The sequence below is a fragment of the Anabrus simplex genome, chromosome 4 (genome assembly GCF_040414725.1).
Source record: "Anabrus simplex isolate iqAnaSimp1 chromosome 4, ASM4041472v1, whole genome shotgun sequence".
NCBI classification, from domain to species: Eukaryota; Metazoa; Arthropoda; class Insecta; order Orthoptera; family Tettigoniidae; genus Anabrus; species Anabrus simplex.
In genome coordinates this window covers 386,739,415-387,027,772 of record NC_090268.1, presented here as the reverse complement: position 1 = coordinate 387,027,772, position 288,358 = coordinate 386,739,415, and the positions used below count along the sequence as shown (strand labels likewise).

At 41.2% G+C, this 288,358-nt stretch overlaps 58 non-coding genes across 58 annotated transcripts; 28 read left to right on the top strand and 30 right to left on the bottom strand.

Moving 5' to 3' along the window:
- Positions 1-115,532: 115,532 nt before the first annotated feature.
- TRNAP-UGG (transfer RNA proline (anticodon UGG)) lies at positions 115,533-115,604 on the top strand. The gene has a single exon. It is a non-coding gene; the product is annotated as a tRNA-Pro (tRNA).
- Positions 115,605-116,282: 678 nt separating this feature from the next.
- TRNAP-AGG (transfer RNA proline (anticodon AGG)) lies at positions 116,283-116,354 on the bottom strand. The gene has a single exon. It is a non-coding gene; the product is annotated as a tRNA-Pro (tRNA).
- A 2,359-nt stretch (positions 116,355-118,713) lies between these two features.
- Positions 118,714-118,785, top strand: TRNAP-UGG (transfer RNA proline (anticodon UGG)). The gene has a single exon. It is a non-coding gene; the product is annotated as a tRNA-Pro (tRNA).
- Positions 118,786-119,461: 676 nt separating this feature from the next.
- TRNAP-CGG (transfer RNA proline (anticodon AGG)) lies at positions 119,462-119,533 on the bottom strand. The gene has a single exon. It is a non-coding gene; the product is annotated as a tRNA-Pro (tRNA).
- Positions 119,534-121,893: 2,360 nt separating this feature from the next.
- On the top strand, positions 121,894-121,965 carry TRNAP-UGG (transfer RNA proline (anticodon UGG)). The gene has a single exon. It is a non-coding gene; the product is annotated as a tRNA-Pro (tRNA).
- Positions 121,966-125,096: 3,131 nt separating this feature from the next.
- Positions 125,097-125,168, top strand: TRNAP-UGG (transfer RNA proline (anticodon UGG)). Its single transcript has one exon. It is a non-coding gene; the product is annotated as a tRNA-Pro (tRNA).
- Positions 125,169-125,844: 676 nt separating this feature from the next.
- On the bottom strand, positions 125,845-125,916 carry TRNAP-AGG (transfer RNA proline (anticodon AGG)). The gene has a single exon. It is a non-coding gene; the product is annotated as a tRNA-Pro (tRNA).
- A 2,356-nt stretch (positions 125,917-128,272) lies between these two features.
- Positions 128,273-128,344, top strand: TRNAP-UGG (transfer RNA proline (anticodon UGG)). Its single transcript has one exon. It is a non-coding gene; the product is annotated as a tRNA-Pro (tRNA).
- A 677-nt stretch (positions 128,345-129,021) lies between these two features.
- On the bottom strand, positions 129,022-129,093 carry TRNAP-AGG (transfer RNA proline (anticodon AGG)). The gene has a single exon. It is a non-coding gene; the product is annotated as a tRNA-Pro (tRNA).
- A 2,625-nt stretch (positions 129,094-131,718) lies between these two features.
- On the top strand, positions 131,719-131,790 carry TRNAP-UGG (transfer RNA proline (anticodon UGG)). The gene has a single exon. It is a non-coding gene; the product is annotated as a tRNA-Pro (tRNA).
- A 678-nt stretch (positions 131,791-132,468) lies between these two features.
- Positions 132,469-132,540, bottom strand: TRNAP-AGG (transfer RNA proline (anticodon AGG)). The gene has a single exon. It is a non-coding gene; the product is annotated as a tRNA-Pro (tRNA).
- A 2,384-nt stretch (positions 132,541-134,924) lies between these two features.
- On the top strand, positions 134,925-134,996 carry TRNAP-UGG (transfer RNA proline (anticodon UGG)). The gene has a single exon. It is a non-coding gene; the product is annotated as a tRNA-Pro (tRNA).
- A 678-nt stretch (positions 134,997-135,674) lies between these two features.
- TRNAP-AGG (transfer RNA proline (anticodon AGG)) lies at positions 135,675-135,746 on the bottom strand. The gene has a single exon. It is a non-coding gene; the product is annotated as a tRNA-Pro (tRNA).
- An 18,361-nt stretch (positions 135,747-154,107) lies between these two features.
- Positions 154,108-154,179, bottom strand: TRNAP-AGG (transfer RNA proline (anticodon AGG)). Its single transcript has one exon. It is a non-coding gene; the product is annotated as a tRNA-Pro (tRNA).
- Positions 154,180-156,561: 2,382 nt separating this feature from the next.
- On the top strand, positions 156,562-156,633 carry TRNAP-UGG (transfer RNA proline (anticodon UGG)). The gene has a single exon. It is a non-coding gene; the product is annotated as a tRNA-Pro (tRNA).
- A 648-nt stretch (positions 156,634-157,281) lies between these two features.
- TRNAP-AGG (transfer RNA proline (anticodon AGG)) lies at positions 157,282-157,353 on the bottom strand. Its single transcript has one exon. It is a non-coding gene; the product is annotated as a tRNA-Pro (tRNA).
- A 7,138-nt stretch (positions 157,354-164,491) lies between these two features.
- On the bottom strand, positions 164,492-164,563 carry TRNAP-AGG (transfer RNA proline (anticodon AGG)). The gene has a single exon. It is a non-coding gene; the product is annotated as a tRNA-Pro (tRNA).
- A 2,384-nt stretch (positions 164,564-166,947) lies between these two features.
- TRNAP-UGG (transfer RNA proline (anticodon UGG)) lies at positions 166,948-167,019 on the top strand. Its single transcript has one exon. It is a non-coding gene; the product is annotated as a tRNA-Pro (tRNA).
- A 648-nt stretch (positions 167,020-167,667) lies between these two features.
- TRNAP-AGG (transfer RNA proline (anticodon AGG)) lies at positions 167,668-167,739 on the bottom strand. The gene has a single exon. It is a non-coding gene; the product is annotated as a tRNA-Pro (tRNA).
- A 2,382-nt stretch (positions 167,740-170,121) lies between these two features.
- TRNAP-UGG (transfer RNA proline (anticodon UGG)) lies at positions 170,122-170,193 on the top strand. Its single transcript has one exon. It is a non-coding gene; the product is annotated as a tRNA-Pro (tRNA).
- Positions 170,194-170,841: 648 nt separating this feature from the next.
- TRNAP-AGG (transfer RNA proline (anticodon AGG)) lies at positions 170,842-170,913 on the bottom strand. Its single transcript has one exon. It is a non-coding gene; the product is annotated as a tRNA-Pro (tRNA).
- Positions 170,914-173,295: 2,382 nt separating this feature from the next.
- TRNAP-UGG (transfer RNA proline (anticodon UGG)) lies at positions 173,296-173,367 on the top strand. Its single transcript has one exon. It is a non-coding gene; the product is annotated as a tRNA-Pro (tRNA).
- Positions 173,368-174,015: 648 nt separating this feature from the next.
- Positions 174,016-174,087, bottom strand: TRNAP-AGG (transfer RNA proline (anticodon AGG)). Its single transcript has one exon. It is a non-coding gene; the product is annotated as a tRNA-Pro (tRNA).
- Positions 174,088-176,471: 2,384 nt separating this feature from the next.
- Positions 176,472-176,543, top strand: TRNAP-UGG (transfer RNA proline (anticodon UGG)). Its single transcript has one exon. It is a non-coding gene; the product is annotated as a tRNA-Pro (tRNA).
- A 648-nt stretch (positions 176,544-177,191) lies between these two features.
- Positions 177,192-177,263, bottom strand: TRNAP-AGG (transfer RNA proline (anticodon AGG)). Its single transcript has one exon. It is a non-coding gene; the product is annotated as a tRNA-Pro (tRNA).
- A 2,384-nt stretch (positions 177,264-179,647) lies between these two features.
- TRNAP-UGG (transfer RNA proline (anticodon UGG)) lies at positions 179,648-179,719 on the top strand. The gene has a single exon. It is a non-coding gene; the product is annotated as a tRNA-Pro (tRNA).
- Positions 179,720-180,367: 648 nt separating this feature from the next.
- On the bottom strand, positions 180,368-180,439 carry TRNAP-AGG (transfer RNA proline (anticodon AGG)). Its single transcript has one exon. It is a non-coding gene; the product is annotated as a tRNA-Pro (tRNA).
- A 2,384-nt stretch (positions 180,440-182,823) lies between these two features.
- On the top strand, positions 182,824-182,895 carry TRNAP-UGG (transfer RNA proline (anticodon UGG)). Its single transcript has one exon. It is a non-coding gene; the product is annotated as a tRNA-Pro (tRNA).
- A 648-nt stretch (positions 182,896-183,543) lies between these two features.
- TRNAP-AGG (transfer RNA proline (anticodon AGG)) lies at positions 183,544-183,615 on the bottom strand. Its single transcript has one exon. It is a non-coding gene; the product is annotated as a tRNA-Pro (tRNA).
- A 2,712-nt stretch (positions 183,616-186,327) lies between these two features.
- Positions 186,328-186,399, top strand: TRNAP-UGG (transfer RNA proline (anticodon UGG)). Its single transcript has one exon. It is a non-coding gene; the product is annotated as a tRNA-Pro (tRNA).
- Positions 186,400-187,047: 648 nt separating this feature from the next.
- On the bottom strand, positions 187,048-187,119 carry TRNAP-AGG (transfer RNA proline (anticodon AGG)). Its single transcript has one exon. It is a non-coding gene; the product is annotated as a tRNA-Pro (tRNA).
- Positions 187,120-189,503: 2,384 nt separating this feature from the next.
- TRNAP-UGG (transfer RNA proline (anticodon UGG)) lies at positions 189,504-189,575 on the top strand. Its single transcript has one exon. It is a non-coding gene; the product is annotated as a tRNA-Pro (tRNA).
- Positions 189,576-190,223: 648 nt separating this feature from the next.
- On the bottom strand, positions 190,224-190,295 carry TRNAP-AGG (transfer RNA proline (anticodon AGG)). The gene has a single exon. It is a non-coding gene; the product is annotated as a tRNA-Pro (tRNA).
- A 2,383-nt stretch (positions 190,296-192,678) lies between these two features.
- TRNAP-UGG (transfer RNA proline (anticodon UGG)) lies at positions 192,679-192,750 on the top strand. Its single transcript has one exon. It is a non-coding gene; the product is annotated as a tRNA-Pro (tRNA).
- A 648-nt stretch (positions 192,751-193,398) lies between these two features.
- TRNAP-AGG (transfer RNA proline (anticodon AGG)) lies at positions 193,399-193,470 on the bottom strand. The gene has a single exon. It is a non-coding gene; the product is annotated as a tRNA-Pro (tRNA).
- A 2,384-nt stretch (positions 193,471-195,854) lies between these two features.
- Positions 195,855-195,926, top strand: TRNAP-UGG (transfer RNA proline (anticodon UGG)). The gene has a single exon. It is a non-coding gene; the product is annotated as a tRNA-Pro (tRNA).
- Positions 195,927-196,574: 648 nt separating this feature from the next.
- On the bottom strand, positions 196,575-196,646 carry TRNAP-AGG (transfer RNA proline (anticodon AGG)). The gene has a single exon. It is a non-coding gene; the product is annotated as a tRNA-Pro (tRNA).
- Positions 196,647-199,030: 2,384 nt separating this feature from the next.
- On the top strand, positions 199,031-199,102 carry TRNAP-UGG (transfer RNA proline (anticodon UGG)). Its single transcript has one exon. It is a non-coding gene; the product is annotated as a tRNA-Pro (tRNA).
- A 648-nt stretch (positions 199,103-199,750) lies between these two features.
- On the bottom strand, positions 199,751-199,822 carry TRNAP-AGG (transfer RNA proline (anticodon AGG)). The gene has a single exon. It is a non-coding gene; the product is annotated as a tRNA-Pro (tRNA).
- A 3,125-nt stretch (positions 199,823-202,947) lies between these two features.
- On the bottom strand, positions 202,948-203,019 carry TRNAP-AGG (transfer RNA proline (anticodon AGG)). The gene has a single exon. It is a non-coding gene; the product is annotated as a tRNA-Pro (tRNA).
- A 2,384-nt stretch (positions 203,020-205,403) lies between these two features.
- On the top strand, positions 205,404-205,475 carry TRNAP-UGG (transfer RNA proline (anticodon UGG)). Its single transcript has one exon. It is a non-coding gene; the product is annotated as a tRNA-Pro (tRNA).
- Positions 205,476-206,123: 648 nt separating this feature from the next.
- TRNAP-AGG (transfer RNA proline (anticodon AGG)) lies at positions 206,124-206,195 on the bottom strand. Its single transcript has one exon. It is a non-coding gene; the product is annotated as a tRNA-Pro (tRNA).
- A 2,384-nt stretch (positions 206,196-208,579) lies between these two features.
- TRNAP-UGG (transfer RNA proline (anticodon UGG)) lies at positions 208,580-208,651 on the top strand. The gene has a single exon. It is a non-coding gene; the product is annotated as a tRNA-Pro (tRNA).
- Positions 208,652-209,299: 648 nt separating this feature from the next.
- On the bottom strand, positions 209,300-209,371 carry TRNAP-AGG (transfer RNA proline (anticodon AGG)). The gene has a single exon. It is a non-coding gene; the product is annotated as a tRNA-Pro (tRNA).
- Positions 209,372-211,755: 2,384 nt separating this feature from the next.
- TRNAP-UGG (transfer RNA proline (anticodon UGG)) lies at positions 211,756-211,827 on the top strand. Its single transcript has one exon. It is a non-coding gene; the product is annotated as a tRNA-Pro (tRNA).
- Positions 211,828-212,475: 648 nt separating this feature from the next.
- Positions 212,476-212,547, bottom strand: TRNAP-AGG (transfer RNA proline (anticodon AGG)). Its single transcript has one exon. It is a non-coding gene; the product is annotated as a tRNA-Pro (tRNA).
- Positions 212,548-220,126: 7,579 nt separating this feature from the next.
- On the top strand, positions 220,127-220,198 carry TRNAP-UGG (transfer RNA proline (anticodon UGG)). Its single transcript has one exon. It is a non-coding gene; the product is annotated as a tRNA-Pro (tRNA).
- Positions 220,199-220,846: 648 nt separating this feature from the next.
- On the bottom strand, positions 220,847-220,918 carry TRNAP-AGG (transfer RNA proline (anticodon AGG)). Its single transcript has one exon. It is a non-coding gene; the product is annotated as a tRNA-Pro (tRNA).
- A 2,732-nt stretch (positions 220,919-223,650) lies between these two features.
- On the top strand, positions 223,651-223,722 carry TRNAP-UGG (transfer RNA proline (anticodon UGG)). The gene has a single exon. It is a non-coding gene; the product is annotated as a tRNA-Pro (tRNA).
- Positions 223,723-224,370: 648 nt separating this feature from the next.
- On the bottom strand, positions 224,371-224,442 carry TRNAP-AGG (transfer RNA proline (anticodon AGG)). The gene has a single exon. It is a non-coding gene; the product is annotated as a tRNA-Pro (tRNA).
- Positions 224,443-226,826: 2,384 nt separating this feature from the next.
- Positions 226,827-226,898, top strand: TRNAP-UGG (transfer RNA proline (anticodon UGG)). The gene has a single exon. It is a non-coding gene; the product is annotated as a tRNA-Pro (tRNA).
- A 648-nt stretch (positions 226,899-227,546) lies between these two features.
- On the bottom strand, positions 227,547-227,618 carry TRNAP-AGG (transfer RNA proline (anticodon AGG)). Its single transcript has one exon. It is a non-coding gene; the product is annotated as a tRNA-Pro (tRNA).
- A 2,384-nt stretch (positions 227,619-230,002) lies between these two features.
- TRNAP-UGG (transfer RNA proline (anticodon UGG)) lies at positions 230,003-230,074 on the top strand. The gene has a single exon. It is a non-coding gene; the product is annotated as a tRNA-Pro (tRNA).
- A 649-nt stretch (positions 230,075-230,723) lies between these two features.
- On the bottom strand, positions 230,724-230,795 carry TRNAP-AGG (transfer RNA proline (anticodon AGG)). The gene has a single exon. It is a non-coding gene; the product is annotated as a tRNA-Pro (tRNA).
- A 2,384-nt stretch (positions 230,796-233,179) lies between these two features.
- On the top strand, positions 233,180-233,251 carry TRNAP-UGG (transfer RNA proline (anticodon UGG)). Its single transcript has one exon. It is a non-coding gene; the product is annotated as a tRNA-Pro (tRNA).
- A 648-nt stretch (positions 233,252-233,899) lies between these two features.
- Positions 233,900-233,971, bottom strand: TRNAP-AGG (transfer RNA proline (anticodon AGG)). Its single transcript has one exon. It is a non-coding gene; the product is annotated as a tRNA-Pro (tRNA).
- A 2,384-nt stretch (positions 233,972-236,355) lies between these two features.
- TRNAP-UGG (transfer RNA proline (anticodon UGG)) lies at positions 236,356-236,427 on the top strand. The gene has a single exon. It is a non-coding gene; the product is annotated as a tRNA-Pro (tRNA).
- Positions 236,428-237,075: 648 nt separating this feature from the next.
- On the bottom strand, positions 237,076-237,147 carry TRNAP-AGG (transfer RNA proline (anticodon AGG)). Its single transcript has one exon. It is a non-coding gene; the product is annotated as a tRNA-Pro (tRNA).
- Positions 237,148-288,358: the final 51,211 nt, after the last annotated feature.

The window sequence follows — 288,358 nt, the reverse complement described above, 5'->3', positions numbered from 1 at the left end:
TAGTCGTCCATTACGACAGCATCAGCAATCTGGAGTCCGGTGTTCGGCTGCCGCTGGGTGGATGGCATGATGTCTTGATTCCCCGTACACCGTAGACAGTCCTTGAGGTTCCACGGCGTCTTGATTAAGTACGGGCCTCCCGTTGATTCTCTCCTTCCTCGGAGACTGATGTCACTGGCACACCACAATGAGGGAATCTGACTTAATTATAATTGTGATAATTGGCAACACATTATAATTTTCTATGATCAGAGAGACTCGTAAGCTCGAGTCCTCTAACCAAGCACCGGTAATGTTTGTAGCCCGTTGCTTTCCCTATTGGCTGTCTATTCTACTATCGGCAGTTAGGCCCTAATTATCACGTTCACACTTTCACTGTTATTGGAAGTCCCAAAGCTACCCTTACGAACGTGGTTTGACCTTGCCTAATTCAGTACTAGTTTATATGGGAGTACAGATTAGCTACTACGTCTGGGATTTTTTTTTTCACCGATAACGCCCTGAGTTTACGCGTCGCCACTGAGCCGCACTTTCTCCTACACCTGATCATTCATCATATGGTTACTGGATCTCCCATGTTATTTCTTCGGCAGTTAATACACTCGTGAATTTACTTACACGATTTCACAGCCTACTAGCGTTTGATTTGCGTTCTCCTTACTCATATATTCGTACACATAAGCACTCTGCATATCATATGACCGTCATGGTTAGGGTTAAATACCGCACTCTGTTAGTGTCAATAAACCTTCACTCCACTGTCACATAATCATATCACTGATAGAACTTCAGCTACATAAACACTATTCAAATGATTATTGACTGGTCACACTTTGTAGCACTGAAGCAAAGAATACTGAAGAATCACTCGCATTAGGTACCACCTCACTATGCCACTGGCAGAATAGAACAAGATGCTTGCCTCAGTTCGCACCCCCTTTTATCATGAAACGTGTCAGACTCGAAAGAGAGGGTAAGACTCCTCCTACCTGCAGAAATCGGTACGGTGGCACGTGGTTTCCAGGATCGATCAATGCATCAAATTAAAGCTCAATAGCGCGAGTTTCTACTGATCACTTATCATTTTGATCACTTCACGCGTTTTGCTTTAATCTCGAAAGCGTCCTTTGATATCCCAGTGAGGGAGGGGCTTGCAATTTGGCGGTTCCGTGGCTTCGGTCACCCTAACAGCTTTCTCCAGATGGTGAACACCTGTGGGATGTCCGTAGACTGCGTAGATTATCCCATTAGAATCATGTAAAGGACTTCTTGGTGTCAAAATTTTCTATAAATTTCGCCGCTTTTAATGAACCTTGAGTCATGAAAATCTGCCTTGTAGTATGCGAGTTATGTTAATTTCTCTCCTGAAAACAATTGAAGACAGGTTTCTGGCAGCGGTGTTTCCGCGGGAAAAGGAGCGAAAAAGTGATATTTGCCAACGCTGGGCACGACCTCCGTGACCTACTTGCTGTGGGAGTGTTTCTTTCTCTGTCGCGCCTGAGTGAGAGCGCTTCTGGCCGGAGGCGAAAATATGTCTCGGTACAGTACTTACGCGCAAAGAGAGTTTGGTGCGTGGGGCTGACAGCTCGCCACTCGCACCCCGTGGAGGGTGGACGTGCGCTGACTTGGGCGCTAATTAACGTATGAAAGCGCGGAAAACGGCATATTTGAGCGGCGGAATGCCACAATATAGTCTTGATGATGTGATGAACGGTCACATCATATCTATTCAGATCAAAGGGAAATTATGAAGGCTCCTCCCTAGGGATGGGGACGGATATTTAAACGGTCACCAAGGGTTTACTATTCTACAAGAACAAGAACCTGGAACTGTTTCCTTGCAAATTCTAAAGGAGCATTTTATTTTAGTAAACAAAATAATTTTTACACACAACAGAAATAGTTGACCCTTGATTTGCCGGTAATTTGGCAAATTATTTCTGAAAATGATTACATAATATTTATCACTTCTGAACACCCTTCCATTTGGGTGGTGGAACCGTTGATATCTGAAGGTATCAGATATACCTTCGTTACCACCATGACCATATTTAGTCGTGGACCAATTATCTGTTGGCTAAGTATGCGCGATCACATGGACCATGTTATCGCCTCCACTTTGATTGAGATGAGACCAACCCAGGAAACTACAAACTCTCCCCGGGTTCCTAACCAAGATATGCTAATCGTTAGCTGAAGGAAACGACAAAGGGACTATAACCTAATGATCCAGATGTAGGGATTTGCCTTTATTTTACAACTATTAACTTAACTTATTATTCACAACACTTGACATTATTACGTTAATTCGCCAGCTGACTTCCCTAGTATCATTCATCATCAGCATCCGAAATAATAAAATAAAATAATTAAAACATTATTATTATTATTATTATTATTATTATTATTATTATCAACATTATTATTAATAGTGGAAATCGTGATTATCGTAACCCGTAATCATCCTCGCTATAATACTTCAACTTCTCGCCCTCATTATTCTCATCAAAAAATAACAATAAAAAGTAGCTTCCTTTTTATTCTTCTTCTCCTTCTTCAAATATTCTCATTCTTCTTCTTCTTCTTCTTCTTCTTCTTCTTCTTCTTCTTCTTCTTATTATTATTATTATTATTATTATTATTATTATTATTATTATCATTATTATTATTAGTTAAAAATCTCAAATTTTTCATTTCAACTCCCAACATCATTATTACGTCCAAAATATAAAAAAGTAAATTCTTCTTCTTCTTCTTCTTCTTCAAATATTTATTATTATTTTTATTATTATTATTAATTTTTAAAAATTTCGCTTGTTACACGGTAGTCCACTCTTAATATGTTTAACGCATAACCCCTTTTACAATTCCGATTTATTTTGGCACTAATCAATCCAGACATGATTTACTTGGACTATTATTATTATTAATATTCTTATGCTTTCGAGAATATTTTTATTCCCCATCTTTATAATTTAGTCACATACGTTCTCTCCCAAACAGAAATCACCAAGATCCGAATTCACATCGGTCGGGACATAATAGTGTTCGAACCCGCACCCTTATTTTCGTACTGTCGTTAATTCATGGAGACCGTATGCTCCTAAGACAATTCTCAAATCCCATAACACCTCGCAGTTGGGCAAATACCTCCAATCTCTGCAAGTGTTAAATTATTCCTTCCTTTTCCATTCTGAAGTCCATTTATCCATCGGAACTCTTCAAAACATTTTCATTAATTAACCCTCGGTGTGTGGACTCTCTTCTGCCACTCATATCACCGGTATAGAAATTACAACCTCTATGTAGGCCTTAAGATCCATCTATTTCTTCATCAACATCAGTACAATTCACTTTTATTTCGGGCCGGATTTCTGTCCCACAAAACTCCAAATCTCAACTCTTGGCTCAAATCACTCTGGGCCTCAAACATAGCGTGACCATATTATCAAAATGCCTATCTCGTTTCTACCAAATTTATTTATGATTATTATGGAGTCCAAAAACGTTAAATCAACAATTAGTGTTAAAATCGGATTCAATGCCCAAATAAAATTTTCATGCCACATAATATCTCCACGTTTAAATTACTTTGATTTGCAATAATTCTATCCAACTAGGCCCATGCCTTTATTCTCAAAGATTATTAAACACGCCTTTACACATTACGCAATATTAATGTAACTACTTCGACACTTGTACAGATTATTATTATTTTGTCCACTGGCGAACTTCGCGATATTTACAAACAAATCAATGGACTTCATTCCGTCCCACAACAATTTAAATCACTTGGCAACCCTACCTCTGGATTATCTTAACAACATGCCTTAACATCTATAAACGTTCCGATAACGGAAAAACACTTTGGAAGCACTTCTAAATGAATATTAACATTATCTTTACGTGAAACGTGCTCCATATCATATCAAACAACTCAAGCACTTGAATGAACAAATAAACACTACTCTACTCTATTTAATAATCAAAATTATGATGAGTGCTTGATCTAATTATGTACATATTAATTTGTCCCTTTGCCCATCTATCTTTGAATTTATACGAGCCGGAAACGGCTCGTTTCACAATCAAGCTACCATGATAAAATAATATGATTTCCTCCCCCTAACGATAGCAATCTACAAATATTTGAAAAGGTTGTAACGTTCCAGACGTTACAGTGTAATTATGTTAATTTTATTATGTGTAATTAATTCAGGAATTTAACGTCATGATATTTATTTGGTATGTAATTGTATTATAATTCATGTTTAATCATTTGCTCACTATCATTTCATTACTTTGTAACTACGACTTATAAACGAGGGCTGAATATCCTAATATTCACTTAGATTCTTGCGACAGTTGGTTAAAATTAACTTGCAGTAGATTTCAGTTATCTTGCCACATCACCGAGGAGGAAGGGAGGACAAATTTAGACACCAAGTTCTGAGAAATGCGAGCACGTGTTCACGCGTCCTAACGTAAGCTACCGTATTTCGACCAGAATTATTCGAACTGATCAACGCCTATATTTTCAAAGGAGCGTCATGTTGCCATGGATACTGGGTGAAAGGACGAATAGAAGAACAGTTGATATCATGGTTTTGGCCCGTCAACTCTAATATCTAGAGTGGGGAGTGAAGTGTCATCTGATTGGACCACGTGTAGCGGCCTGTAATTAGCGCGAGAGAAGGTTATAAGAGGGCGTGTTGGAGCTCCTTGAGGGTCTCTCTACAACGTCTTATTCGCTTCTGCGAGTCTCTCTACATTATTCTACGATCTTCTACGAGGCTTCTACTTGATTTTCTACTTGATTCTGCGTCTCGATACTTAGAAATTCTGAATGAGGGGTGTATAGCCACTCTCATCAGGAAGTACGTACAGCACGGCTACAAGACCGGTTTGAACCAGTCTAAGTCAATAGATAGTTTTAATCTAGATAGAAATGAAACTTCAGAGAACATTTTCAGTAAAGTTGGAAGGATTCTTAATTGAGTATCCTCTCCAAATAACCCAAGGTGGTTCTGCTAACTATGACTTAGGGCTTATCTCCAATATACGGGATAAAGCATAATAGGGAGTGTTAGTTTTGAAGTCATCTTCCAATTAGTGGTGGGTGCAATTTGCAAGGCAGGAATGGTACTTCGCTGCAGATGAAGAGATATCAAAGACGACCGATGATGTTCCCGCTACAAGGAGGGAAGCTTTCCAAGGACCAGCAGAACAAGACGACATGGTGAGCAAGCGAGTTAAAGATATTGCAAGTTTTCGCGAAGTAGAGTCATTCAATTTTTTATTAAATTCATTTTCTATGTTAAATTCAGTTCTCGTTAAACCGTCGTCATTCATCTTAAATATAATAAATAGTATTTTTCTAGTTCATTGTAATCAATCTGCCTTAATTAGCCTTTTGATTTCTAATTCTCCTACTTAATGATTAGTGTACTATCACCTCACCCCTGTGATAAGAGTCTGTCCAAGCTTGATTATAAATTTTATCTTTAAGTCCTCAACTTAAAGATTGGCGCCCTTTGCTTGCTTGGTTGCATTTCTCATTTGATGATTGTTCTCCGAGAGGGGAAGTCACATAAATGCCGCTCCAACGTGTGGCGAGAAAATCATTAAGTACGGAGCAGTTAATAACGGTAACGATATCAGAATTAGTATTATGGGCAAAATTTGGATATCCACGTTTCATTAGGAGTGTTTGATTGTGGGAAGGGTCATGGCTGATCAGACGAAAGAGGAGAGGATGTTGCGCAGTGGACGGGCGATAAAAGGCAATAATGTATTGAGTTCAGAGGAAGAGTTGTGTAGTCTAGGAGAGGAAATTGAAGATAGAAGTGTAAGTAGTATGGAGAGTGAAGGCAAGCAGAAAGAAGTCAGTATGGAGTCAGATGATAGTAGGATGGGGGGCGAAGCGGAAGTAAATACTAACAATGAAAGTAATAATAATGATCAGTTAATGGGAATGATGCAGTTAATGTTAAGTAAGATAGAGGACAGTAAAACTGAAATAAAAAATGAATTGGAACAAACTAAATCTGAACTTAAAGAACAGTTAGAACAAACTAAAGCTGAATTAAGCAGGGAGATGAGGGAAAATAAGGAGGAAGCGAATCGGAGAATGGACGAACACAGTAAGCAGTTACGCGATCTGGTGGTAAAAAATGAACATTTTAATAAGCGATTAGAGGACCAGGAAAGTGAATATGTACGGCAAGGGAAAAAGGTAGAAGAAAAGTTTGCGGAACAGAGAAGTGAATTCCTGGAATTAATGGGGAAGGAAAACAACTCTACTAGGGAGGAAGTAATGAGGCACGTCACTAGTATTGATAAGAGAGTTGAGACTCAAAGAGGGGAAATACGGGTATTTAAAGACCACGTCCAACAAGAGATTGACACGGTAAAGCTTAGAATAGAAGATGAGACCCGGGCAAGGGAAGAAAGGTTTGCGATAGCTGAAGAGAATAAGATTGAAATTAGGACATTGAAAGAGAAGCAGGTTAACTTGGAGAGCGAAATTGATAGGAGAGACAAAGAGGTAGAATGCCGGATGGAGAAAGCAGAAAATCAGTTAAAACAGGTGGCAAAGGATAAACAGGTTTTCACGGGAAGGCAATGTCTAGGAAATAGCTACATTAGGGAAATTGAACTACCTAAATTTAATGGGAAACAAACGAACCCGCTAGATTTCCTTAAGATGATAGAGAAACGATTTGAAAAGCGTCTAGAGGAAGGGTCTATGGACTGGGAAGACGTTATGGAAAATATTGACCATGCTTTTGTAGGAGAAACTCGGTCTTGGTTCATGGTATATAGGCAGACGATGACGAACCTGAAAGAATTCAGAAATAAGTTTAGAGAGAAATTCTGGAATGAAGCGATACAAGCTAGGGAGAGAGAAAGGGTGGTATTTGGGAGGTACAAACAGCATGAGGGAGTTACTATGACCGAGTACTTCCTGGCACATGTCATGATTTGTCAGAACTTAGATGGTATAACCGAAGGGTCTGATGTAGTAAGACTACTTTTAAGACATTTTCCGGACAGGGTGAGAGAAGCGGCCTGCATGCAAAAAGTTGGTACTATTCAGGAGATGGAGAATCTACTAGGCAGTTTTGATGCTTTAGGCAACCTTAGAAGTAGAACGGAGAATATTCAGAACTTTAGTCATCACAACGGAATGAGACATAACGGTAGTACACAGAATCACGAAGCTCGCAATCAGTTCAGACCTCAGCAGAACAGCAGGAGAGGAGCATCTGAATATAGGACAGGAAATTCCCAACGGAGGCCAGAGCAATGTACTAATGAGTCCAACGTCAATACACAAAGGGAACCTTTAAACTAACGAGAGGCTGTAATGTTAGGTCAGAATTCCAGCCTAGTAAGAAGGTAGCGAAGTGTCTTGCCATGAAAGTGTTACCATATGACCTCGATGTTAGAGACGATTTGTTGTATGAACCCGAGCAGAATAATGGAGATTCAAGTAATAAAGTAGTCAATCCCGTTGTTAAATTGAAAGTTTGGGGGGCGTGGGTTAAAGTTTTAATTGATTCTGGTAGCCAAATATCATGTATTAGTTCTCAGTGGTATGAGTCATTAGTGAAACAGGGTATTCAGTTGGAGGAAATGCCTGTTAAGTCTACTTTCATCATTACGGCTGTTGGAAAGAGGTCTAAGCAAATTTGTAAACAAGTAGCTGTCCCGATCTGTATTAATAATTTTATTAGCGTTCAGATATGTTTGGTAATTCCGCATTTAATATTTGATCTTATCTTGGGATCTGACTGGTTAACGTTAAAATTGGCTCAGTTAAATTACAATGATCTAGTGCTAAATTTGAGGTGGAATAATGAGGATATCAAGGTCAAGTTTGAGGAGGAAATTCAGAGGAAAACGGAAGTTAGTACAGTGTGGAGAATGAGAGAGGTTTCTAAAGTTAATGAAGAGGCTAGTGAGGGCCTGAAGTTGTGTCAGTTGTGGATTCATGAGGATAAAATATGTGGCTTGAAAGAAGCCGTAAGTAGAAGTGAAGTAAATGAAATCCAGAAGGACAAGTTATTTGAAGTGTTGTGTGAACACGTGGAGATTTTCTCCGAGAAACCTGGTGTTACCCATCTGTATGAACATTCTTTTTCTGTGCTGGATAAGACTCCATTCAGCGGACCGCGGTATCCAATACCACACAAATATGCAAAAGCCGTAGAGGATCAAATTCAAGCTATGTTAGCAGACGATGTGATTGAATTATCAAACAGTCAATACGTTAATCCCTTAATTGTCGTGCCTAAGTCTGATGGATCTATACGTTTGTGTATTGATGGCAGGGAGATGAACAGACGCATTGGTGCTGATCAGTTGAGATCACAAACCATTGAAGAGTTGATACAGAATTTTCAGGGTAAGAGTTGGTTTTCTACGTTAGATCTTAGGAGTAGTTTTTGGCAGATACCTTTAAGATCAGAAGACAGGCCTCTTACTGCTTTCAGCTATAAGCATAGTTTGTACCAATTTAGGCGTGTTCCTTTTGGGACCCGTACGAGTTCGGCAGCTCTTATTCGCGCACTTAGTATTGCCTTGGGAGATGATACTGGAGATTATGCTACTATTTATATCGATGATTTGGTTATAGGATCTAGTACCTTTGAAGAGCACTTGGACCACTTGGAGAGGGTTTTTTCTAAATTAGAGTATGCTGGTTTTACTCTGAAACTTGACAAATGTGTTTTCAGTAGACGAGACGTGACTTTTTTGGGGCACCGTGTATCGGCAATGGGAGTGACGCCTGAGAGCACAAGAATTGAAAAAATATTGAATACTACGACACCTAGAAATATTAAGGAGCTCAGATCGTATATTGGTGTATGTAATTTTTTCAGACGATTTGTAGTGAGATTTGGTAACTTACTAGAGCCATTTAGAGAACTATTGAAAGCTGGCAGTAAGTGGGAATGGACACAAGATCATGATATAGCTTTCCTAAAATTAAAAGAAGGATTCAGGCAGGCGGTTGTTTTGAGATACCCCATGCCCGATAGGAAGTATGTGTTGCTGACGGACGCATCTCACTGTGGTATCGCTGGTGCACTATGTCAAGTAGATGATGATGGTAATTTAGGGATTGTGTCTTTAGCTTCCAGAGGTTTAAGTGCTGCTGAAAAGCGTTATACTATAACGGAACTTGAATTCCTAGCTATCGTATACTCCCTCAGTAAATTTAGGATGTATGTTTTAGGTACCGAATTTGAAATTAGGACGGATCATCATGCTCTTTCTTTTGTATCCAAGTGTAAATTATCATCTAACAGAGTTAGTAGATGGATACTCGCCCTACAAGAGTATGAGTTTAAGGTAACTCACATTAAGGGAAAGAATAATGTCCTTGCTGATTTATTGTCACGTGATCCGAAGTTGTGCGAAGAAGGTAGCCTTCTAGAGCCACGTGAGGGCATTATTATATGTACATGTCTGTCTAAGGAAAATGAAACTGCTCTAAATAGACTACGTAACCTATTGGTTGAACAGTCGGTAGACGAAGAATGTCGGGAACCTTTGTCTGTACTTCAGGGAGGAGAGCAGCTCACTGTGTCGCATGGTAGGCACATGTACAAACTGGTTAACGGGTTTCTAGCCAGGAAGTGTGGCGAGGATCTCTGGGGGATTTGTGTACCCAAAGCGCTACGTGTGGAATTGATTTGGTTTATCCACAAGGAATTAGGACATTATGGAGCTAATAAAGTTCTGTATGAGATCCGACAGAATTTTATATGGGACAAGATGGGAAGAGATATAAGAAAAATTCTTTCCACTTGCGATCTGTGTCAGCGTAGCAAAGTTCCTAACCGCTATTTAGAAGGACCTCGTCAGGCAGTAATCTCAGAAAGACCTGGTGACTTGGTGTGTACTGATTTATTTGGACCTGTGGTTAAGGGACAGTTCGGCTTCCAATATATTTTAGTCATTATTGATGCCTTCTCGAAATTGGTCAGATTATACGGTATGAGAAAAGCCACTGGAAAATCTTGTAGTCGTATAATCAAAGAGAAGTATATACCTGAATTAGGTACTCCTCTTAGAATATTATCAGACAGTGGACCGCAATTTATTTCGAGAAAATGGAAGTCCATAATTAGAGAGCTAGGTATTACACAGGTTCATTCATCCATTAGATACCCTCAGGGTAATATGTGTGAGCGCGTTATGAAAGAGTTATCTCGCATGTTTAGATGCTTAGTGTTCGATAAGCATACAGCCTGGGTGGCTCATTTATCCCGCATAGAGACATGGATCAATGCAGTTCAACATGAAAGCACGAGATTGACGCCGTCACAAGTTCATTTTGGTTGTAAGCCTCAGAATGAACTAGTGAGAGTGTTAGGTTTGCCTGAGGAACCCCCTCGTAATGCTGAATTTTACGTCCGACTGGCACGGGAGAACCTGATTAAATCTGGAGATAAACGTAAAAGGCAACAAAAACGTAAGGTACTGGATAACTTTGAGGTAGGTGATATGGTTTTGGTGAGAGTTCCTATGTTGTCAAATAGTGAGGATAAGGTAACGAAGAAATTTTTTCTTTTATATCAAGGCCCTTATAAAGTACATAGAAAACTTGGACCCTGTGCTTACAAGTTAGCGGATGGCGAGAGCGTAATGAATGGTTCATACAACATTAGTAGTTTAAGGAGATACCTGTCGTGTGAGGTGGCTGAACCGGATTGTGAGATATAGGTCAGTAACTCGGGGAAGTTGCTACTTGTTATGTCAGACTACGAGCGGTATGTGTTTACGTCTCAATTGTGGTGGTATTTCCTAGTTGTGTTTGTAAACAAGGAAGATGTTTTGTGTGACGGTAGATTTACGCTCGTTCATTAACGATAGATCATCTGTTTTCCGTATGTGAGGCCATGAAATTTTATATATTTGTTTCTGAGATGTTACATAAGGCTAATTAAAGCTGACGACGGCAAATAATTAATTTTCCCGCATGTGCATTTCTAACTTGCAATAATTTTACCGTGAGCTTAAATCACGTGTGTATTTGTGTGAAGTGTATTGCATCCTGCTTCAAGATAAGGTTGAAACATTCGAAAGAGTGATAAAAGTGTAAATTGTTTGTATCATATGTTTTCCATTTTTTAATGTAAAAGATTGGAAGAGAACGTGTTACTGCTATCTAGCAAAGAATGTCGGAGAGATGGGGAGTCAAAGGACAGATAGACACTCGGCAGAGTTTGTAATCTGAATTGTATATATATTATATTATATTCTCTAGGATAATCTTGTTTTTTTACAAAAGTGAAAAGTTGCTCATGTTGGGCATAATTTAGCATCTAAACCTCAAGATGAACTGAAATAACAGACAGTCGCAATGGGAAGCAGTCTAAGAGAGATATGGAAAGAGTGAGATATAATTAAGTGTATGAAAATAATGTCGCTCGTTATGGGCAGGTAATAGAGGTATTTCAAGTCAATGTGGGAGTATGTGTGTGAGTTCTCAACTCATGTGATATTTGTTAAGAACTCATGGGGGCGTATGTAACGTTCCAGACGTTACAGTGTAATTATGTTAATTTTATTATGTGTAATTAATTCAGGAATTTAACGTCATGATATTTATTTGGTATGTAATTGTATTATAATTCATGTTTAATCATTTGCTCACTATCATTTCATTACTTTGTAACTACGACTTATAAACGAGGGCTGAATATCCTAATATTCACTTAGATTCTTGCGACAGTTGGTTAAAATTAACTTGCAGTAGATTTCAGTTATCTTGCCACATCACCGAGGAGGAAGGGAGGACAAATTTAGACACCAAGTTCTGAGAAATGCGAGCACGTGTTCACGCGTCCTAACGTAAGCTACCGTATTTCGACCAGAATTATTCGAACTGATCAACGCCTATATTTTCAAAGGAGCGTCATGTTGCCATGGATACTGAGTGAAAGGACGAATAGAAGAACAGTTGATATCATGGTTTTGGCCCGTCAACTCTAATATCTAGAGTGGGGAGTGAAGTGTCATCTGATTGGACCACGTGTAGCGGCCTGTAATTAGCGCGAGAGAAGGTTATAAGAGGGCGTGTTGGAGCTCCTTGAGGGTCTCTCTACAACGTCTTATTCGCTTCTGCGAGTCTCTCTACATTATTCTACGATCTTCTACGAGGCTTCTACTTGATTTTCTACTTGATTCTGCGTCTCGATACTTAGAAATTCTGAATGAGGGGTGTATAGCCACTCTCATCAGGAAGTACGTACAGCACGGCTACAAGACCGGTTTGAACCAGTCTAAGTCAATAGATAGTTTTAATCTAGATAGAAATGAAACTTCAGAGAACATTTTCAGTAAAGTTGGAAGGATTCTTAATTGAGTATCCTCTCCAAATAACCCAAGGTGGTTCTGCTAACTATGACTTAGGGCTTATCTCCAATATACGGGATAAAGCATAATAGGGAGTGTTAGTTTTGAAGTCATCTTCCAATTAGTGGTGGGTGCAATTTGCAAGGCAGGAATGGTACTTCGCTGCAGATGAAGAGATATCAAAGACGACCGATGATGTTCCCGCTACAAGGAGGGAAGCTTTCCAAGGACCAGCAGAACAAGACGACATGGTGAGCAAGCGAGTTAAAGATATTGCAAGTTTTCGCGAAGTAGAGTCATTCAATTTTTTATTAAATTCATTTTCTATGTTAAATTCAGTTCTCGTTAAACCGTCGTCATTCATCTTAAATATAATAAATAGTATTTTTCTAGTTCATTGTAATCAATCTGCCTTAATTAGCCTTTTGATTTCTAATTCTCCTACTTAATGATTAGTGTACTATCACCTCACCCCTGTGATAAGAGTCTGTCCAAGCTTGATTATAAATTTTATCTTTAAGTCCTCAACTTAAAGATTGGCGCCCTTTGCTTGCTTGGTTGCATTTCTCATTTGATGATTGTTCTCCGAGAGGGGAAGTCACAAGGTTACTCATCTCTGCCATTGTAGTCTGCTAAAACCGGACATGGAGCCTAGCCCCTCCGGTTTTTATCACTGCATTCCACTGGTATTCATGCCAGCTTGAAGAATTAATCCTTGACCTTTTTCAACACATTTTGAATAAAAACAAATAAAATAACTGTTGCACTCTGGAATAATTTCCACCCTAAATTCTACTCACAAATTTTACACTCTCGGCCTTGTATCTAGCCCACTTAATGTAGATATACATTCTTCATTCATTTCCCGGACACTAGGAACATGAGATACCTCGGGATCCCCTTTACAACGGCCCGTGCGCGCACTTGAATTTCCGTCACGCGTTCACACAGCTGACCAGGTATCAGTTTATAATCGACTGTTTACTAGGTGAAATACATCAAACACTCTTGATCGTTCTCACGTAACGTACTTCCTAATCTGTTGGTAGAATCTCGCACTCCGTAAGTTATGCTTTATTAAGTCCTGTAACTATTTGAAACACTTCATACTAGTATACTGCTCAAGACTGTAATATGAGCTACATCACGTTATGAATCACTGTACTATGTAACAATATAATACTTCGAACCCTACTCCACGAGTAAGTACACACACGCACCCCTGGCGTAATCACGGCTCGAACAAAATATCAGAAGTTGTCATGCACCCCAGGCGTGGTATCCGCTCGAACGCTTTGTCAAAAGTAGTTGTCAGTCATTGTCCACGACCTCATATTTATACTTGTATCCCTTCTCTTCCGAGTTCACCGGAGTTCATCTTGGGACGCGCAGTCCCGATATCTTCATACGACAATTTGCGGTTCGGCCCGTGACTTAAATATGATATCCAATGATGTAATTATGTTCTCAAAGGCTCTATACCAATTCTCAACTATTATCGTTCGCTGGTAATGGATATATTTGAGAATTTAGCTGCCATATCCCGGCCTGGGATTTCGCGCTCTATTGTAGCGTCCCTGGCCGGTAGCCAATCAACGAATAGCGTCCATGAATTCTCAGAATTACATAATGCAATCTCCCGCAATTATTAACTTTTTATAAGTTTTATAATATAGTAAGGCTCCTAAATTCCACCTTATTCTAAATAAATATCTCACTTCCTTCTATCAATTTCATCCGCGGAGTTAGCCTCGCTAGTGCTTCTTACAATACGAAGTTGGCGTACCTGCGACTGGTCGATGAAATTTTTCCATTGGTCCACCTAAACCACGGGACCGGGAAGGCTCATATTTTTTTCTTCCAGTGCCAACCCCGCGTTCAACTCCCGCTAGTACATGGAGATACCCTGCCATCATTTCTCAGAAATTTGCACCCGGCTCTTTGCGCTGTTGCCACTACCTATTCTGCCCGGGGCTATGAAAACTTTGGCAACAAATTATTCTCTCTCTTTCCTCGTTGTCACAATTTCTGAGAATTCTAATTCTGCCGTTCATTGTTTTTGTTAATCTCAGTGGAGACAACAGTCTGGTGTAGATTTCACAACATCCTCTCGACCTGGCCTGTACTTATAATATACGAAGTACGATCTTCTCGCTTCTGAAATTGAAATATATATTCCTCCATAAATAATTACAATTGCATGACGCTTATCACACCCCCACCAGGGCGCAATACATACTACAAAAAGTACAATATTTGTTAAAGAGGTACATTAACTTTCGACAAACTGTTTCACCTGAAAAACGTCTAGCTGCAACTTTGAGGTAAGCAATGTTCATTTTGAAATGGGAAGCTCAAGAATTTCTCCCCTTCTTATTTTTTCCAGTTTTAACATTCATTTCCTAATTCCCAACCAGGCAAAGGATATCTTCTCTTACCCCAGAGTATGTTTTGTAACAGCGAGAGGTAATAGAAATAGCGGAAATTATTACCTCTCATCTGTGCGATAAAGCTTGGTTTGAGCGGCCACAGCACTCGGGAGTGTGTGTAGAGTTTCGTTGTCAAGTCACAGAATGAGAACATTTATCTGAAATAAGAAACTTCATCTTTATTATCTATAATTCGAAGACTGGAGGTAATGATTTATCATTAGGGCACTTTTAGAACATATTTTCAAAAAATAATCAGACGTTGGTATGAAGTGATCGGACGGAAAAATATAAATATTGCTGAACTTGTGTTGTAAAGAATCTTCATATATAAGAATCAAGTAAAGTGGTATAAAATGAATAAACTATATAAAATTAAATTTACCTGGCTCACCCATTTCTCTCGCCACTTCACTACTTAACAACTTCTGCACATCCCGCATGTGGTAATTAGACCCTCGCTGATCGCACAAATATTTCCCATCTTGCACCAGAGGTATCAATTTTTCAGCTTTGGCGGAAAAATCCAAACCAATCTGGATAGTTCGCAGTGCGCAGGTATTCGTCCGTTCACTGACGAACAACGCCGGTACCAATGGACGCAGTCCCGCTTGAATTTAGCAGTTTAGATCGTTCGGCCGTTTTTCGTGCGTGTTCGTATGAATTCGTCATTGCAGCTTTTCGCAGATTTCCGCTTTAAATGGACGAGAGCCCTAATACCTGCTGTGTTGACTGACTTCTGAACTTAAAAATGAAAATTTACAGCCTGTTTCCAGTCATTTGACAGGGTCAGGAATGGAATGAATGAAGCCTCCATCTAGCGGCGAGGATAGGAATTGTGCCGGCTGCCGAAGTCTGTCGCATTCCTCTGGGGCAATGATTAATGACTGACAGATGAAATGAAATTATACTGGAGAGTGTTGCTGGAATAAAAGATGACAGGGAAAACCGGAGTACCCGGAGAAAAACCTGTCCCGCCTCCGCTTTATCCAGCACAAATCTCACATGGAGTGATCGCGATTTGAACCACGAAACCCAGCGGTGTGCGACAGGCGCGCGGCCGCCTGAGCCGCGGAAGCTTACTTCTAAACTTAAACTAAGATTAATTCAAAACTTAAGTTTAATCCATGTCAAATTTCTCTGTTTTCGTATAACGCATTATCAACGCCTGAATAATAATAATAATAATAATAATAATAATAATAATAATAATAATAATAATAATAATAATATTAATCGTCCACCTCTGTGGTGTAGTGGTTAGTGTAATTAGCTGCCACATCGAGAGGTCCTGGTTCGATTCCCGGCTCTATCACGATATATGAAAAGGACTGGAACGGCGTCCACTCAGCCTCGAGAGGTGAACTGAGTAGAGGGGACTTGATTCCAACCTCAGACACCCTCGAAGTGGTTTTTCGTGGTTTCTCACTTTTTCTCGAAAGAAATGCCGCGATGGTACGTAACTTAAGCCCACAGCCCCTACCTTTTAAGTTCTTTGTCTATTCCTTCCAATATTTCCATACCCACAAGGCCCCTGTTCAGCATAGCAGGTGAAGCCGCATGGTACTGGTCCTCCTTTCCAGTTGTATCCCGACCAAATATCTCACGCTCTAGGATACTGCCCTTGAGGCGGTAGAAGTGGGATCCCTCGTTGAATCCAGGGGAGAAACCAAACCTGGACGGTAAACCGACTAATAAAAAATAAAAAGGTAATAATAATAATAATAATAATAATAATAATAATAATAATAATAATAATAATAATAATAATAATAATAATAATAATAATCACATGTTCTATGGACATCTGTTCAGGATGGTTGCAACCCGACTAACGAAGCAGATTTTTAATGTATTGGACAACAGACCTAACTTCTCGGATAAATGGTTCAAGGAGGCAAGGAAGAATCTCAAGAGCATAGGGCTGAGTCAGGAGGACATATCTTACAGATCAAAATATAAAGGTCCAATAATACTGCCTTGAGGAATTTCCCTCATAATTATTACAGGGTCAGATAAAGCTTCGCCTATTCTAATTCTCTGAGTTCTATTTTCTATAAATATAGCCACCCAATCAGTCAGTCTTTTGTCTAGTCCAATTGCACTCATTTTTGCCAGTAGTCTCCCATGATCTATCCTATCAAAGGCCTTAGATAGGTCAATTGCGATACCATTGATCTACAGAAGGAGATAATTTCACATTGTGGCTTTAAAACGAGCTCAGTAAGTACAACTCTAGAGACAGCTTTCCTTCCAACCGAGGGTCATTAATAACATCATTGGAGTCTCTTTAGCTTGAGCTTGTAAAGTATCACGTGCAATTTAATAAGAACGAAGCTGTGAAGCGAGCGGTAGAGTGTTGGGATGTTTAGTTACTCACCATATCATGTAACCCAGGCCCAAACCGCTCTAATCAACTTTAAACAAACATAGGTTTTTCCTCTATCTCCTACCGCACGCTAACGTTATTGGTTTTTGGTTTCGGTCGCCCTTGCAGCTTTAGCTCGCCCGAAATGAAACTGCGGGCGCCCCGAGGCGTCGCATCGCGTGACGTCAAATACACTGCTCCTTACATGGGTTTTACAAATGTAGACTCCAGCTCAGTCTGGTCTTTTTTCTCAACATGCTCCCTTTCTCCCTTTCAAAATACGCCTCCTTTATAAAGACGCTTGCTTACCTAAAAGACCAGGGATTTCTTCATATATTACATTATCTAGAAACTCGATGTTTACATTTTCAGAGAGAAGCGCTTGCATCCCAAATAAATTGCCGATACTTCTCTCATTGCTCACAAGGGTGGAAATCAAATCTGAAGAGATACAGGTTACACAACACTCAAATCGGAAGTGGGCTTTGATAGCATTTATTTCTGGTTTATCTCATACAATACATTGTCAGCGTGTTGGAAGAGATAAACAATTTGCATCAACATCTATATAATATTATACGATATATTCTTCTATATAAATAATTTGAACGTTTAACACAATATTTTGAGAAAACCGCAATGCTAACGGCTATGTCATATACGTCAAAAGAAAGGTCTTAGTCTCACAATGACTAGAAAAATATTATTCATTGCATTAAATTGCATTTATTGCATTAAGAGAGAATAAAACAATGGAAAAAGTTTAAATCCTCTGGCAAGACTGAGCACTATGACCAATTCAAACAGCAAAGGAAAGACACTGCTAGAATAATACGGGGAGTTAAAATAACTTTTGAAAAAACACAACTTATTGACCCGCAAGACAGTTTTGTTAACAATAACTCTCGAAACTTCTATCAGACTTTTAAGAGTCAGTTAAAGGGGTATCAAGCACCTAGCATATGCTTTATAGATGAAAATAGTAGACTTGGCCTAAGCAATGCTGAGAATTGTGAAATACTTGCGAAGCATTCTGATCAACTTTTAAACTGCCCCGTACCCGACCATAAGTTGGAATTCTCGCAAACAATGCGACCCTGTTCAAATGGCTGCACACGTACTCGTCAGTGGTGCATGGTTGTATACTAGAATGAATGTTGCAAGCCCTGTTCACCTCTAACCTCAGCACAGCCAAAACAGAGAGCGCAGGGACAGGCCTCCTGAGCACCATCTGATGGCCGATGTCCGTGACAAATGAATCAATAACCCAACAACCCCTCACTATGTACCTATTATACCCTGGTACCACTGAACACAGTTCTTTAGGATGTTGCATGTTTTTTTTTTTTTTCGGCAGTGTATATAGTCACAACAGAAGTGTAAGTTTAAAGGCAAATAAATGTTTTTCCAGAGTTCAGTATATTTTCCGTTACTTTTCTCACGCTTCCTTGATCATCAGTTTCATATTTAGTCTTTGTTTGCAGATATTGCTGCGACATCCACTAGTTAAGAATAATTATAAAAATTAATACGGCATAACTTTGCTTTTTCGGTGTTTGAATTCCTTGCAATTAGTAAACTAAACATGACTATCGAAAAATGGTTAAGGAACCAAAAACATAATTTTGGAAGAGACTAATGGTCTCTGACTCGTGCAACAATAAATCTTCTTTTTCTTCCTTTGACACTTACCCAAGTCGCGGGTGCTAACTGTGCAGCACATAGGGACTTAGCCCTACTTTACGGCCAATGCCAATGCCATTCCTATTTCCAACCTTTTCTGTACAGTATTCAGCATTGCATTTTTCTATGGTAATGTTAATGTGTGTGTGTGAATGCGTGCCAGGCGTGGCTTCATAATGCGATGTGCAGAGATGCGATACAGAACTACCAGAATGAAAGATAGAATATACAGGGTGTATCCGTGATAATGTTACAAACTTTCAGGGATGATTGAGGACGGTAAATGAATCAGTTTAAGATAAGGACTCATATTATGGAAACGATCGAGTCAAAAGTTCATCTGCAAGTTCCGTAAGTGGGTACAATTCCATTTGGATAGGGCTGATCAACGTACCACTTCAACCCGTAAACACAGACTCAAGCCTACAGTACAGACATTGCACACCGATCAAGTCAGTACACAGTACGTCATTTGCATTGGAGTCGTTGAGTTATTACTACACTAGCCTCTACTGCTCGTCGGGATTGTCTCCCCTAGCACATGTAGTGTACAGTACAGTCGGAGGTATCAGACCGATTGTCGCTTTAAATTTGACTGCCGACCGCACTGCTATAGTGTATACGGCGTTGGTCTACTAATCCCAAGTTAACGCGTTCAAACCCGACTCAGGTTGGTGGCTTTTAAGGGGTTTAAATGAGACAACCCCATGTCGTTGGCTTCCGGCACGTTGAAGAACCACTGGAGGAGGACATTCCGACACCCCGGCATCAGTTAAGAACGGACGGACGTACAACAACTTGGATAATTAATAACTTTTGACTCTAACGTTTCCGCACTGCCGTTCCTCATCTCAGACTTCCATTTGTCGTCTGTAAGTTTGTAACACAATCAATCAATCAATCAATCAATCAATCAATCAATCAATCAATCAATCAATCAATCAATCAATCAATCAATCAATCAATCAATCAATCAATCAATCAATCAATCAATCACTACTGACCTGCATTTAGGGCAGTCGCCCAGGTGGCTGATTCCCTATCTGTTGTTTTCCTAACCTTTCCTTGAATGATTGCAAATGAATTGGAAATTTATTGAACATCTCCCTTGGTAAGTTATTCCAGTTCCCCTTCCTAAAAACGAATATTTGCCCCACAATTTGTCCTCTTGAATTCCAACTTTATCGTCATATTGTGATCTTTCCTACTTTTTAAGACACCATGAACAGGGGCCTTGTGGGGGGATGGGAAGATTGGAAGGGATAGACAAGGAAGTGAGAAGGAAGCGGCCCTGGCTTTATGTTAGGTACCATTCCGGCATTTACCTGGAGGAGAAGTGGGTAACCACGGAAAACCATTTCCGGGATGGCTGAGGTGGGAATCGAACCCACCTCTACTCAGTTGACCTCCCGAGGCTGAGTGGACCCCGTTCCAGCCCTCGTACCACTTTTCAAATTTCGTGGCAGAGCCGGGAATCGAACCCGGGCCTCTGGGGGTGGCAGCTAATCACACTAACTACTACACCACAGAGGCGGACGGACGATTCTTTACTATATGAAAAACTTTCAAACGTGATAATACATCCCCCAACATGAAAATGAACTACCTTAAATACGAGGTACATCATACTCTAGGAGTGGGTAAATATGTCATGGATGCATACATTCCTGCAGAACGGTAGAGTAAGGTTCATTTTCCTTTACACACGCGCATAGGAAAATAAACTCAAAAAAATTGTTCTGTTGGACTTCATATCAATATGTGGCTGGGAGGCGTGACCAGTCTGAACGGAAATAATGGACAGGAAGAGCATTGTCACATTTGCGATTTTGGCACAGAAGCGACGATTTGTTATTCCAATTAGTCCCCGCGCTTTCCTACATTTGGCATTTCTTGCCACCTCTAAAACCCCACATTCAAATATTTCTTCATCTAAGCAGGGGATACGTATCTCCAGACTCTTCGAGATATTCATAAATATATATTCTATCCAAGTATCATGTCCTCCTAACAATTTTAGAAAATTATCAAGCCAATAATAATAATAATAATAATAATAATGTTATTTGCTTTACGTCCTACTAACTACTTTTACGGTTTTCGGAGACGTCAAGGTGCCGGAAGTTTGTCCTTCAGGAGTTCTTTTACGTGCCAGTAAATCTAGCAATACGGGGCTGACGTATTTGAGGACCTTCAAATACCACCGGACTGAGCCAGGATCGAACCTGCCAAGTTGGGGTTAGAATGCCAGCGCCTCAACCACCTGAGCCACTCAGCCCGGAAAGCCAAATTTCATTAGCAATTTTATCATTAACATTACATTGCTGAAAGTAATGTCAACATGAATGACAGCTGGAAGCTATAATGGGAGACCTCTGCAACACCAGAACAGCAAACTATGCCATGCATCACAACGAAGCCACCAGGTTTTGAGCTCGCCAGAAAAATTTGGTGTACTCTAAACCGAATCAGAACTAATTGTGGCAGATGTGCAGACTCCCTAAGAAAATTCCATCTCCCGAGTGTAGTTGTGGTGCTGAAAGACAAACTGTTCAGCATATTATCCAACTAACAGCCTTCTCAGGAGATCCATCCGAGTGTCCTGATGGCTACTCTGACATACCAATCTGACATAGTGACATCGTGTAAATAGTTTTAAAATACTTTTATTGTTATGTTATTGTAAATCATACGATAAATAAAAATAAATAATCATTAACATATCCTTTATCTCCTCTACTTATTTTATTTCGAATGTACAATTGTAGGATCTTCCAGACTGAAGGAAATGTTCAAAGTTGGCATGCATCTTTTTTGGAAGAAAGATTTAAGATTATTAATGAACCCTTGGATCCAATTTATTTTGCCATAGGAATAGGACCTTATTCGTACTTAAATTTGACACCTACTTTATTATTCATTACTTTGAGGTGATGAATGTAATTGATGAGAGGGTTACATGTTATTCGGCTCCGCTGCCTTCTTTTGGTGTGAAGCACCAATTGACTAATTAATTAATGATTTAATTGGTTGGGTTCTGACCTATATGATCTCCGAAGTATATTTACTTGAAGTAACATTATTTTAAGGCATTAATTGTGCCAAATAAATTTCACTGCCATTATCTTTCTACTAGCAGGAGTACCCGTTCTTCGTACGGGTTATCAGAAACTGGCTTTAGTTACTCATACTATCGGTGTGACTGACTTCATTAGATATTTATATCACCGGTGTATTTACTTAAGTGCGTAGGAATTATTTGTCATGTTTGGAATTGTATTGTATCTTCTTCTTTTCTTCATGGGGGTCTATAAATATTAGTTCCTTATTAGAGTCGACCTCTAAGATCTTTTGCTACCTTGTTTTCTTTCATTCCCACCTAAATATATATGCTCCCTTCACAAAGCTGCAGGTTTAGTGTAAGCATACTTCCGCTAGATAGTACCACAAATATAAATATTATTGAATGTATTTGTTTGATCCGACATTTCGTAACTATTACAAATGATCAAAGAAATACGCGATGCATAAAAGAAACTACTATAATTATCGAGAATTATAATTCTCAGGGCTGTCACTCATGTCGCACATCATATAATGAATCTGAGTATAAATGCTGAGATTTTTTTTCAAGTCATGGGTCCACCATCTTGACAATTGTGTACAGTATATAGGTTGTTTTCATCGTTACAATGATCGTAAAAGTGGACCAAAATATCGGCACTAATAACATCAGTGATACTACTACTCCATGATTTGATAGAAAATAGTTTAAACTATAGGTAACAGACTCCGCAAAATGCTGAAACCTAAGCCAGTACGTAAAAGCGGAGGCCCGTCTGCAACCGCTGGTTGCTGTACTACGGAGATCTCCGGGGCTATTGTTTTTATACTTCACTCCCTTTCCATCCCCACCCAAAGGAGTGCTATGAGCGTCTTACACAACAGTTTATTTTTTCCAGATAGTAAGTCATATGTGTATCGATTTTGGTTAGCAGTTATGCCCAAACGTACATGCATAATCTAGCTGCTGTAGAATCCTGGAGCTGACGTTGCCATGGTTACGGCCGTTCGTTTCTTTATCCGATTCCTAGAACAGGGGTAGTGTGATTCCAATGTATCCATAACGGTTGGTTTTAGGGCCTTAAAACATGGTTTTCGGGCCCGAAGGTTTTATCGAGTGTTGTTGTTTGCGTCAAGGGGCTTAAAATGAGCTTTGTCTCGTCCTTGTACGACAAATTCGATTTCGCCTATATTAGCCTATTATTTTAATATTTTTATATCTCCCTCCGTCGCCCACCCCCGCCTCGAAGTGTTTTGAAAATAAAGTACAGCCCATGTTACTCACTGGCAATGTAGCTTTCTATAGGTGAAGTAATTTTTAAAATCGGTTCAGTAGTTTTTGAGTCTATCCGTTGTAAACGGATATACAAAAATTTTCTCATTATAAGATTAGTATAGAAGTATAGATCGCATCCCTACACATACGGTTGCCGTCAGGAAGGGCATCCAGCCGTAAAACAGAGTAAAATCCACATGTGCTACACAGTACGCACCCGCAACCCCACAAGTATGGCTAAAGCGATAGAAGAAGAAGATACTCATTTTAAAAATTCACCCGCCTTTTTATTCTTTTCATCCCCTTAAGTGGATTTTCCAAAAAAGAGTGTGCTCATTTTTTAAGGAGATTCCAGGTACCAATTTTAATGTCTGTAACATCTTCATTTTTGAGACATATGTATCCTCATAAATAATTCAACTCCTTCCTCACTTCTTTTCACCCCCCCCCCCAAATCCCTAAGTGGATTTTCTTAAAATGAATATTTGTGTTCTTTTATTTTTAAAGGGGTTTCCAAATATCAGTTTTTATGTCTGTAACATGTTAGGTTTTTGTGATATATTGCAGATAATTTCGCTGCTGTAGAATCCTAGAGATGACGTTGCCATGGTTACGGCTGTTCATTACTTTATCCGATTCCTAGAGCAGAGGTAGTGTGGTGCCAATATCTCCGTAACGGTTGGTTTTAGGACCCGTGGGGCTTACCGAGTTTTCTTCTTTGCGTCAACTGAGCTTTGTCTCGTCCTTATACGACAAATTCGATATTTTGCCTATATTCGCCTATTATTTTTATATCTCCCCCCCGTGTCCCCCACCTCGAATTGTTTTAAAAATAAAATACAGCCCATGTTACTCACTCGCAATGTAGCTTTCTATGGGCGAAGTAATTTTTAAAATCGGTTCAGTAGTTTTAGAGTCTATTCGTTACAAACAAACAAATTTTTCCTCTTTATAATATTAGTATAGATTTTATTGGGTCTTGATATTAAATATCTGACTATTCTGACATTTATTATTTTAATCGAATAGTTAAAGACTATTGTTATGATCTTATGATTTTAATTATTTTCTGTAAACCTCGTATTTCACTGATACCATTATCTGAGATATTATCGAAGTTATACCAGGTTAATGAGAGGAAGTCTCAGTTCTCAGGTCTCAGGTCTCAGTTGGCATTGAGATTAGGCTGAAACATGCATAGACTTTGCTTCATCTAACAGATGACTTGATTTGTATTGATAAGGAGGATTTTATAAATATTTTCATTTGTAAAGTGATAACAGTCAATACGGAATGAGATTTAGAACTTGCAACAATGAAAAATAATCTGCAATCATGTCTTTCGTTTGTATATAATAGAAGAGAAATCCTGTACATGCACTTGGAACAAAAATGATAGCAAATAATATGAGTGTAATAATAAAAATAACAACAATAACAAAAACTCAAAATATAGATGTGATTTAGTGGCCTTTATTTAAATGATCTATTACACCTGATAATGAACCAATAACAAGCACTTTCCACCATCTTGACTGATTTTCCATCCTTACGCCACGAGGAACAAAGCTTTTAAGTTCAAATAAAAGACATAAGATGACGCCACAGCATACACCATATTCCCACTGACATTTCAATGTTCAAAAATGTGTTGGTTACATCCGTATACCGGGGAGGCCTTCAATTACTGTTCGTGATTATATTCACAAACGAATTAATTGAATGGATTTAAAATATATTTATTTTTGTGTCGTGCAGTTGCACTGAATGAATTATTTGTTTATTGTGTGGCACCGTTGAAGTTGGTATGCTTTAATTCTAATTATTGTTTAATTGTGTTGCACCATGGTAATTATTATCTGAATAAATGGATTAATTATATTGTGTCTGGTTGCTGCACTATTACCTAGGACCTACGGAAGGCTTTCATTCCCCTCCCCGAAGGGGAGGGGCGAGCCACCTAGAAGGTAACTCCTTCTCTCTGGCCAGGAGTTGAAAATGCAGGAAGAAAATGGACTAAATAACAAATCATTTAAGACCAAAAGTACATCTACAGAAGATTGAGACGTCGTAAGCTTAAGGCTGCAGTGGCTGCCTCTTATAACAGCAAATGAAAAACATGACTTTCTAACAATTGCTTTACGTCCCACCGACACAGGTCTTACGGCGACGATGGGATAGGAAAGGGCTACGAGCGGCCGTGGCCTTAATTAATGTACAGCCACAGCACGAAAAAACCCAGATGACGTTGTCAATCATACATCTCTTACTTTTTAAATCATTCACCATTGTTCAATAAAAAATTTTGACAATCAATAACAAAAACCATGAAAGTGGACATTTAAATTAAGATAGTAGGATCAAGGATCCTGTCAGATGGAAGGCGATTGCACAAACCAAACCGTGAACTCTACCCACACCAAGAAACCTTCACAGATGCCATCAGAAGAAAACGCCTGGCTTTCTACGGACACTTGTACAGAATGGATTCCCACAGGCTGTCCTTTAAGATCTTCAAAGTAGCCAGCAAGGGTAAAGCCGCTGGATCGCTGTAGATCCAGCAGATAGAGAAGGATCTGGCATAACTTAGTATTAATAATTTCATCATAATTAACAGGAGCACTACCATTCAGCTATCAAAACCAGACCCTTCCTGATATCCTTACAGAATCTAAGCACAACGAGACCAGTAAATAGTCCGAGCAACGCAAAATAGAGTTCAGCCAGAGAATGAAGGCTTAATGGGCCAACAGATAAAGTCAAGGTACCAATAGGAAAGTAGCAGCCAGACCTACCGTTAAGAACACCACAAGCAGCATCGATCGAAAATCACAGCACAGCTAAAGCACAAGCACCGTGATCGTTAGGTGGCCCAAACGAACTTAAACTTTAAAAAAATAAACAACGTGAAATTTTCACCTTGTTTATTATTTCTGATCACAATATACGATTGGCATTTCACGTAAATAACTCAACATACCATGTTTTTTTAGTTAAATCGCTCCGCCATTTAAAAACTTGTCCTATGTTTTACACTATTAACAACTTGAGTCTAGAATTTAGTACAAATTATACAAATCTGTGCAATTACTTTTCGAAGTGCGTTATAGAAGCTAATTTTTAAAGAGTTTTTGAGGTAATCCGGTGCTCGCCCCTAGCGACAGTAGATTTAATAATTTACTCTGTAATTCTCTAACCACTAATTAAGCAGCTTTGAGAGCTAATTTGATAAACTGGTGTACACTTAGCATTAGTTATCCACATCACTATCATTTTCATGTAACCCTCTTACACTTTCTCATATTGCAAACTGGCTGGAGCTATATTTTAAGCAACCACTGATAACGGGATGTTATTTCAGCCCGTCCCTTTGAGGTCTGCACAGTTGTGTCCTTAAGCTAACGTGGTTGCTGCTGTTTAATATCTGTGCCGTTCCCAGCAAAACGTAACATCCCTTTGAAATACATATAAAAATAGATATTCGTCCGTGCAAATATTAATATCATGAGATGAAAACGACACCAGTTACAATCAAGGGGAGTTCTATTTGGATTCTCAATCCCGGGTTAAAAGAAAGCCTCATGGAAAATCCAATAATGTTCCGTAACGTTATTGCTATGTACAAAATTAATAACCTAGCAAGAAATTTGAACTAATATTAAACAAAATTTCACTTTAGAATTCATATGCGGTATGCAAATAGCTGTAATGCAGAAAGCAGCTCTGCAGTCATACTTAACACATATACCTACATGCTCATGCTCATGTGCGCACCTCGTGTACGGACGTGGCGACATAATTTTCAATCTTAATTACTTTGGAATTTGCTCATATCTCAGGGGGACTAAATTAACGTCCCTTGTTTAGCATGTTTTCTTAACCATGAGGTAAAATCTGAACTAGGTGAAAACGAGTTACACTATTAAAAACTTGAGTCTAGAATTTAGCACAAATTATACAGCGTCATAGAATTTAATTTTTAAAGAGTTTTTCAAGTATTCAGGTGCTCGCCCTCAGCGACAGTATATTTACTCCTCTTCCTCCTCCTCCTCCTCCTCCTCCTCCTCCTCCTCCTCCTCCTCCTCCTCCTCCTACTACTACTACTACTACTACTACTACTACTAATAATAATAATAAATAGCGTGCGGCCTCTAGAGAGGTCCGGACTTGACGCCTCATCGGCGACCTGTTTTTCTGTGAGAATGGGGCCCTATCCATGATGAATTCTAAAGCTGAAGACGCCATAGACAGCCAGCCCCCGAGCCATCGGAAGGTTAAAATCACCGACTCGACCGGGAATCGAACTCGGGACCCCTTGGAATAAAGGCCAGCATGCTAACCATTTAATTATCATAATAATAATAATATGACATTTTCCTCATATGGGTTTGGAGAACATAATTCATAACAATAATATCTTTAGAATGCGACGCAATGTCAACATGACAATTTTATTAAAATGAAATATGTGATAACAGAATTTATGAACGTGGAATATTGCATTATAATTCACACCATAATTTAATATAATATTGCCACATTTATATTCAGAAGCTACGCATGGAAATACAGGATTCAAGATCTGACATGACTGGAGTTGTATAAACGCGGCAAAATTGAACTGCCAATATTGTTGTTACTCCTCACTCTTGATTTGAATGTGATTGAGACCACTTGAGAACTCCGAGCATTGAAATATCTGCACTCGAAACCACCGTTTTATACATACTCGTATCGTCGCTGTGAAGATTACTGTGATTCTTTACGGCGTATTGTGTGTGGTTTTTTTTACTGATATTTAATTTACTTGTGTTTGGCCTATGCATAATAATGAATGATATTATTTTCCAGTGTGCGATGGGAGTGAAAGTATTCTTAATTTGTGAGTGTGTCATCAAGATGGAATAAACATGTGAAGCGTAAGGACACCACCGAGAATGGATTAGAAGACGACCCAAGTGTTGGCCGGTTCATCGAAAGCCAAGTCCTTCATTCATTATTTAATAATCAGTTATTTTCTTTAAGGATGTTGATTTTTTGTACATATCTTTTAGTGTCATAAATGAACAGAAGATATAGAATATTTAGAAATATGAAATTGATATCGTGTCATCGACTGAAATCAAATTATTCAGGGATGTTAATCTTCATTAAATAAACGAATGCTACGGGAGATTTAAAATAATTTAATTGTACCTCAGTTCATATAATTTAATCTCTGGAAGTCATTCAGTCAATATATTAATTTCAATGATGCTACATTGGTCAAAGGGGCTGCCTGGCCGAGGCGGTAAAGGCGTGCTCGGTTCGCCCGGAAGGACGTGGGTTCGAAACCCCGTCAGGAAGTCGTAAAATTTAAGAAACGAGATTTCCACTTCCGGAGGTGCATATGGCCCTGAGGTTCACTCAGCCTACACCAAAAATGTGTACCAGGTTAATTCCTGGGGGCAAAGGCGGCCGGGCGTATAGCTAACCACTCTACCCCACCACGTGCCGAGGTTAACAATGGTGGAAGCCTTTACCTTCCACTCCTCCAAGGGCCTTCATGGCCTGTACGGGGGGTGACTTTCCTTACATTGGTCAGACTAAATTAGGATCTTGGAGATGATAATTATTCATCGTAGAATTACTTGATTTTGTACCTGTATTGCAGTGTAGAACAGGAATTATATTTCAGTGTAGTGCAGCAGAATTATGTTAAAGTAGTACAGGAATTTTATTACAGGAGGAGCGAAGACTGTGATAGCTACGTGTTTATTGTGAATCTACGTGTTTATTGTGAATCTCCGTTTTATAGAGATAGAGAGGAATTATGTTGAGTACTCTTATGAAGACATATCGTATAAGCCTCAATTATTTACTTATAACACCGAGGAAATATTTTATTTTATGTATATACAAGGAGCTGGGAGTGAAGGCAGGAAGCCAGGAGAGCCGTGATATAGGCGAGACACGCCCAGTACTGTTCTATTACCAGCGAACATTTTCAAGTTCAAATCGAAACTTTGGTATGTAGACCCCATTCTACTTTTCAAATTCAACCGATAAGAGCTAGGGGAGAGGTAAAATTTGAACTTTGGGAACCCCAAGACAACTAAATCAGGTTGACCAACTTCATCTTCGCAGGACTGGGATCCTTTGAATTCAAGCAGAGATATTCGCCACTAAGTTAAAATTCCACAGGTCAGAATTAATGACCAATTGGAAACCGATTTATCATTCATTTCTATGTGATAATAATGATTACTTGAGCGCTTGTGATAATAAGACTCATTTGAACGCGAAGCCGTTGAAGTTTGGAAAGCCGTTAGCAGGCCACTGCCTCTGTTAGCCGGGTATGTACCTCGAGCAACGGACAAACTGTAACACTTTTTAAACTCCCATTGTGGGGGAAGCTTTCTCATTCGCCAGACGTACTTTCAGTTAGTTGCACGCGGTGCGTGTCGTTCTCCGTGAGAGGTGTTACTTTTCTTTGTAAATATCAGTCAGTTACACGCTACGTGCGCGTTCCAGAACTAATAATTTGCTTTGTGACTAGCAGAACTTTTAAAAGATAGATACCTCTATCTTGCTCTTTATCAAATACTTTGAAATACCAAGTGCGGTCTGGTACCGTTGTAACCGTCCAGGCTTCTCCAGCCAGACTAATTTAATATACTGTCATTTTACGCGATATCATTTGATATCAAGTTTATCCGCCATCGGCAATTATTCGTAATGTACCATTCTGTTAATTATAAGAATGGATATTTAACGCTGATAAAATAATGCGCAGCAGGACGCTAACTGCAAAGGCGTGATGCTATACCAAGCGCGGGAACTGAAGGGGATTCCCGAGGCAAGGCGTGGTCATGTGTGACGAAGAAAGAATATGTGAGGAAGAAAGAAAGAGAGATGGGATTTTGTCTGGGGGAGAGACCTGCCATCTTAACAGAGATTTTCAGCGGGAACAGACAGGCTCACCACATTACGGAAATTGAGTCGTAATTCCTATATTTGAAGGTTTCCCAGGAAAGTAAAAGAAGGGAAATCAGTGCCAGAATTTTACGAAGCCATAGGTACATCAAAGTCTATTAATATATAATCGAATAAATAACTACGTGGGAGGCCGACTACCGTGAGAAAATGTTTCGAGGCCACATGCCAATCTCAAGTTGTTTCCCGGGACTTCCCAGCGCGTCGAGTGGGTTCCTGGATTCTATAAGAGCAGAGAAAGGTGGAAGGAGGTATTCAGTCCATGATAAGATCGCTGTTCGTGCGCGTCGCGTCTCTGCTGATATTCGCGCCAGAAACCTTTGTTTAAGACAAAGATTGTGACTAATAAGTGTTGTGGCGATAATTTGATTCAGTAGCTTCGAGATTTGTAAAATTCCCGGTAGCAATTTAAGTAAATGACAATATGTAGACGTGTGCAGTGAGACCGCGAGTGTTTTAGTATTTGACGCAAAGAGTGCTACCTGTGTAGACTTTCATTATGAGGCGATGAGAGAGGACTGGCGAAGGGCGAAGGAACGCCAATAACAATAAGCTAGGATAGTTGGTATTATTCCGGTCAGATGTAGAAGACTAGATTAGTGGAGCAGGAATAGTAAAGTCAGTTTCGAGATTCCAGATATCCAGGACTGATTCCCATGTCAAAGGGAATAAATAGATCGGGAGGTGGTGTGCTGTGAATAAACTGAGTCTTTCATTTTAGTGAAGAGCGGTGAGGTGTGCAGGAGACTGGTGTTAAGACATCATGAACATGGTACACTGGAAGACTGGACCTAAGGGATCGGTCTGGGACAACGCTGCCGCCATGACTGCTTAAGCATTGACAGTCAACCCGGACGGTGAGGAAGAGGTCTCCAAGATGATAGATACAGTAAGTGAACTATAATTAATATATATGTGTAGGGTCGGGGGGTTGTTATGCAGAAATACGGTGATTAGTTTGTAAATATAGTAGGGAATATGATTACGGCCCATTAGGCCATTTATTGAGGTATTTTCTTTATATATTTTAGGGTAAGGCATATACATTTTTATTTTATTTTTATAGAAAGCAAGGATTAAGGTAGTTTAAATGATAGTGTTGCTGTACACATAGTCGTAGGGAAGCTTAATTACGAGCTTAGATCAATGTTTCTTAGTGCCCGGCATCTGACGATATCTGCTTGTAATTATGGGTTATTAATGATAGAGTACCATTATGTTGGGAAGGGAATCTGTCCGCATAATGTAGAGCACGCATGCGGCCTGGATTTAATTGTTTACTTCGTGTTTGTATTGAGTTTGATTGACTGTGAGTGTAATGAAACTACACCGTAGGCTATGTCACGTATATTTGCGACCCCTCATACTCTGCCAAGTAAGGGATTGAACCCTAGACTTGAGGGTAGCTGGAACTCGTCGCATGGGTTGACGGCGAGGTCGATGTGAATAACGGAATGTTATACTTCATATGTTATAATTGAGACCCAGGGCGGTCTGTCACGGGTGTTGGACAGTTAAAAAAATGTATGTGATTCCTCACTCATTATGTGGCTATTTTTCGTCATGTGTAGAAGCAAGGGCGAAGAGCTCTGCATGCTTGGAAACTAGGCTATGTTTTTATTTTGTTGTTGTTGTGAGGGTGTGTTTCACGGCCGAGTCTTGGAGGTCGTTTCCCCTGCCCGCACAGCAGGGAGCATCGCCGCCATTTTTAAAAGGACGGTGGTGTGAGGAATTCTTTCTCGCAGGCGAGACAGGCATGCGACGGCGGTTTCATTCATTCATTCTTTCTTTCTCTCTTACTTTGTTTATTTTTGTTTGTTAATTGTGTGTGTTAGGTAGTAACTGGGCACTAAGGAAACTAGCTTAATCAGTACATTTTGTAAATATAACGTTTGTTTGAATGGACCTTGGTTCATATCCATAAAATATATATTTCATGCGAGATTAAAAAGGATATGCCTGTAGTTGTAGGTTCAAACTTACTATTTTGTTGTGTGCATTTTCCCAAATATGAGTGGGGACCTTTTTTTGTGGCTTTATTTCTGCAGGACAATTTCTCACCCTGGCATCATATACTCTATTTGTAGGTACAGCGATGCTGTTCCGTGTAAGGACACATTTGTTTCTTTGGTTCACTTATCGTCTCCCGCACGACATCAACCAGCTATTTTATATTTTTCGATGTTTATCTTTGGATTTATGATGTGAGCCTTTGGGGCATCCATTTTAGCACTATTAGTGCAATCAATTGTAATATAAAAGAAAAGGAAATGTTGGTTTAAGAATACACAACTTTGGCTCAAAATGTTAGTAAATGCGTTTGTGTTTCTCATTTCGTAAGCATACGTATAGAACATTTTTTTATCTCCCTACTCTCGTTCACAAGAACCCTGTAAACGACCTTTTCCTGCCGGCTGCAGTTGGGCTGGCGCATTCATCAAATGACAGGTAAGAAGGTAAGATCGACTATGCAGTGTTGTTTATGCCCTATAGGGTACAGTAATATCATATTTATTCAACGTCAAGCATTTGTAAATGAGGCTTTTGCAATCATATTGTATATATTATAACATCATTTATTATTTAAATTATTACATTAGGTAGGATTGGAATTCATTATGTACTGTAAATAGGGTCAATATGTTGAGACATAGTTGTTGTCATTTCATCTCATATTTGTGTATACGGAAAAGGTTATTCTTATAGCGGGGGAAAATTACATGAGTCATTGGGTTAAACTCATGAGCCAAGGCAGTAAACAGCAACCCGCGCGAGGCTTGCATACCAGCAGACTACATCATCGCCACTCCTACTGGTCTTGTCAAGAAGAAAGAAGAGGGAGATGATAATGCGATCTACGAATCAGATGCTTCGTTATATGAGAATTGATATTGAGCTATTATCAAGAGTGGGGAGAGCCCGGTGATATTTTCTAACACGGAGTCTCAGATACTCACTCACATCGCTACTTCTGCTGAGAACTTAACGACTATTAGAACTACTGTGAACATCTACTTTGAACGACGTTATTGATTTTGAGACAGTGTGTGGTCTCTGCGAGACATAGTTATTTCTGTACAGTGTGTTGTCGCTTCGACACAGTACTCAGCTGCGGTAATGTTATCGGATCTGCGTGAGACGAAACAAGCTTACGGCTCGTGTTATATTCAGTAAATCTTCTGGACGAAAACTATGTTTAGTTCAAGTCCATGGAATTTGGTACAAGTCTGTACCGTATAAACAGTATAGCTCAGTTGGATTGAGATTTCTACTAACATGGAAAAATTCATATCTCTGAATTTTCTCCTCATACGATCAACGCTGATCAGTTTTTACAAGTATAGGGCCAATGTCTAATTTAAAGACTAGGCAGTTAGGGAGTGTTAGTCCAGATAGCCCGTACCACATCAGAGAAGGATGTCCATGGAGCCAATTCTACATCGAGAAGAAGAGAACGAGTAACCACGGAAACCAGATGACTTCGACGGAAACTGCAATTGGTGAGCTTCAATTAGATAAAGCAAGCAATAGTAATTTGAGTAACGTAAATTCTAAATCCCTCCACGCTTTAAGGAACTTTTCCGATTCATCTCATTTTTTGTATAATAAATACATTTGTATTTTATATTGCGTTTATTTTCTTTCTCAAACGGTACTTAATGGTTAATTATTTAAAATCCTACCCCTGTGATTTAAGTATAAGTCTCTATGCTATTAAATATAAATTTTGGTTTACAGTTTTTTAACCTGTAACCCTGGCGCCCAAACATCACATAGAGAAATGGGAAACCATGGAATGTTAATTGTTTCTATTTGCGTGGCAATTTGCGTGGCAATTTGCGGGCAAGCCACAAATAGTTTATTTGATATTCATGTGTCCCAAGGTAATAACTTTCGTCTCCTCAAGTGAGAAGGTTAGGGACGAACAGTTACACCGTTCAGATTCCATATATTCATCAATCTGAAAATAAAACTCGAGACCTACGAGTGAAATAGAAATACAATTAATGCTTTAATTAGCACATCCAGTCGGTATGTGTTCGCGAGTCTCGGATATTACGAGTGCGTTCCGCATATTCTAGCCGCAAATAAGGACTAATGTTGATCGAGTATATGCCCTTAATCTAATGACGCACAAGTTCAGACCAATACTTGTGCGTAGGCTAAGCTAATTATAGCCCATCATTAAGATCAATATTGTGCATTCGTGCACGCAAAACGGTGAAGAGGAGTCCTTAATTCACAGCATCCTTGCGGACCTTTTCAGGAAAGAGAAGAAGACAACGATGGCTGTACGAGGACTCGAGATCAGGACCGTTCAACCTTTGCTGCCCGCTGTCATGATCGTGACACAGCGGACATGTGATTCGTGGTGTATGTTTTATGGAATATTAATACACTAGAGTAGGGTTAACTTGAGTATTTCAATGATTAAATGTCACCAGAATGGCAAATGTTTTTTATTAATTTTATTTAACCTTCAATTTGGTCAGGCCTGGTGTGCATGTTTTAGGCACATTTTAAGTGCACGTATTTAGCTAGATGGTAAGGAAGGGTAATGATAGGATAATGATAGATGGTTCTCTTTGTTTGATTAGTGTATTCTATTTTGCTTCTATGTCATTTATCATACAGATATTTCGGGTAGAGTTCCTTTAAATATCAAACAGGCTATAGGCCGCTGCATTGGATTAAATTCAGATAATAAGTAACATGAGCTTGCTAGGTTCTTTCTAGGCATGTGGGGTGAATTATTTCAGTAACCACAAGATGTGAGTGACAATATGTCCACCGTTGAGTCATAATAGGATCATTTATATTGGAAGAAAGCAAGTTCGGGAACATCACGGGATCGAACCAAGGATGTGCAAAGTGAATGGCTTGAAATGCCATAGGGTTGATTTTGGGGCCAAATGTTTGTGATTAGGTGATAAATGTTGTATTATTGCTGGGAGCTATGTTTGTAGGTGCGATAATTAGCCAGGTGATGGGTTGCTTAAGAAAGTGGCAGCTGAGCGGAGATGTATGAAAAAAATGTTTCCTCCTTCAAGAGAAGTATTGCAGGCTGAAGGCCTGACCCATTGTATAAGCTCCCCAGCGTGTTGGCCCGTTTGAGAGCCGAAATACTAGTTCCACTCGTGTCAAGTGAGGTCCGTTATGTGTTCTCTGAGCTCTGCACATCCTTGCCTGTTAGATAACGTTTTACGTTCCAAACAGCTGATGGAACTAACCACGTGGAGTGAGAGAGATGGACAGCTGTTTCTGTTTTACACGCAAGCCTACGAATCCTGCCAGAGTCGGGTTCGATCCCCGATATCTCTATTACTTTATATGCTTGTCTGTATGTGTTTTTATTCACAGGTTTTGCTCTATTTGTGTGTGTGTACCTGTTTGTTCTTATGTGTCTTGTGTTTGCAAATTTGGGTTAATTAGCTCGATAGCTAATTTGCTGGGAAGCCAAATTAGTCTGGTCCAATTTGCATATGAGTGCGGACTCATACAGTAGAATCAGTACTTTATTTTGTAGGGAAGGTTTAGGAACCACCCTGTACTAGTGTGTTTTATTATTTGTAACCGAATATGTCGAAGTGTAATATAGATAGTCAGCTATTTTTGTACTAGTATATTAGTATTACCGGAACATCATAGAGGCTATTAAGATCAATGCCCCAGGGCAAATGGACTACATGTAATAGATTTTGTAACATTAATTTTACGGGTCGTTGCCCGCTTTCTTATCTTTGAATTTATTTCGTTGTGTATTCGATTTTTAAGTGCGAGTCACATTTTCACGACCAATTTTTGGGTCGTGATTGCTAATTTCGTGATGGATTTCATTTTAGTATGATTTATATTTATGTTTTGGACCAATAAATCCATTCTACCGCTTTACATATATTTTTATTTCAAAATATGCCTCCATATTTCCTGTCTATATACTAATTAGTATAAGTTTATTCAGAGATTTTCTTACGCCCATTTTTCGAACATCACCACGCGCTTTACCCCCTCCCTGAGTTAGTCGGATTTAAAGACAAGATATGGTGCAATATGGTGGCTGCAGAAGATAGTGATCTTCGATAGGAAGCAGAATAAATGTTAGGAGCTGTGTGTCAAGTTCTGCTCCCGTTATATTTCTTTTAGGTACATTCTACGGAAATCTGACCAGATCCTGTGATCAGCATCATGATTGTAGTATTGTGCATGTGAATGGCGATTTATTACAGCTATTCGTGACGGAGTGATCCAGAACCATAGATCCAGAGTATCTATGCAACTGAAGTGAATTTTGGGAGTGTACTTTTATCCAATCTAGGGAACGAGCCAACGCCACTTTATTGTTATTTCTACTCACATGTTGGTGTATAACTATTTTATTACTTTGAGATTATGTCATATTTGTGTGTCATATCTTCAAAATGAACCATTTCAATTTCACGATATCCATTTAGATTGAACTACGTGATTTGTTTAACTAATAACAACTTGAAATGAACGCTGATATTGATGTGAGGATTTTACTTTTGAACCACGGGCGAAGGAAGCCATAAGTCACCAAGTCATATATTACACATTCATGTATATATTTTAGTCACATATTTCAAATATACCGTATATATTTTAAGTCATATAGTTTCAAGTTAAATTTCAAGTCATAATTTTCAAGCCATGATTTTCAAATGGTATTTAAAGTAATTTTCTTTTAAGCTTTTCATGTATTACATTTTGAATATCGTTACCATTCATTGATTTAAAGTTAATGTAAAGATTTATTTAAATTTTTCACATGGACTAACTACTATTGTGCCTTTGCTGACAGCACCTAGTGTATATAGTGCACTATGTCTGTTGGTATGGGCTAGAACAATTTTGTTACTTTCATTGATCTGTCTCTGTCTTATCCTTCGCTTTGACAATATGAAAGTGACTGAGGTATGAGCGGTGCTAGTAATGCCATTCCTTCTGCAGCTAGTCCCTGCTATGAATGGTGTGAAAATGTTGCTCATAGGGTCGGTTGGTGCATACATGTCAGTGGGCTTGGAAGACTGATGTGTAATAGCAACTTCAGGCTCGGCTCGGCTCGGAAAGCAACGGGAAACTACCTCACTCCTCATTTCCCTAGTGCGCCTCTTCAGTGATGCCTAGGCCATCTATGACAGCTGATAGCAGAGCTGTTTAGGATCCAACTAGCCTTAGTGCTGAAGACTGAACATACATACATACAACCACTATTATAATTACTTGTGAATTGAATTTAAGATTTAACGGACATGTTATTGTCATTTTTTCGAGTGTGTCATTGTTAGAGAGTAGTATACCGCCATTATCGCCAACTTGTCTCCTACCACATCAACAATGCAAAGTGGCGCCTCCACAACAATCCCAAGAGGTATATCAATAAACCAGCCATCCCATATTAATCTTATTATTTGGAGATATGGGGAATCCTTTCATATCCCTGCATTTATATTAAATTACTACCATTGCACGAGACGCCTGTCTGTCTCAGGTATTATTATTATTTATTAAGTGGTCTGTCGTGATAACCTACCATTACGAGAACAGGATCTCATGTCTAGCTGTATTATGCTGTATGTACATGGACATGCGAAAGCCTTAAATGTATTGCACCCTTGCTAAGCGATAGTCAAGATCTGCCTCTGGCTCTTGATAATGTAAGCAAAGCAAAGTCATCTCCGTATAGGCCTTGATGGCCCTGGGAGTGGTGGAAGGTAAAGGCTTCCACTATTCGTAACCTCGGCACTTGATAGGGTAGAGTGGTTAGATCTACGCCCGGCCGCCTTTGCCCCCAGGAATTAACCTGGTACTCATATTTTGTGTCAGCTGAGTGAACCTCAGGGCCATATGCACCTCCGGAAGAGGAAATCTCATTTCTTAAATTTTACGACTTCCTGACGGGGATTCGAACCCACGTCCTTCCGGGTGAACTGAGTACTCCTTTACCGCCTCGGCCACGTAGCCCCTTCTTGATAATGTAGACTCTTCTAATCTCAGGGGTTCCGGGCTCTTCCGTCACTTGTTGACATAAATCGGCGGGTAGCATAAGTAAATCTAATTACTACTTAACATTTAAGAAGTGTACTAAAATGGATTTATTGTAAAAGGAAATATTTACGTTTCATAGATGTGAAGCATCGAATGATAAAATAAAGTTTGTTAATTTGACTGAACAGCTGACATAATTTTGTCACAAATGAAAATGATGAAGACCTCAGGAATTATTTTATTGATATTTAAATAAGTTAAACGTTAATTTCCATTTCAGAATAGAATTCAATAATAAAACAATGAAAAGAGAAAACCCTGAAAATTACTATCGGATTTCAAGTAACACCGTTGGTCTATTCACTTGATCCGTGAAGATTCAGCTTCCGTAAACGAACTCCAAATTTTTCTTTAACTAATGTTATCCACCGATCACAAAATACCACGCAGGATATCATCAGCTACCGAATGGACACTTAATTGAACCGTAACAACCTCAGGTTATATTTGAACCGATTAAATACACAAAAAAGTATTTAATTCACGTTTTAACTTGCTACTTGGTAAGGCATGGTGCTCCAAAAATCACTGTTATCAAATCCCTAATATCTCTATAAAAATAAATGATCGCACCATGTTGTGTCAGAACCAGACACCCAAAAATAAATTTATTTATTAATTAATTATTTAATTCAAATTATATAGAATATTGTTCCATTGACTGCAATATTTTTAAAGTGTAATGAAAAGCTTGAGTTTACATTTAAGTTAACGCAAAATAACTTTCGGGTTATGTGAGTTTATAATAAACTAATTTAAACTGAATAAACCATAAGCACGGATATCTGAAAATTAATCTTATTGCTTCACTGAATAATAATTTAATTTAATCCGACCGTCTATGAACGGTACCAACATAGTAGACTAAAAAGAATAACGTTATTGGATGGTGTTGTAATCACCACCATGCTGTCATTAGCAACTAACATGAACTTATTAAACAAATGGTCTTGTAGAAAACATACTCGTTACAACAATCATGACCACTACTGTGGTAGGGAATGCGGATAAACGTCTCACTCATCTAGAGAAGGGTTCGTTATTTATTTCAGTAATCACAACCAATGAAGAAATGTGCTACTCAAGATAACTATGACCAGTGCTATCATAAACCAAAATAAATTTGATCACAAACACTTAACTTTAGTGATCAACACCACTACAATTTAACTGACGCATTATCATCGCAGACTGAACTGACTATCTAATTAATTTTATGAATGTTGAAAATAAACTGGACACTAATCATTGCAGACTTTATAACTATCCGATTAATTTCATGAACGTTGAAAATAAACTGGACACTGATCATTGCATACTGAACTGACTATCTAATTAATTTCATGAATGTTGAAAATAAACTAGACAGTGATCATTGCAGACTGAACTGAGTAACTAATTAATTTTATTAATTTTGAAAATAAATTGGACACTGATTATTGCAGACTGGACTGACACTCTAATTCATTTTATGAATGTGAAAATAAACTGGACACTGACCATTGCAGACTGAACTGACTGTATAATTTATGTTATGAATGTTGAAAATAAACTGGACACTAATCATTGCAGACTTTATAACTATCTAATTAATTTCATGAATGTTGAAAATAAACTAGACACTGATCATTGTAGACTGAACTGATTATCAAATTAATTTAATGAATGTTGCTGGACACTTGATCATTGCAGATTTTATAACTAGTGATCTCTCTCTTAATGGATGTCTTTATACGCTGTTACAAGATAAACATGGAATATAATGGCATGACAATCATTCTGCATCGTTACGTTCATTTAACCCTAAAAGTATTTACATTACTGACAACTATTCGTGTGGCACACTTACCAACTAAATAAAAATAAAAAAAATAGGTCTAGCCACAATCATTTCTTCTTTAACAGATCACTACTGTTAAACCAAACCCCTGATGGTCCTTCAGACACCCAGAACTGAGGCCATCTAAAAATTCAACCAAAATCCCAATTAAGGGTGCGTGACAGACGAGTACCGATCATATCATTCCATACATTTTCCACAACACACATTAACAATTTACTACCACAATAACTAACATGTGTCAAGATTTCGCCGTAAATAACTCTTCCATTTCTCAACAACCGTTAATCCAGTATACAAAATCATCTCTATCAATTACGAGGTTTACATAATATTATTATTCCTTCGACTATCTCAAAATCTCCCAGACAGTCCTCTGATAACGGCTCGCATTATTCTAAAAATATCTCACCCTTCCGCCTAGCGGACTGTCTAACATCTGTCGTTTTACCTGTGGTGAGACTGCATGGAGATAGGCTCCCTTTGAAACAAGCCAGATTATAATACATCCCTTTCAATTGAATTTATCTCTCATAACGTCTAGCCTTCTAAGATCGCATGCTTCCCGAAACCAACAGTTCTCGAAACCTGGACATTGCACATGCCTCCCACGGCATTCTAACACACATTATTTCCTCGGGGCATTACATCTTCCCGGCACCAACACATCCTGAGTTCGATTCTCCCCCGGGGCATTTCCATCCCAGAATCCAATTAAACTCATTTATTTTCACATTGTCTCGGCTGCTTCGTCCTTTTCCATCATGGCTTTTGGTTATCTATATGATCTAAGATTAGTTTCTTATACAATTTACATAGCCTATCTTAACCTCATTTTTATATTTCATTTAATATCGTGGCTTTTTTCATGGACTCTTCCTTGAACTAAAATTACGTAGATCTTGAAACAACTTCTATAAAATATTACACTTAAAATGATAAGAAAAATCACGCCGATCTTTACTTAATTTAGACATTACAAAATCTTTACCCGTGTGCCGCACCAAGCCTGCCTTGGTGATGCACTTCCTTTATTCCTACTTCTCCTTGACCGTCGTTGTCGCCATTAGCGATAACATTACCCGAATGTGACGTCTATCTCTCGCTCTCCGAGTGTTAAGTTGGTCTGCTCGTGATACCAACAATGGAGGGCAGGGGGGCTCATTCCCGACTCCCGCGCTTTGCTTCCAGCGTAGCATCGCCTCATGCTGACGTCACCTGGAGGTCTCCTGTCAGCAGCTGTTGCGGTAAACGATAAGGAAATCGCTTTCAGTATAGGTCTATTTTGCGGTACGGTACGCAGTCTTGTAACATTTTCCGTATTCTGATGATTGTTGTGTTAAAGATGAGTAAGGTTTCTAAATATAAAGTTAATTGTGCTATGGCACAATGTACTAATTGGGGATCGAAAACAACTGGTGTCTTGTATCACAGATTTCCAAAACATGAGAAGATTAGGCGAGTGTGGGTGTTGCTCAGTAAGCGAAGAAACAATTTTAATCCTGATAATGTCAGAGTACGTTCCACACATTTTCGTCAAGAGGATTATGAACGAGATTTGAGAAATGAACCGCTGGGATTACCGCAGAGAAAATCTTGCGGGCAGATGCTGTTCCGTCTCTGTCCATTGCAAATTGGCATGGCTATAAAACTTCGTATTCAACCACTAGCACCGTTCCCAGCCAAACAGCAGAGCAGGTAGGCCTATCTGTCTACTACTTTTAATACAATATTTAATACTTAATACACAATCTTCATAAAAGGGAAACTGGGAGATATCAAGCGAATCATCAAGGAGGAAAACATGGTCACAATAATCACATCAGAAATTACGATAATAGGAATTTATATTCAGCCAAATACACCTATAGAAAACATAATGGATAAAATATCTATAGCCATAGAACAAACGAAAGCAGAAAGGAACGTTATAATTGCCGGAGATTTTAACTGCAGGATAGACAAAGAAAATACCAAAACTCGCATCCTTCTTGAGACACTGGAAGAAGAAGGCTTCAAAATAGCGAACAAAAAAGAAACACCAACCTACTTTGCACATAACGGTCATAGTGCCATCGACCTACTATTTTTTAGAGGAGTACAACTACAATTGTGTAAACAAGAAGGCCTATGGAACTCATCGGCAGCACCAATAAGGAAACACATACCTATAATGACACGCCTACGCATGGAAATCCAACAAAAGAGGAAGGAAGCAAAAAGACCAAGTATATATACTAGAAACATCCAGCGGGAAACAGTAGAAGAAAGCGAGGAAAACATCGGGAAAGCTAGAAACCTAATAGAAGAAGAAAGACTAGAAGAAGCCCTAGAAACAGCCACCAAAGTAATAACGAAAGCTATTATAGTAAAGGAAAGAAGACACGCACAAGCTTGGTTTGACCAAGAGTGTTACAAGGAAAGAAAAGCAACTCTAAAGGCCCTGAATGCAGCAAAATTATACAGACACCCAGAAGACTTAACAGCATATGCAGAGAAAAGGAAAAAATATAAAGAACTAATAAAAAAGAAAAAAGAAGAATATACAGAGAAACAAGGAAGGAAACAAGCCGAGGAAGCAAAATCAGACCCATACATAGCGCTGAAAAAGAAGACGTCAATTGCAACAGGAGAAATTAATATGGAGAAGTGGGAACATCATTTCTCGAACATACTGAATAAGGAAGGGCTGAAGCAAGCATATGACATAGAAACAGCAGAACCCGCGCATGCTGTGGAGCCAATAACAACGTATGAAATTAGGAAAGCAATACAAGGAGGGAGAAACAAGAAATCCGCAGGACCAGACAAAATTTACATGGAACACTTAAAAGATTCACTTGGCGAGATGGAAGAACTGTGGAAAGACCTAATGAACAAATGTATACAGACTGGGAAGATACCAGAGGGATGGAACACAGCGACTCTAAAGATATTGTTCAAAGGAAAAGGGAGCAGAACATCACTAGACTCATTTAGAGGAGTAGCACTAGAAAATGCATCCTTTAAAGTTTTCACGAAGATACTAAATGAAAGATTACTGGAAGCCTTCAGTGGGTACATTCCAGAAAATCAATTCGGTTTTATGAAAGGCAGGAGCACGGTCCAGGCAGTGAAATACCTAATAAATCAGGTAGAAGAAGCCTTAAGACACAAAGGAGGGAAATATCACGCAGTCTTTGTTGATTTCAAGAAGGCATTCGACTCAATCGACAGGCGAAAGCTAATCGAGAAAATGAAATTGACAATCGGCGAGAGAGACCCACTAGTGAGAATAGTTGAAGCATGTCTACGGAGGAACATAATCCGAATAAACAACAACGTAGAAATTTCTGAAGACATAATACAGACGAACGGAGTTATGCAAGGGGATCCCATGAGTCCCACACTTTTCAACATTTATACAGCAGATGTGAACCGCATAGTAGAGGAAGGATCAAAAGCAGAGCTGATCCTATACGCAGATGACATGCTGATCGGAGCGAAAGAAAAGGAGGATGTGCAAAGGGCAGTCCGCAGACTAGAGACCTGGGTGGAGGAAAACAGCCTACAGATAAATGAAGAAAAGACAGTACAAATGACCTTCAGAAAAGGTGGGAAATCAACGCCCAAAGACAACATAACATTACACCAAAAGCCATTACAAAAGGTACGAAATTACAAATATTTGGGAATAACACTACAGACAACGGCGGCGTCCTTTGGTATACATATTCAAGAAAGAACGGCAGCAGCAATCAGAGCCTCATACAGCATCCAAAACATTTCAAACCTTTCAATCAGCACGGCGATGAGACTTTTCAAGACGACAGTAGCGCCAGTGATAACATATGGAATTGAGATCGTGTGGGAAAAGCTGAAGATCGGAGACCTGATGAGAATAGAAAGAATAAAAGCAATGTTCATGAAGAGGATTACCCGAGTCGGAAAGACAGCGCCATCCCGGATGGTATACGAAATGCTGCGGGAGACGTATTTCATAGAAGACATACGATCACAGTTCTACCTACAATCAACGGAAGCAAGCAGGGCACTAGTAAATATCAGGGAAAGGAAGAAAAGTGAAATCGACCTCGACTTCTACGCCTCACCAGCGATGACGGACGATAGATGGACTAGAGAGTGCAACACACAGCGCCACGTGATAACACGACTCTCCATACATGGGTTTCACCACAAGGTATGCGTAAACCAGAAGTTCCATGAGCCAGACGAAGATTGTAAGTGCATTTTGTGTGGACAGAAGTGTAGAAGATATCACATCATAACATGCACGAAAAGAACCAGGACAATTACAGACTATAGCAAAGACTAAAATGTGAAATTTATTTAATGCTCAAACTTGAGTGTACATTTCTCTATTAATTAAATAAATAGTAATAAATTTGATCAGCTACGTGGAAGTATGAATAAACTGATTATTTCGTGCTACGATATTGTATACTGGCTAGGATAGCTGACTTTCGTTTAGAACGCTTGGATTCGATTCCTGGTACTGGAACAATTTTTTGAATATTTTTATTTTGTTCTGTTGTTTGCCAGCAGAAAGTTTTATGTGAGAACACCGAGTTACGACAGTATATTAACTTACAACTGTTCATATACTGTACTTCGAACGTTAAGTAGTTAGGTTTATTTTACATAACGATCGTAGTTTTGATTTCATTTATGTTTGAAACATGATCGCTCATAAAGGTTTATCTTCATTTTACAGATTTCCACTGATAGAGATTACCGTCATGAAGTTGGGAGCGTGAAGAAGCGGGCGCGGGCAACATTAGAGACTTTGTCACCAAAGAAAAGGAAAGTTGATCAGGTGACTAGCACTGAATCGCTTCAAAATGAGGAGATCTTAAAACTCCTTAAGCGGGTGGAGATTTTGGAAAAGGAAAACGCGATTTTAAGACGAAGGGAGGCTGCTCTAAAGAAGCTCAAGGGACCTAGGTATCTTGTCTCAAAAAGACGACAACTGTCTCCGCAGAAAGTAAAGAAGAGTGCACACATAGAGGAAGTAGTTAAGATTCTGTCCAAATGTTTTTCACCAGGGCGGATTCGATGTCTCTTGGGAGTCAATAAACGAGTGAAATGGTCCTCGGAGGACATAGCAAATGCTTTGTCTTTGAGATCGCTTTCCAGAAAAGCATATGGTTATTTGAGGAACCGGAACATTCCTTTACCATGTCGGTCAACCTTACAAAAATGGGTTCGGCGCTTTAAATGTAGACCCGGAATTTTAAGAGAGGTGCTATGTTTGTTGAAAGCCAGCGCAGAAAATTAAAAGGAAACTGAAAAGATCGCGGTTTTGACATTTGATGAAATGAATATATAGTAATTGCCACGTAAGGAAATACCCCAGAAAGTAAATATCGCCGCCCAATGCTTTTCTTTTCTCTTTTTTGTAATGGCTGATCACTGCCGCCAACCTGCCTGGTTACATATTAAAATCATCAGACATAACCATAACAAACTAACCTCAATGTAAACACCGATAATGAATGTTTCCCTACCCTAGTAAATGATAAAAGATAAGATGAAATAAATCAAGATAATTATGAATATCTCCTAAGTGAGGAATTAAGGAAATAAACACACTTTCTCACTTAAATTATCTGTCTTTATTTTGATATACAGTAGGCGTACTATAATCATATTCTTGAAAAGAGGGGCGTGTTAAACGATGCAATTTATTTAATAAGTCTTTGCAGTGTGATTTTCGAAAGTTCCAGACATCCAATGACTTCCCTTTCTTTTGCGCGAATATTTCCTTCTCTCTTCAATACCGGTAACCAGTAAGGAGAGAGATTATTGGGCATATTTTCAGCCTGCAGGCTGGTTATATCTTCAAGCTTATCAGGAAACATATAGGAATACTAATGTGCCAAGCTCCGTGAACGGAATTTAGGTCAGCTTTCAAGTTCACTGCGGATTTGAAAATAATAATGTTATAAGTTCTACTGCCAAAATTTCGTCCCGCAAGAGTTATTTCATGTACCGGTAGATCTAGACATGAGACTGACGTATTTGAGCACTTTCATCATTTCACACAAACTATGTTATTAAATGCATTATCCGAATATGCCACAATCCTACTTACCTGGTATTAGCCAAATAGATTTACAATCCCACAGAAAAAGAAAATATGCTTTAAACATTCTCGCAAATGTATCACTAGTGACTTTAAAGCGATGCGGTGGCAACACGCACTTCACGCTAGAGCAGTGATTGACCGTTGCCAACGTGCCAGATTAACGGTAAATGTAAGACGTCGTATTGGCAAGTAGGGTCCCTAAACTGTATGGTTACCGACACTGAAAAAGACCCAACAGCAAGAAAAGTAACCATAAATCAATATCTTAATATTACAGGGGAGAAAGGGTAAGGTTGCACCCTTAGGGTACGTCCTTACACGGAGAGGACTATAGACGGGCACATTTCATTCGATTCATCTGATGACCGCATACTAGAGCCTCACAGCAACGTCCAGGTAGCGACGGTTCGAGGGCTCTTCGCTGCATGGAAGTAATGACGTGACAATGACGTCAGAGTTGTTAAGAAACATAATTAGTAAACTTGAGGCTTGTGACATTCATATTGTCGCAGTAACTTGTGACATGGGGGACAAATATGCCAAAGTGTGGAAGGAATTAAACGTACACAAGGCCAAGAGCTTTTTTACCAATCCAGTGGATGATGAGAGGAAGATGAGGGTGTTCTGTGATGTACCCCACCTCTTGAAATTATTGAGTAACCACTTTTTAGATGAAGGTTTGACGTTAGCTGATGGTTCAGAATTTCAGAAGAAGGCAATAGAACACCTATTACAAACTCAAACAGGGGACCTATCAATTACGCATCATATTAATGAGGCTCATCTGAGTGTAACAGGCAGGTTCCGTCAGAATGTGAGAATGGCTGCGCAGTTATTTTCGAGGCGCACAGCTCTGGCACTGCGGTATACTTTAAACAAGGGCGCTGAAAGCAACTTCATCGAGCTAGTCAATGACCCCTTCGACGTGTTGAAATTCAGGGCGCCTAAAGATGAAAAGACTCCCCTTAGGAGTGGATACGGCTTAAACTTACGGAGTCAGGAAAATACTCTGAAACGCTTTCTGGAGGTGATTATACAAGTGAGATTTGGTAAACAGAAAACTTTACTTCCGTTTCAGAAGGGGTTCATAATATCTATAAACTCTCTCTTAGGACATTTTGAAGACATGAAACTTGCAAATATGTCTTATATTTTAACTGCCAGATTAAACCAAGACTGCTTGGAGATTTTTTCTCGTGTCCGTGGCCTAGGAGATTTTTTATAGCAATCCGTCCCCTTTAGAAGTTCGTAACACAATTCGACTTCTGTTACTCACAGGGAGTAATGAAATCCCCCTCTCCTGTAGTGTGTCAGTGGAAGCTGAAAATAATTCATCGCCGAGTGATACGGATATTTTTCATCCTGATGCTGATAATGAGGAAGATTTCTTGAGCTTCGTAAGCAATGAACTATGTATACATGTTTTTGAGGGGCCGTTAACACCTGTATCCGTAGATGAACAGGAAAAAGCGTTGGAGTTGTTAAGGATGGAAGACTTGAGCCAGGACTTTGAAACTGAAGACGTAAACCAGGATGCAATTAAATATCTTGCAGGCTACTTGGCATTCAAATGTCGCTCTGTTGATGATCGCTTGGGTGATAAAGGTGAAATGTTTGCCTTGCCACAGGAAGTGCCTCACGACTGGTTATCAATCATTTCAAAAGGAGGCCTTACTCGTCCAACCGAATAATGGTATCAAAAAGTTATACAGTTTGAGGTACTGTTTGACAGTTATCACGGGATTTATATTTCTAAATGTGAAAGGGTAATGCAGACTTTGATTTCTATAATTAAATCAAAATTTCCAGAACTTGAGACGAGGATATTATATCACTGTACGTCAGAACTAGGACTTTTATTAGAATACGTCACCTCAACAAAAAAACATCATACAGATGCTATGAAGAAGTATTCAGCGTCAACTGGGCAGCTTCAGCTTCTTCGACAACTTCCTCAAAACGTGAGTTTTAAATACAATTACACCAATAACTATTCCAGTGTTTCTATGTATGTATTGTTCTCACAGCCAGCTTTTAAGATATAATTACTCAGAGCTTCTTTTATTTTTCTATGAACAGTATTATATCACTGATTGTAGGTGGTATTTAAAGTACAACTTGATTATAATAATGCCAACATTTTCATTATTTATAAGAAATTGAACTTATTTTACCTAATTATCGAGGTTTATGCTGCATGCAGGCAATGCAGGCGCGCGCTTCTAGCCCTCCCGGCTACGTCACGCGCGATCAACCAATGAGAGCGCTGTGAGCGGGAATGGCCTACCTAATATACTCTATCTACCTTGAATGGAGGGATCGAAAATGATGAACAAACTGGGATTTATTATGTGCTTCTTGATCTACGAATTGCTATTATCGTTGATTTATTGTTTCAACGCTCGGCTCTCTGCTGGAAATCATTATTTTGATTGATGTAAATATTTCGAGATTCCAGATGTGCTGCTTCCAGGTATTTCATTCTTATTTCATTTCCCGTGCCATAGTTACAAGAACGGTTCTATGTGATTGTATGTCCGTAGTCTTTTATCACCTGTCTTTGCAGGCTCTTAGTTAATTAATTTTGTGGGTGTTTTAAATTTTTCTTTCTTTGTTTGTGTGCACACGCGCGAGAGTGTTTGTTTGTTTGGCCCTGTGTGTTTGTGGGTTTTGAGACCATGCACTTCTGTTTCCTCATCGTTTTGAATCATGGCTGAGCATTGGTATATTGTATGATTTGACGCTGCGGGGTTTAATCCATGTTTGTCCAGGTGAAGCAATTTGGATGTCCCGGGGAGCGGGTCGACGAACGTTATGATTGCTACGATTATATTTGGATCATCCTTGCCTGTTTTTGCGGCAGTCCAGCATTGTATCTGTGGTGTTCGAACCAATCTCGTGAGTCCATGACATCCGTCGCCATCCTGCGCAAAAAATACGTCGCGTGCCTTGACACGCCGGCCTGGTCTGAGTCGATCTTATATTGGGTGTCTGCCCTTGTTCATACATGTGTGTGCGTGCCTGTGCTCTCTGCCTGGGTACGGTTTATAGTACTCTTCGTATCTAGTAATCATAATTTTAATTTTTCTTTCTTATTCTTTCCTGATTTCGTTTTACTTGGCCATGCTGTGTGGTGTGCCGTTTTATACTTCTAGGCCGTTATCTGCACCATTATCGGCGCTGCGTTTTTGTTTTTGTAACTGTGGCAACATCTTCTAGTTCTTTGCTTCTGCTCCTTTGGGAGGCTGTGCTTTGACGTTGTTGTGACGCGCTAGCATCGAGTGGACGCTCGTTTGGAGCACGAGTATGCTAACTGTTGATATGTGCGTAGTCTACATTTGTTCGATTATATTATCCCTTTGGTGGTTCCATTTTCTGATTCCTTCGATGACATGTTCCACGTCACATTATTTTTCTGGAACGAGTTTGTATTTTTATGTGGTCATACGGAAATGGATAGTGCGATCGTATGCACTGTCGCCGTGTAACGCAAAACTTACTATGTTATTGAACGGGATCCTACCTGATGTACAATTTTCCTGCAGTTATGTAAGTAATTCTTAATGCAGCTTCCCATTTTGTTTTCACTTTGATATTATGTGTGTTAGTAATAAACCCCATTTTCTTTTGATCCTTTCTTTTATTCATGGAGTTACGGGTTCCTGCCTTTTTGTCCTTTCGCTCACCTTTTGTCTACGCACGGGTTCAGCTCCGGTTCCAGTCCATCCACGGCAATTTATGAAGAGAGATAATGAGGTAGGTATCTGCGAGTACATGTCGTATATTGTGTTGTGTTATGGTAGCAGGGTGGGGGGTAGTAGACCCGATACCCACAAAATTAAATTTGCAACACGCAACTATATTTTACGTTATACTTTGACACGGAATCTTGACACACGAATTCTTTAACGATATACTGGCATACAACTTATATTTACCCGATACCTTCTTTAATCCTATTTAACTTAATCGTCTGAAATTTCTTGGATTTCAACATAAAATGTGCATAAACTTCTCGTAACATCTCTGTGCCACACACCACTTAATATTTGCACCAACGCAAAGAAGAAACATCACACTATCGGCCTGAAATTTTGGCCCTTATTTACACCGAACATAACGTGGCAGAAATACACTTTAAATGCTACAAATCATGTTACCCACCTGAATTTCTGCTGGATTGTGGCATGTGTTCAGACATTACCATTCGCCGACTGCCAAGTTAAGACTTAACACACCATGTTGATACAAACTGTATACACTTCACACATTTCTTCTCGTATATTCTTAATTAATAATATTACTTAATTTTTTCTTACATTCTACACACTTAATAATATGTGAATCTTCAAGTTAATCACACACGTTTCTTCTAGGATACCCTTACTATTCAATAATATTTTCATGAAACACTGTACATTTACCACACATAATATTTTTTATCAATTCACTTCTTATTCAATATTCACACCACCTGACACATTTCCCCGGTAAAAGACGGTATTAATAACGCCGTTATGAGATATGCCGTTAATTACGTTTCATTACCATACGCGTTCAAACTTGATATTCACACGAATATGAGTATTTATGTATTTTATTTAAAATCCGTTCTTGCCATAGACTGGCATTTCACTCTTACCAATAACCAAACTTTTGATCTGTCTTGTGATTTCTTCTTCATCTGGTGGTAATGAACTTGGATTAATATTTTCAGGTTCGTGTGGAGAAAATCTTTGTGTTGGTTCTAGACAGTTCAGTAATTCTTTAAAATATCTGGTGAGTTCCTCGCAGTTTCCTTGGTTGTTTAGTGCTAACTTACCATTTTCTTTCCTGAAGCAGAGACTTTGTTGTTGATATCCTGCAAGCTTAGTTTTGAAGTTCTTATAGAAATTTCGTGTGTTGTTTCTCTCAAAGTCTTTCTCGATTTCAAATAGATGATCCTTTTCAAATTTCCGTTTGGTCTGCCTGATCAATTGTGCTGTCTCTTTCCGCATACCAGGAATGTGTTGTAGTTATTCTCCGTCTTCTTGCTGTTCCAGTTGTTGTATGCCTTCTGTCCAGACTGTATTGCTTGTTCGCACTCATTCCATCAAGGGTGTATCTTCCTTTTCTGCAGAGGAGTTAGTATTTGTGTTGTTGTTATTGTAATCAGTTTTCTTTTGATTTGTTGCCAATTTTTTTGCTTCCATCCTCTCCAATTCTCCTGTGAGAGATGGCTGGATCCTAGTGGGGTCAAATTTTGGGATTAGTGGCTTCTTATTTGTTAATCTCTGAGGGTTCTACTGTAGTTTGATTCTTGTCAGGTAACAACCTGAGCCTATGTTTGCACTCCTTCTGACTTGGACATTCATAATTCTCTGTGATTTGGATAAGAGATTGCTACAAGGTCAATTTGGAATTCGTCGATGAGTGTGTTCGGTAATCTCCATGTCATTTGTTTTGATGGTTTCTTTTTGAAGTGTGTTGACATGATTTTAAGGTTGAATATCCTGCAGAGTTCGACTAATCTTTGTCCGTTTTGGTTGGTCCATTTATGTACTGGAAATTTTCCTCTTGTTTTCCTTTTTTTTTCTTCCTTTGCCTAATTGTGCATTGAAGACGCCTAGTAAGATTTTGACGTGCTTTGGAGGAATATGTGACATTATTTCTTCTAGAGTTTCCCAGCATTTGCCTACCTTTTTGTGGTTTGTTTTATTGTCCTTATTGATTGGCATGTGCTCATTAATTAGTGTGTAGGTTTCATTTGCACACTTTACGGTGATTGTCATTAGTCTATCGTTTACAGGCTTCCCATTTGTTACTGTGTTGAGTATGTTTTCTTGATTGCAAAAGCGACTCCCAAAAGCGATGTGTTTTTGAGACTTCGTTTGTCTGTTTTACTTTTGAAGAGTCTGTAGTTCCCGAAATCCATTGTGTTTTCGTCAGTCAGTCTTGTTTCTTGTAGTGCCAGTATCTGTATTTCTTGTTCGTTTAAGCTTTGCTCTAGTTCATACAATTCTCCTGCTCGTATGAGAGTATTTATGTTTAGTGTTCCGATAAAGCTTTTACTGCTTGGACGAATTTACCCAGAGGTCTCCGACTAAATCTGTTTGCGCGTTAGTCCAGACCCCCCAAAATCCGACAGTCTGGTTGTACTGTTCCTGACAGCAGTGTGCATTACCACCTGGGGTAAAAGTTTGATTTCTAACACGCCTCATGGTAATTGATTATCACAAGTTTGGACCATGGTCCAGTTCTTTGGACTGAAGTAGTGAGTTCAAGAACATTAATTTCCAGCCACACCTGTGGTGATCAGACGGAGACCACTTAGCCGCTTGCTACAAGTCAGACGCGAAGTTGATTTGAGTTGGCTCTTTCGTCCTCTCTGCCATTGGGATATGTCCTCTTCTGCCTTCGAGGCCGTTAACCATTTTTCGTTTTACCTCAGCTGATCCGCGGCTGCTAAATTGGCTATGCCTTAATCGCACCTGTCCTGCATATCTACAGGAACTTCCCCTTTCCACCATTGGGACGCGCCGTGTCGGGGTTGAGGGCCCCCATCCCAGTATCTCACGCAGGATTATGTCTAGCTCTTACTCAGTTTAGAACCATACCCCCACGCAAGCTGACCAGGCATTATTATTATTATTATTATTATTATTATTATTATTATTATTATTATTATTATTATTATTATTATTATTATTATTATTATTATTATTATTATTATTATTATTATTATTATTATTATTTTATCGCGAGGGTACACCCGGCCCGTTCACTCAAATGAAGCGCCTTGAAAAACACCATCTTCAACACAAACTTGCAACAACTTGTGCAAGAAGTTTGGACTTTTCCTTACAGATGTCTCTACCAAAAGAACGTATGTTCTAGTGTGAAGAGGAACTATTAGAATTCTAAAAGAAATTTGTTATTTGAAGATTTACTACACTGAATGATTTTTTTTGTGTGTGTGTTAGAGTTGCCACCACTTCGATTCCTTTCCGCCAACTTCAAAATTAACCAATAAGAACTTTGGTATGTGTATTTTTCCACCAATCGTCGTTTTCTTCTACTTATTTCATTATCCAATAAAAATTGGGTGTGTGTCAGGCCTTAGCCCAGATCTTCCTAAAACCTTCCTCTCGGGTATAAAAAATGGCAATTTTCGAGCTACCTTGTCTTCTTGATCGTTCAGTTTACTGAGTGTGTGGTAATAGCGGAGGCGGGGGCGTCTCACCCATCATCGAGCAGTCCAGCGCAGTAAGGTAATAGCAGCCATTTAATAACTAGGTGATAGGCTCTGAAAGCTAGCTCGAGGGGAAGGTTTCCTGTCTTTAATTATGTAACCTTTAATTTCCAATCTTCATTAATGTAAAATTCATCTTCAAATGTAAGTCTCAAAACTAGCCTAGGAACTTAGCCGAAAGTCGGGAATAGAGAGTGTCACACCCTCTCGAGTTCCCCATCAACTTGTATTTGAGGCGACTATGTTTTCGTAACCGTTTTCTATCTGTAGCATTGTAATTTAAATTTTCTCCATCTAGTCACCTCAGTAGAATAGGATTAGCCTCTGTAACTTGGGACCAGAAGCCCAAATAGGGTTTTAATCTTGTGTGCAAATTTCAAGGAGAGCAAATGTCTGCCTCAGCATCATTTTGATTTTTAGGCCAGTAACTTTAACCTGTGGTTTTTTTTTTCTGTCCACAAAGACCCGGTAGAATGAGCGATACTCCTGTAAAACTTAGTCATTTCTGTTAAGTGGTTAAACGGTTGAGGGTTTAAGACAGTGATAGTGAAGTTATGGTATAAGTTATTAGATAGTATCTTGCCTGTTATATTCGTGTTTTTCTTAGTGTACGGCAATCCCTTCGATACTTAAGCATTTAACCAAACGCAAGGTTTCATTTCTATTAGAGCATAGTAGGATAAAGTAATACTAAAGAAATAATCTTCTGTCTACGCGTTTAACTTTGATGGTAATCCTTGAGTACGGTAGTTCTTGCGAATTTCAAACTTTAGGCCTAATTGCAATTTTCATTGCTGTTTGTGCTTAATAATAACCTATTGTAATTAGGATACGTCTGAACGTAGTTTTTAAACTGTTGTAGTGTATTGTAGTGACTTATTTGAAATTAGAGTACTTATTCTATTATTTTGATTAGTCTTGCGAATTTCAAACTTTAATTGTAATTTCCATTTCAGTTTGTGCTTTGTAATAACCGGTTGTATTATAATTAGGATACGTCTGAACATAGTTTAAAATCATTGTAGTGTATTATAGTAGGTATCTTATTATAAATTAGTGTGTTTATTCTATTACTGTGAAATATTTGTGTAGAATAGTATCTGTTGTATCTGTACTATCTTACTAGAATTCTGTTGCAGTAATTACGGTAGACTTAACTGCAGTTTAGAATTGTGTAGACCTAATTCCTGTGTATTATTTTCGGTTTTCAGTAATTAACAGCAATTTTCATTCTGTTAGGGTGTTGTAGAAAAAAATTCGTACAACTAAGTAGTATTGTAGTGTAGTAGTAGCTTATATTAATTACCTTGTTGTTGTGTGATCTTTGTGAACTATCCTAGACAATATTTCTTTCCTTTCATTTTTATAGGCAATATTTCCTTCCTTTCATTTTTATTTGTGCATAATAAGTTACTTTATTTTTCCTTTTCTTCCCATTATTCCGTAAATAATGGCTACGCAGTGCAAGTGTAGGAACTGTGGGTGTAGGCAGGCATTAAGGAGAATGAAGGAGGAGTTTGAGAATTTGAGGGATATAATTAGGATTCTCTCAGAGGAGAGGAAGGAAAGTAGGCCTCCCCCCAAAAATGTACCGGTACGGCATACAGTAGGTGTAAAGGAGGGATGGGAAGGAAATGGGGGAATTGTAGAAGACAGGTTGTCTAATGTTTTAAGGGGAAGGAGATTGCAGGCTACGGGCTCTGTTCAGGAAGAGAATTCAGGAGAGGTGTCTGTGAGAAATCGGTACGAGTTGTACCGAGGGAAGATGAGGAACAGGGAACTGTTGCTGATATGTGTGGAAGTAGGAGGAAGGGAAAAGGTAGGAAAGGAAAATGTAATGTAGTGTAGTGGAAAGGTAAAGACAGGTGGAACAGGGTCATGGGAGGGAGAAAAGGGAGGAGAAAGTAGCTTCTGCAGCAGTGAGAGAAGATAGGGCTGACCAGGAGGGGAGGGGTTCAAATGAGGTGGGTAGGGTTGAGGCTCTGGTCATGGGGGATTACATCGTTACATATGTGGGGAAAGTGTGTGGAGGAAAGGGAACCAGGGTAGAGTATTATCCAGGAATCAGGTTGAGGCAGATGTTGAGAAAAGTAGAAGAGAAGGAAGAGGGAAAGGAGAAGGTGGTAGTGTTTCACGTTGGTACTAATAACGTAAGGGAAGCAGGTATAAGTACCAACATAGTTGGGGATGAGTGAGATCTGGTAAATGCAGCACGGATGAAGTTTAAGGAAGCGGAGATTGTTATCAGTGAAATAGTGTGTAGGAGAGATACTGACTGGAAGATAATTGGGGATTTAAAAAAGACTATGGAGTGGGAATGTGGGAAATTCGGGGCGAGATTTCTAGATCCCAATCGGTGGGTAGGAGACAGGGATCTGCGCTCAGATGGCCTTCACTTAAACCGCAGTGGTACATATAAGTTAGGAAAGTTGTTTAGAAGGGTTATAGGCAGGTACGTTCAGGGAAACGGGGTGGGCTAGGGAGCGGTGTTAACAGAACAGGGAACTGGAAATCAAGTAGGGATGACATAAAAATGTTAGTGCTCAACTGCAGAAGCATTGTAAACAAAGGAATCAAATTAAGTAATTTAATACATATAAACGTACCAGATATTGTAATAGGAGTTGAATCATGGCTGAGAAATGATATAATGGATGCAGAAATATTCTCACGGAACTGGAGTGTGTATCGTAGAGATAGGATAGGAATGGTAGGAGGGGGACTGTTCATTCTGGTGAAAGAAGAATTTGTAAGCTACGAAAAAGTTAAGGATGGAAAACATGAAATCTGGGTGGAAGGCTCATCTCTAAAGATAATAGGCAACTTGATGTCTTTGGAGTGTACAGACCGGGAAAGGGTAGGTAGCGCTGACGCTGATTCAGAATTATTTGATAAGATAATCAGCTATGTGGCAAACGATAAGGAAAGAACGTGATTGTAGCGGGTGATCTAAATTTACCAAATGTCAATTGGGAAGGTAATGCGAACGACAGGAAGCATGAACAACAAATGGCAAATAAGTTAATATGGGAGGGGCACCTGATTCAGAAAGTGATGGAACCAACTAGAGGGAAGAATATTTTGGATGTGGTGCTGATAAAACCATATGAGCTCTATAGAGAAACCGAAGTAATAGATGGTATTAGTAATCACGAAGTTGTCTTTGTCGTAGTTAAAAATAAATGTGAAAGAAAGGAAGGTATTAAAATTATGACTTTTAGGCAGTACCATATGGCTGATAAAACATCCATGAGGGAGTTTTTAAAAAGTAACTATGATCGCAGGAAAATGGTAAATAAAAATGTAAATAGACTCTGGGATGGGTTTAAAGCAATTATTAAGGAATGTGAAAATAGGTTTGTACCTTTAAAGGTGGTAAGGAATGGTAAAGATCCACTATATTATAACAGAGAAGTAAAGAGACTAAGAAGGAGGTGCAGGTTGGAACGAAATAGAGTTAGAAATGGTTATGGAAGTAAGGAGAAATTGAAGGAAATTACTATGAAATTCAATCTAGCAAAGAAGTCAGCTAAGGATAACATGATGGCAAGCATAATTGGTGGCCATACAAATTTTAGTGAAAAATGGAAGGGTATGTATAGGTACTTTAAGGCAGAAACAGGTTGAAAGGAGGACATTCCAGGAATCATTAATGAATAAGGGGAATGTGTATGTGAAGATCTTCAAAAGGCAGAAGTATTCAGTCAGCAGTATGTAAAGATTGTTGGTTACAAGAATAATGTCCAGATAGGGGAGGTGAGTAATACTAAAGAAGTATTAAAATGTACCTATGATAACAATGACATTTACAATGAGATACAAAAGTTGAAAACTAGAAAAGCAGCTGGAATTGATATGATTTCTGGGGATATACTAAAGGCAATGGGTTGGGATATAGTACCATATCTGAAATATTTGTTTATTGTTTGGTTGAAGGAGCCATAGCAAATGAATGGAGAGTTGCTATAGTAGCCCCTGTGTATAAAGGAAAGGGTGATAGACATAAATCTGAAAATTACAGGCCAGTCAGTATGACATGCATTGCATGTAAACTTTGGGAAAGCATTCTTTCTGATTATATAAGACATGTTTGCGAAATTAATAACTGGTTTGACAGAAGACAGTTTGGGTTTAGGAAAAGTTATTCCACTGAATCTCAGCTTGTAGGATTTCAGCAGGATATAGCAGATATCCTGGATTCAGGAGACCAAATGGACTGTATTGCGTTTGACCTATCTAAAGCATGTGACAGGTAGATCATGGAAGACTACTGGCAAAAATGAGTGCTATTGGACTAGACAAAAGAAAGTGACTGAAGAGGTGGCTATATTTCTAGAAAATAGAACTCAGAGAATTAGAGTAGGCGAAGCTTTATCTGACCCTGTAATATTTAAGAGGGGAAATCCTCAAGGCAGTATTATTAGACCTTTATGTTTATATATACATATATTATATGTGTAAAGAAGTGGAATCAGATATAAGGCTGTTTGCAGATGATGTTATTTTGTACAGAGTAATAAATAAGTCACAAGGTTGTGAGCGGCTGCAGGGTGACCTCGATAGTGTTGTGAGATGGACGGTGGGCAACAGTATGATGTTAAACGGGGTTAAAATTCAGGTTGTGAGTTTCACAAATAGGAAAAGTCCTCTCAGTTTTAATTACTGTGTTGATGGGGAGAAAGTTCCTTTTGGGGATCATTGTAAGTACCTAGGTGTTAATATAAGAAAAGGCCTTCATTGGGGTAATCACATAAATATGATTGTTAATATACGGTACAGATCTCTGCACATGGTTATGAGGGTATTTAGGGGTTGTAGTAAGGATGCAAAAGGAGAGGGCATTTAAGTCTCTGGTAGGACCCCAACGAGAGTATGGTTCCAGTGTATGGGACCCTCACCAGGATTACCTGATTCAAGAACTGGAAAAAATCCAAAGAAAAGCAGCTCGATTTGTTCTGGGCAATTTCCGACAAAAGAGTAGCGTTACAAAATTGTTGCAAAGTTTTGGCTGGGAAGACTTGGGAGAAAGGAGACGAGGTGCTTGACTAGTGGTATGTTCCGATCTGTCAGTGGAGAGATGGCGTGGGAGGACATCAGTAGACGAATAAGTTTGAGTGGTGTCTTTAAAAGTAGGAAATATCACAATATGAAGATAAAGTTGGAATTCAACAGGACAAATTGGGGCAAATATTCGTTTATGGGAAGGGGATTTAGGGATTGAAATAACTTACCAAGGAAATGTTCAATAAGTTTCCAATTTCTTTGCGATCATTTAAGAAAAGGGTAGGAAAACAACAGATAGGAAATCTGCCACCTGGGCGACTGCCCTAAATGTAGATCAGTGGTGATTGATTGATTGATTGATTGATTGATTGACTGATTGATTGATTGATTGATTGATTGATTGATTGATTGATTGATTGATTGATTGATTGATTGATTGATTGATTGATTGATTGATTTTTAATTGTAAAATGTAGGCTGTTCCTCGAGAGTCCTGGAAAGTGTAAATTTTAGTGAAGAAATATGCTCTGGTTGTTGAAGGTTGCCGTGATAAGACAGTAAAGGTTTAATGTGGGGAGCGTAGTCTCCTAGACAAATCCCTAGAGCATACACGCTCTTTCTGTTTTGTAGAGGCGTTACTATACCTTGCAAATGAAATTGGGAAACCTGTCTCCTTGTCTCTTGACTGTATGGAGCAATAGTGATCAAAAAACATTTGTAAAATTAGGAACTTTAAGCTCAGATGATTAATTGACAAGTTTTGTTGATTTTCTGATTTCTCCTACTTTGTATTTAAACTACTGTATCTGAAATCTTGTTCAGTCGCTGAGCGACTTGTTTTGCTAATATTTGGCATTTAAAAAAAAGAAAGGGGAAAAGAAATATAATTTTAATTTTAAAGCCTTTAATTAATCTTTTGATTTTAGTTGATAGATTCATTCATCCCCGCACCTTCTTTTACATCTGTCCACCACGGAATCTCCGTAACAATTATTATTATTAAAATCAATCAATCAATACAATCAATCAATACTGATCTGCATTTAGGGCAGTCGCCCAGGTGGCAGATTCCCTATCTGTTGCTTTCCTAGCCTTTTCCGAAATGATTTCAAAGAAATTGGAAATTTATTGAACATCTCCCTTGGTATGTTATTCCAATCCCTAACTCCCCTTCCTATAAATGAATATTTGCCCAAGTTTGTCCTCTTGAATTCCAACTTTATCTTCATATTGTGATCTTTCCTACTTTTATAAACGCCATTCAAACCTATTCGTCTACTAATGTCATTCCACGCATCTCTCCGCTGACAGCTCGGAACATACCACTTAGTCGAGCAGCTCTTCTTCTTTCTCTCAATTCTTCCCAACCCAAACATTGCAACATTTTTGTAACGCTACTCTTTTGTCGGAAATCACCCAGAACAAATCGAGCTGCTTTTCTTTGGATTTTTTCCAGTTCTTGACTCAGGTAATCCTGGTGAGGGTCCCATACACTGGAACCATACTCTATTTGGGGTCTTACCAGAGACTTATATGCACTCTCCTTTACATCCTTACTACAACCCCTAAACACCCTCATAACCATGTGCAGAGATCGGTACCCATTATTTACAATCCTATTTATGTGATTACCCCAGTGAAGATCTTTCCTTATATTAACACCTAGATACTTACAATGATCCCCAAAAGGAGTGGAATCGGAGGTAAGGCTTTTTGCGGATGATGTTATTCTCTATAGAGTGATAAATAAGTTACAAGATTGTGAGCAACTGCAACGTGACCTCGAAAATGTTGTGAGATGGACAGCAGGCAATGGTATGTTGATAAACGGGGCTAAAAGTCAGGTTGTGAGTTTCACAAATAGGAAAAGTCCTCTCAGTTTTAATTACTGCGTTGATGGGGTGAAAGTTCCTTTTGGGGATCATTGTAAGTATCTAGGTGTTATAATAAGGAAAGATCTTCACTGGGGTAATCACATAAATCTGATTGTAAACAAAGGGTACCGATCTCTGCACATGGTTATGAGGGTGTTTAGGGGTTGTAGTAAGGATGTAAAGGAGAGTGCATATAAGTCTCTGGTAAGACCCCAACTAGAGTATGGTTCCAGTGTATGGGACCCTCACCAGGATTACCTTATTATTATTATTATTATTATTATTATTATTATTATTATTATTATTATTATTATTATTATTATTTCTTCGATTCTAGCCAACTTATGGTATCGTGAAATAACCCACCGAATTTATTTCCATTTGTTTCCTGCCTCCTTTTTTTACGTTCTAATAGTTCTTCATTATTTCACTGTGTTTTTCCTCCTTTCTTCTATCCAGATTTTACACTGACTGACAGAGCAAGTGCAACACCGAGAAGGAGTGGTTCGAAAGGGATGAAAGTTGGGGAAAAAACAGAGACGGCACGGACGAATAATTGATGTTTATTTCAAACCGATATGCAGGTTACACAATGCGCACGGCATCGACTCAGTAGGATGTAGGACCACCGCGAGCGGCGATGCACGCAGAAACACGTCGAGGTACAGAGTCAATAAGAGTGCGGATGGTGTCCTGAGGGATGGTTCTCCATTCTCTGTCAACCATTTGCCACAGTTGGTCGTCCGTACGAGGCTGGGGCAGAGTTTGCAAACGGCGTCCAATGAGATCCCACACGTGTTCGATTGGTGAGAGATCCGGAGAGTACGCTGGCCACGGAAGCATCTGTACACCTCGTAGAGCCTGTTGGGAGATGGGAGCAGTGTGTGGGCGGGCATTATCCTGCTGAAACAGAGCATTGGGCAGCCCCTGAAGGTACGGGAGTGCCACCGGCCGCAGCACATGCTGCACGTAGCGGTGGGCATTTAACGTGCCTTGAATACGCACTAGAGGTGACGTGGAATCATACGCAATAGCGCCCCAAACCATGATGCCGCGTTGTTTAGCGGTAGAGCGCTCCACAGTTACTGCCGGATTTGACCTTTCTCCACGCCGACGCCACACTCGTCTGCGGTGACTATCACTGACAGAACAGAAGCGTGACTCATCGGAGAACACGACGTTCCGCCATTCCTTCATCCAAGTGGCTCTGGCCCGGCACCATGCCAGGCGTGCACGTCTATGCTGTGGAGTCAATGGTAGTCTTCTGAGCGGACGCCGGGAGTGCAGGCCTCCTTCAACCAAACGACGGGAAATTGTTCTGGTCGATATTGGAACAGCCAGGGTGTCTTGCACATGCTGAAGAATGGCGGTTGACGTGGCGTGCGGGGCTGCCACCGCTTGGCGGCGGATGCGCCGATCCTCGCGTGCTGACGTCACTCGGGCTGCGCCAGACCCCTCGCACGTGCCACATGTCCCTGCGCCAACCATCTTCGCCACAGGCGCTGCACCGTGGACACATCCCTATGGGTATCGGCTGCGATTTGACGAAGCGACCAACCTGCCCTTCTCAGCCCGATCACCATACCCCTCGTAAAGTCGTCTGTCTGCTGGAAATGCCTCCGTTGACGGCGGCCTGGCATTCTTAGCTATACACGTGTCCTGTGGCACACGACAACACGTTCTACAATGACTGTCGGCTGAGAGATCACGGTACGAAGTGGGCCATTCGCCAACGCCGTGTCCCATTTATCGTTCGCTACGTGCGCAGCACAGCGGCGCATTTCACATCATGAGCATACCTCAGTGACGTCAGTCTACCCTGCAATTGGCATAAAGTTCTGACCACTCCTTCTTGGTGTTGCATTTGCTCTGTCAGTCAGTGTATTCCGTTCCTTTCTTTCTCCTGGAAACCCATGAAATTTTGTATCAATATCCTAAAAGTTGATCTGTTATTCCCAAAATTAACCAAACCCGATGACGCAATATCCCAGTACTATGGCCTACCAAGCGACCCCTGCTCAGCCTGAAGGCCTGCAGATTACGAGGTGTCGTGTGGGCAGCACGACGGATCCCCTCGGCCGTGTTCTTGGCTATATGGACCGGGGCCGCCACCTCACCCTCAGAGAGCTCCTCAATTGTGATCACGTATGATGAGTGTACCTCGAGCCAGCCCTCAGGTGCAGGTAAAAATTCCTGACCTGGTCGGGAATCGAATCCGGGGCCTCCGGGTAAGAGGCGGGCATGCTACCCCTACACCGCGGGCCGGCGCTGTTATTGCCATCTCTGGATCTCTCCTTATACTTTGCACCTACTGATTATTACTCTTGTAAACATGATAAAAAATTTGCTTTGTGAGACTGGCATAATCCATCCTCATTATGTTACCAAAGAACTTCACTCTTCTCTCCCTCGTTGTATCACACATTCTCCCAGTTTCTTTATTTTTGTAGAGGTTGTCATTCTTCCTGTGTCTACTCTCACCATTTTCAATCTTTAATCGGCCCCAGACTTTCCTTAGAATTTGTTCATTCCTTTTCCTGATGTTGTTCTATTTCTCCTGTCTTTATGGAGAACATACACTCTATAGCATTGAGACATTCTGGTTTAATCGCCGTGTCGTAGTGCCTGATTTTAGTTTTGATGGAGAGACTCTTCTTATAAGTATGCTTCGTCACTTGGTAAGCTTGCTGCAATTTCCTTCCTCTTGATGTATTTGCTTCTTTATGAATTACGTCCGCCAAGTCCGACTCGTTGGCTGAACGGTCATGTACTGGCTTTCGGTTCAGAGAGTCCCGGGTTCGATTCCCGGCCGTGTCGGGGATTTTAACCTTAATTGGTTAATTCCAATGGCACGGGGGCTGGGTGTGTGTGTTGTCTTCATCATCATTTCATCCTCATCACGGCGAGCAGGTCGCTTACAGGTGTCAAATAGAAAGACCTGCACCTGGCGAGCCGAACCCGTCATGGGATATCCCGGCACTAAAAGCCATACATTTCATTTTACTTCCGCCAAGCACTTAAATTTTTCTACCCTGTCGAATTTTTCATAATCCGTTATTAACACTGTAGGTGAATTCACCGGTTGAGATGCTGGCCTTCCGACCCCAACTTGGCAGGTTCGATCCTGGCTCAGGCCGGTGGTACTTGAAGGTGCTCAAATGTGTCAGCCTCGTGTCTGTATATTCGATTTACAACTCCTGCGGGACTAAATTCCGGCACCTTGGCGTCTCCATAAACCATAAAAGTAGCTAGTGCGACGTAAGGCCAATAACATTATTATTATTATTATTATTATTATTATTATTATTATTATTATTATTATTATTATTATATTAGGTGAATTTCCGATGTTATTCACACGTTCAGTGTTCACGAAAATATCTAAAGTCCAACTTTTTCTACCATTTCTTTCAAAATGTTTACCTGGATAAGTACTGTTTGTACATTTTCGGAAAGGGCCAGTGAATGCCAAAAACTTGTAGGCCTACCTACCGCTTTAAATTTCGACCATAGACTTATCTAATAGTAGATTCATCTTTGAGCTTTTCTTCCTATACTCTAATTACCTTTTCCAAGACACAGTTAACAACAATCAGGGACAATCCATTCCCCAGTCTCGCACCAGTATTAATAATATTGTAAATTCCGCTAAGATCTCTCCCTTGAATTTCACGTTAGACACTGTGTCCGTTAGAGTGTCTCTGATTATGTTGATTGACTTTGAATCTACTCGGAATCCCTCCCGAATGTAAAATAATGTTCTATGTATTGAATAGTAAACTTTCCCAAAATCCACGAAGATCATGACGTAGTTCTTGCTCCTGATCATTATGTCCCGTACTATTGTTTTCAGATTAAACATCTGGTCCGTGCACCACCAGTCTTACCTGAACCATCCTTGATATTAACATATTTGTTTATCCACTATAGGCTCAATGCTGTTTTGGAGAACTTTTTTATGTGACTGATACAAGAGATATTCCTCTGTAGTTGTTGATACCTTTCTTGTGTAGAATTTGCATAAATGCATTCTTCTAATCTTCTGGAATTATTTCTTTTTCCCAATGTCTCTCAGTTTGCCTTTCTTGATTGATTACGAGATTCCTTCCACAACTCTGCCACAATCAAATCTTTTAATATTTCGTAGTTGCTCGATTATTCATTTAGCGTATGATGCTACAGTAGAGAATCGACTATGTACAAGTTCGTAACAGGCACAAAAAATACTCTATATACATAAAATATATGTATACAAACTCCACATTAGAAAGGTTAATGAGGGGGTCTTTCAGTCTCTTAGAGACGAATGTCCAGCTCTTCCAGCCAAGAGAGTGCCTCAGGGGTCACTCGGTGAATGTCCTCGATGGAATCAGCAAAAGCTTGCAGAGGGCAGTCCTTCAGAATGTGCAGAATGGTTTGCACTTCAGCACTACATTCACAAACTGGAGAGTCTTTTCAGCCCCACTGATGCAGAGCAGAAGCACTTCTTCCTACTCCGAAGCGTATCCTGTTGAGTGCAGTCCAGGTGGAGCGAGGAAGGTTGAACCCAGGCAGTCTTGTAGTTGGATGTCTGATGTGGACAATGCATTGAGGGTGTGATTGAGACCATTCATGTTTCCATATTTCATCAGGCTTGAAATGAGAATTAACTAATACCTTTGCGTCTTCGAGGCAGGTTTCCGTGACTTGAGTCTCATTGCAGCATTTTCATCTGTATCCTGATGTTTTGGGTGGTAACTGTTCTTCGCTCTCCTGGTCCACAGCCTAACAAGGGCGCTTTGCCGTCTGTTGTGAGGAGGCTGAATCTTGCTCAGTAATGGTAACCATTGAACAGGAGTAGAGCGCAATGTACCACATATAATCCTCATTGTGTGGTGCAGTTGGACATCAACCAAACTAGTGTGGAAACTATTGAGCCATACAGAGGAGCAATATTCAGCTGGTGAATATAGTTCGTAGTGTGCCTGCATGTGCGCCCCATGAAGTACCAGCTAGTCTACCCAGCATGTTGTTACGGCTTTTAAGCTTGGCAGACAGTTTCTCGATAGGTCAAGGACCTGTCTAAAGTTACACCAAGATATTTTGCGTTGGTATTACACTGCAGTGTGTGGTTTTCCGAACCTGGTAGTAGGTTGATAGTTTGCCAGCCTGTTATTTAGGTGGACTAGGTTTCTGCGCCATTTTTCGAAATAATCACCCATCCTGTCAAGGTCTTGAGATAGACTGTCTTCTGCCTCATTGAAGTCTGTTCTTTGTATGGTGAGGTTGATATCATCTGCGTAGATGAACTTGCGAGATACAGTTTCTGAGAGATCATGGATGCATAAGTTGAAGAGAATGGGAGACAAGAGTTATCCTTGTGGCAAGCCATTATTAAGTTTATGGAATCTGCTACGGACATGTACTGTATGAATTTGGAAATATCTGTTACTGAGCATATTTTTTATCAGGGTGAACATTTTAAGACCTTCTTTCCAAACGGTGTCATAAGCAGCCGTGAGATCACGGAACATAGATGGAGTTTTCATTTTCCTCTCGAATCCTGCTCCGAGGAAGGAAGTCAAAGCGAAAACGTGATCACCGCAGTCTCGACCATGCCGAAAACCAGCTTGCTCAAGTAGAATGAAGTGTTCAATTGCAAGAGATGACCTCTGTCTCATTAGGTGGTTCCGAGTCTCCACTTTTAATTTGTGGTTGATTGAACCTTTCTTCAGAATCTTTGCAGAAGTTTTACAAAATATCTTGACGAAATTTCACACTTGTCTTTTTTTTCTGAGTATAGTCTTTCCCTTTTCTTCCTTAAAACCGAGACAGGTCATTTGATACTTTGTTATTTCCTCTTTAAAAATTTTGAGAAAATTGTATGTACTGTTTTAGTAACGTCTTCCTCAATTTGGGTGAGACGAATTTTTTCGTACTTTCTTTTGTAAATTCTTATAGTTTTGGATTGTACCGTACCCAGGGGTAGTAACCCACTAGGACGATGCCTCCATCCCTGTATGAATATTCGACTAACTAAGGGTTGGGCAGAGAAGTGGGTTGGTTGTTGATGGGCCAGGCTCACTGATCTCTATACCTGGATGGCTGGTAGCTTGGGTAGCAGTAAGCCGAATAGAAGATGACTGGCGTGGTAAGATGGCAGCGAGAGCACGGTGCAGTAGACCACGAGGAGCGCGCTTGCTTTGTTTATGCTTAGTTCAGTGACGACAGGCCTCTTGATTGTAGTTCCACGAGTGTTCTGTGCTGTGTTATTGCAAAGTAAATAGTAGTGTATTTTACGAATTTAGGTTCGTTGCCTTGTAGTATACTTGTGGATTACAAAATTCAATTTAAATATGTATGTGTTTATCTGAAATATGAAGGAAGAAACATTCTACGGGGTATTAACATACCGCAGTATTCAGCTTATGGATGTACAAACAGAACCGATCAGCAGAAGGAGAAATCATTTCATCGGGGAGTTTTAATAATAATGTTATTTGCTTTACGTCCCACTAACTATTTTTAAGGTCTTCGGAGACGCCGAGGTGCCGAAATTTAGTCCCGCAGGAGTTCTTTTATGTGCCAGTAAATCTACCGACACGGGGCTGTCGTATTTGAGCACCTTCAAATACCACCGGACTGAGCCAGGATCGAACCTGCCCAGTTTGGGTTAGAAGGCCAGCGCCTTAACCATCTGAGCCACTCAGCTCGGCTCGGGTAGTTTTATACTGTACATAAGAATCTTCCTAGGGTAGTGTTTTGAGTTTTAGGTTTATTGTATCTTATTTCGCATATTCCGGGAGCAAAATGGCAATTAATTTTTGTAGGTTTCCTTTCTCGAGACCCGAACATCTACGATCATCGATTAGGAATATCAGGCGGGAGAATTGGGAGCCTTCTAAAACAGCTGTTCTCTGCTCGGATCACTTCGAGGAAGACTGTTTTGATAGAAATGGACAAACTGTACACCTTAGAAGTGATGTACAGCCAACTGTTTTCAATTTTATTGAACATTAACTGCAAGTAAAGATTTACTTATATATTTTTTTATTTCTCATAATTAAACTGACGGTTTCGATTAAATAATTGACGTGACCTTATACCAATTTTAGAAAATGAAGTCTGGAGGAATTCTAGACCTTATTTACATCAGTAATAATTATGGGTTTCAGACACTGGAGTGGTGGGAGAAGGGAAAGTGTGGTGGGTGTTTGGGGCTATCCTATTATACTCTTCGTGGTATTTGGGACTCTTTTAACTGGTGTTACATATTTCTGATGATGACTATCAATATCGCTTTGCTAGCTGAATTTAATTAAAGAGGTCTGTAATAGTAAATTAAGCTGCAGGTAATGTGATATATTGACAAGTTTTGAATATTTGCTGGTTTTATAAATGTGTACATTTGCTTCAATGATATTTTAATTTGATCATATGCGCGTTATTTCATGGAAACAGGAAACAGAAATTCATTATCAAGCACCGATTACGATATGTCGAATCTAGGCCTGTATATTGAGCTACGTTTATAGGTACATCATTTTAAGAATGCATAATTTCGTGGCATACATGTATACAATTTACAGCAATGTTTCCAGAAACTGGTTTTCACTCGTATTGTGTTACCGATCGCTAATTGCATGTATTCAGCACCTAAGTTAATATTTGTCGGCCGTTATTATACAGTCATGTTTATTGCTATCCCGGAGATTTACTGACCTCGGAATGACGTGTCAGTGATCCCAATGTCCTTATGCTTTGAGTAAACATGTCTATATATTTTTAATTATTCCAATGCGCCATTAATTGCGACTTAAAATTGACTCTATTATCATTGCTTCCCCATAAGGAGAGCTCTAGGTTGGGTACGCCAACATGGCGAACCGCGCGCTCAACTTGGCGTACTTTCTCCTGCAGCGGAGACCTGCCATCAGCGAGCCATGTATAGAGATCAGTGGCCAGGCTACAAGTCGAAGTTTCTCACTTAATTATAAGTAAATGACAGGAAAATGGAGGTATAACTCGAATGAGAAACAATAATATGGGGTAGGATGAGTTTATTCACAAAATAACCCCGAATCATACTAATATGAGACAAGAAAATCAAATAATAAAGACGATAATGACATAATCTCAAAAATTAAAAAGAACTGGACATTAAAAACGATACTTAATAAAAAAATTAAAATAGAAATGAAATTTCAAGCACAACATTGAATACTTGTGAACTTTTAAAAATATTCTTCATCTGATTGTCCAGTGTTCATTTTATATAATAGTATACGTACGCATATACTAATACGTATTCGATTCGCATGGAGTAACACGATTTAAAGTATCACATTGATACGGGTTTTTAATTTTATCGAGTCGTCGCAAGATTAAACATTAAAAGGAAAATTAAGATAAAAGCAAATTACGATAAAAGGAAAATTAAGACGCAATGGAACACGATATGAATTATGAAAAATACTAGTGGTATTTCCCTACGCTATATTTACAATGAACACAAAATAAGCAAAGTATCTCACATATCTGCGTCGGATAAAGAAAGGAAAGACGTACATACTACACTGACTCGACGTGAAACGCGGTTCACCAAAAGATCTAGTGAGAACTAGATTGACCATCAATATTACTCAGCACTCGGGCTGTTCCCCATTAAACAACAAGACAACATATCCAAACAACATGAAATATCACAAAACACCATACTGTAAGAGAAAACATATTATTATCCTTTATTAAACATATGGAAAGCAATGGGCAACATTGCCTTCTTCTGCTGCATTTGCGCACCCGAAAGCGCGTTCATCCGTCATATATTTCCTGCTGCGCCGTGGGCTGAAAGGAAATGTTAGAACTCAATACTGTCCTGAGGCTTGGTTTCTGTTCGCCAAGTTTGTATCACGGAAATACCATCTCATTCACGCTGTCTATGTAAACACGGCTAATAAGTAAGCCTGTGAGGCGATATCATCTTTCTTCGACTGCACAGAAACTTACATACAATCGTGCTTCTTCCTAGCATGCTTCAATAATTTATTACACACATCAGACTCGTTGGTCTGGCAACAATTTCCGTCAATTCTGATAAATAATATTCTCTCAGAAGACAATAGCAGGGACATATTCACTGCACATCATTCTTTTCACTTCATCAAGCATGCAATCGGCCTGCAAAATCAACTTCATAAATTAGCATGCATTAAAACCTCTTATATTTTTTACAATTCTCATCAGCCTTTTCCCTTATGAATCCAGGTTCGATTCCCGTACAAATCATTGTGCGAAACAGTTTCCAGCCTACATTGGAAGATCCTATTCGTTCAACGTTGCTATGCAGCTCCACACGTGTCGGCTTCTGAAATATCATGCGTCATGCAATTTAACTGTTACTAACTTTCTAAATGACCAAAATTAAATTGAATTTACTGTCAACGTAGCAAGGGTTTAACTCGGAAATTGGATGATCTTGTCAATCTAATCCTCCTATCACTAATATACAAGAAAAAATCGGAATAATACTAAGCTAATTACCATGCATAATATAACAACAAAATAATACGGCGACGTAAAGCCCGTAGCAAAAAAAAATCCTAATAACTCCCTCATTATCCCATTTAACTAATCGTAAATAAAAATAAAAATATAGAGATCATGCATTCCTGTCTTGTCTGTATTTACAATACTACAAATGTGAAGTAAACTCATGCCGTCAGGCTTAATTTACGTTAAAGAAAAATCCCTACACTAAACTGCACTAGTATTTTACCATTAGGGCTCGGATGTTTAAGACCTAAAAAGCCCAAGTAAGCAAGCAAATATGACCTCAAAAATGAGGAAATATGACCTCAAAAGTGACGAAATATGACGTAAAAATGACAAAGTATGACCCAAAAATGATTAAACAAAATATGGAAATTTTAAAATAAATTATAAATCGGAACGGTAATTTCTCTGATACATATTTGTTAGCTAAATTCTTTATTCTTTCTTTAATATTAGTTTTCTGAATATAAATGTGCAACAATTATTCACAGTCTATTACCCCTGATTCACTTATCAAACTTTTGTGAACTAAGTTCGCTAAGATTATCAGATCACACAACATTGTAGAAGTCCATGTTTGCACCCTGCATTGGTGGTTTGAAATACGAGAAAACTAGAAATCAATCTATTTAAAAAAATATTTTCGAATGTTTAAGCCCAGATTTCATTAACATTATTCAAATGCATTAAAGTTTAAACTGAGCACCAAAAAACGAATTAAATAGATGTCTTTCAGTACGTTATGGTAGAGCGTCAGAACCTATAGCCTATAATGCAAACTCACATACCTCTTTCATTATTCTCCGCGGGTAGAATTTAAGTGAATGACAAGATTCATCATCAAAGCATCAGGCGCGAAAGACCTCCGATTATCACTTAACACATTCTTGTAAGAGGAGAAGCTCCTTTCTACATCACAAGACGTTATTGGTGCATATTTAAATAATGTTAAATCACTGCTGTCCAGTATGCACTCGTCTTGAAGTGTACTGGTACCTTCTCCTCTAAGAACATCATTTATCTTGCACACACGGTGAAAACCATCATTTCGATTAAGCACATTTTGAAGTTTCCGTTTTACACTGTCACCAACTATTCTATGTGATTGTTGTACTGAAAGTTCAACACTTCTCACAATGTCAATACTTGCATGAATTTCTAAGCCAGCGGATTCTAAACGAGTAATTGCACTCGATATATTTCCAAAGTTCGACTTAATATATGCCAAACTATCTGACAAACTGTTGGAAAACAATTCCTGGGCAATCTTGATAGAAGAGGCATCATCTTTGTTGAAGCCGTTAACAATGTTTTTGATAGTGGAGTAGTTTACGCAATAATACGCGGCAGCATCGAGCCACGTCCCCCACCTAGTAAGAACTGGCTGTGGAGGGAGTGGCGTCGAAGGAGCTAACTTCTTGAAAGTCGCAACCCGCAGTGGTGCTTTCAAAAAAAATTGACGTTAGATATTAATTTATCGACTTCGGGAAAATGTCCACGAATTTCTTCTGCCACCCTATGCAGAGCATGTGCAAGACAAGTAACGTGAATCATTCTTGGATAAAATAGCTTGAGGCCTTCAGCAGCTTTCACCATGTACGGAGCAGCATCGGTAACAAAGAGAAGAACGTTTTCCCGCTTAATTTCATCCTTCCACAAAATGTTTAGTGCATTATCAAAAAGAATTGCAATCGTTGAATGATTTGCTCTCTCTAAAACTTCTGAGGTTAGTAGTAAATATCCCCAGGGCGATCAGCAAGGAGTGTTCCAATAATTACATTCCCTATATATCTGCCTGCAGTGTCCGTCGTCTCATCAATAGATATCCAAATCTTATTGTCTGCTACAATGTGTCGTATTCGATTTAGAGTATCTTCATAGCAACGCGATAAATAGTTTTTTCTCAGTGTTGATTCTGTAGGAACAGATTTTTTTAGTGTATTTCTCCAGAAAATTCTTGAAATGGATATTGTTCACCTTGTTTAGAGGAATGTTTGCAGACACCATCATCTCACAAAGTTCTTTTGAAAAATCCGAACATCTGTCCATTGCTGAAGATATAACAGCCTTATCGAATATCAATTGCTGCCTCTTCTTATCAACATGTTGTCGTTTGACATTGTTGCTGTGTTTCGCCGTGTTACAATGTTGTTGCACATTAAAACGTTTTTCAGCCACGACTTTTACTTCACACAACTTGCAAAATAGAAAAAACCGTCTGTACAGAAATATTCTTCTCCAAATTCCTTAACAAAGCTTCGTAACTTAACACTAGTAGAAGACTTTTCCTTAGGCATACTGGAATGTGTGGTGGGATACGATTTACTGTAAACTAACGCTTGTGTAAGTGAAAGGAGGTTGAGGTTCTAATATCTGAACTAAGACAAGTGAGCGATTACCAGAAGTAATTAGCTCACTGCTGGGACGGGAATTTCCGGATTATTTCTGTCTCTACCTGGGAGATCGGGTTGCCGAGTACAGCGGGTTGGTTATTCCACTATTCGACTTGTATCAACAGCGTGATAAACTTACCGAGAAGCAGTTTTGTAAACACTAGTTCGCATTCGGTAAGTTGAAGATGATTTCGCACACCTAGCGCTGTCGTCAAACCGCCGAAATATGACGTTTCTACTAAAATAGCTCAAAATATGACCTTATGGCAAAAAATAGCCAAAATATGCATTTATATGACAAATTAAAATCACTTAATATTTACAATAATCACCTGATTTGCACCGAAATCCAATCAGACAAGAAAATAGAGACAAAGAAAAAAATATGACTTTTCCGAGCCCTATTTATCATAACCCATATAACATGCATTCTGATAAAAACATGCGTCTTATCTTCGACGACTCTCAGGACACTAGCAACGGCTCACATCCTTGCCGTGGTATGTGGTTACTCCATGTTGATCACTGCTTTAACACATAGAAACAATCTTCCTTCTTCCATAGGCGGTGCCATCTTCTTGCTGAAAGTTCCTGAACACTGCAACACAGAAGGCCTTAGATGAATGTCTCTTCACCGCTCAATTCCGCACGTGCCGAACAAACCCTTATTAGCTGTGAGCTAAGCCAACACACTGACAAACAAACACACTTGGAATTTAATAATTAGGGTTTCTATATACAGTTATTTAGAGCGGCTCGCGGTACGGTTCGAAAGTTCTTCGCGAAACGTGACCGACACGAAAATGTGAAACAACTGAGCGTCTCCTCTTCACTTTACAATCTGCGGCTATTATTACCGTCTATTTATCTATAGTAAACTTTGCGCCATAATATAATCGACAATTTAACACTACACCAGTTAATTCAGACAACTGCACGACTGAAAACGCCGTTTATCGGTCTTAAAACCATACACTGTTATTTATATATATCTACGTGGCAACATTCACGTACAAGTATCAGAGCAATACCGGACAACGTTCACATCACGTCGGCATCCACGATCAGAGTGACGCTCTCCAAAGCTTGAGACGCTAAGGAAGCGTGGCTAACGCCGTTGTAGCTATGGGATTTCCGCATGTTTAGAAAAACCACCAATCAGCGTGCTTCCCATTCATAATGACTTTATATTAATTATAACATACCATAAAACACACTCCAAATAACATCAAATTTCTTCAGATTATTTCTATAACGTACTCCTGATTATATTTCACTTGTCGACCTGTGGAAATCCGTCAGCTAACAGAACTGATATCAAGCAATTGTCCATGTTGGTTAACCTGGGATTATTACTTCACGCGATCCAGACTCAATATTTGCCACACCCGCGCGTTCTCATTGGCTGAATATTTCTCTTGGCCAACATCTTCTACACGTGCCGAGATGTGCTAACTTCTGGTGACGCTCTTTCTCACGGTCCCGAGGAAGTATCGCGCAATATCCAGCGGCTTGATGTCTCCATGGACTTCCGGTCTCAGCTATCCTGTTATTCACTACTTTTACCATATATGACTGAAATTTATTTCAATAAAATTATATTTATGTCAAATAATAATCTGAGTATCTCTTATGGGCCGTCAGGATACGGCTCAGGATGTCTGCTTTTAGATTATCTTAAATTTTGAAAATTCGCATTAGTTTGGCACGAATGTTATCTTTCCCATGCTTCCATTTTCTCAGTGAGCGCTTCTTCACATTTTTCGTTCCACCATCTGTGTTTCTTGTTCCCTTTTAGAGGTCTAAGTTCTTGAACAGAGTTCCGTATTTTGGCTTTTAGGTCTCCCCAGTTCTCTGCACGGTTATTTCCTAGTTTTTTTTTCATTTTTGGTTCACCACCTTGTTGTTTCTTAGTTTTCAACATCATATCTAACTCTTTTAGTAATCCTTTTCTTGCCTCTGTTTTGTGGAATGAATCTCATGTTGATAGTCACGAGGAAATGGACACTATCGATTTTGGCTCCTTTTTTCCAACTTTATATTCTGGATCTCTTTCTTTTTCCTTGAAGAAATGGATACATTGGCAATTTGGAATTCTACTAACTTTGGATCAGGGAACCGCCAGGTTTTTTCTTTGCTGCTTAGTTTTTCTTAAAAAAATTGGTAGACATGAATTTCAATTGCACAATTCAATTAGTCGTATTTCAATCTTATTCGTTCTCTTGTGGGCTGGGAATTCTCCGACAATCTCTTTATATTGTAGTTACTCATTAAGTAAAAATGAAACTATATTGAAATATTTCATTTAAAAAATATTTAATCGTCGGACTATGTAGGGACTACTCACACTTAGTGCTTACCTGATTACTTGCACATACAATGATGGGCGCCAGCTAGAAATAAATGACGCGATAATAGAATGAGGATCTGGAATATCTCTAGGCTGTGAGGCAATAAGCTTACTTTGACAGCATAACATATAGGTTCTGGGAAAAGGACATTGAAGTATGGTTTCCCCTCTAAAATTTGAGGTTATCTAACCTACCATTGAAATAAAACATTAAATTGTATTTGATACTAAACAAAATATATTCTTTAAATGTTGACTATAAGGGATGAGACCTGCTGCGATAATTCAAAAGATAAATTAAAACTCTGACATTAAATTTGAAATCCTCTTGACCGGACATTTAAAAGTTGTACAAGAAATTTATCCTTGATAGGTTCACTTAACAGTACCTTCAACACTGTGAGGGTTACTATGACATATTCCTCTGAACTGGTATCAGCTGTAGGTATCTCAAACCTAATTTGGTGATGTATCCTTTTAGTTTCACAAACGATATATAGCAAGGCTTGAAATTATATTCACACTTCACAATCAACTTTACAAGTAATTCAATGATAGCTGTTAGTCTGCATTACGACGACACAATATTCGGCAGTCACCGACCTGACATAAGAACCCGACCGAACAGATACACGAAACACACTCTGAAGGTATAATCAATTTGGTCACTGACAGTTACGTATCCATATCACTGCTCTATCTTCAACTGACGGACTGATCAACTGTGGCCTCACTCTCCACACGACTGACTATCTCAATGTTCACCATCCGTCTCCTTCCAATTGACTGCAATTGACTTCAGGGCAAGTCTCTCCATTCAACTCCTTCCAATCAACTGAACTAACCAAATGAACTGCAGCTGTAGGATACAGCCCTTTATATAGACATTGGTTGTCACATGGTATAACACTCATGCGATCTCTAAAAACAGCACATGATATCACTCCCACCCAGCTCCAAGTATTACAGACTGTGATGAAAGAGCCTCAGGCAAAGTAGAAACTCCCTGAATTACCTCATCGTGCTAATTGCATACAATGATAGAGCGATGACTCGACAGTTACTGTAACAGTATTACAAAAGGCTTCACGAAACATATCCATATCTGATATTGGGCAGCAACTCCCACTCTACGTGGTTTTAATGCTATTATAAAACCAACCCAAACCAAACTCCATGGCACTACAGCCCTTGAAGGGCCTTGGCCTACCAAGCGACCGCTGCTCAGCCCGAAGGCCTGCAGATTACGATGTGTCGTGTGGTCGGCACGACGATTCCTCTCGGCCGTGCCGTTATTCTTGGCTTTATAGACCGGGGACGCTATCTCACCGTCAGACAGCTCCTCAATTCTAATCACGTAGGCTGAGTGGACCTCGAACCAGCCCTCAGGTCGAGGTAAAAATAATAATAGTTATAATAATAATAATAATAATAATAATAATAATAATACAGATATAATAATACGAATATAATAATAATAATAATAATAATAATAATAATAATAATAATAATAATAATAATACAGAGAAATATTTGTAAAGGGATTTGGAGTACAAAGGCAGTTCAAGATGTGGGGCCTTCTTCAATATTAGTTTTCCAGGTTTTTATATGTAAATCCTGTAACTTTCTGAGTATATTTTACTGTCATCTATCACAGTCTTTGCTAATCTGAGCTATTGAGTAGACGTGTGTAGGAACCATCCGGAAGTGCAGGGTAAACAGTATGAGTGTTACGGTACAACAGTATAGGAATGCGATAGGGCGATGGCACAGCCGGGTTAAGTTGATCAAGGCGGAGTACAAAATAGGAGATAATAAAAGAATAGGCCTAGCAGAATTGTTGATGGAGGCAGCTACAGGGGCTACTCTATTATTCATTGGAGGCGTCGAGATGAAGCCAGGCCCATTGTGATGGGAGGACATGGAGAAAATCAAGGAAGCTGTGCGCGATGCTTCGCGGGCTGACCAGATAAAATAAATGCTCGAGGTATAATCTCAACAAATTAAGTGAGAACGAGCGATACCGAATCAGAGGATTAAGGCGCTAGAAGAACAAATTCCGGTACTTCAATGACGTGATAGCAGAAGAACGCAGGAGGAGAAACAAGGAACATTATTATTTACGGCCTGGAGGAAACTGAAGGAGAGTCCACGAAGGAATTGATGAACTCGGTTTTAATGTTAATGGGCGAAAATGTAGGTATTGACTGTACAGAATGGGATGTAGATGGTTTGAACAGGATTAGAAAGAGTAGGAAAACCGCTTGCATGTCATAGGAGATACTTAGGCCAGAACGTGGATGGTCAGAGATTTGGGAAATACGTTCAGAGAGCAATTTGGGCCCTCGGCGGAAGTACATGGTGTAGAAATGAAGACACTGGGGATTCCTGAGTTCACGTGCGTTGCTGGTGTTGATAACCCTGGACAGGTGATTCAACGATGTACGTCATAACTTCCAGCTGAGTTAAGAAACAATGTGGTGAATGACGAGGCGAGTTAGATGTGAACACTTCGAGGGCGGCTGAGGTGGGAATCGAACCACCCTCCGCTCTATTGACCTCCCGAGGCTGAGTGGACCCTGTTCCAGACCTCGTACCATATTTCAAATTTCGTGGCAGAGTCGGGAATCGACCCGGGCCCCCGGGGGTGACAGCTAATCACACTAACCACTACACCACAGAGGCGGACAATAATAATAATAATAATAATAATAATAATAATAATAATAATAATAATAATAATAATAATAATAATAATAATAATAATAATATATTATCCACATAACTTATCAATGGCCATGATTTTGAGGATCCAACTAGCCTCCAGGTTGATCACTTCACTAACGTAGTATGATGATACAACCTTCTCTTACTCTACATTTCTGGACCCTTAGAGTAAAATACAGTATATCGTGAATATCGTTTCGTTGTGTTCCACAAACTAAATTTCACATTTCCATGGAACTTATTTGAAGAGATTTATATAATTTCCTTTGTCCTTCGTTGTGATAAACACTGCCACTCGAACATCAGGAGGCTCAGGCTGGTATCGGACCGGTGACATTTTGACTCTGTGGGGAATATTTGTTTGGAGAGGCTGTTGGGTCCTCTCGTAAACCGACAAGAGCAGTGAGACCGGCAGAGCTTACGTGGAGACGGATTAGTACGTTAAAAAAAAAAATGAGCAACCCATTTTGATGGCCATGCTAGAGGAGGCTTTGGTATTATCCACCACTTGTGATTACATTTTAGCCAAGTTTCAGGACGGAACATTCACTTCCATTAGACGTTATATGCGCCATTATCATATTATATACGTCTCGAACAATAGGGGTGTTGAAGTTTCATATGATAAAGTTTCGCGGAATACAGCAGAGCGCTCTGCCAGTAGAGTGGAAAACTATAGGAACTCGACGTGGCGTCATATCCGGTATGTGCGAAGCCTCTACTTAGTGCTAATGCACATTTAATTTGACAGAAATTGGCTAATTCCTATTCATTTTGTGCAATCTGGAGGAGATGGGCGGGGAGTTGGCAATATCGCGAGCCAAGCCGAGTCGTGTCGTATCACTGTGTAATAATGCGCCCTGAATGTCGAGACTTAGGGGAGGGGCAGGCTACAGCTGCTATTGGAAATGCTGACTGTAAAGAGGCCTGTGGAAGGGAGCGCGGGAGCGGGGGTGAAGGGAGGAGGGGATTTTAAATGCCCCCTACCCTTCCTCTCTTACCAAATACAATAGATAAGCCTTCGAATTAAAGTCAGAATTTTAGTTGAATCTGGCCCGAAATTGGAATCGAGGGCAGGAGAGAAGAGCCTGTTGGTTCGAGTGTGTATAGCGGAGAAGAGGGAGGGAAAGAGGGCGAAAATTCATTTCATTTCATGTCGACTTTTGGAGGGGGTGAGGGGTGGAGGGAAGGCGCACGAACTCCCGAGTGCCGTTATCCAAATCTGTAATATTAGTCGCTGCTGTGAGACTCGCCCATCAAAAGGTCTTTCTTGTGAATAGCTGAAATTGAAATCCAACGGGCTTTGAAGGGGTAATTTTGAACTAACCCGATTCTTAGCAGGTGCTTGAGCAAAAAAAAAGTTTCTCTCTCTCTCTCTCTCTCTCTCTGCCCTCTTTCTTTTTCTTTGCCATTCTTCCTTTTCTATACAACCGAGCAGGAGCCATGCACCAGAGCAAGAGGGGAAATGTTGAATCAATCTGTTGAGGATTGCAAGGTTGGTAACAACACTTCTCAAGTCTACCACTTGCTGCCTGCTTGCTCTCAATGGGACGGGACGAGAAGACTTGGCAAATAACAGCTCGCTCGCTTTATTGCTGCCATGGGCGTGAAAGGAAACAACTCACTGACTGATCACTTGTTATCACAGAGCTCAGCCACGAGCATATTAATAAAATAGAAGGCAATCATCCACCAGCTGCACAAGCTAAATGCCTGGCGATCAATATCAGTAGGAATATCGATCAACATATATTTAATCTATACATGGTGATCGTAATTTTGTCCGGCTCCTTGGCTGAGTGGCCGGTCGGCTTACTGGTCTTCGTTTCAGAGGACCCCGGGATCAATTTTCAGTCGAACCTGGGATTTGAAATCAGTATGGTTAATTCTTATGAGTTTGGGGTTGTGATCATCTTAATGTACACTTATTCATCTACAAGTGCCTGCTCCCTCTGTGATGAGTGGTAGAGTGTCGGCCTCCGGATCCCAGCGTAGCAGGTTCAACCATGGCAGAGATAGCAGATTTTTAATGGGCGGGAAAAAAACCGTTCGACCCTTCATGTCATACGATGTCGGCATGTGACACATTTGGTGTTTATCTGACAAAATCCGACAAGAAAGATAATAATATTATTATATTATTATTATTATTATTATTATTATTATTATTATTATTATTATTTCTTTCTTTCTTTCTTTCTTTCTTTCTTTCTTAATCTGTTTACCCTTCAGGGTTGGTTTTTTTCCTCGGACTCAGCGAGGGATCCCATCTCCACCGCCTCGAGGGCAGTGTCCTGGAGCTTCAGACTCTGTATCGGGGGATTCAACTGGGGAGGATGACCAGTATCTCGCCCAGGCGGCCTCACCTGCTTTGCTGAACAGGGACCTCGCGGGGGATGAGAAGATTGGAAGGGATAGACAAGGAAGAGGGAAGGAAGCGGCCGTGGCCTTAAGTTAGGTACCATCCCGGCATTTACCTGGAGGAGAAGTGGGAAACCACGGGAAACCACTTCCAGGATGGCTGAGGTGGGAATTGAACCCACCTGCACTCAGTTGTCCTCCCGAGGCTGAGTGGACCCCGTTCCAGCCCCCGTACCACTTTTCAAATTTCGCGGCAGAGCCAGGAATCGAACCCGGGCCTCCGGGGTTGGCGGCTAATCACACTAACCACTACGCCACAGAGACGGACATTATTAATATTCTTATTTACAATTGGTTTTACGTCCCACCGACTAAGACAGGTCTTATGGCGGCGACTGGATCGGAAAGGGCTAGGAGTGGGAAGGAAGCGGCCATGGCCTCAATTAAAGTACAGCTCCAGCATTTGCCTCGTGTGAAAATGGTAAACCACGGAAAACCATCTTCAGGGCTGCCGACAGCTACATGACCTGAAACACGCAAAAAGGACAAGCGATTAGTCAGATCAAGCATCAAGGCAAGGCATGGTGTATGGCAGTGGCAACCTTTTTGAGCCCATTGTTTCCCTGACCAACAACATTCCTTCCGCGGTTTCCTGTGGGGTACCCAATAAAAACTATCGATATTTTGACATTTACTCCAAGAATCTGTTAGAAAATATAGGCCTACTAACCAAACTACAGGAAAAATCTCGTACACACAAAGTGCAGTATGAGGAAACTTTAGGTCTACTAAGTTATGAAAAAAATCACGGATAATGTTATTCTCTTTCTAATATTTTTTGAAAAAAAAAGAATGCTTATTTTAAATAATATTATGAATAAAGTACATTTCACCTCAGAAACTTTTATCAGTGTGAAACTTGAGCTTGTTTGTTGTTTCAGAGTTTCTCAAATATTGGCACTCATTGAGATACAGCTACTATCATTTCCTTCTCTACACACAGTCTTTATCTGTACTTCGTTTTTAAGACAGCCATTACTGAAAATCTACTCTCGCAGAGATAGGAGGTTGCAAAAGAAATGAATATCTTTAGTGCTGCCACTCATGCTTTCACGACCCGTACTTATAGACATGATACTGTATAGGCTTTTGAGCTTATGCCGTGTCAAAAATATAGGTGAAATTCTTTACGTTTTGCAGAGAACTGCGCTCTGCATCATCAGAAGAAAATATCGACTGTCCACGAGAAAGGCTTAAACAATGACTTTTTAAATTTAGACGTTGTAATAGAAGTGGAAATGGTACATTCATTCACCACAAATGGCTCCCTGGACTTGGCACAGTGCTAGCGTTCGAAGCGGAAGCTGACCGAACCATCAGAGTCTGTCTAAGAGATTCACATAACATACGACATTGACAGGTGTATGGCATTGACACAAGCCCGAGAAGCCATCTGGTGGCGAATGAACGTACCATTTCCACTTCTATTATAACGTCTAAATTTCACAAAGTCATTGTTTAAGAAGCCTTTCTCGTGGACAATCGAGATTTTCTTCTGATGACGCAGAGTACAGTTCTCTGCGAAACGTAAAGAATTTCACTTTATTTTCTTGACACGGCATAAGCCCAAAAGTCTATACAGTATCTCCAGTGCTCTCTTGCTCAAGCTTTGGGGCTCCTGTCTTACAGAATACCAACATTTTTGCAACGCCATGCATGAACAGCACTGGCATTATTTTCTTCTTCCAGATGAGAATAGAATTCCCGCCGAAGTTAAAAACCGCACGATAATCCTTTTCCTCCGGAAAACCATCGAGTGCTGCTATAAAATGCTAAGCCCCCATATCTTTGATGAAGAATATAATTAAAGTTTTATCAGTTCTGCCTCTTCTACAGTTCTGAAGTCTGAAGGAGCATCACTAGTAAAGTAAATACTGAAGTGCGATAAATGTCCATCAATTATGGAAAAAATATCTGCAGTAAAGTCCATTTCACTGTCTGTTATGAAATGCTGCAAATAAGGGAAACTAGTCCATTTCTCTCCCTTCATTATTGTTCCTCCTTCAAAGAAGAAGCTTCTTTTTGAAGGCCGAAACTTCGTAACAAGCTGAATCAAAGGGGTTGCGCTTCCTTGCAGAGAGTTGTCCAACTAGTTCAATTTTGCAAAAAGATCACCGAAATAAGCAACTTTCAACAAGAAGTCAGTGTCCAGAAAGCACTTGGCACTGGCAATATTTTCTTCTTCCAGATAAGAATAGAATTCCCGCCGAAGTTATAAAAACAGCACGATAATTAATTTCCTCCGGAAAACCATCGAGTGCTGTTATAAAATAAGAGAAACATATGCTCAGCCCCCATATCTTGGCACATTTCACTGACAAATCTAGTTTTAGTGAAGTTCAGCACATTTATGACAGATTGCACGATTTCACTCAAATCAAGACTTAGCACAGGGTTCCAAAGCAAACTCAAGCTAGATCCAATGCACACAAATACGCAATTCCTTGAGAGCAGGTGATGAAAGAAAATAAAACTGAAGGGGGGAAATACAAAATAGAACTATGTGACAATTTAACAAAAATGAAAAAGAAAAAAATACTTGTCTTCTCAGTTTTCTTTATAAAATGACGGAGATGTTACCTTCATCGCTAATATGGGAAACTCCATGGCGCCCCTGGAGGTCATTCAAGTCGCCCCAAGGCACCACGGCGCATCGGTTGAAAACCTATGGTGTATATTATGATGACCTGATGATCCAGGTAATTAAGACAAAGATTTATTAAAAAGTTTTATTAAAGGGAAAAAGATCTACATAGGTCAACGCCCCGAACAAATAGCATTAAAGAAAAGTTTTATTAACATTGATACTTTTACGGCCCATACTTTCAGACATGAAAGTATATTACGCCGTATCAATAAATTCTTTACGTTTCACACAGAACGTTCCTCCGCGACTGCAGAAGAAAATCTCGACTGTTCACGAGGGAGACTTCTCCAATAATGACGGTTTGAATTTAAGAATGCTTTTTACCGTTGGTCATAGTAAGTGGTACGCTCATTTGTCACCAGATGGCTCGTTATATGCTGGCACAGCGCTAGCATTCCAAGCGGGAACTGTCGACACCGTCTAAGCTCCAATTAAGATGTTCCTTTATCCACCGTACATCTGTAATCGTGCAAGCATCGTGCATTGAATGAGTGCTGACATGGGGATTTCGACTGAACAGTACCGGGTGACGATAGGTCGTTGGCACGGTAGAGGCAGCCCAACTAGGCGTAATATGGAATACGGCGCCGGACGGGAAATGGGACTTGTTTCGATTCTGATGGCAGCTTCAGTAATGGCAGTGCTTCAGGTCATTGGAGGGGTAGAGATGAACCCCGGACCCGGTCCTGCTAGTGTAGTGGGATGGGAAGAGATGGAGAAGATAAGAAAAATTGTCAAGGGCCAAGCAGAACAAACAATAGAACTTCTGCGGGAACAAGCCAGTGAACTGAGAGTAATAAAGGACTATATGAAAGATGAGCTAATAAAAGTTACAGAACTGGTGGTCCAGAACAATAAGGAAATAGCAAGTTTAAAGGATAAGGTGAAGAGAATGGAAGAAGATATAAAAAAATATTTAGATGGTAAGAAAAAGGGCTCCAGCAGGAAACTCGTAAGAAAAGCATTTTTCTATACGGGCTATCGCAGGATCCCAAAGAAGATATAGTAGCTAAAGTACTAGAGCTAATAAATGGAAGTCTGAAGTTTAGCAGCAGGAAAGCTTATATAGACGATGTTCAGCGACTGGAAAAGAGAATAGGCATGTATAGAACTAGCACCGATAGAGCGCACTGCTGTTGTACTGGGTAAGTGCAATGTGCTCTTCATTTGTCTCCTGTGTACTCATGCCGCTAAATATCCACGAATTGAAGTTGCTTAAGTTGTTATTTACGTGACTATGCCGAGCTGTTGCAGTGTTCCTCTTTGAAAACATCAGGGAAGCCCATGTTTTTCGTTTCACCAGTTTCCACAAAATAAAGAAACGAGGAAGAAATGGTTACATACTATTGGAAGGAAAAATTTCGGTGAGGAGAATCTGACCGAAAATATTAAAATGTGTTCCCATTATTTTAAACCCGGTGACTTCACGAAAACTTTGTTGGGTAAGTGCGATTTATGAAGGGAAATAATTCCTATTTCCTACCTATAGGCGTTTTGATAACCAGCGAATTTATGCGTTTGTATTTAACGGTGAGAGAGCAAGATTAAAACTGGGCGCTGTTCCATAGCTTTGTCCATGGACCACGAACACAACAAAAACAAGGAAGAGGCCTTACACCAGAAAATTGCCGGATTACCACGATAAGCCTAAAATATCGGAATATGCAGAAATGACCTCCTTTGAAGTACGGGAAGAAATCGTAAATATACCCGAAGAAGTGAATGTTACATTTGTGACTCCCATTTTCAAAGACATCAGCAATCAAAAAATACTACAGGTAATTTGGTTGTTGAGCAAACAATGCGTAATCGTGATGTTTTATTGCTTTATACAAGGTTTGTAGACGTCCAACATTGTAATATGGTGTTTGCTGTTCTGGAAGAAAACAGACTGTGTTTCTTCTTGACAGTTATGAAGCTAAGGACCAACAAATCTGATGAAGAACTAGGCCTTAACTTCGGAATCAATAAAACTACTGTTGGGAGGATATTTAATGTTTGGATTAATTTCATGTACTGCCAATTTAAATAGTTGAATATTTGGTCTGATAGAGAAAATGTCCTTGAAAACAGCCCCCTTGCTTTTAGACAGAAATACCCCTCGACCAAAACAGCCCCTTTGCTTTTAGACAGAAATACCCCTCGACTAGAGTTATAACTGGTGCAACTGAGATTATACATAACAAAACTTGTTCCAAGGGCAAACATTCCACTTTCATAGGGCTAACTGGCCTCAACCGTTTGGCAGGGGCATACTGAAAAGTTTATACATTTTGGCTGCATGTTTCTGAACACTGAATAATACCAGTCTTGGGGAAGTGTTCTAATGCGTAGCTTACAGCAGCAATATTCTTACAACATGCCTTGGGACCTGCTCCAGAAAAACGTTCACATTCCCCTCCTGTAATGTCACCAGATACTCCTAAAATAAGCTTCACATTATAGGTCTTATGTTTTGTGTACTCGGATTTCACAGCACTGCATTTTATAATTTCACCCGATTGAAATTAACCTTTTATAAACAAAACAAACTTTTCACTGAAAAGTCTGTATCTAGCATAACACAATGATTTGTAGTTGGAAACAGGTGCCCCATCTATTTCCGATTTTCTGAATACGAAATAATCCATCAGATGCAAATTTATGATAGTGATCTTCACCTTATGGTTGATGGTCAAATATTCAAAGGAACCGGCACTGGGAAACTCAAGAATATTCACATGCCTTTGGTGGTGGACAAAGGCTGTATCTTCAGTTTCATGTAAGCCATCAACCTTAAAAAAGTGCATGATTCGAAGTCTATAAGCCACGGGAGCAAGTGCGTGTTTAAATATCTATTTATGATTTAAGTCTTGTGGAGGTACATTACTCAAGTAATTGTAATCTTCAGAAAAAGGCATTCTGAATACTATTTATTATTTGAATAATAAAGCGTGTTAGAATTTTCTAACTACCGCTGTACTAATTCTTCCTTCCTCCCGCTAGTTTTAGCGTCTCTGGTCCGTAGCTCATTTTGCATCTGTTTAAGGCTTAAACGCTGAAAATCGTCCGTAATATTTTAGGGGATATACCTATACAATTAATTAATATAATCTTGGAGTAAAATTAGAGAAGATACAATCGGCTTTAGCTCAGAAAACTCGGTAACATTCTATACATTACTGGGGGGGGGGGGCATAAGACGATCGCCTTGCGCTTACCCAGTAGTACACGAGCGTTATCTGGTGCGAACTTTCTCTGCCTACATCCCTATTGGTAAGCGACCAGTGAGAGTGGGGCTTGTTTCAACCATAATGGCGAAGAAGATCTTGGATAGCTCGTGGGTGGGAGAATATGGATAAAACAGGAAATGGAGAGAGAAGTATTTAGGATCCAAAAACTGCTCCGGTTCTATATGGGTCAAGCTAGGCGTTCTGGTCTCATCGCCTATATAAGAGGAAATCAATTAGTGGTGGGGGATGGAAAGTGGAGTCGCACATGGTCAGTGGATCAGCTAAAGGAGATGGGTGACAACACCAAGAGGACGATGGCCTAGAAGGAACGTAGCGGACGGCTGAGCTCAGCGAGTATAGCAGCGGGACGTACGTCGAAAGAGGAAGTGAATCAAACTGCTGACTCGGAGGACATCAGCAGGTAGAACAGCCGTGTCGACCTTCAGCGGGAGGAAAGGACAGAGACTGAAAGTAAGGACGTATCGCTCAAACGTAAACGGGTGAGCTTGAAGGACTTCTGGCCAAGAAAGGTAATTCGAATCAGGAGGTTTGTGACAGGGAAAGGGTGAATGCACTAGAGGAGAGTTCTAGTGAAGTAGGAGTAACCAGAGTTACGAGGAGTAAGACTGGCACTCAGAGTGAAGTGCAGAGGAGGAAATAATAACTTAATAACTTAATAATAATTTAAATATAGGGTGTATGAATATCGAAGGCGTTGAATCGGGAATAGAAGAAATGGTTTGGTTAAAAACGAAATTTTCTGAAGAGAGTGAGCGAGATTTGTGGTTTCGTCTACAGCCCGCCTGAGGCCTCTCCATTTTAGAAAAAGATGAGTTAGCACTGGAAATTGATAGGGTACAGAATCTTTTCGAGGACGTAGGCATTGTATTGATGGGACACTTCAATGCCAGGGTCGCAGACCAGAGGCCCTTGTATGAAAGATATTCATAAGAGAGTAAGTCAAGATAAGGGATTTAATAAAAATGGTGAAAAATTATTAGAATTGTGTGGTATTGAAGAATTATATATTTTAAATGGGTGGTGGTGTGGTGTTGAAATGGGGAACCTAACACATACAACTGAGACGGGGCAGTGTGATTGATATAGTAGTATGTTCACGGAATGCGTTACCTATGATTAGGAGTATAAAGGTCCAGGACTGGGGAGAGTCACACCATTTACCAATTATTACCACAATAGAATATATAGAGGGTAAAGATTTAACGAACTATACGAGAAATTGTAAAGAAAGACCAATTGCAAAATACAAGTGGAAGGAAATATCTAAAATAGTGAAAACTGGAATAGACGTAATGATTGAGAATAATCATTAAGGTGGCGGGAGAGAAGATGCGGGTAAAGGAGGTGAAGAGAAAAATGTAGAAGGGGTGGTACAATCATGACTGTGACATAGAAAGCTTGAAGTAATGAATGCACTAAAGGCGTACAAGAAACAGGGGGAGACAAGCAGAGAATGGAATTCTACACTAAGAGGAAGGAATATAGAGAATTGTTGTATATAGCATAATCTGAATGGCAGCGGCAAAGGGATGCTGAGCTGAATAGAAATTCTAAACATAACGAAAGTAGGAAGGTGTGGAGTACGATTAGGTGGTTATGTGGTAAGCAGAAAGCTGCTCGGCAAACTAAAATAAGTCATTCTGACTGGGTGGAGTACTATAAGAAATTATTAGGAGGTAAAGACAGATGGAGACCGAAAATAGAAGGGACTGGACTAGCAGGAGGATTGGGATGTACTGTGCGTTCGTTAGATAAGGAAATATCGGTAGAAGTAAGAGAGGTCTTACAGAAAGCTAAGAAAGGCAAAACACGAGCTACTTCGGGGGCATCAAACGAATTTTGGAAACAAGCGACGAAGAACAGACATATGCTAGAAAGCATTGTTAAATTATTTAATGAAATATTAGCAGGGGGAGAATTTCAGAAATCTTGGCAAGAGGGAGTGATTTGCCCAATTTATAAGAAGAAAGGAGAAACATCAAACTCAAATAGTTATAGAGGCATAACATTGCTTAAGTAAAATATACACAGGGGTCCTAGCCAAAAGGATTATGAAATGGGAGGAGGGGGCTGGACATTGGAGAGTCTCCAGTCGGGTTTCAGAGAAGGGATGAGAACATCTGATGACAATATATTTGTGGGAGAACAATAATGGATAAATATGTATAAAAGAAAGGCGGAAAATTGTACATCACTTCTATTGATTTGGAAAAAGCTTTTGATTCTGTGAGTAGAGGGGCTATTGTGGCAGAGATGGAAAGAATAGGAATTTCACACAAGATGATCAGAGCGGTGGAAAGCATATACTCAGAATTTAAGTGCTCAGTTAAAGTTAAGGAGGGTAAAATAATTGGGGAGATACTCTCCAAAGTAGGGCTGAAACAGGGATGTAAGTTGTCCCTATACTGTTTTACTCTTCATAAATGATAAATTTCAATCGAAACCATTTACGTCGGGAGTTTACCCAAGTCTTGAGAATCAGGATATTCCGAGTCTCATTTTTGCAGATGACATCCTCCTACTCACACTGACTCCTGCGAGTATGCAGAGTAGTATAAATGAAATTATAAATTACTGAAAATATTGGAATTTAAAAATGAATACACAGAAAACAAAGGCAATTCTGTGTAAAAAAAAAGTTATAATTTATCAAAGAATGAAAAAAGGTGGATGGGTAAGACAAAATTAGAAGTTGTCAAGAAAATAGAGTAGCTGGGTATGATAATAACTGGAAATGGGAAATGATCAGAACAAATAAAAAGAGAAAAACTGAAGGGTGTGTGTTCACTGTCAGCTATTAATATGTCAAACAAAAATATGCCAAACAATGATTACAGGGTGCATAAAAAAGTATTTAATGTAGTAGTTAAATCAAAGGTATTGTACGGAGCAGAGATCTGGGGAGTTGAAGAAAAAGTGTCTACCTGTGGGGTAATCACAAGTAAATTTGCCAAAACGACAACGGAACTACTCAATTGCACAGGCAACTGTGGTATAAGAATGATATGCACTGATGTAAGTCTTCAGGGAGATATTGTTAAAAAGATAATTAAATATTTGTTAAGACTGAAGTTGGGAACAAGAGGTGAAATGTTACAGATAGCCTACCAACAGCAAATGAAATATCAGAACCAAGGATACTGGGTGGACGAGGTAAGGAATATTTTGGAAACGGTAGGAATGGGGTAGGCCTACTACTGGGAAAGGGCTTGCTTAGAGCAGCAAAGGATATGTAAAAGAATAGTCCGCAGAGTGAAGGACACTGAGAAGCAACAAACTGTTTCACAGTGTAAATATAAAAAGGTCACTAGCGGAATTTTGTAATGTAATTGGGAGAATGAGGATTAATGTAGATAATATAACAAAAAGGGAAATGAGGGGAATAATATGGTGGCTAATGGGAATACACACAAATAAAGCACAGAGAAAGATTAAGTATGATAACACATGTTTATTATGTTATAAAGAAATGGGATGGGCAAACCTTATAAACGATTGTTTAGATACAAGGAAAATAAGGAAGAAATTTATGGATGAGGAGGGTTGGAGGAAAATTGAGAATGAAACTCAATTGTATGCCGTTATCAAGTTACTGAACAGAGAGTGGATGCACCCGGGGTGAATTGCTAAATTATTCAACATTGTTAAGGGAATGTGGAGAAATTAACTGATAGAGGTAAGAATTGATGCATGCTAGTTAGTGACGGAATTGTGCCTAAGGTAACCTAGACAATATTACTTTCTTGAAGTCTAGGCTGTTGGGTACGTAGATTATATCTATAGCATATAATTAATGAACCATCATATTATATTTAAATTGCATGTTCTGAAAAGACAATTTTAATATTCAGTGGATACGTTAGACGTGGTATCAGGGACTGGGGATGACTACTGTGGTGACCCTCACTTGGGGTGTCACTTTCCGGAGTATTCGATGGACCTCATGGCATGTCCAAAGAGTCTCGTGTTTCCTTTTCGTTTGTGTTTTGCTTTTTAAAGTTCTATTTATTAACATAAATTTTCTAACATTAATCCCAGGCTATTCTTTCTCTGTTCAGTTCCTAAATCATGTATGAGTTAAAATTGATTTATGATTTTTCTTGACACTGTTTAATTTCTGATTTTTATTTATTTTTATGTACAATTATGCTAAAGGATATCAACATTTGCATACTGCATGTATCAAAAATAAGAGAAGATTACAATAAACAATACCCTCTCCCTGATCTGTGTTTTCGAGATTATGGGAGATGGGTCTTATCTTATCTTATCTTATCTTATCTTATCTTATCTTATCTTATCTTATCTTATCTTATCTTATCTTATCTTATCTTATCTTATCTTATCTTATCTTTATCCACCGTGTGAGCGTGTGTAAGAGAAAGGTCAGCAGAACAATTCAGGGACGAATGTGGTAGAAGAAATATGTAAGTTCCCGTAAGGAAACCTAAATTTATTGCTTCCGATTGAGAACATTAAATAAATTAGGATATCTCAATCGTAGGAGTACCAGTGTTTTGCCCCAATCAGGCTGGGAATCATCAGTTGGAAACCGCACCTCTCCAAGACATTCGTCGGTTAGTTCAGCGCTGAGACACCACAGCAAGTTATCCTGTGATTATCACAATGCAGTATCAACGTACTAGGCTTGCGTGATCAAAAGTTTTCATGTTAGGAAACATGAATTTATTGCAAGGAGGGCATATATAGAAGTGAAGAGACAGATTTTAGCTCTGCATTGTGCTTATCACAGGACAGTTTGTAGCGGTGTCATGACATACAAAAACATACAAACATTTTTGAACCCAAGAAGGAGTATTCTGTTTAGAGAAGTTGAGCACCAAAATGTGTATTTGTTATTACCTTCAAATTCAGGTACCCTTAAAAGAAGCACTTTCATTACCATTTTAACTGAATGGTCATCAGATTCATAAAAAATTGGCCGGCTGAGTATAAGTTTTTTTACAAGTTGCTTTACGTCGCACCAACACAAGAATAGGTCTTATGGCAACGATGGGACAGGAAAGGGTTAGGAGTGGGAAAGAAGTGGCCGTGGCCTTAGTTAAGATACAGCCCCAGCATTTGCCTGATTTGAAAGTGGTAAACCACGGAAAACCATCTTCAGGACACGAACCTACTCTCTCCCGAATCCAAGCTGACAGCTGCGCGCCCCATAATCGTACGGCCAACTCACTCGCTCATTTGTAAGGGCTCGTCCCCTATGCCAAAAAACAACAGCGATGAAAATGCACATCGTCGATTGGCATTCAAGATTGCTTAAATTTAAGAGATGTGTGTCAGCAGATTTACTTTCGATTGCAAATTTCCGATAATAATTCAAAGGAAGGCAAACATAATTTGGTGGGTTGTCAGAGTCCTTAAAACTAAATCTACTTCTCAGAGAGGGAATGTGTTTTAGTATCGACTAAATTGACCAAAACTACTTCGTACAGTTATTACAACTACACATAAGTTCGAGTTTTCCACTACCACAGTTCATACTCACGAACTGGGCCGATCACACACACTGCTCCGGCCTCTCACAGCGAAGTTCACGCCACAGCACGGCTCAGCCCAAGAACTTGACTCACTGAATCTCACGGTCTGACTGACTCACTCGTTGCTAACGCATTCCCAAACGACTCGCGACTGAATGAAGACTACCTGACTTTTATCGGAGGGCCCCGAACCCGTTCTCCCCACGTGGTGATCGACTCTCATCCACATCGCCTCCATCATGCCATTACTTCTAACAAGAAAGAGACAGCAGGGAGGATTGGGAAGTGATACTACAGGAGTATCGGCCTGTTTCCATGTCAGACATGCTAACAGACAGATTGGTATTGGATTCGTGGTCCTAGAGGTTGGTAGTAAGGGTCAGGACAAAACCATATAGGCAGAAATAGAAAAACGCCTAATGTAAAACCTGATATATAGTAGACAGCACATGCAAGGATGTGTCTTTGGAATGGTCCAGGTATTAGTGTTCGTTGAGAATAGTTATTATGCACAAGTCATTAGCCCGTTCCAAGCCAGCCCACTTATTATGGAGATCAGTACTTCCAGGCACTGCTGTGACTAGCGCGGGCCTTCGCGGTTGCCGAGCCATGCGGCGAGAACCAGTAGGGCCTGCCGCATCACCCGACCTCCTTGTGGTCTCTGATACCCAGTCTCCGATCCTGGAGAGTGAGGTCACGCCCGCCGAGGCGGGGATCTGCTGGATGGTTGTGGGACATGACACCGGGTCTACTTCTTCTCTACCCGGGCAATGACCCTGTACACCGGACAATTGCGATGAGAGGCCGATGGCCCCCCGTGCATTTGGTGCACACCGGCGCCTCCCTCAGTGCTGCACAGGCCGTGTCGTGGTGATAACTCCCCACAGCGGTTGCACCGCACTTGGAGCCCACTGCTTATCTGACGGTGGACCCATCTCATAAATCGAAAACACGCAAGAGCTGCAGAGGGGGACGTTTCGATATCACCTGACTGCTGCTTCCCGTTGAGGTCATCTCCTGATTGGATCCTCGCTTGACCGCCTTCCTGAAAGCAGTCCTCGCTGTGGCTGTGGCCCTCTCCTGGTGGGCCGGAGTCTTCTTCTTCCTGGTACGGTACTACCTGGCGTTCTGTTTCGCTCTTTTATAGGCCAGCGAAACATTCTAGATAAAAATCTTGCTGTGTCCGGTTCCAGATCATTCCAGACTCCCAACAGAGTAGATCAGATATTTAAAAAAAACGACAATCCTGAACAAATCACAATCAAACCAATCTGCATAGTAAAGTACAACATTTAAAATTCCACTAAAATGATATAATTTATTCATTCGCTAATACCCATAAACACAACAGTATAAAATACGATAATATTAATAAAAATAATGTACTACAATCACGATTGCCTGTCGGCGGATGACGTCACCATAAAATAACATGCATAAACCTCAAAGAACACACGCCCCAAAAGACTTCCCAGCCTTCAAAATACAAATTAAATCGCGTATCAAGAAACACAAGAATTCAAACTCCTTTAAAATTGCAGAGCCTATAGTTCTATCCGCTAATGTTAATTAAGCATGCCATGAATCATTCAAAACAGTTTACAATGCGATAATAATAATAATAATAATAATAATAATAATAATAATAATAATAATAATAATAATAATAATAAATAGGCTATAATTACATCTCCTGGAAGACCCATGACGTCAACGGAACGTTACAATAAACAAGCAAACTGACGCAACGCCAATGCCGCACGACGTGAGGAGAACTTCATAAATAGAAGTTATAGCTTTCAAACAATTATTAGCAGAGTGGACACGGGTCTTAACAAACGATTTTGCACTTCTCAATAACACGAATCAATGCGTAAGTTATATAACTATACTTTTTTTTTAAAGAAAGTGTGCTCGGCTGCATGGCTAAATGGTTAACGTGTTGGCGGGAATTTTAACCATAATTGGTTAATTTCGCCGGCACGGGAGCTGGGTGTATGTGTCGTCTTCGTCATCATTTCATCCTCATCACAACGCGCAGGTCGCCTGCGGGAGTCAAATAAAAAGACCTGCATGTGGTGAACCGAACTTGTCCTCAGACACTCCCGGCACTAAAAGCCATACGCCATTTCATTCTTTTAAAGAACGTGTGTAATTTGATAGAATATGACGATGTTCTTTCAAGTACGAAACATTCCATTCTATTTTAACTGTTTTCTATAATTTGTTATTATATGTTTTCTTTTTCATATTTTCATAAATTATTAATAAATTTGTTTCTACAGGCTGAAGAAGCTTACAGCTATCAAAATAAAATAAAAATAACTGAGTTACATGCCCTAGGCGCTCATCGCTTCCACTCAACCTAGTGGTAAATAATAAAAGAATGGAGAAGAAGAAAAAGAACAAGATTAGGTCATCTTCTCTGAGGCCGCGAAACTCACCTTCCGTGTATCAAGCTTATCAAGAGACGGACTACTCGCAAACACAGCGAGCAACTCACAAGGGGTACTGCTCCATAAAGGGAGGTAATATCGGGAGTACCAGGTCGTAACAAACGCAATGGTCTCAACTGCCCTCTATGTACAGCGGAAGAACTGTTAGTTCCGTGACAAACACGAAATTATTGTCATGAGCCGTGCTGTAGTAGAACACAGTCCCTTCATTCTACCACTTCTGATTACTACTAACAGGCACATTTTTCATTCTTTTCGGATCATATACTACAGACCAACTCCTTTAGACGTTCAACATTTCTTCAACAAGACGATGTCACCCAGGCGATTGATGTTCCCGTGAACCAGGACGACGATCTCCAAGAAGTCTTAATGTCAGATCCAACTCATACCACACTTTAAAACGCAAGTCTTCTGCTCCAAAAAGTGCACCTAAAAATCCTACCGGGAAGAGGAAACCGCCAGCACCTATTCTGCAAGCCTAGCACAGTGAGTCAGTGATCACGTACCGGACAATTCATTCTTTAATTTAATGCCCTATTTCCAACTTCTTTACATACGTTTTGTAAGCCCGATACATTGAATCGGCTATTTAATCAAGGAACTAAAGACACCAGTCTTTGCACCCAAGGTAGATTTGCAGATGACTAGGCGAAATCATGGCGTTAGTCTCTGCTACCTCCACGGATGAGTTGGTGGGAACACATCCACTTCGTCCACGACCGCACGTACACCAACTCGCAATGTCAGTCCGCCATCCTCAATGGTGTCACCGGTACAAGAAGACACCCTGAGCACGTTGGCACCACTGTAGGAAATTCCAAGGGAGATAGTAATACCACTCAACAGAACAAGTCAATCTCACAGGCTAAGAACAAGAATTCCGTTAAGGAATGAAATTAAGAAATGTATCATACTCGAAACCTTTAAAAGCCAAATTGCTACAAATGGCTTTCTACGAGACTAATGGCTAATTCCGACCCATCTGAAGAACCAATGGTTCTTTCGAACCATCTACAGTATAAGATTAATAGCTGGTTCAGACCCCATCTGCAGAACCAATGGCTGCTTCCATCTTTCTTGTAGAACTGATGATTGGTTCTGGCTCATTTACAATCACATAGCCGACTGCTGATCCCAACTTTCTCTCTCTTTCTAAACAGACATAACCGATTACAACTTCGGATTTTTAAAATTGTATTATTGTATTATCAACTATGTAATGCTTGTCGTAATTGGAGTACAACTCTGTTACAGGCATGTATAATAAATGAGTAAATAAATAAATGATTGTGTTTGCTGTCAGCCTTGTCTGGAGTTGAGCCAAGTCAATAGCAGTCATATGTTTTGATAGTGAACAGACTTGTGCTCGAACCCAACTTCACGGAACTGCTGGGTGGAGATACTGGTGAGTGCAAGCGAAGTGAAATATAAGACTTGTCAATCAACACTATCCGAGAGATAGTGGGTTCGAGCCCCACTGCCAGCAGCCCTGAAGATGGTTTTAGGTGGTTTCCCATTTTCACACCAGGCAAATGTTGGAGCTGTACCTTAATTAAGGCCACGGCCGCTTCCTTCCAACTCCTAGCCCTTTCCGATCCCATCGTCGCTATAAGACCTATCTGTGTCGGTGCGACGTAAAGCCACTAGAAAGAAATCAACATTACGGAAGGGTTACCCGTTCTAGGTAAATACCAACAGACTTGGCACCTGCTGTGAGGACTAGAGACTTTGCTAATAGCCACTAATTAGTGAACTTTTGTCATTCATTTTAAAGTGTAATTGCGTGTGATAGTGTGAGTGTACTAATTCGGTCATCCAAATACAGTTAGACAAATAAAATCGACAGATAGAAATATAATTTCCCTATGTAATGTCTAATGACGTCGAATAATTGTAAAACGGTGTATTTTAGAACGAACAGATCTCAGTATTCATCGCAAGAAAGTCCAGAATTATTTCGCTGAATATGTCGACTTTGCTAGAAAGAAGTAATATCTTCGTCGAGACTAGAAAGCCATTCTTCATTGATCTGTTGCTTACGATAAAGAGGAGGATTTGGGGAGAGAAATATCTCCATTATGTCACTTACTGCAAAATCAGCGTCTCAATAGGAGGGTGGCAAGACGGCAACTCTTCGCTCAAACTGCGTCTCAGTTTGATGGAAATTTCTCTTTGAAGCCTCTAGAAGTAAAGTAACATGGCTCAGACGTGTACATAATAAGAGTATACTGTGATGAATGGATCATGTAACAGACGGTAATAGAGCGTCCGACCTAATGATGGGTTCGAACCCAGTTGAGATAAATGACTGCTTGTTTTCTGAGTGGCTTAGACGGAAAGCGCTGGTTTTCTGAGCCCAAGGTAGCATATTCGATCCTCACTAACAATCCCCCCCACTCAATGGCACTACAGCCTTGACAGGCCTTGGCCTACCAAGCGACCGCTGCTCAGCCCGAACGCCTGCAAATTATGAGGTGACGAATGGTCAGTGCGATGGATTCTCTCACCGTTATTCTTGGTTTTCCAGACCGCGGTAGCCATCTCACCGTCAGATAGTTCCTCAGTCAGGGCCTCACTAAGTACCGTGCCAATTCCAGGTGCTCAAACACGTCAGCCTCGAGTCGAGGAACAAAATTTTCAGCGCCGCGACATCTCCGAAAACCATTATTTGATTTAAGCCCACTACGGAGCGCTTATGACTAGTTCTTTCTGGATGCTCGCTTTTGTTCCCCATAACCTCTCGAGCCTTGCTGTTAGTTTAAACTGTATTACTGTAATATAATTGATTTCAGGTCTCACTGATCACTTTTACAATACATCGGAGACGCGGAGATATTGGGAAGTGTGACCCTCACGAGTTCTTGTATCTGCCGGTAGTCTGTCTGTTAAGTCATAAGCTCGGAGGCTGGTTGGATCCTCGAATAGTACCACCACCAAATGTTATGCGGTTAAAGGGAATCCGCAAAAACCGATGGCAGAGCCATATTGACGAGTATAAGGTATGATGTCATTGCTTTCCTCACTGAGCGAGAAATTGCTATTGCAACACGACCGGTCCTATGAGCAGCACTTCTCACATGCGGACACACTACTGAGCTCCGAATGTCATTACTCAGCACCACCCACATTCCTCAGCAGCTTCCTAAATAGGACTGAGACCTCGGTGGAATCTATATTTCACTCTGGCCTGCGCCAAAAGATAGAAGCAAAAATATTGCACACATCAAGAATCAGCAACAGGCGCAGTACTGATATTAGCTTTTTTTAATTTTTTAATTTATTCAGTCAGTTTACCCTCCAGATTTGATTTCTCCACCATCCCTCCCGGTATTAGCGAGGGATTCCACCTACACCACCTCAAGGGTAGTGTCCTGGTCAGGAATACAAAAGGGAAGGAGGACCAGTAACTCACCTAGGTGGCCTCACCTGCTATGCTGAACATGAGCTTTGTGGGGGATGCGAAGAATGGAAGAGACAGGCAAGGAAGAGGGAAGGAAGCGTCCGTGGCCTTAAGGCGTTTGCCTGGAGAAGAAGTGGGAAACCACGGAAAACCACTTCGAGGATGACTGAGGTGGGAATCGAATCTATTCTACTCAGTTGACCTCTCAAGGCTGAGTAGAGCGCGTTCCAGTCCTCGTTCCACTTTTCAAATTTTGTGGCAGAGCCGGGAAACCAATCCGGGCCTCCGGGCGTGGCAGCTAATCACACTAATCACTACACCACAGAGGCTTACTTGGCGTATTTTAGAACCTTCAAATACCACCGGATTATGCGGGGCTCGAACTCACTACCCTTAGCACAGAAAGCCAACACTTCATCATCCGAACTGCACACCCTGGCAAAAGGAACATAAAACCAACAACATTAGTAGTATTAGAAATAGAAGAAATCGATTTTTGAAGGTTGGTCAATAAGTTTGACATCGAGTGAGCTGGCCACGCGGTTAGAGAAGCGTAACTTTGAGTTTGCTTTCGGAAGATGTTGGGTCCGAATCCCACCGTCGGGATTCTGTGGTTTCCAATTTTCACACCAGGTTGTACCATCATGAAGGCCATGGCTGCTTCCTTCCCAGTCCTAGTCCTTTCCCAAGTTAATGTCGCCGAAAACCTTCGGTGTTTTAGTACGACGTTAAACAACCCGTATTTTTTTTTTTTTTTTTTTTTTCACACCGAAGCTTAAGTCATGGCATGATAAAGATTTCCTGTGGCACACACTGTGTCCACTCAACAAAATTAAATCTGCTTTAGAAACGTCTTGTATTGCTCTGCTTCGCCGCTAAATAGAAGTATAATCAGACGGTAAAAATTGGAATGCAAGCTGCCTAAATGGTATAACTTCAGAATGTACAACACGCTACCAGGTACTATATCCAACCACTCCAGGAAGCCTGTGTTCGATGACGAGAGGACCTTAAATTGTAAAACAATATTATATTAAATAGTAAAAGAATATTATGTTAAATTGTAAAACAATATACTAAATTGTAAAACAATATTATATTACATTGTAAAACAATATTATATTAAATTTTAAAACAATATTACATTAAATTGTAAAATAATATTATATTAAAATGTAAAACAATATTATATTAAATTTTATTGTAAAACAATATTATATTAAATTTTAAAACAATATTACATTAAATTGTAAAACAATATTGTACCGGGCGGTACACCTCCACGCCGCTAATTCAAACATTGCGCCAGTTGAAACTCCTCTACTGGAGAAAGCCTGAACTTTAACAACCACATTAATTCTAAGGTTTCTCAGAAGATGTCTTTACTGTAAATTTTGAAGTGTTCTGAATTATGTCGGTTTCGATTTGTTTTTGTCTTCTCTGTAGTAAGAAGTGTGAACATTCTCTTCTAGATGGCACTACTTAAGAACTACTATTGTGCACCCCAGTGCGAAGTGAAGGAACTTTTTTTTGAAGAAATTTGCTATTCATAAGTTTGTTCTTTGTTAAATTTCTTTCAGTCATTGTTTGGGTTGGCAGTATAACCCTTCTCTTCCTACCAGTTTTGAATTTGACCAATAAGGAATTTCTGTAATCAATTTTCCACCAATAAGGTGTTTCTTCTTCGTCTGGTGTATTAGTTTTTGCCATTATCCAATAAAATTTTGTGGGCGGGTTGTAATCATTCATGAAACGTCTCGAATTTTCCACGAGGGTATATAAACTGCTGATTTACTGGTCTCCTGGCCACTTCAGTAACATCTCTCCTAGTGCGATTATGTAACAGGGGGCGGGAAGCGCCTCTTTCTTCGGGCAGCAGTTCATCCACAAGGTAATGGCCGTTTAATAACTTTATTTCTTCCTAGCTCAGCAGTTTAACCCTCGGGGCAGGTTCGAAACTTTTCTCATGTAACCTATCCTTAAAATGTAATAGACACTTGGTAAAAACTTCTGCTCTTTAACTATAAATTGGGATAGAGAGTGCTAACCCTCTCGAGCTCCCACTCCTATTGTTTTGAGGTGACTTTGTTTTCACAACCGTTTCTTTTTTTTTTAATGTAATAAAGTCTTCTTATACAAGTCACCTCTTTAGTATGGGATTAGCCCTTGTGTATTCGGCCTAGTGCCAAGTAGGTTTTAAAAAGGTATTAGGAGTGCAAGTTACGCCTCCATTCTAATCAGAATTTTGGGCCATGTAATTGACCTGTTTCTTTACTGAATAGGCCTCAGTAGGTTGGGTATCATTACCCCTGTTCTTGTGTGCCCAGAGGGCAGCTTAAAGGTGGAGTTTGGTGTGGCCTTTGAATAGGCTTGAACTTTGAGAGCGGGTTGCTCTTTCTTAAATTTGGTTTCTGTGTGCCTCGAGCAGACTTAACTGGGTAATTGAGACTAGTGCTCCTTGGCATGAATGGGGTTTTCTCCCCCTTTGTTGAACTTTGTACATAGGTAAAGTTGGGCTCATTGCTCAAGGATTGCGTGTCTGGGCTCGAAGCCCAAATCCATTAACAAATTGCAATTGTACATTCTTAATTTGTTGATATGCTACTGAGTACCTGTTATACTTGTTATTTCTTGATCTTGAAAAGAAAATATAACCTTTGTTAAATTTTAAATTAACTTTAATTTCGTAGATGAGACCTGTTCCCGCCCGCACCTTCTTTCACCTCTAACTACCACGGATATTTCCGTAACAAATATTATATTAAATTTTAAAACAATATTGTATTAAATTGCCAGGAAAATTAAAAATAAGATCCTCATATAAGGTCTTGTTCGATGGAATGGAATTTCATTTTCCATGGTTGATCTGAAATGAAACATACCCGGGCCCAGTAAATAGGCTTTCAAGATATAACAAACACGGCTTACGTATCTTTCTCCACTACCATAGTTAATAAAACTACCCACGAAATAAGAAATATCACCTAGATTTACACAAGTCCACATGAATTCATAGATACGATCGTTTTCATATTATAGCATTTCTCACTCAAACTTATTATTGACAACTGTTTCTAATTGGGGACAGGGGGTGCCTAGGGTGACACCATCCAGAGGGTGGTACCAATTGATAATCAGCACCAACAAAATCAGGAAAGTTGTAATGTAATGAAGTTATTCATGTTTATTTGTTATTTGTAGCTATCTGTAAGTATATGTTCATGTGTTTTTGAATGCATTTAGGAATAAGAAATGCTGTAAAATTTTATGATTTTCAGAGAAATGACATTATAATTATCCCGTTAAAAGTTATTTGGTAAACGCATCAATAATTTTTTTAAAGTTGTAACAGGAAGTAGTGAAAACATTTTTTTATTTGGGAGAAGGGGGAGAATATCATAACGTACCGCCCCGGGTGACACCTCTCTCAGCGAAGTCACTGACCGTCACAAAAGAGTTCAGTGTTATTTGACTTAAAATATATATATAAAAGGCCGCTGTCGCTGTGAAGAACTGGTCATATTTTGTAGAAAGAAAAGAAGAAGACAATATTACATTAATGGTGCTTATGATGCTAGAAATACATGAAAAAAAATAGATCCACCAGTATTCGCAGTATATTGCACAAACTTGGACTCTTTGTCAGATAACATACCAAAAGTTGTTAGCAGCCCCCATCGGACTCTAACACACCCGTGTATAAAATACGTACATATACGGGATGTAGGTACGTATACGGGATGTATCAGAAATATACCGACAAAAATATCAGCGATGTTCTTCGTGTTATGTTAAGAATGATGGCGCAATAGAATTGGCGGAGGCATTTTTTCTTTTCGAGAAAATTATGTTTCTTTGTTGCTTTCGGGCGCACCATTCAAATTGACGAACTCGCCGTATTTGATATTTCAAAACACAAGCCACTGCTTCAGGGAAGAGGAGGGAGATGAAGTGGGGTTTATGGTGGAGACAGAGATAATGCTTCGCGCTTGTGCAGAAGTTTCCTCATGTGACTCGCACAAGATTGCCCTTGTCTCTTACAGGTAATATCCACAGTTCGTTTATAAAACAGCTGTAATTGCATACACAGTACAAGAACAAACTATTTAAGGCACACGTGTCAGTTAAGGAATGCTCCAGATCGTTTCTCCTCTCGTCTGTTGGTCGCAGTAATGTTCTTTATTATTTAAGCACTCAGAGAATGCTCCAGATCGTTTCTCCTCTCGTCTGTTGGTCGCAGTAATGTTCTTTATTATTTAAGCAATTAAGGAATCCTCCAGATCGTTTTTTCTCTCGTCTGTTGGTCGCAGTAATGTTCTTTATTATTTAAGCAGTTAAGGAATGCTCCAAATCGTTTCTCCTCTCGTCTGTTGGTCGCAGTAATGTTCTTTATTATTTAAGCACTCGGAGAATGCTCCAGATCGTTTCTTCTCTCGTCGCAGTAATGTTCTTTATTATTTAAGCAATTAAGGAATCCTCCAGATCGTTTTTTCTCTCGTCTGTTGGTCGCAGTAATGTTCTTTATTATTTAAACAGTTAAGGAATCCTCCAGATCCTTTCTCCTCTCGTCTGTTGGTCGCAGTAATATTCTTTATTATTTAAGCAGTTAAGGAATGCTCCATATCGTTTCTCCTCTCGTCTGTTGGTCGCAGTAATGTTCTTTATTATTTAAGCAGTCGGAGAATGCTCCAGATCGTTTCTCCTCTCGTCTGTTGGTCGCAGTAATGTTCTTTATTACTTAAGCAGTCGGAGAATGCTCCAGATCGTTTCTCCTCTCGTCTGTTGGTCGCAGTAATGTTCTTTATTATTTAAGCAGTTAAGGAATCCTCCAGATCGTTTCTCCTCTCGTCTGCTGGTCGCAGTAATATTCTTTATTATTTAAACAGTTAAGGAATCCTCCAGATCCTTTCTCCTCTCGTCTGTTGGTCGCAGTAATATTTTTTATTATTTAAGCAGTTAAGGAATGCTCCATATCGTTTCTCCTCTCGTCTGTTGGTCGCAGTAATGTTCTTTATTCTTTAAGCAGTTAAGGAATGCTCCAGATCGTTTCTCCTCTCGTCTGTTGGTGTCAGTAATGTTCTTTATTACTTAAGCAGTCGGAGAATGCTCCAGATCGTTTCTCCTCTCGTCTGCTGGTCGCAGTAATATTCTTTATTATTTAAACAGTTAAGGAATCCTCCAGATCCTTTCTCCTCTCGTCTGTTGGTCGCAGTAATGTTCTTTATTCTTTAAGCAGTTAAGGAATGCTCCAGATCGTTTCTCCTCTCGTCTGTTGGTGTCAGTAATGTTCTTTAGCAGTTAAGGAATGCTCCAGATCGTTTCTCCTCTCATCTGTTGGTGTCAGTAATGTTCTTTAGCAGTCAAGGAATGCTCCAGATCGTTTCTCCCCTCGCCTGCTGGTTGCAGTCATGTTCTTTATTATTTAAGCAGTCTTGGTCGCAGTTATGTTCTTTATTACATAAGATGCTCGAAGATGAAACGATGCCGCCCCACGATTGTGTATTCCTTCACTCACAACATTGTAAATGGAATTAAATACTGAAAGAACAAAACAATACGCCCAATTGTTTGATTACAGTCTATGCACAGTTCACAATGGTGTACTAGTGACCTTTGGACTCTGTTCAGGATATGTAGTGTGTCGCGAACGATCTGAAAAGCTGCCTGTGTTCTTGGTAGTACTTCATCTTCTCTTTCTGTGGGGTTTGCATAGTAGTCAATTTGTGCAGAACAAACTGTACACTGCCTACTGGGGCTGGGAAGCGACTATGTGAAACAAACGAGGAGCTTGTGCATACACAATGAGCATTACTTCTGTCTCCTACTTCCCACTTCCGCTCCCTTCCCTTCTATGACACACAGCAACCGGCAGTGGCTGGCTCTCTGGCATAGCAAATACGGAAAGTTCGTCAATTTGAATCTCGCGCCCGAAAGTAATTAAGTAATCTCACTTTTTTTAAACTAAAAAATATTTCCGTCAATCCGATTGCAACATAATATTTTAAATAACACGAAGAGCATCCCTGATTTTTTTCCGGTATAATTCTGATACAGCCTGTATAACTAGGCGTAATTCCCTTCCATCAATGTCATAATCCAGTTAATGAGAGCTTTCAACTGAAGATATTTGTAATGATATCTTCAGAATGAAACAGATCTGAATCCTTAATAGATAATTAGTGAGAAATATCTAGTTTCCTCACGAATAAAGATGATCAGCACATGTTAATATTGTTATCAAGTACCGTATAACACAGGCCGAAAACTTAGGTAATTGAAATTATATGAAATATTTCATCTGATTTATACATATTTTGTGTTCCAATTTTAAATTCGACCAACATTTTATTCTATTACGCAGAAATTTTTCACAAAATTAATATGAAAATATGTAAAAGGATTATAATAATATAATACTAAGATGGAAGCATGCAAAAGAATTAAAAACTCTTTAATGCCTATATCCTTCAGCAGAAAATCATCCCAAACACTTAATTCCTCCTACAAACAGCGATAATACTGAAACCGTACAGTACCCACTACAGCTCACTGACAGCATCTGCATCTTCCCATCCGATAAAAATCACTTCAGAAATCGCATTATTTGTAGCATGCTGGGCAAAAGGAACATCCCCGGGGCTCGATCGGCGTGCAGCCAGAGCCGGACCCGCGAAAGATAGCCCGGCAGACAATGGGAAGGTGGGGTTGAAACTAGCCACCCGAGAAAAGCGCTCTCTATTTCCAGACAAAGAAGGGAATAAGACGTGACGCAACGAACAGTCTAACGCGCCCAGAGGTGTGACCTATTGACAGTGTTCAGTATTAACAGAAGAAAATTCCTGTATTCCTGCATGTTTCACGTGTGCCAACGTAGAATTTTGGCACGCAAAATTATGTGATATTCTGATCCAGACATAGGAAAAATATGTAGGGCACATCAATGTTTAGAGCTGAATTTTCTGTGCATCCCCGACTGGAAATATGATATACTTTATTTACGAGGCGAATTGAGGTCTGCAGATTTCCAGCTGTAATGTATTGCTAAGACGTGTGAATAAATTGCGTCTCCCAAGCCGAAAATTGGGCCCAAAGTTACCTCCACCCATGAAGGGACGCGACTGCTCTAATTAAAGGCGGGAGCTTGATTACCTAAAAACTGCCGATCGAATTGCGATCACACTTGGCTCGAGTAAAGGAGGGAATCGAGGTCTATAACACGCGCCCTTTAAAGATCTTGAACTCCAGTTATTAATGGCGCCGATTTCCTTAATTCAGCGAGAAGGAGTCTCCCACCCCAGGGCCATCGAGTTGACAATACAGCGCCGTTCCCGGTCCACACTGGGCAATCGCTGGACAACTGACAAATGACGAAGTTATTAACCGTCACGATCGTAAACTTTATAACCCCGGAGTGCATCTTGTGAACTGTGTGTTAGGAACTTGAACCATAGCCAATCGAGCCTAGGCAAAGGTCTCAGTGATGTGCTTAATTAATTAAGTTGGCCTCTAGATAGATCTTTATAAATAAATAGCGGGAGCTGCCTACGAACAATGCCGGCATAAATTAGTACCCTCTACCAGACAATTAGTGGTATCAAATTCAGAGCAGTAAAATTCGGTGGTAGAATAGCGTCGACAGGGAAATACGCTATTCTGAGTAAGGGTTCCTCAAGTCTTATGAGTCACCCCATTCAACGTATTAATGCGTGCCGCCCTTGGCTAGAGTGATCTGCCTCCATATAGGAAACTCCTGTGTAAATTCTGAGGATGTGTCGTTGTAGCCAAAGAATGAACGCGTGACGAGTGCTGGAGCTGATACCAGTTGGATTACTTCAAGATTTGTAGCAGTTGTACGAGCTGATCAGCATGATGACTGTCGCAGTCTAGGTTCGAAGGCTGATACTCTCGTCTACAGTGCCGAGAGGATGAACGAGTAGAACATCACCATGGGTTTTCCGCGAAAGGAAAAACGACCGCCAAACAGATGAGTTGATGTAATTTCATTTCTTAGCTCGATAAAGTGTAACCAGGACGACATAATATGAGATTTTCTTTTGTTTAAAACATAAATGCATAAATGCATGTCCTAATATTAAATTTGATTTTTCTTTTGTCATGTTAGCGTAAAATTAAGAGAGCTAAATTTTCCGGACGAGCCACATTTTTCTTTCTGATAACTATTTCGTGGGGAGTAGCTTTGTTGTTAGTAATTAGTAATATGCTAGCGAATATGGGAAACGAGGATATAATAGCATTTTGAGCTTCCCCTAAGCAGGATAGAAACCGTAGTGAGTGTTAAATGAGGGACACCATGTCCAAGAAGTTGCTATTAATGTCCAATGTGGTTCTCGTGAAGAAATAGCACGGGAGCTCACAGGTCACTTAGACAATGCATGCCTAGCTGATACGTACGTTAATATTAAGGCATGAACATTAAGAGTGAAGAGTTCTGACTGAGAAAGATACAAAATTGTGTTATTTAGATAGATAAAGTTAGGGACAATGTGCAAATTTCCCTTGATTTTTTACTTTTACTAGAATCTGCCTGAAGTGTTCTTTTTTTGTGCGAACCCAGTGTGAAGTGCTGTGGGACCTGGCCTGAGAGAGTCTTCAGAATGTTTACGGTGAGCGAAGAGAAATGTGAGGTTTTAGAAAGGAATAATGATAGCCCTCTGCCCAAGGAACTAGGCTGAGATATGAAATGAGGAATTCGAACGTTATAATGCCCCAAGATAATCGACGTGAAGAATGAGAGAAAAGAGAGCAAATGAATCATATTTCTTGAGAACTCTAAGGTGATAGGAATAAATGGAATGAATAAATAATGGGGAGTTAATAAGTGTATTTTAGGAAGGGAAATAGTGACTGTAATAAGAAGGTTACGGTCCATCCCGACCCATGAATGGAGAGGGTGACGAGTGACCAGTCTCCCGGCGTAAAAAAGAACATTTATTTGGTTCCGGTCGCCTTCGCGCAGACGTGTTGTGTATTGAAGTTAAAAACTATCGACCGTTGGTTTCACACTGTGTTTTCTTTGAATAGTTCGGTTTAAGGACACTTGTGTTAAATGATAATGGAAGATGGTAGTTAATAGATATATATCCCCCATGTACAGTAGTACGAGGCAACAGATAGCTAGGGAGTTTCAACTGTGTATCTCTCAGTCAGCAGGAGGCTTTTTCGAAACCGGATGACGACCAGGATGAGTCAGCATGCGCAAGCTTGCCTCAATCTTTCGCCGGGGGCAGAAGAAAATGATATCCATGTTGTTCTTACAGGAAAGACCCCATTTTCATTTAAAGAGTACATATGACTTTGTTCAGTGTATTGTTTTATTACTTGAGTTCAAACAGAACCGATGTTCATCGTTGTTTGTCTTGGTGTCAGGATATGCGGCGAATCCGTAGAATTTCGCTCATTGTTGTGCGTTTTTTCCTTATGTAGATATTTTTCTCATGTGTTATTTATGTAGCGTAGTGACCGCTTAATTACGTACTAAGAGTAGAGTTCTCCCCTGCAAACCATGTGATCTTACCGCGTCGGGGAATCTTGCGCGTCCCAATGAAACAGATAGCCGAGCCGCAGGTGCAACCATATCGGATGGGTATCTGTCGAGGGACAAGACTAAACAATGGTTCATCAAAAGGGGAGTAGCAGCCTTTCGGAAGTTGCAAGGGCGGCAGTCTATGTGATTGGCTGATATGGCCTTGTAATAATACTCAACATAGCTTAGCTGTGTTGATATTGTTACACGGCTGAAAGCAACAGGAGAATACAGCCTTAACTAACTCCCGAGGGCATGATGCTCTCTCTGTATGAATGATATACTGATGATGGCTACCTCCCGAGTAAAATATTCCGGAGGTAAACTAGTCGCCCATTCGGATCACTGGGTGGTGACTACACGAGAGGGGGCGATCATCAGTAAGATGGGTACAGACATTCTGCGAGTCGGAGCGTGGAATGTTAGAAGTTTGAATCATCGTGGTAGGCTAGAGAAAGTGAAAAGGGAGATGGGTAGACTAAAGTTAGATGAAGTTGGTATAAGTGAAGTACGTCAGCAGGAAGACCAGTATTTTTGGTCAGGTGACTACAGAATTATCAACACAAAACCAAACAGGGGAAATGCAAGAGTTGTTTTAGTAATGAGTAAGAAAATATTGCACCGGGTAAGCTACTACGACCAACATAGTGAAATTATTATTGACGTCAAGATAGACACCAAACCAATGCCCACCACAGTAGTGCATATCTATATGCCTACTAGTTCAGCGGGTGATGAGGAAATCTAAATAATATATGAAGAGATAGATTAATACAATATGTAAAAGGTGACGAGAATCTAATTGTGATTGGAGACTGAAATGCAGTGGTAGGCCAAGCAAGAGAAGGTAATACAGTAGGAGATTTCGCATTGCGGCAAAGGAATGAAAGAGTAAGTCGGCTGGATGAATTCTGCACTGGTCATAATTTAGTCCTTGCTAATACTTGGTTCAAACACCACAAACGACGGCTGTATAAGTGGTTGAGACCTGGAGACACTGGAAGGTATCAAATAGACTTCATTATTATTAGGCAGAAATTCAGAAACCAGGTGTTGGATTGCAAAACCTACACAGGAGCAGACGTGGACTCTGACCACAACTTGTTGGTCATGAAATGCCATCTGAAGTTGAAGAAATTGAAGAAAGGAAAGAATGCAAGGAGATGGGATCTAGACAAATTGAAAGAAAAGAGTGTGAGGTTCAAGGAACATTTAACACAAGGACTAAATGAAAAGGCTGAAGGAAACACAATAGAGGAAGATTGGATAGTCATGAAAAATGAAATGACTGGGTATTCTGGCGATACAACGAGAACTAGATCTTTAAGCCTCATTCTAAAAAAGCGACACAGTACCATTATGTATCTCCTAAACTCCTCATTTATTTATTTATTTATTTATTTATTTATTTATTTATTTATTTATTTATTTATTTATTTATTTATTTATTTATTTATTTATTTATTTATTTATTTATTTATTTATTTATTTATTTATTTATTCTCCTGTGAGAAATGTATTGTACGCGCACTTTTTAGTGATAGATTTTTGTACTCGATTGAAGAGTAAGAAGGGAGCACTGCCGGTTCCGGTAATACGCCAACTGAATGGAAATGAAATCTGAATGGAATCGATAATATAATCGATCGATATGAATTTTCTAAACCTTTATTATCTTACGCCAACAACTGTGTCACACACACGCAATATATAATACTATATAACATTTCCCGATGCGAAACGTGTTCGTAGCATGAATTCTATAGTTTGGCTTCGCTGTGTAAACAACAGCAGTACTAGTACTTAAAGTGTACGCCAGATGGCGCACAGCGATGATAAGCGATTCTTAGTTTGTGTTTCAAAGATTGCCAATACGAATCTCGAAGATAACAGGTCGACTGATTCAGCACTAGAGTGTAAATCTATCGCTAAAAAGTGCGCAGATAATACGTACCGGCATACCTAACGTTCACACTGTTGTATCAATCGTAGCATTTTATTATTTCTAGTCATAACACATCTAGTGCATTCTGGATGGCTTAAAATATGCCATCTTCTGAACATGAAGGACAGTGAAAATTGAAGTACGTGCTTTGCGATTTGGTCTTTCCTCCATTTACACTTGATCATACTTGCGTTGGTCCACCTCGCCAAATTGACCTCGAATACTGCCAAGCTGAGTGGTTCAGACGGTTGGGGTGCTGGCCTTCTGACCCCAACTTGACAAGTTCGATCCTCACTCAATTCGGAGGCATCTGAAGGTGCTCAAATACGTCAGCCTCGTTTTGGGTAGATTTACTGGTACGTAAAAGAACTCCGAAAACCGTCAAAGTAGTTAGTGGGACGTAAAAACAATAACTTTATTTATTTATTTATTTATTTATTTATTTATTTATTTATTTATTTATTTATTTATTTATTTATTTATTTGCACCGACAGAGATAGGTCTCATGGCGACGATGGGACAGGAAAGGCCTAGGAATGGGAAGGAAGCCTGGTGTGAAAATGGGAAAACACGGAAAACCATATTCAGGACTGCCGACAGTGGGTTCGAACCCACTATCTCCCGGATGCAGCTCACAGTTACGCACCCCTAACCGCATGACCAACTCCCCCGGTTGTTTATAATTGATCTCGGACATACGCACTCCCGAACTTAGCCAGTTCACAAATTTCCATACAGCATAACTCTCATTATGACTAAGTGACAATAATAATAATAATAATAATAATAATAATAATAATAATAATAATAATAATAATAATACGGTGAAATATCTAACAAATTGTAAATCTGACGAACAGACATCCAACCACTGTAAAGGGAAAAGTACATGACCTAGAAATCAGATATGACTCCAAAACAGTTTACTGTTAACATCTTAACATCCCAGCTAATTACTGCCAGGGAATTCCAGCACATTTCTCGCACCACTTTACAAATATTGCTTGTAATTTAATTAACGACGATGGCATGCAGGGAGATCCCACATCATTTGTCAGTAGCAGACCTACGTGTATAATTGAGAATTGATAATTTAATTAAGAGTCATGCAAAGGTTTATTACTGTTGACTCACGAGAGAGAAACATTCTACATTCGCATCAGTTTGAATAAGTGCCGGTCAAGTCATCAATAAACAAATGAAATTCAAGAAAGACCTGTATCTAGCATTCATCGCCTACAAGGCATTTGATTCGGTTGTGTACTCATACCTTTGGCGTGTTCTGACCAATCAAGGAATTCAGAAACATTACATCAAACCCTTTTCAACAAATCTAACAAAATCAGGCTTGAATCCGCCGGAATATCTTGAGTTTTAGGAATGATAGGGGAGTTCGTCAGAGAGAGTTCCTATGTCCCCAAAGCTATTCACCTCCTGGTATAATAATAATAATAATCCTATGGCTTCAGCTCCCGTGTGCAGACATTTTTATGTGACAACATCTGGCTGTCTGCTCGACAATATCGACGTTGCGTTTTACTATAAGCCTATAGAAGGCAGAGTAAACTGTATCTCTCCTGGGAGTCTAAGGCTGAATTTTAATGATTCTTTCCAAGTAAACACGGAACTTTTCATCATAGATCTTTTACATGCCGACATCGTACGACATGGAGTGTCGAATGGACTTTATTCCGCCCTTCAAAAATCTGACTATCTCTGCTGGGTTTGAATCCGCTATCTTGGGATCCGAAGGCCGACACTCTATCACTCATCCACAGAGACAGCTATCTCCTTATTGTGACATGTTTTTCAGAAAATGAGAAGAAATGGAATGATAAGTTTGGTATCAACATTAATGATAAGAAATTCTCAAATCTAAGGTCCACGTATTGTACCCATACTGGGCATTTAAGGGCAATATTGCGTAATTTGGTTTCACAGACAGATGTATAGATGGAATAGTTGAATGAGAACCGCCAAAAGTCACCTACCAGGCTTGAAGTCTCGTCCTCCCTACTTTCATTGCGTCACCGGCTGAACTCATGTAGCATACGGGCAATGGAATGTTCGAAATAGAAATAGGCACTATATTAAACAAAATGAAAGTAGGATTCTCTATAATGTGAGAGGAATACACTACTATTATTAAAAGAGAAGAATCTTCGTTCAAATATATTTTCTAAACATTTTATTATACTGATAGAAACCACACGAGATGATGCCGTATTTCAACACATGAGCAAAAAGAACAATTAAGACTGATACAAAAATTATATACATGGTATGCCTTCATGTCCTTGTAGTTTGTCCTCGGCATAGTTGATCCTTGGCGTACCTCAAATCATTTGAATAACACACACTAGTACTTGATTTTATTTATTTATAACAATGATATTAAAAGGCATCTAATGTTTTAATAAGCTGATCAAAAATGGATATTAAATGGTATCCATTCTGGTGATTAATTAATTAATTATTAATCCTCATTAATTAATCACATCCTTCATTAATTATTAATCATCATGATTTGGAATGAAAATCAAGTACATCTACTCTACACACGAGATTGCATCGCCGTATATCAAACACTTGGTCCATTTGACCATGATAATTATATATTTACACTGAACACATACGCATATCCTGGGTTTACCTAACAAAAATATTCAAAGAAAAATCAGCCAAAGCTGGAATCGAACCCATCACCATAGAACACATTGGGAAGTAATAAAACACGTAAACACATTACATAGAAAAATATCAACATATTTTACACAATACATCTTGAAGATATGGCTTAACCAAGCCATAGTATCTGGTTAAATTCTTCGCTCCAACATCATTCGAACACACGGATTCCAGCTTCCAAGGTAAAAAAAAAATAAACTCCAATCAAAGGCTAATTTAATGCCTAAGCATAAGAAGGGATCTATCCTTCGCAGAATCAGAAAATTATCCCCAATACTCGTAACGTATCATTAGAATGGAATTGAGACTGCTTTGGCGAATGAAAGGGAACTCGCCAGTAAACATTGAGCTTTGCTGGAAACTACAAAATCTCTCACTCGACCCTCAGTCGGCTAGTAATATACCTGTCAATCATGATAACAGCTGTGTGACCAGCCTTGTGGCTAACGTGCAACCATCGCCTTCACCGTGTAAGAACGTCGATTGCTCTATCTATGAGACAGTGTGGATGGAAGGTGCAAGAGGACTTTCACTGCACTCTACCGATGACTCGAAGCGGAGGGCTGACATCGTAGCCAGCAACAGAAAGAACAGTAGGGACCTACCGGTAAATCAGTGGTCTTAGATCCCACCATTCGCTTTGAAAGAGACTCGAATCAGGCTCGGGATGTGGACCTAGAAAAGCAAGCTATTTATGTTCCGTGCTTGCCTTGCATGTCAGCAAAGTATAAAATACCTACCGATCGGTGAATGTCAGAGACCTGCTATTCGGAGGAAGAGGTACCATCTCTAGTCAGACATCGACCTTACTACAAAACCTGAAAGTTCCATTCTGCGAAACAGAAAAGAATAGTAATACAGATTCTGAGAGACTCTCTACAAATCATTCATTTCCATCTATACCTGAGAACGTGATTAACATTCCTCCCCCACTAACCTTGGAGAAAAGAAGATAAGAACAACTGTTTGATGTTTTTAAACCCCATTTAAATTATAACCTGACTGTATTCTGGATCTGAATGGTGACCCTCGTTGGAGGACGGACGATTGATTTCTTTAATAAATCTCTCTCTTTCTCTCTTTCTCTCTCTCTCTCTCGCTCTCTCTGTCTCTCTGCGTGCTTTCCGACAAAAGTCTTAAGAAAACGTTGTTTTGGGCAGGGAAGAATTTGGAGTGAGGAGATGAGCAGCTCGACTCGACTAAGTGGGATGTTCCGAGCTATCATTTTAGGGAGAGAACAAACTGGGGCAAATATTAATTTATAGGAACAGAAATTAGAGAAGGGAATAATTTATCATAAATCGATAAATTTCCAAGTTCTTTGAAATAATTGACTAAAAGGCTAGTTAAGAATTAATGGGGAATCCGCCACCTGCGCGACAGTATTAAAATCCAGATCAATGATGATTGACTGGATCCTTTTCTCGAAGAGTTTACTATAACTTCTAAATGACGACAGCAAGCAAATCGGAATTATTATTAAGGAAATGAAAACTAACATCATGATCAATGCTAAGGTGAATCGGAGGGCGTGATGAAAAGAAATAACTGTTTGTTAGTCAATATTTTACACACTTTTATTGGGAGACATACTCCGAGAGATAAAGACCCACAGCATGTTTTATATTCCTAAATGTTTACCTTTGATTTGAACAGGAAAGTTGTAATTCTTTTGTTTTACCTTTGCCATGTAAAAATAATACACACAATAAATTTATTTCTTACCATCAATAAAATGTGCACTTATTAGTTAATTAATGTATGTATGTATGTATGTATGTATGTATGTATGTATGTATGTATGTATGTATGTATGTATGTATGTATGTATGTATGTATGTATGTATGTATGTATGTATGTTTAGTCCTCAGCCCGAAGGCTGGTTGGATCCTCAACAGCTCAACCATCAGCTGTCATAAATGGCCTAGGCATCACTGAAGAGGCGTACTAGGGAAATTAGGAGTGAAGTAGTTCCCGTTGCTTTCCTCACCGAGCCAGAAGTTGCTATTACATATCAGTCTGCCAAGCCCACTGAAATGCATGCACCAACTGACCCTATGAGCAACATTTTCACACCATTCATAACAGGGACTGGCTGCAGAAGGAATGGCATTACTAGGATCACTCATACCTCAGTCACTTTCATCTTGTCAAAGCCAAGGATAAAGCGGAGACAGATCAATGAAAGTAACAATATTGCTCTAGCCCATACCAGAAGACATAGTGCATTGTAAACACTACGTCCGGCCAGCAAAGGCATAGTTAATTAATATTCACTATAAATACAAAATATCAAATTCCGTACAGGCCATGAAGGCTCTGGGAAGGGTGAAATGTAAAGGCATCAACTAGAGATGGGCACTATCGACTGATAACTATCGAACTAGTCGATAGTTTAAACTATCGTAACAGTCGACTACTTTTAAAAACAAGTCGACTGAATTCAGTCGTACTCCCGTCACAGCGACGCGGAAGCGAATGGAACTATCGGTTTATGGTCATTTCGGATATGTAATATATAATATGTTAATTTTATATGTACATACTTAATGTGGCGATTTTCTCTTGTCGCTTATGTGATCTTTTTTTCGTTGCATATTTGTTTATATTAATTACGTTATTCATAAATAAGGCATAACTATAAAATAATCTGCATAAGTATAATAATAATCTAGAAAATATAGTAGTAGTGTGTTTGGCTATTCTCATATATATCTTGATTGTGTACTACAGCTACAAATTTTACATATTATTATTGCTAGCATTGTTCGGGTATAGAGCCTCATTGTCGTCTTTCTATGTATCACTGTCCATTTAGCACCAAGAAAGGCCATTCCTATGATGCTGATTCGTATTAAGGGCATCTCCCTATTTATCAGGCCCGTGTACGGACGAGTACGTAAATCGGATTTTAACCTGCGCAACTGTGAATTCTTCGATAGCGTAATTATATAAGTCTGGGATTGGGGTATGCGCCCAAGGTAGAGTAATGTTGTGGCAATTGCCAGGAATGAATGTAGAAAACCCCATGGAAAACTGCATTAAGGATATGATATCCGCTGTCAGTGAATGGAATACGGACCTGGGATATCCAGGTGGTGCAGCTTGTTATTCCTAATGTGGAGTGGTGTAATTTGTAAGTCACTCAATATAACATTAATTTTGTTGTAATAGGTGTCTATACAAGTGATTTCTAATTATTGGCATATTGCACTAAAATCAGTCGAATTCGTAAAAGCACGACTCCCCACTTTTGATACGGAGAGATTCGACTGGAAACATTCGAATGTTTTTCATGGACTGACTGCTTGCGTCATATGAATACTTTCTTTCGACTGAAAACATTCGACTATTCAGTCGATAGTTTGAAGGGACTATCGCCCGACTAGTCGATAGTGGTTTTCAGTCGATAGTGCCCATCTCTAGATATGGGGATTTTGTCGTATCCTGGCTATTCATACCGTAGAAAAGGGTGAACTTATCAATCCTTGTAAAATTTCGTACACTTTTAACAAGTTGAAAAATGATATGCCAAATTAGCAGACAGGTACTTTCTTGACGATGAAACGGCCTACAATTTTTGTTTGAGGTTTTGCCGTATCTCTATCGGCTTCATCACAGATTGCTTAAGAATCATAAATTCGGCTGAAATTTGAGTAGTGTTCCGCATATTCCACCCTTTTCCGCATACATTCAAGGCGGCTAGAATAATGAAAGTCGGTCTACATATGGCCAATGATTGTACCAAGGAGCCTGCTGAATTTCGTGCATCTATCTGTCTTGAGTGTGTAAATCAGTAAAATAATTATTGAAAATGATCACTATTGACCAGAACCGGGAAAATCAAGGTCAATCTAAGGTAGAAGGGGTCGAGATACGACAAAAGGTCATAGGATCAAAACTGTAGATCTCTTCATTTTAGGAGACGAAAGTGCAATCGTTTTGCTGATAGCGATTACCGTTTAGCTACAAAATCTCGAAACCAAAGTGCGCATCGTCATTAAATTCCGCTTAATATTTCGTATTCTTTACGGGGTAAAATATTGAATACTTGAACTTCTTGCAATTTCTCCGCAGTTTACAGGCTAAGAGCTATAACTTTGCCGTTTTAATTATCTAGGGCACTGCAACATGGCGTCCCAAATTTTGTTTTGGGGTGGGGGGCAACACTAAAAATATTGAACTCTTTGGAACTTTTCCCTAGCCTTCACACTAATACATACAACTTTGCCTAATTTAACGTTTCTACCTCATCTGGAAGTGGTCAATCATTTTTGTCAGTCAGTGAGTCAGCAGTACGGCTTTATATAATAGAGATTCTGCTTCCCTAGAAGCGCTCTAACTTGTACCAACATGTACATAGGCAGCTTTAGTAACAGTCGTGGTGAGATAGCAGTGATCAGCTCTACTGTTGCGCAGTTGGCTCGTTGGTCTAGGGGTATGATTCTCGCTTTGGGTGCGAGAAGTCCCGGGTTCAAATCCCGGACGAGCAAGTCAGTTTTTAAATGTTTTCGAGGAATATCAATGTACTTTACTGATATTGCCTTGCGAAGAGTTCTTCTGCCTATTTGATGTAAATCTTCCCTTACATGCGTTTCCTAAATATGCCAGTAAAACCTTATATACAGTAAAGTCCCTCTCAATTGAACACACACAAGAGCAAATGGACTATCCCTGGATTCGAGTTACAATACTTGAGCGTTTTACCTACTGTCCAGTCGATTCCATCATCACTAAATGACTAAGATACGGTTCCATCATGATCTGCGATGGTTGCTCTATGATTTCAAATTGAATTACATAATTAAGAAATGGTGGTGATTATTAATCGAGATCGGGGATTTTTCTCCTTGAAAATTGTAACTGTCCGCCTGTGTGGAATAGTGGTTAGCGTGATAACTTGCCACACCCACTGGCCCGAATTCGATTCCCGGCTCTGCCACGAAACTTCAAACGTGGCACGATGGCTGGAACACGGTACAGTGTGGGGCGCTGCCATCTGGAGCTGTTTAACGCGGTGTCCCAATTCTCCTCCAAGCAAATGTCGGTATGGTACATTATTGTAATCCAGGGCTTTCGCAGTTCAACGAATAACCAGATCAATCCCAGTGAAACGTGAGTGGCTACAGTTCTCTACTTCAAACTATGGACTGTGAGATTACAAAACTCTTGGGCTCGTCCAGGATTTGAACCCGGGTCCTCTCGCACCCTAAGCGAGAATCATACCCCTAGACCAACGAGCCACTCGACAGCTCGCGCTGTAAAGATAGCATGTATTTATTCCCACGATAAAACGTCACCTGACTCGCGATATAAACGCGTGGATTTGATTAGTTTAACGGATTCGAATTGACTGTAGATTTGGCAACGGGGAGGGTGAGGGTGAAGCGACTGTGGGGCGCTCTTTCTGTCGGTGCTGCCAACTCGACTGAGAGTTATTTAGAGCGCAACACCACATTCACTGGTATACATACCACTTGGTTACAAGTAAAATATTCACTTATATTAAGACACCTAAATTTGAAAGTGGTACCGGTACATACCCCTGTAGGATTGATTCCCTCCTCGGCCATGCTCGAAGTGGTTTCTCGCGGTTTTCCATTTCTCCTCCAATCAAACGCCGGGATGGTACAAAACTTAAGGCCCTCTTCCTTGTCTATCCCCTCCAATCTTCCCATTCCCCCGCAAGGTCACTGTTCAGCATAGCAGGTGTGGCCGCCTGGGCGAGGTACTGTTCATCCTCGCCACTTGTATCCCCCGACCCAGAGTCTGCTCTTAAGGCAAGACGGTAAACAGATAAAGAAGAAGATAACGGTCATTCACTAAATTCTCATTGCAGTCTGTCTGTTTTAACCCAAAGTTCTTCCTTCAATTATGTTGTGACATTGAAGATAAGACTCTCTTTCGCTAGTTGGGGCTCCGCCCCTAAACACCCAACTCCTCTACATTACAAGTGGTCACTTGGAAAATTACTATGCGCGTCAAGACGGCCCATATTTTTGCGTACTTATTTGGTCCTATGATATTTTCTCGCACAGTATATTCACGGTTTGTAGCAGAGATAGATGTAAACGTTTCGACGCGATGAACATTACGTACGTTTCTTAAAAAATGCGAAATTATTATCCTAACGTAATGGGCAGCTTTAGTCCTAAAACTTGGTAGGTGCATCGTAGTTGAAACGATCTACATTTTCGTTTATTGATGTTTTGTCGTATCTGCATGGTGTAAGCCGTAGACTGGCTTAGAACCTTACATTAGGATTACAGTGTCCACATATTCCTTCCATTTCTGCATTTGTCCACGGTGCTAGAATCATGCATTTTTCTCACATATGACCCACGGACGTTTCAGTGAGCCTGCCGAATTTCATGATTCTGTCGTTCTTATTTGTGTTAGCACAGTAAAATTAGATTTAGAAAATGTACAATATTGACGTAAATTATGAAAATGCAGCTCTGTCTAAGGCATAAGAGGTATATCTAGGCAATGTGCACGCTAATGGGTGCAGACGTTCATTTGGAAATTAATTCTGGCCAACGGTACGTCGTATCGAGATACGGATTGCGCCATTAGACGAAACGTTTTGTCACCTGTATTTTGGATTTAGGGTATTTTGTCGTATCCTGGCTATTTATACCGTAGAAAGAGGTGAACTTATCAATCCATGTAAAATTTCGTACACTTTTAACAAGTTGAAAAATGATATACTAAATTAGCAGACAGGTACATTCTTGACGATGAAACGGCCTACAATTTTTGTATGAGGTTTTGCCGTATCTCTATCGGCTTCATCACAGATTGCTTAAGAATCATAAATTCGGCTGAAATTTGAGTAGTGTTCCGCATATTCCATCCTTTTCCGCATACATTCAAGGCGGCTAGAATAATGAAAGTCGGTCTACATATGGCCAATGATTGTACCAAGGAGCCTGCTGAATTTCGTGCATCTATCTGTCTTGAGTGTGTAAATCAGTAAAATAATTATTGGAAAATGATCAATATTGACCAGAACCGGGAAAATCAAGGTCAATCTAAGGTAGAAGGGGTCGTGATTCGACAAAAGGTCATAGGACCAAAACTGTAGATCTCTTCATTTTAGGAGACGAAAGTGCAATCGTTTTGCTGATAGCGATTAACGTTTAGCTACAAAAATCTCGAAACCAAAGTGCGCATCGTCATTAAATTCCGCTTAATATTTCGTATTCTTTACGGGGTAAAATATTGAATACTTGAACTTCTTGCAATTTCTCCGCAGTTTACAGGCTAAGAGCTATAACTTTGCCGTTTTAATTATCTAGGGCACTGCAACATGGCGTCCCAAATTTTGTTTTGGGGTGGGGGGCAACACTAAAAATATTGATCTCTTCGGAACTTTTCCCTAGCTTTCACACTAATAGATACAACTTTGCCTAATTTAAACTTTCTACCTCATCTGGAAGTGGTCAATCATTTATGTCAGTCAGTGAGTCAGCAGTACGGCTTTATATAATAGAGATTCTGCTTCCCTAGAAGCGCTCTACCTTGTACCAACATGTACATTGGCAGCTTTAGTAACAGTCGTGGTGAGATAGCAGTGATCAGCTGTACTGTTGCGCAGTTGGCTCGTTGGTCTAGGGGTATGATTCTCGCTTTGGGTGCGAGAGGTCTGGGGTTCAAATCCCGGACGAGCCCGTCTATTTTTAAATGTTTTCGAGGAATATCAATGTACGTTACTGATATTGCCTTGCGAAGAGTTCTTCTGCCTATTTGATGTAAATCTTCCCTTACATGCGTTTCCTAAATATGCCAGTAAAGCCTTATATACAGTAAAGTCCCTCTCAATTGAACACACACAAGAGCAAATGGACTATCCCTGGATTCGAGTTACAATACTTGAGCGTTTTACCTACTGTCCAGTCGATTCGATCATCACTAAATGACTAAGATACGGTTCCCTCATGATCTGCGATATTTGCTCTACGATTTCAAATTTAATTACATAATTAAGAAATGGTGGTGATTATTAATCGAGATCGGGGATTTCTCTCCTTGAAAATTGTAACTGTCCGCCTATGTGGAGTAGTTGTTAGCGTGATAATTTGCCACACCCGCTGGCCCGAATTTGATTCCCGGCTCTGCCACGAAACTTCAAACGTGGCAGGATGGCTGGAGCACGGTACACTCTGGGGCGCTGCCATCTGGAGCTGTTTAACGCGGTGTCCCAATTCTCCTCCAAAAATGTCGGTATGGTACATTATTGTAATCCAGGGCTTTCGCAGTTCAACGAATAACCAGATCAATCCCAGTGAAACGTGAGTGGCTACTGTTCTCTACTTCAAACTATGGACTGTGAGATTAAAAAACTCTTGGGCTCGTCCGGGATTTGAACCCGGGACCTCTCGCACCCGAAGCGAGAATCATACCCGTAGACCAACGAGCCATTCGACAGCTCGCGCTGTAAAGATAGCATGTATTTATTCCCACGATAAAACGTCACCTGACTCGCGACATAAACGCGTGGATTTGATTAGTTTAACGGATTCGAATTGACTGAATATTTGGCAACGGGGAGGGTGAGGGTGAAGCGACTGTGGGGCGCTCTTTCTGTCGGTGCTGCCAACTCGACTGAGGGTGATTTAGAGCGCAACACCACATTCACTGGTATACATACCACTTGGTTACAAGTAAAATATTCACTTATATTAAGACACCTAAATTTGAAAGTGGTACCGGTACATACCCCTGTAAGATTGATTCCCTCCTCGGCCATGCTCGAAGTGGTTTTTCGCGGTTTCCCATTTCTCCTCCAATCAAATGCCGGGATGGTACAAAATTTAAGGCCCTCTTCCTTGTCTATCCCCTACAATCGTCCTATTCCCCCGCAAAGTCCTGTTCAGCATAGCAGGTCTGGCCGCCTGGGCGAGGTACTGTTCATCCTCGCCACTTGTATCCCCCGACCCAGAGTCTGCTCTTAAGGCAAGCCGGTAATCAGATAAAGAAGAAGATAACGGTCATTCACTAAATTCTCATTGAAGTCTGTCTGTTTTAACCCAAAGTTCTTCCTTCAATTATGTTGTGACATTGAAGATAAGACTCTCTTTCGCTCGTTGGGACTCCGCCCCTAAACCCCCAACTCCTCTACATTACAAGTGGTCACTTGGAAAATTACTATGCGCGTCAAGACGGCCCATATTTTTGCGTACTTATTTGGTCCTATGATATTTTCTCGCACAGTATATTCACGGTTTGTAGCAGAGATAGATGTAAACGTTTCGACGCGATGAACATTACGTACGCTTCTTAAAAAATGCGAAATTATTATCCTAACGTAATGGGCAGCTTTAGTCCTAAAACTTGGTAGGTGCATCGTAGTTGAAACGATCTACATTCTCGTTTATTGATGTTTTGTCGTATCTGCATGGTGTAAGCCGTAGACTGGCTAAGAACCTTACATTACGATTACAGTGTCGACATATTCCTTTCATTTCTGCATTTGTCCACGGTGCTAGAATCATGCATTTTTCTCACATATGACCCACGGACGTTTCAGTGAGCCCGCCGAATTTCATGATTCTGTCGGTCTTATTTGTGTTAGCACAGTAAAATTAGATTTAGAAAATGTACAATATTGACGTAAATTATGAAAATGCAGCTCTGTCTGAGGTATAAGAGATATATCTAGGCAATGTGCACGCTAATGGGTGCAGACTTTCATTTGGAAATTAATTCTGGCCAAACGGTACGTCGTATCGTATACGGATTGCGCCATTAGACGAAACTTTTTGTCACCTATATTTTGGATTTAGGGTATTTTGTCGTAACCTGGCTATTTATACAGTAGAAAGAGGTGAACTTATCAATAAATGTAAAATTTCGTACACTTTTAACAAGTTGAAAAATGATATACCAAATTAGCAGACAGGTACATTCTTGACGATGAAACGACCTACAATTTTTGTTTGAGGTTTTGCCGTACCTCTATCGGCTTCATCACAGATTGCTTAAGAATCATAAATTCGGCTGAAATTTGAATAGTGTTCCGCATTTTCCATCCTTTTCCGCATACATTCAAGGCGGCTAGAATAATGAAAGTCGGTCTACATATGGCCAATGATTGTACCAAGGAGCCTACTAAATTTCGTGCATCTATCTGTCTTGAGTGTGTAAATCAGTAAAATAATTATTGGAAAATGATCAATATTGACCAGAACCGGGAAAATCAAGGTCAATCTAAGGTAGAAAGGGTCGAGATTCGACAAAAGGTCATAGGACCAAAACTGTAGATCTCTTCATTTTAGGAGGCGAAAGTGCAATCGTTTTGCTGATAGCGATTACCGATTAGCTACAAAAATCTCGAAACCAAAGTGCGCATCGTCATTAAATTCCGCTTAATATTTCGTATTCTTTACGGGGTATAATATTGAATACTTGAACTTCTTGCAATTTCTCCGCAGTTTACAGTCTAAGAGCTATAACTTTGCCGAATTTTAATTATCTAGGGCACTGCAATATGGAGTCCCAAATTTTGTTTTGGGTGGGGGGGCAACACTAAAAATATTGATCTCTTCGGAACTTTTCCCTAGCTTTCACACTAATAGATACATCTTTGCCTAATTTAACCTTTCTACCTCATCTGGAAGTGGTCAATCATTTATGTCAGTCAGTGAGTCAGCAGTACGGCTTTATATAATAGAGATTCTGCTTCCCTAGAAGCGCTCTACCTTGTACCAACATGTACATCGGCAGCTTTAGTAACAGTCGTGGTGAGATAGCAGTGATCAGCTCTACTGTTGCGCAGTTGGCTCGTTGGTCTAGGGGTATGATTCTCGCTTTGGGTGCGAGAGGTCCCGGGTTCAAATCCCGGACGAGCCCGTCTGTTTTTAAATGTTTTCGAGGAATATCAATGTACGTTACTGATATTGCCTTGCGAAGAGTTCTTCTGCCTATTTGATGTAAATCTTCCCTTACATGCGTTTCCTAAATATGCCAGTAAAACCTTATATACAGTAAAGTCCCTCTCAATTGAACACACACAAGAGCAAATGGACTATCCCTGGATTCGAGTTACAATACTTGAGCGTTTTACCTACTGTCCAGTCGATTCGATCATCACTAAATACTAAGATACGGTTCCCTCATGATCTGCGATGGTTGCTCTACGATTTCAAATTTAATTACATAATTAAGAAATGGTGGTGATTATTAATCGAGATCGGGGATTTCTCTCCTTGAAAATTGTAACTGTCCGCCTGTGTGGAGTAGATGTTAGCGTGATAATTTGCCACACCCGCTGGCCCGAATTTGATTCCCGGCTCTGCCACGAAACTTCAAACGTGGCACGATGGCTGGAGCACGGTACACTGTGGGGCGCTGCCATCTGGAGCTGTTTAACGCGGTGTCCCAATTCTCCTCCAAGCAAATGTCGGTATGGTACATTATTGTAATCCAGGGCTTTCGCAGTTCAACGAATAACCAGATCAATCCCAGTGAAACGTGAGTGGCTACTGTTCTCTACTTCAAACTATGGACTGTGAGATTAAAAAACTCTTGGGCTCGTCCGGGATTTGAACACGGGACCTCTCGCACCCTAAGCGAGAATCATACCCCTAGACCAATGAGCCACTCGACAGCTCGCGTTGTAAAGATAGCATGTATTTATTCCCACGATAAAACGTCACCTGACTCGCGACATAAACGCGTGGATTTGATTAGTTTAACGGATTCGAATTGACTGTAGATTTGGCAACGGAGTGGGTGAGGGTGAAGCGACTGTGGGGCGCTCTTTCTGTCGGTGCTGCAAACTCGACTGAGAGTGATTTAGAGCGCAACACCACATTCACTGGTATACATACCACTTGGTTACAAGTAAAATATTCACTTATATTAAGACACCTAAATTTGAAAGTGGTACCGGTACATACTCCTGTAAGATTGATTCCTTCCTCGGCCATGCTCGAAGTGGTTTCTCGCGGTTTCCCATTTCTCCTCCAATCAAACGCCGGGATGATACAAAACTTAAGGCCCTCTTCCTTGTCTATCCCGTCCAATCTTCCCATACCCCCGCAAGGTCCCTGTTCAGCATGGCAGGTGTGGCCGCCTGGGCGAGGTACTGTTCATCCTCGCCACTTGTATCCCCCGACCCAGAGTCTGCTCTTAAGGCAAGACGGTAAACAGATAAAGAAAAAGATAACGAAATGTAAGATATGTTAAATGGTCATTCACTAAATTCTCATTGAAGTCTGTCTGTTTTAACCCAAAGTTCTTCCTCCAATTACGTTGTGACATTGAAGATAAGACTTTCTTTCGCTCGTTGGGACTCCGCCCCTAAACGCCCAACTCCTCTACATTACAAGTGGTCACTTGGAAAATTACTATGCGCGTCAAGACGGCCCATATTTTTGCGTACTTATTTGGTCCTATGATATTTTCTCGCACAGTATATTCACGGTTTGTAGCAGAGATAGATGTAAACGTTTCGACGCGATGAACATTACGTACGCTTCTTAAAAAATGCGAAATTATTATCCTAACGTAATGGGCAGCTTTAGTCCTAAAACTTGGTAGGTGCATCGTAGTTGAAACGATCTACATTTTCGATTATTGATGATTTGTCGTATCTGCATGGTGTAAGCCGTAGACTGGCTAAGAACCTTACATTACGATTACAGTGTCGACATATTCCTTTCATTTCTGCATTTGTCCACGGTGCTAGAATCATGCATTTTTCTCACATATGACCAACGGACGTTTCAGTGAGCCTGCCGAATTTCATGATTCTGTCGGTCTTATTTGTGTTAGCACAGTAAAATTAGATTTAGAAAATGTACAATATTGACGTAAATTATGAAAATGCAGCTCTGTCTGAGGCATAAGAGATATATCTAGGCAATGTGCACGCTAATGGGTGCAGACTTTCATTTGGAAATTAATTCTGGCCAAACGGTACGTCGTATCGTATACGGATTGCGCCATTAGACGAAACTTTTTGTCACCTATATTTTGGATTTAGGGTATTTTGTCGTATCCTGGCTATTTATACAGTAGAAAGAGGTGAACTTATCAATATATGTAAAATTTCGTACACTTTTAACAAGTTGAAAAATGATATACCAAATTAGCAGACAGGTACATTCTTGACGATGAAACGGCCTACAATTTTTGTTTGAGGTTTTGCCGTATCTCTATCGGCTTCATCACAGATTGCTTAAGAATCATAAATTCGGCTGAAATTTGAATAGTGTTCCGCATTTTCCATCCTTTTCCGCATACATTCAAGGCGGCTAGAATAATGAAAGTCGGTCTACATATGGCCAATGATTGTACCAAGGAGCCTACTGAATTTCGTGCATCTATCTGTCTCGAGTGTGCAAATCAGTAAAATAATTATTGGAAAATGATCAATATTGACCAGAACCGGGAAAATCAAGGTCAATCTAAGGTAGAAGGGGTCGAGATTCGACAAAAGGTCATAGGACCAAAACTGTAGATCTCTTCATTTTAGGAGACGAAAGTGCAATCGTTTTGCTGATAGCGATTACCGTTTAGCTACAAAAATCTCGAAACCAAAGTGCGCATCGTCATTAAATTCCGCTTAATATTTCGTATTCTTTACGGGGTAAAATATTGAATACTTGAACTTCTTGCAATTTCTCCGCAGTTTACAGGCTAAGAGCTATAACTTTGCTGAATTATAATTATCTAGGGCACTGCAACATGGCGTCCCAAATTTTGTTTGGGGTGGGGGGGCAACACTAAAAATATTGAACTCTTCGGAGCTTTTCCCTAGCTTTCACACTAATAGATACAACTTTGCCTAATTTAACGTTTCTACCTCATCTGGAAGTGGTCAATCATTTATGTCAGTCAGTGAGTCAGCAGTACGGCTTTATATAATAGAGATTCTGCTTCCCTAGAAGCGCTCTACCTTGTACCAACATGTACATTGGCAGCTTTAGTAACAGTCTTGGTGAGATAGCAGTGATCAGCTCTACTGTTGCGCAGTTGGCTCGTTGGTCTAGGGGTATGATTCTCGCTTTGGGTGCGAGAGGTCCCGGGTTCAAATCCCGGACGAGCCCGTCTGTTTTTAAATGTTTTCGAGGAATATCAATGTACGTTACTGATATTGCCTTGCGAAGTGTTCTTCTGCCTATTTGATGTAAATCTCCCTTACATGCGTTTCCTAAGTATGCCAGTAAAACATTATATACAGTAAAGTCCCTCTCAATTGAACACACACAATAGCAAATGCACTATCCCTGGATTCGAGTTACAATACTTGAGCGTTTTACCTACTGTCCAGTCGATTCGATCATCACTAAATGACTAAGATACGGTTCCCTCATGATCTGCGATGGTTGCTCTACGATTTCAAATTTAATTACATAATTAAGAAATGGTGGTGATTATTAATCGAGATCGGGGATTTCTCTCCTTGAAAATTGTAACTGTCCGCCTGTGTGGAGTAGTAGTTAGCGTGATAATTTGCCACACCCGCTGGCCCGAATTTGATTCCCGGCTCTGCCACGAAACTTCAAACGTGGCACGATGGCTGGAGCACGGTACACTGTGGGGCGCTGCCATTGGAGCTGTTTAACGCGGTGTCCCAATTCTCCTCCAAGCAAATTTCGATATGGTACATTATTTTAATTCAGGGCTATCGCAGTTCAACGAATAACCAGATTAATCCCAGTGAAACGTGAGTGGCTACTGTTCTCTACTTCAAACTATGGACTGTGAGATTACAAAACTCTTGGGCTTGTCCGGGATTTGATCCCGGGACCTCTCGCACCCTAAGCGAGAATCATACCCCTAGACCAACGAGCCACTCGAAAGCTCGCGCTGTAAAGATAGCATGTATTTATTCCCACGATAAAACGTCACCTGACTCGCGACATAAACGCGTGGATTTAATTAGTTTAACGGATTCGAATTGACTGTAGATTTGGCAACGGAGTGGGTGAGGGTGAAGCGACTGTGGGGCGCTCTTTCTGTCGGTGCTGCAAACTCGACTGAGAGTGATTTAGAGCGCAACACCACATTCACTGGTATTCATACCACTTGGTTACAAGTAAAATATTCACTTATATTAAGACACCTAAATTTGAAAGTGGTACCGGTACATACCCCTGTAAGATTGATTCCCTCCTCGGCCATGCTCGAAGTGGTTTCTCGCGGTTTCCCATTTCTCCTCCAATCAAACGCCGGGATGGTACAAAACTTAAGGCCCTCTTCCTTGTCTATCCCCTCCAATCTTCCCATTCCCCCGCAAGGTCCCTGTTCAGCATAGCAGGTGTGGCCGCCTGGGCGAGGTACTGTTCATCCTCGCCACTTGTATCCCCCGACCCAGAGTCTGCTCTTAAGGCAAGACGGTAAACAGATAAAGAAAAAGATAACGGAATGTAAGATATGTTAAATGGTCATTCACTAAATTCTCATTGAAGTCTGTCTGTTTTAACCCAAAGTTCTTCCTTCAATTATGTTGTGACATTGAAGATAAGACTCTCTTTCGCTCGTTGGGACTCCGCCCCTAAACCCCCAACTCCTCTACATTACAAGTGGTCACTTGGAAAATTACTATGCGTACTTATTTGGTCCTATGATATTTTCTCGCACAGTATATTCACGGTTTGTAGCAGAGATAGATGTAAACGTTTCGACGCGATGAACATTACGTACGCTTCTTAAAAAATGCGAAATTATTATCCTAACGTAATGGGCAGCTTTAGTCCTAAAACTTGGTAGGTGCATCGTAGTTGAAACGATCTACATTTTCGTTTATTGATGTTTTGTCGTATCTGCATGGTGTAAGCCGTAGACTGGCTAAGAACCTTACATTACGATTACAGTGTCGACATATTCCTTTCATTTCTGCATTTGTCCACGGTGCTAGAATCATGCATTTTTCTCACATATGACCCACGGACGTTTCACTGAGCCTGCCGAATTTCATGATTCTGTCGGTCTTATTTGTGTTAGCACAGTAAAATTAGATTTAGAAAATGTACAATATTGACGTAAATTATGAAAATGCAGCTCTGTCTGAGGCATAAGAGATATATCTAGGCAATGTGCACGCTAATGGGTGCAGACTTTCATTTGGAAATTAATTCTGGCCAAACGGTACGTCGTATCGTATACGGATTGCCCCATTAGACGAAACTTTTTGTCACCTATATTTTGGATTTAGGGTATTTTGTCGTATCCTGGCTATTTATACAGTAGAAAGAGGTGAACTTATCAATATATGTAAAATTTCGTACACTTTTAACAAGTTGAAAAATGATATACCAAATTAGCAGACAGGTACATTCTTGACGATGAAACGGCCTACAATTTTTGTTTGAGGTTTTGCCGTACCTCTATCGGCTTCATCACAGATTGCTTATGAATCATAAATTCGGCTGAAATTTGAATAGTGTTCCGCATTTTACATCCTTTTCCGCATACATTCAAGGCGGCTAGAATAATGAAAGTCGTTCTACATATGGCCAATGATTGTACCAAGGAGCCTACTGAATTTCGTGCATCTATCTGTCTTGAGTGTGTAAATCAGTAAAATAATTATTGGAAAATGATCAATATTGACCAGAACCGGGAAAATCAAGGTCAATCTAAGGTAGAAGGGGTCGAGATTCGACAAAAGGTCATAGGACCAAAACTGTAGATCTCTTCATTTTAGGAGGCGAAAGTGCATCGTTTTGCTGATAGCGATTACCGTTTAGCTACAAAAATCTCGAAAGCAAAGTGCGCATCGTCATTAAATTCCGCTTAATATTTCGTATTCTTTACGGGGTATAATATTGAATACTTGAACTTCTTGCAATTTCTCCGCAGTTTACAGTCTAAGAGCTATAACTTTGCCGAATTTTAATTATCTAGGGCACTGCAATATGGCGTCCCAAATTTTGTTTTGGGTGGGGGGGCAACACTAAAAATATTGATCTCTTCGGAACTTTTCCCTAGCTTTCACACTAATAGATACATCTTTGCCTAATTTAACCTTTCTATCTCATCTGGAAGTGGTCAATCATTTATGTCATTCAGTGAGTCAGCAGTACGGCTTTATATAATAGAGATTCTGCTTCCCTAGAAGCGCTCTACCTTGTACCAACATGTACATCGGCAGCTTTAGTAACAGTCGTGGTGAGATAGCAGTGATCAGCTCTACTGTTGCGCAGTTGGCTCGTTGGTCTAGGGGTATGATTCTCGCTTTGGGTGCGAGAGGTCCCGGGTTCAAATCCCGGACGAGCCCGTCTGTTTTTAAATGTTTTCGAGGAATATCAATGTACGTTACTGATATTGCCTTGCGAAGAGAACTTTTGCCTATTTGATGTAAATCTTCCCTTACATGCGTTTCCTAAATATGCCAGTAAAACCTTATATACAGTAAAGTCCCTCTCAATTGAACACACACAAGAGCAAATGGACTATCCCTGGATTCGAGTTACAATACTTGAGCGTTTTACCTACTGTCCAGTCGATTCGATCATCACTAAATACTAAGATACGGTTCCCTCATGATCTGCGATGGTTGCTCTACGATTTCAAATTTAATTACATAATTAAGAAATGGTGGTGATTATTAATCGAGGTCGGGGATTTCTCTCCTTGAAAATTGTAACTGTCCGTCTGTGTGGAGTAGTTGTTAGCGTGATAATTTGCCACACCCGCTGGCCCGAATTTGATTCCCGGCTCTGCCACGAAACTTCAAACGTGGCACGATGGCTGGAACACGGTACATAGTGGGGCGCTGCCATCTGGAGCTGTTTAACGCGGTGTCCCAATTCTCCTCCAAGCAAATGTCGGTATGGTACATTATTGTAATCCAGGGCTTTCGCAGTTCAACGAATAACCAGATCAATCCCAGTGAAACGTGAGTGGCTACTGTTCTCTACTTCAAACTATGGAGTGTGAGATTAAAAAACTCTTGGGCTCGTCCGGGATTTGAACCCGGGACCTCTCGCACCCTAAGCGAGATTCATACCCCTAGACCAACGAGCCACTCGACAGCTCGGGCTGTAAAGATAGCATGTATTTATTCCCACGATAAAACGTCACCTGACTCGCGACTTAAACGCGTGGATTTGATTAGTTTAACGGATTCGAATTGACTGTAGATTTGGCAACGGAGTGGGTGAGGGTGAAGCGACTGTGGGGCGCTCTTTCTGTCGGTGCTGCAAACTCGACTGAGAGTGATTTAGAGCGCAACACCACATTCACTGGTATACATACCACTTGGTTACAAGTAAAATATTCACTTATATTAAGACACCTAAATTTGAAAGTGGTACCGGTACATACCCCTGTAAGATTGATTCCCTCCTCGGCCATGCTCGAAGTGGTTTCTCGCGGTTTCCCATTTCTCCTCCAATCAAACGCCGGGATGGTACAAAACTTAAGACCCTCTTCCTTGTCTATCCCCTCCAATCTTCCCATTCCCCCGCAAGGTCCCTGTTCAGCATAGCAGGTGTGGCCGCCTGGGCGAGGTACTGTTCATCCTCGCCACTTGTATCCCCCGACCCAGAGTCTGCTCTTAAGGCAAGACGGTAAACAGATAAAGAAAAAGATAACGGAATGTAAGATATGTTAAATGGTCATTCACTAAATTCTCATTGAAATCTGTCTGTTTTAACCCAAAGTTCTTCCTTCAATTATGTTGTGACATTGAAGATAAGACTCTCTTTCGCTCGTTGGGACTCCGCCCCTAAACCCCCAACTCCTCTACATTACAAGTGGTCACTTGGAAAATTACTATGCGTACTTATTTGGTCCTATGATATTTTCTCGCACAGTATATTCACGGTTTGTAGCAGAGATACATGTAAACGTTTCGACGCGATGAACATTACGTACGCTTCTTAAAAAATGCGAAATTATTATCCTAACGTAATGGGCAGCTTTAGTCCTAAAACTTGGTAGGTACATCGTAGTTGAGACGATCTACATTTTCGTTTATTGATGATTTGTCGTATCTGCATGGTGTAAGCCGTAGACTGGCTAAGAACCTTACATTACGATTACAGTGTCGACATATTCCTTTCATTTCTGCATTTGTCCACGGTGCTAGAATCATGCATTTTTCTCACATATGACCCACGGACGTTTCACTGAGCCTGCCGAATTTCATGATTCTGTCGGTCTTATTTGTGTTAGCACAGTAAAATTAGATTTAGAAAATGTACAATATTGACGTGAATTATGAAAATGCAGCTCTGTCTAAGACATGAGAGATATATCTAGGCAATGTGCACGCTAATGGGTGCAGACTTTCATTTGGAAATTAATTCTGGCCAAACGGTACGTCGTATCGAGATACGGATTGCGCCATTAGACGAAACTTTTTGTCACCTGTATTTTGGATTTAGGGTATTTTGTGGTATCCTGGCTATTTATACAGTAGAAAGAGGTGAACTTATCAATATATGTAAAATTTTGTACACTTTTAACAAGTTGAAAAATGATATACCAAAATTAGCAGACACGTACATACTTGACGATGAAACGGCCTACAATTTTTGTTTGAGGTTTTTGCCGTACCTCTATCGGCTTCATCACAGATTGCTTAAGAATCATAAATTCGGCTGAAATTTGAATAGTGTTCCGCATTTTCCATCCTTTTCCGCATACATTCAAGGCGGCTAGAATAATGAAAGACCGGGCGAGTTGGCCGTGCGCGTAGAGGCGCGCGGCTGTAAGCTTGCATCCGGGAGATAGTAGGTTCGAATCCTACTATCGGCAGCCCTGAAGATGGTTTTCCGTGGTTTCCCATTTTCACACCAGGCAAATGCTGGGGCTGTACCTTAATTAAGGCCACGGCCGCTTCCTTCCAACTCCTAGACCTTTCCTATCCCATCGTCGCCATAAGACCTATCTGTGTCGGTGCGACGTAAAGCCCCTAGCAAAAAAGAATAATGAAAGTCGGTCTACATATGGCCAATGATTGTACCAAGGAGCCTACTGAATTTCGTGCATCTATCTGTCTTGAGTGTGTAAATCAGTAAAATAATTATTGGAAAATGATCAATATTGACCAGAACCGGGAAAATCAAGGTCAATCTAAGGTAGAAGGGGTCGAGATTCGACAAAAGGTCATAGGACCAAAACTGTAGATCTCTTCATTTTAGGAGACGAAAGTGCAATCGTTTTGCTGACAGCAATTACCGGTTAGCTACAAAAATCTCGAAACCAAAGTGCGCATCGTCATTAAATTCCGCTTAATATTTCGTATTCTTTACGGGGTAAAATATTGAATACTTGAACTTCTTGCAATTTCTCCGCAGTTTACAGGCTAAGAGCTATAACTTTGCCGAATTTTAATTATCTAGGGCACTGCAACATGGCGTCCCAAATTTTGTTTTGGGGTGGGGGGCAACACTAAATATATTGAACTCTTCGGAACTTTTCCCTAGCTTTCACACTAATAGATACAACTTTGCCTAATTTAACGTTTCTACCTCATCTGGAAGTGGTCAATCATTTATGTCAGTCAGTGAGTCAGCAGTACGGCTTTATATAATAGAGATTCTGCTTCCCTAGAAGCGCTCTACCTTGTACCAACATGTACATTGGCAGCTTTAGTAACAGTCGTGGTGAGATAGAAGAGATCAGCTCTACTGTTGCGCAGTTGGCTCGTTGGTCTAGGGGTATGATTCTCGCTTTGGGTGCGAGAGGTCCCGGGTTCAAATCCCGGACGAGCCCGTCTGTTTTTAAATGTTTTCGAGGAATATCAATGTACGTTACTGATATTGCCTTGCGAAGAGATCTTCTGCCTATTTGATGTAAATCTTCCCTTACATGCGTTTCCTAAATATGCCAGTAAAACCTTATATACAGTAAAGTCCCTCTCAATTGAACACACACAATAGCAAATGGACTATCCCTGGATTCGTGTTACAATACTTGAGCGTTTTACCTACTGTCCAGTCGATTCGATCATCACTAAATGACTAAGATACGGTTCCCTCATGATCTGCGATGGTTGCTCTACGATTTCAAATTTAATTACATAATTAAGAAATGGTGGTGATTATTAATCGAGATCGGGGATTTCTCTCCTTGAAAATTGTAACTGTCCGCCTGTGTGGAGTAGTTGTTAGCGTGATAATTTGCCACACCCGCTGGCCCGAATTTGATTCCCGGCTCTGCCACGAAACTTCAAACGTGGCAGGATGGCTGGAGCACGGTACACTGTGGGGCGCTGCCATCTGGAGCTGTTTAACGCGGTGTCCCAATTCTCCTCCAAGCAAATGTCGGTATGGTACATTATTGTAATCCAGGGCTTTCGCAGTTCAACGAATAACCAGATCAATCCCAGTGAAACGTGAGTGGCACCTGTTCTCTACTTCAAACTATGGACTGTGAGATTAAAAAACTCTTGGGCTCGTCCGGGATTTGAACCCGGGACCTCTCGCACCCTAAGCGAGAATCATACCCCTAGACCAACGAGCCACTCGACAGCTCGCGCTGTAAAGATAGCATGTATTTATTCCCACGATAAAACGTCACCTGACTCGCGACATAAACGCGTGGATTTGATTAGTTTAACGGATTCGAATTGACTGTAGATTTGGCAACGGAGTGGGTGAGGCTGAAGCGACTGTGGGGCGCTCTTTCTGTCGGTGCTGCAAACTCGACTGAGAGTGATTTAGAGCGCAACACCACATTCACTGGTATACATACCACTTGGTTACAAGTAAAATATTCACTTATATTAAGACACCTAAATTTGAAAGTGGTACCGGTACATACCCCTGTAAGATTGATTCCCTCCTCGGCCATGCTCGAAGTGGTTTCTCGCGGTTTCCCATTTCTCCTCCAATCAAACGCCGGGATGGTACAAAACTTAAGGCCCTCTTCCTTGTCTATCCCCTCCAATCTTCCCATACCCCCGCAAGGTCCCTGTTCAGCATAGCAGGTGTGGCCGCCTGGGCGAGGTACTGTTCATCCTCGCCACTTGTATCCCCCGACCCAGAGTCTGCTCTTAAGGCAAGACGGTAAACAGATAAAGAAACAGATAACGGAATGCAAGATATGTTAAATGGTCATTCACTAAATTCTCATTGAAGTCTGTCTGTTTTAACCCAAAGTTCTTCCTTCAATTACGTTGTGACATTGAAGATAAGACTCTCTTTCGCTCGTTGGGACTCCGCCCCTAAACCCCCAACTCCTCTACATTACAAGTGGTCACTTGGAAAATTACTATGCGCGTCAAGACGGCCCATATTTTTGCGTACTTATTTGGTCCTATGATATTTTCTCGCACAGTATATTCACGGTTTGTAGCAGAGATAGATGTAAACGTTTCGACGCGATGAACATTACGTACGCTTTTTAAAAAATGCGAAATTATTATCCTAACATAATGGGCAGCTTTAGTCCTAAAACTTGGTAGGTGCATCGTAGTTGAAACGATCTACATTTTCGTTTATTGATGTTTTGTCGTATCTGCATGGTGTAAGCCGTAGACTGGCTAAGAACCTTACATTACGATTACAGTGTCGACATATTCCTTTCATTTCTGCATTTGTCCACGGTGCTAGAATCATGCATTTTTCTCACATATGACCCACGGACGTTTCAGTGAGCCTGCCGAATTTCATGATTCTGTCGGTCTTATTTGTGTTAGCACAGTAAAATTAGATTTAGAAAATGTACAATATTGACGTAAATTATGAAAATGCAGCTCTGTCTGTGGCATAAGAGATATATCTAGGCAATGTGCACGCTAATGGGTGCAGACTTTGATTTGAAAATTAATTCTGGCCAAACGGTATGTCGTATCGCATACGGATTGCGCCATTAGACGAAACTTTTTGTCACCTATATTTTGGATTTAGTGTATTTTGTCGTATCCTGGCTATTTATACAGTAGAAAGAGGTGAACTTATCGATATATATGTAAAATTTCGTACACTTTTAACAAGTTGAAAAATGATATACCAAATTAGCAGACAGGTACATTCTTGACGATGAAACGGCCTACAATTTTTGTTTGAGGTTTTGCCGTACCTCTATCGGCTTCATCACAGATTGCTTAAGAATCATAAATTCGGCTGAAATTTGAATAGTGTTCCGCATTTTCCATCCTTTTCCGCATACATTCAAGGCGGCTGGAATAATGAAAGTCGGTCTACATATGGCCAATGATTGTACCAAGGAGCCTACTGAATTTCGTGCATCTATCTGTCTTGAGTGTGTAAATCAGTAAAATAATTATTGGAAAATGATCAATATTGACCAGAACCGGGAAAATCAAGGTCAATCTAAGGTAGAAGGGGTCGAGATTCGACAAAAGGTCATAGGACCAAAACAGTAGATCTCTTCATTTTAGGAGACGAAAGATCAATCGTTTTGCTGATAGCGATTACCGTTTAACTACAAAAATCTCGAAACCAAAGTGCGCATCGTCATTAAATTCCGCTTAATATTTCGTATTCTTTACGGGGTAAAATATTGAATACTTGAACTTCTTGCAATTTCTCCGCAGTTTACAGGCTAAGAGCTATAACTTTGCCGAAATTTAATTATCTAGGGCACTGCAACATGGCGTCCCAAATTTTGTTTTGGGGTGGGGGGCAACACTAAAAATATTGAACTCTTCGGAACTTTTCCCTAGCTTTCACACTAATAGATACAACTTTGCCTAATTTAACGTTTCTACCTCATCTGGAAGTGGTCAATCATTTATGTCAGTCAGTGAGTCAGCAGTACGGCTTTATATAACAGAGATTCTGCTTCCCTAGAAGCGCTCTACCTTGTACCAACATGTACATTGGCAGCTTTAGTAACAGTCGTGGTGAGATAGCAGTGATCAGCTGTACTGTTGCTCAGTTGGCTCGTTGGTCTAGGGGTATGATTCTCGCTTTGGGTGCGAGAGGTCTCGGGTTCAAATCCCGCACGAGCCTGTCTGTTTTTAAATGTTTTCGAGGAATATCAATGTACGTTACTGATATTGCCTTGCGAAGAGTTCTTCTGCCTATTTGATGTAAATCTTCCCTTACATGCGTTTCCTAAATATGCCAGTAAAACCTTATATACAGTAAAGTCCCTCTCAATTGAACACACACAAGAGCAAATGGACTATCCCTGGATTCGAGTTACAATACTTGAGCGTTTTACCTACTGTCCAGTCGATTCGATCATCACTAAATGACTAAGATACGGTTCCCTCATGATCTGCGATGGTTGCTCTACGATTTCAAATTTAATTACATAATTAAGAAATGGTGGTGATTATTAATCGAGATCGGGGATTTCTCTCCTTGAAAATTGTAACTGTCCGCCTGTGGGGAGTAGTTGTTAGCGTGATAATTTGCCACACCCGCTGGCCCGAATTTGATTCCCGGCTCTGCCACGAAACTTCAAACGTGGCACGATGGCTGGAGCACGGTACACTGTGGGGCGCTGCCATCTGGAGCTGTTTAACGCGGTGTCCCAATTCTCCTCCAAGCAAATTTCGGTATGGTACATTATTTTAATTCAGGGCTATCGCAGTTCAACGAATAACCAGATGAATCCCAGTGAAACGCGAGTGGCTACTGTTCTCTACTTCAAACTATGGACTGTGAGATTACAAAACTCTTGGGCTCGTCCGGGATTTGAACCCGGGACCTCTCGCACCCTAAGCGAGAATCATACCCCTAGACCAACGAGCCACTCGACAGCTCGTGCTGTAAAGATAGCATGTATTTATTCCCACGATAAAACGTCACCTGACTCGCGACATAAACGCGTGGATTTGATTAGTTTAACGAATTCGAATTGACTGTAGATTTGGCAACGGAGTGGGTGAGGGTGAAGCGACTGTGGGGCGCTCTTTCTGTCGGTGCTGCAAACTCGACTGAGAGTGATTTAGAGCGCAACACCACATTCACTGGTATACATACCACTTGGTTACAAGTAAAATATTCACTTATATTAAGACACCTAAATTTGAAAGTTGTACCGGTACATACCCCTGTAAGATTGATTCCCTCCTCGGCCATGCTCGAAGTGGTTTCTCGCGGTTTCCCATTTCTCCTCCAATCAAACGCCGGGATGGTACAAAACTTAAGGCCCTCTTCCTTGTCTATCCCCTCCAATCTTCCCATTCCCCCGCAAGGTCCCTGTTCAGCATAGCAGGTGTGGCCGCCTGGGCGAGGTACTGTTCATCCTCGCCACTTGTATCCCCCGACCCAGAGTCTGCTCTTAAGGCAAGACGGTAAACAGATAAAGAAAAAGATATCGGAATGTAAGATATGTTAAATGGTCATTCACTAAATTCTCATTGAAGTCTGTCTGTTTTAACACAAAGTTCTTCCTTCAATTACGTTGTGACATTGAAGATAAGACTCTCTTTCGCTCGTTGGGACTCCGCCCCTAAACCCCCAACTCCTCTACATTACAAGTGGTCACTTGGAAAATTACTATGCGCGTCAGGACGGCCCATATTTTTGCGTACTTATTTGGTCCTATGATATTTTCTCGCACAGTATATTCACGGTTTGTAGCAGAGAAAGATGTAAACGTTTCGACGCGATGAACATTACGTACGCTTCTTAAAAAATGCGAAATTATTATCCTAACGTAATGGGCAGCTTTAGTCCTAAAACTTGGTAGGTGCATCGTAGTTGAAACGATCTACATTTTCGTTTATTGATGTTTTGTCGTATCTGCATGGTGTAAGCCGTAGACTGGCTAAGAACCTTACATTACGATTACAGTGTCGACATATTCCTTTCATTTCTGCATTTGTCCACGGTGCTAGAATCATGCATTTTTCTCACATATAACCCACGGACGTTTCAATGAGCCTGCCGAATTTCATGATTCTGTCGGTCTTATTTGTGTTAGCACAGTAAAATTAGATTTAGAAAATGTACAATATTGACGTGAATTATGAAAATGCAGCTCTGTCTGAGGCATAAGAGATATATCTAGGCAATGTGCGCGCTAATGGGTGCAGATTTTCATTTGGAAATTAATTGTGGCCAAACGGTACATCGTATCGAGATACGGATTGCGCCGTTAGACGAAACTTTTTGTCACCTATATTTTGGATTTAGGGTATTTTGTCGTATCCTGGCTATTTATACCGTAGAAAGAGGTGAACTTATCAATATATGTAAAATTTCGTACACTTTTAACAAGTTGGAAAATGATATACCAAATTAGCAGACAGGTACATTCTTGACGATGAAACAGCCTACAATTTTTGTTTGAGGTTTTGCCGTATCTCTATCGGCTTCATCACAGATTGCTTAAAAATCATAAATTCGGCTGAAATTTGAATAGTGTTCCGCATTTTCCATCCTTTTCCGCATATCTTTTTTTTGCTATGGGCTTTACGTCGCACCGACACAGATAGGTCTTACGGCGACGATGGGATAGGAAAGGCCTAGGAGTTGGAAGGAAGCGGCCGTGGCCTTAAATAAGGTACAGCCCCAGCATTTGCCTGGTGTGAAAATGGGAAACGTCGGAAAACCATTTTCAGGACTGCCGATAGTGGGATTCGAACCTACTATCTCCCGGATGCAAGCTCACAGCCGCGCGCCTCTGCGCGCACGGCCAACTCGCCCGGGCCGCATACATTGAAGGCGGCTAGAATAATGAAAGTCCGTCTACATATGGCCAATGATTGTACCAAGGAGCCTGCTGAATTTTGTGCATCTATCTGTCTTGAGTGTGTAAATCAGTAAAATAATTATTGGAAAATGATCAATATTGACCAGAACCGGGAAAATCAAGGTCAATCTAATGTAGAATGGGTCGAGATTCGACAAAACTGTACCAAGGACCAAAACTGTAGATCTCTTCATTTTAGGAGACGAAAGTTCAATCGTTTTGCTGATAGCGATTACCGTTTAGCTACAAAAATCACGAAACCAAAGTGCGCATCGTCATTAAATTCCGCTTAATATGTCGTATTCTTTCATCATCATCATCATCTGTTTACCCTCCAGGTTCGGCTTTTCCCTCGGACTTAATAAGGATCCCACCTATACCACCTCAAGGGCAGTGTCCTGGAGCTTCAGACTCTTGGTCGGGGATACAACTGGGGAGAATGACCAGTACCTCGCCCAGGCGGCCTCACCTGCTATGCTGAACATGGGCCTTGTGGAGGGATTGGAAGATTGGAAGGGATAGACAAGGAAGAGGGAAGGAAGCGGCCGTGGCCTTAAGTTAGGTACCATCCCGGCATTCGCCTGGAGGTGAAGTGGGAAACCACGGAAAACCACTTCGAGGATGGCTGAGGTGGGAATCGAACCCTCCTCTACTCAGTTGACCTCCCGAGGCATAGTGGACCCCGTTCCAGCCCTCGTACCACTTCTCAAATTTTCGTGGCAGAGCCGGGAATCGAACCCGGACCTCCGGGGGTGGCAGCTAATCACGCTAACCACTACACCACAGAGGCGGACTTCGTATTCTTTACGGGGTAAAATATTGAATACTTGAACTTCTTGCAATTTCTCCGCAGTTTACAGGCTAACAGCTATAACTTTGCCGAATTTTAATTATCTAGGGCACTGCGACATGGCGTCCCAAATTTTGTTTTGGGGTGGGGGGCAACACTAATAATATTGATCTCTTCGGAACTTTTCCCTAGCTTTCACACTAATAGATACAACTTTGCCTAATTTAACGTTTCTACCTCATCTGGAAGTGGTCAATCATTTATGTCAGTCAGTGAGTCAGCAGTACGGCTTTATATAATAGAGATTCTGCTTCCCTAGAAGCGCTCTACCTTGTACCAACATGTACATTGGCAGGTTTAGTAACAGTCTTGGTGAGATAGCAGTGATCAGCTCTACTGTTGAGCAGTTGGCTCGTGGGTCTAGGGGTATGATTCTCGCTTTGGGTGCGAGAGGTCCCGGTTTCAAATCCCGGACGAGCCCGTCTGTTTTTAAATGTTTTCGAGGAATATCAATGTACGTCACTGATATTGCCTTGCGAAGAGTTCTTCTGCCTATTTGATGTAAATCTTCCCTTACATGCGTTTCCTAAATATGCCAGTAAAACCTTATATACAGTAAAGTCCCTATCAATTGAACACACACAAGAGCAAATGGACTATCCCTGGATTCGAGTTACAATACTTGAGCGTTTTACCTACTGTCCAGTCGATTCGATCATCACTAAATGACTAAGATACGGTTCCCTCATGATCTGCGATGGTTGCTCTACGATTTCAAATTTAATTACATAATTAAGAAATGGTGGTGATTATTAATCGAGATCGGGGATTTCTCTCCTTGAAAATTGTAACTGTCCGCCTGTGTGGAGTAGTTGTTAGCGTGATAATTTGCCACACCCGCTGGCCCGAATTTGATTCCCGGCTCTGCCACGAAACTTCAAACGTGGCACGATGGCTGGAGCACGGTACACTGTGGGGCGCTGCCATCTGGAGCTGTTTAACGCGGTGTCCCAATTCTCCTCCAAGCAAATTTCGGTATGGTACTGTGACCGTTCATCACATCATCAAGACTATATTGTGGCATTCCGCCGCTCAAATATGCCGTTTTCCGCGCTTTCATACTTTAATTAGCGCCCATGTCAGCGCACGTCCACCCTCCACGGGGTGCGAGTGGCGAGCTGCCAGCCCCACGCACCAAACCCTCTTTGCGCCTAAGTACTGTACCGAGACATATTTTCGCCTCCGGCCACAAGCGCTCTCACTCAGGCGCGACAGAGAAAGAAACACTCCCACAGCAAGTAGGTCACGGAGGTCGTGCCCAGCGTTGGCAAATATCACTTTTTCGCTCCTTTTCCCGCGGAAACACCGCTGCCAGAAACCTGTCTTCAATTGTTTTCAGGAGAGAAATTAACATAACTCGCATACTACAAGGCAGATTTTCATGACTCAAGATTCATTAAAAGCGGCGAATTTTATAGAAAATTTTGACACCAAGAAGTCCTTTACATGATTCTAATGGGATAATCTACGCAGTCTACGGACATCCCACAGGTGTTCACCATCTGGAGAAAGCTGTTAGGGTGACCGAAGCCACGGAACCGCCAAATTGCAAGCCCCTCCCTCACTGGGATATCAAAGGACGCTTTCGAGATTAAAGCAAAACGCGTGAAGTGATCAAAATGATAAGTGATCAGTAGAAACTCGCGCAATTGAGCTTTAATTTGATGCATTGATCGATCCTGGAAACCACGTGCCACCGGACCGATTTCTGCAGGTAGGAGGTGTCTCACCCTCTCTCTCGAGTCTGACACGTTTCATGATAAAAGGGGGTGCGAACTGAGGCAAGCATCTTGTTCTATTCTGCCAGTGGCATAGTGAAGTGGTACCTAATGTGAGTGACTCTTCAGTATTCTTTGCTTCAGTGCTACAAAGTGTGACCCGTCAATAATCATTTGAATAGTGTTTATGTAGCTGAAATTCTATCAGTGATATGATTATGTAACAGTGGAGTGAAGATTTATTGATACTAACAGAGTGCGGTATTTAACCCTAACCATGACGGTCATATGATATGCAGAGCGCTTATGTGTACGAATATATGAGTAAAGAGAACATAAATCAAACGCTAGTAGGCTGTGAAATCGTGTAAGTAAATTCACGAGTGTATTAACTGCCGAAGAAATAACATGGGAGATCCAGTAACCATATAATGATGAATGATCAGGTGTAGGAGAAAGTGCGGCTCAGTGGCGACGCGTAAACTCAGGGCGATATCGGTAAAAAAAAAACCAAAATCCCAGACGTAGTAGCTAATCTGTACTCCCATATAAACTAGTGCTGAATTAGGCAAGGTCAAACCACGTTCGTAAGGGTAGCTTTGGGACTTCTAATAATAGTGAAAGTGCGAACGTGATAATTAGGGCCTAAACTGCCGACAGTGGGATAGACAGCCAATAGGGAAAGCAACGGGCTACAAACATTACCGGTGCTTGGTTAGAGGACTCGAGCCTATGAGTCTTTCTGATCATAGAAATTATAATGTGTTGCCAGTTATCACGATTATAATTAAGTCAGATCCCCTCATTGTGTTATGTGCCAGTGACGTCAGTCTCCGAGGAAGAAGAAAATCGACGGGAGGCCCGTACATAACCAAGACGCCGTGGAACCTCAAGGACTGCCTACAGTGTACGGGGAGCCAAGACATCATGCCATCCACCCAGCGGCAGCCGAACACCGGACTCCAGGTTGCTGATGCAGTCGTAATGGACGACTAAACGACTAGATGTGCCTTCTTGGGTGAGCTGTGGGGTGATCCAGGCAGATGAGTATTGTGAAAATATTTGAAAGTCTATTTCCTGTAAAAATGTAAATATTTAATGCATGCAGATTCTTTAGAAATGTAGGGTAGGATTTCGTTGTTCTCAAAGGGATGGTAGTAGTTATTGATAGGGCTAGTGTTTATGTTTCTTCACGGTCGGGGACCGTATTTCTTTATTTAATATGGGAATTCATGCATGATAATTTAAGACCCTAGATTTGATTTACCGTGGAGCACCATGGGAATTAAAAGGGATTATTTAATGTTCTTGAAAATCATTCCATGTACCTTCGATAAAAAGATACGACTAATATGAGTCATCTAGAAATTTCAAGGTTTTCTGTAGTAGATGCTTCACGTAATGTGTTAGGTCATCCCCCTGTATAAATTAAGTATGGTGAAGAAGAAACCTCGATATGACAAGTGAAGTGTGATAATGTGTGAATTTATTTAGAACGCGAGTGTTTGCATACTTTGTCCCGAATGCTAGGGCCTTTCTTTCTTCCAAAATATGCGTGTATTGGTTATGCCGAGAAATGCGAACGAGCTACTCTAGCCGATAAGGAATAGATCGAATGCGGTGTTGATGAAATATAAGCGAAGTATGCGCAAGGTTGTTTATCCCGTGCTAATGGTATAAAGTAGGCTAGATGCAAGCCGATGTGTTTAATTGATGCGTGTGGCATCCAATGAATAATGATATTTTAAAGCGAAATGCCGAGGTGGCTAGATAACGGGACTGAGTTCCCTTGTGTTGAAAGTGAAAGCGCAGGGTGAGGACAGTGTAAACAGCTGGCCGGTGAGATTTAAAGTCCGGCCAGGTAAGGAGGGATGTGAAATACCATCGCCGCTGTGAGAGGAACTTCGTGTTAGAGGGCTCGTTCTGCTTCTCTCCGGCATCGATATTACATGCAACCATTCAGAAATAAACACCGTTGGTTAGACCTACAATTCCAATAAATGAGAGAATTCCCCCATTTCTTTATGTTAATTAAAACGACTAGGGATTTTCAGAGTGGAAGTCACACTTCACAATTGTCATGGGACATGAGTTCATGTCTCATCAGCACCAGAGGCAGTTATGCTGCTGCCACCAGCTACGGGCGGATGCCCCGGTCCGTGATTTATATTGTGAATGTCGAGTGTATTTATTGTCTTCTCTCCACAGGTGTGACATGTATTTGAATACTGTATTGTTTTTCTGTTTCGCTAAATATGATTCGTTTAGGAACCATCGTTGTATAAGTGTCGAATTCGTGTATATATTTAAGTGACATCCCATTGGAACATACGATGTGTATTATTTGTTTATTTCATGAGATAGCGAGATAGGTGTTTTTCTTTCAAATGAGTGAGACGACTTTCAGATATTTTAGACAAGCTCATATATCAAATACGTCTCACCTGGTTCATTCGATAGCTAAGGTTAATTCTCGCCAATAGGACGACGACTTGGTATTTGAATATATAGTGTAATAATGTAAATAAGGCGAGTAATACAAGATACGCCATCATCTAATTATTTCTGTGTACAACGGTACTAGTGCATAATGTGTTTGAATATCTTCAGAGTGAATTGCAATTCTAGGGAAAGGACTAGAGGAGGACAGTTACACACTCAAGGAAATTTTCGGTGTCTAATTTATAGGTTTAATATGGTGGCATATCCATGTATAAATTATCCACGTGTTTTCTCAGGCATTAATTTTTTTAAAAAAAAGAAACGTAATTCATTCTTCTCATTTCATAGGTAAATAGTACTCCTCTCATTATTATGATTCCCCTACTGTAAATTATTAGATTACTGCCCAGTAAGGACAGACTGCGACCCGTATGTCTCTACCGGCTCAGCTAGTGCCTTGTAACGCTAGTAGGGGAGAAGGGGTCTTCGGCACCGCGCCCGGTCGAAGGCCTCATCCAAGGTGTTCCATTTTTAACGTCATGTTGCCGGAATATTACGGTCAATTGATGTACTGATACCACGAAATGTTACATCAAGTGTGGCGCCCAACGTGGGGCAATGTTATTTATGGGCAGATTTACACCTAGGTTGCGATATCGAGTTTGACACCTCGCACGTGTTGTATTTTTTTTTGTTTTCCTTGGCAAATCCTGTAATGCCCTTATGGCGATAGAAAATATGACATAGCCAAATATTAGGCACAAGTTCGAACACCGCTACTATTGAATGAGAACCTAGTAAAGTAGTATTGCCAAACTGGCACGGTCAGAACTGAACGAATGGAACACTGAATTTATTCCGTATATTCGATTTTGTTAGGACAGAGGAATACATGTTATTTAAATGAGTGATAAGGTAAATTAAATTTAAATAATAACTATAGGGAGAAGAATGAAATATCGGGCGTCCAGGTTAAGTGGAAATATGCGCGGGAATCACTCAGATTATAGCAGACCCAATAATATTATGGGGTGTGAAACTTCATGGAAACAGTGAAATGATTTTCCCAACAGTGAGGATAAAATGATTAGACGGAATTCTTCAAATTCCACTGGTCATGGGTCTAGGTTAAAGGTACTGCATGTGCAGCAGGTCTGGGTAGTTTAGGGGATATGTCCCACGTAAAGTGATTAGATATCGCGAATGAGAGGGGTTGCCTCATCCCACGACTCTTGTTTTCTAAATGAACAGTGCGATGTTGTCAGTTTAAGACGGGGAATTGTCTGCTAACGCATCTTGCCTGTCTTGAAGCTGAGAGCATTCAATGTTTATGGATCGTACCATGTTTCAGGTACAGGTAAATTCTCGAGCCCCTGTAGTCGCGAATCTTATTATTATTATTATTATTATTATTATTATTATTATTATTATTATTATTTCATGAAGGGCTAAAATAGATTGTATTCGTTGTATATCGGGATGATATCCATGAATTACTTATAGTATACTGAGAAAGCACAGTAATTATTATGAGGTGTTACGCAGCTGTTGTGAAGCTAGTTTCGGCATAAATTATCCTGTATTTTTTCAAAAAAACACACCTTCTTTCGTTAGGGAATAAGTCGAATGAACCAAGGTTTCACGAAGCAGCTCAAACTCAAGGGGGCACTAATTCTCAAGAATACAGTTTAACATGGATTTGGAGGCAGTGAAGGCAATGTTCGCCCAATTATTGGCCGAACAGAACGAGAAATTGGAGCAGGCAAACACACGGCTTAATGAACGTTTTGATAAACTGGAACAGATGAACACGGAAAACCAGGAACAATCCAGCAAAATAAATGCAATTTTAGATCAGCACACTAGTAATATGGGACAGATTAATGCACGATTAGAGGGGTATGAAGCATCAGGCAGAGCCCAGGCCGCGGAACTTAAGGACCTTTTTACCTCAAGTATTAGCGATGTCACACATCGTATAGACTCTCTTACATTAAAATTGGATCAGACAAACGTCCGTTTAGACGAAAGAATAAGCGAAGCTAATAATAAATTAATCGTTCAGCAGACTAAGGTGGAAGAGTTAGAGGTCAAATTAAATACTGAAGTGGAGGAAATGATTCATCTACGAACTAAGTTCGAAGACTTATCTCTGAGGTCCCAAGAGATCGAAGAGAATCTGACACAGGTGGCGGAACAAACGGAAGCTAAATGCAAGGAATACATCGACCAACAAATGGGTCAGGCAAGGGTCGAACTTAACACTTCCGCCGAGGGAAAACAACGGGAAACTCAAGGCAAAATAAAAGACCTGAGAGAGAAGGTAGAGAATTTTGAGCTGAAAGCTCAAAAGGCAGCCATTAAAATTGATGTGCACGAAAAGTTAATTATGGAGCTACAGGACGAAGTCGAAAACTTAAAGGCACAAGAAGTTCGAAGAGACGACGGCCTCAACTCAGTCTTGAAAAACCGGAAAATGGTAGCCAGGAAATGTTAGGAAACCATGTAGAGTCGGACATGATGGGAGAGTCACCCCATATTAACGAGACGCATCCAACTCGCCCTCCGCTAGGTCAGATCCCCATGCCACAGGATCTTGGTTCGATCCCATTATATAACTTCTTACGATTAAATCACGATGAACCGAAGAAGTTTGGGTCAAACGTGCACATGACCCCCAAGGGCTTTCTAAGTGAGATGGACCAGTACTTTACAGATCACCACATCCCAGTGGACAAGCGCTTGCGTGTGGTCGAGCGATATCTCGCGGACCAACCGCTCATATGGTTCAAGGCTTTTAAATATTGCTTTGATAGTTATGATGAGTTCAGGCGCCGGTTCCTTGAAAAATATTGGGGGATCGATGCGCAGCAGGGATTGCGCTTAGAATTATATTCAAGACGGTATTCCGCGACAGGCCAGACGCGTTTCTGTGAATATTTCGTAAATCAGTTATTACGAATGAAGGAGCTCGATAGTCCGCCATCCGAATTAGAACTCATCTCGGCCATAAGAAAACAACTGCCGCCTGAGGTTCAGAAGATATTGATCTCCGCAAACGTCCGAACGGCCATAGAAGCGGAACACATCCTACGGCAACTCGATCAAACAACTAACGGGGGACACGTTAGACAGAGGCACCATGAAACGGTCCATATTATAAATGCGAAGCCAGAAGGAGGATCTCCGAAGCGAAGAACCCAGGGCACAAGCACAGAAGAATCTAGAGAGATGTACTCATCACCGAGGACGGAGGACCGGAACCTCTCCAGATGGAACAGGCCGCGAGAACGATATCATGAGGCTTGGGATCCTAGAAATTACGAAAACAGGAGACGACCAGAGAGAAAAAATGGCCCTCGGTATGGTTATACTGAGCGTTTCCGAATGCCCTATAATAGGTGGAAAGGTGCTGGCGGACGGTCGTGGGTAAGACCCCGAGGAAATGAAAGCCAGATTCCAGACCGACAAGCTGAGTCCAGAAGATACGTAGAACAACTGCGCAACCAACCAATTGGAAATGACAAGTGGCAGGGGGCTATCCGAGAGATGGCCTCTTCAGAAGAAATGAGAGGGGCGGAAAGTCTCGAACTCCAGGCCCATCGAGAGCAAAACCGCGAAAATAGTCTCAACCCTCACGCAGCCGTATATTCTGCAGGGGGTGGAGCGATAAAAAAAACAGAATTAAGAAGCGAGGAGATAGTTTTTTCCCGGACTAGCGATCATCGAAACGAACTAGAATGGACCATAATCACAATAGATACCTGGGTAATCCAGCCGGAAGACTTGTTAGAAGATCCTAATCCGAGCTGTAAAAGGATGATACGAGAATTACCTGTAATTTATATCCGAGTTCACGTGATACGCGTACGCTGCTTAGTTGACACTGGAGCCAGCGTAAGTGTAGTTTCGAAGGTTTTCTTGAGAGAAGTCCAGTCAAAATTTAATGTTCCAACTCTCCCTGTATCGAGGGTAAAGGTGCGGGGAATTATCCCTGACCGCACCACAATATGCGACACACAAGTATTTCTAGACCTAGAGATAGGTAATGCCATACTCGCGCATCCATTCCTGGTTATGGATAAAATGGAGTACAATACCATCCTAGGAGCCGATCTTCTGCGAGAGTACAGAGCAGTTATCGATATGGACCAGAACCATGTAAAATTCTTCGTAAATATGAATCAGGAAAATATACGGTTGAACGATATGCCAGAAGTCATGGAAGAAGAGAGAATCTGGACCGCTCAGTCATTTCGGAACGAAGAAGATGACCAGGATAAGTTCCCAAATTGGGACCAGGAGAAAATGGAAGAAATAAGAGAAAAGTTCGAAACGATGATTGCTAATTTGGAGAAAGATGAGGAAGAAGGAGAGCCTACGTTCGAGGACGTAGTACAAGTTAAACTAAATGAGGCTAAAATTAATGATGAGGAAAAATTGAAATTAAAGGAAATTATAGAAGCACACCAGAATGTTTTCGGGTCTCACCCAGGGAAAATATTAAACTTCAAATACAATATGGTGGTTACCAGCTGGGAACCGTTTAAGAAAAACCCATATCCAATACCGGAGAAATATCACGCGAAGGTGCGCACGATCATTAAGGAAATGGAAGACCATGGCATTATCTCAAAGGCTCCCACGCCTTTCCTAAACCCTCTGGTTATTGTGGCAAAACCAAATGGCTCCCTGAGGGTGTGCCTCGATGCGAGGTCCATAAATGAGAGGCTAGTCCTCGAGTACGATAGAGCCCCGAATATCAAAGATCTCTTAAAGAGGTTTCAGCACATGCAATTCTTTTCTAGCGTTGACCTACGTGCATCATACCATCATGTGGAACTGTCTAGCGAATCTAAGGTCTTAACGGGATTTTTATTTGACCAACAGACGTATGTTTACAAGCGTCTTCCGTTCGGGGTCAAGAATGCCGGATCGGCTTTGATTAGAGCGCTGGACCGAAACCTGAGCGACAAGGTGAAAGAGATCACTGTCCAATATGTTGATGACATATTGATAGCGACGGAAACAATGGAAGAGCATTTTGAACACCTGCGACTTGTGTTAGAGGACTTGGGCCGGAATAATTTCAAAATTAATCTTGAAAAGTCGCATTTCTGCCAACGTAGCATTCTGTTTTTGGGCCATATTATTGATGCAGATGGCATTTCACCTAACCCAGTCAAAATTAAAGCCATTCAAAATTTTCCGAAGCCCACCAGAGTGAAGCATGTCAGGCAATTCCTTGGTTTATGTGGCTTCTTTTCGGACCATTGTCCGTCTTACACTACTACGGTTGCTCCATTACAAGAACTTCTGAAGAAAAACAACCGGTGGAAGTGGGACGCCGCCTGCGAAGATGCGTTTAATAGGACTAAAGAATTAATGAGTAATAGCGTCAAGCTGGGATATCCAGATTATACTCAACGTTTTATAATTCAGACAGACGCTTCAATGATTGGTGTCGGCGCAGTACTGTACCAAGAGAGAAAGGATGCCGAACCTCGCATAAATTACCTAGCCTTCATGAGTCGTAAGTTGCGCGAACATGAACGGAACTATACTGTCACGGAGCTGGAAATGCTTGCCATTGTCACCGCCTTAAATCACTGGCGTAAATACATTTATGGATTCCCCATATTGCTAAGAACAGATCACCGAGCTCTCACATTCATATTAAAATCCACCATGTCGTCTGAAAGAGTAAATCGTTGGACATTGTTTGTACAGCAGTTCGACCTAGAGGTGGAACATTGCGCCGGAAAGGAGAATATTATCGCCGACGCGCTCAGTAGAAATCCGGATCCCGAAAGTGAAGTTCTACACTACGTACAGCTGACCGAAGAAGACCGAGAGATTCTCGATAGGTTGAGGCAGATTCCCGAAGAACAAGAGAACTGGCCAGAGTCACGCCGTATAATTCAATATCTAAGAAAGCAACTACAACCTGGAACACCTGATTATGTAGATGCTGAGAGGCGCGCTCAAAATTATAACCATATTAATGGAATCCTGTACAAATATGTGGACGAGGCGCACACTCGGCTTCGAGTTGTTATTCCACCTGCTTTACAAGTTGATCTCATCTGGCTGACACACCATTCCATAGGGCACGCAGGAATAGATAAGGTCATGGCTACTCTTAAAGAAACTTTCACCTGGCCGCGCATGAGAAGGATGACACGCACGGTACTAATGACCTGCGATACCTGCCAACGCATAAAGCCGAACGCATATCTATTAAAGCAACCGCCGAAGCCACTGATCCCAGAAAAACCACGCGAGTTATACTCTATGGATTTTTACGGTCCCCTCCCCAAGGCGACCAGGGGGCTACAGTTCATCTTGGTATGCATGGATGTATTCACGAAGTACGTTATGTTGTGCCCAGTACAGAAGGCTAACACACGTACCGTTATTAACCAGATCAAGAATAAGATTATACCTAAAATGGGTAAACCAGATAAACTACTCACTGACCACGGGTCACAATTCACCTCTGCCGCTTTTCGAAGAGATATGGAGCAAATGGAAATACAGCATCTGATGAGTTCTATACGACATCCGGAATCAAACCCTTCCGAGAGAATCATGCGCGAGATTGGCAAATTTTGTAGGATCTATTGCCCGAGGCAGCACTGGCGATGGGTTGATGTAATCCCAATCATTATGGAGTGCATCAATTCAACAGTACACGAATCGACCCAGCAGATACCCAGCGTGGTACACTTTAATGAACAGCCCGAAAGACCGTGGAAAGATATCGTGCCATGTCCTGAAGATCCCAGACCATCTGTGGAATTAAGAGTGAGAGACACTCTGGAGTCTCTAAAGAGACAAGCTGACAAACGATTACGACGACTCAGGCGTAAGCGGTTTCACCGACCACTGCGTGTAGGCGAATACGTATTAATCAAGCGCCCCACAACTTCCGACCCTCCCAGGAAGTTCTATCACAAGTTCGCTGAGCTTTACATTGGACCGTACAGGATTATCCAGAATTTAGATAACAACTCATACAAAGTTCAGTCTATGGATGGCACCGTTGAAGCCATTTACAACGCCGCTAATTTGAAGTTATAACATATGCCAGGACAGTTGCCCGCCGAGGATCCAATCACGAGGACAGAGAACTGCCTGAGGAACGAGATGATGAAGAAATGCCCGATGATGAAGAGGAAGACGATGACGGATCCAACGCCGCAGGAGAGCCTGAACGAGAAGAGGAAGAAGAAGAAGAAGGGGAAGAAGAAGACGAGGTGAACTTCCTGATAGTTGGCGGAGACCGCCGCGACGCGGATGATGGCGACAAGGAATCAAACCAAGACGATTACCGTGAATGCACGGAGGGAAGAAACATGATGACTGAGGAATACCTGCGTATACTCCCGTCCAGATACGAGTTGAGGCGCGAAAATAACAATCTACGTAACTGTCAAGTGTGACATGGCAGAAACCATGAACTGGAAAGAAAAATCCCTACTCGTGATTTTTCTTTGTCAAAGTGGGGAGAGGATGTGACCGTTCATCACATCATCAAGACTATATTGTGGCATTCCGCCGCTCAAATATGCCGTTTTCCGCGCTTTCATACTTTAATTAGCGCCCATGTCAGCGCACGTCCACCCTCCACGGGGTGCGAGTGGCGAGCTGCCAGCCCCACGCACCAAACCCTCTTTGCGCCTAAGTACTGTACCGAGACATATTTTCGCCTCCGGCCACAAGCGCTCTCACTCAGGCGCGACAGAGAAAGAAACACTCCCACAGCAAGTAGGTCACGGAGGTCGTGCCCAGCGTTGGCAAATATCACTTTTTCGCTCCTTTTCCCGCGGAAACACCGCTGCCAGAAACCTGTCTTCAATTGTTTTCAGGAGAGAAATTAACATAACTCGCATACTACAAGGCAGATTTTCATGACTCAAGATTCATTAAAAGCGGCGAATTTTATAGAAAATTTTGACACCAAGAAGTCCTTTACATGATTCTAATGGGATAATCTACGCAGTCTACGGACATCCCACAGGTGTTCACCATCTGGAGAAAGCTGTTAGGGTGACCGAAGCCACGGAACCGCCAAATTGCAAGCCCCTCCCTCACTGGGATATCAAAGGACGCTTTCGAGATTAAAGCAAAACGCGTGAAGTGATCAAAATGATAAGTGATCAGTAGAAACTCGCGCAATTGAGCTTTAATTTGATGCATTGATCGATCCTGGAAACCACGTGCCACCGGACCGATTTCTGCAGGTAGGAGGAGTCTCACCCTCTCTCTCGAGTCTGACACGTTTCATGATAAAAGGGGGTGCGAACTGAGGCAAGCATCTTGTTCTATTCTGCCAGTGGCATAGTGAAGTGGTACCTAATGTGAGTGACTCTTCAGTATTCTTTACTTCAGTGCTACAAAGTGTGACCAGTCAATAATCATTTGAATAGTGTTTATGTAGCTGAAATTCTATCAGTGATATGATTATGTAACAGTGGAGTGAAGATTTATTGATACTAACAGAGTGCGGTATTTAACCCTAACCATGACGGTCATATGATATGCAGAGCGCTTATGTGTACGAATATATGAGTAAAGAGAACATAAATCAAACGCTAGTAGGCTGTGAAATCGTGTAAGTAAATTCACGAGTGTATTAACTGCCGAAGAAATAACATGGGAGATCCAGTAACCACATAATGATGAATGATCAGGTGTAGGAGAAAGTGCGGCTCAGTGGCGACGCGTAAACTCAGGGCGATATCGGTAAAAAAAACCAAAATCCCAGACGTAGTAGCTAATCTGTACTCCCATATAAACTAGTGCTGAATTAGGCAAGGTCAAACCACGTTCGTAAGGGTAGCTTTGGGACTTCTAATAATAGTGAAAGTGCGAACGTGATAATTAGGGCCTAAACTGCCGACAGTGGGATAGACAGCCAATAGGGAAAGCAACGGGCTACAAACATTACCGGTGCTTGGTTAGAGGACTCGAGCCTATGAGTCTTTCTGATCATAGAAATTATAATGTGTTGCCAGTTATCACGATTATAATTAAGTCAGATCCCCTCATTGTGTTATGTGCCAGTGACGTCAGTCTCCGAGGAAGAAGAAAATCGACGGGAGGCCCGTACATAACCAAGACGCCGTGGAACCTCAAGGACTGCCTACAGTGTACGGGGAGCCAAGACATCATGCCATCCACCCAGCGGCAGCCGAACACCGGACTCCAGGTTGCTGATGCAGTCGTAATGGACGACTAAACGACTAGATGTGCCTTCTTGGGTGAGCTGTGGGGTGATCCAGGCAGATGAGTATTGTGAAAATATTTGAAAGTCTATTTCCTGTAAAAATGTAAATATTTAATGCATGCAGATTCTTTAGAAATGTAGGGTAGGATTTCGTTGTTCTCACAGGGATGGTAGTAGTTATTGATAGGGCTAGTGTTTATGTTTCTTCACGGTCGGGGACCGTATTTCTTTATTTAATATGGGAATTCATGCATGATAATTTAAGACCCTAGATTTGATTTACCGTGGAGCACTATGGGAATTAAAAGGGATTATTTAATGTTCTTGAAAATCATTCCATGTACCTTCGATTAAAAAGATACGACTAATATGAGTCATCTAGAAATTTCAAGGTTTTCTGTAGTAGATGCTTCACGTAATGTGTTAGGTCATCCCCCTGTATAAATTAAGTATGGTGAAGAAGAAACCTCGATATGACAAGTGAAGTGTGATAATGTGTGAATTTATTTAGAACGCGAGTGTTTGCATACTTTGTCCCGAATGCTAGGGCCTTTCTTTCTTCCAAAATATGCGTGTATTGGTTATGCCGAGAAATGCGAACGAGCTACTCTAGCCGATAAGGAATAGATCGAATGCGGTGTTGATGAAATATAAGCGAAGTATGCGCAAGGTTGTTTATCCCGTGCTAATGGTATAAAGTAGGCTAGATGCAAGCCGATGTGTTTAATTGATGCGTGTGGCATCCAATGAATAATGATATTTTAAAGCGAAATGCCGAGGTGGCTAGATAACGGGACTGAGTTCCCTTGTGTTGAAAGTGAAAGCGCAGGGTGAGGACAGTGTAAACAGCTGGCCGGTGAGATTTAAAGTCCGGCCAGGTAAGGAGGGATGTGAAATACCATCGCCGCTGTGAGAGGAACTTCGTGTTAGAGGGCTCGTTCTGCTTCTCTCCGGCATCGATATTACATGCAACCATTCAGAAATAAACACCGTTGGTTAGACCTACAATTCCAATAAATGAGAGAATTCCCCCATTTCTTTATGTTAATTAAAACGACTAGGGATTTTCAGAGTGGAAGTCACACTTCACAATTGTCATGGGACATGAGTTCATGTCTCATCAGCACCAGAGGCAGTTATGCTGCTGCCACCAGCTACGGGCGGATGCCCCGGTCCGTGATTTATATTGTGAATGTCGAGTGTATTTATTGTCTTCTCTCCACAGGTGTGACATGTATTTGAATACTGTATTGTTTTTCTGTTTCGCTAAATATGATTCGTTTAGGAACCATCGTTGTATAAGTGTCGAATTCGTGTATATATTTAAGTGACATCCCATTGGAACATACGATGTGTATTATTTGTTTATTTCATGAGATAGCGAGATAGGTGTTTTTCTTTCAAATGAGTGAGACGACTTTCAGATATTTTAGACAAGCTCATATATCAAATACGTCTCACCTGGTTCATTCGATAGCTAAGGTTAATTCTCGCCAATAGGACGACGACTTGGTATTTGAATATATAGTGTAATAATGTAAATAAGGCGAGTAATACAAGATACGCCATCATCTAATTATTTCTGTGTACAACGGTACTAGTGCATAATGTGTTTGAATATCTTCAGAGTGAATTGCAATTCTAGGGAAAGGACTAGAGGAGGACAGTTACACACCAAAGGAAATTTTCGGTGTCTAATTTATAGGTTTAATATGGTGGCATATCCATGTATAAATTATCCACGTGTTTTCTCAGGCATTAAATTTTTTTAAAAAAAAGAAACGCAATTCATTCTTCTCATTTCATAGGTAAATAGTACTCCTCTCATTATTATGATTCCCCTACTGTAAATTATTAGATTACTGCCCAGTAAGGACAGACTGCGACCCGTATGTCTCTACCGGCTCAGCTAGTGCCTTGTAACGCTAGTAGGGGAGAAGGGGTCTTCGGCACCGCGCCCGGTCGAAGGCCTCATCCAAGATGTTCCATTTTTAACGTCATGTTGCGGGAATATTACGGTCAATTGATGTACTGATACCACGAAATGTTACAGTACATTATTTTAATTCAGGGCTTTCGCAGTTCAACGAATAATCAGATCAATCCCAGTGAATCGTGAGTGGCTACTGTTCTCTACTTCAAACTATGGACTGTGAGATTACAAAACTCTTGGGCTCGTCCGGGATTTGAACCCTGGACCTCTCGCTCCCTAAGCGAGAATCATACCCCTAGACCAACGAGCCACTTGAAGGCTCGCGCTGTAAAGATAGCATGTATTTATTCCCACGATAAAAAGTCACCTGACTCGCGACATAAACGCGTGGATTTAATTAGTTTAACGGATTCGAATTGACTGTAGATTTGGCAACGGAGTGGGTGAGGGTGAAGCGACTGTGGGGCGCTCTTTCTGTCGGTGCTGCAAACTCGACTGAGAGTGATTTAGAGCGCAACACCACATTCACTGGTATTCATACCACTTGGTTACAAGTAAAATATTCACTTATATTAAGACACCTAAATTTGAAAGTGGTACCGGTACATACTACCCCTGTAAGATTGATTCCCTCCTCGGCCATGCTCGAAGTGGTTTCTCGCGGTTTCCCATTTCTCCTCCAATCAAACGCCGGGATGGTACAAAACTTAAGGCCCTCTTCCTTGTCTATCCCCTCCAATCTTCCCATTCCCCCGCAAGGTCCCTGTTCAGCATAGCAGGTGTGGCCGCCTGGGCGAGGTACTGTTCATCCTCGCCACTTGTATCCCCCGACCCAGAGTCTGCTCTTAAGGCAAGACGGTAAACAGATAAAGAAAAAGATAACGGAATGTAAGATATGTTAAATGGTCATTCACTAAATTCTCATTGAAGTCTGTCTGTTTTAACCCAAAGTTCTTCCTTCAATTATGTTGTGACATTGAAGATAAGACTCTCTTTCGCTCGTTGGGACTCCGCCCCTAAACCCCCAACTCCTCTACATTACAAGTGGTCACTTGGAAAATTACTATGCGCGTCAAGACGGCCCATATTTTTGCGTACTTATTTGGTCCTATGATATTTTCTCGCACAGTATATTCACGGTTTGTAGCAGAGATAGATGTAAACGTTTCGACGCGATGAACATTACGTACGCTTCTTAAAAAATGCGAAATTATTATCCTAACGTAATGGGCAGCTTTAGTCCTAAAACTTGGTAGGTGCATCGTAGTTGAAACGATCTACATTTTCGTTTATTGATGTTTTGTCGTATCTGCATGGTGTAAGCCGTAGACTGCCTAAGAACCTTACATTACGATTACAGTGTCGACATATTCCTTTCATTTCTGCATTTGTCCACGGTGCTAGAATCATGCATTTTTCTCACATATGACCCACGGACGTTTCAGTGAGCCTGCCGAATTTCATGATTCTGACGGTCTTATTTGTGTTAGCACAGTAAAATTAGATTTAGAAAATGTACAATATTGACGTGAATTATGATAATGCAGCTCTGTCTAAGGCATAAGAGATATATCTAGGCAATGTGCACGCTAATGGGTGCAGACTTTCATTTGGAAATTAATTCTGGCCAAACGGTACGTCGTATCGTATACGGATTGCGCCATTAGACGAAATTTTTGTCACCTATATTTTGGATTTAGGGTATTTTGTCGTATCCTGGCTATTTATACAGTAGAAAGAGGTGAACTTATCAATATATGTAAAATTTCGTACACTTTTAACAAGTTGAAAAATGATATACCAAATTAGCAGACAGGTACATTCTTGACGATGAAACGGCCTACAATTTTTGTTTGAGGTTTTGCCGTATCTCTATCGGCTTCATCACAGATTGCTTAAGAATCATAAATTCGGCTGAAATTTGAATAGTGTTCCGCATTTTCCATCCTTTTCCGCATACATTCAAGGCGGCTAGAATAATGAAAGTCGGTCTACATATGGCCAATGATTGTACCAAGGAGCCTACTGAATTTCGTGCATCTATCTGTCTTGAGTGTGTAAATCAGTAAAATAATTGTTGGAAAATGATCAATATTGACCAGAACCGGGAAAATCAAGGTCAATCTAAGGTAGAAGGGGTCGAGATTCGACAAAAGGTCATAGGACCAAAACTGTAGATCTCTTCATTTTAGGAGACGAAAGTGCAATCGTTTTGCTGATAGCGATTACCGTTTAGCTACAAAAATCGCGAAACCAAAGTGCGCATCGTCATTAAATTCCGCTTAATATTTCGTATTCTTTACGGGGTAAAATATTGAATACTTGAACTTCTTGCAATTTCTCCGCAGTTTACAGGCTAACAGCTATAACTTTGCCGAATTTTAATTATCTAGGGCACTGCAACATGGCGTCCCAAATTTTGTTTTGGGGTGGGGGCAACACTAAAAATATTGATCTCTTCGGAACTTTCCCTAGCTTTCACACTAATAGATACAACTTTGCCTAATTTAACGTTTCTACCTCATCTGGAAGTGGTCAATCATTTATGTCAGTCAGTGAGTCAGCAGTACGGCTTTATATAATAGAGATTCTGCTTCCCTAGAAGCGCTCTACCTTGTACCAACATGTACATTGGCAGCTTTAGTAACAGTCTTGGTGAGATAGCAGTGATCAGCTCTACTGTTGCGCAGTTGGCTCGTTGGTCTAGGGGTATGATTCTCGCTTTGGGTGCGAGAGGTCCAGGGTTCAAATCCCGGTCGAGCCCGTCTGTTTTTAAATGTTTTCGAGGAATATCAATGTACGTTACTGATATTGCCTTGCGAAGTGTTCTTCTGCCTATTTGATGTAAATCTCCCTTACATGCGTTTCCTAAGTATGCCAGTAAAACATTATATACAGTAAAGTCCCTCTCAATTGAACACACACAGTAGCAAATGGACTATCCCTGGATTGGAGTTACAATACTTGAGCGTTTTACCTACTGTCCAGTCGATTCGATCATCACTAAATGACTAAGATACGGTTCCCTCATGATCTGCGATGGTTGCTCTACGATTTCAAATTTAATTACATAATTAAGAAATGGTGGTGATTATTAATCGAGATCGGGGATTTCTCTCCTTGAAAATTGTAACTGTCCGCCTGTGTGGAGTAGTTGTTAGCGTGATAATTTGCCACACCCACTGGCCCGAATTTGATTCCCGGCTCTGCCACGAAACTTCAAACGTGGCACGATGGCTGGAGCACGGTACACTGTGGGGCGCTGCCATCTGGAGCTGTTTAACGCGGTGTCCCAATTCTCCTCCAAGCAAATGTCGGTATGGTACATTATTGTAATCCAGGGCTTTCGCAGTTCAACGAGTGGCTACTGTTCTCTACTTCAAACTATGGACTGTGAGATTAAAAAACTCTTGGGCTCGTCCGGGATTTGAACCCGGGACCTCTCGCACCCTAAGCGAGAATCATACCCCTAGACCAACGAGCCACTCGACAGCTCGCGCTGTAAAGATAGCATGTATTTATTCCCACGATAAAACGTCACCTGACTCGCGACATGAACGCGTGGATTTGATTAGTTTAACGGATTCGAATTGACTGTAGATTTGGCAACGGAGTGGGTGAGGGTGAAGCGACTGTGGGGCGCTCTTTCTGTCGGTGCTGCAAACTCGACTGAGAGTGATTTAGATCGCAACACCACATTCACTGGTATACATACCACTTGGTTACAAGTAAAATATTCACTTATATTAAGACACCTAAATTTGAAAGTGGTACCGGTACATACTACCCCTGTAAGATTGATTCCCTCCTCGGCCATGCTCGAAGTGGTTTCTCGCGGTTTCCCATTTCTCCTCCAATCAAACGCCGGGATGGTACAAAACTTAAGGCCCTCTTGCTTGTCTATCCCCTCCAATCTTCCCATTCCCCCGCAAGGTCCCTGTTCAGCATAGCAGGTGTGGCCGCCTGGGCGAGGTACTGTTCATCCTCGCCACTTGTATCCCCCGACCCAGAGTCTTCTCTTAAGGCTCTTAAGATAAAGAAAAAGATAACGGAATGTAAGATATGTTAAATGGTCATTCACTAAATTCTCATTGAAGTCTGTCTGTTTTAACCCAAAGTTCTTCCTTCAATTATGTTGTGACATTGAAGATAAGACTCTCTTTCGCTCGTTGGGACTCCGCCCCTAAACCCCCAACTCCTCTACATTACAAGTGGTCACTTGGAAAATTATTATGCGCGTCAAGACGGCCCATATTTTTGCGTACTTATTTGATCCTATGATATTTTCTCGCACAGTATATTCACGGTTTGTAGCAGAGATAGATGTAAACGTTTCGACGCGATGAACATTACGTACGCTTCTTAAAAAATGCGAAATTATTATCCTAACGTAATGGGCAGCTTTAGTCCTAAAACTTGGTAGGTGCATCGTAGTTGAAACGATCTACATTTTCGTTTATTGATGTTTTGTCGTATCTGCATGGTGTAAGCCGTAGACTGGCTAAAAACCTTACATTACGATTACAGTGTCGACATATTCCTTTCATTTCTGCATTTGTCCACGGTGCTAGAATCATGGATTCTTCTCACATATGACCCACGGACGTTTCAGTGAGCCTGCCGAATTTCATGATTCTGTCGGTCTTATTTGTGTTAGCACAGTAAAATTAGATTTAGAAAATGTACAATCATCATCATCATCATCATCTGTTTACCCTCCAGGTTCGGCTTTTCCCTCGGACTCAGCGAGGGATCCCACCTCTACCGCCTCAAGGGCAGTGTCCTGGAGCTTCAGACTCTTGGTTGGGGGATACAACTGGGGAGTATGACCAGTACCTCGCCCAGGCGGCCTCACCTGCTATGGTGGACAGGGGCCTTGTAGGGGGATGGGAAGTTTGGAAGGGATAGGCAAGGATGAGGGAAGGAAGCGGCCGTGGCCTTAAGTTAGGTACCATCCCGGCATTCGCCTGGAGGTGAAGTGGGAAACCACGGAAAACCACTTCCAGGATGGCTGAGGTGGGAATCGAACCCACCTCTACTCAGTTGACCTCCCGAGGCTGAGTGGACCCCGTTCCAGCCCTCGTACCACTTTTCAAATTTCGTGGCAGAGCCGGGAATCGAACCCGGACCTCCGGGGGTGGCAGCTAATCACGCTAACCACTACACCACAGAGGCGGACAAATGTACAATATTGACGTAAATTATGAAAATGCAGCTCTGTCTGAGGCATAAGAGATATATCTAGGCAATGTGCACGCTAATGGGTGCAGACTTTCATTTGGAAATTAATTCTGGCCAAAGGGTACGTCGTATCGTATACGGATTGCGCCATTAGACGAAACTTTTTGTCACCTATATTTTGGATTTAGGGTATTTTGTCGTATCCTGCCTATTTATACAGTAGAAAGAGGTGAACTTATCGATATATATGTAAAATTTCGTACACTTTTAACAAGTTGAAAAATGATATACCAAATTAGCAGACAGGTACATTCTTGACGATGAAACGGCCTACAATTTTTGTTTGAGGTTTTGCCGTATCTCTATCGGCTTCATCACAGATTGCTTAAGAATCATAAATTCGGCTGAAATTTGAATAGTGTTCCGCATTTTCCATCCTTTTCCGCATACATTCAAGGCGGCTAGAATAATGAAAGTCGGTCTACATATGGCCAATGATTGTACTGCAACCTTTCCAAGGCATCAGTACATGAACCAGTTACCATTGTTCATAAATATGACGTTAGAATGGAGCACCATCGGTGAGCTTCGAACTCAGCCCGGTTTGTCGAAGCCTCACCCTCCCCTACTAGAATAGTTCGCTAGCCGAGTCGGTATCGCATTTTCGGGTCTGTGGACTGTCCGATGGGGCGGTAAGTCCTTTAGTAATAGTCTCTATAGTAGGGGGAAAAGTTAATTATGAGAGGAATACCATTTCATTACTAATGAGAAGAGAGACAATATCTTGTATAATAAAAATTTTACTTATACTAGTGAAACACATTATTTACATGGGTATGCCATACAAACACCTTACATATAGTAACTTGGGTAATCTTGACGTTTAAATGTTCGGTAGTCCTTTCTACACTTCATTATACGTTTAAATATTCCAACTTAAGAAGGCGCTCCTTCTTGGGTTATTTACACTATCTCAGATTTAGAGAGGCGTTTTCTCTCTAATTATTTCATTTTACATTTACACTAATCACTTCACACACAAATCTATTCAACATAGGCATACCCAGCTGTAATTCTGTTTGTTTGTCGAGAATTGATATATTCAATTTGCATCAAATTATGATATAAGTTTGCTAGTATCGTATGAACTGAGATAAGCAATTTACACTCCCAATCCTTTGAAAGTCGCGTTACAACACTACTTTAAGTTAAACGTTGCCAAATATGCAGTATGATAAACACGCTCATTTGGAATCTCTGCGACGTTGGCTCTATTTAAATTACTACACATAATCTTTGTATCGAAAGGAAAAGAAACTCGCCACTTGTATCTGTTCTATTTCACTGAAGAAACGCCTTCACTCCCCCGTTTAAAGGGGCTCATAAAACTCCCGCAGTGAGCTACCCGTGCCACACTTTCAAAGAGCGGTCCACTAGCCTTCTCGGGCAATGACTTCACGGCAAATAATCTATTCACTTCTTTCAATACTGGCCATAAATGGCATCACACAAATCACGGCCCTATATCCGGCCTAATCAACATATTCACATCGCGATATGCACCTCGCGTGTCTTAATGACAGATTCCAAGGGAACTTCACATTTCATTTCCCAATATATATATTGTGGCTACAGCCTGTTCAGCCATTTCATTTCCTCTCGGTACATCGACCACGATGCAGATCTAATGATGATCTCCTGCCATCAGGGTCCAAGTTAACTTGCACATTCGCGAACTAATTAGCGATGTAAGATATATACCCCAATCTCATGCTCCATTCGTTGTTCCAGCAGTTTTAATTTCTAGTAAGGAGGATTTCCTAAGAGCTTGTGAAGTACAAAAAAAATCAGTTACTGAGATATCTCTGAGGACTCCTATTGGCTGTAGAAAGATGATAACTGGAGTCGCTTACGTAGAATATTTAGGCCCTTTTACTTGACGGTACTTCACACTTAATTAATCTGAGGTCCTTAAACTTACGTCATGCATTATCAAACCCTTGTAAAAAAAATGGAAGTAAAATATGGTCGTTCCCAAACCATGAAGAAGTATTCCATAAAAGACCCAAATAAAAATGAAATTATAATTCTTATCCCTCTGAAATGGCGTGCTTGCAGTTTACGTTATATCTAGGTGAAAAATTTACATATTTACAACGGGACACGACCTTCAAAGATATAAATACTTGGAAATGTACTCAGCCTTCTGGATACCACGTTCACAGCTTTACAGGAAGGCACTCCATGGATTTAGACTGCTTGCATCACGTCATCGGCGATGTGAAGACCCATGATGACTTCCTGGCAGGTCACGAACATGACGGCTTGATCTGGTATGACGTTCTCGACGTTCTCTGCTACACCAGGCGAAGACAGCTAGGCGTCTGGTTCTCTCTAATATGCAGGCAAAATTCTGGCATTCAGATGGACGTCGGCGTTCACTCCGGCGTTCACGTAGACATGTAAATGAGGGGAAATTATCTCAAGTGAATACGTTAGTTTATCACACACCACAATTTGAATATATGGTTGGATCTGCTCAATAGCACGAGCATTCCAACCCAATGCCGGTATTGTCTCTGTAGCCCGACACTGCTCCCTCCTCATGTACCTATTCTTTTATAAACGGCATACAGCCATTCTAGGTCCTGAATAAAGAATTTCACTGGTTAGGCCACTACTGGATTAAAATTTCTCGTCTCACACGACCACACTTCAAGCATATTCTATCTCGCCTAGTCATGCGTAAGTCAGGCTCTCAACTGCATTATCGATTTATAGACGTGACACTACCCTTAATTATGCCGACACTGAGCCGTTCACGCACTTTCTTTGTATCTATCAATTATGTTGAGACACACACACAACTCCACGCACTGAGTTACCTGGCTATTGTGGTTAATTGAGCCGTATTAGTATCGGCACATATGAGGCTCGACGCACGACCTCTTCGACACACGGACAGCAGTCATTTCGGTTTCGTGCTACTCCCACTATATTAAATAGCGACACACTATACTCGCAAAAAAAAAACTTAGTTAAATTGTGGATATTTTCGCAGATGTTCACAGGGTTTAATGAATCTGCATAACACTGCTCAAATTACAAGATTATTTCTTCACCACGACGAAACACTACCGTACTGGCGTCACATTGAGAATGCACTGGATGGTGTCTCCTTCTCAGCTCATGAATATATAGGCGCGCTACGCTAGAGACCCGAATGCTGAGGGTGGGGGAAAAAATGCAATCCTTTCTCACACATTGATCCGTTAATACGCAACGTACAGTGACGAACGGGGTATCGAAACGTAGCTCCTGTATTCCCATCTCCACTGAGTGACTGTTATTAAAATAACTTCGTAGGTTTTGAAGCAATCTTAAAAGCGTCCTTTAGCCTCTGGCGGGGAATGATGACGAGCACAGGGGATTCCTTGTGTTCCTTGGCACGGTTAGAGTCCAACATCTGTTAGTCATTAAGACGCGCCCTTGTTTACAGCGCAGTTACTGCCCTGTCAGTTAAGTAGAGCACTTCTTGGTCTCATAATTATGCGTAAAATTCCCTGATTCAGATGAATGTTTGCGCTTAATTATCCATTGGGTATTTTGCGATTCATGAAAATTAATAGAAATAAAACAGTTGAATGCGTTAAGTTGGCAGTGGTGAATAAGCGAGGAAAACAGGGTATAATGTTAGTTTTCACGTTGGACCTACTCTCTGGGCTCAGCTAGTGACCTAGATTCTTTGTCACGTGATAACGCGTATCGTTTCATCTCGCATGCGGTGGGAGTGAGAGGGCTTCGAGTACAAGCGCTCTTGCACCGCCTTGCTGCTAATTACCAGCAACTAGAGCTGGGTCGCGCGACTCTGGATATTGCAACTCGAGTCCTGGAGCGGGCAGAAAAATTCTAACTTGGGCAGTTTTTATCGTAGAATGACGCGGAAAACGGCATATTTCATCTCCTGGATATCATGACATACCATAGGTGACGTTGTGAACGGTCACAGTACCAAGGAGCCTACTGAATTTCGTGCATCTATCTGTCTTGAGTGTGTAAATCAGTAAAATAATTATTGGAAAATGATCAATATTGACCAGAACCGGGAAAATCAAGGTCAATCTAAGGTAGAAGGGGTCGAGATTCGACAAAAGGTCATAGGACCAAAACTGTAGATCTCTTCATTTTAGGAGACGAAAGTGCAACCGTTTTGCTGATAGCGATTACCGTTTAGCTACAAAAATCTTGAAACCAAAGTGCGCATCGTCATTAAATTCCGCTTAATATTTCGTATTCTTTACGGGGTAAAATATTGAATACTTGAACTTCTTGCAATTTCTCCGCAGTTTACAGGCTAAGAGATATAACTTTGCCGAATTTTAATTATCTAGGGCACTGCAACATGGCGTCCCAAATTTTGTTTTGGGGTGGGGGGCAACACTAAAAATATTGAACTCTTCGGAACTTTTCCCTAGCTTTCACACTAATAGATACAACTTTGCCTAATTTAACGTTTCTACCTCATCTGGAAGTGGTCAATCATTTATGTCAGTCAGTGAGTCAGCAGTACGGCTTTATATAATAGAGATTCTGCTTCCCTAGAAGCGCTCTACCTTGTACCAACATGTACATTGGCAGCTTTAGTAACAGTCTTGGTGAGATAGCAGTGATCAGCTCTATTGTTGCGCAGTTGGCTCGTTGGTCTAGGGGTATGATTCCCGCTTTGGGTGCGAGAGGTCCCGGGTTCAAATCCCGGAACAGCCCGTCTGTTTTTAAATGTTTTCGAGGAATATCAATGTACGTTACTGATATTGCCTTGCGAAGTGTTCTTCTGCCTATTTGATGTAAATCTCCCTTACATGCGTTTCCTAAGTATTCCAGTAAAACATTATATACAGTAAAGTCCCTCTCAATTGAACACACACAATAGCAAATGGACTATCCCTGGATTGGAGTTACAATACTTGAGCGTTTTACCTACTGTCCAGTCGATTCGATCATCACTAAATGACTAAGATACGGTTCCCTCATGATCTGCGATGGTTGCTCTACGATTTCAAATTTAATTACATAATTAAGAAATGGTGGTGATTATTAATCGAGATCGGGGATTTCTCTCCTTGAAAATTGTAACTGTCCGCCTGTGTGGAGTAGTTGTTAGCGTGATAATTTGCCACACCCGCTGGCCCGAATTTGATTCCCGGCTCTGCCACGAAACTTCAAACGTGGCACGATGGCTGGAGCACGGTACACTGTGGGGCGCTGCCATCTGGAGCTGTTAAACGCGGTGTCCCAATTCTCCTCCAAGCAAATGTCGGTATGGTACATTATTGTAATCCAGGGCTTTCGCAGTTCAACGAATAACCAGGTCAATCCCAGTGAAACGTGAGTGGCTACTGTTCTCTACTTCAAACTATGGACTGTGAGATTAAAAAACTCTTGGGCTCGTCCGGGATTTGAACCCGGGACCTCTCGCACCCTAAGCGAGAATCATACCCCTAGACCAACGAGCCACTCGACAGCTCGCGCTGTAAAGATAGCATGTATTTATTCCCACGATAAAACGTCACCTGACTCGCGACATAAACGCGTGGATTTGATTAGTTTAACGGATTCGAATTGACTGTAGATTTGGCAACGGAGTGGGTGAGGGTGAAGCGACTGTGGGGCGCTCTTTCTGTCGGGGCTGCAAACTCGACTGAGAGTGGTTTAGAGCGCAACACCACATTCACTGGTATACATACCACTTGGTTACAAGTAAAATATTCACTTATATTAAGACACCTAAATTTGAAAGTGGTACCGGTACATACCCCTGTAAGATTGATTCCCTCCTCGGCCATGCTCGAAGTGGTTTCTCGCGGTTTCCCATTTCTCCTCCAATCAAACGCCGGGATGGTACAAAACTTAAGGCCCTCTTCCTTGTCTATCCCCTCCAATCTTCCCATTCCCCCGCAAGGTCCCTGTTCAGCATAGCAGGTGTGGCCGCCTGGGCGAGGTACTGTTCATCCTCGCCACTTGTATCCCCCGACCCAGAGTCTGCTCTTAAGGCAAGACGGTAAACAGATAAAGAAAAAGATAACGGAATGTAAGATATGTTAAATGGTCATTCACTAAATTCTCATTGAAGTCTGTCTGTTTTAACCCAAAGTTCTTCCTTCGATTATGTTGTGACATTGAAGATAAGACTCTCTTTCGCTCGTTGGGACTCCGCCCCTGAACACCCAACTCCTCTACATTACAAGTGGTCACCTGGAAAATTATTATGCGCGTCAAGACGGCCCATATTTTTGCGTACTTATTTGGTCCTATGATATTTTCTCGCACAGTATATTCACGGTTTGTAGCAGAGATAGATGTAAACGTTTCGACGCGATGAACATTACGTACGCTTCTTAAAAAATGCGAAATTATTATCCTAACGTAATGGGCAGCTTTAGTCCTAAAACTTGGTAGGTGCATCGTAGTTGAAACGATCTACATTTTCGTTTATTGATGTTTTGTCGTATCTGCATGGTGTAAGCCGTAGACTGGCTAAGAACCTTACATTACGATTACAGTGTCGACATATTCCTTTCATTTCTGCATTTGTCCACGGTGCTAGAATCATGCATTTTTCTCACATATGACCCACGGACGTTTCAGTGAGCCTGCCGAATTTCATGATTCTGTCGGTCTTATTTGTGTTAGCACAGTAAAATTAGATTTAGAAAATGTACAATATTGACGTAAATTATGAAAATGCAGCTCTGTCTGAGGCATAAGAGATATATCTAGGCCATGTGCACGCTAATGGGTGCAGACTTTCATTTGGAAATTAATTCTGGCCAAAGGGTACGTCGTATCGTATACGGATTGCGCCATTAGACGAAACTTTTTGTCACCTATATTTTGGATTTAGGGTATTTTGTCGTATCCTGCCTATTTATACAGTAGAAAGAGGTGAACTTATCGATATATATGTAAAATTTCGTACACTTTTAACAAGTTGAAAAATGATATACCAAATTAGCAGACAGGTACATTCTTGACGATGAAACGGCCTACAATTTTTGTTTGAGGTTTTGCCGTATCTCTATCGGCTTCATCACAGATTGCTTAAGAATCATAAATTCGGCTGAAATTTGAATAGTGTTCCGCATTTTCCATCCTTTTCCGCATACATTCAAGGCGGCTAGAATAATGAAAGTCGGTCTACATATGGCCAATGATTGTACCAAGGAGCCTACTGAATTTCGTGCATCTATCTGTCTTGAGTGTGTAAATCAGTAAAATAATTATTGGAAAATGATCAATATTGACCAGAACCGGGAAAATCAAGGTCAGTCTAAGGTAGAAGGGGTCGAGATTCGACAAAAGGTCATAGGACCAAAACTGTAGGTCTCTTCATTTTAGGAGACGAAAGTGCAATCGTTTTGCTGATAGCGATTACCGTTTAGCTACAAAAATCTCGAAACCAAAGTGCGCATCGTCATTAAATTCCGCTTAATATTTCGTATTCTTTACGGGGTAAAATATTGAATACTTGAACTTCTTGCAATTTCTCCGCAGTTTACAGGCTAAGAGCTATAACTTTGCCGAATTTTAATTATCTAGGGCACTGCAACATGGCGTCCCAAATTTTGTTTTGGGGTGGGGGGCAACACTAAAAATATTGAACACTCCGGAACTTTTCCCTAGCTTTCACACTAATAGATACAACTTTGCCTAATTTAACGTTTCTACCTCATCTGGAAGTGGTCAATCATTTATGTCAGTCAGTGAGTCAGCAGTACGGCTTTATATAATAGAGATTCTGCTTCCCTAGAAGCGCTCTACCTTGTACCAACATGTACATTGGCAGCTTTAGTAACAGTCTTGGTGAGATAGCAGTGATCAGCTCTACTGTTGCGCAGTTGGCTCGTTGGTCTAGGGGTATGATTCTCGCTTTGGGTGCGAGAGGTCCCGGGTTCAAATCCCGGACGAGCCCGTCTGTTTTTAAATGTTTTCGAGGAATATCAATGTACGTTACTGATATTGCCTTGCGAAGTGTTCTTCTGCCTATTTGATGTAAATCTCCCTTACATGCGTTTCCTAAGTATGCCAGTAAAACATTGTATACAGTAAAGTCCCTCTCAATTGAACACACACAGTAGCAAATGGACTATCCCTGGATTGGAGTTACAATACTTGAGCGTTTTACCTACTGTCCAGTCGATTCGATCATCACTAAATGACTAAGATACGGTTCCCTCATGATCTGCGATGGTTGCTCTACGATTTCAAATTTAATTACATAATTAAGAAATGGTGGTGATTATTAATCGAGATCGGGGATTTCTCTCCTTGAAAATTGTAACTGTCCGCCTGTGTGGAGTAGTTGTTAGCGTGATAATTTGCCACACCCGCTGGCCCGAATTTGATTCCCGGCTCTGCCACGAAACTTCAAACGTGGCACGATGGCTGGAGCACGGTACACTGTGGGGCGCTGCCATCTGGAGCTGTTTAACGCGGTGTCCCAATTCTCCTCCAAGCAAATGTCGGTATGGTACATTATTGTAATCCAGGGCTTTCGCAGTTCAACGAGTGGCTACTGTTCTCTACTTCAAACTATGGACTGTGAGATTAAAAAACTCTTGGGCTCGTCCGGGATTTGAACCCGGGACCTCTCGCACCCTAAGCGAGAATCATACCCCTAGACCAACGAGCCACTCGACGGCTCGCGCTTTAAAGATAGCATGTATTTATTCCCACGATAAAACGTCACCTGACTCGCGACATAAACGCGTGGATTTGATTAGTTTAACGGATTCGAATTGACTGTAGATTTGGCAACGGAGTGGGTGAGGGTGAAGCGACTGTGGGGCGCTCTTTCTGTCGGTGCTGCAAACTCGACTGAGAGTGGTTTAGAGCGCAACACCACATTCACTGGTATACATACCACTTGGTTACAAGTAAAATATTCACTTATATTAAGACACCTAAATTTGAAAGTGGTACCGGTACATACCCCTGTAAGATTGATTCCCTCCTCGGCCATGCTCGAAGTGGTTTCTCGCGGTTTCCCATTTCTCCTCCAATCAAACGCCGGGATGGTACAAAACTTAAGGCCCTCTTCCTTGTCTATCCCCTCCAATCTTCCCATTCCCCCGCAAGGTCCCTGTTCAGCATAGCAGGTGTGGCCGCCTGGGCGAGGTACTGTTCATCCTCGCCACTTGTATCCCCCGACCCAGAGTCTGCTCTTAAGGCAAGACGGTAAACAGATAAAGAAAAAGATAACGGAATGTAAGATATGTTAAATGGTCATTCACTAAATTCTCATTGAAGTCTGTCTGTTTTAACCCAAAGTTCTTCCTTCAATTATGTTGTGACATTGAAGATAAGACTCTCTTTCGCTCGTTGGGACTCCGCCCCTAAACCCCCAACTCCTCTACATTACAAGTGGTCACCTGGAAAATTATTATGCGCGTCAAGACGGCCCATATTTTTGCGTACTTATTTGGTCCTATGATATTTTCTCGCACAGTATATTCACGGTTTGTAGCAGAGATAGATGTAAACGTTTCGACGCGATGAACATTACGTACGCTTCTTAAAAAATGCGAAATTATTATCCTAACGTAATGGGCAGCTTTAGTCCTAAAACTTGGTAGGTGCATCGTAGTTGAAACGATCTACATTTTCGTTTATTGATGTTTTGTCGTATCTGCATGGTGTAAGCCGTAGACTGGCTAAGAACCTTACATTACGATTACAGTGTCGACATATTCCTTTCATTTCTGCATTTGTCCACGGTGCTAGAATCATGCATTTTTCTCACATATGACCCACGGACGTTTCAGTGAGCCTGCCGAATTTCATGATTCTGTCGGTCTTATTTGTGTTAGCACAGTAAAATTAGATTTAGAAAATGTACAATATTGACGTAAATTATGAAAATGCAGCTCTGTCTGAGGCATAAGAGATATATCTAGGCAATGTGCACGCTAATGGGTGCAGACTTTCATTTGGAAATTAATTCTGTCCAAACGGTACGTCGTATCGTATACGGATTGCGCCATTAGACGAAACTTTTTGTCACCTATATTTTGGATTTAGGGTATTTTGTCGCATCCTGGCTATTTATACAGTAGAAAGAGGTGAACTTATCAATATATGTAAAATTTCGTACACTTTTAACAAGTTGAAAAATGATATACCAAATTAGCAGACAGGTACATTCTTGACGATGAAACGGCCTACAATTTTTGTTTGAGGTTTTGCCGTATCTCTATCGGCTTCATCACAGATTGCTTAAGAATCATAAATTCGGCTGAAATTTGAATAGTGTTCCGCATTTTCCATCCTTTTCCGCATACATTCAAGGCGGCTAGAATAATGAAAGTCGGTCTACATATGGCCAATGATTGTACCAAGGAGCCTACTGAATTTCGTGCATCTATCTGTCTTGAGTGTGTAAATCAGTAAAATAATTATTGGAAAATGATCAATATTGACCAGAACCGGGAAAATCAAGGTCAATCTAAGGTAGAAGGGGTCGAGATTCGACAAAAGGTCATAGGACCAAAACTGTAGATCTCTTCATTTTAGGAGACGAAAGTGCAATCGTTTTGCTGATAGCAATTACCGTTTAGCTACAAAAATCTCGAAACCAAAGTGCGCATCGTCATTAAATTCCGCTTAATATTTCGTATTCTTTACGGGGTAAAATATTGAATACTTGAACTTCTTGCAATTTCTCCGCAGTTTACAGGCTAAGAGCTATAACTTTGCCGAATTTTAATTATCTAGGGCACTGCAACATGGCGTCCCAAATTTTGTTTTGGGGTGGGGGGCAACACTAAAAATATTGAACACTCCGGAACTTTTCCCTAGCTTTCACACTAATAGATACAACTTTGCCTAATTTAACGTTTCTACCTCATCTGGAAGTGGTCAATCATTTATGTCAGTCAGTGAGTCAGCAGTACGGCTTTATATAATAGAGATTCTGCTTCCCTAGAAGCGCTCTACCTTGTACCAACATGTACATTGGCAGCTTTAGTAACAGTCTTGGTGAGATAGCAGTGATCAGCTCTACTGTTGCGCAGTTGGCTCGTTGGTCTAGGGGTATGATTCTCGCTTTGGGTGCGAGAGGTCCCGGGTTCAAATCCCGGACGAGCCCGTCTGTTTTTAAATGTTTTCGAGGAATATCAATGTACGTTACTGATATTGCCTTGCGAAGTGTTCTTCTGCCTATTTGATGTAAATCTCCCTTACATGCGTTTCCTAAGTATGCCAGTAAAACATTATATACAGTAAAGTCCCTCTCAATTGAACACACACAGTAGCAAATGGACTATCCCTGGATTGGAGTTACAATACTTGAGCGTTTTACCTACTGTCCAGTCGATTCGATCATCACTAAATGACTAAGATACGGTTCCCTCATGATCTGCGATGGTTGCTCTACGATTTCAAATTTAATTACATAATTAAGAAATGGTGGTGATTATTAATCGAGATCGGGGATTTCTCTCCTTGAAAATTGTAACTGTCCGCCTGTGTGGAGTAGTTGTTAGCGTGATAATTTGCCACACCCGCTGGCCCGAATTTGATTCCCGGCTCTGCCACGAAACTTCAAACGTGGCACGATGGCTGGAGCACGGTACACTGTGGGGCGCTGCCATCTGGAGCTGTTTAACGCGGTGTCCCAATTCTCCTCCAAGCAAATGTCGGTATGGTACATTATTGTAATCCAGGGCTTTCGCAGTTCAACGAGTGGCTACTGTTCTCTACTTCAAACTATGGACTGTGAGATTAAAAAACTCTTGGGCTCGTCCGGGATTTGAACCCGGGACCTCTCGCACCCTAAGCGAGAATCATACCCCTAGACCAACGAGCCACTCGACGGCTCGCGCTTTAAAGATAGCATGTATTTATTCCCACGATAAAACGTCACCTGACTCGCGACATAAACGCGTGGATTTGATTAGTTTAACGGATTCGAATTGACTGTAGATTTGGCAACGGAGTGGGTGAGGGTGAAGCGACTGTGGGGCGCTCTTTCTGTCGGTGCTGCAAACTCGACTGAGAGTGGTTTAGAGCGCAACACCACATTCACTGGTATACATACCACTTGGTTACAAGTAAAATATTCACTTATATTAAGACACCTAAATTTGAAAGTGGTACCGGTACATACCCCTGTAAGATTGATTCCCTCCTCGGCCATGCTCGAAGTGGTTTCTCGCGGTTTCCCATTTCTCCTCCAATCAAACGCCGGGATGGTACAAAACTTAAGGCCCTCTTCCTTGTCTATCCCCTCCAATCTTCCCATTCCCCCGCAAGGTCCCTGTTCAGCATAGCAGGTGTGGCCGCCTGGGCGAGGTACTGTTCATCCTCGCCACTTGTATCCCCCGACCCAGAGTCTGCTCTTAAGGCAAGACGGTAAACAGATAAAGAAAAAGATAACGGAATGTAAGGTATGTTAAATGGTCATTCACTAAATTCTCATTGAAGTCTGTCTGTTTTAACCCAAAGTTCTTCCTTCAATTATGTTGTGACATTGAAGATAAGACTCTCTTTCGCTCGTTGGGACTCCGCCCCTAAACCCCCAACTCCTCTACATTACAAGTGGTCACCTGGAAAATTATTATGCGCGTCAAGACGGCCCATATTTTTGCGTACTTATTTGGTCCTATGATATTTTCTCGCACAGTATATTCACGGTTTGTAGCAGAGATAGATGTAAACGTTTCGACGCGATGAACATTACGTACGCTTCTTAAAAAATGCGAAATTATTATCCTAACGTAATGGGCAGCTTTAGTCCTAAAACTTGGTAGGTGCATCGTAGTTGAAACGATCTACATTTTCGTTTATTGATGTTTTGTCGTATCTGCATGGTGTAAGCCGTAGACTGGCTAAGAACCTTACATTACGATTACAGTGTCGACATATTCCTTTCATTTCTGCATTTGTCCACGGTGCTAGAATCATGCATTTTTCTCACATATGACCCACGGACGTTTCAGTGAGCCTGCCGAATTTCATGATTCTGTCGGTCTTATTTGTGTTAGCACAGTAAAATTAGATTTAGAAAATGTACAATATTGACGTAAATTATGAAAATGCAGCTCTGTCTGAGGCATAAGAGATATATCTAGGCAATGTGCACGCTAATGGGTGCAGACTTTCATTTGGAAATTAATTCTGTCCAAACGGTACGTCGTATCGTATACGGATTGCGCCATTAGACGAAACTTTTTGTCACCTATATTTTGGATTTAGGGTATTTTGTCGCATCCTGGCTATTTATACAGTAGAAAGAGGTGAACTTATCAATATATGTAAAATTTCGTACACTTTTAACAAGTTGAAAAATGATATACCAAATTAGCAGACAGGTACATTCTTGACGATGAAACGGCCTACAATTTTTGTTTGAGGTTTTGCCGTATCTCTATCGGCTTCATCACAGATTGCTTAAGAATCATAAATTCGGCTGAAATTTGAATAGTGTTCCGCATTTTCCATCCTTTTCCGCATACATTCAAGGCGGCTAGAATAATGAAAGTCGGTCTACATATGGCCAATGATTGTACCAAGGAGCCTACTGAATTTCGTGCATCTATCTGTCTTGAGTGTGTAAATCAGTAAAATAATTATTGGAAAATGATCAATATTGACCAGAACCGGGAAAATCAAGGTCAATCTAAGGTAGAAGGGGTCGAGATTCGACAAAAGGTCATAGGACCAAAACTGTAGATCTCTTCATTTTAGGAGACGAAAGTGCAATCGTTTTGCTGATAGCAATTACCGTTTAGCTACAAAAATCTCGAAACCAAAGTGCGCATCGTCATTAAATTCCGCTTAATATTTCGTATTCTTTACGGGGTAAAATATTGAATACTTGAACTTCTTGCAATTTCTCCGCAGTTTACAGGCTAAGAGCTATAACTTTGCCGAATTTTAATTATCTAGGGCACTGCAACATGGCGTCCCAAATTTTGTTTTGGGGTGGGGGGCAACACTAAAAATATTGAACACTCCGGAACTTTTCCCTAGCTTTCACACTAATAGATACAACTTTGCCTAATTTAACGTTTCTACCTCATCTGGAAGTGGTCAATCATTTATGTCAGTCAGTGAGTCAGCAGTACGGCTTTATATAATAGAGATTCTGCTTCCCTAGAAGCGCTCTACCTTGTACCAACATGTACATTGGCAGCTTTAGTAACAGTCTTGGTGAGATAGCAGTGATCAGCTCTACTGTTGCGCAGTTGGCTCGTTGGTCTAGGGGTATGATTCTCGCTTTGGGTGCGAGAGGTCCCGGGTTCAAATCCCGGACGAGCCCGTCTGTTTTTAAATGTTTTCGAGGAATATCAATGTACGTTACTGATATTGCCTTGCGAAGTGTTCTTCTGCCTATTTGATGTAAATCTCCCTTACATGCGTTTCCTAAGTATGCCAGTAAAACATTATATACAGTAAAGTCCCTCTCAATTGAACACACACAATAGCAAATGGACTATCCCTGGATTCGAGTTACAATACTTGAGCGTTTTACCTACTGTCCAGTCGATTCGATCATCACTAAATGACTAAGATACGGTTCCCTCATGATCTGCGATGGTTGCTCTACGATTTCAAATTTAATTACATAATTAAGAAATGGTGGTGATTATTAATCGAGATCGGGGATTTCTCTCCTTGAAAATTGTAACTGTCCGCCTGTGTGGAGTAGTTGTTAGCGTGATAATTTGCCACACCCGCTGGCCCGAATTTGATTCCCGGCTCTGCCACGAAACTTCAAACGTGGCACGATGGCTGGAGCACGGTACACTGTGGGGCGCTGCCATCTGGAGCTGTTTAACGCGGTGTCCCAATTCTCCTCCAAGCAAATGTCGGTATGGTATATTATTGTAATCCAGGGCTTTCGCAGTTCAACGAGTGGCTACTGTTCTCTACTTCAAACTATGGACTGTGAGATTAAAAAACTCTTGGGCTCGTCCGGGATTTGAACCCGGGACCTCTCGCACCCTAAGCGAGAATCATACCCCTAGACCAACGAGCCACTCGACAGCTCCCGCTGTAAAGATAGCATGTATTTATTCCCACGATAAAACGTCACCTGACTCGCGACATAAACGCGTGGATTTGATTAGTTTAACGGATTCGAATTGACTGTAGATTTGGCAACGGAGTGGGTGAGGGTGAAGCGACTGTGGGGCGCTCTTTCTGTCGGTGCTGCAAACTCGACTGAGAGTTGTTTAGAGCGCAACACCACATTCACTGGTATACATACCACTTGGTTACAAGTAAAATATTCACTTATATTAAGACACCTAAATTTGAAAGTGGTACCGGTACATACCCCTGTAAGATTGATTCCCTCCTCGGCCATGCTCGAAGTGGTTTCTCGCGGTTTCCCATTTCTCCTCCAATCAAACGCCGGGATGGTACAAAACTTAAGGCCCTCTTCCTTGTCTATCCCCTCCAATCTTCCCATTCCCCCGCAAGGTCCCTGTTCAGCATAGCAGGTGTGGCCGCCTGGGCGAGGTACTGTTCATCCTCGCCACTTGTATCCCCCGACCCAGAGTCTGCTCTTAAGGCAAGACGGTAAACAGATAAAGAAAAAGATAACGGAATGTAAGATATGTTAAATGGTCATTCACTAAATTCTCATTGAAGTCTGTCTGTTTTAACCCAAAGTTCTTCCTTCAATTATGTTGTGACATTGAAGATAAGACTCTCTTTCGCTCGTTGGGACTCCGCCCCTAAACCCCCAACTCCTCTACATTACAAGTGGTCACCTGGAAAATTATTATGCGCGTCAAGACGGCCCATATTTTTGCGTACTTATTTGGTCCTATGATATTTTCTCGCACAGTATATTCACGGTTTGTAGCAGAGATAGATGTAAACGTTTCGACGCGATGAACATTACGTACGCTTCTTAAAAAATGCGAAATTATTATCCTAACGTAATGGGCAGCTTTAGTCCTAAAACTTGGTAGGTGCATCGTAGTTGAAACGATCTACATTTTCGTTTATTGATGTTTTGTCGTATCTGCATGGTGTAAGCCGTAGACTGGCTAAGAACCTTACATTACGATTACAGTGTCGACATATTCCTTTCATTTCTGCATTTGTCCACGGTGCTAGAATCATGCATTTTTCTCACATATGACCCACGGACGTTTCAGTGAGCCTGCCGAATTTCATGATTCTGTCGGTCTTATTTGTGTTAGCACAGTAAAATTAGATTTAGAAAATGTACAATATTGACGTAAATTATGAAAATGCAGCTCTGTCTGAGGCATAAGAGATATATCTAGGCAATGTGCACGCTAATGGGTGCAGACTTTCATTTGGAAATTAATTCTGGCCAAAGGGTACGTCGTATCGTATACGGATTGCGCCATTAGACGAAACTTTTTGTCACCTATATTTTGGATTTAGGGTATTTTGTCGTATCCTGCCTATTTATACAGTAGAAAGAGGTGAACTTATCGATATATATGTAAAATTTCGTACACTTTTAACAAGTTGAAAAATGATATACCAAATTAGCAGACAGGTACATTCTTGACGATGAAACGGCCTACAAATTTTGTTTGAGGTTTTGCCGTATCTCTATCGGCTTCATCACAGATTGCTTAAGAATCATAAATTCGGCTGAAATTTGAATAGTGTTCCGCATTTTCCATCCTTTTCCGCATACATTCAAGGCGGCTAGAATAATGAAAGTCGGTCTACATATGGCCAATGATTGTACCAAGGAGCCTACTGAATTTCGTGCATCTATCTGTCTTGAGTGTGTAAATCAGTAAAATAATTATTGGAAAATGATCAATATTGACCAGAACCGGGAAAATCAAGGTCAATCTAAGGTAGAAGGGGTCGAGATTCGACAAAAGGTCATAGGACCAAAACTGTAGATCTCTTCATTTTAGGAGACGAAAGTGCAATCGTTTTGCTGATAGCAATTACCGTTTAGCTACAAAAATCTCGAAACCAAAGTGCGCATCGTCATTAAATTCCGCTTAATATTTCGTATTCTTTACGGGGTAAAATATTGAATACTTGAACTTCTTGCAATTTCTCCGCAGTTTACAGGCTAAGAGCTATAACTTTGCCGAATTTTAATTATCTAGGGCACTGCAACATGGCGTCCCAAATTTTGTTTTGGGGTGGGGGGCAACACTAAAAATATTGAACACTCCGGAACTTTTCCCTAGCTTTCACACTAATAGATACAACTTTGCCTAATTTAACGTTTCTACCTCATCTGGAAGTGGTCAATCATTTATGTCAGTCAGTGAGTCAGCAGTACGGCTTTATATAATAGAGATTCTGCTTCCCTAGAAGCGCTCTACCTTGTACCAACATGTACATTGGCAGCTTTAGTAACAGTCTTGGTGAGATAGCAGTGATCAGCTCTACTGTTGCGCAGTTGGCTCGTTGGTCTAGGGGTATGATTCTCGCTTTGGGTGCGAGAGGTCCCGGGTTCAAATCCCGGACGAGCCCGTCTGTTTTTAAATGTTTTCGAGGAATATCAATGTACGTTACTGATATTGCCTTGCGAAGTGTTCTTCTGCCTATTTGATGTAAATCTCCCTTACATGCGTTTCCTAAGTATGCCAGTAAAACATTATATTCAGTAAAGTCCCTCTCAATTGAACACACACAATAGCAAATGGACTATCCCTGGATTCGAGTTACAATACTTGAGCGTTTTACCTACTGTCCAGTCGATTCGATCATCACTAAATGACTAAGATACGGTTCCCTCATGATCTGCGATGGTTGCTCTACGATTTCAAATTTAATTACATAATTAAGAAATGGTGGTGATTATTAATCGAGATCGGGGATTTCTCTCCTTGAAAATTGTAACTGTCCGCCTGTGTGGAGTAGTTGTTAGCGTGATAATTTGCCACACCCGCTGGCCCGAATTTGATTCCCGGCTCTGCCACGAAACTTCAAATGTGGCACGATGGCTGGAGCACGGTACACTGTGGGGCGCTGCCATCTGGAGCTGTTTAACGCGGTGTCCCAATTCTCCTCCAAGCAAATGTCGGTATGGTACATTATTGTAATCCAGGGCTTTCGCAGTTCAACGAGTGGCTACTGTTCTCTACTTCAAACTATGGACTGTGAGATTAAAAAACTCTTGGGCTCGTCCGGGATTTGAACCCGGGACCTCTCGCACCCTAAGCGAGAATCATACCCCTAGACCAACGAGCCACTCGACGGCTCGCGCTTTAAAGATAGCATGTATTTATTCCCACGATAAAACGTCACCTGACTCGCGACATAAACGCGTGGATTTGATTAGTTTAACGGATTCGAATTGACTGTAGATTTGGCAACGGAGTGGGTGAGGGTGAAGCGACTGTGGGGCGCTCTTTCTGTCGGTGCTGCAAACTCGACTGAGAGTGGTTTAGAGCGCAACACCACATTCACTGGTATACATACCACTTGGTTACATGTAAAATATTCACTTATATTAAGACACCTAAATTTGAAAGTGGTACCGGTACATACCCCTGTAAGATTGATTCCCTCCTCGGCCATGCTCGAAGTGGTTTCTCGCGGTTTCCCATTTCTCCTCCAATCAAACGCCGGGATGGTACAAAACTTAAGGCCCTCTTCCTTGTCTATCCCCTCCAATCTTCCCATTCCCCCGCAAGGTCCCTGTTCAGCATAGCAGGTGTGGCCGCCTGGGCGAGGTACTGTTCATCCTCGCCACTTGTATCCCCCGACCCAGAGTCTGCTCTTAAGGCAAGACGGTAAACAGATAAAGAAAAAGATAACGGAATGTAAGATATGTTAAATGGTCATTCACTAAATTCTCATTGAAGTCTGTCTGTTTTAACCCAAAGTTCTTCCTTCAATTATGTTGTGACATTGAAGATAAGACTCTCTTTCGCTCGTTGGGACTCCGCCCCTAAACCCCCAACTCCTCTACATTACAAATGGTCACCTGGAAAATTATTATGCGCGTCAAGACGGCCCATATTTTTGCGTACTTATTTGGTCCTATGATATTTTCTCGCACAGTATATTCACGGTTTGTAGCAGAGATAGATGTAAACGTTTCGACGCGATGAACATTACGTACGCTTCTTAAAAAATGCGAAATTATTATCCTAACGTAATGGGCAGCTTTAGTCCTAAAACTTGGTAGGTGCATCGTAGTTGAAACGATCTACATTTTCGTTTATTGATGTTTTGTCGTATCTGCATGGTGTAAGCCGTAGACTGGCTAAAAACCTTACATTACGATTACAGTGTCGACATATTCCTTTCATTTCTGCATTTGTCCACGGTTCTAGAATCATGCATTTTTCTCACATATGACCCACGGACGTTTCAGTGAGCCTGCCGAATTTCATGATTCTGTCGGTCTTATTTGTGTTAGCACAGTAAAATTAGATTTAGAAAATGTACAATATTGACGTAAATTATGAAAATGCAGCTCTGTCTGAGGCATAAGAGATATATCTAGGCAATGTGCACGCTAATGGGTGCAGACTTTCATTTGGAAATTAATTCTGGCCAAAGGGTACGTCGTATCGTATACGGATTGCGCCATTAGACGAAACTTTTTGTCACCTATATTTTGGATTTAGGGTATTTTGTCGTATCCTGCCTATTTATACAGTAGAAAGAGGTGAACTTATCGATATATATGTAAAATTTCGTACACTTTTAACAAGTTGAAAAATGATATACCAAATTAGCAGACAGGTACATTCTTGACGATGAAACGGCCTACAATTTTTGTTTGAGGTTTTGCCGTATCTCTATCGGCTTCATCACAGATTGCTTAAGAATCATAAATTCGGCTGAAATTTGAATAGTGTTCCGCATTTTCCATCCTTTTCCGCATACATTCAAGGCGGCTAGAATAATGAAAGTCGGTCTACATATGGCCAATGATTGTACCAAGGAGCCTACTGAATTTCGTGCATCTATCTGTCTTGAGTGTGTAAATCAGTAAAATAATTATTGGAAAATGATCAATATTGACCAGAACCGGGAAAATCAAGGTCAATCTAAGGTAGAAGGGGTCGAGATTCGACAAAAGGTCATAGGACCAAAACTGTAGATCTCTTCATTTTAGGAGACGAAAGTGCAATCGTTTTGCTGATAGCAATTACCGTTTAGCTACAAAAATCTCGAAACCAAAGTGCGCATCGTCATTAAATTCCGCTTAATATTTCGTATTCTTTACGGGGTAAAATATTGAATACTTGAACTTCTTGCAATTTCTCCGCAGTTTACAGGCTAAGAGCTATAACTTTGCCGAATTTTAATTATCTAGGGCACTGCAACATGGCGTCCCAAATTTTGTTTTGGGGTGGGGGGCAACACTAAAAATATTGAACACTCCGGAACTTTTCCCTAGCTTTCACACTAATAGATACAACTTTGCCTAATTTAACGTTTCTACCTCATCTGGAAGTGGTCAATCATTTATGTCAGTCAGTGAGTCAGCAGTACGGCTTTATATAATAGAGATTCTGCTTCCCTAGAAGCGCTCTACCTTGTACCAACATGTACATTGGCAGCTTTAGTAACAGTCTTGGTGAGATAGCAGTGATCAGCTCTACTGTTGCGCAGTTGGCTCGTTGGTCTAGGGGTATGATTCTCGCTTTGGGTGCGAGAGGTCCCGGGTTCAAATCCCGGACGAGCCCGTCTGTTTTTAAATGTTTTCGAGGAATATCAATGTACGTTACTGATATTGCCTTGCGAAGTGTTCTTCTGCCTATTTGATGTAAATCTCCCTTACATGCGTTTCCTAAGTATGCCAGTAAAACATTATATACAGTAAAGTCCCTCTCAATTGAACACACACAATAGCAAATGGACTATCCCTGGATTCGAGTTACAATACTTGAGCGTTTTACCTACTGTCCAGTCGATTCGATCATCACTAAATGACTAAGATACGGTTCCCTCATGATCTGCGATGGTTGCTCTACGATTTCAAATTTAATTACATAATTAAGAAATGGTGGTGATTATTAATCGAGATCGGGGATTTCTCTCCTTGAAAATTGTAACTGTCCGCCTGTGTGGAGTAGTTGTTAGCGTGATAATTTGCCACACCCGCTGGCCCGAATTTGATTCCCGGCTCTGCCACGAAACTTCAAACGTGGCACGATGGCTGGAGCACGGTACACTGTGGGGCGCTGCCATCTGGAGCTGTTTAACGCGGTGTCCCAATTCTCCTCCAAGCAAATGTCGGTATGGTACATTATTGTAATCCAGGGCTTTCGCAGTTCAACGAGTGGCTACTGTTCTCTACTTCAAACTATGGACTGTGAGATTAAAAAACTCTTGGGCTCGTCCGGGATTTGAACCCGGGACCTCTCGCACCCTAAGCGAGAATCGTACCCCTAGACCAACGAGCCACTCGACAGCTCGCGCTGTAAAGATAGCATGTATTTATTCCCACGATAAAACGTCACCTGACTCGCGACATAAACGCGTGGATTTGATTAGTTTAACGGATTCGAATTGACTGTAGATTTGGCAACGGAGTGGGTGAGGGTGAAGCGACTGTGGGGCGCTCTTTCTGTCGGTGCTGCAAACTCGACTGAGAGTTGTTTAGAGCGCAACACCACATTCACTGGTATACATACCACTTGGTTACAAGTAAAATATTCACTTATATTAAGACACCTAAATTTGAAAGTGGTACCGGTACATACCCCTGTAAGATTGATTCCCTCCTCGGCCATGCTCGAAGTGGTTTCTCGCGGTTTCCCATTTCTCCTCCAATCAAACGCCGGGATGGTACAAAACTTAAGGCCCTCTTCCTTGTCTATCCCCTCCAATCTTCCCATTCCCCCGCAAGGTCCCTGTTCAGCATAGCAGGTGTGGCCGCCTGGGCGAGGTACTGTTCATCCTCGCCACTTGTATCCCCCGACCCAGAGTCTGCTCTTAAGGCAAGACGGTAAACAGATAAAGAAAAAGATAACGGAATGTAAGATATGTTAAATGGTCATTCACTAAATTCTCATTGAAGTCTGTCTGTTTTAACCCAAAGTTCTTCCTTCAATTATGTTGTGACATTGAAGATAAGACTCTCTTTCGCTCGTTGGGACTCCGCCCCTAAACCCCCAACTCCTCTACATTACAAGTGGTCACCTGGAAAATTATTATGCGCGTCAAGACGGCCCATATTTTTGCGTACTTATTTGGTCCTATGATATTTTCTCGCACAGTATATTCACGGTTTGTAGCAGAGATAGATGTAAACGTTTCGACGCGATGAACATTACGTACGCTTCTTAAAAAATGCGAAATTATTATCCTAACGTAATGGGCAGCTTTAGTCCTAAAACTTGGTAGGTGCATCGTAGTTGAAACGATCTACATTTTCGTTTATTGATGTTTTGTCGTATCTGCATGGTGTAAGCCGTAGACTGGCTAAGAACCTTACATTACGATTACAGTGTCGACATATTCCTTTCATTTCTGCATTTGTCCACGGTGCTAGAATCATGCATTTTTCTCACATATGACCCACGGACGTTTCAGTGAGCCTGCCGAATTTCATGATTCTGTCGGTCTTATTTGTGTTAGCACAGTAAAATTAGATTTAGAAAATGTACAATATTGACGTAAATTATAAAAATGCAGCTCTGTCTGAGGCATAAGAGATATATCTAGGCAATGTGCACGCTAATGGGTGCAGACTTTCATTTGGAAATTAATTCTGGCCAAAGGGTACGTCGTATCGTATACGGATTGCGCCATTAGACGAAACTTTTTGTCACCTATATTTTGGATTTAGGGTATTTTGTCGTATCCTGCCTATTTATACAGTAGAAAGAGGTGAACTTATCGATATATATGTAAAATTTCGTACACTTTTAACAAGTTGAAAAATGATATACCAAATTAGCAGACAGGTACATTCTTGACGATGAAACGGCCTACAATTTTTGTTTGAGGTTTTGCCGTATCTCTATCGGCTTCATCACAGATTGCTTAAGAATCATAAATTCGGCTGAAATTTGAATAGTGTTCCGCATTTTCCATCCTTTTCCGCATACATTCAAGGCGGCTAGAATAATGAAAGTCGGTCTACATATGGCCAATGATTGTACCAAGGAGCCTACTGAATTTCGTGCATCTATCTGTCTTGAGTGTGTAAATCAGTAAAATAATTATTGGAAAATGATCAATATTGACCAGAACCGGGAAAATCAAGGTCAATCTAAGGTAGAAGGGGTCGAGATTCGACAAAAGGTCATAGGACCAAAACTGTAGATCTCTTCATTTTAGGAGACGAAAGTGCAATCGTTTTGCTGATAGCAATTACCGTTTAGCTACAAAAATCTCGAAACCAAAGTGCGCATCGTCATTAAATTCCGCTTAATATTTCGTATTCTTTACGGGGTAAAATATTGAATACTTGAACTTCTTGCAATTTCTCCGCAGTTTACAGGCTAAGAGCTATAACTTTGCCGAATTTTAATTATCTAGGGCACTGCAACATGGCGTCCCAAATTTTGTTTTGGGGTGGGGGGCAACACTAAAAATATTGAACACTCCGGAACTTTTCCCTAGCTTTCACACTAATAGATACAACTTTGCCTAATTTAACGTTTCTACCTCATCTGGAAGTGGTCAATCATTTATGTCAGTCAGTGAGTCAGCAGTACGGCTTTATATAATAGAGATTCTGCTTCCCTAGAAGCGCTCTACCTTGTACCAACATGTACATTGGCAGCTTTAGTAACAGTCTTGGTGAGATAGCAGTGATCAGCTCTACTGTTGCGCAGTTGGCTCGTTGGTCTAGGGGTATGATTCTCGCTTTGGGTGCGAGAGGTCCCGGGTTCAAATCCCGGACGAGCCCGTCTGTTTTTAAATGTTTTCGAGGAATATCAATGTACGTTACTGATATTGCCTTGCGAAGTGTTCTTCTGCCTATTTGATGTAAATCTCCCTTACATGCGTTTCCTAAGTATGCCAGTAAAACATTATATACAGTAAAGTCCCTCTCAATTGAACACACACAATAGCAAATGGACTATCCCTGGATTCGAGTTACAATACTTGAGCGTTTTACCTACTGTCCAGTCGATTCGATCATCACTAAATGACTAAGATACGGTTCCCTCATGATCTGCGATGGTTGCTCTACGATTTCAAATTTAATTACATAATTAAGAAATGGTGGTGATTATTAATCGAGATCGGGGATTTCTCTCCTTGAAAATTGTAACTGTCCGCCTGTGTGGAGTAGTTGTTAGCGTGATAATTTGCCACACCCGCTGGCCCGAATTTGATTCCCGGCTCTGCCACGAAACTTCAAACGTGGCACGATGGCTGGAGCACGGTACACTGTGGGGCGCTGCCATCTGGAGCTGTTTAACGCGGTGTCCCAATTCTCCTCCAAGCAAATGTCGGTATGGTACATTATTGTAATCCAGGGCTTTCGCAGTTCAACGAGTGGCTACTGTTCTCTACTTCAAACTATGGACTGTGAGATTAAAAAACTCTTGGGCTCGTCCGGGATTTGAACCCGGGACCTCTCGCACCCTAAGCGAGAATCATACCCCTAGACCAACGAGCCACTCGACAGCTCGCGCTGTAAAGATAGCATGTATTTATTCCCACGATAAAACGTCACCTGACTCGCGACATAAACGCGTGGATTTGATTAGTTTAACGGGTTCGAATTGACTGTAGATTTGGCAACGGAGTGGGTGAGGGTGAAGCGACTGTGGGGCGCTCTTTCTGTCGGTGCTGCAAACTCGACTGAGAGTTGTTTAGAGCGCAACACCACATTCACTGGTATACATACCACTTGGTTACAAGTAAAATATTCACTTATATTAAGACACCTAAATTTGAAAGTGGTACCGGTACATACCCCTGTAAGATTGATTCCCTCCTCGGCCATGCTCGAAGTGGTTTCTCGCGGTTTCCCATTTCTCCTCCAATCAAACGCCGGGATGGTACAAAACTTAAGGCCCTCTTCCTTGTCTATCCCCTCCAATCTTCCCATTCCCCCGCAAGGTCCCTGTTCAGCATAGCAGGTGTGGCCGCCTGGGCGAGGTACTGTTCATCCTCGCCACTTGTATCCCCCGACCCAGAGTCTGCTCTTAAGGCAAGACGGTAAACAGATAAAGAAAAAGATAACGGAATGTAAGATATGTTAAATGGTCATTCACTAAATTCTCATTGAAGTCTGTCTGTTTTAACCCAAAGTTCTTCCTTCAATTATGTTGTGACATTGAAGATAAGACTCTCTTTCGCTCGTTGGGACTCCGCCTCTAAACCCCCAACTCCTCTACATTACAAGTGGTCAAACCAAAAACAAACCCCATGGCACTACAGCCCTTGAAGGGCCTTGGCCTACCAAGCGACCGCTGCTCAGCCCGAAGGCCTGCAGATTATGAGGGGTCGTGTGGTCAGCACGATGAATCCTCTCGGCCGTTATTCTTAGCTTTCTAGACCGGGGCCGCCATCTCACCGTCAGATAGCTCCTCAATTCTAATCACGTAGGCTGAGTGGACCTCGAACCAGCCCTCAGGTACAGGTAAAAATCCCTGACCTGGCCGGGAATCGAACCCGGGGCCTCCGGGTAAGAGGCAGGCACGCTACCCCTACACCACGGGGCCGGCTACAAGTGGTCACCTGCAAAATTATTATGCGCGTCAAGACGGCCCATATTTTTGCGTACTTATTTGGTCCTATGATATTTTCTCGCACAGTATATTCACGGTTTGTAGCAGAGATAGATGTAAACGTTTCGACGCGATGAACATTACGTACGCTTCTTAAAAAATGCGAAATTATTATCCTAACGTAATGGGCAGCTTTAGTCCTAAAACTTGGTAGGTGCATCGTAGTTGAAACGATCTACATTTTCGTTTATTGATGTTTTGTCGTATCTGCATGGTGTAAGCCGTAGACTGGCTAAGAACCTTACATTACGATTACAGTGTCGACATATTCCTTTCATTTCTGCATTTGTCCACGGTGCTAGAATCATGCATTTTTCTCACATATGACCCACGGACGTTTCAGTGAGCCTGCCGAATTTCATGATTCTGTCGGTCTTATTTGTGTTAGCACAGTAAAATTAGATTTAGAAAATGTACAATATTGACGTAAATTATGAAAATGCAGCTCTGTCTGAGGCATAAGAGATATATCTAGGCAATGTGCACGCTAATGGGTGCAGACTTTCATTTGGAAATTAATTCTGGCCAAAGGGTACGTCGTATCGTATACGGATTGCGCCATTAGACGAAACTTTTTGTCACCTATATTTTGGATTTAGGGTATTTTGTCGTATCCTGCCTATTTATACAGTAGAAAGAGGTGAACTTATCGATATATATGTAAAATTTCGTACACTTTTAACAAGTTGAAAAATGATATACCAAATTAGCAGACAGGTACATTCTTGACGATGAAACGGCCTACAAATTTTGTTTGAGGTTTTGCCGTATCTCTATCGGCTTCATCACAGATTGCTTAAGAATCATAAATTCGGCTGAAATTTGAATAGTGTTCCGCATTTTCCATCCTTTTCCGCATACATTCAAGGCGGCTAGAATAATGAAAGTCGGTCTACATATGGCCAATGATTGTACCAAGGAGCCTACTGAATTTCGTGCATCTATCTGTCTTGAGTGTGTAAATCAGTAAAATAATTATTGGAAAATGATCAATATTGACCAGAACCGGGAAAATCAAGGTCAATCTAAGGTAGAAGGGGTCGAGATTCGACAAAAGGTCATAGGACCAAAACTGTAGATCTCTTCATTTTAGGAGACGAAAGTGCAATCGTTTTGCTGATAGCAATTACCGTTTAGCTACAAAAATCTCGAAACCAAAGTGCGCATCGTCATTAAATTCCGCTTAATATTTCGTATTCTTTACGGGGTAAAATATTGAATACTTGAACTTCTTGCAATTTCTCCGCAGTTTACAGGCTAAGAGCTATAACTTTGCCGAATTTTAATTATCTAGGGCACTGCAACATGGCGTCCCAAATTTTGTTTTGGGGTGGGGGGCAACACTAAAAATATTGAACACTCCGGAACTTTTCCCTAGCTTTCACACTAATAGATACAACTTTGCCTAATTTAACGTTTCTACCTCATCTGGAAGTGGTCAATCATTTATGTCAGTCAGTGAGTCAGCAGTACGGCTTTATATAATAGAGATTCTGCTTCCCTAGAAGCGCTCTACCTTGTACCAACATGTACATTGGCAGCTTTAGTAACAGTCTTGGTGAGATAGCAGTGATCAGCTCTACTGTTGCGCAGTTGGCTCGTTGGTCTAGGGGTATGATTCTCGCTTTGGGTGCGAGAGGTCCCGGGTTCAAATCCCGGACGAGCCCGTCTGTTTTTAAATGTTTTCGAGGAATATCAATGTACGTTACTGATATTGCCTTGCGAAGTGTTCTTCTGCCTATTTGATGTAAATCTCCCTTACATGCGTTTCCTAAGTATGCCAGTAAAACATTATATTCAGTAAAGTCCCTCTCAATTGAACACACACAATAGCAAATGGACTATCCCTGGATTCGAGTTACAATACTTGAGCGTTTTACCTACTGTCCAGTCGATTCGATCATCACTAAATGACTAAGATACGGTTCCCTCATGATCTGCGATGGTTGCTCTACGATTTCAAATTTAATTACATAATTAAGAAATGGTGGTGATTATTAATCGAGATCGGGGATTTCTCTCCTTGAAAATTGTAACTGTCCGCCTGTGTGGAGTAGTTGTTAGCGTGATAATTTGCCACACCCGCTGGCCCGAATTTGATTCCCGGCTCTGCCACGAAACTTCAAATGTGGCACGATGGCTGGAGCACGGTACACTGTGGGGCGCTGCCATCTGGAGCTGTTTAACGCGGTGTCCCAATTCTCCTCCAAGCAAATGTCGGTATGGTACATTATTGTAATCCAGGGCTTTCGCAGTTCAACGAGTGGCTACTGTTCTCTACTTCAAACTATGGACTGTGAGATTAAAAAACTCTTGGGCTCGTCCGGGATTTGAACCCGGGACCTCTCGCACCCTAAGCGAGAATCATACCCCTAGACCAACGAGCCACTCGACGGCTCGCGCTTTAAAGATAGCATGTATTTATTCCCACGATAAAACGTCACCTGACTCGCGACATAAACGCGTGGATTTGATTAGTTTAACGGATTCGAATTGACTGTAGATTTGGCAACGGAGTGGGTGAGGGTGAAGCGACTGTGGGGCGCTCTTTCTGTCGGTGCTGCAAACTCGACTGAGAGTGGTTTAGAGCGCAACACCACATTCACTGGTATACATACCACTTGGTTACATGTAAAATATTCACTTATATTAAGACACCTAAATTTGAAAGTGGTACCGGTACATACCCCTGTAAGATTGATTCCCTCCTCGGCCATGCTCGAAGTGGTTTCTCGCGGTTTCCCATTTCTCCTCCAATCAAACGCCGGGATGGTACAAAACTTAAGGCCCTCTTCCTTGTCTATCCCCTCCAATCTTCCCATTCCCCCGCAAGGTCCCTGTTCAGCATAGCAGGTGTGGCCGCCTGGGCGAGGTACTGTTCATCCTCGCCACTTGTATCCCCCGACCCAGAGTCTGCTCTTAAGGCAAGACGGTAAACAGATAAAGAAAAAGATAACGGAATGTAAGATATGTTAAATGGTCATTCACTAAATTCTCATTGAAGTCTGTCTGTTTTAACCCAAAGTTCTTCCTTCAATTATGTTGTGACATTGAAGATAAGACTCTCTTTCGCTCGTTGGGACTCCGCCCCTAAACCCCCAACTCCTCTACATTACAAATGGTCACCTGGAAAATTATTATGCGCGTCAAGACGGCCCATATTTTTGCGTACTTATTTGGTCCTATGATATTTTCTCGCACAGTATATTCACGGTTTGTAGCAGAGATAGATGTAAACGTTTCGACGCGATGAACATTACGTACGCTTCTTAAAAAATGCGAAATTATTATCCTAACGTAATGGGCAGCTTTAGTCCTAAAACTTGGTAGGTGCATCGTAGTTGAAACGATCTACATTTTCGTTTATTGATGTTTTGTCGTATCTGCATGGTGTAAGCCGTAGACTGGCTAAGAACCTTACATTACGATTACAGTGTCGACATATTCCTTTCATTTCTGCATTTGTCCACGGTTCTAGAATCATGCATTTTTCTCACATATGACCCACGGACGTTTCAGTGAGCCTGCCGAATTTCATGAGTCTGTCGGTCTTATTTGTGTTAGCACAGTAAAATTAGATTTAGAAAATGTACAATATTGACGTAAATTATGAAAATGCAGCTCTGTCTGAGGCATAAGAGATATATCTAGGCAATGTGCACGCTAATGGGTGCAGACTTTCATTTGGAAATTAATTCTGGCCAAAGGGTACGTCGTATCGTATACGGATTGCGCCATTAGACGAAACTTTTTGTCACCTATATTTTGGATTTAGGGTATTTTGTCGTATCCTGCCTATTTATACAGTAGAAAGAGGTGAACTTATCGATATATATGTAAAATTTCGTACACTTTTAACAAGTTGAAAAATGATATACCAAATTAGCAGACAGGTACATTCTTGACGATGAAACGGCCTACAATTTTTGTTTGAGGTTTTGCCGTATCTCTATCGGCTTCATCACAGATTGCTTAAGAATCATAAATTCGGCTGAAATTTGAATAGTGTTCCGCATTTTCCATCCTTTTCCGCATACATTCAAGGCGGCTAGAATAATGAAAGTCGGTCTACATATGGCCAATGATTGTACCAAGGAGCCTACTGAATTTCGTGCATCTATCTGTCTTGAGTGTGTAAATCAGTAAAATAATTATTGGAAAATGATCAATATTGACCAGAACCGGGAAAATCAAGGTCAATCTAAGGTAGAAGGGGTCGAGATTCGACAAAAGGTCATAGGACCAAAACTGTAGATCTCTTCATTTTAGGAGACGAAAGTGCAATCGTTTTGCTGATAGCAATTACCGTTTAGCTACAAAAATCTCGAAACCAAAGTGCGCATCGTCATTAAATTCCGCTTAATATTTCGTATTCTTTACGGGGTAAAATATTGAATACTTGAACTTCTTGCAATTTCTCCGCAGTTTACAGGCTAAGAGCTATAACTTTGCCGAATTTTAATTATCTAGGGCACTGCAACATGGCGTCCCAAATTTTGTTTTGGGGTGGGGGGCAACACTAAAAATATTGAACACTCCGGAACTTTTCCCTAGCTTTCACACTAATAGATACAACTTTGCCTAATTTAACGTTTCTACCTCATCTGGAAGTGGTCAATCATTTATGTCAGTCAGTGAGTCAGCAGTACGGCTTTATATAATAGAGATTCTGCTTCCCTAGAAGCGCTCTACCTTGTACCAACATGTACATTGGCAGCTTTAGTAACAGTCTTGGTGAGATAGCAGTGATCAGCTCTACTGTTGCGCAGTTGGCTCGTTGGTCTAGGGGTATGATTCTCGCTTTGGGTGCGAGAGGTCCCGGCTTCAAATCCCGGACGAGCCCGTCTGTTTTTAAATGTTTTCGAGGAATATCAATGTACGTTACTGATATTGCCTTGCGAAGTGTTCTTCTGCCTATTTGATGTAAATCTCCCTTACATGCGTTTCCTAAGTATGCCAGTAAAACATTATATTCAGTAAAGTCCCTCTCAATTGAACACACACAATAGCAAATGGACTATCCCTGGATTCGAGTTACAATACTTGAGCGTTTTACCTACTGTCCAGTCGATTCGATCATCACTAAATGACTAAGATACGGTTCCCTCATGATCTGCGATGGTTGCTCTACGATTTCAAATTTAATTACATAATTAAGAAATGGTGGTGATTATTAATCGAGATCGGGGATTTCTCTCCTTGAAAATTGTAACTGTCCGCCTGTGTGGAGTAGTTGTTAGCGTGATAATTTGCCACACCCGCTGGCCCGAATTTGATTCCCGGCTCTGCCACGAAACTTCAAACGTGGCACGATGGCTGGAGCACGGTACACTGTGGGGCGCTGCCATCTGGAGCTGTTTAACGCGGTGTCCCAATTCTCCTCCAAGCAAATGTCGGTATGGTACATTATTGTAATCCAGGGCTTTCGCAGTTCAACGAGTGGCTACTGTTCTCTACTTCAAACTATGGACTGTGAGATTAAAAAACTCTTGGGCTCGTCCGGGATTTGAACCCGGGACCTCTCGCACCCTAAGCGAGAATCATACCCCTAGACCAACGAGCCACTCGACAGCTCGCGCTGTAAAGATAGCATGTATTTATTCCCACGATAAAACGTCACCTGACTCGCGACATAAACGCGTGGATTTGATTAGTTTAACGGGTTCGAATTGACTGTAGATTTGGCAACGGAGTGGGTGAGGGTGAAGCGACTGTGGGGCGCTCTTTCTGTCGGTGCTGCAAACTCGACTGAGAGTTGTTTAGAGCGCAACACCACATTCACTGGTATACATACCACTTGGTTACAAGTAAAATATTCACTTATATTAAGACACCTAAATTTGAAAGTGGTACCGGTACATACCCCTGTAAGATTGATTCCCTCCTCGGCCATGCTCGAAGTGGTTTCTCGCGGTTTCCCATTTCTCCTCCAATCAAACGCCGGGATGGTACAAAACTTAAGGCCCTTTCCTTGTCTATCCCCTCCAATCTTCCCATTCCCCCGCAAGGTCCCTGTTCAGCATAGCAGGTGTGGCCGCCTGGGCGAGGTACTGTTCATCCTCGCCACTTGTATCCCCCGACCCAGAGTCTGCTCTTAAGGCAAGACGGTAAACAGATAAAGAAAAAGATAACGGAATGTAAGATATGTTAAATGGTCATTCACTAAATTCTCATTGAAGTCTGTCTGTTTTAACCCAAAGTTCTTCCTTCAATTATGTTGTGACATTGAAGATAAGACTCTCTTTCGCTCGTTGGGACTCCGCCCCTAAACCCCCAACTCCTCTACATTACAAGTGGTCACCTGCAAAATTATTATGCGCGTCAAGACGGCCCATATTTTTGCGTACTTATTTGGTCCTATGATATTTTCTCGCACAGTATATTCACGGTTTGTAGCAGAGATAGATGTAAACGTTTCGACGCGATGAACATTACGTACGCTTCTTAAAAAATGCGAAATTATTATCCTAACGTAATGGGCAGCTTTAGTCCTAAAACTTGGTAGGTGCATCGTAGTTGAAACGATCTACATTTTCGTTTATTGATGTTTTGTCGTATCTGCATGGTGTAAGCCGTAGACTGGCTAAGAACCTTACATTACGATTACAGTGTCGACATATTCCTTTCATTTCTGCATTTGTCCACGGTGCTAGAATCATGCATTTTTCTCACATATGACCCACGGACGTTTCAGTGAGCCTGCCGAATTTCATGATTCTGTCGGTCTTATTTGTGTTAGCACAGTAAAATTAGATTTAGAAAATGTACAATATTGACGTAAATTATAAAAATGCAGCTCTGTCTGAGGCATAAGAGATATATCTAGGCAATGTGCACGCTAATGGGTGCAGACTTTCATTTGGAAATTAATTCTGGCCAAAGGGTACGTCGTATCGTATACGGATTGCGCCATTAGACGAAACTTTTTGTCACCTATATTTTGGATTTAGGGTATTTTGTCGTATCCTGCCTATTTATACAGTAGAAAGAGGTGAACTTATCGATATATATGTAAAATTTCGTACACTTTTAACAAGTTGAAAAATGATATACCAAATTAGCAGACAGGTACATTCTTGACGATGAAACGGCCTACAATTTTTGTTTGAGGTTTTGCCGTATCTCTATCGGCTTCATCACAGATTGCTTAAGAATCATAAATTCGGCTGAAATTTGAATAGTGTTCCGCATTTTCCATCCTTTTCCGCATACATTCAAGGCGGCTAGAATAATGAAAGTCGGTCTACATATGGCCAATGATTGTACCAAGGAGCCTACTGAATTTCGTGCATCTATCTGTCTTGAGTGTGTAAATCAGTAAAATAATTATTGGAAAATGATCAATATTGACCAGAACCGGGAAAATCAAGGTCAATCTAAGGTAGAAGGGGTCGAGATTCGACAAAAGGTCATAGGACCAAAACTGTAGATCTCTTCATTTTAGGAGACGAAAGTGCAATCGTTTTGCTGATAGCAATTACCGTTTAGCTACAAAAATCTCGAAACCAAAGTGCGCATCGTCATTAAATTCCGCTTAATATTTCGTATTCTTTACGGGGTAAAATATTGAATACTTGAACTTCTTGCAATTTCTCCGCAGTTTACAGGCTAAGAGCTATAACTTTGCCGAATTTTAATTATCTAGGGCACTGCAACATGGCGTCCCAAATTTTGTTTTGGGGTGGGGGGCAACACTAAAAATATTGAACACTCCGGAACTTTTCCCTAGCTTTCACACTAATAGATACAACTTTGCCTAATTTAACGTTTCTACCTCATCTGGAAGTGGTCAATCATTTATGTCAGTCAGTGAGTCAGCAGTACGGCTTTATATAATAGAGATTCTGCTTCCCTAGAAGCGCTCTACCTTGTACCAACATGTACATTGGCAGCTTTAGTAACAGTCTTGGTGAGATAGCAGTGATCAGCTCTACTGTTGCGCAGTTGGCTCGTTGGTCTAGGGGTATGATTCTCGCTTTGGGTGCGAGAGGTCCCGGGTTCAAATCCCGGACGAGCCCGTCTGTTTTTAAATGTTTTCGAGGAATATCAATGTACGTTACTGATATTGCCTTGCGAAGTGTTCTTCTGCCTATTTGATGTAAATCTCCCTTACATGCGTTTCCTAAGTATGCCAGTAAAACATTATATACAGTAAAGTCCCTCTCAATTGAACACACACAATAGCAAATGGACTATCCCTGGATTCGAGTTACAATACTTGAGCGTTTTACCTACTGTCCAGTCGATTCGATCATCACTAAATGACTAAGATACGGTTCCCTCATGATCTGCGATGGTTGCTCTACGATTTCAAATTTAATTACATAATTAAGAAATGGTGGTGATTATTAATCGAGATCGGGGATTTCTCTCCTTGAAAATTGTAACTGTCCGCCTGTGTGGAGTAGTTGTTAGCGTGATAATTTGCCACACCCGCTGGCCCGAATTTGATTCCCGGCTCTGCCACGAAACTTCAAACGTGGCACGATGGCTGGAGCACGGTACACTGTGGGGCGCTGCCATCTGGAGCTGTTTAACGCGGTGTCCCAATTCTCCTCCAAGCAAATGTCGGTATGGTACATTATTGTAATCCAGGGCTTTCGCAGTTCAACGAGTGGCTACTGTTCTCTACTTCAAACTATGGACTGTGAGATTAAAAAACTCTTGGGCTCGTCCGGGATTTGAACCCGGGACCTCTCGCACCCTAAGCGAGAATCATACCCCTAGACCAACGAGCCACTCGACAGCTCGCGCTGTAAAGATAGCATGTATTTATTCCCACGATAAAACGTCACCTGACTCGCGACATAAACGCGTGGATTTGATTAGTTTAACGGATTCGAATTGACTGTAGATTTGGCAACGGAGTGGGTGAGGGTGAAGCGACTGTGGGGCGCTCTTTCTGTCGGTGCTGCAAACTCGACTGAGAGTTGTTTAGAGCGCAACACCACATTCACTGGTATACATACCACTTGGTTACAAGTAAAATATTCACTTATATTAAGACACCTAAATTTGAAAGTGGTACCGGTACATACCCCTGTAAGATTGATTCCCTCCTCGGCCATGCTCGAAGTGGTTTCTCGCGGTTTCCCATTTCTCCTCCAATCAAACGCCGGGATGGTACAAAACTTAAGGCCCTCTTCCTTGTCTATCCCCTCCAATCTTCCCATTCCCCCGCAAGGTCCCTGTTCAGCATAGCAGGTGTGGCCGCCTGGGCGAGGTACTGTTCATCCTCGCCACTTGTATCCCCCGACCCAGAGTCTGCTCTTAAGGCAAGACGGTAAACAGATAAAGAAAAAGATAACGGAATGTAAGATATGTTAAATGGTCATTCACTAAATTCTCATTGAAGTCTGTCTGTTTTAACCCAAAGTTCTTCCTTCAATTATGTTGTGACATTGAAGATAAGACTCTCTTTCGCTCGTTGGGACTCCGCCCCTAAACCCCCAACTCCTCTACATTACAAGTGGTCACCTGGAAAATTATTATGCGCGTCAAGACGGCCCATATTTTTGCGTACTTATTTGGTCCTATGATATTTTCTCGCACAGTATATTCACGGTTTGTAGCAGAGATAGATGTAAACGTTTCGACGCGATGAACATTACGTACGCTTCTTAAAAAATGCGAAATTATTATCCTAACGTAATGGGCAGCTTTAGTCCTAAAACTTGGTAGGTGCATCGTAGTTGAAACGATCTACATTTTCGTTTATTGATGTTTTGTCGTATCTGCATGGTGTAAGCCGTAGACTGGCTAAGAACCTTACATTACGATTACAGTGTCGACATATTCCTTTCATTTCTGCATTTGTCCACGGTGCTAGAATCATGCATTTTTCTCACATATGACCCACGGACGTTTCAGTGAGCCTGCCGAATTTCATGATTCTGTCGGTCTTATTTGTGTTAGCACAGTAAAATTAGATTTAGAAAATGTACAATATTGACGTAAATTATAAAAATGCAGCTCTGTCTGAGGCATAAGAGATATATCTAGGCAATGTGCACGCTAATGGGTGCAGACTTTCATTTGGAAATTAATTCTGGCCAAAGGGTACGTCGTATCGTATACGGATTGCGCCATTAGACGAAACTTTTTGTCACCTATATTTTGGATTTAGGGTATTTTGTCGTATCCTGCCTATTTATACAGTAGAAAGAGGTGAACTTATCGATATATATGTAAAATTTCGTACACTTTTAACAAGTTGAAAAATGATATACCAAATTAGCAGACAGGTACATTCTTGACGATGAAACGGCCTACAATTTTTGTTTGAGGTTTTGCCGTATCTCTATCGGCTTCATCACAGATTGCTTAAGAATCATAAATTCGGCTGAAATTTGAATAGTGTTCCGCATTTTCCATCCTTTTCCGCATACATTCAAGGCGGCTAGAATAATGAAAGTCGGTCTACATATGGCCAATGATTGTACCAAGGAGCCTACTGAATTTCGTGCATCTATCTGTCTTGAGTGTGTAAATCAGTAAAATAATTATTGGAAAATGATCAATATTGACCAGAACCGGGAAAATCAAGGTCAATCTAAGGTAGAAGGGGTCGAGATTCGACAAAAGGTCATAGGACCAAAACTGTAGATCTCTTCATTTTAGGAGACGAAAGTGCAATCGTTTTGCTGATAGCAATTACCGTTTAGCTACAAAAATCTCGAAACCAAAGTGCGCATCGTCATTAAATTCCGCTTAATATTTCGTATTCTTTACGGGGTAAAATATTGAATACTTGAACTTCTTGCAATTTCTCCGCAGTTTACAGGCTAAGAGCTATAACTTTGCCGAATTTTAATTATCTAGGGCACTGCAACATGGCGTCCCAAATTTTGTTTTGGGGTGGGGGGCAACACTAAAAATATTGAACACTCCGGAACTTTTCCCTAGCTTTCACACTAATAGATACAACTTTGCCTAATTTAACGTTTCTACCTCATCTGGAAGTGGTCAATCATTTATGTCAGTCAGTGAGTCAGCAGTACGGCTTTATATAATAGAGATTCTGCTTCCCTAGAAGCGCTCTACCTTGTACCAACATGTACATTGGCAGCTTTAGTAACAGTCTTGGTGAGATAGCAGTGATCAGCTCTACTGTTGCGCAGTTGGCTCGTTGGTCTAGGGGTATGATTCTCGCTTTGGGTGCGAGAGGTCCCGGGTTCAAATCCCGGACGAGCCCGTCTGTTTTTAAATGTTTTCGAGGAATATCAATGTACGTTACTGATATTGCCTTGCGAAGTGTTCTTCTGCCTATTTGATGTAAATCTCCCTTACATGCGTTTCCTAAGTATGCCAGTAAAACATTATATACAGTAAAGTCCCTCTCAATTGAACACACACAATAGCAAATGGACTATCCCTGGATTCGAGTTACAATACTTGAGCGTTTTACCTACTGTCCAGTCGATTCGATCATCACTAAATGACTAAGATACGGTTCCCTCATGATCTGCGATGGTTGCTCTACGATTTCAAATTTAATTACATAATTAAGAAATGGTGGTGATTATTAATCGAGATCGGGGATTTCTCTCCTTGAAAATTGTAACTGTCCGCCTGTGTGGAGTAGTTGTTAGCGTGATAATTTGCCACACCCGCTGGCCCGAATTTGATTCCCGGCTCTGCCACGAAACTTCAAACGTGGCACGATGGCTGGAGCACGGTACACTGTGGGGCGCTGCCATCTGGAGCTGTTTAACGCGGTGTCCCAATTCTCCTCCAAGCAAATGTCGGTATGGTACATTATTGTAATCCAGGGCTTTCGCAGTTCAACGAGTGGCTACTGTTCTCTACTTCAAACTATGGACTGTGAGATTAAAAAACTCTTGGGCTCGTCCGGGATTTGAACCCGGGACCTCTCGCACCCTAAGCGAGAATCATACCCCTAGACCAACGAGCCACTCGACAGCTCGCGCTGTAAAGATAGCATGTATTTATTCCCACGATAAAACGTCACCTGACTCGCGACATAAACGCGTGGATTTGATTAGTTTAACGGATTCGAATTGACTGTAGATTTGGCAACGGAGTGGGTGAGGGTGAAGCGACTGTGGGGCGCTCTTTCTGTCGGTGCTGCAAACTCGACTGAGAGTTGTTTAGAGCGCAACACCACATTCACTGGTATACATACCACTTGGTTACAAGTAAAATATTCACTTATATTAAGACACCTAAATTTGAAAGTGGTACCGGTACATACCCCTGTAAGATTGATTCCCTCCTCGGCCATGCTCGAAGTGGTTTCTCGCGGTTTCCCATTTCTCCTCCAATCAAACGCCGGGATGGTACAAAACTTAAGGCCCTCTTCCTTGTCTATCCCCTCCAATCTTCCCATTCCCCCGCAAGGTCCCTGTTCAGCATAGCAGGTGTGGCCGCCTGGGCGAGGTACTGTTCATCCTCGCCACTTGTATCCCCCGACCCAGAGTCTGCTCTTAAGGCAAGACGGTAAACAGATAAAGAAAAAGATAACGGAATGTAAGATATGTTAAATGGTCATTCACTAAATTCTCATTGAAGTCTGTCTGTTTTAACCCAAAGTTCTTCCTTCAATTATGTTGTGACATTGAAGATAAGACTCTCTTTCGCTCGTTGGGACTCCGCCCCTAAACCCCCAACTCCTCTACATTACAAGTGGTCACCTGGAAAATTATTATGCGCGTCAAGACGGCCCATATTTTTGCGTACTTATTTGGTCCTATGATATTTTCTCGCACAGTATATTCACGGTTTGTAGCAGAGATAGATGTAAACGTTTCGACGCGATGAACATTACGTACGCTTCTTAAAAAATGCGAAATTATTATCCTAACGTAATGGGCAGCTTTAGTCCTAAAACTTGGTAGGTGCATCGTAGTTGAAACGATCTACATTTTCGTTTATTGATGTTTTGTCGTATCTGCATGGTGTAAGCCGTAGACTGGCTAAGAACCTTACATTACGATTACAGTGTCGACATATTCCTTTCATTTCTGCATTTGTCCACGGTGCTAGAATCATGCATTTTTCTCACATATGACCCACGGACGTTTCAGTGAGCCTGCCGAATTTCATGATTCTGTCGGTCTTATTTGTGTTAGCACAGTAAAATTAGATTTAGAAAATGTACAATATTGACGTAAATTATAAAAATGCAGCTCTGTCTGAGGCATAAGAGATATATCTAGGCAATGTGCACGCTAATGGGTGCAGACTTTCATTTGGAAATTAATTCTGGCCAAAGGGTACGTCGTATCGTATACGGATTGCGCCATTAGACGAAACTTTTTGTCACCTATATTTTGGATTTAGGGTATTTTGTCGTATCCTGCCTATTTATACAGTAGAAAGAGGTGAACTTATCGATATATATGTAAAATTTCGTACACTTTTAACAAGTTGAAAAATGATATACCAAATTAGCAGACAGGTACATTCTTGACGATGAAACGGCCTACAATTTTTGTTTGAGGTTTTGCCGTATCTCTATCGGCTTCATCACAGATTGCTTAAGAATCATAAATTCGGCTGAAATTTGAATAGTGTTCCGCATTTTCCATCCTTTTCCGCATACATTCAAGGCGGCTAGAATAATGAAAGTCGGTCTACATATGGCCAATGATTGTACCAAGGAGCCTACTGAATTTCGTGCATCTATCTGTCTTGAGTGTGTAAATCAGTAAAATAATTATTGGAAAATGATCAATATTGACCAGAACCGGGAAAATCAAGGTCAATCTAAGGTAGAAGGGGTCGAGATTCGACAAAAGGTCATAGGACCAAAACTGTAGATCTCTTCATTTTAGGAGACGAAAGTGCAATCGTTTTGCTGATAGCAATTACCGTTTAGCTACAAAAATCTCGAAACCAAAGTGCGCATCGTCATTAAATTCCGCTTAATATTTCGTATTCTTTACGGGGTAAAATATTGAATACTTGAACTTCTTGCAATTTCTCCGCAGTTTACAGGCTAAGAGCTATAACTTTGCCGAATTTTAATTATCTAGGGCACTGCAACATGGCGTCCCAAATTTTGTTTTGGGGTGGGGGGCAACACTAAAAATATTGAACACTCCGGAACTTTTCCCTAGCTTTCACACTAATAGATACAACTTTGCCTAATTTAACGTTTCTACCTCATCTGGAAGTGGTCAATCATTTATGTCAGTCAGTGAGTCAGCAGTACGGCTTTATATAATAGAGATTCTGCTTCCCTAGAAGCGCTCTACCTTGTACCAACATGTACATTGGCAGCTTTAGTAACAGTCTTGGTGAGATAGCAGTGATCAGCTCTACTGTTGCGCAGTTGGCTCGTTGGTCTAGGGGTATGATTCTCGCTTTGGGTGCGAGAGGTCCCGGGTTCAAATCCCGGACGAGCCCGTCTGTTTTTAAATGTTTTCGAGGAATATCAATGTACGTTACTGATATTGCCTTGCGAAGTGTTCTTCTGCCTATTTGATGTAAATCTCCCTTACATGCGTTTCCTAAGTATGCCAGTAAAACATTATATACAGTAAAGTCCCTCTCAATTGAACACACACAATAGCAAATGGACTATCCCTGGATTCGAGTTACAATACTTGAGCGTTTTACCTACTGTCCAGTCGATTCGATCATCACTAAATGACTAAGATACGGTTCCCTCATGATCTGCGATGGTTGCTCTACGATTTCAAATTTAATTACATAATTAAGAAATGGTGGTGATTATTAATCGAGATCGGGGATTTCTCTCCTTGAAAATTGTAACTGTCCGCCTGTGTGGAGTAGTTGTTAGCGTGATAATTTGCCACACCCGCTGGCCCGAATTTGATTCCCGGCTCTGCCACGAAACTTCAAACGTGGCACGATGGCTGGAGCACGGTACACTGTGGGGCGCTGCCATCTGGAGCTGTTTAACGCGGTGTCCCAATTCTCCTCCAAGCAAATGTCGGTATGGTACATTATTGTAATCCAGGGCTTTCGCAGTTCAACGAGTGGCTACTGTTCTCTACTTCAAACTATGGACTGTGAGATTAAAAAACTCTTGGGCTCGTCCGGGATTTGAACCCGGGACCTCTCGCACCCTAAGCGAGAATCATACCCCTAGACCAACGAGCCACTCGACAGCTCGCGCTGTAAAGATAGCATGTATTTATTCCCACGATAAAACGTCACCTGACTCGCGACATAAACGCGTGGATTTGATTAGTTTAACGGGTTCGAATTGACTGTAGATTTGGCAACGGAGTGGGTGAGGGTGAAGCGACTGTGGGGCGCTCTTTCTGTCGGTGCTGCAAACTCGACTGAGAGTTGTTTAGAGCGCAACACCACATTCACTGGTATACATACCACTTGGTTACAAGTAAAATATTCACTTATATTAAGACACCTAAATTTGAAAGTGGTACCGGTACATACCCCTGTAAGATTGATTCCCTCCTCGGCCATGCTCGAAGTGGTTTCTCGCGGTTTCCCATTTCTCCTCCAATCAAACGCCGGGATGGTACAAAACTTAAGGCCCTCTTCCTTGTCTATCCCCTCCAATCTTCCCATTCCCCCGCAAGGTCCCTGTTCAGCATAGCAGGTGTGGCCGCCTGGGCGAGGTACTGTTCATCCTCGCCACTTGTATCCCCCGACCCAGAGTCTGCTCTTAAGGCAAGACGGTAAACAGATAAAGAAAAAGATAACGGAATGTAAGATATGTTAAATGGTCATTCACTAAATTCTCATTGAAGTCTGTCTGTTTTAACCCAAAGTTCTTCCTTCAATTATGTTGTGACATTGAAGATAAGACTCTCTTTCGCTCGTTGGGACTCCGCCTCTAAACCCCCAACTCCTCTACATTACAAGTGGTCAAACCAAAAACAAACCCCATGGCACTACAGCCCTTGAAGGGCCTTGGCCTACCAAGCGACCGCTGCTCAGCCCGAAGGCCTGCAGATTATGAGGGGTCGTGTGGTCAGCACGATGAATCCTCTCGGCCGTTATTCTTAGCTTTCTAGACCGGGGCCGCCATCTCACCGTCAGATAGCTCCTCAATTCTAATCACGTAGGCTGAGTGGACCTCGAACCAGCCCTCAGGTACAGGTAAAAATCCCTGACCTGGCCGGGAATCGAACCCGGGGCCTCCGGGTAAGAGGCAGGCACGCTACCCCTACACCACGGGGCCGGCTACAAGTGGTCACCTGCAAAATTATTATGCGCGTCAAGACGGCCCATATTTTTGCGTACTTATTTGGTCCTATGATATTTTCTCGCACAGTATATTCACGGTTTGTAGCAGAGATAGATGTAAACGTTTCGACGCGATGAACATTACGTACGCTTCTTAAAAAATGCGAAATTATTATCCTAACGTAATGGGCAGCTTTAGTCCTAAAACTTGGTAGGTGCATCGTAGTTGAAACGATCTACATTTTCGTTTATTGATGTTTTGTCGTATCTGCATGGTGTAAGCCGTAGACTGGCTAAGAACCTTACATTACGATTACAGTGTCGACATATTCCTTTCATTTCTGCATTTGTCCACGGTGCTAGAATCATGCATTTTTCTCACATATGACCCACGGACGTTTCAGTGAGCCTGCCGAATTTCATGATTCTGTCGGTCTTATTTGTGTTAGCACAGTAAAATTAGATTTAGAAAATGTACAATATTGACGTAAATTATGAAAATGCAGCTCTGTCTGAGGCATAAGAGATATATCTAGGCAATGTGCACGCTAATGGGTGCAGACTTTCATTTGGAAATTAATTCTGGCCAAAGGGTACGTCGTATCGTATACGGATTGCGCCATTAGACGAAACTTTTTGTCACCTATATTTTGGATTTAGGGTATTTTGTCGTATCCTGCCTATTTATACAGTAGAAAGAGGTGAACTTATCGATATATATGTAAAATTTCGTACACTTTTAACAAGTTCAAAAATGATATACCAAATTAGCAGACAGGTACATTCTTGACGATGAAACGGCCTACAATTTTTGTTTGAGGTTTTGCCGTATCTCTATCGGCTTCATCACAGATTGCTTAAGAATCATAAATTCGGCTGAAATTTGAATAGTGTTCCGCAATTTCCATCCTTTTCCGCATACATTCAAGGCGGCTAGAATAATGAAAGTCGGTCTACATATGGCCAATGATTGTACCAAGGAGCCTACTGAATTTCGTGCATCTATCTGTCTTGAGTGTGTAAATCAGTAAAATAATTATTGGAAAATGATCAACATTGACCAGAACCGGGAAAATCAAGGTCAATCTAAGGTAGAAGGGGTCGAGATTCGACAAAAGGTCATAGGACCAAAACTGTAGATCTCTTCATTTTAGGAGACGAATGTGCAATCGTTTTGCTGATAGCAATTACCGTTTAGCTACAAAAATCTCGAAACCAAAGTGCGCATCGTCATTAAATTCCGCTTAATATTTCGTATTCTTTACGGGGTAAAATATTGAATACTTGAACTTCTTGCAATTTCTCCGCAGTTTACAGGCTAAGAGCTATAACTTTGCCGAATTTTAATTATCTAGGGCACTGCAACATGGCGTCCCAAATTTTGTTTGGGGTGGGGGGCAACACTAAAAATATTGAACACTCCGGAACTTTTCCCTAGCTTTCACACTAATAGATACAACTTTGCCTAATTTAACGTTTCTACCTCATCTGGAAGTGGTCAATCATTTATGTCAGTCAGTGAGTCAGCAGTACGGCTTTATATAATAGAGATTCTGCTTCCCTAGAAGCGCTCTACCTTGCACCAACATGTACATTGGCAGCTTTAGTAACAGTCTTGGTGAGATAGCAGTGATCAGCTCTACTGTTGCGCAGTTGGCTCGTTGGTCTAGGGGTATGATTCTCGCTTTGGGTGCGAGAGGTTGCTCTACGATTTCAAATTTAATTACATAATTAAGAAATGGTGGTGATTATTAATCGAGATCGGGGATTTCTCTCCTTGAAAATTGTAACTGTCCGCCTGTGTGGAGTAGTTGTTAGCGTGATAATTTGCCACACCCGCTGGCCCGAATTTGATTCCCGGCTCTGCCACGAAACTTCAAACGTGGCACGATGGCTGGAGCACGGTACACTGTGGGCCGCTGCCATCTGGAGCTGTTTAACGCGGTGTCCCAATTCTCCTCCAAGCAAATGTCGGTATGGTACATTATTGTAATCCAGGGCTTTCCCAGTTCAACGAGTGGCTACTGTTCTCTACTTCAAACTATGGACTGTGAGATTAAAAAACTCTTGGGCTCGTCCGGGATTTGAACCCGGGACCTCTCGCACCCTAACCGAGAATCATACCCCTAGACCAACGAGCCACTCGACAGCTCGCGCTGTAAAGATAGCATGTATTTATTCCCACGATAAAACGTCACCTGACTCGCGACATAAACGTGTGGATTTGATTAGTTTAACGGATTCGAATTGACTGTAGATTTGGCAACGGAGTGGGTGAGGGTGAAGCGACTGTGGGGCGCTCTTTCTGTCGGTGCTGCAAACTCGACTGAGAGTGATTTAGAGCGCAACACCACATTCACTGGTATACATACCACTTGGTTACAAGTAAAATATTCACTTATATTAAGACACCTAAATTTGAAAGTGGTACCGGTACATACCCCTGTAAGATTGATTCCCTCCTCGGCCATGCTCGAAGTGGTTTCTCGCGGTTTCCCATTTCTCCTCCAATCAAACGCCGGGATGGTACAAAACTTAAGGCCCTCTTCCTTGTCTATCCCCTCCAATCTTCCCATTCCCCCGCAAGGTCCCTGTTCAGCATAGCAGGTGTGGCCGCCTGGGCGAGGTACTGTTCATCCTCGCCACTTGTATCCCCCGACCCAGAGTCTGCTCTTAAGGCAAGACGGTAAACAGATAAAGAAAAAGATAACGGAATGTAAGATATGTTAAATGGTCATTCACTAAATTCTCATTGAAGTCTGTCTGTTTTAACCCAAAGTTCTTCCTTCAATTATGTTGTGACATTGAAGATAAGACTCTCTTTCGCTCGTTGGGACTCCGCCCCTAAACCCCCAACTCCTCTACATTACAAGTGGTCACCTGCAAAATTATTATGCGCGTCAAGACGGCCCATATTTTTGCGTACTTATTTGGTCCTATGATATTTTCTCGCACAGTATATTCACGGTTTGTAGCAGAGATAGATGTAAACGTTTCGACGCGATGAACATTACGTACGCTTCTTAAAAAATGCGAAATTATTATCCTAACGTAATGGGCAGCTTTAGTCCTAAAACTTGGTAGGTGCATCGTAGTTGAAACGATCTACATTTTCGTTTATTGATGTTTTGTCGTATCTGCATGGTGTAAGCCGTAGACTGGCTAAGAACCTTACATTACGATTACAGTGTCGACATATTCCTTTCATTTCTGCATTTGTCCACGGTGCTAGAATCATGCATTTTTCTCACATATGACCCACGGACGTTTCAGTGAGCCTGCCGAATTACATGATTCTGTCGGTCTTATTTGTGTTAGCACAGTAAAATTAGATTTAGAAAATGTACAATATTGACGTAAATTATAAAAATGCAGCTCTGTCTGAGGCATAAGAGATATATCTAGGCAATGTGCACGCTAATGGGTGCAGACTTTCATTTGGAAATTAATTCTGGCCAAAGGGTACGTCGTATCGTATACGGATTGCGCCATTAGACGAAACTTTTTGTCACCTATATTTTGGATTTAGGGTATTTTGTCGTATCCTGCCTATTTATACAGTAGAAAGAGGTGAACTTATCGATATATATGTAAAATTTCGTACACTTTTAACAAGTTGAAAAATGATATACCAAATTAGCAGACAGGTACATTCTTGACGATGAAACGGCCTACAATTTTTGTTTGAGGTTTTGCCGTATCTCTATCGGCTTCATCACAGATTGCTTAAGAATCATAAATTCGGCTGAAATTTGAATAGTGTTCCGCATTTTCCATCCTTTTCCGCATACATTCAAGGCGGCTAGAATAATGAAAGTCGGTCTACATATGGCCAATGATTGTACCAAGGAGCCTACTGAATTTCGTGCATCTATCTGTCTTGAGTGTGTAAATCAGTAAAATAATTGTTGGAAAATGATCAATATTGACCAGAACCGGGAAAATCAAGGTCAATCTAAGGTAGAAGGGGTCGAAATTCGACAAAAGGTCATAGGACCAAAACTGTAGATCTCTTCATTTTAGGACACGAAAGTGCAATCGTTTTGCTGATAGCAATTACCGTTTAGCTACAAAAATCTCGAAACCAAAGTGCGCATCGTCATTAAATTCCGCTTAATATTTCGTATTCTTTACGGGGTAAAATATTGAATACTTGAACTTCTTGCAATTTCTCCGCAGTTTACAGGCTAAGAGCTATAACTTTGCCGAATTTTAATTATCTAGGGCACTGCAACATGGCGTCCCAAATTTTGTTTTGGGGTGGGGGGCAACACTAAAAATATTGAACACTCCGGAACTTTTCCCTAGCTTTCACACTAATAGATACAACTTTGCCTAATTTAACGTTTCTACCTCATCTGGAAGTGGTCAATCATTTATGTCAGTCAGTGAGTCAGCAGTACGGCTTTATATAATAGAGATTCTGCTTCCCTAGAAGCGCTCTACCTTGTACCAACATGTACATTGGCAGCTTTAGTAACAGTCTTGGTGAGATAGCAGTGATCAGCTCTACTGTTGCGCAGTTGGCTCGTTGGTCTAGGGGTATGATTCTCGCTTTGGGTGCGAGAGGTCCCGGGTTCAAATCCCGGACGAGCCCGTCTGTTTTTAAATGTTTTCGAGGAATATCAATGTACGTTACTGATATTGCCTTGCGAAGTGTTCTTCTGCCTATTTGATGTAAATCTCCCTTACATGCGTTTCCTAAGTATGCCAGTAAAACATTATATACAGTAAAGTCCCTCTCAATTGAACACACACAATAGCAAATGGACTATCCCTGGATTCGAGTTACAATACTTGAGCGTTTTACCTACTGTCCAGTCGATTCGATCATCACTAAATGACTAAGATACGGTTCCCTCATGATCTGCGATGGTTGCTCTACGATTTCAAATTTAATTACATAATTAAGAAATGGTGGTGATTATTAATCGAGATCGGGGATTGCTCTCCTTGAAAATTGTAACTGTCCGCCTGTGTGGAGTAGTTGTTAGCGTGATAATTTGCCACACCCGCTGGCCCGAATTTGATTCCCGGCTCTGCCACGAAACTTCAAACGTGGCACGATGGCTGGAGCACGGTACACTGTGGGGCGCTGCCATCTGGAGCTGTTTTACGCGGTGTCCCAATTCTCCTCCAAGCAAATGTCGGTATGGTACATTATTGTAATCCAGGGCTTTCGCAGTTCAACGAGTGGCTACTGTTCTCTACTTCAAACTATGGACTGTGAGATTAAAAAACTCTTGGGCTCGTCCGGGATTTGAACCCGGGACCTCTCGCACCCTAAGCGAGAATCATACCCCTAGACCAACGAGCCACTCGACAGCTCGCGCTGTAAAGATAGCATGTATTTATTCCCACGATAAAACGTCACCTGACTCGCGACATAAACGCGTGGATTTGATTAGTTTAACGGATTCGAATTGACTGTAGATTTGGCAACGGAGTGGGTGAGGGTGAAGCGACTGTGGGGCGCTCTTTCTGTCGGTGCTGCAAACTCGACTGAGTGTGATTTAGAGCGCAACACCACATTCACTGGTATACATACCACTTGGTTACAAGTAAAATATTCACTTATATTAAGACACCTAAATTTGAAAGTGGTACCGGTACATACCCCTGTAAGATTGATTCCCTCCTCGGCCATGCTCGAAGTGGTTTCTCGCGGTTTCCCATTTCTCCTCCAATCAAACGCCGGGATGGTACAAAACTTAAGGCCCTCTTCCTTGTCTATCCCCTCCAATCTTCCCATTCCCCCGCAAGGTCCCTGTTCAGCATAGCAGGTGTGGCCGCCTGGGCGAGGTACTGTTCATCCTCGCCACTTGTATCCCCCGACCCAGAGTCTGCTCTTAAGGCAAGACGGTAAACAGATAAAGAAAAAGATAACGGAATGTAAGATATGTTAAATGGTCATTCACTAAATTCTCATTGAAGTCTGTCTGTTTTAACCCAAAGTTCTTCCTTCAATTATGTTGTGACATTGAAGATAAGACTCTCTTTCGCTCGTTGGGACTCCGCCCCTAAACCCCCAACTCCTCTACATTACAAGTGGTCACCTGCAAAATTATTATGCGCGTCAAGACGGCCCATATTTTTGCGTACTTATTTGGTCCTATGATATTTTCTCGCACAGTATATTCACGGTTTGTAGCAGAGATAGATGTAAACGTTTCGACGCGATGAACATTACGTACGCTTCTTAAAAAATGCGAAATTATTATCCTAACGTAATGGGCAGCTTTAGTCCTAAAACTTGGTAGGTGCATCGTAGTTGAAACGATCTACATTTTCGTTTATTGATGTTTTGTCGTATCTGCATGGTGTAAGCCGTAGACTGGCTAAGAACCTTACATTACGATTACAGTGTCGACATATTCCTTTCATTTCTGCATTTGTCCACGGTGCTAGAATCATGCATTTTTCTCACATATGACCCACGGACGTTTCAGTGAGCCTGCCGAATTACATGATTCTGTCGGTCTTATTTGTGTTAGCACAGTAAAATTAGATTTAGAAAATGTACAATATTGACGTAAATTATAAAAATGCAGCTCTGTCTGAGGCATAAGAGATATATCTAGGCAATGTGCACGCTAATGGGTGCAGACTTTCATTTGGAAATTAATTCTGGCCAAAGGGTACGTCGTATCGTATACGGATTGCGCCATTAGACGAAACTTTTTGTCACCTATATTTTGGATTTAGGGTATTTTGTCGTATCCTGCCTATTTATACAGTAGAAAGAGGTGAACTTATCGATATATATGTAAAATTTCGTACACTTTTAACAAGTTGAAAAATGATATACCAAATTAGCAGACAGGTACATTCTTGACGATGAAACGGCCTACAATTTTTGTTTGAGGTTTTGCCGTATCTCTATAGGCTTCATCACAGATTGCTTAAGAATCATAAATTCGGCTGAAATTTGAATAGTGTTCCGCATTTTCCATCCTTTTCCGCATACATTCAAGGCGGCTAGGATAATGAAAGTCGGTCTACATATGGCCAATGATTGTACCAAGGAGCCTACTGAATTTCGTGCATCTATCTGTCTTGAGTGTGTAAATCAGTAAAATAATTATTGGAAAATGATCAATATTGACCAGAACCGGGAAAATCAAGGTCAATCTAAGGTAGAAGGGGTCGAGATTCGACAAAAGGTCATAGGACCAAAACTGTAGATCTCTTCATTTTAGGAGACGAAAGTGCAATCGTTTTGCTGACAGCAATTACCGGTTAGCTACAAAAATCTCGAAACCAAAGTGCGCATCGTCATTAAATTCCGCTTAATATTTCGTATTCTTTACGGGGTAAAATATTGAATACTTGAACTTCTTGCAATTTCTCCGCAGTTTACAGGCTAAGAGCTATAACTTTGCCGAATTTTAATTATCTAGGGCACTGCAACATGGCGTCCCAAATTTTGTTTTGGGGTGGGGGGCAACACTAAAAATATTGAACACTCCGGAACTTTTCCCTAGCTTTCACACTAATAGATACAACTTTGCCTAATTTAACGTTTCTACCTCATCTGGAAGTGGTCAATCATTTATGTCAGTCAGTGAGTCAGCAGTACGGCTTTATATAATAGAGATTCTGCTTCCCTAGAAGCGCTCTACCTTGTACCAACATGTACATTGGCAGCTTTAGTAACAGTCTTGGTGAGATAGCAGTGATCAGCTCTACTGTTGCGCAGTTGGCTCGTTGGTCTAGGGGTATGATTCTCGCTTTGGGTGCGAGAGGTCCCGGGTTCAAATCCCGGACGAGCCCGTCTGTTTTTAAATGTTTTCGAGGAATATCAATGTACGTTACTGATATTGCCTTGCGAAGTGTTCTTCTGCCTATTTGATGTAAATCTCCCTTACATGCGTTTCCTAAGTATGCCAGTAAAACATTATATACAGTAAAGTCCCTCTCAATTGAACACACACAATAGCAAATGGACTATCCCTGGATTCGAGTTACAATACTTGAGCGTTTTACCTACTGTCCAGTCGATTCGATCATTACTAAATGACTAAGATACGGTTCCCTCATGATCTGCGAAGGTTGCTCTACGATTTCTAATTTAATTACATAATTAAGAAATGGTGGTGATTATTAATCGAGATCGGGGATTTCTCTCCTTGAAAATTGTAACTGTCCGCCTGTGTGGAGTAGTTGTTAGCGTGATAATTTGCCACACCCGCTGGCTCGAATTTGATTCCCGGCTCTGCCACGAAACTTCAAACGTGGCACGATAGCTGGAGCACGGTACACTGTGGGGCGCTGCCATCTGGAGCTGTTTAACGCGGTGTCCCAATTCTCCTCCAAGCCAATGTCGGTATGGTATACTATTGTAATCCAGGGCTTTCGCAGTTCAACGAGTGGCTACTGTTCTCTACGTCAAACTATGGACTGTGAGATTAAAAAACTCTTGGGCTCGTCCGGGATTTGAACCCGGGACCTCTCGCACCCTAAGCGAGAATCATACCCCTAGACCAACGAGCCACTCGACAGCTCGCGCTGTAAAGATAGCATGTATTTATTCCCACGATAAAACGTCACCTGACTCGCGACATAAACGCGTGGATTTGATTAGTTTAACGGATTCGAATTGACTGTAGATTTGGCAACGGAGTGGGTGAGGGTGAAGCGACTGTGGGGCGCTCTTTCTGTCGGTGCTGCAAACTCGACTGAGAGTGATTTAGAGCGCAACACCACATTCACTGGTATACATACCACTTGGTTACAAGTAAAATATTCACTTATATTAAGACACCTAAATTTGAAAGTGGTACCGGTACATACCCCTGTAAGATTGATTCCCTCCTCGGCCATGCTCGAAGTGGTTTCTCGCGGTTTCCCATTTCTCCTCCAATCAAACGCCGGGATGGTACAAAACTTAAGGCCCTCTTCCTTGTCTATCCCCTCCAATCTTCCCATTCCCCCGCAAGGTCCCTGTTCAGCATAGCAGGTGTGGCCGCCTGGGCGAGGTACTGTTCATCCTCGCCACTTGTATCCCCCGACCCAGAGTCTGCTCTTAAGGCAAGACGGTAAACAGATAAAGAAAAAGATAACGGAATGTAAGATATGTTAAATGGTCATTCACTAAATTCTCATTGAAGTCTGTCTGTTTTAACCCAAAGTTCTTCCTTCAATTATGTTGTGACATTGAAGATAAGACTCTCTTTCGCTCGTTGGGACTCCGCCCCTAAACCCCCAACTCCTCTACATTACAAGTGGTCACCTGGAAAATTATTATGCGCGTCAAGACGGCCCATATTTTTGCGTACTTATTTGGTCCTATGATATTTTCTCGCACAGTATATTCACGGTTTGTAGCAGAGATAGATGTAAACGTTTCGACGCGATGAACATTACGTACGCTTCTTAAAAAATGCGAAATTATTATCCTAACGTAATGGGCAGCTTTAGTCCTAAAACTTGGTAGGTGCATCGTAGTTGAAACGATCTACATTTTCGTTTATTGATGTTTTGTCGTATCTGCATGGTGTAAGCCGTAGACTGGCTAAGAACCTTACATTACGATTACAGTGTCGACATATTCCTTTCATTTCTGCATTTGTCCACGGTGCTAGAATCATGCATTTTTCTCACATATGACCCACGGACGTTTCAGTGAGCCTGCCGAATTTCATGATTCTGTCGGTCTTATTTGTGTTAGCACAGTAAAATTAGATTTAGAAAATGTACAATATTGACGTAAATTATGAAAATGCAGCTCTGTCTGAGGCATAAGAGATATATCTAGGCAATGTGCACGCTAATGGGTGCAGACTTTCATTTGGAAATTAATTCTGGCCAAAGGGTACGTCGTATCGTATACGGATTGCGCCATTAGACGAAACTTTTTGTCACCTACATTTTGGATTTAGGGTATTTTGTCGTATCCTGCCTATTTATACAGTAGAACGAGGTGAACTTATCGATATATATGAAAAATTTCGTACACTTTTAACAAGTTGAAAAATGATATACCAAATTAGCAGACAGGTACATTCTTGACGATGAAACGGCCTACAATTTTTGTTTGAGGTTTTGCCGTATCTCTATCGGCTTCATCACAGATTGCTTAAGAATCATAAATTCGGCTGAAATTTGAATAGTGTTCCGCATTTTCCATCCTTTTCCGCATACATTCAAGGCGGCTAGAATAATGAAAGTCGGTCTACATATGGCCAATGATTGTACCAAGGAGCCTACTGAATTTCGTGCATCTATCTGTCTTGAGTGTGTAAATCAGTAAAATAATTATTGGAAAATGATCAATATTGACCAGAACCGGGAAAATCAAGGTCAATCTAAGGTAGAAGGGGTCGAGATTCGACAAAAGGTCATAGGACCAAAACTGTAGATCTCTTCATTTTAGGAGACGAAAGTGCAATCGTTTTGCTGACAGCAATTACCGTTTAGCTACAAAAATCTCGAAACCAAAGTGCGCATCGTCATTAAATTCCGCTTAATATTTCGTATTCTTTACGGGGTAAAATATTGAATACTTGAACTTCTTGCAATTTCTCCGCAGTTTACAGGCTAAGAGCTATAACTTTGGCGAATTTTAATTATCTAGGGCACTGCAACATGGCGTCCCAAATTTTGTTTTGGGGTGGGGGGCAACACTAAAAATATTGAACACTCCGGAACTTTTCCCTAGCTTTCACACTAATAGATACAACTTTGCCTAATTTAACGTTTCTACCTCATCTGGAAGTGGTCAATCATTTATGTCAGTCAGTGAGTCAGCAGTACGGCTTTATATAATAGAGATTCTGCTTCCCTAGAAGCGCTCTACCTTGTACCAACATGTACATTGGCAGCTTTAGTAACAGTCTTGGTGAGATAGCAGTGATCAGCTCTACTGTTGCGCAGTTGGCTCGTTGGTCTAGGGGTATGATTCTCGCTTTGGGTGCGAGAGGTCCCGGGTTCAAATCCCGGACGAGCCCGTCTGTTTTTAAATGTTTTCGAGGAATATCAATGTACGTTACTGATATTGCCTTGCGAAGTGTTCTTCTGCCTATTTGATGTAAATCTCCCTTACATGCGTTTCCTAAGTATGCCAGTAAAACATTATATACAGTAAAGTCCCTCTCAATTGAACACACACAATAGCAAATGGACTATCCCTGGATTCGAGTTACAATACTTGAGCGTTTTACCTACTGTCCAGTCGATTCGATCATCACTAAATGACTAAGATACGGTTCCCTCATGATCTGCGATGGTTGCTCTACGATTTCAAATTTAATTACATAATTAAGAAATGGTGGTGATTATTAATCGAGATCGGGGATTTCTCTCCTTGAAAATTGTAACTGTCCGCCTGTGTGGAGTAGTTGTTAGCGTGATAATTTGCCACACCCGCTGGCTCGAATTTGATTCCCGGCTCTGCCACGAAACTTCAAACGTGGCACGATAGCTGGAGCACGGTACACTGTGGGGCGCTGCCATCTGGAGCTGTTTAACGCGGTGTCCCAATTCTCCTCCAAGCAAATGTCGGTATGGTATATTATTGTAATCCAGGGCTTTCGCAGTTCAACGAGTGGCTACTGTTCTCTACTTCAAACTATGGACTGTGAGATTCAAAAACTCTTGGGCTCGTCCAGGATTTGAACCCGGGACCTCTCGCACCCTAAGCGAGAATCATACCCCTAGACCAACGAGCCACTCGGCAGCTCCCGCTGTAAAGATAGCATGTAATTATTCCCACGATAAAACGTCACCTGACTCGCGACATAAACGCGTGGATTTGATTAGTTTAACGGATTCGAATTGACTGTAGATTTGGCAACGGAGTGGGTGAGGGTGAAGCGACTGTGGGGCGCTCTTTCTGTCGGTGCTGCAAACTCGACTGAGAGTGATTTAGAGCGCAACACCACATTCACTGGTATACATACCACTTGGTTACAAGTAAAATATTCACTTATATGAAGACACCTAAATTTGAAAGTGGTACCGGTACATACCCCTGTAAGATTGATTCCCTCCTCGGCCATGCTCGAAGTGGTTTCTCGCGGTTTCCCATTTCTCCTCCAATCAAACGCCGGGATGGTACAAAACTTAAGGCCCTCTGTTGTAACCAAGGTTGAAATTTACAGAACACAACTTTTATTGCTTCACTTTATGATATTTACACAAATAACTGAAATTTATTTTGAAGCAAAAAGGAATATTGAATCTTGAGAAAAGTTTGTCTTTATACAATATGTACAGGTTTACAGTCTTTATATACACTCCTATCTTGAAAAGATAGTCTTTGTGAATTGACACGTTGATAGTCGAGAACTATCTGGCACATTAACATAAATGTCTTTGAGAGTCCTTGTTTGTTGAAGTGCCTGAATTCCTAAAAAGCAAGTTCAATTGATTGAAGAAATTCCACCTAGCGAAACTAAGGGAGCTTGCGTAAATTAGGGAATGAAAATGGCTTGTAAAAGAATTACGGAACATAGGCAGCGGAAACAGGTAAGGGAACGGTGACCAGAGGTGAAACCTCGTACTGCCAGAAATTCAGTCCACCTGGTCGAAGCACATTTTCAAGAGGAGTAGCCTCCGTGCTCGACGTAGGGTGTATTCTGGAGCTGGACACCAGGGCAAGTGGGCAATTGAGCAGGCAGGGAGCTCCTATTTATAGTACACTCGATGGTCAGGCACGCGCACTGAGGGCTGCGCGTCGAAGCTAGCAGAATGATACACAGGCGCGCGTGCAGCTGGCTTGCGGAGCGAGACGGGAGCGCCGGACATACAACACCCTCTTCCTTGTCTATCCCCTCCAATCTTCCCATTCCCCCGCAAGGTCCCTGTTCAGCATAGCAGGTGTGGCCGCCTGGGCGAGGTACTGTTCATCCTCGCCACTTGTATCCCCCGACCCAGAGTCTGCTCTTAAGGCAAGACGGTAAACAGATAAAGAAAAAGATAACGGAATGTAAGATATGTTAAATGGTCATTCACTAAATTCTCATTGAAGTCTGTCTGTTTTAACCCAAAGTTCTTCCTTCAATTATGTTGTGACATTGAAGATAAGACTCTCTTTCGCTCGTTGGGACTCCGCCCCTAAACCCCCAACTCCTCTACATTACAAGTGGTCACCTGGAAAATTATTATGCGCGTCAAGACGGCCCATATTTTTGCGTACTTATTTGGTCCTATGATATTTTCTCGCACAGTATATTCACGGTTTGTAGCAGAGATAGATGTAAACGTTTCGACGCGATGAACATTACGTACGCTTCTTAAAAAATGCGAAATTATTATTCTAACGTAATGGGCAGCTTTAGTCCTAAAACTTGGTAGGTGCATCGTAGTTGAAACGATCTACATTTTCGTTTATTGATGTTTTGTCGTATCTGCATGGTGTAAGCCGTAGACTGGCTAAGAACCTTACATTACGATTACAGTGTCGACATATTCCTTTCATTTCTGCATTTGTCCACGGTGCTAGAATCATGCATTTTTCTCACATATGACCCACGGACGTTTCAGTGAGCCTGCCGAATTTCATGATTCTGTCGGTCTTATTTGTGTTAGCACAGTAAAATTAGATTTAGAAAATGTACAATATTGACGTAAATTATGAAAATGCAGCTCTGTCTGAGGCATAAGAGATATATCTAGGCAATGTGCACGCTAATGGGTGCAGACTTTCATTTGGAAATTAATTCTGGCCAAAGGGTACGTCGTATCGTATACGGATTGCGCCATTAGACGAAACTTTTTGTCACCTATATTTTGGATTTAGGGTATTTTGTCGTATCCTGCCTATTTATACAGTAGAAAGAGGTGAACTTATCGATATATTGAACCCGAGTGACTTAGGCCCATAGTCAGTCATGATTTGATCGGTAAAATAATATGGTACATTTATTGAAATACAGAGGAGTGTATTTGAAAATATTTCGTTTAGGTAATGTCGAAATCAGAGCGAAGGAAGGACGACAGACTGGAGCCTGACGGATTAGCTCAACACGACAACTTTTAGCTACTTCACAGCAGGGAGTATCATTAGTTGGCGTACAAGGAAATACAGAGTCCACAAATAAGTCTTGGTCAGAAAGAGGAAGGGGGAGAGTCATACAAAGGAAACTCACCACATGAGTAATACCTTGGGATATTTTTGGCAGGACGGAAAGTCCGTGACCTCATGGAAAATTACAGCGGCTGAGTGTACGTTCGCTAGCCTAAGTTCGAGCAGGTGGAGATTTAAATCACGTGACCGCTTGCCGGCCAATAGTAAAAATTTGATGGGAGACTCAGGGATACCATCTTAAGGAATGATGGATGAGATATTTTCGTAACTACAAAAGTATTCAGTAATAAATTATTATGAGTACGCGGATGAATGTACTGAATTTATTAGATGTCACGCATGGAAAAATAATCAATACTTATTGGCAAATTAATTAAATTGAAGGCTGGATTTCTTGGAAACCAGACAGCTTGAATCTCATTGGCTGAAAGAAGACCACGTTGTCAGAGACGCTTACGAAGGCGCGAAATGTGAGGAGCTAAATCCATCCATATCTCCTAAATCTGTGATCACCTGGAGTTCATATTTTATCCATCAGATATGCTAGCGGAGTGGATTGATTTGATGTAAATTTTAACTTCCAATTCGGGGTGCAAGTACCGATATTAAAAATCCACCCCCTCCCTCAGGGGTATGACGTCAACGAATCCGCGGGAAAAAGGCTTCATCCATATATACGGGGCAAGGGATCCTCGCCTGTACACTTGTCTTGAATCGTTGGAGCTGAATTGACGGTCGCCAGCACACGTGAATTGAATATCGGGAGCTGAACTGTTCGTCGCCGGTAACTTAGAATTCTACAGACGTACAGTCATTTAATGGCGCGAGCATCCGCCAGTGTTTGTAAAGTGTGATCGCGCTCAAGCAACATGTTAAATCTGGAAATAGTTAACGTAGGATAGTGTTTGTTATTTATGAATATCAGTGACGTAAAGTAATTACCCTGCAAGAGAGCAGTATAAAATATATCACCATAAGTACGTACATAATAGACTGTGTGACGAACAGTACTTTAAGGAAGTAGTAGCCTGTACTTAGCTATACCGAACCGATGTCATGAACACGTCAAGAATGCCGTATAAATCGGGCGTATCGCGACGGGCGTAATAGTTGACACCTCGTCGTACGTGTCCAGGTCCATTGTGCGGTAGGTGGACGAAGATTAAATAGTGTAAATATATTAAATTCTTGGGTCTAGGATAGTAATTTGTTGTATCCAATTTAAAGTATACAGTGTTAACGTTGTAAATGGTGAAGGTTTGTGGTAATCAAGATAGGAGTGTAAAATGATAATGTGCCAGGAAATCTTTTGTGAAACTACGCCATCAAGAATGGAGGAGTAAAACGCAGAGAGGGGCCGAATGGAGCCTCTCGTCTGCAAAGCTGCAATGGAATACCGATAACTAAGATGAGTACTAAACTGTAAATAATATTTGGGAAATGTTATCGTGATGGGAAAAATGGGAATAATTTGGTCATACTTGGTTACCTTCTGTAACAAGATGGGTCGCTTAACGACCCCATCCTAAATTTGTAGCACGGACAGTAGTAAATCATAATAATGTAAATAATCGGGTCTTTTATGTATTCAGTTTGTTGGAGATGTAAATTTGTATATATAGTGTAGTACGTTAAGTCATGCATGCATTCATATTTTCTTTGTAGTCAATAATTCTCTTTACATTTTGATTTTGATTATGCTAGTTAAATAAGACCCGATATGTGCTTTTATGTTTTGTCAATTTTAATGAGCCATTTAATGACATGGAAGGAAAATCCAGCTTCGCCATACCAAGTGTGTTTTGTTGTAATTAATATGGTCATATTTTCAATGTGAAGTTGTTAAATTTGTGAGATGCGATTAATATAATAATTTCCAAGTAAATCATATCTGGAGTGATTAGTGCCAGAATAAATCGACTTTGTGAAAGGGGTTATGCGTTAAACATATTACGAGTGGACTACCGTATTACAGGCGAAATTATTATTTTTTTTAAATATTAATAATAATAATAAATAAATAATATAACTATTTTTTTTAAGAAGATATTTTGTTTTTTTTTAAATATGATTTGGAGATAATAATAATTTAGGTGATCAGGTGTTGAGTTTATTGGGAATCATTTAATGACGGGATGTCGTTTTTTTTTTATTCGGAATTAAAGTGCGTGATAATTTAATTTGGTCAATTAATAATATTGAAATGTAGATCGGTGCTAATAATCCATACATGTTAATGAACGTGTGGTTTAAATTACGGTCCAATATTTTTTTACGTATACATGTCGCGTTTTGAAGTTGCGATTTATTAGCCGGAACATGTAGTGCTAATATTACGAGACCATGATTGTCAAAATTTTGGTAAATATAATTTCAAGATGTTACGATTATTTGTGGAGAATGAACTAAAGCGTAGATCAAAATGAGATATGAAAATGTTAAAGAATCTGCAGTCAGATAATAAAAGGTCGTATGATGTCAGAAATGAATAAATAAGTCAGTTGATAATTCTGTGTGAAATAAATGAATCGAGGAATATTGAGATAGAGAGGAAAATAAATTCCGTACGAGAGACACTTAGGATATTGATATGAGTGTAAAATGTACGGGCAGTGTCACAGAGAAATACTGAGTTACGCAGCGGGTAGCATTCGAACCCGTGACAGCATGTACGAAATAAATAGACTGCACAGCTATTCGTTGAGATACAACGGATCTAAGGATAATGAGAGTTCAGAGTCCACATAAATGGTCGTATATTGTATTCATTGTAATGACGAGCGAGAACAATCATGATGTCGTGATAATAATAATAATAAATATTGCAGATAAAGGATTGGACCGCCTTAATTAATTGAGCGTTGATAAAGATGTTAAACGGGAATCTAAATGAGAATATGCAACCGATAATAATAATAATGTAAGGACGATGTTAAATCATCGCGATCAGATTAATAATAATTGTCATAATAATAACTGTAATGATGTCGTTGGTTGATCAGTGAATTAATTTGTAATTGCGACCGATATCTTAATATAATTATTTTGGCGGAAGTGACCGGTCCATTAATAATAATAACCTCTTAAGTGACGTGAATAATAATAATATCTTGAGTCACCTATTCATTAATAATAATAATAACCACGAGAGGGATATAATAATAATAATAACAGTAATAACCATTTGTGTTTGCATCCCGCATAATAATGATGATATTAATCAAACGTGACAGTGCCAGGAACCGTTGAATAATAATAATAATAATAATAATAATAATAATAATAATAATAATTTCAAGGATGATAATTTCATGAATATTCTGACGATCGTAGAGTTATTTGTTTGGTGACAACATCCTTCTATTCGTATGTTGAATAATGAGAATGATAATATTAGAGTCATTTTGGTATCTCTTTATTGTACGGTTTCCGTATGGGACGATGTTACAGTCATACGTGGCGTGTTTGTTTACTTCGCTCGCGATGCGAGGGGGGTCACTGGCACGGTATTTCCCACCGCTTCTCGTTATCTCATCTGTGGCAGTAGTCTACTGAGGCTAACTGGTGACAATTCAGATCACATGTAAATAATATATAAATGCTAATTCATTGGTATGGCATCAGCTGGATATCGTAAGATAGGGACTGTCCGTGGAATCCAGTTTTCGCAATTCACGAGAAACATTACCCAGTCCGAGTACCGGTCTCGGAAAAATGTACATAGCCGGAGTACGTCATCTTAGTTAAATCGGGAAGCCGACCGTAACATGGGTTATGCTCGGGCTCCCGATAGAAGGAAGCTATATCTTTGAGTGACGGTTCGATTCAAATGGAATCGATCCGTAAATTATACCTCCAAAATGTCATTTTATTTCAGAAATAACGCAGCAAGATATTGATACCACTTGCGGTATGGCAAGTGATTTATATATGTAACATGTGTGTAAATTCAAATATTGTTGCCACGTGTATCAAAGTTTCATACGTCAAATGGCGTAATAAACCGCTCCTTCTGGCAAATTATTTCAAAGGAAACCACTCTCATAATCTTTTTATTGTAGTTAGATGATGCCCTTTTTAAAGTAACAGTCACTTCCTAGTCCTATCATGGAGTCCTTAAATTCAAGTTACAGTCGAGCCTTCCCCCTTTTAATTTTAAGTTGCTCCGTTCATCCCCGTGTTCTATTATGCCGTTATATTTATATTTGATGACTTAAATAATGAACCGACACCCCTGAGATAAATGCTAGTCTGGGACTCGGGAGGTGGACGGGTGCAAAATATGTAAAATTTCGTACACTTTTAACAAGTTGAAAAATGATATACCAAATTAGCAGACAGGTACATTCTTGACGATGAAACGGCCTACAATTTTTGTTTGAGGTTTTGCCGTATCTCTATCGGCTTCATCACAGATTGCTTAAGAATCATAAATTCGGCTGAAATTTGAATAGTGTTCCGCATTTTCCATCCTTTTCCGCATACATTCAAGGCGGCTAGAATAATGAAAGTCGGTCTACATATGGCCAATGATTGTACCAAGGAGCCTACTGAATTTCGTGCATCTATCTGTCTTGAGTGTGTAAATCAGTAAAATAATTGTTGGAAAATGATCAATATTGACCAGAACCGGGAAAATCAAGGTCAATCTAAGGTAGAAGGGGTCGAAATTCGACAAAAGGTCATAGGACCAAAACTGTAGATCTCTTCATTTTAGGACACGAAAGTGCAATCGTTTTGCTGATAGCAATTACCGTTTAGCTACAAAAATCTCGAAACCAAAGTGCGCATCGTCATTAAATTCCGCTTAATATTTCGTATTCTTTACGGGGTAAAATATTGAATACTTGAACTTCTTGCAATTTCTCCGCAGTTTACAGGCTAAGAGCTATAACTTTGCCGAATTTTAATTATCTAGGGCACTGCAACATGGCGTCCCAAATTTTGTTTTGGGGTGGGGGGCAACACTAAAAATATTGAACACTCCGGAACTTTTCCCTAGCTTTCACACTAATAGATACAACTTTGCCTAATTTAACGTTTCTACCTCATCTGGAAGTGGTCAATCATTTATGTCAGTCAGTGAGTCAGCAGTACGGCTTTATATAATAGAGATTCTGCTTCCCTAGAAGCGCTCTACCTTGTACCAACATGTACATTGGCAGCTTTAGTAACAGTCTTGGTGAGATAGCAGTGATCAGCTCTACTGTTGCGCAGTTGGCTCGTTGGTCTAGGGGTATGATTCTCGCTTTGGGTGCGAGAGGTCCCGGGTTCAAATCCCGGACGAGCCCGTCTGTTTTTAAATGTTTTCGAGGAATATCAATGTACGTTACTGATATTGCCTTGCGAAGTGTTCTTCTGCCTATTTGATGTAAATCTCCCTTACATGCGTTTCCTAAGTATGCCAGTAAAACATTATATACAGTAAAGTCCCTCTCAATTGAACACACACAATAGCAAATGGACTATCCCTGGATTCGAGTTACAATACTTGAGCGTTTTACCTACTGTCCAGTCGATTCGATCATCACTAAATGACTAAGATACGGTTCCCTCATGATCTGCGATGGTTGCTCTACGATTTCAAATTTAATTACATAATTAAGAAATGGTGGTGATTATTAATCGAGATCGGGGATTTCTCTCCTTGAAAATTGTAACTGTCCGCCTGTGTGGAGTAGTTGTTAGCGTGATAATTTGCCACACCCGCTGGCCCGAATTTGATTCCCGGCTCTGCCACGAAACTTCAAACGTGGCACGATGGCTGGAGCACGGTACACTGTGGGGCGCTGCCATCTGGAGCTGTTTAACGCGGTGTCCCAATTCTCCTCCAAGCAAATGTCGGTATGGTACATTATTGTAATCCAGGGCTTTCGCAGTTCAACGAGTGGCTACTGTTCTCTACTTCAAACTATGGACTGTGAGATTAAAAAACTCTTGGGCTCGTCCGGGATTTGAACCCGGGACCTCTCGCACCCTAAGCGAGAATCATACCCCTAGACCAACGAGCCACTCGACAGCTCGCGCTGTAAAGATAGCATGTATTTATTCCCACGATAAAACGTCACCTGACTCGCGACATAAACGCGTGGATTTGATTAGTTTAACGGATTCGAATTGACTGTAGATTTGGCAACGGAGTGGGTGAGGGTGAAGCGACTGTGGGGCGCTCTTTCTGTCGGTGCTGCAAACTCGACTGAGAGTGATTCACTGTTATACATACCACTTGGTTACAAGTAAAATATTCACTTATATTAAGACACCTAAATTTGAAAGTGGTACCGGTACATACCCCTGTAAGATTGATTCCCTCCTCGGCCATGCTCGAAGTGGTTTCTCGCGGTTTCCCATTTCTCCTCCAATCAAACGCCGGGATGGTACAAAACTTAAGGCCCTCTTCCTTGTCTATCCCCTCCAATCTTCCCATTCCCCCGCAAGGTCCCTGTTCAGCATAGCAGGTGTGGCCGCCTGGGCGAGGTACTGTTCATCCTCGCCACTTGTATCCCCCGACCCAGAGTCTGCTCTTAAGGCAAGACGGTAAACAGATAAAGAAAAAGATAACGGAATGTAAGATATGTTAAATGGTCATTCACTAAATTCTCATTGAAGTCTGTCTGTTTTAACCCAAAGTTCTTCCTTCAATTATGTTGTGACATTGAAGATAAGACTCTCTTTCGCTCGTTGGGACTCCGCCCCTAAACCCCCAACTCCTCTACATTACAAGTGGTCACCTGGAAAATTATTATGCGCGTCAAGACGGCCCATATTTTTGCGTACTTATTTGGTCCTATGATATTTTCTCGCACAGTATATTCACGGTTTGTAGCAGAGATAGATGTAAACGTTTCGACGCGATGAACATTACGTACGCTTCTTAAAAAATGCGAAATTATTATCCTAACGTAATGGGCAGCTTTAGTCCTAAAACTTGGTAGGTGCATCGTAGTTGAAACGATCTACATTTTCGTTTATTGATGTTTTGTCGTATCTGCATGGTGTAAGCCGTAGACTGGCTAAGAACCTTACATTACGATTACAGTGTCGACATATTCCTTTCATTTCTGCATTTGTCCACGGTGCTAGAATCATGCATTTTTCTCACATATGACCCACGGACGTTTCAGTGAGCCTGCCGAATTTCATGATTCTGTCGGTCTTATTTGTGTTAGCACAGTAAAATTAGATTTAGAAAATGTACAATATTGACGTAAATTATGAAAATGCAGCTCTGTCTGAGGCATAAGAGATATATCTAGGCAATGTGCACGCTAATGGGTGCAGACTTTCATTTGGAAATTAATTCTGGCCAAAGGGTACGTCGTATCGTATACGGATTGCGCCATTAGACGAAACTTTTTGTCACCTATATTTTGGATTTAGGGTATTTTGTCGTATCCTGCCTATTTATACAGTAGAAAGAGGTGAACTTATCGACATATATGTAAAATTTCGTACACTTTTAACAAGTTGAAAAATGATATACCAAATTAGCAGACAGGTACATTCTTGACGATGAAACGGCCTACAATTTTTGTTTGAGGTTTTGCCGTATCTCTATCGGCTTCATCACAGATTGCTGCCTCTGTGGATCAGCGGTAGAGTGTCGGCCTCCGGATCCCAAGATAGCGGGTTCAAACCCGGCAGAGGTAGTCGGATTTTTGAAGGGCGGAAAAAAGTCCATTCGACACTCCATGTCGTACAATGTCGGCATGTAAAAGATCTCTGGTGACACATTTGGTGTTTACCCGACAAAATAAATTAAATCTCAGCCATAGACGCCCAAGAGAGTTTCGGTTTACTCGGTCTGCCATCTAGTGGGGGCCTAGAGTAAAACGGAACGTCGAAATTGACGAGCAGACAGCCAGATGGCGTCAAATTGAAATGTCTGCACACGGTAGCTGAGGCCATACGATTATTATTATTATTATTATTATCACAGATTGCTTAAGAATCATAAATTCGGCTGAAATTTGAATAGTGTTCCGCATTTTCCATCCTTTTCCGCATATATTCAAGGCGGCTAGAATAATGAAATTCGGTCTACATATGGCCAACGATTGTACCAAGGAGCCTACTGAATTTCGTGCATCTATCTGTCTTGAGTGTGTAAATCAGTAAAATAATTATTGGAAAATGATCAATATTGACCAGAACCGGGAAAATCAAGGTCAATCTAAGGTAGAAGGGGTCGAGATTCGACAAAAGGTCATAGGACCAAAACTGTAGATCTCTTCATTTTAGGAGACGAAAGTGCAATCGTTTTGCTGATAGCGATTAACGTTTAGCTACAAAAATCGCGAAACCAAAGTGCGCATCGTCATTAAATTCCGCTTAATATTTCGTATTCTTTACGGGGTAAAATATTGAATACTTGAACTTCTTGCAATTTCTCCGCAGTTTACAGGCTAAGAGCTATAACTTTGCCGAATTTTAATTATCTAGGGCACTGCAACATGGCGTCCCAAATTTTGTTTTGGGGTGGGGGGCAACACTAAAAATATTGAACACTCCGGAACTTTTCCCTAGCTTTCACACTAATAGATACAACTTTGCCTAATTTAACGTTTCTACCTCATCTGGAAGTGGTCAATCATTTATGTCAGTCAGTGAGTCAGCAGTACGGCTTTATATAATAGAGATTCTGCTTCCCTAGAAGCGCTCTACCTTGTACCAACATGTACATTGGCAGCTTTAGTAACAGTCTTGGTGAGATAGCAGTGATCAGCTCTACTGTTGCGCAGTTGGCTCGTTGGTCTAGGGGTATGATTCTCGCTTTGGGTGCGAGAGGTCCCGGGTTCAAATCCCGGACGAGCCCGTCTGTTTTTAAATGTTTTCGAGGAATATCAATGTACGTTACTGATATTGCCTTGCGAAGTGTTCTTCTGCCTATTTGATGTAAATCTCCCTTACATGCGTTTCCTAAGTATGCCAGTAAAACATTATATACAGTAAAGTCCCTCTCAATTGAACACACACAATAGCAAATGGACTATCCCTGGATTCGAGTTACAATACTTGAGCGTTTTACCTACTGTCCAGTCGATTCGATCATCACTAAATGACTAAGATACGGTTCCCTCATGATCTGCGATGGTTGCTCTACGATTTCAAATTTAATTACATAATTAAGAAATGGTGGTGATTATTAATCGAGATCGGGGATTTCTCTCCTTGAAAATTGTAACTGTCCGCCTGTGTGGAGTAGTTGTTAGCGTGATAATTTGCCACACCCGCTGGCCCGAATTTGATTCCCGGCTCTGCCACGAAACTTCAAACGTGGCACGATGGCTGGAGCACGGTACACTGTGGGGCGCTGCCATCTGGAGCTGTTTAACGCGGTGTCCCAATTCTCCTCCAAGCAAATGTCGGTATGGTACATTATTGTAATCCAGGGCTTTCGCAGTTCAACGAGTGGCTACTGTTCTCTACTTCAAACTATGGACTGTGAGATTAAAAAACTCTTGGGCTCGTCCGGGATTTGAACCCGGGACCTCTCGCACCCTAAGCGAGAATCATACCCCTAGACCAACGAGCCACTCGACTGCTCGCGCTGTAAAGATAGCATGTATTTATTCCCACGATAAAACGTCACCTGACTCGCGACATAAACGTGTGGATTTGATTAGTTTAACGGATTCGAATTGACTGTAGATTTGGCAACGGAGTGGGTGAGGGTGAAGCGACTGTGGGGCGCTCTTTCTGTCGGTGCTGCAAACTCGACTGAGAGTGATTTAGAGCGCAACACCACATTCACTGGTATACATACCACTTGGTTACAAGTAAAATATTCACTTATATTAAGACACCTAAATTTGAAAGTGGTACCGGTACATACCCCTGTAAGATTGATTCCCTCCTCGGCCATGCTCGAAGTGGTTTCTCGCGGTTTCCCATTTCTCCTCCAATCAAACGCCGGGATGGTACAAAACTTAAGGCCCTCTTCCTTGTCTATCCCCTCCAATCTTCCCATTCCCCCGCAAGGTCCCTGTTCAGCATAGCAGGTGTGGCCGCCTGGGCGAGGTACTGTTCATCCTCGCCACTTGTATCCCCCGACCCAGAGTCTGCTCTTAAGGCAAGACGGTAAACAGATAAAGAAAAAGATAACGGAATGTAAGATATGTTAAATGGTCATTCACTAAATTCTCATTGAAGTCTGTCTGTTTTAACCCAAAGTTCTTCCTTCAATTATGTTGTGACATTGAAGATAAGACTCTCTTTCGCTCGTTGGGACTCCGCCCCTAAACCCCCAACTCCTCTACATTACAAGTGGTCACCTGGAAAATTATTATGCGCGTCAAGACGGCCCATATTTTTGCGTACTTATTTGGTCCTATGATATTTTCTCGCACAGTATATTCACGGTTTGTAGCAGAGATAGATGTAAACGTTTCGACGCGATGAACATTACGTACGCTTCTTAAAAAATGCGAAATTATTATCCTAACGTAATGGGCAGCTTTAGTCCTAAAACTTGGTAGGTGCATCGTAGTTGAAACGATCTACATTTTCGTTTATTGATGTTTTGTCGTATCTGCATGGTGTAAGCCGTAGACTGGCTAAGAACCTTACATTACGATTACAGTGTCGACATATTCCTTTCATTTCTGCATTTGTCCACGGTGCTAGAATCATGCATTTTTCTCACATATGACCCACGGACGTTTCAGTGAGCCTGCCGAATTTCATGATTCTGTCGGTCTTATTTGTGTTAGCACAGTAAAATTAGATTTAGAAAATGTACAATATTGACGTAAATTATGAAAATGCAGCTCTGTCTGAGGCATAAGAGATATATCTAGGCAATGTGCACGCTAATGGGTGCAGACTTTCATTTGGAAATTAATTCTGGCCAAAGGGTACGTCGTATCGTATACGGATTGCGCCATTAGACGAAACTTCTTGTCACCTATATTTTGGATTTAGGGTATTTTGTCGTATCCTGCCTATTTATACAGTAGAAAGAGGTGAACTTATCGATATATATGTAAAATTTCGTACACTTTTAACAAGTTCAAAAATGATATACCAAATTAGCAGACAGGTACATTCTTGACGATGAAACGGCCTACAATTTTTGTTTGAGGTTTTGCCGTATCTCTATCGGCTTCATCACAGATTGCTTAAGAATCATAAATTCGGCTGAAATTTGAATAGTGTTCCGCATTTTCCATCCTTTTCCGCATATATTCAAGGCGGCTAGAATAATGAAATTCGGTCTACATATGGCCAACGATTGTACCAAGGAGCCTACTGAATTTCGTGCATCTATCTGTCTTGAGTGTGTAAATCAGTAAAATAATTATTGGAAAATGATCAATATTGACCAGAACCGGGAAAATCAAGGTCAATCTAAGGTAGAAGGGGTCGAGATTCGACAAAAGGTCATAGGACCAAAACTGTAGATCTCTTCATTTTAGGAGACGAAAGTGCAATCGTTTTGCTGATAGCGATTAACGTTTAGCTACAAAAATCGCGAAACCAAAGTGCGCATCGTCATTAAATTCCGCTTAATATTTCGTATTCTTTACGGGGTAAAATATTGAATACTTGAACTTCTTGCAATTTCTCCGCAGTTTACAGGCTAAGAGCTATAACTTTGCCGAATTTTAATTATCTAGGGCACTGCAACATGGCGTCCCAAATTTTGTTTTGGGGTGGGGGGCAACACTAAAAATATTGAACACTCCGGAACTTTTCCCTAGCTTTCACACTAATAGATACAACTTTGCCTAATTTAACGTTTCTACCTCATCTGGAAGTGGTCAATCATTTATGTCAGTCAGTGAGTCAGCAGTACGGCTTTATATAATAGAGATTCTGCTTCCCTAGAAGCGCTCTACCTTGTACCAACATGTACATTGGCAGCTTTAGTAACAGTCTTGGTGAGATAGCAGTGATCAGCTCTACTGTTGCGCAGTTGGCTCGTTGGTCTAGGGGTATGATTCTCGCTTTGGGTGCGAGAGGTCCGGGGTTCAAACCCCGGACGAGCCCGTCTGTTTTTAAATGTTTTCGAGGAATATCAATGTACGTTACTGATATTGCCTTGCGAAGTGTTCTTCTGCCTATTTGATGTAAATCTCCCTTACATGCGTTTCCTAAGTATGCCAGTAAAACATTATATACAGTAAAGTCCCTCTCAATTGAACACACACAATAGCAAATGGACTATCCCTGGATTCGAGTTACAATACTTGAGCGTTTTACCTACTGTCCAGTCGATTCGATCATCACTAAATGACTAAGATACGGTTCCCTCATGATCTGCGATGGTTGCTCTACGATTTCAAATTTAATTACATAATTAAGAAATGGTGGTGATTATTAATCGAGATCGGGGATTTCTCTCCTTGAAAATTGTAACTGTCCGCCTGTGTGGAGTAGTTGTTAGCGTGATAATTTGCCACACCCGCTGGCCCGAATTTGATTCCCGGCTCTGCCACGAAACTTCAAACGTGGCACGATGGCTGGAGCACGGTACACTGTGGGGCGCTGCCATCTGGAGCTGTTTAACGCGGTGTCCCAATTCTCCTCCAAGCAAATGTCGGTATGGTACATTATTGTAATCCAGGGCTTTCGCAGTTCAACGAGTGGCTACTGTTCTCTACTTCAAACTATGGACTGTGAGATTAAAAAACTCTTGGGCTCGTCCGGGATTTGAACCCGGGAGCTCTCGCACCCTAAGCGAGAATCATACCCCTAGACCAACGAGCCACTCGACAGCTCGCGCTGTAAAGATAGCATGTATTTATTCCCACGATAAAACGTCACGTGACTCGCGACATAAACGCGTGGATTTGATTAGTTTAACGGATTCGAATTGACTGTAGATTTGGCAACGGAGTGGGTGAGGGTGAAGCGACTGTGGGGCGCTCTTTCTGTCGGTGCTGCAAACTCGACTGAGAGTGATTTAGAGCGCAACACCACATTCACTGTTATACATACCACTTGGTTACAAGTAAAATATTCACTTATATTAAGACACCTAAATTTGAAAGTGGTACCGGTACATACCTCTGTAAGATTGATTCCCTCCTCGGCCATGCTCGAAGTGGTTTCTCGCGGTTTCCCATTTCTCCTCCAATCAAACGCCGGGATGGTACAAAACTTAAGGCCCTCTTCCTTGTCTATCCCCTCCAATCTTCCCATTCCCCCGCAAGGTCCCTGTTCAGCATAGCAGGTGTGGCCGCCTGGGCGAGGTACTGTTCATCCTCGCCACTTGTATCCCCCGACCCAGAGTCTGCTCTTAAGGCAAGACGGTAAACAGATAAAGAAAAAGATAACGGAACGTAAGATATGTTAAATGGTCATTCACTAAATTCTCATTGAAGTCTGTCTGTTTTAACCCAAAGTTCTTCCTTCAATTATGTTGTGACATTGAAGATAAGACTCTCTTTCGCTCGTTGGGACTCCGCCCCTAAACCCCCAACTCCTCTACATTACAAGTGGTCACCTGGAAAATTATTATGCGCGTCAAGACGGCCCATATTTTTGCGTACTTATTTGGTCCTATGATATTTTCTCGCACAGTATATTCACGGTTTGTAGCAGAGATAGATGTAAACGTTTCGACGCGATGAACATTACGTACGCTTCTTAAAAAATGCGAAATTATTATCCTAACGTAATGGGCAGCTTTAGTCCTAAAACTTGGTAGGTGCATCGTAGTTGAAACGATCTACATTTTCGTTTATTGATGTTTTGTCGTATCTGCATGGTGTAAGCCGTAGACTGGCTAAGAACCTTACATTACGATTACAGTGTCGACATATTCCTTTCATTTCTGCATTTGTCCACGGTGCTAGAATCATGCATTTTTCTCACATATGACCCACGGACGTTTCAGTGAGCCTGCCGAATTTCATGATTCTGTCGGTCTTATTTGTGTTAGCACAGTAAAATTAGATTTAGAAAATGTACAATATTGACGTAAATTATGAAAATGCAGCTCTGTCTGAGGCATAAGAGATATATCTAGGCAATGTGCACGCTAATGGGTGCAGACTTTCATTTGGAAATTAATTCTGGCCAAAGGGTACGTCGTATCGTATACGGATTGCGCCATTAGACGAAACTTTTTGTCACCTATATTTTGGATTTAGGGTATTTTGTCGTATCCTGCCTATTTATACAGTAGAAAGAGGTGAACTTATCGATATATATGTAAAATTTCGTACACTTTTAACAAGTTCAAAAATGATATACCAAATTAGCAGACAGGTACATTCTTGACGATGAAACGGCCTACAATTTTTGTTTGAGGTTTTGCCGTATCTCTATCGGCTTCATCACAGATTGCTTAAGAATCATAAATTCGGCTGAAATTTGAATAGTGTTCCGCATTTTCCATCCTTTTCCGCATACATTCAAGGCGGCTAGAATAATGAAATTCGGTCTACATATGGCCAATGATTGTACCAAGGAGCCTACTGAATTTCGTGCATCTATCTGTCTTGAGTGTGTAAATCAGTAAAATAATTATTGGAAAATGATCAATATTGACCAGAACCGGGAAAATCAAGGTCAATCTAAGGTAGAAGGGGTCGAGATTCGACAAAAGGTCATAGGACCAAAACTGTAGATCTCTTCATTTTAGGAGACGAAAGTGCAATCGTTTTGCTGATAGCGATTAACGTTTAGCTACAAAAATCGCGAAACCAAAGTGCGCATCGTCATTAAATTCCGCTTAATATTTCGTATTCTTTACGGGGTAAAATATTGAATACTTGAACTTCTTGCAATTTCTCCGCAGTTTACAGGCTAAGAGCTATAACTTTGCCGAATTTTAATTATCTAGGGCACTGCAACATGGCGTCCCAAATTTTGTTTTGGGGTGGGGGGCAACACTAAAAATATTGAACACTCCGGAACTTTTCCCTAGCTTTCACACTAATAGATACAACTTTGCCTAATTTAACGTTTCTACCTCATCTGGAAGTGGTCAATCATTTATGTCAGTCAGTGAGTCAGCAGTACGGCTTTATATAATAGAGATTCTGCTTCCCTAGAAGCGCTCTACCTTGTACCAACATGTACATTGGCAGCTTTAGTAACAGTCTTGGTGAGATAGCAGTGATCAGCTCTACTGTTGCGCAGTTGGCTCGTTGGTCTAGGGGTATGATTCTCGCTTTGGGTGCGAGAGGTCCCGGGTTCAAATCCCGGACGAGCCCGTCTGTTTTTAAATTGTTTTCGAGGAATATCAATGTACGTTACTGATATTGCCTTGCGAAGTGTTCTTCTGCCTATTTGATGTAAATCTCCCTTACATGCGTTTCCTAAGTATGCCAGTAAAACATTATATACAGTAAAGTCCCTCTCAATTGAACACACACAATAGCAAATGGACTATCCCTGGATTCGAGTTACAGTACTTGAGCGTTTTACCTACTGTCCAGTCGATTCGATCATCACTAAATGACTAAGATACGGTTCCCTCATGATCTGCGATGGTTGCTCTACGATTTCAAATTTAATTACATAATTAAGAAATGGTGGTGATTATTAATCGAGATCGGGGATTTCTCTCCTTGAAAATTGTAACTGTCCGCCTGTGTGGAGTAGTTGTTAGCGTGATAATTTGCCACACCCGCTGGCCCGAATTTGATTCCCGGCTCTGCCACGAAACTTCAAACGTGGCACGATGGCTGGAGCACGGTACACTGTGGGGCGCTGCCATCTGGAGCTGTTTAACGCGGTGTCCCAATTCTCCTCCAAGCAAATGTCGGTATGGTACATTATTGTAATCCAGGGCTTTCGCAGTTCAACGAGTGGCTACTGTTCTCTACTTCAAACTATGGACTGTGAGATTAAAAAACTCTTGGGCTCGTCCGGGATTTGAACCCGGGACCTCTCCCACCCTAAGCGAGAATCATACCCCTAGACCAACGAGCCACTCGACAGCTCGCGCTGTAAAGATAGCATGTATTTATTCCCACGATAAAACGTCACCTGACTCGCGACATAAACGCGTGGATTTGATTAGTTTAACGGATTCGAATTGACTGTAGATTTGGCAACGGAGTGGGTGAGGGTGAAGCGACTGTGGGGCGCTCTTTCTGTCGGTGCTGCAAACTCGACTGAGAGTGATTTAGAGCGCAACACCACATTCACTGTTATACATACCACTTGGTTACAAGTAAAATATTCACTTATATTAAGACACCTAAATTTGAAAGTGGTACCGGTACATACCCCTGTAAGATTGATTCCCTCCTCGGCCATGCTCGAAGTGGTTTCTCGCGGTTTCCCATTTCTCCTCCAATCAAACGCCGGGATGGTACAAAACTTAAGGCCCTCTTCCTTGTCTATCCCCTCCAATCTTCCCATTCCCCCGCAAGGTCCCTGTTCAGCATAGCAGGTGTGGCCGCCTGGGCGAGGTACTGTTCATCCTCGCCACTTGTATCCCCCGACCCAGAGTCTGCTCTTAAGGCAAGACGGTAAACAGATAAAGAAAAAGATAACGGAATGTAAGATATGTTAAATGGTCATTCACTAAATTCTCATTGAAGTCTGTCTCTTTTAAGCCAAAGTTCTTCCTTCAATTATGTTGTGACATTGAAGATAAGACTCTCTTTCGCTCGTTGGGACTCCGCCCCTAAACCCCCAACTCCTCTACATTACAAGTGGTCACCTGGAAAATTATTATGCGCGTCAAGACGGCCCATATTTTTGCGTACTTATTTGGTCCTATGATATTTTCTCGCACAGTATATTCACGGTTTGTAGCAGAGATAGATGTAAACGTTTCGACGCGATGAACATTACGTACGCTTCTTAAAAAATGCGAAATTATTATCCTAACGTAATGGGCAGCTTTAGTCCTAAAACTTGGTAGGTGCATCGTAGTTGAAACGATCTACATTTTCGTTTATTGATGTTTTGTCGTATCTGCATGGTGTAAGCCGTAGACTGGCTAAGAACCTTACATTACGATTACAGTGTCGACATATTCCTTTCATTTCTGTATTTGTCCACGGTGCTAGAATCATGCATTTTTCTCACATATGACCCACGGACGTTTCAGTGAGCCTGCCGAATTTCATGATTCTGTCGGTCTTATTTGTGTTAGCACAGTAAAATTAGATTTAGAAAATGTACAATATTGACGTAAATTATGAAAATGCAGCTCTGTCTGAGGCATAAGAGATATATCTAGGCAATGTGCACGCTAATGGGTGCAGACTTTCATTTGGAAATTAATTCTGGCCAAAGGGTACGTCGTATCGTATACGGATTGCGCCATTAGACGAAACTTTTTGTCACCTATATTTTGGATTTAGGGTATTTTGTCGTATCCTGCCTATTTATACAGTAGAAAGAGGTGAACTTATCGATATATATGTAAAATTTCGTACACTTTTAACAAGTTCAAAAATGATATACCAAATTAGCAGACAGGTACATTCTTGACGATGAAACGGCCTACAATTTTTGTTTGAGGTTTTGCCGTATCTCTATCGGCTTCATCACAGATTGCTTAAGAATCATAAATTCGGCTGAAATTTGAATAGTGTTCCGCATTTTCCATCCTTTTCCGCATACATTCAAGGCGGCTAGAATAATGAAATTCGGTCTACATATGGCCAATGATTGTACCAAGGAGCCTACTGAATTTCGTGCATCTATCTGTCTTGAGTGTGTAAATCAGTAAAATAATTATTGGAAAATGATCAATATTGACCAGAACCGGGAAAATCAAGGTCAATCTAAGGTAGAAGGGGTCGAGATTCGACAAAAGGTCATAGGACCAAAACTGTAGATCTCTTCATTTTAGGAGACGAAAGTGCAATCGTTTTGCTGATAGCAATTACCGTTTAGCTACAAAAATCTCGAAACCAAAGTGCGCATCGTCATTAAATTCCGCTTAATATTTCGTATTCTTTACGGGGTAAAATATTGAATACTTGAACTTCTTGCAATTTCTCCGCAGTTTACAGGCTAAGAGCTATAACTTTGCCGAATTTTAATTATCTAGGGCACTGCAACATGGCGTCCCAAATTTTGTTTTGGGGTGGGGGGCAACACTAAAAATATTGAACACTCCGGAACTTTTCCCTAGCTTTCACACTAATAGATACAACTTTGCCTAATTTAACGTTTCTACCTCATCTGGAAGTGGTCAATCATTTATGTCAGTCAGTGAGTCAGCAGTACGGCTTTATATAATAGAGATTCTGCTTCCCTAGAAGCGCTCTACCTTGTACCAACATGTACATTGGCAGCTTTAGTAACAGTCTTGGTGAGATAGCAGTGATCAGCTCTACTGTTGCGCAGTTGGCTCGTTGGTCTAGGGGTATGATTCTCGCTTTGGGTGCGAGAGGTCCCGGGTTCAAATCCCGGACGAGCCCGTCTGTTTTTAAATGTTTTCGAGGAATATCAATGTACGTTACTGATATTGCCTTGCGAAGTGTTCTTCTGCCTATTTGATGTAAATCTCCCTTACATGCGTTTCCTAAGTATGCCAGTAAAACATTATATACAGTAAAGTCCCTCTCAATTGAACACACACAATAGCAAATGGACTATCCCTGGATTCGAGTTACAATACTTGAGCGTTTTACCTACTGTCCAGTCGATTCGATCATCACTAAATGACTAAGATACGGTTCCCTCATGATCTGCGATGGTTGCTCTACGATTTCAAATTTAATTACATAATTAAGAAATGGTGGTGATTATTAATCGAGATCGGGGATTTCTCTCCTTGAAAATTGTAACTGTCCGCCTGTGTGGAGTAGTTGTTAGCGTGATAATTTGCCACACCCGCTGGCCCGAATTTGATTCCCGGCTCTGCCACGAAACTTCAAACGTGGCACGATGGCTGGAGCACGGTACACTGTGGGGCGCTGCCATCTGGAGCTGTTTAACGCGGTGTCCCAATTCTCCTCCAAGCAAATGTCGGTATGGTACAGTATTGTAATCCAGGGCTTTCGCAGTTCAACGAGTGGCTACTGTTCTCTACTTCAAACTATGGACTGTGAGATTAAAGAACTCTTGGGCTCGTCCGGGATTTGAACCCGGGACCTCTCCCACCCTAAGCGAGAATCATACCCCTAGACCAACGAGCCACTCGACAGCTCGCGCTATAAAGATAGCATGTATTTATTCCCACGATAAAACGTCACCTGACTCGCGACATAAACGCGTGGATTTGATTAGTTTAACGGATTCGAATTGACTGTAGATTTGGCAACGGAGTGGGTGAGGGTGAAGCGACTGTGGGGCGCTCTTTCTGTCGGTGCTGCAAACTCGACTGAGAGTGATTTAGAGCGCAACACCACATTCACTGGTATACATACCACTTGGTTACAAGTAAAATATTCACTTATATTAAGACACCTAAATTTGAAAGTGGTACCGGTACATACCCCTGTAAGATTGATTCCCTCCTCGGCCATGCTCGAAGTGGTTTCTCGCGGTTTCCCATTTCTCCTCCAATCAAACGCCGGGATGGTACAAAACTTAAGGCCCTCTTCCTTGTCTATCCCCTCCAATCTTCCCATTCCCCCGCAAGGTCCCTGTTCAGCATAGCAGGTGTGGCCGCCTGGGCGAGGTACTGTTCATCCTCGCCACTTGTATCCCCCGACCCAGAGTCTGCTCTTAAGGCAAGACGGTAAACAGATAAAGAAAAAGATAACGGAATGTAAGATATGTTAAATGGTCATTCACTAAATTCTCATTGAAGTCTGTCTGTTTTAACCCAAAGTTCTTCCTTCAATTATGTTGTGACATTGAAGATAAGACTCTCTTTCGCTCGTTGGGACTCCGCCCCTAAACCCCCAACTCCTCTACATTACAAGTGGTCACCTGGAAAATTATTATGCGCGTCAAGACGGCCCATATTTTTGCGTACTTATTTGGTCCTATGATATTTTCTCGCACAGTATATTCACGGTTTGTAGCAGAGATAGATGTAAACGTTTCGACGCGATGAACATTACGTACGCTTCTTAAAAAATGCGAAATTATTATCCTAACGTAATGGGCAGCTTTAGTCCTAAAACTTGGTAGGTGCATCGTAGTTGAAACGATCTACATTTTCGTTTATTGATGTTTTGTCGTATCTGCATGGTGTAAGCCGTAGACTGGCTAAGAACCTTACATTACGATTACAGTGTCGACATATTCCTTTCATTTCTGTATTTGTCCACGGTGCTAGAATCATGCATTTTTCTCACATATGACCCACGGACGTTTCAGTGAGCCTGCCGAATTTCATGATTCTGTCGGTCTTATTTGTGTTAGCACAGTAAAATTAGATTTAGAAAATGTACAATATTGACGTAAATTATGAAAATGCAGCTCTGTCTGAGGCATAAGAGATATATCTAGGCAATGTGCACGCTAATGGGTGCAGACTTTCATTTGGAAATTAATTCTGGCCAAAGGGTACGTCGTATCGTATACGGATTGCGCCATTAGACGAAACTTTTTGTCACCTATATTTTGGATTTAGGGTATTTTGTCGTATCCTGCCTATTTATACAGTAGAAAGAGGTGAACGTATCGATATATATGTAAAATTTCGTACACTTTTAACAAGTTGAAAAATGATATACCAAATTAGCAGACAGGTACATTCTTGACGATGAAACGGCCTACAATTTTTGTTTGAGGTTTTGCCGTATCTCTATCGGCTTCATCACAGATTGCTTAAGAATCATAAATTCGGCTGAAATTTGAATAGTGTTCCGCATTTTCCATCCTTTTCCGCATACATTCAAGGCGGCTAGAATAATGAAATTCGGTCTACATATGGCCAATGATTGTACCAAGGAGCCTACTGAATTTCGTGCATCTATCTGTCTTGAGTGTGTAAATCAGTAAAATAATTATTGGAAAATGATCAATATTGACCAGAACCGGGAAAATCAAGGTCAATCTAAGGTAGAAGGGGTCGAGATTCGACAAAAGGTCATAGGACCAAAACTGTAGGTCTCTTCATTTTAGGAGACGAAAGTGCAATCGTTTTGCTGATAGCAATTACCGTTTAGCTACAAAAATCGCGAAACCAAAGTGCGCATCGTCATTAAATTCCGCTTAATATTTCGTATTCTTTACGGGGTAAAATATTGAATACTTGAACTTCTTGCAATTTCTCCGCAGTTTACAGGCTAAGAGCTATAACTTTGCCGAATTTTAATTATCTAGGGCACTGCAACATGGCGTCCCAAATTTTGTTTTGGGGTGGGGGGCAACACTAAAAATATTGAACACTCTGGAACTTTTCCCTAGCTTTCACACTAATAGATACAACTTTGCCTAATTTAACGTTTCTACCTCATCTGGAAGTGGTCAATCATTTATGTCAGTCAGTGAGTCAGCAGTACGGCTTTATATAATAGAGATTCTGCTTCCCTAGAAGCGCTCTACCTTGTACCAACATGTACATTGGCAGCTTTAGTAACAGTCTTGGTGAGATAGCAGTGATCAGCTCTACTGTTGCGCAGTTGGCTCGTTGGTCTAGGGGTATGATTCTCGCTTTGGGTGCGAGAGGTCCCGGGTTCAAATCCCGGACGAGCCCGTCTGTTTTTAAATGTTTTCGAGGAATATCAATGTACGTTACTGATATTGCCTTGCGAAGTGTTCTTCTGCCTATTTGATGTAAATCTCCCTTACATGCGTTTCCTAAGTATGCCAGTAAAACATTATATACAGTAAAGTCCCTCTCAATTGAACACACACAATAGCAAATGGACTATCCCTGGATTCGAGTTACAATACTTGAGCGTTTTACCTACTGTCCAGTCGATTCGATCATCACTAAATGACTAAGATACGGTTCCCTCATGATCTGCGATGGTTGCTCTACGATTTCAAATTTAATTACATAATTAAGAAATGGTGGTGATTATTAATCGAGATCGGGGATTTCTCTCCTTGAAAATTGTAACTGTCCGCCTGTGTGGAGTAGTTGTTAGCGTGATAATTTGCCACACCCGCTGGCCCGAATTTGATTCCCGGCTCTGCCACGAAACTTCAAACGTGGCACGATGGCTGGAGCACGGTACACTGTGGGGCGCTGCCATCTGGAGCTGTTTAACGCGGTGTCCCAATTCTCCTCCAAGCAAATGTCGGTATGGTACATTATTGTAATCCAGGGCTTTCGCAGTTCAACGAGTGGCTACTGTTCTCTACTTCAAACTATGGACTGTGAGATTAAAAAACTCTTGGGCTCGTCCGGGATTTGAACCCGGGACCTCTCGCACCCTAAGCGAGAATCATACCCCTAGACCAACGAGCCACTCGACAGCTCGCGCTGTAAAGATAGCATGTATTTATTCCCACGATAAAACGTCACCTGACTCGCGACATAAACGCGTGGATTTGATTAGTTTAACGGATTCGAATTGACTGTAGATTTGGCAACGGAGTGGGTGAGGGTGAAGCGACTGTGGGGCGCTCTTTCTGTCGGTGCTGCAAACTCGACTGAGAGTGATTTAGAGCGCAACACCACATTCACTGGTATACATACCACTTGGTTACAAGTAAAATATTCACTTATATTAAGACACCTAAATTTGAAAGTGGTACCGGTACATACCCCTGTAAGATTGATTCCCTCCTCGGCCATGCTCGAAGTGGTTTCTCGCGGTTTCCCATTTCTCCTCCAATCAAACGCCGGGATGGTACAAAACTTAAGGCCCTCTTCCTTGTCTATCCCCTCCAATCTTCCCATTCCCCCGCAAGGTCCCTGTTCAGCATAGCAGGTGTGGCCGCCTGGGCGAGGTACTGTTCATCCTCGCCACTTGTATCCCCCGACCCAGAGTCTGCTCTTAAGGCAAGACGGTAAACAGATAAAGAAAAAGATAACGGAATGTAAGATATGTTAAATGGTCATTCACTAAATTCTCATTGAAGTCTGTCTGTTTTAACCCAAAGTTCTTCCTTCAATTATGTTGTGACATTGAAGATAAGACTCTCTTTCGCTCGTTGGGACTCCGCCCCTAAACCCCCAACTCCTCTACATTACAAGTGGTCACCTTTAAAATTATTATGCGCGTCAAGACGGCCCATATTTTTGCGTACTTATTTGGTCCTATGATATTTTCTCGCACAGTATATTCACGGTTTGTAGCAGAGATAGATGTAAACGTTTCGACGCGATGAACATTACGTACGCTTCTTAAAAAATGCGAAATTATTATCCTAACGTAATGGGTAGCTTTAGTCCTAAAACTTGGTAGGTGCATCGTAGTTGAAACGATCTACATTTTCGTTTATTGATGTTTTGTCGTATCTGCATGGTGTAAGCCGTAGACTGGCTTACAACCTTACATTAGCATTACAGTGTCGACATATTCCTTTCATTTCTGCATTTGTCCACGGTGCTGGAATCATGCATTTTTCTCACATATGACCCACGGACGTTTCAGTGAGCCTGCCGAATTTCATGATTCTGTCGGTCTTATTTGTGTTAGCACAGTAAAATTAGATTTAGAAAATGTACAATATTGACGTAAATTATGAAAATGCAGCTCTGTCTAAGGCATAAGAGATATATCTAGGCCATGTGCACGCTAATGGGTGCAGACTTTCATTTGGAAATTAATTGTGGCCAAACGGTACGCCGTATCGCGATACGGATTGCGCCATTAGACGAAACTTTTTGTCACCTATATTTTGGATTTAGGTAGGGATGGGCACTATCGACTGATAACTATCGAACTAGTCGATAGTTTAAACTATCGTAACAGTCGACTACTTTTAAATACAAGTCGACTGGTCGTACTCCCGTCACAGCGACGCGGAAGCGAATGGAACTATCGGTTTATGGTCATTTCGGATATGTAATATATTATGTTAATTTTATATGTACATACTTAATGTGGCGATTTTCTCTTGTCGCTTATGTGATCTTTTTTTCGTTGCATATTTGTTTATATTAATTACGTTATTCATAAATAAGGCATAACTATAAAATAATCTGCATAAGTATAATAATAATCTAGAAAATATAGTAGTAGTTTGTTTGGCTATTCTCATATATATCTTGATTGTGTACTACAGCTACAAATTTTACATATTATTATTGCTAGCATTGTTCGGGTATAGAGCCTTATTGTCGTCTTTCTATGTATCACTGTCCATTTAGCACCAAGAAAGGCCATTCCTATGATGCTGATTCGTATTAAGGGCATCTCCCTATTTATTCGGCCCGTGTACGGACGAGTACGTAAATCGGTTTTTAACCTGCGCAACTATGAATTCTTCGATAGTGTGATTATATAAGTCTGGGATTGGGGTATGCGCCTAAGGTAGAGTAATGTTGTGGCAATTGCCAGGAATGAATGTAGAAAACCCCATGGAAAACTGCATTAAGGATATGATATCCGCTGTCAGTGAATGGAATACGGACCTGGGATATCCAGGTGGTGCAGCTTGTTATTCCTAATGTGGAGTGGTGTAATTTGTAAGTCACTCAATATAACATTAATTTTGTTCTAATAGGTGTCTATACAACTGATTTCTAATTATTGGTAAATTGCACTAAAATCAGTCGAATTCGTAAAATTACGACTCTCCACTTTTGATACGGAGAGTTTCGACTGGAAACATTCGAATGTTTTTCATGGACTGACTGCTTGCGTTATGTGAATACTTTCTTTCGACTGAAAACATTCGACTATTCAGTCGATAGTTGAAGGGACTATCGCCCGACTAGTCGATAGTGGTTTTCAGTCGATAGTGCCCATCTCTAGCATCAACTATCCATAACCGCGGCACTTGATGGGGTGGAGTGGTTAGCTCTACGCTCGGCAGCCTTTACCCCCAGGACTACACGTACCTCCGGAAGTGGAAATATCGTTTCTTAAACTTTACGACTTCCTGACGGGGAATCGAACCCACGTCCTCCTGGGCGAACCGAGCACCCTTTACCGTCTCGGTCAGGCAGCCCTTAAGATAAACACAGCTAATATAATTACGTATAATTCTTTGTTCTTATGCAACATTTTTGATATAGGTATAAGTACATTCGGTGGTGGTGAAGTTGACTTCTCATAAAAGCAGGCGAAAATAAAAAATCTACATATTAAAGTACGGCTTTGGCAAATCCGTCCGTCCGTCCGTTCTACTGCACCGATCTTCTTCATTTCTGTTTTATTCTCTTTGGAATTACCTGCCGGCGAATCTTGAGGCATTGATAGGTCTCTAAGCTCAGCTAACTTTGAGAAATCAAAGCATTAAATAATTAAATGATCACTCCCATGATTGCAGGGGAAGGCTTGCCCTAGCCCGCAATACATTCTGTGCTTAGCAGGTTGCTAAGCGACTAACACTTTCATTAATATTCTGATATGTGCGAGTTTCATCCTTAGTAATGTCATTGCATGTAGCCATGTTTGATTGCCACCTGTCAAACCAGAGAGTGTACACTTTCTCAGATAACTGAAGAATACTATTCCCTTCTAGACACTCTTTGATTCTCTAACCTTTCCCAGCTTCCAAACATACTCAACAGATGGCAGAGCGTTCCTAATAACTTTCACTCTGCTAAGAGAAAAAAGTCTACGTACAAACAGACCCCTTCATGGCATACGCCTTAGACATTATCTGGGAACACCTATCGAAGGATAACTTAGCTAAGCTAGGTAATGTATCTTTAAAAAAACCGGTCCTTCGAGACTAACCTATGAATTCTCAAGACAACCGCTCTATATAGAAGAACTGCGACTAAAAATACCGTTGCCTTCTGTGTCACAATAACAAGCTTTACATCAAGAACTGCTGGACAAAAACAGCTACTATATCGATAGATTTTTACCAAACAGACGACATGTTGACGTCAGAATGGATGGATTCTGACTATGAATTGCGTCATACCACAACGCGCTTCTTATTAAATGTTCATAAAACCATTGAAACTGGGAGGCAAAATAATATGACTACAACAGGTATTACCAATATAAATACCAATATAAATGGTCCGTTATTGGACATTATAAATTTGCCAGCTAACTCTTTCGTGGTTGCCAGCGTTTCGCCCCCGTGTGCTAGGCTGGGCTCATCAGTTGGTACCTAGCACACCTACTAAGACGCTGGATAGTGCATACCGTGGAGGCCACTGCGTAGGCCAATTGCAGCCACCGGCAGTGCCAATGCACCATGAGAGACATTGTCTCATTATAAAAAATTGATGCCTGTATGGCCATCAGATGATGTAGATGCTGATTCCCATAGGGAATCAGAAATAATTGTTCCGAATGAGTAAATTTATAATACCAATATAAATGGTCCGTTATTGATGGCCAAGCAGGCATCAATTTTTGATAATGAGACAATGTCTCTCATGGTGCATTGGCACTGCCGGTGGCTGCAATTGGCCTACGCAGTGGCCACCACGGTATGCACTATCCAGCGTCTTGGTAGGTGTGCTAGGTACCAACTGATGAGCCCAGCCTAGCACACGGGGGCGAAACGCTAGCAACCAGGAATGAGTTAGCTGGCAAATTTATAATGTCCAATAACGGACCATTTATATTGGTATTATAAATTTACTCATTCGGAACAATTATTTCTGATTCCCTATGGGAATCAGCATCTACGTACAACAGGTATATCAAGACGAGTTATCTGTCCTATGTATAACGAATGCTGCGGAGCAATCATATAAAAGTAATCTTATAGGCTACTAGTAGGCTCTAACCTTCGGTATATGCATTAAGGGCAGGCATATTTACTTTATGTTGACGTGCCTGGAATTCTAACATACTTCCTCCGTATGCCTCAAACATAGTGTCCAAAGAACATTTCAGTTAGCTTGCTGTTATAAGCCGTCCCGCGTAGAAAGATTGAGCAATAAGAAAGTGGTTTATTGTAAACTGACGATAACCTGCGATAGTAGATTCGTGGACATACCGGCCACCAGACCATGGAACCAATGGGATAATTGCTGTGACTGTCTTGTACCTTTATGTACCTGCAAAATTCGTTCCAGTGGAAAGAATATTTTCCATCATCATTATTATCATACATTTGTCGATGCAACCAATCTCCTCTCAATCATGCTCTTCTCTTCACTTCCTTGTAGATTTACATCCCATCAAATTTCTCACATCCTCGAAGTAAGTTCTTGGTCTTCCTCTTCCTTTCTTTCCTAGTATTGTTCCTTCAAAGATGTTTACTAGGAAGTCATTATGTCTCAGGATATGACCCAAAAGTTTTGTCTTCCTTCTTTTCATATCTTTTATCAGTCTCCGTTGTTCACTGATTTCCTTTGGAACACCTTGATTCGTCTTTTTTCTGTCCATCATGTCCTTGTCATTTTCTGCCAAATCCACATTTCAGTTACTTCCAATGAATCTCTTTCTTTTCATTTCAATAGTCCAGCTCTCTCAACCGTAAAGTAGTACAATCCAGACTAAGGATTTTAAAAAAGCCTTTCTTGTTTCTAAACTTATATGGGTATTTGTTAAAAGACTTATTTTATTTTGAAAGGTCTATTTAGCATTCCTTAGTGCATCTATTGTCTTCAGTTTCCTTCATATTTTCCAAGGATGGAAAATTAATTGGAGAAATGAAACTCCCTCTTCCTCGGCAAAGGTGGTGATGGCGGTGATTATTGTTTTAAGAGAAAGTACAACTAGGCAACCATCCTCTATATAACACTATTCAGAGAGAAAAAATGGAAGGGGTCCGACACTTCAAAAATGTTATCGGCCAAGGGAAAACAAGGGCCACGAAGGGCGTGAAAATGAAAGACTCCCTAGCCCTCTCAAACCTAATAGCTTCGGGGTCAGAAAAGAACAATATTTGACCAAGGGAGGTCGGATAGGATAGATGAAAGTGAGGATCCTGGCACAAGTAAGTGGAAGCAATGCCAGGACTCAGCTGAGGGCCCCGTGGTCGCCAACCCACGCTCCAAAGTTCATAGCCCCTGAGGCCCCTTTTAGTCGCCTCTTACGACAGGCAGGGGATACCGTGGGTGTTATTCTACCGCCCCCACCCACAGGGGAATCCCCCGGCAAAGCTAAGAATATAAATATTCTAAATGGAAATAATATTTTCTAGCCGGAAAATATAATATACGCTCAACTCCCGATTAACCGGGATAATGTAGGATTAAGGCTTCCCGGATAAGTAAAATCGCGGTTATACCGCAAAAAGTTAAAAATAGAACAGACGTACTGAAAGTGCAGTTAAAATAATAATAAATGATACTACTGCATTTTTTATTGACGTACCCAATACGTTGCAGTAAAATACCACTTAGTACAATTAATAAATTGAAAAATAAACAGCACTCTTCGTTGAAACTAATACGGTAAAGAAAAATATTCAGACTACCCACCTTTACTCTTTCTGAAAATCAGTCATGGTTTTCTGCTTTTGTACCGAGAAGCACTTTTTCTTCATTTTGCTTCTCAAGTTTGTCAAAACAAGTTTTTCGGTGATGAGAGCATCATACTGGCAATATTATCCCGACCCTTTTCAATTCTGTATTACTGTAACTCTTAGCACTCTTGCATTTTTTAGTGTTTTTGATATCGCGGTTAAGCCACAACGCGGTTGATCCGATTACGGTAAATCGAGAGTTGAGTGTAGTAATATTTTGTGGTGTAAAACATTAAAATATTCTGTTTTGTAAATTCAGTGAGAAAAATGTTGGAGAACCGGGAAGGAGGTATTTCTATTGGAGGTAAGAAGATCAGAAGCCTGAAGCAAACCGACGACATGGTGATCGCCGCCACAAGTGAACATGAACTACAGATGATCGTGGAGGAACTGATGTTAACTAGCCGGGAATATGGCTTGTAAATCATCAGAAAGAAGACAACCAGGTGTGTGGGAGATAGCTGCAGGCCGTCCGTGATTTCTAATACAGGAGGGCGTTCTAACGAAATTTAAGAAAACAGTTTGGCCAGGGCAGCCACTACAAAGCTTCAGTGTAAGGAAGGACTGTACAATTACAAGTGGCTCACTCCCCTCATATTCTCCATCGTCACCTATGCAGCTGAGGCCTGGACAATCAAACAGCCAGATAAGAGGTAAACAGAGCTTTGACATATGGGTTCACTGACGCACTGTCCGTATTTCTTGGACTGACCACCAAATCAATACGTCCATACTTTAAGACATAGGCATCCAGACCGAGGAGACCAGCTAGGCTTACTTCGGACACACACAGGTACCTTGGAATAGGTAGTGATGAAGGTAATGGGTAAGACACCCCGAGGAAAACCCCCAATCCGATGGCTGGACCAGCTGTACCCCATGGCGAGGATATCTTTCCACAAGGCTACGCTTATAGAAACAGACCGGCAAACTTGTAGAAAACAAATCATGACAGCAAAATCATGAAAGGACGCCATGTCCTGTGAAGGACAAAGGACTGAGGAGAGATAAATCCAATTCTGGCAAATTGAAAATAATATACAGTATTTTCATTTATGCAGAAAAATAATCAGTATCAAGAAAAATAATATTTTGTCGTAAATGAAGTTTACCCCATGGTGTAGGCGTAGTGTGTGTCAGCCTCTTCCTTACCCGGAGACTCTGCATTCGATTCCCGGTTAGTTCAAATATTTCAGTTCTGGACTGAAAGCTGGAACGGAGTTCAGTCAGCCTCGTGAGATCAGGCGCGTAGCTGTTGATACGAGAGGCACTGGTTCCGGCCAAGAAAGCTAAGCAATATGGCTGAGGGTATTATCAAATAGATAACGTGACATCTGCTGAGTAGCAGTCGTGTTGCCAGTAGTGTCATGAAAACCACGCTCTATGCTCTGTTCATGTTTTTCGAGTATGGTCATGTCCAAGGGTTACTTCTCAGAGGCAAGGCGAGCTATGTTCCCTCGACCTTGCCCCTTGATACTCGCTCTTTCACGTGCTATCTGTCACAGGTCGAAGTGCTCGCCTCCCTCCGTTTTCGCTTAGCCGTACTCTGCTGTTTGTCTCGCGTTTTCGCGTACCTTTATCTCTCGAAACATTACGCTTTTGCCACAATCGTGGACTCATGACTGGGCATGAAACTCTAGTGTTAGTAGTAGTAGTTGACCGAGCTCGATAGCTGCAGTCACTTAAGTGCGGCCAGTATCCAGTAATCGGGAGATAGTGCGTTCGAGCCCGACTGTCGGCAGCCCTGAAGATGGTTTTCCGTGGTTTCCCATTTTCACACCAGGCAAATGTACCTTAATTGAGGCCACGGCCACTTCCTTCCCATTCCTAGGCCTTTCCTATCCCATCGTCGCCATAAGACATATCTGTGTCGGCGCGACGTAAAGCAAATAGAAAAAAAGTAGTAATTGAGTTAACCATTAGTTTTGAGCTGAAGTTCACCATGCCACGTGAATCGACGGACAGCGTAATGGCTAAAATTCAAAGCAGTGAATATAAACTAATCAATAGCGACAGGCTCAGTTCCACCGCCTACCTACTCCTACTATTACTAAATATTTCCATTCCTCTGGAGGGGGGAGGCGGGCCTCCTAGACGGCGACGCTGTCTCTCAGGCCAGGAGATTTGTATCGGAGAAGGAGATGTGCGGAGAAGGTGAGAGGATTGGCGGCCGTGGACTGTGCTAGGAACTGTCCCGTCATTCGCCTTAATGCAGGAGAATTGAGAACCACGGAAAACAGGACAGCCGACGGTGGAGACCGCCCCTCTCCGTCTCCCGAATACAGAGGCGTAGAACCACGGTAGAGCGGTAGCCACCCCTCCTCTGCTGGGTTGGCCGGTCGGAGTACAGAGCTGTCGGACCACGAGCCAGCCATGGCCACTTGTGGGTGAAACCCACTCTGCATCCACCGACTCATAACTCGACCATTCCATCACCCTTTTATCCTTCGAATTCCCGGCCTTTGCTGTTTGTAAACAAGCGCTTACTCATATCTGGATGAACCGCATTCCTTGCAACGTCAGTAGGCCTAAAGCAAGCAAAATCATCCTCCCTAGTCAGCAAACTTCGCTTCGAACATACCCCGCCGAATGAATTGGAGCAAACTCGGGTATTTTAGCTTACATGCTCCACTCATGCGTGATAGTGGCTGCATATGCTCCAAGGCACACGTTGCTCCATGTTGGTTACCCATCTCAAGTCCGAACAATGCACGTCACTAGTTGCCAGGTCAAGGCCCTGAATGGGCCGTTGGCGGGGGTGGAGTGTGAAGCCGAAGGAAACATTAAAGACAAAAGTGTAAATCTTTATTGCACTAAGTGGGACCTCCGTTAATGGAAATAAGGGAAGGAAGGTCACACATTTCGGATAACCACAATTTCAGAGAAAAAGTAAAAAGTGTTTTTTTGGTGTCAGACGGTAGGAAATGACTCGTACACTAGTTAACATTGAAATAATTGTTTCAGTTAATTGTGTCTAAATTATTAGAATAACTTACAGCATCAATATGTACGGATATTATGATTCCCAAGTACAGAACTTGCTACTATATTGTAATTTTTTACTAAAAAATCTGATTTTTTCTATTTTAACAGCGTTTACCTGCGGCTATATTTCCCATCGCTTTATTGGGAGGACGTCGAATACTGAGTGAATTGCCTACGCGGTTTAGATCATGTAGCTGTGAGCTTGCATTTGGAAGATAGTGGGACTCGAACCTCACTGTCGGCAGCTCTGAAAATTGTTTTCCGTGATTTCCCATTTTCACATGAGGCAAATGCTCGGGATGTACCTTAATGAAGGCCACGGTCGCTTCCTTCCAAATTCTCGCCCTTTCCTATCCCATCGCTGCCATAAGACCTATCTGTGTCGGTGCGACATAAGCAAACAAAAATCAACAACAATAACATCAAAAGGAAACAAGCGTATGATTGCCTAGCCTCATTACTTTGTTAACAAAGCGTGAAGCTATCTGAAAAATCTGAAAACATATTTGTAGAAAAGTCCTAATGCTCAAATTACAGTAGGAGGAAAGAACTGTAACGGTTTAAATCCCGTTACAAGGTGATATCTGTATTTTTATTATTGTTATTTTATCTGTGATATTATTATTATTATTATTATTATTATTATTATTATTATTATTATTATTATTATTATTATTATTATTATACCGGGTGGTACACCTATACGCCGCACATTTGAATTTTCCGCCTTTAAGTACTCTTGTACAGGAGAAACTGTGAACTTTAACAACTGTATCAACTTATAAGTTTCCTCAGAAGATATCACTACCGTAAATTTTGCGATTACGAAGTTGTCAGTACTGTGTGGAGTTCAACTTGTTTTGTTTTTTATTGATCAAGAAGCGTGGACATTCTCTGATAGATGTCTCTACTAAAAACTATGTTCATGCACCCTGGTGCGAGGTGAAGGAACTTTTCTTGAAGATATTTTGTTCTCATAAGTTTTCCTATAACTAAATTTCGTTCTTTCATTTGTGGGTTGGCAATATTAAGATTTTCTTTCCGCCAGTTTTGAAGTTAGCCAATCAAATTTTTCTGTAATTAATTTTTGACCAATCGTGTCTTTCTTCTTCAATTTTGATGTGTAACTTTTAGCTAACCAAGAAAAGCCTGTGGGTGTGGCTATTTTATTCATGAAATGTCTCGAATCTTCCCCGAGAGTTTAAAAACTGATGATTTTCACGGCTCTTCGCCTCTTCTTCATCCTTTAGCTTAGTGTATGGACGTGTAGCAGGGGGCGGGTAGCGCCTCTTCCTTCGAGCAGCAGCTCTTCAACAAGGTAATGGCCGTTTAACATCTTTATTTCTTGCTAGCTCAGCAGTTTAACCCTCGGGGAAGGTACGAAGCCTTTTCAATGTAACCTACCTGTCTAAAAAAGTAAATTAGTGTCGGTTATGTAAAATTTTCATATTACTTTAACTGCAAATCGGGGATAGAGAGTGCTTTACCCTCTCGAGCTCCCCTTCATTTTTGATTTGAGGTGACTACGTTTTCATAACCGATTTTCTTCTCTTCTTAATGTGTTAAAAATTTTCTTATACGAGTCACCTCCCTAGTTTGGGAATAGCCCCTGTGTCATCGGCCTAGTGCCTCTTAGGTTTTAATATGTGTATTTAGGAGTGCAAAGCCTCGCCTTCTTTCATTTTGTTTTCGGGCCATTTATCTAACCTATTATTTTTCGGTTAAGGCCCTCTAGGCTGGGTACGAGATACTCCTGTTTAATTCTTGTAAGTTGTGCCTTGATGGCAAGTGATTGTATTGCCTTGAATAGGCTTGAAAGATTGAGAGCGGGTCAACTCTTTCTGGTGTTTTGAAAGGTGCCTCTAGGAGGCTTGACATTACCAGGTGGGAGCAAGTGCTCCATGTAATTAGGGGTTTTCTGCCCTTTGGTAAAATGTGGTTGTGAGCTAAGAGCTCAGGAATTATAAAACTTGGGGCTCGAAGCCCAGATTGTTAAATCATCTTAAATCTTGGCTTTTCCTGGTCTTGTACCTGATTTGTTGACGTGTTGTTATTTGCTGAAATTCTATGTAAAATTTGTTAAGTTTTTCTATTTTGAAAATATAACCTTTATTCAAATTTTAATTCATCTTTCGGCCTTGTAGTTAGACCCATTCCAGCCCGCGCCTTCTTTCACCTCTGCAGTCCACGGGTAACCCCGTAACAATTATTATTATTATTATTATTATTATTATTGTATGGTATTATTGTTGTTCAGTTCAATTCTGTAATGATTATCGCTTGCGTGATTGTATTTAATTTATTGTGTAATGTATGTGTGTGAATATTAGCATTTAACCATGTAAAGTAAGACTTACTACATAATATCTTATATGGATATGCTTTGTAATAAGTTTTGACATTGCAAATCACATGTTGCAATACTGCTAGCAAACTTCCGAGTCATCGCTCTGTCATTGTGTGGATTTAGCGATGAGCTCATTTTTTGGAGAAACCTAGAATGCCCCAGGCAATTTCACCATTGTATGAAACACTTGGAGCCGGGTGGGAATAATATTATACTTATTTCAGGAGATTGCGTAGGTGTGCCAGCTAAGGTTATATATACTTATAGCTTCAGTCAAATGGATGGTGAACAGTGAGACAGTCAAATGGGTGGAGAGGCCTCAGTCGGTCAGTTAGCTGGAGTTATTGCGAGAGTGAGGCCACAGTTGGTCGGTCAGTCATATGGACGGAGAGACTTGCCATGAAGTCGTATAGAAGGAGAGACTTGCCATGAAGTCATATAGAATGAGACACTTGCCAAGGAGTGTTGTACTGAGATGATAGTGGTCAGTAATCTGGATGGAGAAGCAGCAGTTAAATGGATACTCAGTCGCCAGTGAAACAAAAAGGATACATCACCAATTTAAGCTTGAGACACCTACAGCAAACACCAACTCAAAGGAATACGTCGTAATTACACTCAAAGTGTTGAAGGTACAGTCAAGTGAACAGTGAGGGATAAATATCTTGTATAACTTTTAAATGTCCGGTCAAGAGGAATTCAAATTTAATGCCTAGTTTCTTTCAGTTGAAATATCATAATTTTATATTGTACCAGGAAATGAGTATGGGGCCAGAGCATGGGAAGGATCTCAGGTAGTGTTCGGTTTCTTATTAGAACAGGTACAGAGATGCATAGTATCGCAGGGCGAATGATAGATGGTAAAATATTTTTGACAATATTTATTAAAAATATTCATGAAAATCACCCTGCAGTTGAAACTTCAATTTCAAATTTCCAGTCAATATTTTCAAAAATGCAGAGATAAAATATCAATGCTGTTGTATTCTGAGACATCTACTTGCTTAAAAATGTCCAAAATAAATATCACTTTTTTAGAGAGAATTCTGAGGGGAGGGAAGCTACAGGCAGTGCTGACGTCACTTGACCTTGCTCCACTCATGCGGTCGCCCTCACGCAGTGCAGTGAGAACGAGAACATTCTCTCGCACAGCTGTTCGTGCATAGTAACTTAGCCGTTCGCTCATGAATAAAGATTTATAACTCGTATGTGCCTGGGCCTATGCCTTCCTGGTACAATATTTTCATCTGATTGATCACAGCAAGTCTTACTATTTTTTCTATACAATTTAAAGAATATATTTTGTTCTATCAATTTATCGTTTTATTTCAATGGTAGAATTAGATAACCTCAAATTTAATAGGGAAACCGAACGACAATCTCCTTTTCCTAGAACCTATATGGTATGTTGTCAAGAGTAAGCTTATTACCCCACACCCTAGAGATATTCAAGACTCTCATTCTCTCATTGCTGCATTGAGTTGTAGCTGGCGCCCATCAAATATTGTATGTGTAAGTAATCAGGTAAGAACTACATGTGAGTACATAGTCCGACGAATGAGTATTTTATTTAATGAATATTTTATGACTATTTTAATAGTTTTTAATTTATATTTAGATTTTTGTTTTTAAAGTAGGTAAGTGAGTCACGAAAAATCTACAGAACTATTACTTCTAACGCAATAAATCGATCATCGGCCCTGACTATACAGGACATACTCTGAAATGCTGTACGTTACACTTAAAGACAATTCAATACACCAACAGATTCACTTGCACAGCGGTGTTGTTACATAGCCTATGATGAACCCTCTTTAAAAGTCTAGCGAGCAGTAACTCAAAGACACCGTCACTCACCCTTAATATTTTTGGCCTTTTCATTTCTTTCATTTTATTTTCTTTGAAGAAAAAACAGTTTCTTCCCAAAGGTGAACAAACTTTTGAAAAGCAGCTGTTTGATTCGGTTAAAAGGTATGTCGATGAGTCTAGTTCCAGTTTTTACTCTTACAGTAAGTTGAATACTTTGAACATAATTTGAACAAAAATGTAAAATCAGACTGTGAAGGGTTTTATAATTAAAAAGTTGTCGCGCCGTGAATCAATGGCACCTAGCAAGATAGTTTCTACGCCGTACTGGCTGATTAACTGAAGTTTGTATCAGGAAAATAGTGGGTTCAAACCCCAACAACAGCAGCCCTGAAGATGTTTTTCCGTGGTTTCTCATTTGCACACCAGGCAAATGCTCGAACTGCACCTTCATTAAAGCCATGGCCGTCTTCTTACCCGGATGCCTTTCTCCCCAGGAATTAACCTCGTTCTCATTTTTGTTGCAGGCTGCGTGAACCTCAGGACCATGTGCCACTACAGAAATGGAATCTCGCTTCTTAACTTCGTTAACTTCCTGACGGGGAATCGAACTCACTTCCTTCGAGGTGAACCCACCACGCCTCTACCACTGAAACTGAAACCACTGAAAATAACCCAATAATAATAATAATAATAATAATAATAATAATAATAATAATAATAATAATACCGGGCGAGTTGGCCGTGCGCGTAGAGGCGCGCGGCTGTGAGCTTGCATTCGGGAGATAGTAGGTTCGAATCCCACTATCGGCAGCCCTGAAAATGTTTTCCCGTGGTTTCCCATTTTCACACCAGGCAAATGCTGGGGCTGTACCTTAATTAAGGCCACGGCCGCTTCCTTCGAACTCCTAGGCCTTTCCTATCCCATCGTCGCCATAAGTCCTATCTGTGTCGGTGCGGCGTAAAGCCCCTAGCAGATAATAATAATAATAATAATAATAATAATAATAATAATAATAATAATAATAATAATAATAATAATAATTAGTAGACCCTGCTGGTCCGCAACATTTCTTCTAAATATGTCGGATAACTCGTCTTGGTATGCCTGTGGCAGTCATATTGTTTTGCCTGCTCATTTCAATAGTTTCATGAACGTTTAATACCGGTACGTAATAACTGATTCATTCGCAGTATCGTTTCTAGCACGTATTTCTATGCAATATTTTCTGTGCTTCGACCATTCCGCCGTATCTGGATCTTAATATTTTCAAACGATCTTGTCCGAGATAGTGCAACATACAATTGGCCGTAGCTGAATACTGGTTAGGGTAAGTAGACACCAACTTTTGCAAAAGTTGTTCCTGCGCTTTATTAATGGTCATACAGAAGGCTAGTGAACTTGATACCTTCCCGTCTGTACGTACGTAGACTGTCTTCTCTTATCAGCATGTAAGTTATTAGGAACGTTCTGCCATCTGTTGAGTATATTCAGAAGCCAGGGAAGGTCAACGAATCAAAGAGTATCTAGCAGACAACAGTATTCTTCCATCATCAGAGGAAGTGTATACTCTTTGGCTTGGCATCTAGTAATCAAATATGGCTGCATGCAATGACATTACTAAGGATGAAAATCACATAATAACAGAATATTAATGAAAATTTTAGTCGCTTAGCAACCTGCTTAGTACATACTGTATTGCGGGTTGGGTAAGCCTTCGCCTACAATTATCGGAGTGATAATTTAATGTCATTCGATTTTATAATTACTCAAAGTTGCCTGAACTTAGAGACCTATCAATGTTTCATGATTCATCGGCAGGTATTTTCGGAGAGAATAAAATAGAAATGAAGCAAATCGGTCCAGTAGAACGGAGAGAACGGATTTGCCAAAGCTTTTTTAATAATAATAATAATATTAATAATGTTATTTGCTTTACGTCCCACTAACTACTTTTTCGGTCTTCGGAGACGCCGAGGTGCCGGAATTTAGTCCCGCAGGATTTCTTTTACGTGCCAGTAAATCTACCGACACAAGGCTGTCGTATTTGAAGGACTGAGCCAGGATCGAACCTGCCAAGTTGGGGTTAGAAGGCCAGCGCCTTAACCGTCTGAGCCACTCAGCCCGGCTTGTTTTTAGTAAACTCTCTTCATATACAGATAATAATAAATACGGGAAGACCAACCGAGAAGAAAAATTTAAATATCTGGGTGAGATCATAATGAAAAATGGACTGGACAAAGAAGCACTTAAGAAACGAGCACACAAACTTGTAATATCCTGTCAAACGTCGCACTCAATCTACAACAAAATATGCCAGTCAGAAAATACTAAACTAAATCATTATTAAACTGTTCTGAAGCCAGTAGTTATGTATTCAGCAGGAACCCTATCCCTAAATGCTAATAAATAACTACTCGAAGAACTGGAGAAAAAAGAGCGCAAAATCATCAGAAGTATCATGGGATCCAGTTACAATAATGGCGCCCGAAATAAAAAAATCCAACAAAGAAATGTACAGAAATTACAGAAATAATCCGTAAGAGACGGGCACGATATTATGGTCATCTCAAACGATAGGACGGAAACAGGCTGATTAAACAGATCTTTCATTTTTTTTAACTCCAAACACAAAACCACAATGCCCTGGTTTATGAACACCAAAGAAGACCTCCATCATCATCATCATCTGTTTACCCTCCAGGTTCGGTTTTTCCCTCGGACTTAGCGAGGGATCCCACCTCTACCGCCTCAAGGGCAGTGTCCTGGAGCTTCAGACTCTTGGTCGGGGATACAACTGGGGAGTATGACCAGTACCTCGCCCAGGCGGCCTCACCTGCTATGCTGAACAGGGGCCTTGTGGAGGGATAGGAAGATTGGAAGGGATAGGCAAGGAAGAGGGAAGGAAGCGGCCGTGGCCTTATGTTAGGTACCATCCCGGCATTCGCCTGGAGGAGAAGTGGGAAACCACGGAAAACCACTTCCAGGATGGCTGAGGTGGGAATCGAACCCACCTCTACTCAGTTGACCTCCCGAGGCTGAGTGGACCCCGTTCCAGCCCTCATACCACTTTTCAAATTTCGTGGCAGAGCCGGGAATCGAACCCGGGCCTCCGGGGGTGGCAGCTAATCACGCTAACCACTACACCACAGAGGCGGACAGAAGACCTCCAAATGCTGCATATAAAACCTGAAGACGCCTTCAATAGAGATCTCTTCCGCAAAAAGGTACTGACGAATGGGCTAACCGAGACATGCAACCAAAAAGAAGACAAAGTACCACCTGGACAGAGGAACGCAAGCTGGCCCACTCACACAGGAGTGAGGGAATTTTGGGCTCAAAAGAAAACTAAGCAAACTGCCAAATGTAAATGAAAATGAATGAAAACCTACAACCTGTATTCCAGTCCTTGACCGGGTCAGGGATGTAATGATTGAACCAGATATAGGCTATTATTACATTGGGGTCGCCACTCCCAAGGTGATTATTAATGACTGATAAATGCTATGAAATGAGAATGGAGAGTGTTGCTGGAATGAAAGATGACAGGGAAAAACGGAGTACTCGGAAAAAAAACTGTCCCGCCTCCGCTTTGTCCAGCACAAATCTCACATGGAGTGACCGCGATTTGGACCACGGTATCCAGCGGTGAGAGGCCGACGCGCTGCCGTCCGAGCCACGGAGGCTCACTGCCAAATGTGACAAGACAATGTGGACCTAGATGGTCCCGACGAGTAATAATAATAATAATAATAATAATAATAATAATAATAATAATAATAATAATAATAGCGTCCGAAGTGACACTGAACAGGTCGTTACGGCTTCCAGGAGAAAAGCACAGAGGACAGCGCCGCCAAAGGTGTTCAAACAGTGTTCTCCTTCACACCGCAGTCCCACGCTACTGCGCACAACCAGCCTCACTTGTGCTAAAAATACATCGAAAGTCTGCGCAATTGACCACATCTACAACATGACCACCTATTTAAAGTGACAACATTTTTGTGGAAGTGGGATATTTGCATTTGTTTATTTATGGGATTTGCTCTGTAGCTCAACCACCAGAACACCAGCTGTCAGTAGCATAGCCATGATTGGCCGATGGTGAAGGGTTATAGTTATACGTAATGAATGTGTGGTACGCGCATACTCGACTTTCATTATCAGGACACTGATACAAGTTAATTATGTTGATATTCACATTGCAGTACACTACAAAATCTTAAGAAGAACAATACGATCAAGATCAACAGTTTTACAGCGAATTGTATGTTCAGTTTACAATTTAAAATCCAACTTTGCCGGGCAAGTTGGCCGTGTGGGTAGAGGCGCGTGGGTGTGAGCTTGCATCCGGGAGATAGTGGGTTCGAATCCCACTGTCGGCAGCCCTGAAGATGGTTTTCCGTGGTTTCCCATTTTCACACCAGGCAAATGCTGAGGCTGTACCTTAATTAAGGCCACGGCCGCTTCCTTCCAACTCTTAGGCCTTTTCTATCCCATCGTCGCCATAAGACCTATCTGAGTCGGTGCGACGTAAAGCCCGTAGCAAAAGAAATCCAACTTTCGGGACTTCTTATAAAATAGGTTCAACATAACTGTTGATTTTACAATCATGTGTCTGTGAATGTTTATTCAAATACTTGTTTATTCCCAGTTTCTGTTTATTCTATTTTTATAAAAGTTCCTTGGGTGGGAGGAAGTTATAAACCCCCCAGTACCACCCACGCCCCTTTTTCCCACCCGCGCTACGTCCCTGTGCTGCTGTTGAAAAAAATGTGTGGTCCTGTACAGCAATATCTCATAATTGCACCAAGGTTAACTTCCAAGCCTATCTTTGTACTGTACTTTCACAACCATCTCTGTGCCTAAAAGTAGCTATTGAACTGCAGTAACATTGGTCAACCAACCCTTCCTCTTGTAAATTCTAGCAGTATTTAAAACTTTCACTCACCCCCTTAGCAACTACCTGACTGTGATGAACTGTCCTCTTGTAACGGAATATGTGAAAGCTGATTGTGTGAACTCAATACTCTACAGTACCCTGTTAAATGTTAGATGATCCGGTTCAAACACACGGTGAGGCCCTGAAGTATGTCGATATATCGATCAATAAATTAAACAATGTAATGCAAGTAATACAAATGCTGCAAAAGGATTGTTTGAATTATTCACAGACATGGAAATGCGAATGCTTAAATCTAAGACGGCATGAAACAAATGCGTATTCAGTAATAATGTTAATATTGTTATCGGTTTTCCGACCCACAACCTCCATTTTTTACGGTTTTTTGGAGACGCCGAGGTGCCGGAATTGTGTCTCGAGGGAGTTCTTTTACGTACTGGTAAATCTACCGACACGGGGCTGACATATTTGAGCACCTTCAAATATCAGCGGACTGAGTCAGGATCGAAACCCACTGCTTGAGCTCAGAAAGCCAGCGCCTTAACTGTCTGAGCCACTCAGTCCGGCAAAAGTATTCAAAATAAATATGCCTAAAGTGTTGTAATTTCACAGATCTAGTGGGTATTACAGGCCGAATGCAAATATGTATTGTTCATGTAGGCCATTTCCATATTCAGTATTTTTAATAAGGTATTCCTGCAGTATGCTGCGTAATACAGTGATACTGTAATAATAATAATAATAATAATAATAATAATAATAATAATAATAATAATAATAATAATAGACCTAATAATAATAATAATAATAATAATAATAATAATAATAATAATAATAATAATAATTTGTGTGGCTATTTATAGCCGAGTGCAGCCCTTGTGAGGCAGACCCTCCGATGAGGGTGGGAGGCGTCTGCCATGCGTAGGGAACTGCGTGTTATTGTGGTGGAGGATAGTGTTATGTGTGGTGTGTGAGTTGCAGGGATGTTGGGGACAGCACAAACACCCAGCCCCCAAGCCATTGGAATTAACCAATGAAGGTTAAAATCCCCGATGCGGCCGGGAATTGAACCCGGGACCCTCTGAACCGAAGGTCAATACGCTGACCATTCAGCCAACGAGTCGTAAATAATAATAATAATAATAATAATAATAATAATAATAATAATAATTGTACCGGGAGGTACACCCCAACGCCGCGCATTTAAATCTTGCGCCCAAAAAACTCCTCTACAGGAGAAACACTGAACTTGAAACTAGACCCATTTAAACTTTTCTCAGAAGATGTCACTACCTTAATTTTGTGATTGTCAAGTTTCCAGTACTGTGTGAATTTCAACTTGTTTTGTTTTCCGTTCATCAAGAAGTTTGGACATTCTCTCATACATGTCACTACTAACAAACTTTGATCATGCACCCTGGTGGGAAGTGAAGGAACCTTTTTTGAAGAAACTTTGTATTCATAAGTTTTATCTTTACTAAATTTCGTTCATTCATTTTTGTTTTGGCAATATTTATGTTTTCTTTCCGCCAGTTTTGAATTTAGCCAATCAATAATTTCTGTAATTAATTTCCACCCAATCCCATTCCTTTATTTTGAGTGTAACTTTTGATTTTAACCAATAAAACTCTGTGGGTGTGTCTTGATTATTCATGAAAGGTCTCGAACTTTCCCCTAGGGTTTATAAATTGTGGATTTCCACGTCTCTTGGCCATTTGATCAACATCTAACTAAGTGTGTGTGTCAAGCAGGGGGCGGGAGGCGCCTCTTTCATCAGGCAGCAGTTCTTCAGCAAGGTAAGGCCAATTAACATCTTTATTTCTTGCTAGCTCTGCAGTTTAACCCGAGGGAAAGGTTCTAAACTTTAACTATGCAACTAACTTCTCTAGACGTAAATCTCCTTTCGGCTCAGGTAAAATTTCATAAATCTTTAACTGTAAACCGGAGATAGAGAGTGATATACCCTCTCGAACTCCCCTTCATCTTGGTTCGAGGTACCGCATTTTGTTTCTCCAATGTATTATCTCCATTCCCGCTACCTCAGTAGTTTGGGATTAGCCCCGGTTTCGTTGGCCAAGTGCCCTATAGGTCTGTAAATTTTTGGGGGGAGCTCAATCTTTGACTCCATTCCAGTTGTATTCGGGCCGTTTATTGAACCTGTTCGTTTTCACTAAGGACCCGTAGGTTCTGTACTAGATACCTCTGTGTAATAAGATTGCTATTTGTAAATAGTGCCTTGTAAGGCCAGTGATTATTAGATTTTCACATTGTGTTGCCTTGAGTAGGCTGGGAACATTGTGAGCACGTCAGCTCTTTTCTAGTTTTGTAAGAATGCCTCTGGGAGGCTTGATATTGTAAATGGAGAGCAAGTACTCCATATATTAGGGGATTTCTGCCCTTTGAACAAATTTGTGGTTTTGTAAAGTTGAGCTAGGAGCTCAAAATTGTAAAACTAGGGGCTTGTAGCCCAAGAGTGTTAGAATTCTGAAGTCTTGGATCTTTCTAGGTCTTGTTTCTAAGTTGCTATGTCATTGTTATTTCACTAAGTGAAAAGTTGTTAAAATTTGGTTGTTTTTTGAAAATATAACCATTGTTAAAATTTTAAATTAACTTTGACTTTGTAGTTAGACCCATTCATCCCGGCACATTCTTTCACCTCTGCTGGTCCACAGGTAATGCCGTAACAACAACAATAATAACAATAATAATAATAATAAACTGGCGGAAAAATTCCAAGCACCATCAAATAAGGAATGTGGAATAACGAAATTTTGGCAATTTATTTATCGAGTTAACATATTTAATTGATTAATGGTACAAGACTACAGGTTAATATACGCGCAAGGAAAGCCATCGCAAATGTGCCGAACTTGCCCAATGACAACCGGTGTAAATGCCTGACTGTTGAATGCAGGCATGCAAATGTGCATGCATTGCGTCGTACAGTTGCCGGATGTCAGCTTGGGGGGATGAAGTTCCATGCCTTGATCGGTCAATCAATCAATACTGATCTGCATTTAGAGCAGTCGCCCAGGTGGCAGATTCCCTATCTGTTGTTTTCCTAGCCTTTTCTTAACTGATTTCAAAGAAATTGGAAATTTATTGAACATCTCCCTTGGTAAGTTATTCTAATCCCTAACTCCCCTTCCTATAAATGAATATTTGCCCCAATTTTTCCTCTTGAATTTCAACTTTATCTTCATATTTTGATCTATCCTACTTTTAAAGACGTCACTCAAACTTATCCGTCTACTAATGTCATTCCACGCCATCTCTCCGCTGACAGCTCGGAACATACCACTTAGTCGAGCAGCTCGTCTTCTTTCTCTTTGCAACATTTTTGTTACGCTACTCTTTTGCCGAAAATCTCCCAGAACAAATCGAGCTGCTTTTCTTTGGATTTTTTCCAGTTCCTGGATCAAGTAATCCTGGTGAGGATCCCATACACTGGAACCATACTCAAGTTGGGGGTCCTACCAGAGACTTATATGCCCTCTCCTTTACATCCTTACTACAACCCCTAAACACCCTCATAACCATGTGCAGAGATGTGTACCCTTTATTTACAATCCCATTTATGTGATTACCCCAATGAAAATCTTTCCTTATATTAACACCTAGATACTTACAATGATCCCCAAAAGGAACTTTCACCCTATCAACGCAATAATTAAAGCTGAGAGGATTTTTCTTATTTGTGAAACTCACAACCTGACTTTTAACCCCGTTTATCAACATACCATTGCCTGCTGTTCATCTCACAACATTATCGAGGTCACGTTGCAGTTGCTCATAATATTGTAACTTATTTATTACTCTATAGAGAATAACATCATCCGCAAAAAGCCTTACCTCTGATTCCACTCCTGTACTTATATCATTTATATATATAAGAAAACATAAAAGTCCAATAATACTGCCTTGAGGAATTCCCCTCTTAATTATTACAGGGTCAGATAAAGCTTCGCCTACTTTAATTCTGAGATCTGTTTTCTAGAAATATAGCAACCCATTCAGTCACTCTTCTGTCAAGTCCAATTGCATTCATTTTTGCCAGTAGTCTCCTATGGTCCACCCTATCAAATGCTTTAGACAGGTCAATCGCGATACAGTCCATTTGACCTCCTGCAAGTTGCGCTTCATTGGAATAACATTTCCTAAAACCGAACTGCCTTCTATCGAACCAGTTTTTAATTTCGCAAACATGTCTAATATAATCAGAAAGAATGCTTTCCGAAAGCTTACATGCAACGCATGTCAAACTTACTGGCCTGTAATTTTCAGCTTTATGTCTACCACCCTTTCCTTTATACACAGGGGCTACTATAGCAACTCTCCATTCATTTGGTAATAGCTCCTTCAACCAAACAATAATCAAATTACTTCAGATATGGTATTATATCCCAACCCATTGTCTTTAGTATATCCTCCAAAACCTTATCAATTCCAGCTGCTTTTCTAGTTTTCAACTTTTGTATCTTACTGTAAATGTTGTCGTTGTCATAGGTAAATTTTAATACTTCTGTAGTATTACTCACCTCCTCTATCTGGACATTATCCTTGTAACCAACAATCTTTACATACTGCTGACTGAATACTTCTGCCTTTTGAAGATCCTCACATACACACTCCCCTTGTTCATTAATTATTCCTGGAATAATACAGGGACGGTTAATGCCGGTTGTGGATGACGTTGGAGTGGTCGCACAATAATGTCCCGTACGTGCTCGATTGGGGACAGATCTGGGGATCGAGCAGGCCAAGGCAACATGTCGACACTCTGTAGAGCACGTTGGTTTACAACAGCGGCATGAGGGCGTGCATTATCCTGTTGGAAAACAGCACCGGGAATGCTGTTCATGAATGGCAGCACAACACGTTGAATCACCAGACGGACGTCCGACTAGTTGGCCGAATGGTCAGCATACTGGCCTTCGAATCGGAGGGACCCGGGTTCGATTCCCGGCCGGGTCGGGGAATTTAACCTTCATTGGTTAATTCCAATGGCCAAGTGGCGGGGTGTTTGTGCTGTCCACACCATCCCTGCAATTCACACACCACAAATAACACTATCTTCCAACACAATAACACGCAGTTACCAACATATGACAGATGCCGCCCACCCGCATCCGAAGGTCTGCCTTACAAGGGCTGTACTCGGCTAGAAATAGCCGTACGAAATTATTATTACACATCTGCAGTCAGGGTGCGCGCGATAACCAGGAGAGGGCTCCTGCTGCCATAGGAATATGCTATTCAGACCAGAACTCCCGGTATAGGTCAAGTGTGTCGACGCCGCAGTCAGGTGGAATGCAGGCGCTCACTTGCCTCCTTCTGACCAACACATGGCCATCATTGGCACCAAGGCAGAACCGGCTTTCATCGGAAAACACAACGGACCACCACTCCATCCTCCAATGAGCTCTCGCTTGACACCACTGAAGTCGCAGACGGCGGTGGTGTGGGATAAGTGGAATTCACGCCGCAGGGCGTCTGGCTCGGAGCTGTCCGTCAAGTAACCGATTTCGAGCAGTTCGTTGCGTCACTGTGGTGCCAAATGCAGCTCGAATTGCTGCTTCAGAAGCAGTCAGCTGCGCCAGAGCCATACGCCGAATACGGCGGTCCTCCCTCTCGGTGGCGCCACGGGGACGTCCGGAGCCCGGTCTTCTTGTGAGCGTACCTTATTGTGACTACTGCTGCCAACACGCATGCACAGTGGAGACATTCCTGCCAAGACGTTCTGAAATAGCGCGGAAGGAAAATCCACCTTCACGTAGCCCTATTATACGGCCTCGTTCAACCGCAGTGAGCTGCTGAGGTGATGATTGGTGGTGATTATTGTTTTAAGAGGAAGTACAACTAGGCAACCATCCTCTATATAACACTAATCAGAGAGAAAAAATGGAAGGGGTCCGACACTTCGACAAATGAAGGTATCGGCCAAAGGAAGACAAGGGCCGCGAAGGGCGTGAAAATGAAAGACTCCCTAGCCCTCGCAAACCTAATAGCATCGGGGTCGGAAAAGAACAAGAGTTGACCAAGAGAGGTCAGATAGGATAGATGAAAGTGAGGAGTCTGGCACAAGTAAGTGGAAGCAATGCCAAGACTCAGTTGAGGGCCCCGTGGTCGCCAATCCACGCTCCAATGTTCAGAGCCCCTGGGGCCTCTTTTAGTCGCCTCTTACGACAGGCAGAGGATACCGTGGGTGTTATTCTACCACCCCACCCACAGGGGGAGTGAGCTGCTGATACTGGCCTCTTCGTCGTCGTAAAGACATTTTTGACCCACTCACAGTTGCCCCATCCAATCACACAGGTAACTAACGCTCTCGCACAGTACAGCCCGTATTTAAAGCAAACCTAATGTGTACAGTCATGGGGCCGCTACTAACGTCACGCTAATGCATTTTGCGGGAAATTTAAATCAACGTTTTCTTTCAGATGTATAAACACGCCTACCAACGTTTGTTAATCTAGCACAATCCTTTCTTGGTGTTTGGATATTTTTCCGCCAGTGTGATAATAATAATAATAATAATAATAATAATAATAATAATAATAATAATAGTAATAACAATAATAATAATAATAATAATAATAATAATAATAATAATAATAAATAATACAGTCAAGTACACTATTAAACTGACTATTCATTCCCATTTCATGTACTTCTAACTTTGTTTAACGTCACACTAACACATCGAAGGTGTCCAAGCAAGGAAGGTCTTTCTTAAAAAAAGAAATGTTCTCGGTGCGATGATCGATGTGGAATTAGAAAGACTTTTCGAAAACTTTTATCTGGTAGTGAAACATGGACGATACCTAGCTCAGAAAGAAATAGAATATCTTCTTCTTCTCAATTCTCAATCCTAAGATTGGTTGGCAGCAATTCGTCTGCTCCACTCTTCTCTGCAATCCACTAACCTCTTCATTTCCACATATGAGCCTGTTCCTACGACATCTCAGATCTGTCTTGAATATTGCAGTCTAGGTCTTCCTCTTCCTCTTTTACCTTGAATCATTCCTTCCATGACATTAACTATGAAACCATTGTGCCTATAGAGATGGCAAATTAATTTGTCTCTTCTCTTTCTTATTGTTGCTAAAAAGGTTTTTCACCTATTCGTCTAAGAAGTTCTTCATTGGTGAGTGTTGCTGTCCATGAGATCTTTTCCATTCTCCTCCAGCACCACATCTCAAATGCTTCCAGACGTTTCTTATCACCTGTATTAATAGTCCACGTTTCTAAACCATAGAAGGCCACACTCCAGACAAAGCACTTAATAAATCTCTTCTTGGTCTCCACATTTAAATTCCTTGATGTAAGTAGTATCCTTTTCTTGTAAAAAGCAATCTTTGCTTGGGAAATTCTGCTCTTTATGTCGACTGAACTTTTGCCATCTGGAGTGATTTTACTTCCTAAGTAGGTAAAGACATTTACTTGCTTTAGTTGTATACCATTAATTCTGATGTCGACTGCAATATGTGGCGGTTGCATACCATAATTTCGGTCTTTGTATTAATTTTCATGTTATGCTTATCTCCCAATATCGTATTCATTCTTATTAACGCACTTTGTAGTTTCTTTTCGTTCTCCTCTATAACAACTATGTCATCAGCAAATCTTATCATTTTGATTTCTACTCCATTTATCTTTATCCCTTCCATTTCCTCTTTGCAATTCTTCAATTCCGTTCTCAATATACAGGTTGAACAGCACTGGTGACAACTTACATCCCTGTCGTACTCCTTTCTTTATATAAGCCTCCCGTACTTCACCATTTACGTTTATGATGCCTCTTTGGTTGTTATAGAGTTCGTATACTATTCGTCTATCTCTAAAATCTAGACCAACACTAGTCATAATCTTCATTAACATGTTCCTGTTCACATTATCAAAAGCTTTTTATAAATCCACGAATGCAATAAACAAAGGTTTTATAACGTCTAGCATTTTGTCTATAACCTGTCGTAACGTTAGAATAGCTTCTCGTGTGCCTCTATTTCGTCTGAATCCAAACTGATCTTCAGCCAAATGTGGTTCAGTTTTATTGCTTATTCGGTTATGTATTATTCTTGTCAATATTTTTGACATGTGCGCCAATAGACTCAAGGTGCGATGTTCTTCACATTTTATATTCCAGCTTTCTTTGGTATAGGGATTATGAGAGATTTCTTAAAATCTTCTGGAATTTCTCCGGTTTCATATACACTGACTGACAGAGCAAATGCAACACCAAGAAGGAGTGGTTCGAAAGGGATGAAAGTTGGGGAAAAAACAGAGACGGCACGGACGAATAATTGATGTTTATTTCAAACCGATATGCAGGTTACACAATGCGCACGGCATCGACTCAGTAGGATGTAGGACCACCGCGAGCGGCGATGCACACAGAAACACGTCGAGGTACAGAGTCAATAAGAGTGCGGATGGTGTCCTGAGGGATGGTTCTCCATTCTCTGTCAACCATTTGCCACAGTTGGTCGTCCGTACGAGGCTGGGGCAGAGTTTGCAAACGGCGTCCAATGAGATCCCACACGTGTTCGATTGGTGAGAGATCCGGAGAGTACGCTGGCCACGGAAGCATCTGTACACCTCGTAGAGCCTGTTGGGAGATGCGAGCAGTGTGTGGGCGGGCATTATCCTGCTGAAACAGAGCATTGGGCAGCCCCTGAAGGTACGGGAGTGCCACCGGCCGCAGCACATGCTGCACGTAGCGGTGGGCATTTAACGTGCCTTGAATACGCACTAGAGGTGACGTGGAATCATACGCAATAGCGCCCCAAACCATGATGCAGCGTTGTCTAGCGGTAGGGCGCTCCACAGTTACTGCCGGATTTGACCTTTCTCCACGCCGACGCCACACTCGTCTGCGGTGACTATCACTGACAGAACAGAAGCGTGACTCATCGGAGAACACGACGTTCCGCCATTCCCTCATCCAAGTCGCTCTAGCCCGGCACCATGCCAGGCGTGCACGTCTATGCTGTGGAGTCAATGGCAGTCAAGATGGCGGCTAGAGTAGACACGCGCAAGCTTAGTGCTGCTGCAGTTTGTGTTGTTTGTGTGGTAATAATCAGAGTTGTTGCGCTTTACGGTTCTCTGCACGGGTCTATTCGAGTTAAGGAATCAGTGTGTGCAAGTGAAAAAGTGAGTTCTCCTTTTGCATGGCTACTAGCAGAGAGAAACTACTACATTCCGGCGTTCTCTCTGACTGGATGCGCCATTTTCCAGACTTATAGGCGCCTCCCTACTAGCTCTGAGCCGAACAAGCCTAGGCCTGGTCGCTCAGCGATTAGGGGCTTGCTTTGCCTCCTACTACTGGCTGGAGATGTTCACTTAAACCCCGGTCCCACCACTTGTGAAATGAAAACAGACATAAATATCTATTGTCAGAATGTGCAAAGCCTAAACAATAAGCTGTCTGATTGTGAACTATCCCTGCCAGACTTAAGAGAAGTTGACGTGATCGGACTTACTGAAACATGGCTCTCGTGGGCTAGTGACAGTGAGCTACCACTCAGTGCTAATTACAGCATATTCCGTCGTGATCGCGCTACTCTAGGTGGTGGAGTGATGCTAGCAGTGAACAGTGCGTTACCGTGTAAACTAAGGACAGATCTCGAACGGAACTGTGAGTTAGTGTATGTGGAGCTACTCTTTCCTCGACGCCCTGTACTTGTGGGATGTTACTACAGACCACCAAACAGCCCATTCTGTCACCTTGAACAGTGCCTAGACTCAGTCATTGCAGCTCTCCCTCATGGTGAAGTAATTTTAATGGGCGACTTTAACCTGTCTATAAAGTGGTCTTCTCCAACTACCGGACTGTCAGCTAACAACTGTGACACATACTTTATAGACAGTTTTATTAATGGCCTCGGACTGAAACAGTTTAATAAATACCCAAACCGTGGACCCAACACCCTGGACTTCATACTCTCCTCATTAGAACTTAAAACAATAACCCCAGGCAGAAACCTTTTCCTGTGCGACCACCAGTCTCTCGATGCTACATTCCTTCTTCCCCACCCCTCCTCAAAGCCTCACAGCAGGACATCTTACCGCCCTACCTAAATCTGGCGACGTGCCGACTGGCCTGCAATGTGTCGTGCCCTGGAATGCCTTCCCTGGAGTCTGCTCGAAATAGCTGACATCGAATCGGCTCTTGACCTTCTGTACGACTGGCTGCAGGCTGCAATTAAAGACTTCGTACCTGCACAACGGGCTACTACCAGCAAACATCAACACTGGATATCACATGAGACCAGACTGATACTGTTTAATAAAAAGAGAGCTTGGCGCCTGTGGAAAGACTTCCCTAACCCACACACTCACAATACTTTCGTTAAAATCCGCCGCCACGCGAGGTTTATGGTCAGAAGAGACTACAAAACACACGTAGACACTGTCACTGAAAACGTCCGCAGCAATCCCAAGCGCTACTGGAGTCTCATCAACACACGAAGAAGGACGGAGCGGATTCCTGTCAGCGTGAACCACAACGATGCAACAGCAGACGGCGCCGATCGCAATGAACTGTTCAACAGGTATTTCTTCTCCAACTTCTCCCCTCCCTTACAAAACCAACCGCTCCCACCCATTGGTACAGCCTCAAACAGAACCCTATCAAGCATAACTACCACACCAAGTGAAGTTCATGACCTTCTTCAGACTCTTCGTACCAACAAAGCTACCGGTGCCGACACTATAGGTCCTCTTTTCCTAAAAAATACTGCCAGTACTCTTTGCGTCCCTCTATCTAAATTATTTAACAGATGTTTTGCCGCGAGCTATTTTCCTAATACCTGGAAACAGGCAAATATTGTTCCACTTCTCAAATCAGGCAACAAATTTAATGTTTCATCTCACCGACCAATTTCTATTCTCCCCATACTATCCTTTATCTTTGAAAAAATTATACACCAGCGTCTCCTCGCATTCACGTTGCCGTATATCTCAACCAAACAGCATGGTTTTCTACCAGGTGGCTCCTGTCTAACAAACCTAGTCACTCAGCATAGCTTTGCATCACACGCCATTGCAGCTAAATCGCAGCTGGATATCTGCTACGTAGACATTTCGAAAGCTTTCGATTCTGTAGACCATACTCTGTTGCTCCATAAACTCTCCGAACGATTTAATATACATGGCAGTCTTCTGACCCTTATTTCTGGCTTCCTACATAACCGTTGGCAGAGAGTGGTAATATCAGGCACTTCATCCTCATGGTTACCAGTCACGTCCGGTGTCCCACAAGACAGTACTCTTGGCCCCTTGCTGTTTTCTTTGTTTATGGACGATCTGCCGTCCGAACTCAACGAAACAGCCAATACCCTACTCTTTGCTGACGACTGCAAGATATTTAGGGAGATCAGGAATCCAGGAGATGCAGCTCTGCTACAGTCCTCACTTAATGCCCTCTCGAACTGGTGCCGTACTTGGAAACTTATCCCCAATCCACAAAAATGCAGCCACATGACCATAACACTACGTAAATCTCCTCTACCGACATCATATTACCTACTCAACAAGCCCATCACCGTAGTTACGCAACAGCGTGACCTAGGTGTAATATTTGATACAAAATTACAATTTAAGACCCACATAGAAACATATACAACCAAGGCCATGAAATTACTAGGCATTCTCTATCGCTTCACAGAAATTTCTGACCCCATTGCTCTTCGTCACTTCTTCCTCACGATCATCCAACCTCTCTTAAACTACTGCTCTCCTATTTGGACAACAGCCTCCCCCTCCAATACTAAGCAGTTAGACAGAGCAGTGTCCTTCTTTGCTGCAATTGTAAGGAACAGAAACCCTATGCTCAGAAATCTGTCTACGCAGCAGGTATTAATGGCAATTAATATGTCACCGCTGCACATCAGGCGACAGGTAGCTGACCTGAGTTTCCTCCACGGGATCTTAAATGGGCATTACCGCTCGGAACATCTTGTCTCACTCTTCTCTCTCCGCGTTCCTTCCCGCTCCACCAGAACCAAAGACCTTCTCCACATTCCCCACACTCAGCACTCAATACTTCAACGATCTTTCCTAATCCGCCTCCCGACACTCTTTAACAATATTAACAGGAGACAAGAACTCGAAATAGCATCAAATAAAAGTGTATTCGAGAGGTGTGTAAATAGCCTCTTAAAGATAAGTTGATGTGAAGGGATTATACCGCCATCTTGACCCACGACGACTTGGCTATGAATATGGACATTCTTATGGTTTTCGATTTGGACAGTTGTTATTAGTAGGCTGTGTACCTGATCTTGTTATATTTTGTTATGTTTGTTATATTTTATTATGAAAGTTTGCGTTGGTTAAATAGTCTGTTGGCAGTGCAAGTGAAATTTGCTCAGTGTAGCTGTATCTTGTGCTTTGTGAATAAATAAATAAATAAATAGTCTTCTGAGCGGACGCCGGGAGTGCAGGCCTCCTTCAACCACCATCATTGCTGCATAACAAGGGATATCCAGTGGATCTTTAATGGAGTGGTTTCCCTCTGGCCTTCTCCATCCTATGCCGTTGACCATACTGGTTCATCCGCCTTTAAGAGCAGTTTCCCACTCCAAGGGCAAGAGAGTGCTCTACCCTATACCCACTCATCCGCCCTCCTTGGAGGCCGTTGGCACTTGGTAAAGGGGGCCCCCTTATCCCGGGGGGGGGGTATTCGGTTCATATCTTCTATCCAAGAATAAAACCAACTTGGTAAGACTTGGAGTTAGTTCTTCCACCCTCCAAGCCGTTGGGAGATCTCCTCTTCCGCCTTAGAGACCGTTGACCATTTTCTTTTTAGCCTCATTTGATCCGCGTTTGGTTATTTGACCATGCCTTATTCGCACTTGCCCTGCATATCTACAGGACGTCCCCTATCAGTCATTGGGACGCGCCGTGTCGGGGTTGAGGCTCCCCACCCCAGTGTCTCACGCAGGGTTATGTTTAGCTCCTACTCATTTCAGAGCCAAACCCCCACGCAAGCTGACCAGGTAATGTGTAATATGCTGTTCAGTACAGAAGCCTCACTTTACTCATCTTAAGATGGCTGACAATATGGGCCGGCTGTGTGACCTAGGCAACGCTAAGAATGCTAAACAGAGTGCCAATCTTCATCATAGTTTCTATGGTAGCAAAGACAAAAGAAACAAAATGGGTGAAAGTCAGGGCAAAGATGTTAGCCGAACATAATGAGTGGCTATCTAGGTAGTGTTATCTATGGAACTATTGCAGCAGTTAACAAGATGGCTGACACTTACTGCACAAAATTCATAATAAATATTACACTAAAAGCACTATCAAACGAGAGTATATTCTTTGGATAACACTAACACAAACTCAGCACCCAAAATAAGCCACAAATACTCCTCAGAAGCTATGAAAGAAGCGCAAGTTTTCTGTATAGGCGGATGTAAGACGCAGCACTATTACACACGACCTCATCCTCTGGTGGTTGCATGTAGTAGAATATAAGCTTTTGAAATGTGGTGTTACAGAAGAATGCTAAAGGTGAGATGAATAAACCGAATCACGAATTAAGAGATACTGAATCGAATTGGTGATAGCAGAACGATTTGATGAAATTTGATGAAATGTCACTAGAAAAGTAAATAGAATTCTGGGACACATCTTCAGACACCCAGGACTTGTTCAATTAGTTTTTGAGGAAGTGTAGGTAGCAAAAACGTCAGAGATAGACCAAGGTGTAAATATGGAAAACAGATTAGAGTAAATGTAGGCCTATTAGTTACGGAAAAATGAAAACGTTAGCACAGGGGGGAGGGGGAGCATGATGAGCTGCATCAAACCAGTCTGTGAACTTATGGCCCTCTCAACAGTACAATGGCTCTAGGACAATACTGCCAGGCAAGGGTGTATGAAACGGCGAAGCAGCAGAATTGTCTGTATACTGTACTTACAAAATCTTGCCAACATGATGGGCACATTCTACAGTAGTCAATGACCTGTTGAGTGACCTTTATCAGCACTGTGTTTGTTCTTGGCATATCGCAGCACTACAATGTATTAAGTTCTGGAGTGTTAAGTTGAATGACACTATATTACCAGGCGAGGTGTACATGTCTTCGGACACCCGGCACTAAAGGCAATGCCATGTCGCTGTAGCCATATCTGATGATCTTCTGCTAGCCTCTTCATGTTGCTATATGAACCATATGCCAGTTCACCGACGGAGTTCCTGATGTATGGCATCCTTGGTCGCCCCTGGGTCTCTTTCCCAGTACTTTACCTTGAATGATGGTTTGGCGAAGATATTCATGTCTCAGTACCTGTCCAGGGAGCTTTGTTTTCCTCTTTTTTATCGTATCGATCCTCCTTTACGTTCTTTAAAACAAGGTCATTTGTTTGTTTATCCATCCAACTTGTTTTTGTAATTCTTCTGCAAAACCACATTTCCGCAGCCTCAAGTTTTGTTTCTTCCCGTTTTCCTAATATCGAGGTTTCGCATCCATACAGTAGCACACTCCAAACCAAGGCCTTGAGAAATGATTTTCTGGTCTCGAAACTGAGATGGCTGTTTAAGCAATAAGTTTTTTATTTAGGAAGGCCTGATTTTCTACCAATATTCTTTTGACAATTTCCGAAAGGGATCTGTTATCAGAGGTAATTACACTATCCAAATAAACTAAATAATTAATACTAAGCTAAACGGACAAGTTACAAGACAGTGCGGTATTTTTCTTTTAATTTCTCTGCTGATGAAGACAGGGAATTGTACGTAGATGAAAGAAACAGAGCGAAACAAGTAGTTGTTGAATCCAAAAAGAAGTCGTGGGAAGTTCTTGTTAATAACCTGGAAAGGCTAGATCATGCAGGAGGGAAATCCTGTCTGGACAGTAATAATATCGAGGTTTCGCATCCATACAGTAGCACACTCGAAACCAGAGCCTTGAGAAATGATTTTATGGTCTCGAAACTGAGATGGCTGTTTAAGCAATAAGTTTTTTATTTAGGAAGGCCTGATTTTCTACCAATATTCTTTTGACAATTTCCAAAAGGGATCTGTTATCAGAGGTAATTACACTATCCAAATAAACTAAATAATTAATACTAAGCTAAACGGACAAGTTACAAGACAGTGCGGTATTTTTCTTTTAATTTCTCTGCTGATGAAGACAGGGAATTGTACGTAGATGAAAGAAACAGAGCGAAACAAGTAGTTGTTGAATCCAAAAAGAAGTCGTGGGAAGTTCTTGTTAATAACCTGGAAAGGCTAGATCATGCAGCAGGGAAATCCTGTCTGGACAGTAATAAGGAGTCTTAAGTATGGAGAGAAAAAGGAAATGGACAGTGTTTTGGGTAATTCCGGTGAACTCATAATAGTTCCCAGGAAATCACTGGACAGGTGGAGGGAATATTTTTAAAATCTTCTCAACGTAAAAGGAAATCTTCTTGGTGGTGTCACGAACAGCCGAGCTCATGGGGAGGAGGAAATGATGTTGGTGAAATTACGCTTGAGGAAGTAGAAAAGGTGGCAAATAAACTCCATTGTCATAAAGCAGCAGGAATAGATGAAATTGCACCTGAAATGATGAAGTATAGTGGGAAGACGGGGATGAAATGGCTTCATAGAGTAATAAAATTAGCGTGGAGTGTTGGTAAGGTACCTTCAGATTGGACAAAAGCAGTAATAGCACCTATTTATAACCAAGGGAACAGGAAGCATTGAAACTACTATCGAGGTATCTCATTGACTAGTATACCAGGCAAAGTATTCACTGGCATCTTGGAAGGGGATGTGATCAGTGGTTGAGAAGAAGTTGGATGAGAACCAGTGTGGTTTCAGACCACAGAGAGGCTGCAGTGTGGTTTCAGACCACAGAGAGGCTGTCAGGATCGGATTTTCAGTATGCGACAGGTAATTGAAAACTGTTTATATTTCGTATATCTAGAGAAAGCGTATGACAGGGTACCGAAGGAAAAGATGTTTACCATCCTGGGGGATTATGGGATTAAGGGTAGACCATTAAAATCAATCAAAGACATTTATGTTGACAACTGGGCTGCAGTAAGAATTGATGGTAGAATGAATTCTTGGTTCAGGGTACTTACAGGGGTTAGACAAGGCTGTAATCTTTCACCTTTGTTGTTCGTAGTTTACATGGAACATCTGCTGAAAGGTATAAAATGGCAGGGAGGGATTCAGCTTAGTAGAACTGTAGTAAGCAGTCTGGATTATGCTGACGACTTGGTCTTAAAGGCAGATTGTGCCGAAAGCCTGCAGTCTAATATCTTGGAACTTGAAAATAGGTGCAATGAGCACGGTATGAAAATTAACCTTTTGAAGACTAAATTGATGTCAGTAGGTAAGAAATCCAAGATAACTGAATATCATATTGGTGATACAAAGCTGGAACACGTAGATGGTAATATAGTAAGTGAGATTGAATCAAGGTGCAGTAAAGATAATGCAGTGAGTTCGCAGTTGGGATCATCAGCATTCTGTAAGAAGGAAGTCAGCTCCCGGACGAAACTATCAATCAATCAATCAATCAATCAATACTGATCTGCATTTAGGGCAGTCGCCTAGGTGGCAGATTCCCTACCTATTTGTTTCCTTGTCTTTTCTTAAATGATTGCAAAGAAATTGGAAATTTATTGAACATCTTCCTTGGTAAGTTATTCCAATCCCTAACTCCCCTTCCTATAAACGAATATATTGCCCCAATTTGTCCTCTTGAATTCCAACTTTATCTTCATATTGTGATCTTTCCTACTTTTAAAGACACCACTCAAACTTATTCGTCTACTAATGTCATTCCACGCCATCTCTCCACTCCCAGCTCGGAACATACCACTTATTACAAGTAATCAATCTCATTGTTTATCCGTACTGAATTTCATATGTCTTAAAAATCACAAATATTTAGTCAAATAACCCACCCATTCAACACATGAAATGTTCCCACAGTTAGGACTCAATCCCCATTTCAACCATCCAATTGGGACACGCCCCGCCCCTCTGCGGGGCACCATCAGCCAACATCGCACCTCACAGTCAATCAGGATTCTGATCATGTTCCCAAAAACCACCCAGCTTATAAATTGTACAGGCTTAAAAAGTCCATCTTACAAGTTCTTGTTTAGATTGTCCAAAAACAGTACTAGATTATAAAATACCCAAGAACAACAGCCTAGCCATAACAATGGCACACCTGATGAGATCATGTAATTAAAAATAAAAAAATGTTGACAATCCTGCTAGGCTCCTCCCGGCCTGATAATCGGTCTGTTTTCAGACTAACTTTATTTACGGGAGTGATAGCTGGGTGGACTCAAGATGTCTTATTCATAAGTTAGAAGTAACAGACAGGAAAGTAGCGAGAATGATTGCTGGTACAAACAGGTGGGAACAATAGCAGGAATATACTCGGGATGAGGGGATAAAGGCTAAGTTAGGAATGAACTCGATGGATGATGTAGTAGCCTAAGTATAAACCGGCTTCGGTGGTGGGGTCATGTGAGGCGAATGGAGGAGGATAGGTTACCTAGGAGAATAATGGACTCTGTTATAGGGAGTAAGACGACGATGGTTAGACTCAGTCTCTGACGATTTAATGATAAGAGGTATAGAACTAAATGAGGCCACAGCACTAGTCGCAAATAGAGGATTGTAGCGACATTTAGCAAATTCACAGAGGCTTGTAGACTGAACGCTGAAAGGCATAACGGTTTACAATGATGATGGATGTATGCATGTAGGCCTATGTACGTATTTTACACCTCCCCTTTCACATCTAATCTAGAACAGACCTTAGTTCATAGGTTAGTGTTTGTAAGTCGAAATTTACTTCAAACCAATAAGAGACAGGCTCATAAACGGGGCTGATGTGGCCAACAAACATTATAGAAGTTTTCTGTAATATGATGTAAGAGATAACACTAGATGCATCAGCATAATTCCGTGCTCTGGCCTGTGCATAAACTTGTCTGACGAACAGAACTATAGGGAATAGCGGACATGCAGTGTCTGCTAAAGTAAATTCACAAAATAATTTCACATTGAATACAGTGCTGTACACAGAATTTTAATACTCAGTTTTTAGAATCTTTAGAATCATAATACCTTACTTTCTCCGATTGCCATCGAGGGTTGGTTTTTCTCTCGGACTCAGCGAGGGATGCCAACTCTACCACCTCAAACTCAATGTCCTGGAGCGTGAAACATTATTTAGTCGGGGGATAGGTACAACTGGGAAGGGGGACCAGTACTTCGCCTAGACGGCTTCACCTGATGTGCTGAACAGGGCCCTTGCGGAGGATGGGAAGATTGGAAGGGGTGGACGAGGAAGAGGGAAGGAAGCGGCCGTGGCCTTAAGTTAGGAACCATCCCGGCATTTGCCTAGTGGAGAAGTGGGAAACCACGGAAAGCCACTTCGCGGATGGCTGAGGCGAGAATAGAACACCCTCTACTCATTTGACCTCCGGAGCCTGAGTGAACCCCGTTCCAGCCCTCGTACAGCTTTTCAAATTCCGTGGCAGAGTCAGAAATCGAACCGGGGCCTCCGAGGGCGGCAGCTAATCACACTAACCACTACACTATGAAGGCGGACTCCCATAATTATTACTTATTTAATGTTGTAGACCTAGTTATTGGCCAAATAGTAAACTTAAGTACAATTCTTGCGTTCTTGTTATATTACTATAGCTTTTCGTATAATGCTGAGATACCAGATAGCATGAGAGAAGGAATATTGTTAATCTTTATCAAACATTAATTTATTTGTCCAACTATTATAGCTTGAACTTGGAGGGCTTGGTTTCACAAAGAATATTTATGGGCACGTCCAAAGTTTGGCTGATGGAACTACACTAGTTAATAAGAAGGATCTAAGGGCGTACCGTACATCGCTCACCAGAGAAATATCGATGTGTGATGTGGACACTAAAGCGTCGTCTTACAGTTGCGGCTCTAGATGTCAGCACTCTACAAGTGCTCTCTCTCTCTCTCTCTCTCCCGCCGGAAAGCAATCGAACCCCTCCTACCCCTCCCTAGCAGCCCGGCTGCAGTTATTGAGTCCCATCGCATCCCGCTTGCCTCGCACTGTTTGCTGTGGAGTTCTGTTTGTAACTACTTTAATCAAAGCTCAACTCGACTCACGTGTATTTTTCATCCACCACGTTTATTAACTTCTTCATCTTTTATTCGGTAGAAAATTGGACTCGGCCAAGGAGAAAGTAAATAGAACAAGGAGCGTAGCGGCCGGTACGGTATATCGAGTTTCATTATTAGACCAAGACAGCTGTTCAACTACAAATTGCTATCCACTTTCAGCTCGAGTACTCCTCCATACAGAGTTATTATAACGCTGTATTTAGATATCAAATAAAGGATAAAATATTTATGACACCTCTCCGAGTCGTCCCCGACTTCTGATTTATTTATAAAATTTCATTAAGACATTTAGCATATCTGAACGAGACGAAAAAGAGCTTCATTAAGGAAGCTTTCTCCTCTTTCATGTTATAGTAACAACTTTTTCATTTATTTGGCTTTGGGATCCAAGGAGCCATGTAGCCAGCAATCCAAAATCATATATAATTGCATAACAGCTGATATAACAACATTGTAAAACACTCACAAACACACAAATGGAAACGATACCTTTGGAAAAAACAATAACTTGAGAACCACTGATCAAATTAAAATCTTCTGTCAAAAATAGTCCTTGCGACTAGTCCGCCTCTGTGGTGTAGTGCTTAGTGTAATTAGCTGCCACTCCCCGGATGTCCGGGTTCGATTCCTGGCTCAGCCACCGCAATTTGAAAAGTGGTACGAGGGCTGGAACGGGGTCTATCAGCCTCGGGAGGCCAACTGAGTAGAAGGAGGTTCGATTCCCACCTCAGCCATCCTCAAAGTGGTTTTCCGTGGTTTCCCACTTCTCCTTCAGGCAAATACCGGGTTGGTACCTAACATACGGCCACGGCCACTTCCTTCCCTCTTCCTTGTCTATCCCTTCCGATCTTCCCCATCCCTCCACAAACCCCCTGTTCAGCATAGCAGGTGAGGCAGCCTAGGCGAGGTCCTGGTCATTCTCCACAGTTGTATCCCCCGACCCAGAGTCTGAAGCTCCAGGACACTGTCTTGAGGCGGTATAGGTGGGATTCCTCGCTGAGTCCGAGGAAAAAGCCGACCCTGGAGGGTAAACAGATAAAGAAGAAGAAGAAAATTATGGAACCTTATTTTTTAGGATCGTGTAGTTTTTAATATTTTAATATTTTAAAAATAATAATTTAGTATTGTTGCTGTTTGGTTCATCAGTTCTTAGACTGGTTTGATGCAACTCTCCATGCCACCCTGCACTGTGCTAACTTTTTCTTTGCTACGTAACAACTACATCCTACATATGTTCTGAAGTGCTCGTCATATTCATACCTTGGTCTTCCCCTAGCGTTTTTACCACCTACACTTCCCTCAAAAACCAAGTGAACAATTCCGGGGTGTCTTAAGATGTGTCCTATCATTTTATGTCATCTTTTGGTCAAATCTAGCCAAATCGATCTCCCATCGCCAATTCGATTTTGTATCTCCTTGTTCGTGATTCGATCTACCCTTCTCACCGCCAGAATCTTCTGTGACACCACATTTCAAAACCTTATAGTCTCTTTCTTTCTGAGATTATCGTCCAGTTATTCTACTGGCCAAGTTCATCTACTTTGTTTCGTAGTCCTGCCTCACCTGCCTTCGTTCGAATGCACTCCATTTATTTTGTTTTGGATTTATATATTTTCTTCTTGTACTTCTTCTCTAATATTGTGTCCATGTCATTCAGGAATTTTCTTCAGATTTTCTGCAGCCTCGGCATGAGGAAGGGCATCCGGCCGTAAAACATGTCATTCCCGATCTCGTATCAGGAAGTGAGATGAAAGGGTAAGCATACAGAATCGAATATTTTCATTTAAAGTCGTCCTAAGACAAAGAGGTGCATCTCTATATACGAGGGAGTACCCAAAAAACCGGAATTATTTTTAAAAGCTATATATTTTCAATTTATTTTTTTACAAAACAACCTTATCCCCTTCAGAATCCTCTCCATTACAACTAATACATTTGTACCACCGGTGCTTCCACTATTTGAAACATTTCTGTAGTCTTTAAAAAAGGGCTGACAGCTCCTCCCTCGATTTTTTCCTTGGCCTCTTCAGTGTTATCAGTCGGTGTCCTTTCATGCCCTTTTTCATGCGCGGAAATAAGGAAAAGTCACTCGGAGTCAGGTCAGGCGTGGGGTAGCGGAACCATGCCATGTTTAGCCAAAAACTGTCTAACAGAGATGGCGTGTGTGCAGATGCGTTGTCGTGGTGGATGAACTAGTCTCTTGTCTGCCTCAAATCGGGTCTTTTTTGAAGAACACTGTTGCACAATCTTCTTAAAACTTCCTAATTAAAAGTTTGCACGTTGTTCACTGTCCGCCTCTGTGGTGTAGTGGTTAGCGTGATTAGCTGCCACCCCCAGAAGTCCGGGTTCGATTCCCGGCTCTGTCACGAAATTTGAAAAGTGGTACGAGGACTGGAACGGGGTCCACTCAGCCTCGGGAGGTCAACTGAGTAGGGGTGGGTTCGATTCCCACCTCAGCCATCCTGGAAGTGGTTTTCCGTGGTTTCCCACTTCTCCTCCAGGCAAATGCCGGGATGGTACCTAACTGAAGGCCACGGCCGCTTCATTCCCTCTTCCTTGCCTGTCCCATCCAATCTTCCCATCCCTCCACTAGGCCCCTGTTCAGCATAGCAGGTGAGGCCGCCTGGGCGAGGTACTGGTCATTCTCCCCAGTTGTATCCCCCGACCAAGAGTCTGAATCTCCAGGACACTGCCCTTGAGGCGGTAGAGGTGGGATCCCTCGCTGCGTCCGAGGGAAAAACCGACCCTGGAGGGTAAACAGATTACGAACGAACGAACTTAAACTTGCCATTAAAAAATGAAACAAGAACAAAACAGCACTGCAGATGAACAGAAGAAGCGAGGTTGACAACACAAGCGGTACTGTATTAGCAGTGAGTTGCGCTATACACGCCAAGCGGCAGAAATGCGTACTACTCAAGTTTCGCGCAGGACAATGTTATTCCGGTTACTTTTGGTACACCCCTTCGTAGGGTGTACATTTCTTTCGGACATAGTTTTACCCCGGGACTTAGAAACTTTCAGCCCACCTCTTTTATGGCAGGAAGTGTAGCAAATGAGTTCACGAGTAAATACTACGACACTGAAACAATGCAGGTTATCAGGTGGGCTTACCCCAATGTAAGCTTAACCCCTACAACCAATCAAGAACAACTTACGCTCAATACACAGGTGTGTAAAATGTGTACCCCTTCGATTATTAAGTATAAAACCTTATTTCTTGTTTAAGTTGCTTATCAGTTCGTATCCTAAATTGAATCCAATCTTTACTTTCTCATTGTGATATCCATTTTCGCATACTAATATGTTCACATGTTGCAGCCTTATCAGTGGGCCCTAATCTTACCTCTTGTTCTTTTCCCTGATTAATCACAGGTACCACAGCACGTGACTTACACAATACTTTGCATTCTCTCCTATATATTTCAGCATAAATTGTGCGGTCCGCCTCTGTGGTGTAGTGGTTAGCGTGATTAGCTGCCACCCCCGGAGGTCCGGGTTCGATTCCCGGTTCTGCCACGAAATTTGAAAAGTGGTACGAGGGCTGGAACGGGATCCACTCAGCCTCGGGAGGTCAACTGAGTAGAGGTGGGTTCGATTCCCACCTCAGCCATCCTGGAAGTGGTTTTCCGTGGGTTCCCACTTCTCCTCCAGGCAAATGCCGGGATGGTACCTAACTGAAGGCCACGGCCGCTTCATTCCCTCTTCCTTGCCTGTCCCATCCAATCTTTCCATCCCTCCACTAGGCACCTGTTCAGCATAGCAGGTGAGGCCGCCTGGGCGAGGTACTCGTCATTCTCCCCAGTTGTATCCCCCGACCCAAAGTCTGAAGCTCCAGGACAACCCCCTTGAGGCGGTAGAGGTGGGATCCCTCGCTGAGTCCGAGGGGAAAACCGAACCTGGAGGATAAACAGATTAAGAAAGAAGAAGAAGAAGAAGAAATTGTGCGAACGGACGGAACAGCAAACTGCATACACAAAACTTTGAAGAAAAATATTTTTCTCGTATTTGACTTCCACTCTAATTCTAGTTGTTTACCACATCAACCTGTTATGAATGATACGACAGTCCTTGACATGTAGAAAGGGGGCGTCCTTAACTGCATTACGCAAATGAATTACTAGTACACATACCAGAAGGTACATCACACTCACAAAGATTTCAAATAGAGTTCACACAACCTAAGCAAAGTAGTAGAGGCAGAAAGAAAACAACAGCAGCGGCAAGAAAACAGTTTCGTCTTTTCATTTTTCGTTTCAGCCTTCTATGGACCGCGTTAGTCCGGCCCCGCGGTGTAGGAGGCAACGCGTCCGCCTGTCACCCGGCGGCCCCGGGTTCGATTCGCGGTCGAGTCAGGGGTTTTCAATTGTAAATGATTAATATCCCTGGTTTGGGGACTGGGTATTGGTGTCGTCCTGAACGTTCTTTTCCTCACATTCAACACTTTACACTTCCGCCATTTACATAATACACTCAGGTTCCTTACATACGGTGCAAGTAGGGGCAAAAGATCTTCATAGGTTAACGCCCCGAACAAATAGCATTTTTATTTGAAAAAATGGACCACGTTTGACAATCTGTACTTTTATCCTTCTCTACCTTCAATCTCTGCCAGCATATTTTCATCCTTTCGCCCATTTCCTTCCCCTGCTCTTCAAGTACACGACCTCCTTTTTTTCACTAGCGTTTCCCCTGACTCTTGAAAACTGCATAACTTCCTGGCAAGTTGTTTAAATTGATTCCTTTCCATTATATAATCCTCCGGAACCCCCATCATCACCAAGTCCAACCTCACTACTCTAAACCATTTCAGCTTTTTCGTCCTCTTCCTGAAGAATTCAAAGATACTCTTCGTCAGTCTATTATTGTCCATCCTCAACAAGCGCCCACAGAACCGTAACCTTCTCTTCTTCGTCAGTTCAACCACTCCTTCGCTTCTTTGATACAATTCTTTCTTAGATTTGAACCTCCTCTCCCCATATTTACATTTGGGTCCAGGATAATAACACCACCATATTATTATTATTATTATTATTATTATTATTATTATTATTATTATTATTATTATTATTATTATTTCTGCTGACCTCAGTGCAACAGTTGGTTTGTCCTTGTCCGTCTGCTTTTAAAGTAGAAGGTATGACCGCGGCTGAGGTCGATAAGGAGTACTTAAATGTGACATCTCTGTGGCATTGACTTCCAATGTATTAAGAGAGCTCTAGAGGGATAAATCTGCACGTATCTCTTATCGTCTAGAGCTAACTCTGGAACATGCGGTATGGAGCTCTACATGTGAGGAACAGTCCTCTCTCAAGTTGATAAAAAGAAGGAATGTTTCTTTATTTTTAAAGAAAATTCCAGATACCAATGTTCACGTCTGTAACATCTTCAGCTTTTGAGATATAAGTATCCTCATAAAAAGAATTCAAATCCTTCCTCACTTCTTCCCCCTCCCCCATCCCCTCAAACGGACTTTTCGAAAGCAGAAATGTGTTTCTTCATTTTAAAAGGAGATTTCAAAAACCATTTTTCACGTCTGGAACATCTTCATTTTCGAGATATATGTATTCACATGAAAAGAATGTAACCACTTTCTAGGTCTATTCACCCCCTTAAATGGATTTTCTAAAAACAAAAAAACTTGCTTCTTTATTTTTAAAGGAGTATCCAAATTACAATATTCACGTCTGTAACATATTGAGTTTTTGAGATATAAGTATCCCAATTAAAGGATTCAACCCATTTTCATTCCTCTTCACCCCCCCCCCGCCTCAAATGAATTTAAAACTAATATGTCTTTCTGTATTTTTAAAGGAAATTTCAAATACCAGTTTTATGTCTGTAATATTTAAGTTTTTGAGATATACTCATTTTAAAAATTCACCACAATTTCCCTTCTTTTACCCCACTTAAGTGAATTTTCCGAACATAACAAATACGTGTTTATTTTTAAAGGAGATTCCAAATACCAATATTTACGTCTTTGAACTGTTCGGTTTTTGAGATACAGATGTACTCATTTTTAAATTTCGCCCCCTTAGCGACAGAACATCCAAAAATCCTCCCTTAGTGAGCACCTACACTATAGTATCAATGTAACCCCAAAATTTAATTTCTTAATGTCCAGTAGTATTGCCTCGACGATGATGAATCAGTCAGTCAGTCAGTCAGTCAGTCAGTCAGTCAGTCGGTCGGTCGGTCAGGACATGTTATTTTATATACACTGAGTGGTACAGCTGCCCTTATTTTTTTTCCAAATATATGTAACCAGCTAGGAATTAAATGTCTCTTAGGCCTGGTTTCACAGTTTGAGTTTAAGCCGAAGCTTCAGTAAGCCACGCACGCCGCTTAAGCAAGGCTTACTCTTTGGCTTAAACACTACGAGTTTCACAGTAGGAGGACCATGTGCAGCTTTACTAAGCTGAACATCTCCGAAGTTGGTAATGCTTGCGCATGCGCAATGATTCAATTCTCATCTTTGTTTACATCCGTAGCCAATGATTGATTGACTTGTAGGTTATACATCGTTTATCAGCCAAGATAATTTAGAAAAATGAATGGAAAATGTGATTCCAAGTAACAAAAATAAAGTTTAAAAAAGATAACTCGCCCGTCCTGCTGACACGTATTACCACTACAGTCTAAAATGGCCATAACTTCTGAACCATTCATGCAAATAATGTCCTAACAAGGTTATTGTAATCCTTATAAAATACTGGAGGAGGTCAAACAATTTATTTCAATGAGGAATTCGAGGATAATATCGAAATAATTATTTAATATTAAGGAGTTATATTTTTTTTACCGCTGAGTACAGCATAAAATCGCTTCTAGAGGGCAAACGGTTGGAAATGGTATATACCATCCCGGACTTTTTTGTAGAGGTTTCTATGCTCTACATTTCGTACGCTTACACTTGGGGTCTATCGTTGATGGTTCACGCAGCGTAAGCCAAGAAAGCAAGTGACCGACCGACATTTTTGTCTCTTTTACTGTATATCGGAACACGGAAACTGTATTATTTCACGAGCCTCGAAATATATTCAGAAATATAAGTTATTTAATGTTAATGTTATTGGTTTTACGTCCCACTAACTATGAACTTGAGCACCTTCACCACAGGACTGAGACAGGATCGAACCTGCCAAGTTGGGCTATAAGAAGGCCAGCGCTCTACCATCTGAACTGAATCCTTAACTTAAACCTCAGTTGCATACAGCTTAAGCCAGTCACAGATAAGCTCGGCTTACCACTTGCACTCCCCACTATGAAACTCGTCCAGAGTTTAAGCTCCCGCTTAAGCCCGATCCAAGGCTTACGCGTATACTGTGAAACCGGGCCTTAGTCCTATCTTGCGCAACATCTTACAGCAATTTTATGCGCATTTAGTCCTATAATGACTTTCCCGCACAATGCAAAAACAGTACAAGAGGCTGTAAGTGAGGCCCATTTTAGAAACACTGTACCATTTTATGAAGAGCGGAGTTCAATACTCCAGTCATTTTTACGAAATGTTACTGTACCGTACAAACCATACCCACTCCTTTAGTTGCCGATAGAGAATTGCGCGCCTGATTGGTTCAAGAGGACATTTTCTTTTGACAGTAAAGGATGGTCACAGTATCATAGAAAACGTGAGAGGTTAGGACCAATTACAGCCTTTTAAATTCACCGCCATTTTGTATAGACTCATCACATCGAAATTGATAGAAACGCGTTTTTCACAGTATTTTATGCTCTAATTTTTATTTCCTACACTTCTAGGCATCCTTTACGAAGACTGGACTTTTCTGAAGTCTCAGATATTCTTCTAAGGAAGTTATAATAAACAGACATAATAATAATTATCGCCACGTAAGCACCGACTACGGACAAATTCATTGTGAATACCACCTGAAACTTAATGCTAGACTAATTTAACCAAGTAATAGGTACATGTCCATCTCTGTGGTATAGTAATTAGTGTAATTAGCTGCCATCCCCGAATGCCCGGGTTCGATTCCCGGCTCTGCCACGAAATTTGAGGAATGGAACGGGGTCCACTCAGCCTCGGAAGGTCAACTGAATAGAGGGAGGTTCGATTCCCACCTCAACCATCCTCGAAGTGGTTTTCCGTGGTTTCACACTTCTCCTCCAGGCAAATGCCGGGATCGTACCTAACTTAAGGCCACGGCCGCTTCCTTCCCTCCTTCTTGTCTATCCCTTCAAAACTTCCCATCCCTCACAAGGCCCCTGTTCGGCATAGCAGGCGAGGGCACCTGGGCGATGTATTGGTCCTTCTCCCCAGTTGTATCCCCTGACCCAAAGGCTCACGCTCCAGGACACTGCCCTTGAGGCGGTAGAGGTGGGATCCCTCGCTGAGCCCGAGGGAAAAGCCGAGTCTGGAGGGTAAACAGATTAAGTTGGAGAAGAAGAGATACATACTCTGCTCGTAGGGAATAGTTGCAAGTATCTAGGCTTAAGAGAGAGACATTATTCTTTAGCACACTGTGGTGTTTGCAGCTAGGTGAACCTGTCTACACATTCGAAATCAGAACCTGTAATATACAAGATCAGTTTCGAAGCGTTACTACAGAGATACGAGACCTACGCTTCGTTGCCTGGAGTGGCTACATGGTACTAACGGCAGCCACCATGTTATTTTTCCGACGGATTCGCAGTTCGAATCCAGCCACGAGCTTCGCATTTTTATTTTTATACTCTTAAGGCATTCGCAGTTAACGTTTAAATTATTAAGGTTTAACTTCCTTTAGTCTCAAAAGTTATTTTTCACATTTAGAAAGAAAGCATATATCAGAAAGGAATAAATATATGTGACTTTTATATGGCAAACGACTACAACGAATGGAGTGCACTACAGTTATTGTCAGCATTATGACACACCCATTCAACCAAACAACTGCACACGTTCGACTCGGAGAACGACTGGACTTCATATGTATGGCACATGAAAAACTACATAGTAATCTTTACAGCAAAGGGCAGGTTCCACCACATACGCTGCAGCAAACAAAAATGACTCATCTCATCACTACCGTACTCAGGTATGCATTATCGAAGGAGGTGGTAATTTTCAATATTTCCTTCATTAATCGAATGGCCATACACAAGCTCATTTAAGAGCTACTTAGAAATGAACATAACCGATTACCTGCAAAATGAGAACTGATTATGATTTAGATTTGTCTTCAACAACGCGACTCACACGAACATTTTTTTTTTTTTGCTAGTGGCTTTACGTAGCCTTCCTTTTCTTACTTCAACCACGCTCGGCTACGACGAGCTGTCGTTTGCCAGCGTTATATAAACACTATTTCTAGTCATTCAGCCATCATATTCTCTGTACATGAAGATTCTGTGATACAGAATTTTCACGATTCATTACAATCATTCTGTATTTTATCGTTAATGCTGATTGCGTTGACACGAATAAACGAATTATAGAAAACGTAGTAAGATCAGACGTCGCTGCGAGTAGCTAAGGTCAATGTTTCTAGGTTAGGCTATAATCTGCGGGTTGCATAAGACTGAGTGAATAGGGGCAGCAGTTCCATTCGGTATAGATGTTGACAACCGAACCGAGCAAAGGATCAGCGGATGCAGAGTCGGCTTTGGCCGCAATGGTGGCCACGGCTCTACCATGGGTCTACAGCTCTGCATTCGGGAGCCGAAGAGGGCTGGTCCCCACTGTTGGCTGTCCTGAGAATGGTTTGCCGTTCTCTTGGACTAAGACTAATGCCAAGACACTTCCTATTTTAGGACATGGCCACATCCACTTTACCTTCTCCGAACATCACACCACTGACACAAATAACCCTGGGTTGAGAGACGGCGTTACCCTCTAGCAGGCCCGTCGTCTCCTTCAGGGCGGAATATAGACTTGTGTAGTAGTAGTAGTAGTAGTAGTAGTAGAAGTAGTAGTAGTATTTCTGAAGAGTTTCTGTAGGTTAGTGATTACAAGAAGTTCAATACAGTGAGCGCATAGAAAAGGTGAGTACATACCTATTCTTATGAGTTCGAGCATCACTGGTGTTATCACTCAATAATTTTAAGGTTGACAAAGAAATTGCGTATGAGTAGAAAAATTGCTTGCAGATTTCTACGATATTATCATGGCAACAATAAATCAGCAATAGAAATGTGTGTTTATGATTTATTCTTGAACTTATTTCCATTTGCCTTGTTCTGTTGCTAACTCCAAATGCCCACTATTCATTTTTTTTTTTTGCTACTTGCTTTACGCCGCACCGACACAGATAGGTCTTATGACGACGTTGGGACAGGAAAGGCCCAGGAATGGGAAGGAAGCGGCCGTGGCCTTAATTAAGGTACAGCCCCAGCATTTGCCTGGTGTGAAAATGGGGAAACCACGGAAAACCATCTTCAGAGCTTCCGACAGTGGGGTTCAAACCCACTACCTCCAGGATGCGAGTATTCATAATTCTGGAGCCGCCTAAAACTATAAAAATCATACGTTAGAGATGCTTTCTTCTAGCGTAAAATGTTAAGTAAAAATTAGGCACGCCCTTGGCGAGTATTACAAGGATAATTGGTAAATTGGTACTATCTATTTCTCAAAAGTTGGCAGCACTGGAATCACTTCAATTTATATCAATCGAGTGTGGTGCGTACTTTGTTCGTACAAATTCTGTTCAAGTTAGGTAACTGGAGATTCCACTTCTACCGCCTGAAGGGCAGTGTCCTGGAGCGTGAAACATTGGATCGCGGATACAACTGGAGAGGAGGACGAGTACCTCGCCCAGGCGGCCTCATCTGCTTTGATGAACAGGGGTCTTGTGGAGGGGCGGGAAGATTGGAAGGGATAGAGAAGGAAGAGGGAAGGAAGCGGCCGTGGCCTTTAGTTAGGTACCATCCCGGCATTTGGCCGGAGGAAAAGTAAGAAACCACGGAAATCCACTTCGAGGATGGCTGAGGTGGGAATCGAACCCCCACTACTCAGCTGACCTCCCGAGGCTGAGTGGACCCAGTTCCAGCCCAAGTACCACTTTTCAAATTTCATGGCAGAGCCGGGAATCGAACGCGGGCCTCCGGGGGTGGCAGCTAATCACATTAACCATTACACCACAGAGGCGGACAATAATTCATTAATTACGACGAATGATAAACCCATCAAAAATTAATAATACTGAAGTTCAAAATTCATAGAATTGGAGGATCAAAGCAATCCAGCCCGTAGCAACTTGGTCATGTCAAACAGAACAGAACAGTTGGCCAAGCCACTTTGCATAACAAAACTGAAGAAGACGATCCTGGCACGAGAAAATAGGAGAAACCAGAAACTCGTATTGAAGACAGACTGACGTCCATATATTTCCAGAGGTGTTTTGAATGACGGTATAATTCCCTATCGTACGTGATGAGTCGAAAGATAACAATTGCAAATAGTTTGTCGTACATTTGTTTGTACCAAAATGGAAGTTTTGAGCCAATGTGACATAAATTTCACTATTGGGAGCAACTTGTACAATATGTATTTTAAAATGTTATCCTTTGAAGTCTGATCACAAATGGACCGTTGACAGCAATCAGCACCAGAGCGCGATAATTGTTCTAAACGACAAGAATATTGAAAAACACGAAATGACTTTGACTTGTGCTGCCAATAAAGCGTTCACCCTTCGCTTCATTTCACTGAAAGAAAATTGTAATGGCCATGATTTCGATCACGGAGAGACTCATGCTTAAAACTCGAGGCTGGATTCAGACAGCACTACACATGGGCAAAGCTTTGTCCGTTTAATAATAAGCTACTTCATATTAACACCAAAACCAGCTTTAAAACATAGCGTATGGCTTTTAGTGTCACGTGTGTCCGAGGAAATGTTCGGCTTGTCCATTCTGTAGCTGGTTTTCTGAGATACACCCCAAGGGTGTAAGTTCCATAAGGATAATTGTACGGGCTAGGGATGTGAAGGAAGCGTCCGTATCCTTGGGAGAGGTACCATCCCGGCCTACTAAAACCAGTAAACTGCTTGCTGACACTTCCGTATTAGTATCCTATTCTGTAATTTTAAGATAAATAACATTTAAGAATGTATTTATCCGACTCCTTGGCTGAATCGTCAGCGTTCTGTCCTTCAGTTCAGAGGGTTCCGTGCTCGATTGCCGTCCAGACTGGGGATTTTAATCACTTCTGATTAATTATTTTGGCTCGGGGAAGGGGTATTTGTGTCTCTCCCAACACTCTCTTCTTCTTATTCAGAAAAAAACACCACACTTCGAACCACCACAGAAACACGCAATAGTGATTAAATCTCTCCAAATTTGGTTACCCTCAGGAAGGCCATCCGGCCGTAAAACGAGCCAAATTCACATGTGCAACGCAGTTTGCATCTGCGACCCCACAGGTGCAAGAAGAGCGGCAGAAGATTTATTTATTTATTTATTTATTTATTTATTTATTTATTTATTTATTTATTTATTTATTTATTTATTTATTTATTTATTTATTTATTTATTTATTTATTTATTTATTTATTGCCCACTTACAAAGCATTTCCAATAGTTAATTTGATATCACAAACATCGTTCATTAAAAAATATTATATTGTAAACAACGTTCGCCTTTGCGGTGCAGTGGTTAGTGTGAACAGCTGCCGCCCCCGGAGGCCCGGATTCGATTCCAGGTTCTGCTAGGAAATTTTAAAAGTGGTACGAGGACTGGAACGGGGTCCACTCAGCCTCGGCAGGTCAGCTGGGTAGAGAGGGTTCGATTCCCACCTCAGCCATTCTCTTAGTGGTTTTCCGTGGTTTCTCACTTCTTCTCCAGGAAAATGCTGGGATGGTACCTAACTTAAGGGCATGGACCCTTCCTTCACACTCCAATTCCATCGTCGCGAGAAGACCTATCTGTGTCTGTGTGACGTAAAACAAATTGTAAAAAGAATGTAAAAGTTGAATGGTCAGCGTAGTTCTTCAGTTCAGAGGGTGCCGGGTTAGATTCTCGGCCGGAACAGCGATTTTAGCCACGTCCCCGTAATTCCTCTAGCTTCTTAATGCACATATTCACTTACATGTCCGACTCGTTGGCTGAACGGTCAGCGTACTGGCCTTCGGTTCAGAGGGTCCCGGGTTTGATTCCCGGCCGGGTCGGGGATTTTAACCTTAATTCCAATGGAACGGGGGCTTGGTGTATGTGTTGTCTTCATCATCATTTCATCCTCATCACGACGCGCAGGTCGCCTACGGGAGTCAAATAAAAAGACCTGCACCTGGCGAGCCGAACCCGTCCTGGGATATCCCGGTACTAAAAGCCATACGACATTTCATTTCATTATGGCATACGGCCTCCAGAGGGGCCTAGTACACGTCTTTTGAGTTGACATCTATGGGCAACCTGCGAGTTTGAGAGTATGGAGTAATGGGTGGCTATATTCCTAGAAAATAAATCTCAGAGAATTAGAATAAGGGAAGCTTTATCTCACCCTGTAATAATTAAGAGAGGAATTCCTCAAGGCACTATTATGAGACCTTTATGTTTTCTTATATATTGTACCGGGAACGCCGCTACGAGAGAAGTCCGAAGTATGTTTGTTGAACTTCGAGCGAGGAGGAAGATAGGCAGCCCGCCGAACGCAGTGACGTACCCAGCGAGTGACGTGGCCGCAGTAAGCCAGCTATCTGTGCCATATATGGTAATGTTCCAGCTCACCCTCAAAAGTACATTTTGAGCTTCTTTATCACTATTTTGACACTGCCATCTTAAAAACCTTTACAATGGACGTCATCTGTCAAGATTTCAAGAAAATCCACCGAGTATTATAGAAGTTTTAAGGGTAGATAGTACCCGAGTTCTAGACACTTCCATGCGAACATGTATAAAAGGAGGACCGCCCGACCTACGAATTCAGTGTCTGTCACTCCGCCGTCTCTGTGACACGGGTGACAGGAGAATTATTGTGTGTGTCGAACT